The following is a 250071-nucleotide window of genomic DNA, read 5'->3' on the forward strand; positions in this document are numbered from 1 at the left end:
CCAGAGACAGGGCCAAGCCTGACTCCGCCCTTGGAGGAATTGGGCTGGTCGGTTTCATGGGAGAAAGTAGCTCTTGTCTGAAGCACCTGTGCAGCTGCCGTGGGTGGGCGAAGGCAGAGTTACTGGCTCCAGAGCACCTAGGACTCAGGTTCTTGGAAATGAGTGATGGGCCTGCAGGGTTTGGCTCGACACTTCAAACCCCCAGCCCAGAGATGAGCCCGGTGAAAGGGGAGGTTGATGTGCTGGCTGTACCGTTTCCTCGGGGAAGCTGATGGCTTGGCCTGTGTGCTCCTTGTTCCCTGAAGGTCTGTGTGGTTTCCTCGTCCCGGCCGCAGTCTCCTGACCAGCTCTTCTCCAGGCAAGCGAGCGACACCTCCGTCTCCCCCAGGACCTCGGACAGCAGCGTGGCACCTGTGGCTGATTTCGATTATCCCCCAGAATCCTCCTCCTGCCTGGACAACTCTGCGGCCAAGCACAAGCTCCTGGTCAAGCCCCGCAACCAGCGGTGCAGCAAAATGCGGCGCCTGTCCTCGGTAACCGGGCAGGGGCAGGGTGGGCGGGCCGCCCTGGTCCCGTGAAGCCAAAGCACTGCACGAGCGAGTTCTCAGCTCCCAGAGGGACAAGCTGATGACTGCCTGGGCAGCACGCCAAAGAGGGGTCTGTCCTTACAGGGGCAGCACCCGTGTGCTGCTAAGTAGGTCCTCGCCCCAGGCAGTGTCCACTCTAGCTGTTCAGTTTCTCCCTTGGTCATTCACGCGTTTGTTCATCCATTCATGCATTCAGCTAACGTCCACGACATGTCAGCTCTGTGACTAGCGTTGCTCCAGGGCTAGACGTACAGTCTTCTCACGGAAGACTGGCAATAAACAAGTGAGCACCTCCCTTTACAAAGGTCACGTCCGTGTATAGCCAGTGCCATGGAGGAAGTGCCCATGGTGACGGGCAGGTGGGCTGCTTTCCACAGGACGTTCATGGGGAGCCTCTTTGGGGAGGACCTCGGAACGCATCCCCCAGGGGCTGAGCAGGAGGTATCCTGAGCAGGGGACACAGCCGGTCCCAAGGCCTGGGGTGGGAGACAGCTTGGTGAGTGCCAGAAGCAGAAGGGAGGCCAAAGCGTGTTGAGTGAGGATGGAAGGAGGTGGGCAGGGCCCGGCTGTGCCAGGCCTGCAGTGTGGACATCACACTGAAGACAGTGGGAAGGCAGGGGACCCAAGGCACAGAGCAGGTTCTTGGTAAGTGTTGCAGAATGAAGACCGAATGAATGAATGAATGAGTGCTTAGGCGGGGAGGGGCATATCTGATTTAGGTTGAAACCATGAGCAACCCCAGCTCCTGCGGCATGGTCACGGTCCCACGGTCGTCGCGGGGGGCGGGGCGGGGACCAGGGGCTCGAGGTCCATGTAGGGTTGTCACCTTCTCTGCTGCCCAGTGGTGCCTGCAATGCCTCATCCCCAGAGGAGCTGAGAAGCGGGGTGTGGGGTCCGCCTGGCCACAGAGAATGACGGGGCTGAGAAAGAGATGTTCATAGACCAACATCCCCTCCCTCCTTCCCTCGAGACAAGATCGTGGGGTGTTGATAAGGTACCCTGGACCAGCTCGGCACTTCAGCTGGAGGCAGTGGGCTGGGGCCTCTGGGGGATGTCAGGGACTCCCTGGAGAGAGTGGCTTTTCTTCTGGGCATGTGGAAGGCGCTTTTTAACCTCATGCCAGCAAAGTCGACTTTTGAGGGGACTTATGCTGGGGAAAGAAGGAGGCTGTGTGACCTTCAGGCTAATGTGCTCTCATGGAAACTGGGGACCTGGGTACTTGGGCAAATGCTTATCTGTCCAGTGCCTTCACAGTTAAAGGCTCAGTACTGTGGGGACTTGCAAGGCCTAGTAACTCTGACCTGCCTGTCCTCGTGTTGAGTGTAGCCACAGGACAAGGGCAAAGGCGGCTCCCTGTGGCCCCCAAGTCTGGGCTTTCTTCCCATGGGGATGCCTTCTGCCCTGGAAGGGTGTGTGTAAGCAGCCATCACCTGGCCAGGATGGCCGCGGGAAGCCCGTCTCATACTCCCGGTGGAAATGCAGCATTCCTTCCTGCTGCCCCCTGGGCAGAGCTCTACCTCCTTCTTTACTTTTGAACTTGACTTAGCTCTTGAAGCCCATTTTATAGAATAAGAGGAAATCTGCTTTAGGCAGTCTGGGTAAACACAGTCATTCCTTGATTTAAACTCTGTCCTTTGCACATCTTCCCCCCTTTCTGGGTCGGGCGCAGGCATGGATACGTTATGTTTTTGGAGGTGTCCGTATTTTCCTGAATGCACAGAGGTGTCTGGCCGGTGGTCACCAGTGTCACTGTTGGGTCCTACGTTGGAGGCCTCTGTCCTTTAGTGTCTGCAGCCTCCTTTGCCCTTTGATCATGAGGTCCCTTCTCCTAACCATGAGGACCTTCCTCTGGGGACCACGTGCTTTCAGATGTTCCTATTCTGCTCCAAGGGTGGGGAAGAGCTGCCACGCTGCCCCCTCTGCTGCCCTCCTGACCCTGGGGACTTCTGGAGGTTCCCTGTCCCTTTGGGCTTCACTGGACAGCGAGGTCCAAGTTTCCCCTGCTTCTCTGATCTCCTGTAACATTTGGGGTTTCTTTCTCCATCACCCACTCTGTCACGCCCACCCCCTGCAGACTCAGGCATCTTCAGTTTCCACTTCAGTCTCTTCCTGCTGCTGCCCAAGCTCTTTCGTCCATTTGGGCAGAAGAGCTGTCCACGCCCGGCCAGGCATCCTCTGCCATCAGTGGCGTAAACTCTCTACTCCACATCATGTAGGCTCTCAATCTTTTGGAGCATTGGGGAAAAAAGGGGCTTTTCTTAACCTTAAAAATCCCATCTTGCACAGGAAAACGAACAAACAAAAAACCTTGGCTGTCAAGATTGTGATCCTTATTACAAGTTTGAAAAACATATTCAGGGCTGCATTTGGTTGGATCCATCTGCCCCCACCAAAGCAGGAGCTGGGGAAGAGGAACACACGAAAGACCAACATAGTTTTTGGTTGTCTCAGCATGTTTGTTACCCTGCTGCTCAGAACTGTGCATGGCTCCGGCGCAGTAGAAGTGGAATGCCCGTAAATGTTTATACTGACATCTCACCACGCCAGCTGGGCCTCATCCCAACCCAGGCAGTGCCAGGAGAGGGAATATTATTAACTCTGTTCTGTCGGGAGCAGCGTGATTAGATGACCAGCCCGAGGTCGCCTGGCTGGCAGAGCTGCCAACAAGTCCAGGGTGTCAGAAACAGATGCTTCCTCTCCACACCGGCACTGCCCGTCGTGCCCATGCTCTGCCCATAGATGATGTGCATGCCGCCCAAAGACACTTTCTTTCTGGCGAGAGGAGGTAGATGAGCAGGCAGCCATGATAGAATCTCCATCTGGGTGCGGGCTGAGCAATGGGTCCCTCCCCTGCTTCCGATTCCTCGGGAGGGTTCCGGGGGGTGAAGCTGCTCTGAGGGCCCAGAGTGGGAGGCAAGGTGTGGGTGGTGGAGGTGGAGTGGGTATCCGCATCCTTCCTGCTGTCCTGGCCAGAGAGCCCAGGCTCGGGTAGGAGCCGCTTTGTTCCCTGCAAAGCCTCTGCTCAGCATCGGGGGCCACCCTCTGGAGTGCACGCTCCGTGCCAGCCTTCCTTCTGCCTGGCCTCCCACCATAACCCCTCGGAGCTGCCAGTGGCTCAAGCTGGATGTGCTCAAGCCAGGCCTGCTCCTCAGCTTTATGTTGACTTAATGTGGGTTCCAATAGTTTAAAAACATGAGCCACCAGCCTAAAAGGGTTTCCACATCAAGGATTTCCTGTAGTAACAAAAGGCCAGTAACACCTTAGGAACCTGCAGCTTTTGAAAGTTCTTCTGGGGATTTCACATCTTCCCCTTTTGAAATCCAGAGGAACAGGGTTGTGCATCTTGGCAAAGCTAGCTTAGGTGTCGTCACAAACATCCCAATTATCTTGTGTTAGCAAGCAGATACCAGCTGGAAAATGTTAAAATAACAACAACAACAAAAACCTATTGCAAACACTCCCCTGGGTGTTTGCTAAAAAGAAGGAAGGAGGGCACTGCCCTTGTGCAGCAGCCTGGGTGACTCTGTAAAGTCTAAAGACAGGTCTAAAATCAGGAACTTTTAAAAAACACCAGCCTCAATGCCCTCAGCCTTTCGGTCATTTTCACATTTGCTTGTGAATGATTCATGACTACCTTGATCTCCTTTCCTTCCTAAGAGAGCAAGAACTGACTTTGTGGTTGGTAGGGAGGAAGTGGACTAAATCTAGATTCCAGAGACTTTTCGGAAGAAAAATAGCACGAGGCCGTGACTTACTGCCAAGCCAGGCAAGGCTTCCTATAGGAGTGGAATCAGAGATTGCTCTGGGGGTGCTAGTGGAGCCCTGGAGGTGTGGGGTGGAGGGCAGCCGGCCAGTCACTCAGGCCCAGAGTCTGGCACATAAAATAGCAGGGGCTTGGCTTGACCTGAGCAGGGAGTGGGAGAAACCATTTAAAATGGCAGAATAGATTGTCTATTTTATGTATAGTAGTGTGTGTATGTTAATCCCAGCCTCCTAATTTATCCCTCCCCCCACCTGAGACTCTGAAAAAGAATAGATATATGTATAACTAAATCACTTTGCTGTACACCTGAAACTCACACAACATTGTAAATCAACTATACTCCAGCATAAAATAAAAATTTTTAAAAGACAAAATAAAACGGCAGAATATAAGACTTCAAATTTAGCTGAAAAGTTTGGGCTTTATCCTGTCAGCTATGGTTTGCTATTGACCATGTTGGACATGATAGGAATCATCTTTTAGGCAAACCAGCCTGCCTTTGCTATGAGGGTGCATCCCTGGAGAGAGAAGGAATTGACAGGGGACACCGGCTCTGAGGCAGCACAGGGGGTCAGAGAGGGCAACAGCTTTGCCCCTGGGCCACCTATTAGCTCAGCCTTGGCCAAGGCAGGGACCTCTCTGAGTTCCCAGTTCTCGAAGTGCAAGGAGGAAATAATAATCCTCTCCTCACTGGAGCTAATCAGGGAGTTAGTGAGATAACCGTGTCGAGCACAGAGCGTGGCAGACCTCGCTGTTGCTGGTCCCCTTTCCTTTGCTTCACTCTGTAGAGCAGTGTCCACTGGTTTCTAGCTTGGCCTCGGGAGCCTCAGGCAACATTTATTTTAGGGGCATAACGGCCTCAGTTCTGCTGAAAGCTTAACTTGGGAGGCAAGATTCCAAACAGACCAGTAAGGGAGGATTAAGAAAAGACAGCTGTGTGTGAATGTCCACTTGAGTGCCAGCTTTAGAGACATTCTGCTTCCCTTAAACCTAATTAAACCTTGAACAAAATGGGGAGGCCATAGGCTTTCTTTTTTCTTTTTTTTTTTTTAGATTTATTTATTCATTTAATTTAATTTTTTTGTTTTTTTTTTGGCTCCATTGTGTCTTTGCTTGCACCCAGGTTTTCTCTAGTTGCTGAGAGCGGGGGCTACCCTATTCGTCCTAATGATGCTGTGTTTTGCCCACTTTATTTCTCTTAGAGAGCGCAGTCCGAATCCCTGAGCGATCTGACGTGTACCCCAGAGGAGGAGGAATACGACGAGAAGCCGCTACCCAAAGTCAGCACGGAGGAGAAGCCCAGTTCTGGGCAGCAGGAGGGGGGACAGGACAGAGGCGCCGAGCCTGGGGGGCAGGCGACCATGCTGCCACCTGCGGGGCTCCGTGCGCGGCGGGCGCGCCTGCAGCACTGCCCAGCGTTCACCGCCAGCACCGAGGAGGAGAACCCCCCGGGGGAGAACCCCTCCAGCCGTCTGGCTACCCCGGAGGTCATGGAGGTCACAGAGCCCGTGTGGAGCCCAGCCCCCCGCTCGGAGTCCCCGTCTTGGCCAGAAGGCTCTCCGCACCCTCACCCTAATCCCGACAGCGAAAGCCCGAGGGAGGAGCTGTCCCTGGAAACCCGGTGTCCCCCCGGCGGGGACACCGCGGACGAGGTGGTTTGTGCTTCGGGAGACGTCGAGGGTCGGTTATCTCCCTGCAATCCCGAGGGGGACACGACCCCTCCCGAGCCCGGCCCCATAGCCACCCCGGAGACGCCCTCTGGTCCCGACGGGCCAGACCACGCCGGCCCGAAGGAGGTGCGGCTGACCCTGGACGCGCCGTGTCCCGAGGGCGCAGGGCCAGAAGCCCCCGCCCCCAGCCCGCCGGCCCCCAAGAGCTGCTTGAAGCACAAGGCCTCGGCCGCGACAGCGAACGCGAGCCTCGGCGCGGCCCCCTCACCGCCTGCCTCCGAGTCGCCTGCAGAGGAGCCCGCACCCCGATCCCTGGACCAGGAGGCGGCGCCCGCGGAGCCCCCCAGGGCCGAGCGGGAGGGGTCCCCCACGGAGGCGGCGGCGCCGGAGCGCAAGATGGAGCGAGGAGGCCGCGAGGCGCGGGCCGCCAAAAAGTTCTCGGTGTCGTCGGGCCGCGAGTGGCCGCGCGCGGGGGGCCGCCTGCTGGAGCCCCGAGGCCCCGCCGTCCGGCTGCCGCTTCTCAGGAGCGGTCCGGCCTGGAAGAGCGAGGCCGCCCTCGAGGACCTCCCGGCGCCCGCCGAGCCCCAGGCCCCGAAGCCCGGCCCTCGGAAGCCGCCCGCCCCGGCCGAGCGCGGCTCTCCGGACGGGGCCACCGCGGACCCCGGCCCAGCCGCCCGGGAGAGGCCCGCGGGCGGGGACGGAAGCCCCTTCCCCGTCAAGCTCCGCTCCACGTCTCTGTCCTTCAAACACAGAGAAGCGCCCTGCCCGGAGGGGAGGGGAATCAAGAGGTACAGCGCGGAGGTCAGGCTGGAGAAAGGAGGGCTGACCTTGCTCTCTAGGAACGACAAGGGTCCGCCCGGGACGGGCCCGGCCGCCCGAGGCGCCAGGTCTCCCAACGAGCCGGGGAAGGCGAAGACCCGGTCCGCCGAGCAGCTCAGCTCCAAGCCGCCCCTGCCCAGGAAGCCGCTGCTGCAGGCCCTCACCCTCCCCCAGCTGCCCGCGCCCCCCGACGCCAGCCCCCGGGACCCCGAGAAGGTAGGGCCGCCCGCCGACCCCAGGAAGGAGAGCCAGGCGGCGGAGAGGAAGTCGCCCCACAGGGCAGCTGGTAAGAGGCCCGCGTGGAGCAGCCTGGGGAGGGTGTTTGCGAAGGGTCAGGGCCATGGGGAAGTCACGTCAGTTGGAATGTCTTGCTGGACGTCCGCGAGGTATTGATATATAAATGCATTGGGTAAAAACCTTGCCGGGGAACTGGAGGAAAAGTCAAAATTCCTGTTGGTACCACCAACATGTTTGATCAAGAGTTAGGAATAGAGACTGGGGAAGGGAAACAAATATCAGGGCTTTGTGTAAGTTCTGAGAAGTCAGGAAAATGTAGAAACTCATTTTGCAGCGTCTTCCGAGAGGAGCTGGGCCCCTCAGTGGATCACTCAGATGCTTCTTCCGCCAGAGGGGTACCCCTCCCGGGCAATGTGTGCTGTCACGGGTGGAGGCCCTCCTGGGCCTCTCCTGGTTCTTGGTTATAAGTGAAGCATCTGGCTCCACTGTCACTTAGCATCATTCCGACCTTTCCCCCAAAGGAAGACTTTCATCCTGTTTAATAATAATCAGGATCACAGGGCCCAGCCTCACACAGGAAGAGTCCTATCTATTGGAATCACGAGTCTTCGTAAAATCTGAGTTCTTCATCAGGTGGACCTGAACTGTCCCAAAAGGGAGATGGTGTTAAGATTGGGGCAGAATGTAAGAATCTTGTAAAGCAACTGTCTTTTAAAATGAGTAGAGACAAAATAGATGACCTTTCTCTGTCTTTGACATTTGTCACTTTATATAGTGTTTCAGATGGAATCTGTTGGAAACGGGTATTTTCAGTGGCGCTAAAGAATCTCTCGTTGCTGGTTTCTTTTACTGATGGAAATCAGTGTACCAAAAACGGAACTAGACATGCAAGTCGTGTGTGTGTGTGTGTGTGTGTGTGTGTGATGGGAGCACTAAGAAGAAATTTTCCATGGCAGATTTTATAAAACAACACAACTTTCAGGATATTTTAAGTGGCTGCTCTAAGTTCAGGACTCTGTTTAATCACTGAATAGTGGAACAGAGAGGAAATAGAACCCAGTTCTCTTAGGGACCCCCCACCTTAAAAGGAGGATGAAGGGCACACACAAAGACAGGTTTAAAGACATTCTAGTCTTTTGTGTCTTCTTCCTAGGAAGTTAGTAAAAGTGCAGTGTATAAAGGGCTCTAAATTCTTAAGGCGATACCCAAAGATGCAGGCGATTCCCGGGAGAAGTTTCGGGAAAACGCCCCCAGAAGAGCCGGCATGTGCAGCCTTCCTGATCCAGGCCCCTTGGCTCCGCTGTGATTTGCTGTTGCTGCTGCTGCTACATTAGGATAATCAGTGAGGGAACTTTGGGGGAGGTTCAAGCTGTAGCTGATTATCCACTCTGCAAATTTCCAGGTTATTGAAGCTATTATAGAGTGATTCAAAAAGCCATTGAAATAGCCAGGGCGGAGGAGGGTGCAGATAAAACCCTGACATCAGCACCATCCACCTTCGTGGGCTAGAGTTGAAGATGTCTCTCACAGGCTTGCTGAATGAAGAGAACTTAAAGACAGGATACTCAGATTCATGGTCAGATCTGGAAAAGAAGCTTCAGAGGGCGATGCTTGACAGATTGATAATTTATAACTTCCTCAGCTTAAGCTGTGAGAGTCAGGCTTTGTTCACTGTCAACTGGCTGGAATGGTCTGTAGTTAGAGAGCTTCTGTTTTTTCTTTTGATTTGTAAAATACAATATAATATTTATTAACGGCTTTGCTTAAATAGAAGAGAATTGTGTTGTCCGACTAGCTTTATTAGCACTCCCTAAGCCACAGAAGTAACTGACTCAGATGAATTCTGGAGTGGAAGAATCTAGGTTGCTTTAGGGGGCAAGGGTAGTGATTTTCATTTCGATGCAAAGAGAGGAGATAATTCTTACATTCTGTTGGGAACCGACCCTCCCAGGGTGGATGGTATTTGAGGGACGGGAGCCAGGCAGGCTGGGGCTGCTGTCTGGTGCCCCCTGGGACCGTGGGGTCTGGGGGCTGTCTCCTGCAGGCCAGAGTGGAATCTCAGAGCCCCAGGCTCCCAGAGCCCATCAGTGAAGCAGCCTCCACCCCTTCCCCAGACCCTGGGTCTGCTTGTGGTTCAATTCGTTATTATTTCTGCTCTCGTCCTCATGGCTCCCAAATTATAGCAGCTGAAGGCAATTAAATTCATATAAAACATACAGATAATAAAATGTTGTAATAACAGTATTACCCAGTTTTCCAGGAAGGCCTAATTATTGCTGTTTATTATCTCGTGGTGGCAGGTGCTTTTACCCAGAGCTCCCAGATGGGCTGCCATCTCCCCTGCCCCCCTTCCAGGGGTGAGCACCATAAAGCTGGGTTATGGAGGTGTCCCAGATGGGCACAGTTCCATCTCGGGGACTCCAGCTACTCTGTCCCAGCACTCCTGCTGCTTCCCCCACCTGCCCCTTACACCCTGTCTTCCTTCCTTGAGGATGGAGAGACCCCGGGGGTGTGGGATTCGGGGAGGATAAGGTGGTTGTTGGCAATAAACAGAGGAGCCCAGCTTGCCGACCGGGCTGAGCCTCACAGGGCACCTTGGGGTGGTCGCTGTGAACCCAGTACATTTGTGCTCGTTGCCGCAAAGGAGACCAACCAGTCTGCTCACTTGCCGTAGGAGGTGAATGGCCCTGGCTTATCAGCCCTGTTCATGTGTGCAGACACTCCCCATCCTCCTGTTGGACCAATCCGTCCCAGTCTAAATCACCAGTCTGGAAGCAGCTTCCTGCGCACAGAATTAGAAATGGAACAGGAAAAATGGTGAAATACACAAAACATAGAGAAAAAAAGTAGTCGTCCGTAGGTCCACTCTCTGGATGTTATCCCTGTTGGCCTTCCTTCTAGTCTCCTGTGTGTGTGTGTGTGTGTGTGTGTGTGTGTGTGTGTGTTTTATTTGCTATGTAGTGGTGGACACTTGTTGGATATTTTGGAGAGTAGCTGGACAAAGCACTGTTCTCACCAGGGGCCTCATTTGATAACCAGCCTCTGCCCCTAGTCCATGCTTGTTCCCTCCAGACCGGGCTGGTGACAGTGGCACACCAGGTCCTGGAGCCAGTCCTCACTCATTCATGCATATTCGTTCTTTCAACAAACATTGATGTACTCCTGCCGTGCACACTGCACTGTGCTGGCCCCAAAAAGTGGTCAGGAAGAGCACGCCAGCCTCGCTGTCCGGGAGCTTAGGGGCCTGGGGAGGCAGGTGGCGGCGACTGTAGGTAGATGCCCATCTTTCTTTGGATGGCAGGGAGATTTTCTGGAGGAAATGAGCTCAAAAAGACTGTCACCGTCTCTAATGACAAAGTTATTTCAGTGTATTCAAGTTCATTTGAGTAGAATACAAGGAGTTTGGTGGGATTTTGTGTTGGTTGTTTTTTTTTTTTTGTATAAAAAAATATATATATATATACAGGTCTTTTATTCTTAAAGAAAAGCAGCTTTGTTCACACCTGCCTTTCTTTTTAGCCTTATCCGTTCCCTCATGGTCCCTTCCTGGCAAGTGTGGTCCACACCCTGGGCCTCCATTTCCCCGCCTTCCCTGTGCTCCTCAGACCGTGTACATCCACTCATCCTTGCTTGCCTCCCAGTGGGATCACTCTCCTCGGCTAGGACACCCCCGTAGCAGAGCCCGTAGTGAAGCCACACCCCCTCAACAGTTGTGCTGGTGGTCCTGCAGGTTCCCTTCCCTCAGCACTCTGCCCCTCAGGTGGTCCTGGTCATAAGAGTGCAGAGCAATGCAGAGGCTGAATCCCAGCTTTCTAGCCAGAGAATCTTGGGGTGTGAAAAACCACAGAAGGGAGACACCTGAGAAGGGTCCTTCACATACAGGTATGAAATCCTGGGCTTGGCCCTGAGATGCACCTGCAGATCAGCACAGAAAAACCTTTGAGAATTTTAACAGGACCAAGTCTCAACATAATACTCAAAATGTCTAGGATACAAACCAAAATTATTCAACCTACAGAGTACCATGAAAACCAAAAAAATTCTCAAAGAAAGAGGCAATCAACAAGCATCAACCCTGAGATGATCCAAAGGTTGGGATTATTAGAGAAAGACGTTAAAGCACCTGTTAAACCATGTTTCCAAGATGTAAGGGTAAGCACTCTTGAAACAAATGGAAAGATTCTCTGTAAACAAATAGAAGCTTTTTTTTTTTTTTTAAAGTGGATTTTTTTTTAATTAATTAATTTTATTTTTGGCTGTGTTGGGTCTTCCTTTCTGTGCGAGGGCTTTCTCTAGTTGCGGCGAGCGGGGGCCACTCTTCATCGCGGTGCGCGGGCCTTTCACTGTCGCAGCCTCTCTTGTTGCAGGGCACAGGCTCCAGATGCGCAGGCTCAGTAGTTGTGGCTCACAGGCTTAGTTGCTCCATGGCATGTGGGATCTTCCCAGACCAGGGCTCGAACCCGTGTCCCCTGCATTGGCAGGCAGATTCTCAACCACTGCGCCACCAGGGAAGCCCGAAGCTATTTTAAAAAGCCAGAGAGAAATTTTAGAACAGGAAAATATGATAACAGAAATTAAAAATTCATTGGAAGAGTTCACTAGGAGAATGGAGGTGATAGAAGAAAGGGTCAGTGAACTTAAAGATAGATCGATAGAAAACATCCTGAACACAAAGAGAAAAAAAGATTTTTAAAAAAAGCCTGGGGGGCCAGAGCAACAATATTACAAAGTCTAACACTCATGTCATAGGAGTCCAAGAGAGGAGGAGAAACAGATTTGAATAGAAAAAAATATCTGAAGAAATAATGACTGAAAACTTCCTACATTTTGGAAAAACAAATTTACAGATCCACGGAGCTCAGGCAAATTACTTTTGCACCCTTGTAGAAAATGTGGCCATATCGTTTGGTTTTACTTCACCTTTTCAACAAATGGTTGTGGAGCATGTGAACATCCATATGCAAAAACGTGAACTTTGACCAAAGTCTCACATCATATACAAAAATTAACTCAAAGGATTCACTGACTTGCAAGTAAAATGAGGGGACCTCCCTGGTGGTCCCATGGCTAAGACTCTGTGCTCCCAATGCAGGGGGCCTGGGTTCAATTTCTGGTCAGGAAACTAGATCCCACATGCTGCAGCTAAGACCCAGTGCAGCCAAATAAATAAATAAATATATTTTTTAAAAAGGTAAAATGAAACCATAAAACTTGTAGGAACTTAGGAAAAAAATTTTGGAACATAAGACTAGGCAAAGAGTTCTTAGACTTGACATCAAAGCGTAATCCATGAAAGGAAAAATTGATGAATTGGACTTAAGAATTTAAAACTTTTGCTCTGCCAAAGACCCCATTAAGAGGATGAAAAGACAAGCTACGCGTTATGAGAAAATACCTGCAAGCCGTATATCCAGTGAAGGACTGATATCTAAAATATATAAAGTAGTCTCAAAACTCAACAGTACAAAACCAAAAATACATTAGAAAATGGGCGAAAGATATGAATAGATATTTCACCAGAGAGAATATTACAGATGGCAGATAAGCACATGAAAGATACTCATCATCATTAACCATTAGAGAAACACCAGTAAAAACCCATGAGATACCATCACACGCATGTTAGAATGGCTAAAATTAAAAATGCTGATAATACCATGTGCCCAGGGGGTTGCGGGACAACTGGAATTCTCACGCATTGCTAGTGGAAATGCACAACAGTACAGTCACTTTGTTTTTGTTTTTTGTTTTTATTATTATTTATTTATTTATTTGGCTGTGCCAGGTCTTATTGCGGCCAGCAGGCTCCTTAATTGGGGCACGCGAACTCTTAGTTGTGGCATGCGTGTGGCATCTAGTTCCCTGACCAGGGATCAAACCTGGGCCCCCTGCATTGGGAGCGTGGAGGCTTAGCCACTGGAGCACCAGGGAAGTCCCTGGTACAGTCACTTTGGAAAACAATTTGGCAGCTTCTTACAAAATTAAAAGTACACTTACCTTACAGCCCACCAATCCCACTTCTAGGTATTTATCCCAGATAAAGGAAAAGTTAGGTTACACAAAAGCCTGAACACAAATGTTTATAGCAGCATTATTCATAATCATCAAAAACTAGACACAACCCAAATATCCCTCAACTGGCCAGTGGATAAACAACCCACACAATGGAATATTAGTCAGCAGTAAAAAGGAATGAACTGTTGACACACACGATAATGGATGGATCTTAAATGCATATGCCAAGTGAAAGTAGCTAGTCTCAAAAGATTATCAACTGTAGGATTCCATTTATATGATGTCTGAAAGAGGCAACAATACAGAGACAGAGCAGATCAGCAGATGTCAGGGTTTGGGAGTAGAGGTGGGGTCTGACTACAAAGGGGTAGTACCAGGGAATTTTGTGGGGTGTTGATATTGTTCTGCAGCCCATTTGTGATGGTTGTTAGAAGAATCTAAGCATGTGTTCAAACTCAGAACTGTACGACAGAAAAGATGAATTTCACTATACGTAAATTTTAAAATAATCTTTTAAATGGCACAAAAAATAAGTAGTAGCCTCCTTTCCACCCACCTCTGAACCTCTAATCGCCCACACACACAAACACACACACACACACACACACACACACTCACACAGAAGGAACCACACTAACAGATTCATCCCAGCTCTTTTCCCATGGCCATTGCGGTCATAGCTACATCAATGTTGATATATAGGCACAGCAGTCCTTTTTTAAAAATCACAGAAATGCATGTTGGCTTGCAATTAGATGTTTTCAGTCTACAATAAAGACTGGACGGGCTTCCCTGGTGGTGCAGTGGTTGAGAATCTGCCTGCCAATGCAGGGGACACGGGTTCGAGCCCTGGTCTGGGAAGATCCCACGTGCCGCGGAGCAACTGGGCCCGTGAGCCACAATTACTGAGCCTGCGCGTCTGGAGCCTGTGCTCCGCAACGGGAGAGGCCGCGACAGTGAGAGGCCCATGCACCGCGATGAAGAGTGGCCCCCACTTGCCGCAACTGGGGAAAGCCCTCGCACAGAAAGGAAGACCCAACACAGCCAAAAATAAATAAATAAATTAATAAATAAATCAAAAAAAAAAAAAAAAAAAAGACTGGGCATCTTTTCTGATGAGAATGAGCCACTTGTCCTCATTCTTTTTAAGGGCTACAGAGTACATGTACCATATTTTATTTAGCCATTCCCCTACTGAAGGGAGTTCCAGTTGTTTTGAGGTCTTTTTCCCTTTTGCTAACAGTGGTGCAGTCACCCTCCGTGTTCGTTTTAGCTCTGTGTATTCACACAGTTGTTTCTCCAGGCTAGATTCTTTTTTGTCTTCTTTTTTTTTTCTTTTTTGACTGCGCTCTGCGGCTTATGGGATCTTAGTTCCCCAACCAGGGATTGTACCCCGGCTCTTGGCAGTGAAAGTGTGGAGTCCCAACCACTGGATGGCCAGGGAATTCCATATCTAGGCTAGATTCTTAAAAGTGGGTTTTCTGGCTCACAGAGCTTGTGAAGTTTTAATTTAATAGACAACTTCAAATGATCCTCCGTAAAGGTTGTACCAGTTTACACTTCTAAGAGCAGAGTAGAGGCTATTTCTCCGCCCCCTCATCAGCACTAGGTGTTATCAGTCTATTTTTAATTTCTTTTTTTTCAATCTGATGGTTGAAGAATGTCAGTTGTGTTTTACACCTTGGTCAGCAAGTCCTGGTCATCCTAATGTGACATGTCTTTATCCTTGCCCCCTGCACCCAGGTCCGCCCTCAGCAACCTTTAACCTGACACCTGCAGCACCTCCTCCCCCCAGCTCTCCTCTCACCCTCTCTTCCCAAGTCGTGGGTCTAACCGCGGAGCTTTCCTCTTTAAAACGTCCCGATGCCTTCCCATTATATTTAGAATAAAATTCAAAGTCCTGCGTGAGGCATTTAAGGCTTCTTAGATTCTGGCCAAAATCAACATTTCTGCCTTCCCAAGTTCATCTGCCACTCCTTCCCTCCCTCTGATATCTCCAGCCCCACCCCTGCCACCAGGTCCCTGAGAACATCAGGGGCTTTGATTCTCGGCAGTGTCTGTGCCTGGGGGAGGGGCGGGGCTCCTGGCCTGCAGTGGGTGGCCCTCAGCCGTGAGTGTGTGTGTGTGTGTGTGTGTGTGTGTGTGTGTGCGTGTGCGTGTGTGTGTGTGTGAGACCAGGTGCTGGGACAAGGCTGGGAAGCAAGCCAGGCAGAGCTTGCAACCCAGAAGAGCCTGGGTTTGGAGGTTTGACTCCGAGGTCCACCCCTCAGGGGCTGTGGGATTCGGAGCCATTGAGTTTCTCAACCTCTGTGTCTTAACTTCCTCTTTTGTAAAATGAGGTTAGTAGTAAGTCACGGGGCAGCAAGAGCATTTTCACTGCCAACCGTGATACAGTCTCACAGGGGTACAAGTCATACTTCCCTAAGGAGGTACCGAAACCTCCTCTGGGCGGCGGAGACCAGCGGGCGAGCGTGGGACTCTCCTGTCCCGGTTCTGCTGAAGGCACCGCTGCGTAGATGTGAGACCCCAGAGAGAACGTGTGCAGAATACTGTGGGAGTCACGGACCACCACCAGCTCCCTGAGTGTACACAGGGGTCCTAAGAGGGGAGAGGAAGAGAGCGTTTGCAGGGGTCACAGCTGCAGTTCTGTGAGTCCTCAGCTCAACAGGGTGGCACCAGGGGAGCCTCCCTAATCCCGAGGGGGCCTCCCACGGGACAGGGACGGGGCGCAGGGACTCTGGGGACAGGAGCCGGTGTGGGTGGAGGGGAGCTGAGCTAGCCGGGGAGGGTGGGTGGTGGGTGGGAATCTCTCAGAGTCAGTTTGGGACTCTGCCAGATGCACCCAGGACACAGCCCACCCGGACAGTGGCAGGCGCCGATCACAGGAGAGCTCTGCCTGTCCCCCACCCCCTCCTTCCCAGACCCCCAGCCCCTGGGAAAGGACCCCCGCACACACCCGCAGCTCAGACAACCTGCATTCAGGGGGGCAGGAGACAACGCTGACTCAGCCCAGAGGTGACGCCGTGTTCTGAAGTGACCGCAGTAAAACTTAGGCCAAAAGACTTGCCCAGAGGCACCTGGCATGTGACCCGGGGGGCTGGGGGGAAGCGGCGTTTGGGGCCGTGTAGACCACCTTTGCGTCCAGTATCTTCACTGTAATGCTCTGGGGGGCGGGTATCAACGGGGGGTGGCTGTGTGCTCCGGAGGACACGTGGCAGTATCTGGAGACATGGTCGAATGTCACAACTACAGTGCGAGGAAGGGAGATACCACCAGCATCTAGTGGGAGGAGGCTAAACGTCCTACAACGCACAGGACAGGCCCCCAGCGCCCCCCAGCCGAGAATTATCCAGCCCCAAGCCTCGGTATTGCCAGGGTGAGTAACGGTTGCTTGTCACTCCGTGATAAGCAATGATGGGAGGGCATGACGTGTGGGAAAGTTGTGGGGTCATTCCCATTAATATGATACGGTGTGCGATGTAGTGAATGAAGGTTAGGGATCCAGAGGCCTGTGTCCAATGCCCCCTTGGTGACACATTGGCTGTGTCACCTTGAGCAAGTCCTCTACACAGTGAGACTGTGTTTCCATCTCTGAAATGGGGATTGAAAGTATTCTATGTTACAAGGCGAGTTGTGAGGGTCATTATGAATATGATACTGCTCTGAAAACTGAGACCTAGTAACCCTTAGCTGTTAATGTTTTTGAGTGATGAATCAGGGAAAGGTCCCTACCTGTCTGGGGTTGGGGGGGGTGTGTAATAGAGGAGGGCAGATCCAAGCTCTGTGGACAAGAGCCATCCCTCCACTGATTGGCCACTCGGTGGCCACTCGAGACAGAATTCCACTCGAGACAGAATTCCAGCTGTTCCTGGAGAGCCACCAGGAATCCAAGGTGGGGTGACTGTTTACATTCTGAATTGTAGGAGGATGCCGTGTAATATAATAATTTCACTACTCTTCCTCCTTTGCTGAGCTCAAAGTTATTTTCGAATTACAGTGCCTTTCCATTCCCATATGCTTATAAGGTCCCAGTTATATCACCTGGCAGGTAATGGAGACCAGCTGTCTCTGTGCTCAGAGAAGAACTTTGGTCATTGCCTTCTTGGAGACGGTCTTAATTGCACACACAGTGGTGGGTGAGCAAATGGACTTTCAATCTAAGCTCCTCCATCACAACTCTGTGCCCTTGGAGCCTGTCGCTGGCTTCCTGGTCACCACCGTGAGGTGTGGGGTTCAGGCTGGACACTGGGACAAGGTCTGCCAGCCTTCACATGCTGAGGCCCAGGCTTAGCCCCTGAACTCAAGCAAAGAGCCTGGCCAAGTGTCTGACCCTTGGGCCCCACCCCCAGTACACGTGTCTGCCCGTGATCAGATGCCCGGCCCTGCACATCCAAATCAGGTCAATGAGTAGGTCAAGGGAAGGTAGGTTTCAGGGGAGCTGGGGTGACGAGATCCCAGCAGTGCCTCCTGACTTAGAAGGAGGGAAAGGGGTAAGGACCGTTTAGCCCTGGTGGCCGAGAAAGAGGCTGTCAGATGCAGTGGCTCTCCTCCCTGAGAGCTGCATTTTGCCACTGAGTTTAGAGAGACAGGTTCTCTGCCCTTGCTGATCTGTGGTCTTATTTAGGAGAGGAAATGGAAGCAGGAAGAGGGATTCAGGGTAAGCCATTGGAGAATGGAAGAGCAAGAGTAGGGGGGTGGAGGGCACCAGTCGAAAAAGCAGGTGGTCCCAGAACTCCAGGTGCATGGAGGCCCGAAGGGAAGTGAAGAGGATGGGAAGGGAGCTAGATCCTTCTCCAGGTCACTATCCAAGCACCGCCTGAGTTGTGATTATCTTAGAGTGGCTTTTGTGTTTTGGTTTTGGTTTTTTGCTTTTGATTGGAGAACGATATACATGCAGGGACGGGCACGTGCTGCTCAATGAATTTTCAGACACGGAACACACTCCAGACCAAGAAACAGAATGAGACCAGTGCCCGGAGGCCCCTCGGTGCCCCTTCCAGTGGGCTCTGGAGCTCATTCCTGGACCGTGGCCGCGTGTCAGCAGTGGAAGGATCCCTCTGTCCCTGGTGGCTCTGGTAGGAGAGCCTGCGTGCCTGCGCTGGAGGGGTGCACTGGGTTACAGACATCCTTCCTCTCTGTAGACTCAGCATCTCCCACAGGGCCTGTGCTCACCCAGTACAGTTGATTCTTGTTTTTCATGGTAGCTGCGTTCTATAAAGTCACCGCAAACACTGAATTAGCGAGTCATGAACCATCGCTCCAGGGGGAATAAAGGGTTAGGTTCCTGTGAGCAAGCAATCATTTTTCTCAAGTGATTGATACATAACCTTGTTTTATGCGTGTTTCTCCTCCAATCACAACATTTTTCTCAAGTGATTGATACATAACCTTGTTTTATGCGTGTTTCTGTTTAAAGGCAGCTTATTTAATATGTATTGTTGATTCACAACTCCCAGCCAACAGCAGTATAACTCACACCTGAATGAAACTCATCTGACACACGTATCTTCTCCATAACACACACCACTGCCTTCTCGTGCTTATGGGCACCAGACAGCACTTCAGTAGATATGCGGGATATTTTTGACAGTAAAATCACCAAGAAAAAACACAAAAGTGCAAAAAATGTGACCCTAAGTACACTGTGAAAGGACCCTTGTTTACAGCCTGAGAGCAGAAACATGAAAGAAGCATCCCCTTGTTGCACATCCGCTGGGAACGTGTTCATCCCAGGACTCAAAGTTTTCATTGCTCTGTGCACGTTTGCAAATGACCATGAAGGGTCAGGACTATTGATTTTTGGGGTTATAAATACGTTTTAGCGAGTAGGCGAATTGTCAAATACAGAATTCCTGGGCGAGGGCTGACTGTGTTTGTTGGATGAACAGAGGAAGGCATGGTAGGTTTCCTTCGGAGGTGGAGCTAGGACACAGACGCGTCGCAATTATTAAAAATGGGGGCTTTCTCTGCCAGAAACCCTTTCTCATTCTTAAAATGCTCGGCACGGCTTTACAAATGCTCACATGAGCATTAAAAGCCCAATTCTCTGGTAGCATCGCACGGCCTGGCTTACAGCCAGAACCGATACAGAGCGACGGCAGACTTTGCCAGCTTGTATAGATCAGGAGCTGTCCGTGTAAGGTGAGACTGACAGTAGATCAATAAATACTTTTTTAAAAACCTTCAACTTTCATACAGGGAGCCCACGGTGTGGGTGAGGCCCATGTGTCCCCAGGGTCCCCTTCCCCTGCCCCAGCGGTCCCCTTAGTGTCTCTCCGGGCACACGGTCACCTCCATGTAAACCAGGGTGATGGCAGAGGGGCTGGAGGGGAGACAGAAACGGGACGGCTCTGGCCTCAGCTCGTTGTCACGAATGCTGGTGAGCAGAAATCTTAGCAAACTCGGGCCCCTCCTTCCACAGAGAACATTGTGAGGAGCTGGGAATGAGCTGTGGATATGCGTTTTTAAGATGACAACGTAACAAAAGAGATTCGAAGCTGTGTGCCAGGGTGTTAACATAGCTCTGTTGGGCTGTGTTGATTTATGAAGAACATTTTTCTCCTCCTTTCTACTTCTGCTTTCTGAATTTGTACATTGTGCATGTGTATTTTTATGAACAAGAAAGATATTTTATGAAAGGAAAAAGATTCTTTAAAATTGCTGCTCCAGAAGCAGCAGCATCTACCAAATGTTTACGAGGTGTAAGAAGCCTGCCGTCCTACTGTGTGTTAGCTTAGGGAAGAGTATCTGCTTTATTTTCTTAGCCAGAGGGCAAGAAACGGTGGTGGTTTACACTGTACAGCTCATTGCCTCTCACTCAGAAGACGGTGTTCTTTTTTTTTTTTTAAGTTATTTTTTCAAGTATAGTTGATTTACAATGTTGTGTTAATTTCTACTGTACAACAGAGTGATTCAGTTATACATTTATATACATTCTTTTTCATATTCTTTTCCATTATGGTTTATCACAGGATTTTGAATGTAGTCCCCTTTGCTATACAGTAGGACCTTGTTGTTTATCCATTCTATATATAATAGTTTGCATCTGTTAACCCCAATCTCCCACTCCATCCCTCCACCACCCATTGGCAACCACAAATCTGTTCTCTATGTCTGAGTCTGTTTCTGTTTCGTTGATAAGTTCATTTGCATCATATTTTAGATTCCACGTATAAGTAATACCATATGTTATTTGTCTTTCTCTTTCTGACTTGCTTAGTATGAAAACCTCTGGGTCCATCCATGTCACTGCAAATGGCATTATTTCATTCTTTTTCATGGCTGAGTAGTATTCTGTTGTGTACATACACCACATCTTCTTTATCCGTTCCTCTGTCGGTGGACACCTAGGTTGTTTCCACGAGGAGACGGTGTTCTTGACGAGTCCCAGCTGTGTCCTGGCTGTCACCTGGGGTGTAGACCCCCGTTAGAGTCCCACCCTCGGGGTCCCCAGCCTCCTCTCCGCACTCTCTGTAGGAACGCTGCCTATGCCCTGTTCCGTACAACTTTCTCCAGTGAGTTGTAAAATACTCTTTTTGGTTCATATGGGTCATCTAACCGCATGGCATAGGAATTCATCAGAGCTGTGTCAGTGCCGTCATGGTCAGAGTGACACCAGTGCCGGGAGCCCGACACTGAGCCCCCCGGGGGCCGGGGAGCCAGCTGGAGCGCTGAGATGCCGGGGCCGCCTTGGCCTCGCACAGCCAGTCACCATTTGCCTCTGATTTAAAGCCCAGGATGGAAGTGTTGTCTCCATGTACACTTAGTCTTGACTGAAGCATTAGAATATCTTGTTGACTGAAGTAGTGAGTTTCAACCCCTAGTCAAAGCCCTCTCTCCAGGCTCCCTGTGGTGCAGCAAAGGCCAGCACGTGCTGCGTATTGCTGGGAGGACCGTGTGGCCAGACATCTGGGGCCAAAAGAGAGCAGAGGGCATGACTAGCCACTGAGCCTGAAGGAAAGATCTAAGAGGAAGTGAAAGGACCCCTTTAAGAAAAGTCCAGAAAGACAGATTATGAGGACTCTCTGGAACAAGGGATGGGAAATGCAGACTTTCCGTAAAATATGCAGCCACCCAGCCTGCCTTTTGTGCGCCGGGCAGTCACTGGGTTCTCTGGACAAGAAATAAAATGTAAAACTACATTGTAGATAAGCTAATATTAGAACAGCACTTGGTATGTAGTCTCTGCCGTGTGTTTGTTTAGTAAATAAGTTCTAATGACCAGAAGCATATGTCAGGGCTTACCTGGTGGTGCAGTGGTTAAGAATCTGCCTGCCCATGCAGGGGACATGGGTTCGAGCCCTGGTTCGGGAAGATCCCACGTGCTGCAGAGCAGCTAAGCCCGTGAGCCACAACTACTGAGCCTGCGCTCTAGAGCCTGTGAGCCACAACTCCTGAGCCCGTGAGCCACAACTACTGAAGCCTGCGTACCTAGAGCCTGTGCACCACAACGAAGAGTAGCCCCCGCTCGCCACAACTAGAGAAAGCCCACGCACAGCAATGAAGACCCAATGCAGCCAAAAATAAATAAATTAAATAAATAAATTTAAAAAATAATAATAACGAAAGCATATGTCAGTGGGGTGGATGGTCAGCTGGCAGATGTGTCGGGGCAAATGTCTCAAGAGAGTTCCAGAGGATTAGGAGGGAGAGCATGTCCAGCTAGGTGACCAGAACAGGCTTCACAGAGGAGATGGCATCCGGGTGCCGACTTGGTGGACGTGAGGGGGTGATCCTGGTGCCAGTGTCCAACTGCAACCGAAAGTGGGGCCCGGCTGCTCACCTCTCAAAAGCCATTAAAGAGGCCAGGTTGGTGGAAAGGAAAGTTTGCTTTATTTTGGATGCCGGCAACTGGGGTGGGGGGCACCTGTCCGAAGGCCGACTCCCCCCCACTGACAGTCAGGGGGCAAGAGCTTTTATAGACAGAGCGCAGGGGCTACACGCAGAGACAGCACAGTCAGCTCTGACGGTCATCGAGAAATTGGTCATCAGTGGTCTGACCAGCGTCATCCTGATTGTTTTAGGTACAGTTAATCTTTAGTTTCGGGGTCGGTTCGTTTCCGTGTCTTTGAGGCCAGTTCTTGGAATTGTGGCAGCTTGTGTCATGGAACTTCTTCCACCTGGTGAGGGTTTCAGTATCTATAAGACAACTCACAGGAGATGGCTCAGAATATTATCTATAGCCCTTGAGGAGGAACTAAAGGTCCTTGACTTTGCTTACTGACTCAACTATTATTATTTGGTCTCCTTTGACTGTTTTCCTTTGTTTCTGCATTTTCTCACTTCTCGGATTAAACTTATTCTTTGGCTAAAGGTTTTCCACAGACAAAAGGCAGGCGGAGGACATGGGGGGCAAGCACCACAGAGCCCTGATCTGTTTCACAGCCTCTCCTGGACTGTGGCCACAGCCTCCCTCCTCATCCCCTGCCTCCAGCCCGCTGTCCCCCTACTCAGACTTACTCCTCACGCAGCCTCCAGAGTATACCCAGGGTTTAAAGCCCTATGGCTCCCCGTTATAGACAAAAAAAGGCCAGGAAGGCCCCCTCAGTTGGCCTAGTCTGCGTTTCAGCCCCTCTGGGCCGGCCTGCTGGCAGTTCTGCCTTCTGCCCCCTCCACCTGGGAGGCCTTTCCTTACCCCTCTGCTCAGCCTAGAAGGTTCCTTCTCCAGGTCCCAACCCCAGACAGCATCCTCAGGTCCTACCCACCGGTGTTACCCTGTGTCTACACAACACGTTGTGAAGTGTAGCATTTTCCAGTTTCCGTTGAGTGACTTGTTTTTGCTTCGTCTCTTCCACTGGACTTGGAGCTCTTTGAAGGAACAGGTTTTTTTAATTTTTTCACCTTAGCATTTAACACAATCCTGCCCATAGCAAACAATGAGTGAATGAATGAATGGGAGGGAGGAAGAAAGGAAGGCGGACGGGGAGTAGAAATGCTGGGCTCTGGCTAAGAATAGACGTAGGGCTGGATTACACATTTGGAAGCAATCTGAGCAAATCTGAGTGTTGAAGGTCAGGAGTGGAACAGAGAACATTTGGGGAAGAAGAGAAAAAGGCTGAGGGTTGGGAACAAGGAGGAATTCCAGGTTTAGGAGCAAGAGTCCAGCAGGGACCTGCAGAGGGGATGCCCAAGGTGGACAGGCCTCCAGGATGGGTTATATGGCCACATCCGAGCTTCAGGGGTAAAGTAGCCGGAGGATGGGAGAGTCCCCTGATCTGTGGTCCAGTGGTTGGACGGATGGAGAGCGTGGCGCTCACGTTGTGTCAGGATCCAGGATTAGCTGAAGAGACCCGGGCAGAAGCCATTGGAGTTGAGGGCAGAGGAGGGTCGAGAATGGGGCTCCAAGGGGGTGGCGAGGCTCCTGGAGATGGTTTTTTTTTTTTTTTTTTTTTTTTGAGCTGTGGGAGACCCAAGTGTTTTGCAAAGCAACGGGGAAGTGGTCAGCAGCCAGGGAGAGCCTGAGAGGCCGGAGGGGACAAGGGGTAAGTTGAGGAGACGGAGCAGGGTTTGCAGGGGCCAAGGACAGGTCAGTGCACGTGAAGCCTAGGGTTTTTCTCCACCTGCCGGGAGGCCGAAGCTCGCAGGGCGGTGGCTCTGTCCCTCGCCCCTCCTTGGTGACCAGGGGACTGGCAGAAGAGGACTCCACGTTGAACTGGAGGCGGAAGCCAAACCAAATAGAGTAAAATTCTAAACATACCAGAGCAAGGGGTGGCATCTGTCAGGCCACAAAAAATGAGGACGCTGACTCGCCCTGGCCGTCCTCGCGAGTGGCTGTGACCCGGGTGTGGCCCGTACCTGCTGGCGGGGCTGCCCTGTGGACACGGGAAGCAGGAAGGAGCCGGGTGGGGTTGGAGGTAACCATCCACTTGCTTTGTGGGCTGGCTGGCAAATATTCAGAGAGGACAGCTCATGCGGAACCCTTGGATTCGGGGTGCTTTCCAGAGACCTCTGAGAAGCCACTTATTGAATCATTCCGTTTCCTTGAGGAAAACAAACTGGCTTCTTTTTTCTGTTGATGAAGATAATAAATTCTCATCATAGAAAATATGAAAATACAGAAGAGTCGAAAAGCAAGGGAAGGGGGGGAATGACCCACAGTTTTACCGCCCAAAATAAGCACTGTGAACATGGAAGGAAATTCAGCAAAATGTTTTGGTTTTAAAGGCATTATTTCTCTTCTCTCCCGAACATCAAGGAAAACAGCCACGGCTTACTTTTGGTGTCAGTCTCCACAAGGGAAGGTTGTGCTTATAATTTCTAAAAGAAAAGAGAAGAAGAACGTTCCAAGTAAATTGGGTGTTGGGTAGTATGTACTGGTCCAGAGTGACAGGCCTATATTAAAGAAACCTGACCTATTTATGTACTAACTCTTATCTCATTCTCTAAGGTATCCCATAGGAGGAAGGTGACTTTAAAATGTGTGTATAGGAGCAGTTGCATTTGATTCTTTGTGGCTCAGACTGGAGGAGCATAATCTCTTTGATTCGTCTTTAACTGAGAAAACAAAGTCCCTGAAAACAAAGTACTAGTGTCACCAGAGAGGCTCCCAGACCTCCTGCCCTGCCACTGTCTCCCAGAGCCCCTGTGCCGTGCTCTCTGGGTGGGAGAAGCCACAGGGGGGCTGAAGGTGACCAGGATTGTTTTGCATAACCCGTGTCTTTACCCACAGAGAAGGCAGCAGGGCCTGGGACCGACGGCCAGCCCGCGCCGCCCTGGATCACCGTCGGGCGGCAGAAGCGGCGAGGGGCCCCGGAGCAGCCATCCAGCCAGGAAGACAAGCCTGGGGCCCGGACCTTGAAGTCTGACACAGGAAGGCCAGCCAGGGCGCCCGAGAGAACCCAGGTGCTTAGAGCAAACATTCCCTGTCCCTGTGGATGGGGGAGCCCCCGGCGGGGCTGGGACCCGGGACCCCGTGACGGCCTCATGTCCTGCACGGTCATTACGGGGGCCGTCGCCTGTGGTGACTGCTGCTGTCTGCCCTGTGCGTGTGCTGGGCGGCTGGGGCGTCAGAGAAGCCGTGGGTCACTCAGGCAGTGGAGACAGCCCTCTGCTCCCGGCCTCCTCGGCAACGCAGCTCAGCATCTGGAGAGCTGGACCGGGGTTAAAATAACTTCTCAGTTGGACGCTAGGCGACCATGTCAACAGCTCCATCTCGACTCATTTTGCAATAATGACCGAGTTCTGCTTTTGCTGCTACGCTGGCCACCCGCTGGGGTCCTTATTCCTCACCTAGGACTGCAGGTCTGGAACCTGGGGCTCCCTTTTACACTCCGGACTGAAAACAGCGTTATCATCAAACCCAAACGGCTGCACTTAGAAACAGACTGAGACTCACAGCTTTTGTGTTCCCCCAGTTGCCATGGTAAATCCCAAAGCACATTTCAGCCGTGCGGGGAAGTGAGCCTGAGCCAGCAGTAGAACCTGCTTCTCTCCATTTTAACCAAAACCACAATCGTACCCAAGTTTGGAAACCCTCCTGCTGGCTTAGGGAATTCATAAAACAAATATTCACCAGTGACCCCGGCATCCATGATCATACCAAGTGTCATAAAAGTCTCAAAACTATTTCCAAACACAGTTCATTTTGCCTTTCCAATGGAACCCTGCTGCCTGACATCTGGGGTTGAGGCCAGGGCTGGGGACAGGGCAGAAGCCAGGACGCCTGTGTGTGCCCAGGAGGCCTGCATGAATGGACTCCAGCATCCTGGAGGCCAGATGGCAGCCGGTACCCAAAGCAGAGCTCCCCCGAGAAAGTGCCAGTAGCATGATTCACGTTGGCAGAAAAACCTCGTGGCTCATTGCCTTTGGTTAGGTTTGTCCCCATCTGAATCTCAGGTGACGGGACAGCGTGTGTCTTTCTTACGTCCTCACAGGAGTCCATGAAGCAAGCCGACTTCGTCCGCAGCAAGTCTTTCCTGATGGCCCCTGCCAAGCCCGCTGTGGACCAGAGGCAGGGGACAAAGCTCCACCTCCAGGAGGGGCTGCAAAGAGGGATCTCCTTGTCCCATCAGAACTTGGGTATGAAACCCGAAAATAGTACTGAACACTTTGAAATGCATTTCCGGGTTTGGTCCTGCCATGTTTTGTTCTGTTTTGTTTTTCTGAATTACTTGCCACGTTGATTTTTTAAAAACAGGTTTTATTGACATAATCATTTACATGGCAAAAAACTCACCCATTTTAAGCACACAGTTCAGTGAGTATATATTTACTGAGTTGTCCAATCATCACAGTCCAATTTTAGAACATTCCCCTCACCCTAAAAAGCTGCCTCATGCCCATTTACAGTCATTCACTATTCCCACCCCCCAGCTCTCTATTTTCTGTCTCTCTCTCTCTGTTTGCCTCTTTTGGGACATGTCTTCTAAATGGCATCATAAAATATGTGTTCTTTTGTATCTGGCTTCTTTCACTGAGCATAATGTTTCTAGGTTCATCTTTGTTGTGGCATGTATCGGTATTTTTAAATTTAGTTTTCGTTGTGGTAAAATACACATAACAGAATTCACCATCTTAACCCTTTTTTAAGTGTACAGTTCAGCAGTGTTAAGAATACTCACACACAGAGTTCCAGCAGCTTTACTGTGAAAGTTTCTCTCACCTCACTGCGTCACTGGAACTGTTTGAGCCTGCTCTGAAGTCTTTTCAGCACATAAATTATTCCACGCCGAAATCTTCTTTACACGCGTACGGGCTTTATGTTTGAGACCACGGTTAAGACCTTGGACCTGTAGTTTAAAGGCGTGCAAGAGGCTTAAGTGCAAATCCAAACTCATTTCTCACATTTCCGTTTGTTTTGTCTTCTCTCCAGCAGCCCAGTCGGCAGTGATGATGGAGAAAGAACTGCATCAGCTGAAGAGGGCCAGCTATGCCAGCACAGACCAGCCATCCTGGATGGAACTTGCCAGAAAGAAGTCACAAGCTTGGAGCGACATGCCCCAAATTATAAAATAGGTTAACAGTGTGCTGGTAAAGAATGTCCACTACCTTGACGGGTCACTTTCTTTAAAACTGCCACTAAATCAAGGCAAACAAACTGTGAAACTTGAGTGATTTTATCATCAGGTTACAGGACAGCGAGCTCGGGGAAGAGGAAGAAACCAGGCAGACAAGTTGGACGGATACATCGCCAAGGGCCTGGGCCAGAGGTGCCCGAAGACAAGAAAACCATTGAAAAGGGCCAGGAACAAGGTTTTGTGCCCACAGGTATGAATGTGAGTCTTTCAGAATCCCCAGGATAAAGAAGGCTCGGGCAGGGAAGGAAATGCAAACGAAGCGTGGATGCAGAACTCGGAGGGCCTTCCGGGAGAACGTGTGTCTGCGCCTCCATCTGAGATCAGCTGTGTCTCTGGCCATTGTCCTGCCTGTGGAGCCCATCTTCTCCTTTCATGTTTACCGTTAGGCATGACACTCATGGTAAAACAGGGATGCCGTTTCCAAGAGCAGCTATAACACGGTCCATTTTCCTGAAGGCAGCTACTCCAAGAAGGAGTGGAAGGAACACAGCAGGGTTCATCAATTCATAGACTCTTTCCAAAATTAATTTTTAAACTTTTCCACTTGGCATCTGTGTCCCTCACTATTGCACAATGCATTGCCTGTTCAATAAAAGGTTTCAAACCTGCTTCCGTGACACGTGTTATTTCCGTGCTGTTTCTACTCACGTTGAGAGAACGTCCTCCAGCAACTGAGTTAAATGCAATGTGTGGAATTTCATTTAATATAGATCTCATGTCAAATCTCAGTTGGGTTGATTTGGGAGTTTGGGTTGTATGAGATCTTTTTTTTCCCCAGTAAAATTTTGGTCTTTGTTTTTGAAAATCAGAAGCTACTGTAGGTTTTTTGCTCTTTACAACTATTTGGTACAACATATTAAAAATATAAAATTTCCTTTAAAGTTGCAATTCTTTAACATCTCATTAATCTAACCTGTATGTTTCTGTTGAAAACTAGGTTATCAGTGCATTAACCAAGATGACCCATGAGTGGAGAATGTGGAGAAGCCAGGAGAGTAAGAGCATATATTTGGGATCTCAGAATTATGTCTCAATTATATAATACCTCTATTTTTAAAAACCTTTCCAATTTGTTCCTTTGAACAAGCTAATCTCCATGGGAATGTGTATAGCTGGGGACATTTAGCCATCAGAATCAGTAAGACGTCATACATAATTTGATTTTATATACCCTAAGTTCTGCTCCTTTTATTGTATTTTCCAGCTGTTAGAACTATACAACATGGTCAGGTCTACCTGTATTGAAAAAGTCCTGGGATAGTTGTTTCTTCCCCAACCAAATTGATCTATTAACTGCATTCACTTAGAGAACATCAGTGCCAAATTCCATGGTGAATGTGCTCTAAACGAGAACTCCCTCCATCCAGCCTTGCTCCAAAAGCTTAGACGTGCATAGTTTTAACTAGGAGAAAAACATGTTGTCTGTTATTACTCAACACCATCATTTCTCCTATTAGCAGAACATTTCAGATGAACAGTTTTGAGGCAGTGGATTTCACTGTAAGATCAAAAGTATTTGGTTCCATTTTGTTGAAATAGAGGTTGATATTCTCTGTGTTGCAGGACTGGGTTTCATTCTCTCTGGCACCAGGTAAGTTAGGAGGGTATAGAATTTTAGGACACTGGGAGAATTCCCTGCAGGGGGTGGGGGTGGTCCTGCAGCTGCCACCTCTCCCTGTGCCCTGCATGGAGGTTGTGACCTTCTTCCATAACAAGAAGAGTTGAGACAGAGGCCAAAATTTGGAGATGATGTGGGAAGTCTAGACTGGAAATGGAGATGGTAAAAGCCTGCAAAGAACTGTCAGCTTGGTTTTTCCTAAGAAGAAAGACAGTAAGCAATTATTGAGTTCTTCCTCTGTCCCAGGCACTGCTCTGAGTGCTTCATACCTATTATTTGTAATCCTCTCCACAGTCCTTTGGAGATAAGTACCGATCTCTACTTTGCAGATGAGGAAACGGAGGCATTTCATTGAGATTAAGGTCACCTGCCCAAGATCTCATAGCAGAGCACCTGGTAAGTGGCCCCAGACCCCATGCTTTTAAACACTACCCTCAAGTGAATCCCCATTTTTAAAAAGCATTAGTGTGGAGGTGAATCTGTGTCCTCAGAGACATAACACAGACAAGGGAGCGCTAAACTTGACCTTGAGGGCTCCTGCATGGCTATAGACTGAATTTTTGTGTCTCTCCAAAATTCATATGTTAAATCCTAATGCCCAGTGCAACAGTATTAGGAAGTGGGGTGTTGGGGAGGTCATGAGGATGGAGCCTTCATGAATGGGATTAGTGCCCTCATAAAAGAGACCCCAGAGAGCTCCCTTGCCCCTTCTGCCATGTGAGGATACAGTGAGAAGATGGCCGTCTACAGACCAGGAAGAGGGCTTTCACCAGACACTGGGTCTGCCGGCACCTGGATCTTGGACTTCCTGTCCTCCAGAACTGTGAGAAACAAATTTCTGTTGTTTATAAGCCAAGCATTCTGTTACAGCAGCCCAACCAGACTAAGACATATATCCTGGAGACAAGCGTACCTCGTGATGTTTCCCTGGTGACCATCTTGATTCCCACCCTAAAGTTCCTTAAAAGGACTGGAGAAAGTGTGAGGGTTCTTTTGTACTTTATAATCATGAGCACCTACACGGACTGTGAGGTGGTCCCATTCATTCCTTCACTTCGTTCAGTCAACACCAGTGTGCGGGCGCTCTACCAGGGCCTGGGGGCACCCTGATGAGCAAATGGGCAACATGCATTCTATTTAAGGGAGGAGGGCACACTGAGTAAATAACCGTGAAACCTGAGAAAAACGTGGAACCATAGCAGTAAGTGCAATGGTGAGCCTAAAACAGAGGGACTTGGTTGTGGCCGAAAGTCTCCTGAAGATTGGGTGGTTAGGAAAGGGTTTGCTCGAGAGATGACCTAATTATAAAAATGAACCAGCCATGCGGTGATCTGGGGGAGTACACTTGGAGAAGAGGGAACCACTCAACCAAGTCCCAGGCCCTTGAACTTGGCCAGTTCAAGAACAGTGTAGCTGGCATGTGCAGGACAAGGGGAAGAAGCAGGTGTGGACATCAGGAAGCAGGTCATGTGGGGAGACAGATTTTGTTCTGAGTGCTTTGGGAAGTCAGTGTGGTCTTGGGTGGCCTCGGCCTGCAGTGGCTTGAAGCAGGATTTCAGTTTCTGGCCAGAGATTGAGGTCAGGTAGCGGCAGTGAGAGCGCTGAATTCCAGCCACCAGACCACCAGGGACCAGTGGCCAGTGACAAGGCCCTGGCCCGTCAGCTGTGCAGAAATGAATTTCCACAGAGAGATGGAAAGTAGTGAAACAAGTAAAGTGTTTATTAGGAGGAAAAGAGTATAGTACGTGTGGATAGACACCCTGGCAGGCTCAGAGAGAGAATCATGCCCTTTTGTAGTCGTTTGAATCACTTTTATGGGGCGTTTCTTCCGGGTTTCCTTTGACCAGTCATCTTGCTTTGCCTCGTTCTGAGTCCATATTTGGTTTATCTCAGGGTTCTCCCCTGTGTGCGTGTGCATCTCTTAGCCAAGACGGATTCTAGTGAAGAATCTATGGATAGGTTGGCATCACTTACTATGAGGTGGCACCCCCTCCCTTTTTGACCTCCAAGGAGCATTTCTGCACATGTGTAGTCGAGGAGGTCTCCTTGACTTTGAGAATGAGGAATATATGGTCTTTTATCTGGGCAGGGCCCAGCCTCCTCCATCATCCCGCTTTTATGGGGTTTCTCCCATTATGGAGTTTCTGTCCACAGGGGAGAAACTGTTCAGCCTGGGGCCCATCTGTCTCCTGCCTCAAGTGAAGGGGAGTGATGGGAGGGGATGGGATTTACATTTTAAGAAGATGGCTGTAGCTGATGGGTGGGAATGGATTGTGTGGGGACACAGTAGAAGCAGGAGGCTAGAAGGCTGTTGCCGTGGTCTGTGTGGGATCATCATGGTCTAGAGTCATGATGGAGGTGGAGAGAAGTGGATGGATTCAAAATACTTTTAAAAGGTAGGGTAAAATCCAATATGCTGGTGGATATGATTTGGAAAAGGAAAGCATGGCAGTAGAGATGACACCTAGATTTTTGTTTTGAGCTCCTGATGAGTTATGTATCATTTACAGAAATGGAGGCGGGGGAGATATGCCATAGAAGGAGTTCAGTTTTGGACGCCTTCAATTTGAGATTCCCATTAAACATCTAAGGGGGGAATATAAAATAGAGTTATAAACTGGGACATCATCAGCTTCAGATGGAGTAGGAATTCAAGGGTCTGAAAGAGGGAGACAAGTGTCCTCAGACTGATCTGAGGAGAAAGAGGAGCCAGCAGAGGAGACAGGGAGGGTCTGTGAAGGAGGAGGTGTTGGCAGAAAGAGGGAGGCATCAGCTGTGCAGGCGGGGAGTTACCAAGACATGGGGATGAGAGTGACCCCTAGCCCTGGGAACATGGAGGTCATAGGCAACCTTTTCGATTCCAGTGGAATGGTGGGGGGCAGAAGCACAGGTAGAGTGGGTCAAGCCCAGCCAACCTGTTGACACATCAGCTACACTCAGCTTTCAAGAACTGTTACTGTGAATGGGAGCCGAGGAAACGGCCGTAGCTAGAGGTGGGAGAGGTGTGTGGCCAACAGAGGGTTTGTGGTTTGTTTTTTTACAAGGGACACGCAAGAGCGTGTTCATGCGTGGATGGGAGTAAACTTGCAGGAGAGCAGGGAGAATTGCTGATCTTTGTGAAGCGCACCTCACCTTCCAGGGCTTCCAACAAGGATGAAATGCCTGTGCTTGTGGGCTGTTCTCGTTCCTGGAACCAGGAGCCCCCCGGTTTTGATCCAGCTGCCAGGGGAGGCCCCATTGTGATGGCAACATCCTGGTTACGTCCTCCCCTGCCTGCCCTGGGTCTTCCATTCCCACGGCCCCCTTCACGCCTGGACGTGTGCATTTTGGGGACTTGTTGCTGTCTTTCCCCAGAACTTGGCCCCTGAGCAGTCTGCGGAAGGAGTCCATGCGCACCTGGCGTTCTTTGTCTTGGTCAAGCCCATTAAATATTTCGGGGTGGGGGGGATCTCCTGGAGGGGACATTGCCTCTCCAGCTTCCTCATCCTATAGCCTGCCCCCGTCGGCGGGGCAGATGGCTTTTGGTTATCTCAGGCGCATCAGGCCTACCTTGACCCCTCCACACATACCACTCCAAGCAGCTTAACAGAATTGCTCCAAAACAAATGGCGTCGTCTTGCTGGGGAATTTTGATGAATAAAAGTTTCTCCACTTCAAGCCTATCCAGTTGTTTGAAGAAAGAAGAGAGAATTGACTTCTTCTCACTCCACAGGGAACAAACCAGGACCAGAAATGAATGTTCAAGAGAAGGACAAATGAAGAAAAGTTGTAACACTCACAGTTGTCTAGCATGGGACAGGATGCCCGGTCAGGGGTGAGCAAGCAGTGGGAGGATGGCCATCCTTCCAGGGTGATGTACCTATGTCCGCCCCTGGAAAGGACTTTGGACTGGGCGGCCTGCCCAGCCTGGAGTTACTGTGGATCTGCAACCTGTAGTGGTCCAGGTGGGCCCTTTTACGTTAGTTTTATAATACGGTTACATTACATTGCTCCTAATCTAATTATTACCAAGAAGTAATCATCCAGAAAATCATCCAAGTGGGCTTTTATGCAGAATGTAGTTGTCCAGAGTGCTTTGGAAGCTTTTTATCACCCGGAGAAGGAAGCCAGGTGGAACCAGCCAGTCGGAAGGTGGTTCTTCCCAGTCCTCTCTAGAGATGTACGTGATGGGGGGAGGGATCCAGATCTGCCCCGCCCCCCCCAAGTACTGAATCTTCTGGTCGGTTCTGTGTAACTCCCACGTGGACAGAGATACTTATTCCTTGGTTGATGAAAATAATCTCTAGCAAATAGGCTTTTCAGGGCCAAATAACAGAAGTAATGCAGGCTGAACGCATGTGTTTTGGGTAATAGCACAGGTGTTCAGGCAGTGGTTGACATTTGCTTTATCCACGTGCTCTAGCTTCCTTCCTGCCTCCTCCATAGGGAAGTTATCCTCATTAGCATGGAAATAAAGGAGAGATGTGTTTGTGATGCCCAAAGGATTCTCAAAAACAACAACAGTCAGGCTGGTTGCAGGGTGTCCTCCAGGAGTTTGCTTATTGACTTCTCCTCAAAGCACCCAGAAGCATCTGCAGAGAGGCCAGAGGCCTCCAGACCTGCACACCCCTGAGCGTGAGCAAACCTCCCTGCCGAGTGCCTAGCTTGACAGTTGCTATTACATTTTGAGACAACAGAAGTCACCGTTTAGCTCACTATCCAATAAAGAACAAGTTGCCCCTGGAAGATTCCCCACAGGGATAAGAATTCTGGTATTGGGCTTCCCTGGTGGTGCAGTGGTTAAGAATCCACCTGCCAATGCAGGGGACACGGGTTCGAGCCCTGGCCCGGGAAGACCCCGCATGCCGCGGAGCAACTAAGCCCATGCACCACAACTACCGAGCCTACACTCTAGAGCTCTCGAGCCACAACTACTGAGCCCACGTGCCACAACTACTGAAGCCCGTGCTCCACAACAAGAGAAGCCACCGCAATGAGAAGCCTGCGCACCACAACAAAGAGTAGCCCCCGCTCGCTGCCACTAGAGAAAGCCCGCGCGCAGCAATGAAGACCTAGCACAGCCAAAAATAAATAAATACATAAATAAATTTATTTAAAAAGAAAGAATTCTGGTATCAAACTTAGGAAAATGCAAAATTGCTACCAAGACAAAGGAAACTAGAGGCAAGTCATTAGGGAGTCCTTTAGACAAAATAAACCCAATCTTTCAGAAGCTGAAGCCTTTAAATTGAGATGCTCCATCTTTCTTCCCACAGGAGGGGGAGGAGGGAGATAAACAGATTGTTTCCACTGTCTCCCACTCCCCCCACTTCATCGACCAGCTCATCCGTAAGGCTCAGGCCCTCCCACCAGGTGGTCTTCCCAGGCTCCCGCGAGGGCGGAGCAGGGGGCAGAGCCTGCATGCTCACAACCGTGCCCAGTGCAGGGCAGCCCTCAGGAGCCCTCACCTCACATTGCCTTGCCTCTTGGGACTCTGTCCACTGGGGGTGCTGAAATGCTTCGAGCCCCTGGAAAATTTACAAAAGGTGTGGGCCTGGGCACTAAATTCAAAGGTGCCAAGTTGGAGCCGACTTTCCTGGCAGTGGTTGGAGCCAGTCATGTCCTGGGTCACCCAGGGACCCTGGAAGTCCCAGCAGCTCCTGCCCTGATAGGCTGCTGTTCTGTGCATCCACTGTCCACCTCTGCACAGGCTGCAGCGGGTTTCCAGAGCTCTCTTCTGTTTATGGTCTCTTCCCAGTGGATGCTGGGCTTCCAAGCTATTATAGGCTTAATTGTGTCCCCTAATTCAAATGTTGAAGTCCTAACCCCCCAGTATCTCAGAATGTGACTGTATTTGGCAATAGGCCTTTAAAGAAGGCCTGTCTTCATGAAGTTGAATGATTTCACTATGGTGGGCCCTTATACAATATGACTGGTATCCTAATAAGAAGAGATTAGAGCACAGACGCACACAGAGGGAAGACCATGTGACCACACAGAGGGAAGACACCGCCTACAAGCCAAGGTGAGAGACCTCCGAAGAAACCAATCCTACCGATACCTTGATCTTGGACTTGTGTCCTCCAGAGTCATGATAAAATAAATTTCTGTTGTTTAAGGCACCTAGTCTGTGGTGCTGTGTTATGACAGCTCAAGCAAACTAATGCACATAACTAGTGGGGTCTACATTTAGAGCTGGGGTTGCCTCTCTGGGTCTGGGCTGGGAGAAGTGACCTCTTGGGCCTCACCCACTCTAAGCCTTTGTGGTGAGCCACAAACAAGGTCAACTTATTATCTTGAGCAAAAGCTTTGATACTTCTGGCAGGTGATCGTTTATTTTAAAAAGAGAATAATCCTCAGTTTTTAATTCTCTCTAATTTCTGATACTTCAGTCTCTGTGCCCCTTACTGGTTCTCAGGACATTCCTTTGGTTCAGTCTGCAGAAGGTGCAGGTTCCATTTGCTAGGTTCCCATCAGCCCTGACAGTGCCATCTTCTACTGGTGACTTTGTGCCCTCAGCAGCATCCGGCAGAGCGGTGTACCTGGTGCAGAGTAGATGCTCAGTTAACGTCTACCGCATGGAGGAATAAACAAGGTATTTAGCAACACGGATGTTTCCATGCAGGGTCGGTCTATCAGAAAACATCATTCTAGTTACACACACCTCACCTTCATTCATTCCCTGCTTGTCAGAGTCTAGCCCAAAGGCTCTTAGCTGGAGTGGAAGGGCAGGGGGAGATACAGGAGGAGGTAGGGAAAAGAATCAGAAATTCCAAGGGGAGTTTTTCAGACTACCCAAGCCTGCTCTTCTCTGGTGCCTATCAGACCAAAACTACCTGGTATGTGGAATGCAGCCTTTATGTTGGCATTTGGTGGCCCCAAACACGGTGAATGTTCTTGATCAGTGTTCCATGCGCACACAGGAAATGCTGTTGTTGGGTGGAATTTTTGTACATGTCAGTTAAGTCAAGCTGGTTGATAGTGTTGTTTGGGTCATTTATATCCTTACAGTTTTCTGCCTCCTTGTCCTATCATATGCTGAAAGAGGAAGGTTGAACTCTCCAACTCTAATAGCGGATTTGCCTATGTCTTCTTTCAAATCTATTTGTTTTGGCCTTGTGTATTTTGAAGCTCTGTTGTTAGAGGCAGACACATATACGATTATTATGTCTTCTTGGATATTTGACTCCTTTATCACTATGTAATATCTCTTTAACCCTGATAATCTTCCATGTTGTGAAGTTTACTTTAAAATTAATATAGCAACTCCAACTTTCTTTTGGTTAGTGTTTGTATAGCTTTCTCCATCCTTTTACTTTTAACCAGTGCATGACTTTATATTTAAGGTGGGTTTATGGTAGATAGCATATAGTTGAGGCATGCTTTTTTTGTTCAATCTCAGTCTTTTAACTGATATGTTTGGACCATTCATATTTTAACTGATTATTGATATGGTTGCATTAAAATTTACCATTTTACTAGCTGTTTTCTATTTGTTCCACTTGTTTTTTGTTCTTTTTTCCTCTTTTACAGTCTTCTCTGGGTTTCAGTATTTTTTTACGGTTCAATTTTTTCTCCTCTAGTGACTTATTATTTCTTTTTAAAAAATGCATTTTTGAATTGATAAAGAGAATGTGGTATATATGAAATCTTGACATTTGTGACAATATAGATGGACCTTGAGGGCATTATGCTGAGTGAAATAAGTCAGACAGAGAAAGACAAATACCATATGATCTCACTTATATGTGGAATCTAAAACAAAAACAAAATAAAAGGGAGCTCATAGATACAGAGAACAGACTGGTGATTGCCAGAGGCAGGGTGTAGGGGGGAGTGGGGAAGGATGAAATGGATGAAGGGGGTCAAAGGGTACAAATTTCCAGTTATTTAAAAATAAGTCATGGGGCTGTAATGTACAGCATGGTGACTATAGTTAATAATACTGTATTGTATACTGAAAGTTGCCAAGAGAATAAATCTTAAAAGTTCTCATCACAAGAAGTTCTCATCACTTCTCTTTAGTTGTGGCACATGGGGCTGACGGGGGCATGGGCTCTGTAGTTGTGGCGTACAGGCTCTAGAGCACGTGGGGTCTGTAGTTTGCGGCACGCTGGCTCTCTTGTTGAGGCACACGAGCTCAGTAGTTGTGGTGTGCAGGCTTAGTTGCTCTGCGGCATGTGGGATCTTAGTTCCCCAACCAGAGATCGAACCTGTGTCCCCTGCATTGGAAGGCAGATTCTTTACCACTGGACCACCAGGGAAGTCCCTTTTTAGCATTTTAATTTGATTCTTTTTCATGGTTTCTATTTCTCTGCTGAATTTACCAATCTGATCTTGCATGCTATCTACTTTTTCCTTTAGGTCTTTTAAAATGTTAATCATAGTTAATGTCTGATAATTCAGTGCATGTGAGTCTGGTTCTCATGATTGTTTCATCTCTTCAGACTGTGTTTTCTTGTCTTTTTGTGTGCACATAATTTTTTTATTGGAAGTTGGAAATACTGGATAGGACAATAGATATTAAGCTAAGTGTTTTTTATGTTTCAAGATGGACCTGCCTTTCCTTCTCCTCAGACTTAGTGTGGTGAGTTGTGTTAATCTAGTCAGGAATTGGGCTGGTTTGAAGTTTCTAATTGGTTTAGCCACCTTCAGTGCACTAGAGGCTTCAAGTCCCTCTAGCAATCTATATTTATGCTGTGGGCTAATTTGCCAGTGAGTTTTTCTGACTATGTGCTCTCCATTTGGTTTTGGATCTTCCTGCTACTCCCCAGAGAGAATCTATCTCATGTAGTTCTCCCTGATGTATTCCACCATTAGTTTTTATTGGATGCTTGCTGGCATGTGTGAGGGAAGAGGGTAGGTGGGTCATTCTCTGATATTCTGATTAAACCTCTGTCTTAGGAAACTCTGTCAACCTGGGTCTCAGAGGTGCAACCTTCACAAGAATTCCTGTCCCTCCTCCAGCGGTAGAGCTTTTTATTTTCTGCTCTTCCCTACCTGCAGCAGGTTTCCACTGGTGACCTTAGGGTACAGTTTTTGTCACCCTTCCCTCCGCATATTAAGGCTTTTGTTCTCCAGGGAAGATATGGGATGTGGGTCAGCCAATTTCGTCAGCGGCTGATGTTCCCCTCTCAGTCAGTAACACAGGAAAGTTTTCTCAGAAATCTTTTCTAATCCTTTCTGTAGTCACCTGGTGGAATTCCTGGGGGGAAATCCTGTAAGAGAAGCCTCTCTTATATTAGCTTCCATTCGGCTGTTAGCAATTTGTTCAGAATTTCTAACTGAATCATCATAGTGACCTATACAGTGTTCAGTGGCTTCTGTCCTAGGTAAGCAAATGCTTGGGTCCTTTTTCTCCCAGCAAGCATCTGTCTCTCTCCAGATTTCAGGTAAATTGTGTTGCAACCTCAGTTCTCTAATGCGGCCAAGATAAGTCATTAATTTGTAATGTGCCTTACTGTTTTCTTATTGTAAGTGTGGTAACCACTCTCTTTCAAGCTCTCTACACCTCTGGGCTGAAACTGGAAGTCTGCATTGGCATTTTAATTAACACAATGCCCTGGGAAGAAAACAAACAAATCAGATTTCCAGTTTTTCCTGTCATCTTCATGCATCAAAAGCCAGAACTGGGCTTCCCTGGTGGTGCAGTGGTTAAGAATCCGCCTGCCAATGCAGGGAACATGGGTTCAAGCTCTGGTCCGGGAAGATCCCACATGCTGCGGAGCAACTAAGCCCATGTGCCACAACTACTGAGCCTGCACTCTAGAACCCGTGTGCCACAACTACTGAGCCCGCATGCTGCAACTACTGACACCTGCATGCCTGGAGCCTGTGCTCTGCAACAAGAGAAGCCACTGCAATGAGAAGCCCGTGCACCACAACCAAGAGTAGCCCCTGCTCAGTGCAACTAGAGAAAGCCCACGCACAACAATGAACACCCAATGCAGCCAAAACTAAAAACAAATAAATTAATTAATAAAAAAAAAACTGGAAAAAAATTTTCTGCCAGAGTAAAGGCACCTCCACATAGAGTTAATGCCTCCAAGACTGTAGTTTTTACCTTTATATCTTCATTATGACTTCAGATCATGGTGTAGTAAGTTGTTTTCTCACAGTAAACAAGTGTTAGTTAATAAGTTAATACTGTGGGCTCCTTTCAGCCACACTTGGAAACATACCTATCCTATGTCCTTAATCTACTGGGTTCTAGTATTTATTATTTGGTTTCTGGGGAGTAGAGTCCTACTTAACAATCCCTGTTTTCTTTGATTTCTCTCACTTGTACTTCCTTTGATTTAAAAAGACTTTTTACAAAATTTTCATGAGGAAGAAATCAAAACCTGATTTTCTAAAGACCTGGAAAACTGGACTTTTTGTCGGAGGAAAAAAAATAAGCAAACAACAACCAAATTCCTCTCTGTTTCCACATCTTCTCATGGCTTCCATGGTTAATAATCCATTTCCAAGATCAAATGCATTGTGATTAGAGACAATGTAATTTAGGAATAAAAAGAAGATTTTAAAGTAACAATCTTTAAATAAAAATAAAACGGAGATTTTTATAACCTAGAGTTCAAGTTTATAGCAGTTTGGAAATAGGTGTTGAAAACTAGGAAGTTTAGTCTTCTCCCCCACTTGTGTTTTCTTTTTTACAACTCAAGATAAGCATGCACACAGTTTTAAAAATCGTAATCTATAGCAGAGGTCAGCAAACTTTTTCTGTAAAAGGCCAGATAGCAAATATTTTAGGCTTGCAGGCCATACAACTTTTGTTACAATTACTCAGCTCTGCCATCATTAACACAAAATCAGCCATAGGTAATACAAATGAGTGTGACTGTGTCCCAATAAAACTTCATTTACAGAAACAGGCAGCAATCCTGTGGATCATAATTTGTTGACTCCTGAGCTATAGAATAATTTGAAATGAAAAATCAAAGGCTTGCACTCCCAGAAGGCATCCCACTCTCCATAGTAACCACGTTTAACCATTTTCTGTATTCTTTGGGTGGCTAAACCCATAATTCTAGATAATATGTGTATAACTCTATTTCTTGATTTTTAAATTTTGCATGGCATCTACTGAGTCCCCCATATGAAATATGGGAAAATTGCCTGACTCACATTACCTGTACCCTACATTACTCCCTAAGACTTATATTTTATAAGTATATATATTTATAATTTTTCTTTTATAATTTTGCTCTTTCTTTTTCCATTAACAGGACACCATTTCTCTTGATCATCCCCTCCCCTATACTCCTCCCCATCCTTTCCTGATTACTGTCAGTTACAATGTTACTTTTACAATACTCTTGTTATAATGTTTACATTCATTTTGTAAATTAATTATATCTTCAGTGCTTTGCCAGAAGTTGATTCTAAAAATTACAAACTAAGAAATAGCATTTACGACATTTTAACTATATAAATATTAATCACTATAGAACCAATTAGTGTGATTGGAGAAATAAACATAATCCTCTGGGACTAAATCCATCTCTACACAATGTTCCAAGCATCAAAGCCATGTGGATTGTTTTTTCTTATACTCCAGCAAATACACAAAATCATACTGCATTTTAGTTTGCAGTCTTATCCTGAAAATCCTATCATTAATCTTCAAGAATTCTTGTTCTCTTCTCCTTTTTCAGGTTAACGTATTCTTGTTTCATGGGGAAAATGTCCTCACACAGAGTTCTGAGACTTCCATTTCTTTCTTTTTCTTAATTAATTTTTTTATTGAAGTATAGTTTATGTACAATATTATATAAGTTACAGGTATACAGTATAGTGATTCACAATTTTTAAAGGTTATACTTGATGGAATAAAATTTATATTTTAAGGTAGGACAAGAAAAAAATTAAACATAAAATTCTCTCTCTGTGCTTGTTTGAGCGTTCTTCCTCCCTAATGTGCAGTGTGCATCTGCATTACACATTAACCAGAGCTCCCCAAAGATGGGAGTGCCTGCTCAACCGTAAAGACAATTTTTTTTTTCTTTCTTCTGATGCTAGCAATGTAACTTCTTAAAAGAATAGCATTCTTTCCCAGCTCTGTAGGGGGTCATGGTGACTTGCTACTCGCTTTGTACCTGCTTACCTGGGTTATGTACTGTTGGTGACCTTTATGTAAAATATCGGTATGTCATTTTGATGTACGATACTTTGTCTCAAAAATGAATATGACTAAGCCTTTGAGTTCTAACAGGCAGAACAGTTTTCAGAGCTGTCTAAGAATCTGCTTCCTGGGTTATAATCCTCAGTTTGGCTTGAATAAAATTTCCTTTTTTCTTCTTGATAGTAATTGAATTTTCATCAACATACTCTATTTATATTTATTATAAAATATTGGCTGTATTCCCTGTGTTGTGCAATATATCCTTGTAGCTTATTTTATTTATTTATTTTTAAATAAATTTATTTATTTATTTTATTTTTGGCTGTGTTGGGTCTTTGTTGCTGCATGTGGGCTTTCTTTAGCTGCGGCGAGTGGGGGCTACTCTCTATTGCGGTGCGCGGGCTTCTCATTATGGTGGCTTCTCTTGTTGCAGAGCACTGGCTCTAGGCACGCGGGCTTCAGTAGTTGTGGCACGTGGGCTCAGTAGTTGTGGCACTTGGGCTCTAGAGTGCAGGCTCAGTAGTTGTGGCACACAGGCTTAGTTGCTCTGTGGCATGTGGGATCTTCCTGGACCAGCGCTCAAACCCATGTCCCCTGCATTGGCAGGCAGATTCTTAACCACTGTGCCACCAGGGAAGTCCTATCCTTGTAGCTTATTTTATGCATAGTAGTTTGTACCTTTTAATCCCCTACCCCTATATTGCTCCTCCCCCCTCTCCTCTCCCCACTGGCAACCACTAGCTTGTTCTCTGTGTCTGTGAGTCTGCTTCTTTTTCATTATATTCACTAGTTTGTTGTATTTTTTAGATTCCACATACAAGTGATACCATACAGTATTTGTCTTTCCCTGTATGACTTACTTCACTTAGCATAATGCCCTCCAAGTCCATCCATGTTGCTACAAAGGACAAATTTTCATTCTTTTTTAATGGCTGAGTAGTATTCCGTTGTACGTGTGTGTATGTGTGTGTGTGTGTGTATCATATATGTCATATCTTTTGTATCCATTCATCTTTTGATGGACACTCAGGTTGCTTCCATATCTTGGTTATTGTAAATAATGGAGCCATGAACATTGGGATGCATATATCTTTTCAAATCAGTGTTTTCATTTTCTTCAGATATATACCCAGGAGTGGAATTGCTGGATCATATGGTAGTTCTATTTTTAGTTATTTTTGTTTTCCACAGTGGCTGCACCAATTTACGTTCCCACCAACAGTGTACGAGTGTTCCCTTTTCTCCACATCCTCACATTTGTTATTTGTATCCTTTTTGATGAAAGCCATTCTGACAGGTGTGAGGTGATAGCTCATTGTGATTTTGATTTGCATTTCCCTGATGATTAGTGATGTTGAGCATCTTTTCATGTGCCTGTTGGCCGTCTGCATTTACTCTTTGGAAAAACGTCTATTCAGTTCTTCTGCCTATTTTTTAATTGGGTTGTTTATGTTTTTGATGTTGAGTTTTATGAACTGTTTATATATGTTGGATATTAATCCCTTATTGGTTATATCATTTGCAAATATTTTCTCCCATTCAGTAGGTTGTCTTTTTCTTTTGTGGATGATTTCCTTTGCTGTGCGAAAGCTTTCAAGTTTAATTAGGTCTCATTTGTTTTTTTTTTAATTTTATTTCCTTTACTTTAGGAGACAGATGAAAAAAATATTGCTGTGATTTATATCAAAGAGTGTTCTGCCTATGTTTTCCTCGAGGAGTTTTGTGGTTTCTGGTCTTACATTTAGGTCTTTAATCCATTTTAAGTTTATTTTGGTATTGGGTTGACCAAAAGTTTCATTTGTTTTTTTCCGTGAGATGGCTCTAGTAGCACTTAGCTGTCTTTAACTTCATTCGAAACAATTTTGTTAGATGGTATGTAATAGCTGTCAGATCAGTGTGCATTTAAAAAAAAAACTTACCAAAATTGGTGAATTTTTGTGTGGCCATTTTAATATTGAAGATGGAAGAAAAAAAGCAACATTTTTGGCATATTATGCTTTATTATTTCAAGAAAGGTAAAAACGCAACTGAAACACAAAAAAAGATTTGTGCAGTGTATGGAGAAGGAGCTGTGACTGATCAAACATATGAAAAGTGGTTTGCGAAGTTTTGTGCTGGACATTTCTCGCTGGACAATGCTCCACAGTCGGGCAGACCAGCTGAAGTTGATAGGGATCAAATCAAGACATTAATTGAGAACAATCAACATTATACCACGTGGGAGATAGTGGACATACTCAAAATATCCAAATCAAGTGTTGAAAATCATTTGCACCTGCTTGGATATTTGAATTACTTTGATGTTTGGGTACCACATAAGTTAAACAAAAAAAACCTTCTTGACCTTATTTCCGCATGCAGTTTTCTGCTTAAACGTAATGAAAACGTTCTGTTTTTAAAACAAATTGTGACGGGCGATGAAAAGTGGATACTGTACAATTATGTGGAATGGAAGAGATGGTAGGGCAAGTGAAATGAACCACCACCAACCACACCAAGGGCTGGTCTTCATCCAAAGATGAAGTTGTGTATATGGTGGAATTGGAAGGGAGTCCTGTATTATGAACTCCTTCTGGAAAACCAAATGATTAATTCCAACAAGTACTGCTCCCAAATAGACCAACTGAAAGCAGCACTCCACGAAAAGTGTCCGGAATTAGTCAACAGAAAATGCATAATCTTCCATCAGGATAACGCAAGACCGCACGTTTCTTTGATGACCAGGCAAAAACTGTTACAGGTTGGCTGGGAAGTTCTGATTCATCCGCCATATTCACCAGACACTGCACCTTCAGATTTCCTTATTTCCATCTTTACAAAATTCTCTTAATTGAAAAAATTTCAATTCCCTGGAAGACTGTAAAAGGCACCTGGAACAGTTCTTTGCTCAAAAAGATTAAAAGTTTTGGGAAGGTGGAATTATGAAGTTGCCTGAAAAATGGCAGAAGGTAGTGGAACAAAAGGCTGAATACGTTGTTCAATAAAGTTCTTGGTGAAAATGAAAAATGTGTCTTTTATTTTTTCTTAAAATCCGAAGGCACTTTTTGGCCAACCCAATATATGGTGTTAGAGAATGTTCTAATTTCATTCTTTTACGTGTTGCTGTCCAGTTTTCCCAGCACCACTTATTGAAGAGACTGTCTTTTCTGCATTGTATAGTCTTGCCACCTTTGTCGTAGATTAATTGACCGTAAGTGCATGAGTTTATTTCTGGGCTCTCTATTCTGTTCCATTGATCTATGTTATGACTTCCATTTCCTGAATTCTCTCTCCTTCCCCTGGAAACCATCCTCGGTTCACTTATCTTGGTTCTTTTCTTTGAAGCTGTTGGTTTTCCTCAAGGCTATCTTGGTTGTCCATTTGTATTTATGGATGAAAGCCAGACTGGTTGATTTGGGAAGTGTGTTGTGGGTACCTCTGTACTTGTATAACCCTTTTCTCCACAAACTCCCCTTCCAGAACAGATAGACCAACTGGTAGGTCTGAACGTGGAAGTTCAACTGGTAGGTTCCTGGACAGGGAAGTTCAACTGGTAGGTTCAATTTTAGGGTGCACGGGCGGGAAACAGATGTTTAGTCCCTCTCACCTGCAGAAAGCTCAGATAAGGAGGACTTTCCTCTGAGGTGGGGCACCAACATCCACACTGGGGCGTAACCCTAACCCACCCACCCCACCATGCAATTCTTAGAGGACAGCTCTCCTGATTTAGCAGGAATAATATTCGGAGTTGGCACTGTGACGGAACTGCCCAGTGGGGCTGCAGTTCTTCAGAGACCTTTGTAGAATCAGCCTAATTTCAACCCCTCTTTCCACCAGTGTGGTTTGTGCCTGTGAAATCTGAACCTAGAAGTCTCTGGGAGCCAAGATAAGGGCTCTGCTTCCAGGCCGTTTTCTCTTCTGCGTCTTCTGAGCTGTGGCTCACTCTGCTGTAGGTAATTCAGCAATGTCATTGCATCCACTTTCCACCTTCCAGAAGTATATCAAAATCTGACCTGCTGCTGGCACTCCTGCTGTCAGCTCGCTTGTGGAATTATTCTATTTTTGACTCCATCTTACAGTATTCTCAGTGGAATTGTGGGAAGGAGGCAACCTAGAAAACCTGAAGCTGGAAGGTACATTTGTCCACTGGATGAAATACACAAGGTGGATTTACCTTTGGCAAAATTTTAAACCAAGTAATTCCTACAAATAGACAATATGGATAATTTCATAAAACAGAAATATTTTTTCCATTGCCTGAATAGAAGAAAGCGTACTTCTAAAAAAGAGATTTGCTAGTTTGGAAAGGTTTCCAAGACAGAATTTTAACCTGGGTTTCCCCTTCTCCAAAGAGCAAGTGATTCTTCATTTCCTAGGAGTGTTTGAAAGAATATTATTAGTCCATTAGGCAGAACTGGTTTCTCCTTCCTCCCTGTATATTGTTATCATTGATCATTTTATCAGCCTGGAAAGCTACACGTGAGGTCAACAGCCTAAGTGGCACTGAGTAAGTGTCCCTTCTAAGGTGCTGAAGGGGTTAATCCCTTGACCTTCTGAGTTGGAGAAAACTGGGTTCAAGGGGCTGGACAGGATGCACAGAAATATAAGATGTATGAGTCATTGGTTCCAGGAACTTAAATGTTCTCAGTGAAAAAACATCCAGAGCAGCCAGATCTAATGAAGCATCTTTAAATTAATTGGATCCCTTCATAAAGTCAAAGGATAAATTAAATAAATGAATTGGTTGAGGCCAATTGATTTGTAGTTCACATTTCTTCTGGAAAGACTCGACTACAGACTTCTTACTGCATTTCTGAAGCCACTTGATTTAGTGCTGATGCCTTTTGGGGCCTTTGATAACTGCCATGATGATTGAGGCCTTGGAAGGTATACAAATGTGTTTTTCACAATATTTATTGATACATCCCCTGCCCACGAAACATAAAACAGGCTGCTGAGAATGTTGCTTAAAATAAGAAAGAAACCAAAGGGCATTTTGTTTTCCTATAATGCACCACTTAAATAGCAGCTGCAAACTGTCACTGCTCAGCTTGCACTTTTATGACCCTTTGGGCTGGTGGCATGAAAAGCAGCTCCAGGTACTGCCATAGGGATATGCCAGGCTGGGAAATCGGCTTCGAAAATGCCAAAGCGTGTGCATGTTCACTAGTTTGGATTTCATAATAGTGTAAAATGGACACGGCCTAACCTTTATTTCAGCCACTTTGAGGGAGAAAAAAACACCATGACGTGTCAGTTTGATTGGATCATGGGAAGGCCTGGTTCCGTGTGGGCATGTCTGTGAAGATGTTTCCTAAAGAGATTCGAATCTGAGTTGGTGGATTAAGTAAAGCAGCTGCCCCCCCCCCCCACCCCGCCAGTGTGGACAGCATCCAGTCTGTGGAGGCCTGAACAGGGACAGAATGGCAGAGGGAGGGTTGATTTGGCCTCTCTGCCCGCCTCCTGAGCTGGGATCTGGCTGTGCTGGCCTCGGTACTCCTGCTCTCAGGCCTGCAGACTCCGATTGGAAGCGACCCCGTCGCTCTCCAGTCTTAGGCCTTCTAACTACACGCCAGCCTTTCTGAATCTCCAGCTGGTAGACAGCAGACTGTGGGCCTTCTCAGCCTCTGTAATCATGGGAGCCAGTTCCTTTTAAGCAATCAATCTGTCACTCAATCAGTCAATCCTATTGGTTTTGTTTCTCTGGAGAAACTCTAAATAGTTTTTTGTTTTTTTTTTTTTTTATATTTATTTTTGGCTGTGTTGGGTCTTCGTTTCTGTGCGAGGGCTTTCTCTAGTTGCGGCGAGCGGGGGCCACTCTTCATCGCGGTGCGCGGGCCTCTCACTATCGCGGCCTCTCTTGTTGCGGAGCACGGGTGGAGAAACTCTAATACACCCCCTAACAGCGATTTCTAATGGTATATTCCAAGGGCAATAACTGTCTTGTGCGTCCACACACGTTTTATTTTGGAATGATACCGCGAGGGGGTTGCCCAGATGGATAGTTCACCAGTGATCATGCCCCCCACTTCAGAACAGGTTGGTGAAGCCTGGTGGACAAGAAGGTGTGTTCCCTGAGGGGTGAGGTCAGCCACGCTTCAGACCTGTGGGTGGAGCCGTGCGGGCCCGGCGAGGATGTGACAGTGACCTCGGCTGTAAAACCAGAGGCCGGAGTAAGGCGGTGTGTTTAATTTAACCTGGGAATTGCCTCTGGTTCGCAGCCAGCTCTGAGAAGGGTAAGTGCTCGCCCAGGGCTGTTTGGGGTTTGCCTTTTGTTCAGAGGAGAGGGCTTGGGAGGGGGAGGGGATCAGGACTGGCCCCTTCCCTCCCAACATGGACAGCCGACCGTCATTCTCCCAGATTGTATCTCGAGGCCTCTGAAGTGAGCCAAGTCTGTAAAACACACATGGTCCTGGGCCTTCTCCTGTCCTACACCTTCATTACCACTAAACCACAGCCCTGCAGGGTTGCTCGGAGAGCCAGCCTTCTGGGGACTAGGCCAGGACTGCTTCCTCCTTTGCCAGAGGGCCGCCTGCAGGGGACTGCCCAGGGTGGGCCCAGGGTGGGGCGGGAGGGCAGGCAGGGTACCTGGACCTTCCCGGCTTCTCAAGGCCATTGTCGTCCCAGGGTCCTCTGCAGGCACTTTGACAGTGAGCGAGGAATCCAGCTTGATCGAGCGCAGGGACTGACATCTCCTACCTGATTTGAATAGCTGATACCTGGTTCTGGGGATGTGACAAGTTCTGTTCTGCTCGGCGCCTAGCACGGCCCTCGATTGTAAATCTGTAATGAAGGGACGTTCTTTCCTGTCGCCAGGGTTGTAACTCCCCCGAGGGAATCCTTGAGTTACGCCAGAAGGCCCCAGGCCAGCAGCTAAATCCCAAAGTCAGTTACTCGCCTCCCTGCCAGAGCAGTTCACAGTCCGAGAGCTACACTCCCGTGAAGAGGCGGGTCAGCACTTCGCTGTATGTCACCAAGCCGTAAACGGATGCACAGTATAAAAATAATACTAGGGCTTCCCTGGTGGCGCAGTGGTTGAGAATCTGCCTGCCAATGCAGGGGACATGGGTTCGAGCCCTGGTCTGGGAAGATCCCACATGCCATGGAGCAACTAGGCCCGTGAGCTACAACTACTGAGCCTGCGCGTCTGGAGCCTGTGCCCCGCAACAAGAGAGGTCGCGACAGTGAAAGGCCCGCACACCGCGATGAAGAGTGGCCCCCGCTTGCCGCAACTAGAGAAAGCCCTCGCACAGAAATGAAGACCCAACACAGCCAAAAATAAATAAATAAAATTTAAATAAATAAATAAATAAAAATAAAAATCCTTAAAAAAAATAATAATAATAATACTAAAGTAGAGCCCGTGCTCCAAAGACAATCCCGGGAGAGTGTCCGCAAGTGTGGGGCGGTGGCGGCTGTGTATTTGCCCAGGGTGGGGCTGGGGAAGTTCTCGCCGAGGGGTCGGGCTTTTGGGACACGTTTGAAATATGGCCAGAAACAGGGAGGCTGACTCCGAGGGAACAAGCAGGCACGTGTTCCTGGCGTCCCAGGGAGCCTGGCATCCCTGAACGTCCTCACGTCTCCCTGAGTTCACAGCATCCAGGAGAGACTGGGGTTCCGGGGACCAGACGCTTCCAACACCAGCAACACTGGGATTTTCTTTTTTTTTTTTTTTTTATTTTTAAATTTATTTATTTATTTTTAGCTGCGTTGGGTCTTCGTTGCTGTGCACGGGCTTTCTCTAGTTGCGGTGAGAGGGGGCTACTCTTCGTTGCGGTGCACGGGCTTCTCATTGCAGTGGCTTCTCTTGTTGCGGAGCACGGGCTCTAGGCGCGTGGGCTTCAGCAGTTGTGGCGCTAGGGCTCAGCAGTTGTGGCTCATGGGCTCTAGAGTGCAGGCTCAGTAGTTGTGGCGCACGGGCTTAGTTGCTCCGCGGCATGTGGGATCGTCCCGGGCCAGGGCTCGAACCCGTGTCCCCTGCACTGGCAGGCAGGTTCTTAACCACTGTGCCACCAGGGAAGCCCAACACTGGGATTTTCATTCCAAGCCTCAGAAAGCTCATTTCTAATGTCTTCTTTTGACAAATATTTACTGATCAACCACCAGGAGCTGGGTACCGGATATGCCCCGGGGGACACACACAGGAGAAAGTCAGGTACCGTGGCAGAGGCAGCGTGGCCACCTGTGCAGTGACTCAATATGGCAACTGCTCTGAGAGACAGAGGACCCCGCGGGGCAGGCAGGAGAGGCTCAGGGGAGGGCAGAGGGAGTGATGCCAGGCCTGTGGTGCCTGCATTGAGACCCAGGCCCTGAGTGGGAGTGAGCTGGGGGGGGGGGGAGGGGCACCGTGGGAGAGAAACTTCATGAATTTAGAGTCGATTCTCAAATCCATGAAAAATCACTGGAAACCTTTTGTTTTATTCTATGTGACGCGACCATCACCCACACGCTGACAACGTTATACCTGCATTCCAGACCTCTGCGCGGACCCCATCTGCCTCTCCAGGGTCTCCAGAAGCCCAGTAGACACCTGCAGCTCTAGACAGCATCCTGGCCACAAGTCTGCTCTTCTTCCCATAGTCCCTGAAATACTGTGATACAATAGGAAATACATATATTTGGTCTCTGTCGTGTTCCTGGCACAGGAGCTGCTAAAACCCTTGCAAGTTCCTGACGGGTGAGAGGAGCAGATTTTGTTATTCATAATAAGCCCTGGCCCAAAGGTACCTGAGTTCATGCTAATAAAGTGACTCTTGGAGGCTGGGGGCTGGTTACCAGAAGAATGAACCTTGAGATTCAAGACTGGCGCTTTCAGCCGCACCCCTACACTGCCAGGGAGGGGAGGGGGTGGAGACTGAGTTCAGTCACCAATAGCCCATGATTTAATCAACCACAGACCCTCCATAAAAACCCTAACAACGGGTTCTGGAGGCTTCTGGGTTGGTGAACACATCAAGGTGTCGGAAGGGTGGGGCTCCCAGAGAAGGCTTGGAAGATCTGTGCACCCCTCCCCATACTGCCTCCCACCCCGTGCATCTCTTCTGTCTCCTGTTAATGAGTTGTATCCTTCATGGGAAACTGGAAGATATGAGTAACCTGTTTTTCTGAGTTCTGTGAGCCATTCTAGCACAATATTGATCCTGAGGAGGAGGTCGTGGGAAACCCCAATTGATAGCTAGTCAGACGCACAGGAGGCCTGAGACTTGTAACTGGCGTCTGACGTGGAGACAGTCTTGTGGGATTAAGCCCTGAACTTGAGGGCTCTGACTCTAACTCCAGGTAGACAGTGATGGAATCGAATTGAATTTTAGGACGCCCAGATGGTGTCCAGAAAGTTAGAGAATAGGTTGATGTGAGGAAAAAACTCGCACATTTGGTGTCAGAGGTGCGGTGAGTAGAAACCATTCAGAGTCCCTATTTCAACTAATGGTACCTCTGCACCTGGCTGCCTCAGCCCATCACCTGTGAATTGTCCCTGCCCCCTCCCTTTCCCCACCTTCCACATCTGTCAAACACTCTAAAGATTCCAGTTCCACAATCGCCTGTGAATGCTTTCACTTCTGTGCACCTCCACTCTCCCCGGGCTGGTCCCAGCTTGGTCTCACTGGACCACTTCAGAAGCCTCCCTGAAGGGTTTCAATCAGTGTTTAAAACTTGCGCTTTAGAGAGCTGGGTTTCTGGATGGAAGTGGAGAATGGACTGGGGGCCAGTAAGAGTAGAGACAAGGGATTGTCTCAGTGCCATGAGTACATCGAGATCACCCGCTGTGGGCAGAGGTCCAGGAGAGCGGATTACAGATGGAGAATACACGTCATTCACACGTACAAGGTGATAGTGGAGCTGTGACAGTGCTGGATCACCCGGACAGGGCCCCAGGGAGAAGAGGCGGAGGCCAGAGCCACTGAGGGATGCACAGAGGAGGGGACCTGGGGAAAGGAGGGTGAGCAGGACCGGGTGGGCAGAGGGCAGGAGGAAGTCCAGGCTTGCAGCGCCATGAAGCTGGAGGAGTAGGGGCCCCGAGAATCTGACGCCCCTGGGGACCCAGGAAGGGAAGACGGACGTCGGCAATGAGGAGGGGAAATGCATCTCTTCCATCTGGCTGTCGCTGAGTTGTATCCTTCATGATAAACTGGTAAATATAAGTAACAGAGCCAGGCTGTGGTGGTTAGAGAACCAGAAAAGTGAGCAGTGAGAGTGATCGGCAGCAGGAGAGCTGAGTGTTAAAGTTTCAGGAATTTTGCAAGCCATAGCCAGCGTTAAAAATTGAATTATGGAAACTTACAGTTAAATAGATGATATTAATAACAAAGGTAGTACATGCTCAAAATTCACCCTTCCTAACTATTGATATTTTAGTACATTTGACTAACAGCTACTCTCTTGGGGTTGCTTACATTCGCTGTATCCATATGGTGAGAATAACATGGATGGTGCCCTTCTGTGATCTCTTCCGTCTCTGCGTTTAGCGATAGCGAGTTGGGAGCTTGAAATTGGCCATGATGGGAGTATTGACGCCACAGAAATCAGGGAACTCTACGCATCAGAGCTTCTGATACCCCCAGAGAGCCAGTTGTTAGACATTTTCCAGTCCACCACGAGTGAGAACAGCACACTTATCAAGAGAGAGGTTAATGTTGTCGTCTTAGCATACAAGAAGGAGGAAAAGACAGCAAGCGCAGGTGGGTTTGTGGGATTCTTTTTTTTTTTTTTTTTTTTTTTTGGCTGTGTTGGGTCTTCGTTTCTGTGCAAGGGCTTTCTCTAGTTGCAGCAAGCGGGGGCCACTCTTCATCGCGGTGCGCAGGCCTCTCACTGTCGCGGCCTCTCTAGTTGCGGAGCACAGGCTCCAGACGCGCAGGCTCAGTAGTTGTGGCTCACAGGCCTAGCTGCTCCGCAGCATGTGGGATCTTCCCAGACCAGGGCTCGAACCCGTGTCCCCTGCATTGGCAGGCAGATTCTCAACCAATGCGCCACCAGGGAAGCCTGTGGGATTCTTGGTAGGAAAATGAGGCCTTCTTTTCTTGACGACTTCCAATTTTCTCTGTTCACTGGTGGTGAAGTCAGCTGCTTGTGTGAAGAAGCTGAAGAGAACAGAAGCCCAGCACCATGGATGCAAACCAGCTCGGCTAGAAGATGCAGCGCGGAGAGGCAGAGAGCAGAGCAGGTGGACGCAAGGCCCTCAGGACAGGTGAAATAGGAGCAGCCGAGAAGGCGCGGAAGCACAAAGCCTGGGAGTGGCGGAAGGAGAGGGGAGACAGATTTGCATGGGAGTGTTCAGGGCGGCCCATTTTCAAAGCATTTGAGAGCTGAGTGCGTGCAGGCCCTGAGCGGCAGACAGTGGGCACACAGTGGTGATGGAAATGGACCCGGTCCTCATCCTCCTGCGTTCTGGTGAGGAAGACAAGCACCAAAGGAAGAAACATAACAATTACAGGATTGTGGTGAACACTCGAGGAAATAGAAGGAGGCTGTGACACCAGGTCATGGGGGTTTACTTTTCATGGGGTGATGGCATCAACAGAACTGAAAGCCATTCAAATGGCATTCTTTTTTTTTTTTTTAATTTATTTATTCTATTTATTTATTTTTGGCTGCGTTGGGTCTTCCTTGCTGTGCGTGGGCTTTCTCTAGTTGCGGCGAGCGAGGGCTACCCCCCGTTGCAGTGCACGGGCCCCTCATTGCTGTGGCCTCTCTTGTTGCAGAGCACGGGCTCCAGGCACGCGGACTTCAGCAGTTGTGGCACGTGGGCTCAGTAGTTGTGGCTCACGGGCTCTAGAGGGCAGGCTCAGCAGCTGTGGCACAGGAGCCTAGCTGCTCTGCGGTATGTGGGATCCTCCCGGACCAGGGCTCGAACCCGTGTCCCCTGCATTGGCAGGTGGACTCCCAACCACTGCGCCACCAAGGAAGCCCTCAAATGGCATTCTTGTTTGTTTTGTTACCATCCAGGGTTCTTGGACTCTTTAATCAATGGAAATTGATAAGCGGCCCCACGAGGAATTCAGGCAAGACTTTACTGGGGCTCGTGCTGCAGCACGAGGGAGCGAAAACAAGTAACAGGTGCCCTTGCTCTCTCCTTGAGGTGGGGCAAGCTGGTCCCTTAAGTGGGGTGAGGGTAGGAGTGGATCAGTGGGTCAGGCCAGAGGGGTGGGGCTTAGGTGGTCTGCCCACCCCCTTGGTGGTGCTGTGTGCAGGGTGCTGGGGCAGGACCCTGCTTTTGCTCCTGACACCTCAGAAGTGTCAGTTGGTTTGTGGCCTTTTTCTATCTTATTGTTCATAATTGCCCTGACTGCACATGCATGCTGTTGTTTTTAGTCTCTTATAGTTTCTTTGTATTCTGTTGCTGGAGGAGATGAGAGTTTGTCCAGGGGAAAGCACTTCAGTAAAGGATCCCAGCCTGTCTCAGACTGAAGGTGAATAGGAGTATATAATAAAAAGTAACTGTCCCTCCCATCCCCAATGCCAGATCCCTTCTCTCTCCAGAAGCAGCTATGATTTGTTGCATCCATTTCCAGAGATATTCTAGGAACCAGCCATTTGACGAGCCAGGATGAAGATCAGTGTGTGAAAAGGCCCTGAGGTGGAAAAAGTTTGTTGTGTTTGTGAGCAGTGCTTCTCAAACTTCAATTTGTAGACAAATCACCTGGGGGTCTTGTAGAACTCTTGATTCTGATTCAGTACATCTGGAGTGGGGCTTGAGATTTCTAACCAGCTCCGGGTAACGCTGAGGCTGCTGATCTGGAGATTTCACTGATAGTAGTAAAGTCCTAGGGAACCCGTAGAGGCCGGTCTGGCCAAAAAGTCCTGAGAGAGGGAAGAAAGTTTCATGCCCCTGATGGGGCACACTCCATCAGGGCCTTGGGGTACAAATAAGAAGCTTGGATGTTATTCAAAGGCAGCAGGAAAACCCAGTGAAGGATTTTGTGCAAACTAGGGGTGGAAGTGGCATTCCATGATCTAATTTTTGTTTCTAAATCACTGCAGCTGCTGGTTGGGTTGGCAAAGTGACAGTGGGGTGACCTATAGGGAGGCCATGGTACAGCTGTCATCCAGAGACGATGATGGCTGGACCCGGGTGGTGACTGAGCAGGTGGATGAAGTAGGCAGACTCCAGGGGGGATTCTGAAGGTAGAGCTGAAAGGACTCCCGACTAGACTGGATATGCGGGCGAGGGAAAGGGAGGAATCGGGATGCCTCTTGGGGTCTTGTGTTGAACAAGTGAGTGGCGGCATCACCATTTACTGAGACGGAAGGAGGAGCAGAGAAGGGAGGGGATGAGTCTGAGAAGCCTGACCTTTAGGAGGTGGAGACGTCGAGGAGATAGATGTGTGAGTCCAGAGCTCGGAGGAGGGTCTTGGCTTGAGATACACATTGGGAATTGTCAGCATGGAGATCGCTTAAGGCTATGAGAATGGAAGAAACCACCTAGGAGAGGGGTATAGACAGAGAAGGGCAGAAGCCCTAGGACAAACCCTGAGGGTATTTAGGGACTCAGTAGAGAGAATAGCAGCAGAGGTGAGAGACTGCGGGTATCTACCAGCACCAGAGCTTCCAAGTAGGAAAGGCTGGGCAGGCCTAAGCACTAAAAGCATTTGCATTTGGGACTTCCCTGGCAGTCCAGTGGTTAAGACTCTGCCCTCCCAATGCAGGGGAGAAGGGTTTGATCCCTGGGCAGGGAACTAAGATCCCGCATGAGGCGTAGCCAAAAAAAAAAAAAAAAAAAAAGCATTTGCGTTTTACCTTTTTTTCTTCACAGAATTGCTTTAAAAGACGGGAAGGGCAGGAAGGTGTGTGAGGGCCACATGTGGAACACAGCTCTGCGGTTTGGGTGAGACTAGCCCAGCCGTTGCAAATCACAGCTGTCCAATGGACATGTGGTCACATGTCACCGCAGGAGACAGAGCGGGCGCTGGACGCCAGCCCCTTCTCCTTCCTGTCCCGTTCACATTCTTCGTGTTGACCTATTACTCTAATAATGTATTCACTGTGTACCAGATGATCACTTTCTTATAATTTGTTTACTACTTTTTCTTGATTTACATGATCACATTAGATTTTCACACATGGGAGCCTACAGGGACATCTTTGTTTATTAGTTTATAACTTAAAATGAATATTTTATACATAGAAACATTTAAAACAGAGGCAGAAAAGCTCTTGACCCAGTTTTATCTTAATGCTACAATTTTATTCTCTCGAATTCTCGAGCCTCCGAGCACCGTGGAAAAGCAATCCTTGAAGAACAAGTGTTATCAATTATTAACAACTGTTAAACTAGCATAGCGTTCGGTTCTCCCCTAAGCGTGTTTCGTAACTGTGGAACAGGGGAGGGCCTCCTGGGTTTTCTGCTCAGACAAAGCTGAACCTAGTGCAGGCAGCTGGGTCTCCTGGGGTGGACCAGCCAATGAGCCCACGGTTGCTACCCTGCTCTGGAGGGCACCCCAGGCTGGGCCCCCCCTCCAGGCCTAGGACATGGTCTTGGGTGACATGATGAGCCCACCTCCGTGTGAATTCCTGGCAGGGACCTGTGACCCTGATGTTCTCCACAAGCTTGAGAAGGAGGCTGTTTGGTGTTTGTCCCCCTCACCCTCTGAATTGTGGGCTGAATTATGTCCCCCACCAAAATTCATGTGTTGAAGTCCTAACCCCCAGTACCTCAGAATGTGACTGTATTTGGAGGCGGGGTCTGTAAAGAAGTAATTAAGGTTAAATGAGGTCATTGAGGGTGGGCCCTAATCCAATATGATTGGTGTCCTTATAAGAAGAGGAGATTAGGGAACAACACAGACAGAGGCCCTCTGCTAGCCAAGGAGCAAGGCCTCAGAAGAAAGCAAACCTACAGACACCTTGATCTTGGACATCTAGCCTCCAGTTTTGTGAGAAAATTAATTTCGGTTGTTTAAGCCACCCTGTCTGTGGCCTTTGTAATGGCAGCCCGGGCAGGCTAACACACTATCTGTGCCCCGTTCCTTCTGCCGTGTTTGGTGTCCTCCTAAGCGTCTGCCACCCAACTCTGCTTCCCACCCAGGCTCACCCTTGATCTCTCTCCTTTCTCCCTTTTAAAGCATGATCTGGGCCGCTGTGCTCTGGGGGCTCTTAAAGTGTAAAAACTATGAACAGCTTAATATATTACCTGATTGTGGCAGTGACCCAGCCCAGGGGATGAGAAACAAGTCAAGAACCTCATCAGCTGTCTTTTTTTTTTTTTTTTTTTTGAATTTTCTTTTCTTTTCTTTTATTTATTTATGGCTGTGTTGGGTCTTCGTTTCTGTGAGAGGCCTTTCTCTAGTTGTGGCAAGCGGGGGCCACTCCTCATTGCTGTGCGCGGGCCTCTCACTATCGCGGCCTCTCTTGTTGCGGAGCACAGGCTCCAGTCGCGCAGGCTCAGTAGTTGTGGCTCACGGGCTTAGTTGCTCTGCGGCACGTGGGATCTTCCCAGACCAGGGCTCGAACCCGTGTCCCCAGCTGCCTTTGAGCAGAGACCAGATTGGGGGAAGCACAGCAGCACTTCCGTCCTGTTCCCACCCATCCACAGCCATGCCTGGCACCTTGCCCTGTTCCCCCAGGGCATCCTTACCACAGCGGTCCCCAAACCCAGGTGGACACTGGTCTTCCCTGCAATTGCTTTAAATTTGACCCTATGATTAAGGAGTCAAATGTCACGCCCTGCTGGGTGCCCCTCAGGCCACGCCAGCTGTTTCCTGACCCTGCACCACCGCACCCTAATTAAAGGGGTTGGGGTCTCTTCTTGCAGCAGGGGACCTGGAGATGCCTGCGGTGGATTGGGGGAAAGGGGCTTGAGAACTACTCCCCAACCTGGGCTGGAATTGACGGAGGTACTCTCTTCACAAGAGTAAGTATCGTGATTTTTTAAAAAATATTACACATTTGTGGCAGGAAGGTGCACAGGAAAAGCTCTAACAGTTATGTCCTGTGGGAGTTTCTTCCTGCAGCCAGGAAGGGACAGTTTGCAGGGACATTGAACCCCAACAAACTAAACCCCAGTCTGGAGAAAACACACCTCAGGAAAGGTTCTGAATATGATAGTTGGAGTCATCTAGTTGTATCAGCCATGAAAAAGCATTTTAAAATATGCTCCACTGGACTCCTCCACCCAAAAGTAAAATCAGTTCAACGCCTTTATCCTTAGGCTATGGCAGCCTTGTCAAATGGGCCAGTCCCAGAGGCAGGGAAGGGAGAGGGGGCTGAGCCAGATGGTTTATGGAGCAGGAGGAAGGTGCAGGGGGCCTGAGCCGCGGTTGGCTGAATCCAAGGATGCAGAACTCACGGATACAGAGGGTACCGGTACTAACCTACTGCCTGAGTTGTTGGCTGAGGACACTGGGAACAGTCGGCCCCTGTCCTTCTTAACAAATAAAATGCCCCTGGTCCAGATGCTAGAGGTCTCCAGCACTGAATTAACCAAACGGTAGAGGCAGCAGATCAAGGACTGTTGCTTTCCCCGTGCAGAGACGCCTCGGAGAACAGGAGGCAAAGACCTAACCAGAGTCCTCACCCTCATCCACGTAGTCTACACGCAGACCTTCAAGACCAGCCTGGGCTTTCAGGTGCAGAACGGGGAGGCAGGTGAGGCCCCTGATTCTCAGAATCTACCTGTTCTCTCTTGAATGCCCAGGGCTTTCCAGAACTTCCTCTCTTCTCTGCTATCAGAACCGTGTGAGAAAAAAAAAAAAAGCCAGGAAATATTAGAAATTCAGCCACCCAGCAGCCTTGCAATGGCTAACAGCTGTTAAGAACCATTTTGACAAACTCAAAACCACAAATAGCCTTCGGCTGAAAAGTGGTACTCTGTATTCTCAGGTAGGAAGGTTCACAAGAACCTGATGTAGCCTCTCAGTGCCCCTCCAGTTACCCCAAAAGAGCCAGTTCCCTGACTGAAGCCAGGCCCTGTCCTTTCCATTTGTCCAGCATCCCATACACCGCTCCTTCTGCAGCCTGTCTTCCTGTTAGGTATGGGGACCACTAGGACCCTCGGCTGTGTTCTTAGTGAACAGCATATACATGGAAGAGACAAGGGCTTTGGAATCAGTTGTTTCTGTTTGTATCCCAGATCTGCAATTTAATATATGTGACGCTGGGTGAGTTAGGTACTCTATCTGTGCCTCAGTTTCTCATATGTAAAATGGGATAATAATGATAACTACCTCTTTCAGTGTTCTGTGACCAATTTCAATGTGGGAGGGGGTGGAGAGGATGCTCTGACAGCAGCTGGGTGTCCTGTAATTCAACTCAGTTCTGACACTATCTACCTGGAGATGGCATGAGGTTCCACAGGTTAAGGGTTCAATCCTACTAGACTGCCCCTCCCCCAACTTCCGACACCAGTCGCAAGCCAGGTTGTTGCCTGTGTTTCTGACCCATTGGCTACAGATTGGAGGTTCCCACAACCCCCTCCTTGGGTTCGATCAATTTGCTAGAGCAGATCACAGAACTCAGAAACATTTTACTTACTAGTTTAGCAATTTGTTACAAAAGGATATAACAGGAACAGCCAGATGGAAGAGATGCTGTAGGACAAGGGATGGGGAAGGGGTACAGAGCTCCCTTGCCCTCTCCAGGCATGCCATTCTCCCCACATCTCCACATGTTCACCAACCCAGAAGCTCTCCAAACCCATCCTTTTGGATTTTTTTGAGACTCATGACATAGGCATGATTGATTAACTCATTGGCCATTGGCAACGGATTCAACCTCCAGCCCCTCTCCCCTCCCAGAAAGTCAGGGGCTGAGACTAAAAGTTCCAACCATCTAATCATTTGGTTGGTTCTCCTGCATCCAGCCCATCCTTAGGTGAGGTCGAAAGCCAGCTCATTAACATAACAAAAGACACCTTCTTCACTCTCAACACTTAATTCCAAGGGGTGTGGGAAGCTCTGTGCTCCCAGAGACAAGACCAAATATATACTTCTTATAAACACAGTATCACACTTCCTCCTAAGGTAGTGAGGATTAGATAAGTTAGTACATGACTTGAGCACATTGTAAGAGTGTTTAGTGGTCTTGTTATAATGATTATCTGTGTGGGTCTTGGTTTTCTCATCTGTGACATGGAGCTATTGTTATAAGAAGCAAATGAGATACTGAATGTCAAGCACTTGGCACACAGTAAATGCTCAACTAATGTTTATTGCTCTCCCCCTTCTACTGTTCTCTGTGATGACATTTTCCTTAGAACTTGCTGCTCTCCTCTTCCCAGACACAACATTGTCTTCCAGACACTGACTGTGAGTCAGACACTGACCAAGCCACATTCCTTCCGAGCTTCCTCTCATTAATCCTCAAAATAACACTATGAAGTAGATATTACTCCAGTCTTCCTGATGGGGAAACTGGGGCTTAGAGAGGGTACTGAATTTGTCCAAGATCGCAGTGATGGTGTCACAACCCATCATTAAACCCAGGTCTTTCTGACTCCTGAGCCTGGCTTTGAACAACTCTGCGGTTTCCAGAACCAGAGCCGATAGGAAGCAACTGATACCATGGCACCATCACAGGCAGGCACAGGGACAGGAGGGAGGAGACAGGAGATAATGCCGGGCAGGATCTCAGGGGCAAAGGATCCTTCAGAGATGAGCTTAGCATGGCCAGCTCCTCCCCCAACTCCCTGTCCATCCTCCCTCCCACCCCTCCTCATCCTAGTTCAGATGTTGTCTCTTTATGTCAGCAGAACATTGCCAACCTGGTTTTTATGTTTTTATTTTTGGCCGCGTTGGGTCTTCGTTGCTGCATGCCGGCTTTCTCTAGTTGTGGCGAGCGGGGGCTACTCTTTGTTGTGGTGCATGGGCTTCTCATTGTGGTGGCTTCTCTTGTTGCGGAGCACGGGCTCTAGGCACGTGGGCTTCAGTAGTTGCAGCACGCGGGCTCAGTAGTTGCAGCACACGGACCCTAGAGCGTGTGGGCTTCCGTAGTTGTGGCGCACAGGCTCAGTAGTTGTAACACACAGGCTTAGTTGCTCTGCAGCATGTGGGATCTTCCCTGACCAGGGATCGAACCCGTGTCCCCTGCACTGGCAGGCGGATTCTTAACCACTGTGCCACCAGGGAAGTCCCACCAACCTGTTTTTTAAAAATACAGCTTTATTGAGATGTGCTTCACATAACCACACAATTTACCCATTTAAAGTGTACACTTTAAAGCAATGGCTTTTAGTATATTCCCAGAGTGGTGAATCCATCACCACACTCATTAGAACGTTGTCATTGCCCCCCAAAGAAACCCACACCCCTTAACCATAATGTCCATCGGTCCTCCCGCCCCCGCCCCCTCCTTCCCAGCCTTAGACAGCCACCAATCTACTTTCTGTCTTTACAGATTTGCCAGTTGTGGGCATTTCTTATAAATGGAATCATACAATATGTGCTCCTTTGTGACTGATTTCTTTCACTCAGCATACTGTTTTCAAGATCTGGTTTTAAAGCAAATAAAAAAGGTTTAAATATCAATGTCCAGTACTTGGCACAAAGTAGAAATGCTCAATAAGTACTTATTGAAATTGGTCATGTATGATCACCCAGAATCATTAAGAAAAAACTACACTCATTGTATTTCTTGAAGAAAGTAGAGATGTGAATAAATGATACCTTTTTGAAAGTTTTCCATTGAAAAAAGAAAAAAACAAAATTAGTGCTTAAAGGGGTCTCAATGGCTGGAAACTTGGCTTTCTAGAATGGATTGTTCTTGGGGATATTTCACTCTACTGTGCGTTCACTCAGTATTTGCTTAATTTCTTCTTTATCATTAAAGGAAACCGATGATATCAAGCTTCATTCTGTATATATCTGTGACTACTGATTTCTAAGCTTCTTTCTCCTGTCTTGGATGTTCAGTTACAATGTTAGTGGGTTCTAACCCCAGGCTGGGACATCTCTTTAATTCATTTATTCATGTACCATCTTTTATCATTACTGACGAAAATTTAAGATATACTGGCCTAAGACCAACCTTTGAAAATACTCTTTGTTTCTAATACTGATATTTTGACCATATTTTTCTGATTTGTTACGTGGGACAAGTTTAAACCCTCGTTGAAATTTAAGTATATCATGTAACCAACAGAACATGATTTACCAAACTTAGAACTAGTAGTTAAGGTTTTACTAATCTGACAGGATTTGTGATTCCCCAAACCATACTGAATAGTATTTTATGTTTATTCCTCAGGAGGGTTAAGCAGTGAGGGATCTGTGATTTTTAGGTTTAGGTATTTTGTGGCAATTCTACGAATTGATTAAACTGATTTTTACCAGTTTCTTATCATTCATTACCTTACTAATTCTCCTGAAGTTCCTAAAAGCAATAGCAGCTGTTAAGGTACTCAATCTCCAGGGCCTGTGCTTTGTGCATATCTCTAGTTTAAATAAATATAAATGAATTCTTTACTTCCATATTATCTTCGCCGTATTCCGAATTCTAATCTTCATGTAACCTAGAGCAGCTGCTGGCGGTAGAGGCTGCTGGTCCAGGCCAAACATAGGTGGCCCTGCCCCCAAGGTGCTCCCCACATCCGTGACATCCTCCTGACAGTTCCAAGAACCCACAGGAACTGCTCTCATGTGTTCCACTTGAGAACGCTGGCCCTTCTGGAAAGCTTTTTTTTTTTTAACTTTTTATTTTATATTGGAGCATAGTTGATTAACAATGTTGTGTTAGTTTCAGGTGTACAGCAAAGTGATTCAGTTATACATGTATCTATTCTTTTTCAAATTCTTTTCCCATTTACGTTATTACAGAATATTGAGCAGTGTTCCCTGTGCTGTACAGTAGGTCCTTGTTGGTTATCTGTTTTAAATATATCAGTGTGTATATGTCAATCCCAAACTCCCAATCTATTCCCTCCCCCGACCCTTGCCCCCGGTAACCATAAGTTCGTTCTCTAAGTCTGTGAGTCTGTTTCTATTTTGTAAATAAGTTCATTTATATCATTTTTTTTAGATTTTGCATATAAGCTGTATCACATGATATTTGTCTTTCTCTGTCTGATTTACTTCATTTAGTATGATAATCTCCAGGTCCATCCATGTTGCTGCAGTGGCATTATTTCATTCTTTTTAATGGCTGAGTAATATTCTATTGTATATATGTAACATATCTTCTTTATTCATTCATCTATCACTGGACATATAGGTTGCTTCATGTCTTGGCTATTGTAAACAGTGCTCCAGTGAACATTGGGGTGCATGTATCTTTTTGAATTATAGTTTTGTCTGGGTATTTGCCCAGGAGTGGGATTGCCGGGTCATATGGTAGCTCTATTTTAGTTTTTTAAGGAACCTCCATACTCTTCTCCATAGTAGCTGTACCAACTTACATTCCCACCAACAGTGTGGGAGGGTTCCCTTTTCTCTACACCCTCTCCAGCATTTATTGCTTGTAGATTTTTTGATGATGGCCATTCTGACTGGTGTGAGGTGATATCTCATTGTAGTTTTGATTTACATTTCTCTAATAATTTTATGATGTTGAGCATCTTTTCATGTGCCTCTTGGCCATCTGTATGTCTTCTTTGGAGAAATGCCTGTTTAGGTCTTCTTCCCATTTTTTAATCAGGTTGTTTGTTTGTTTTATTTTTTGATATTGAGCTACATGAGCTGTTTGTAAATTTTGGAGACTAACCCCTTGTAGGTCGCATCATTTGTAAATATTTTCTTCCCTTCTGTGGGTTGTCTTTTCATTTTGTTTATGGTTTCCTTTGCTGTGTAAAAGCTTTTGAGTTTAGTTAGGTCCCATTTGTTTGTTTTTATTTCCATTACTCTAGGAGACAGCTCGGAAAAGATATTGCTGCAATTTACGTCAAAGAGTGTTCTGCCTATGTTTTCCTCTAAGAGTTTTATGGGATCTGGTCTTACATTTATTTTGAGTTTATTTTTGTGTATGGTATTAAAGAATGTTCTAATTTCATTTTTTTAACATGTAGCTGTCCAGTTTTCCCAGTACCATTTATTAAAGAGACAGTCTTTCCTCCATTGTATAGTCTTGCCTCCTTTGTCATAGATTAATTGACCATAGGTGCGTGGGTTTATTTCTGGGCTTTCTATCCTGTTCCATTGATCTATATTTCTGTTTTTGTGCCAGTACCATACCGTTTTTATGACTGTAGCTTTGTAGTATAGTCTGAATTCCAGGAGCCTAATTCCTCCAGCTCTGTTTTTCTTTCTCAAGACTGCTTTGATTATTGGGGGTCTTTTGTGTCTCCATACAAATTTTAAGAATTTTTTGTTTTGTGAAAAATGCCATTGGTAATTTCATAAGGATTGCACTGAATCTGTAGATTGCCTTGGATAATATAGTCATTTTCACAATATTGATTCTTCCATTCCAAGAACATGGTATATCTTTCCATCTGCTTGTGTTGTCTTTGATTTCTTTCATCAGCATCTTACAGTTTTTGAGGTACAGGTGTTTTGTCTACTTAGTTAGGTTTATTCCTAGGTATTTTATTCTTTTTGATGCAATGGTAAATGGGACTGTTTCTTTAATTTTTCTTTCTGATATTTTCTTGTTAGTGTATAGAAATTCAACTTTCTGTGCATTAATTTTGTATCCTGCAACTTTATCAGATTCATTGATGAGCTCTAGTAGTTTTCTGGTAGTGTCTTTAGGATGTTCTATCTATAGTATTACGTCATCTGTAGACAGTGACAGTTTTACTTCTTTTCCAATTTGGATTCCTTTTGTTTCTTTTTCTTCTTTGATTGCTGTGGCTAGGACTTCCAAAACTATGTTGATTAAAAGTGGAAAGCTTATCATTAGTCTCCAGCAGGCTGTGGGTGTGGCTGCATCTCAGACCCAGCCCCTCCTTCTCACAGCTTTTCCCACCTCTTGCTCCTCTGCTGGCTCCTCCAGCCCCCATGCCCTTGTCTTCCTTCCCCCACCCTGGTTTTCTGTTTCTCCAAGCTGCTCTGTTTCTAGGTGATTATAATTGGCAGGCAGCTAGAAGTCTCATCTGCCACGGGCAGAAGTCAAGTCTAGAGCAGGTTCCCCTTGCAGACTTTGAACTGACCCAGCATCTTGCCATGTGTATGGACCTTCCTCATTCTTAGTACTTTATTGTGTTTGATCCCAGGGCTGACAAGTGTTTCCCATCCTCAAAGAAGTTCTCTTCTCTGGAAACTATCTGGCCCACTCCCAATTTTCTGTAGCCCTGCATCCCAATTACAAAAAATTGGAAAATCATATAGAGAGCTTCATAGAAAAATAGATAGAACTCCCATGTGTACCTACAACCCATCCATTATCAATCTATTACTTTCAAATGTGGTTGATCATTTGGTTCTGAGGCCAGATGGTACAAAAATTATCATTCACAATGGCAGAGTCATCGTTAGTTGTTAAAGTCTTTCAGAAGGTTGATTTAGTAATGTGTCAGGGCCACTTAAAAACCCTTAGAATTACTCACTCCACTCCTAGGAATTTATCCTAGAGACATCAACAAATGTGCACCAAAATTTGTGTGCAAGAATATTGTGTAGAATTTCTATATTGAAAAACTTGGAAACAGTCTACTTGCCCCGAAATAGGACTAAATAAAATATGGTACATCAAATAGTAAAATATTACATAATCATTGTTATTTTTTAAACAATTTTTTAAAATATTTATTTATTTATTTTGGTTGTGCTGGGTCTTAGTTGCGGCATGCGGGAACTTTTAGTTGTGGCGTGTGGACTTCTTAGTTGCGGCATGCAGATTTCTTAATTGTGGCATGTGGGATCTAGTTCCCCGACCAGGGATCGAACCTGGGCCCCTTGCATTGGGAACATGGAGTCTTACCCACTGGACCACCAGGGAAGTCCCTGAACAATATTTTTAAAATAAGAGATATTCCAAAATTTTGGAAGGATCTTTTAAAAATAAAAGCATACAAGTGAAAATTGGGCTATAACACAATGTAATAATATGATCCCAATTGTGTAAAAAGAAAGAAAAATGTTTGCATGTAGCCATGCTTAGCACAAAACCAAAAATATTAACAGTATTTATCTCTGGGTGGTAGAATTACTGGTCATTTTAAAAATACATGTTTCTGTATTTTCTAAATATTCAACAATCAATGTATTACTTTCCTAATCAGAGAAACAATTATTGCTTTTTATTAAAAGAAATTAAGCTACAAAAAAGGCAAAAACACTCAAAATCACCAAAAGCCTTTGCCTGTTGTTTTTTTTCTTAACTGTTTTCACCCCATCCAGTCTCAGTGATATAGAAAAAAAGGGGATCTGACATTTATCATTTTAAGTATCTAATTCCATCCCTTATCTCTGGAAGGTACATATTTTTCCCATCTTAAAGGTAAGGAAACGAAGTCACAGTGAAAAGGGTGGAAAAATCAAGACGTGAGAGCAGGTTGCTTGGTCCAAGGGCAAGTTCTCCTCACTTCTGTGCTGTCTCTTCTTGTGATAATTTTAAGTTGCATCTTATTCTATACCTGAGCTTTCTGATTTTATCAGAATAAACTTCCCCTTTGGTTAACAAAGATATTCTGCTTTCCATAAAATTCTCATTCCAGCTGACTTTCTTTAGCTAAGATTTTGCCTAAAGAGTGTCAATTCTTTGAATACTTATATTAAAAGACAGCTTAATTGGTCTGAATAAAACAAAAACTGTTCAAACAAGCTGCATACAGCATTTTTGCACGTGCCTTGTTTTGGCACAGCAATCATTGTCAACAAATAGCAACACACAAATCTTAGAGGAGTTACCAGTGTATAGTGATAAGGTTAAAGAAGGTTGTCATCTCCCCAGTGTCTCATAGAAAATGCTTGTGGCTGGCGGCATTAGAATCCTCCTGTCTGGGTGAAGGCCTGACAGGTTGCTGGAAACCCCACGTGGGGCCTGAGCAGGCATCACCCAAAGTCCACATGGTTGTGAAAACTGCCTTTAACAAACCGTGTCACCTGAATTTCAGGTATGACTTGTAATTATTCCACGTAAGTCATTTTGCCATTTCTCTGCACCTGCAGTTACCCTGCCCCTGTGTCACAGGGACCCCTGTGTTCTGCTAATGTGTTATCATAAAACCCAGGAGGAACTGAGCAGACATGCCCGAGATGAGCAAAGTCCAACTACTATTCATCACATTTTATGATAAGGAAACAGAAGACCAGAGACATTAAGCAATTTGCCCGAGGTCATACAGCTTTTAGTGCATCCCCCTCTCAGGGCTGTACTGTTGAATAAAACAGTATTGTGCTGCTGTGCACGTGGCTTTTGAGCACTTGCTCTGTGGCTGGTCCACACTGAGAGGTGCCGTAAGTGTGAGCTCCATCTTGAACTTCAAAGAGTTAGTCTGAAAAAATAAAGTGAAATATTCCATTCGTAATTTTTCATATTGAGTACATATTTAAATGATTATTTTGGATTTTTGAGTGAAATAAAATATGTCATCAAAACTCATTTCACTCTTATTTTTGCCTTTTTTAAACATGGCTACTGGAAAAAAATTTTAATTTAATTTTTATTTTATATTGGAGTATAGTTGATTTACAATGTTGTATCAGTTTCAGATGTACAGCAAAGTGATTCATTTATACATATACATATATCTATTCTTTTTCAGATTCTTTTCCCATATAGGTTATTACAGGATATTGAGTAGAGTTCCCTGTGCTCTACAGTAGGTCCTTGTTGTGAAAAATCTTAAGTTACAAATGTGGTGCACATTCTATTTCTAGGGGATCAGGTTTGAAGAACCTGTTTCTTCATCTATGATATGAGCAGCAAGAACACATGTAAAGTGCCCAAGCCAGGGAATGTTCTCGAAATGTTTGCATTCCCCCCCCCCACACCCCCCGCCACTTTTGCTCACCAGAACACCCAAGTCTCCTAATTTCCACATGCACAAATGTCCAGAGACTCTAAAAGGACCACAGTTTCTCTATGTCCATCCAGATTCCTCTTTAGTAGAGGCATTTTTAAAGTCATGTGTTATTAGAAATCTTATGATGTACAGTTTGTAAATAGCAAGTCATACACTGGAAACTCAGGCTGGGATCCTGAGACTGCCTTTCCGAAAGCGAGGGCATTAGAGAGAATGCACCCATTCATAAGCTCACCACAGACGCAGGGGAAAAGAGACTGACTTGCAGACAGGAAATGCACACAAGGTAATTCATTGCCACTGAAGCTCACTGAACATTGGTCTGGTTGTGATGTGAATTATTCATGGATTCCCCCACGGCATCCTTATGTTGAAGGTTGATGTCAGGACAGGACCCCTACTCCCTTCTCTGCCCCCGGAGCTGAGCAGCTGTGTACAGGGTCGACACCCCATCCTAAAATCCGCTCTCCTCCAAGCGGGCCCAGGGTGCAAGGTCCACCACTACGATTAGACTTCCTTGTCCAAATGCCAGAGAGGGATGAATTCATTCAGTAGCCAGCCCAGTACCCCTGAGTGAAGAGCTTGAGATAATTTATGGAATTGATTGATGCTGCTCCTCTTTCCATGAGAATGCATGGAATCCACTTACAACATAAGTGGCCTTTTGTTGCCTGGATAGAATCGTCTTCTAATCGTTCATCTAATGTTTCAGATGTCCCAGTCGGAAATAAAAAATTCACATGCTATAGGGCCCAGTAGTCACAGTGGTGAAGAGTAAGACAATAGGGAGTGGTGGGGACTGTTCCCAAGTGAAGACCACCTGCCCCAGCCGTAGGGGTGGCTCCTGGCAGACCCAGCAGGTTGTTGCCTCGTGAGAATGCACATCTGGGGTTATTGCATCCTCTGAGTTTTCACAAGAAGCCAGATTCCCAGACTTTAATGTGGAAATCTCCCGATTTTTAAATTTGGGTGCTGAATGAACACTTCTAGTGGTCTAGTTCAACTAGGCTGTTTATAATCTCTGATCTTGTTTGTTTCCCTATATAAATGGTAGGCTTTCGTGGGAAGGGACATTACATTTCTCCCACATTCTTTTTTGTTCCCTTTACCCCTCACCACTCTTTGCATAGTGCGTAGCATTTATATCAATTATGACTTTCAACATTAGATGCCAATTCACCACTTTTATATTCGTTCCAGATTCTTCTTTTTCTTCTTTGTTATTGCTTTTTGCATCTTCTCCTGGTTTCTCAAAGGCCTTCAGACACCTAGAAAGGAAAGGAAGCGTGAACAGGAGTAGTAATGGCTCTTTTCTGACCACATGCCCTCATCTGTAAGACAACGTTTTATCTCTTGCATGGCCAGGGCATTGCCAAGATGGCAGGAGCTTAGGAGAGAAAAAGGAAGGAATGCCAGGGTAGGGCCCAGAAGGTCTCTCCTTTCATGTAAGGCAGTGCTAAGCAGTTAAAGGCATGCCCGATCTATCTCCATGCATCCTTCACCCCGTCCTGCGCTCCGTGTGCCACCATCTTTGGGAACATTTTCCCTTTACTGGGGCTCGTTCTGTGATGAGGGCCCACTGCCTCCTCCTGTTCTCCCCCATTTAACCGAATACTTTGTGTTTGATGACATGCCCTGAGGGCCTGAAGAAACTGAGGCTGTTTCCACACAAGTAACCAAAAGCTTTACATAGAATTCAGAGATGTCACTGGGTCTTTTGAGTCTAACAGGCAATTTATTTGATTATTTTTTGTTTGTTTGTTTCTGTAGTATTGAAAAGTCACAAATTGACTTACTGTCCATAGGAAGCAGATCCAGACCATTTCTTTATTGATGAAGTCAAAATTTTGAGAACTACAAGACAACTGTAAAAGGTACTAAAGCACTTTTTAAGGAACTGAAAGAAGACAGCTGTCTTTTCAGGAAATGAATTGAGGAACACTGGGTGAAGCAACATTAGCTTCTACCCATGTGAAAACCCAGACATTGGGCAGGAAGTCCACTGTGTCTGTGCTCTCAGGGGCCACACCGGGAGCACGTATAACCCTGATGATGGCAGGGATGAGACTGGGTTCTGCCACAATGCAGCTACTGGTGAACATACAGGAAGAACAACTACCTGTGAAATACTCCAACTTGGTAGATGAAACGTGATACCAAGAGCAAAGTTTTGCCGCTGTTCACAGAGATCCAGTACATGCACAGAAGCTGTTCTTTAATAGTTTTGTCCACCCAGTCTTGGAGCCCGTGGGACTTAGATTTCTGTAGCTAATAACACCAACACAGACATTTCAAAGTTCTCTGTAGGGAACAGGGGAGCAGCCTGGTCTCCACGATTGAGGGTACCGTGTTCAGAGACTGTGCTTTATATTTGCAGGCATACGCTTTCGCCTCCGTGTTTTGTTTTGGCCAACACAATGACTTACATTTGGTGTTTGGGGTCTCCCAAATTGACTGTCTTCAGAGAACGGACTCTATGCTTTGAGCGTGCTCTGCTCTCATGCTCTAGCAGATTGGGGTATACTTTTGTTGCCCCACCCTTTGTAACTGGGCTTCATCTAGCACTTCCTCAGTTCTCCTTCAGGGCACGCTGCATGGTCTACGTGTTCTGACGCCTTAATGCTTGACATTTTGTATTCTGGGCACACACAGCTTCCCAATCCCATGATTTATTTTTTTTTAGATTTATTTATTTTTTATTTTTTGGATGTGGACCATTTTTAAAGTCTTTATTGAATTTGTTACAATATTGCTTCTGTTTTATGTTTTGTTTTTTTGGCCACGAGGCATGTGGGATCTTAGCTCCCCGATCAGGGATTGAGCCCACACCCCCTGCATTGGAAGGGGAAGTCTTAACCACTCGACCGCCAGGGAAGTCCCCCAATCCCATGATCTAAGGTTCAGTTTATAGCTTATGGAGTGTGGCAGTCTACTGTTTTAGGCATCCCAGGCTCTTTGTGGGTACATCTCCAAGGTACAGTGGTTTGGGGCTGTGGCTGATTTTCTTCCAATGCCAGTCCCCTGAGAGGCTACACTGGAGAAAGGGTCCTACAGAACACACAATCCTATAACCTGTGTTTAATAATAAAGTCTAAATTTCCCTGAAGTGAGTGCACCATGCCCCAGTCATCAGGGGCTCCATGTTCTTTCCATTGCTTCCCCTTACACCCACCCCATCCTCATGATAACTCAGGAGCAGGTCTTAGGAAAACCTGCCTCCCAGCCATAGACAACTGGACAGCACTGGGCATCTGGCCAGAGCAGGACATTCACAGTGCCTTTGTCAGGCCCCACCCCCAGGCCACAACTGAGTGAGCCAGCGGGGGAGTCTTGACCCATGTTGAGCCAATCCCCCTCCCTTTCTGGAATTTTAAAACTGGAAATGAGAAAGAATGAGTGTTTTCCCAGTGGATGAAATTGTAACCTAGGACTCTGTAGACAGAGGCAGGTGTGCCATTAGCAGGAAGAGGGAGCCACACATGGGGAGATAGATGCAGAGCCAAGGGGAGAGGGCACCCCGGGGATGTTCAGGTCCAGCTGTTCCTGAGGTTCATCTTCTTTCCTACTCTCCCACAGCTCGTAACCTAGCAATCTTCCCCCAAATCCCCCTTTTTGCTAAATTTTCTTCTAATTGGGTTGTACCACTTGCAATGAAATTGTCCCAATTATTACCATGAAGTTAGATCATGTGCTGCCCATAGAAGCAAGTACAACAGCAATTGCATTTTATGTCGGGGATGTGGTCCTAAAGACCTTTTATAATTTATACTGGGTGATATTTCCATTTCCCAGCCAAGATAGCTCTGCGATGTATCATTACTATAAACAGGATGTGCAATTTATTTGGCCCTCCAAATTTGACTTGTGTCAAAGGTTGCAGAATTTGTCCTCCTCCCTCCCTCCCTCCCTCTTTTCTTCCTTCATCCCTTCCTTCTTTCCTTCCTTCCTTCCTTTCCTTCTTTCTCTCTTTCTCCCTCCCTCCCTCCCTCCCTCCCTTCCTTCCTTCCTTCTTAGTATTTAGAATTTGGGGATGAAGAGGGGGGATTTCTGGTGGTTATAGAAGATGTTCAAAAATTCTTTCACATTCCTCCCTTCAAAAGATTTAAGACTTAGCTTTTTTGGATAATGTCAAACAGTTTTCCAAAGTAATGGCATTAATTACCCTCCCCCCAGCAGTGTGGAGGTTTCCAGTTACTCCATATTTTCAGCAACATATGATACTGTCAGTCTTCCTTATTTTAGTCATTTTATACAATTATACAGTGGAGAGAGAGTGGTATCATGTTATAGTTTTACTTTGCATTTTCCTAATGACTAAGGAGATGGAGCACCTTTTCATATGTTTATGGCCATTTGGATATTGTATTTCATGAAGTGCCTGTTCAAGTCTTTTGCCCTTTTTTTTTTTTTTGCCCATTTTGCTATTGGGTTGACTGTCTCTTAATTATTGATGGATTGAGGTTCATTGTATATTCTGGTTATCAGTCCTTTGTTGGATACTGGTAGCGCAAATATCTTCTGCCACACGTGGCTTTCCTTTTCAATCTCCTAATATCTTTTGGTGAACAGAAGTTTTTAATTCTAATGAAAGTAAAATGAAAAGAGAAACCTTTTGATTATTTCTTTTATGGTTAGTGCTTTTTATATTTTGTTTAAGAAATCTTTGCCCCAAGGTCATATAGTTATTCAGTGTTTGCTTCTAAAAGTTTTATTGGCCCTGCTTAGCTCCTACGCCTACCCTTTGTTCCAATTCTAGGTAGTGTCTTGTGCGCCCCACATCAACAGCTCCGGATTATCATTCTAACTAGAAACACACTGGGAGGCTAAGGGCAGGCAATTCCGCAGTGAAAGAAGCTTGTATCTGTGGGCTATTGAATTTGTAAAGAAAACAAAACAAAAAACCTGCAAAAGCAATGGCTTAAACAAAATAGGGCAGTGGTTCTCAACATTTGCTGCACACTAGAATCATCTGGAAGCTTTTATTTAAAATTTTGTTTAATTGCATGCCGGGGCTACACCCCATATCAATAACATCAGAATTTTTTGAGGTGAGATCCAGGAAGCAATAATTTTTAAATCTCCTCTGATGAGTCCAATGGGCAGTCCAAGCTGGGAACCACTGATTAGGGGGTTATTTTTCTTTTAAATGATAAGAAATCTGAAGTTAGGCAATTCAAGGCAGGTGTGGGACAAAGTCCTGGAGACCCAGGCCCCACCTTGCCCTCAGCTCTACTATCCATCTGGGTGAGGCCTTTGTTCTCAGAGTCATAAAATAGCTACTAAAGCTCCAGCCATCAGGCTCATGTTCCACACAAGAGGAAGGAGGAGAGTCAAGGGTAAAAGTCTCAACTGACACTTTCTGCTTAACTATCGATGGCAGGAAACTCATCATATTGTCACCCGCATCTGTCAGGGAGACTGGGAAATGTATTTCGTCGGGCATGTTGCCATTCCCAACAAAATCAGCATTCTGTTAGTAAAGAAGAATGGAGGATATAGGATAGGCAACTGTCTGTTTCTTCCCCAAGGGTGCTTGTTAAACAAAAACCAACAGATGCCCATTAGAGAGAGTTTCTTCATATCCCTGGGATCCCTTCAGTATATAGTGGGAGAAACCTCTATGCCATACAATCTGATTATCAACATAAACAAATTTCTAAAAATATCGAGACATATTAAGTCTCATTTTTACATATGTCTTATTGAAAAAGAGGTCTTCAACTTGAAGAGATATATTTTTGTTATCAAACCTAACTTGGGTCCGTTTGCCTGCCCGCAATAAAGCCAGTCTACTGACAGTGGGCTGTGATGAAGGAAAGTGCAGCGTTTATTGCAGGGTGCCAAGTCCAGGCAGCTGGTGCTTAAGAGACACAAACTCCCCGATGGCTTTTAGGGAAAAGTTTTTAGAGACAGGATGAGGGAGGCTTGTTGCATGATCAGTTCATGGACATTCTTCTGATTGGTTGGTGGTGAGGTAACTGATAGTCAACAACATCAACCCTCTGGTTCCAACCAGTCAGGGGTCTACCTGCCTTGTGGGCAGCATACAGTTAACTTCTTCCACCTGGTGGAGGTTTCAGTATTTGCAAAACAGCTCAAGGGACATGGCTCAGAATATTAAATATAGCCCTTGAGGAGGAACTAAAGGTCCTTGATTTTGTTTAATGGCTAAACTATTATTATTTTGTCTTGCTTGACTGTTTTCCTTTCTTTCTGCATTTTCTCACTTCTCTGATTAAGTTTATTCTTTGGAACTCGGGGAAGGCCTAGGAAGCTAAAGTTTTTCTACAGACAAGAGGCAGACAGAGGACACTGGGTGGGGGTGGGGGGGGGAGGGCCCTGATCCAAGAAGACCCCATAGGGTCCTGCTTGTTTACATTTCTCTTCTCAGACATTTTTATTGCATGACTCCTGTTAAATAATAAAAATTCAACTGAGTAAATTTAAAGATCAAATTGGCTTTATTAAATAATTCATGAATTGGGCACCTAGCAATAGAAAGGAGTTCTGCCGAGCTGTAGAAAAGGAAAGGTTTTTAAAGGCAGAAAGTGGGCAGAAAAAGCAAATTATTCACAAAGAATGCATTTTTTCAGGCAAGGTCTCCCTCCTAAGGGAAACGGAAGGGTGGATTACCTCACCATTGCTGACCAGGTAATTCCAGGTGGACATAGTTAAATTTATTCCTGGGGTGGGGAGTTGAGACTGCAATTAGGTAGGTATCAAGTGTTAGCTTGCTGACTTGGGATTTAGCACAGTGACTTTATTTTGGGCCTGCTGTTTCCTTTTAACAGTTCCCCTCTTTTGTTCATACGCTCAGCTTAGCTGAGAGATGGGATCAAAATTTAAGGCATCAACGCCGTTCTCAGCTGCTGCTCTGTATTTCTCACAGGTTTTGTTGATCCTCTGTGTGTATTCACAGATCAGGACTTTTTTTTTTTTTTCTGAATCTCTGTGATATTCACAGGCCATGACTCCAGGTTTACAGTTTTTAAGTTGGTCATTGTATTCATTCATTTTCTGATGTTCCAGTCTTAGGGAGGTCATTGCTTAGTGCTTAGCCGCTGGGAACATGCATTTAAAGCTCTTGAGAGACTACGATGTACCCAGAGATTGCTATGATTATTATAAGCAGGATAATTTCCAACGTCTGGAGTGCACTTTGGAGCCATGGTCCCCAAGACCCAAACTGATCAAACTCAAGTAAGTCAAAGAAAGCTCCCACTAAAAGAGTCACCTTTAAAATTTTTTTTTTAATTTTTAAATTTAAAAAATTTTATTTATTATTATTTTTTGGCTGTGTTGGGTCTTTGTTGCGGTGCGTGGGCTTCTCATTGCGGTGGCTTCTCCTGTTGCGGAGCATGGGCTCTAGGCATGTGGGCTTCAGTAGTTGCAGCACGCGGGCTCAGTAGTTGTGACTGGTGGGCTCTAGAGCGCAGGCTCAGTAGTTGTGGTGCACGGGCTTAGTTGCTCCGTGGCATGTGGGATCTTCCCGGACCAGGGCTCGAACCTGTGTCCCCTGCATTGGCAGGCGGATTCTTAACCACTGGGCCACCAGGGAAGTCCTAAGGGTCATCTTTTATTGCCAAGGGTCTTGCTCAGTGATCTTATGTAACTGAGTTTCAACCTCCCCAGAAATGTTAATCCTGGTACAGCAGGTGGTGTTGGCCACACACAGACACCTAAATGATAGTCAAGCGCTATCCTATTATCAAAAGCAGAGAGTCTAAGGATTTTTCTTGGGCAGTTATTGCTTTAGCAGTGGCTTCTGTAATATTTTCAAGAGTTAAGGAGAGGATTCTGATCATATTCTCCTTTACATTTACTCCTAACCAGGGAAGTTAGAACCAGGCTCTGCCAAAGGCAGTTACTCCTGAGTTGTAAATGCCTCCTGGTGATTTCATTCTAACTCAACGATGTAAATCCAGGAGATTCAACCAAGGAGGTGTTTTAATTCATCTGTGGAAAGATGGGGGCACAGTTAGAGAAACTAAGGGACATTGCCCTGCTGTGCACCAGCCGTCTGGGCATTCATAGGTCCAAGGAGAGTGATAACCACCACAGACAAAGATAAATCCTGTTGGGGCACAAACCACTTCCACTAAGGTGGCGCTATGATGGATTCATCTGCAGGGATTGTTGCATTTGCCCATTCAAGCTGGAGGTCAGTTAGGTTTTCTCTGAGTCTGAAATCAAAAGTTGTTCTAAATTCCGGAGGTTACCCCCCCGTCACTGGCAATACGGGTTATGGTGTTATCTTTCTAGGCCAATGCCAGAGTAAAGGGGAAAAAGACAAGAAGAAAGGGTTTCATGTTTAGTTAAAGTGTGAAGCCTTGATCCGGCATCTTGGGAAAAAGCAGTCTACATCACTGCCAGCTGCTTCTCTTCCTCATCAATTTGATTTGGAGGTCTCCAGGGTCGGCACAAGACAGATGTCAGGTGGACCCTTTTTTGGCTGTAAGATGTGTATCTAAGGTTCAAATCCCTAAAGTTTGGCTGCCATCTGGGGATGAGGAGGACCTGGTATAGTCTCTTTCAAGGAAAGTCAAGGGCCATCTTTGTTCTTACTGATTCCAAATCAGAAGAGTGGGAGAAGATTAGAAAAGTTAGTTTGGAGAGTCCTAGCTAGATATTTGAAGAAAGTATAATTTAGGATCCAGTCCAATTTACAGGTATATAACAAAAACTCAAAGACAATTAACAGGCCTAGAATCTAATGTAGACAAAAGTGCAAACATAATTTTTCCCTCTACAATTATTCCCATTTCTTTATCAAAGATAATCATGGTAAAACGAATTTGTTTGTTTGCATTAAACTTGGCCTGATTATTTACATAAGTGTGGCAGGAATAGTTTATTGGCCATGTAAGTTCTCTTTAAGACTGCTTTGCTGGAACCTTGTAAGCAAGGTACAGGTCGATTTTTCCGAGGCATCCTGTTGGCTCCATAAAGTCCATCTTAGCTCCTTAAAGCTATCTGGTCATATCTATGTGTATTTTTCTCAAATATGACAATGCAGTAGAAGCCTTGGTAATACAGCCAACATTTCCAATTGTGTCCTGTTACAAGGAGAATACTTTTTATTGATTTATGCAAATAACTAACTGTGTTGCCATGAAAAGGATACTTAAGAGCTTCCAAATTCTGAAGGGATCAGGGAGGGAGAAAGGAAACTGTTTCATCTTTGCTTACAAAGGTATATTTGATCAAATTGTTGGAAGTCATAGACAGCTTGAGAGAAAAAGTTTCCTTGAACATGGAAAAGCAAAACATTAAGGAACCAGCAATGTTTTAAAACAAAAGGTCATAAAAATTATAATCCTCCTCCTCAATGCATTCAGTTCCATGTTGTCAATTTTTGTTCTGCTTGAATCCAGTTTGTCTATTAGTTCCAGAAATTCTTACCCAGTTCAGTTTTATGATCTTAAATTTATGAGAAACCTGTAGTTGTCAAAAGTCCTTTCCATGAATCTTCTTGAACATGAAGCACTTTTGCAGGAACACTTTTGCATCAGAGGAAAACAATAGCTCTTTGAAAATGACAAAAGACTTTTTAAAAATGACCATTGTTAAAGATTTGATGAAAGTTCATTATAATGGAATTGATAAGGAAATTTTGTTATTTCTGCGGCACACAACATTTTAAGATAATATCTAGAATTATGACTGATAGCATTATACCAGGGCATATCAGAACTTTAGGAGTTTCATATAATTTCCAGAATGCTTATATTAATAACATATATTCACACAGATATAATCTAAGAATGTTCAGCATCACTTATTTGACAGTGCTTCCCATGTAATTTAACAAATAAAATAAACCTAATTGGTTTAATATCTTTCTTTTTATAAAAGGAGAGAACAAATCTTTGGAGATGTTCCAGGGTCCATCTGGAAAATCCCAAGGTTACCTCCAGGTCAAAAAAGACTTCATTTAGAATTTGAATTTGGGGAATTTTGTCAAAATTATAAAAAAAGATTTGGACATTTGACTAAATAGGATCACAGATCATTATGAAATAACATTTAATTAGCTACTTAACCAAAAAGACAATAAAAGGTTTCAAAGGCAAATGCAGAAAATTATATAGTTAGGAGCAAAACTTAGCTCTTTTAATATCGAGAAGACTCAGTTTTCTTAATTAATCAAAGACCTGATGAAGACAGTTGGTAAGACACAAAGTCTTTGTTTTCCAAGTAGACTACCTAAAAGGTGAAGGAAAACCTTTCATAATCTCTTATCAAGAGTCAATCAATGGTCCAAGAAACATTTATCCTTTTAGCAAATGAAAGAAAATTAAGTTTTAGCTTTATATAAGTACACTACTGACATTAAAGCTTATTTTTAAAACCCTTGTAATAACAATTCAATTTTAGACAACTTGACCACGCAAGATTTCCTCTCCGCCCCCCACCCTCTCTCTCTTCTCAACTTTCTATGTCCATAGTTTTTCCTTCATTTTCTTCCTTCCCATTCTGAAATAACCAGCTTTATTTTAGGACAAAATTATTTTCATTTTCCTTAACAAAAATACATCTCCATATTTTACACCTTCTCTTGGCCAAAAACATATTCTACTTTCTTTGCATACAGAGTTGTTTCCCTTATTATTTCTAGTAACTTTAATCACATACCTTAGATTTTTTAAACCCTCAGAAACCTTAATTTCTAGTGAAAATAAGAAAGTAAACAATTGTGAACTTTTACCTTAGTGTTCTGTGGCTTGGCAAATTTATAAATACTTTTTATAATTTCTACAAATATGTGTCTCTTCATAGCACAATTTTTATGGAACATGCTTACTAATAAACCCATACATCTTTAATTCTTCTATAAAAGGAAGCCAAAAATGGATAAACCTGTGTTCAGTAATTAATATTTCATTACTTTATCTTACTTGGAAATAATCTAGGTATTCAATGAATTTCCATCATTTAATTTAACTTAGGAAAACTCTAAGGGTGTAAGTTACCCAAGAGATTTGGGAAACTGTTTAAGTAGACATATAAAATAATTACTGCTAAAGAGTTCTAAAAACTCATCTAAAAACTTTTATCTTACCTATACCTATTTATTTGTTCCTAGCAAGCATACTTACTCATGAAAATTTCATGAGACATTAAAGCAGTTAGCCATCATTTCAAGTTATGCATATTTTTTCCTGACAAATTTTATAACAGAGATAACATGAGCTTATTTGACTTTTAGTAAACCTAGGTAGAATAAAATTATTATACTTAATGCTGATAATTCCAAAGACATGTCTGTATTAAACTAACAAATTTAAACTAGTTTTTATTTACTGAAAATCATCCTAGATTGTGTGAACTTGAAAAATATTTGGATTTGTTTCTATTATGTTTTTGAAAATTTTTATGAATAGTAGATTTATATAGGTGCTTATTTGTTTAAGCCAATTAAATAGAGCTCTTTTACAAAGTAATTTTAGTAACACCATTCAGAAGTAGAGAAATACCATATCTAAAACATACATCATAAACATATAAACACAAACAGAGATCTTATAACTCTCATTCAAAAATTTTAGCCATGAATCAAGTATAACAATAAAAAACTCACTGGCTTATAAATAATAGTTGGAATAAGTTAACTTTATCCACTCAGATGGCTAATGCTTTTTACTATTTGTGTAGGAGACTTTTAAGATTTGTATTTGCCCTGGATAAGTAATCTTATGGAGGATGTGGTAAGGGAGCCTTTATAGCAGTTTGTATTTTTAAAATGCCTCTTTCCCTTTTTATTTTTCCTTCAGTCTCCGGAGAGAGTGGACTGTGTTTACATTTCAAAGACATGATAAGATTTACAACTTCAAGGAACAGCGAAAGAATGCAAGTTTTTTCCTCAGGGTTTTGGGATATATATGTCTATTGTCCGAAATCTAGGATAATTATAGTTAACATTTTTCGTCTTTTTCTTAAGTACAGGACAATTTTGTTTCTAATATCCTAATCTTTTATAATATCTACAGGCATTTTGAGGAGAATAGACGAGGTTTTGGGGATTGGGAAAGATAAGTGGGCTGTGAATTGCTTCTGGAGTTGCATTTCTGGTTTTGTAGAGATTTGCAAGACGGTTGCTTCTAATTCCTCAAGGAATTGGATTATAACTTAAATGACACCATAAATGATCTACCAATCCAATTACATTATCCCCAATTTGCTTCTTTCCCTCTGGGTACACTGTTTTATTTTAGCTTAGGGAAAAAGGCCTAAAAACAAAAATTCATATCAGGCTCTGAGTTCAATCAAACCAGTGGTCTGCCTCCCATCTTATTTTATTTTTCTTCTTATCTATCCATTCATCTCAGGAGGTAATCCATTTACAAAAACTTTTATGGGTCCTGCCTGGCTTTAAGAAATTTTTTAACTATGGCCCTTGATTTGGCCTTTGACCAAGGAGTAAAAGATGAAGAGGATGGTATGTAGCTTCAGGTGGTATTATTTTAAAGGTAACTGTTTAAACAGTCTCTTTCCAGTGGAAAGGCAGTTTAGACCAGGATTACTAGAATGAGTGCTAAACTAAAGGATAGCAGGGAACAATAGGAGTTACTTCAGTCTTAGAGTCTTTCATTTTGGGTATCTCTTATACCTTGAATTTTTCATTAGCCTTTTGCAACAAATCTTTCGATGAAGCTATTTTGGAATCTTGAAATCTTTTGGAAGCTTTTGCACACCAGTTAAAATAGGTATCTCATTCTGTTCATTTCATTTGGAAATCCTTACTTTCAAATGCACTTCTTAAATGATCTCACCTAATTGGAACGCCCCTCATGATGGCCGTAGTACTTCCCCGGAGAGCTGATAGCAGCTTGGTAGGACCCTTAGCCACAAATGGGGTGCAACCCACATTTCTGTCCGGCCATATTTTTGGGCCCACAACCTGACAGTTACCAAGCCCAGTTCTCAGGACACAAAATTTTAGGTTGTCTTTAGTAAGTTTGGAGCCATTTTTGCAAACTATTTACAGCTTCTGGGCCCATAGTTTTTAGACATAAAATCAGCAGGAGTGCCAGAGGTGGGACGCTTGAGGATCCCATTTACCAAGTCTTTGGGTTATTCGGAGCCAAACTAATACCTAAAAGGGATGTGCCACTGGATGGGGGATGGTGTGGTGTTTTACAGCGTGCCTGGCTTTGCACACACACTTTCTTGAGGTTGGCAAGTGACCCGGTGTCAATCTAAGCTGTTCCTTGACCAATTTATCCTAACACAGGTGTCTTTGGGTTTGGTGTCGAGCTCGCCAACAGCTTTTAAGTGTTTGATCTGTGCCCACCAATTTTTGCAGCTTTTTGGCCTCTGGAATCACTGTTAATAATACCTTTTATCTACACAAAACAAGACAAACATGTGCACCTTAACACACCAGCAGTAACCATGAGATGTTACTACAGCCTGGCCAAGAGAAGGCTATGCACATCACCAGCAATTCCCAGCGTGGACTAACCCAGTAGACTCCAGTATGTGGGCTAGAACTGGGGAAAGGGATTCCAAACACCTGGGGAATTGCAGACTGAACCAAGGCTAGGGACTCGGGTCCCGGATGAGACCCTCTGCCGGCTCCTTCTGACCTGCTAAGCTCCGCACTGGAAAGCCAGTTAGATGGGGAGCTCAATGCAAAGAGAGCAGAGCTCAGAAGTGAGAGGGAGCTTACCCACGGCCTCAGAAACAGTGGGAGGAGACAGCAAACCCAGAAGGGATGTGTTTCTCGCCTGTGTTTCTCGCTGTCCCCAAAACCGTGGGAAATCTTCTTTGGTCCCGCTACTGCCACCATATCTGTTAAAGAACAATAGTTCAACTGAGTAAACTTAAAGATCAAATTGGATTTATTAAATAATTCATAAATCAGGCAGCATCCCATTCAACAATAGGAAGGAGCTCTGTCAAACTCTGGAAAGGGAGAGGTTTTCAAAGGTAGAAAGGGGGCGGGCGGAAAAAGGAAATCATTATCGAAGAATGCATTGTTTCAGGCAAGGTCTCCCTCCTAAGGGAACCAAAGGGCCTATAGGGGGGATTACCTCACTAGTGCTGACCAGGTAATTCCAGGTGGACTGGTTAAAGGTTATATTCCATGGGTGGGGGTGGTGGTGAGACTGCAGCTAGGTTAGGTAGTAAGTCTCAGTTTGCTGACATGGGGTTTAGCACAAGGGACTCCATTTTGGGCCTGCTGTCTCTTTTTAAACACACCTTATGATTTAAAATCATATTTTTCTGAATAGTATGAGGAAGGAGAGGCAGGAATGCTCGTGGTGTTTTTGAGGGAAAGTATCATGAGTTCATGTTGGTAAACAGGAAGCTGCAGATCCGGGGCAGGTTTGAGTGCCAGGCTGAGGAGTTTGAAGCTTATCCTCTATAGCAGATGGTGTGCCCCATGCACCCAGCGCTCCCCAGTCCTTCTCTCTGCTAAAGACTAACTTCTTATTGCTGGATGCTCCCCGGTTTTCGGTTCTAGTTCTTGGTTTCAATCCCTCACAAAGCCCAGATGTTATCCCCTTTTTATGTTTACACTCGATTGCAGGGGTTTCTGTAACACTTTGTCAGAGGCTGAGGTCACCAGGGCTGGTCCTCATGAGGAGGCAGGAGAGATGAGACAAAAACGCCTGTACAGTTTATGAAAGGCGGACAGATCGGGAGTGGGCAGCTGAGTCCAAGTGCAGGGGAGACAGGGAGAGGAGCAAAGGCTGAGTCTGAGAGTCCAGCCTCAGCTCCTGGGAGCAAGAGCCCAGATAGAGGTGTGGAGGGGAAGATGTATTTTGGAGAAAGATGATGAGCTTGGTTTGAGAAGGGAAAAGGACAGGAAGCAGTTTGTAACATGTTCCGAGAGCCCACTCTGGGCTCGTTCTGTGCTGGCTGGTCTGCAGTGGGGGGACAGTCTGGTAAAGATGCAGCCAGCGAGCCCGAGTCAGGGGGCCGGCTCACCAAGAGGTCTGCTGGGGGCAGAAGCGGAGATGGAGGGGTGCGCTGGTAGAAAGGGGGAGGACGTACAGGAGGAGGGGGATGGAGGGGCCGAGGGCTGAGGACTGGACCTTGGGTCCCTTGGCATGACAGGGCAGGAGGAAGGCATAAAGTCCAAGAGGAAACAAGGAAGGGGTGGCAGGCTCAAAACAGGGAGCAGCCCAGAATAGTGACATGCTGTGCAGAGCAGAGCAGAGCAGAGGGAATTTCAGAAAGGGCCTGGCAGAGCTGAATGCTGCGGAGAGGGTCTAGAAGTCAGACTGGGAAGACCTGTCAGATTTGGGAGTTTGTGGGTCCTGGGAAAAATTGTCCACTTGGCAAGGACAAAGATAAAAGTAGAACTCTCCCATCCACATTTTGGTGTATTCCACACAGGATGGTTTCCTGACTTGCGTACATATACATGCTCTTTCTTTTTACAAAGTTAGAATTGTATTTTCCACATTGACTGTAACCTGCCCTTATTACACTGAATGTAGTGTGATTACCGCAGCGTCTGGATGGGTCTGGACTAGGGCCAGCTTCAGGGGTACTGGAGGGCTGCACCTGCTGAGGCTGCAAAGCAGGGGGAGAAACCACCATCCCCCGCTGGCTGGGCCACTGCCCGCCTGAGGTGTGGCTTCCCTAGCCCCTTCCTGCCACAGCACTTTCTCCTCACCCTTTGTCCAGTCTTAGAAGTTGAACGCTCCTGGAGAGGATGCTGTATTACACCAGCATTCACAAAGGCTCCGCCAGTCATGAAAAGAGGAGAGCAGAGGATGAGAAAATGTGTCCAGTTGTCAGCGTTCCCTCCTGTGGCCGCTCCAGACTTTCCCCATGTCCACCCGTACTCTGATCCCATTCTCCTCCACTTTCCTCTGGCTGGAAGGACAAGTATTTTGACAAAATATCAAACCTAGGAAGCCCCAGTGTCAGGTACCTTCCCCCAGAGTATTCAGTACAATGGAAAAGAATGTGTGCAATAAATCCACACGCATCCCTGCAGGGTGGCCCATGTCCTGTTCAATTTACAGATGTGAAAACTGGGCTTGTAAGAGTTAAGTATAACTGGTAACTAGGCGTGGCCTAATTACTAGATTAATATAATATGTAACATATATTCTAATATGCAACATGTACATTATTAAAATATATACCACAAATTCATATATAAGACATGTACTGGGGCCCTCCCTGGTGGCGCAGTGGTTAAGAATCTGCCTGCCAATGCAGGGGACACGGGTTCAAGCCCTGGTCCAGTAAGATCTCACATGCCGTGGAGCAACTAAGCGTGTGCACCACAACTACTGAGCCTGCGTGCTGCAACTACTGAAGCCTGCATGCCTAGAGCCCGTGCTCCACAGCAAAGAGAAGCCACCGCAGTGAGAAGTCTGTGCACCTCAACGAGGGGTAGCCCCCAAGCACAGCAACGAAGACCCAACGCAGCCAATAAATAAATAAATAAATAAATAAATAAATAAATAAATAAATAAATTTTAAAAATAAATAAAAATAATCCTTAAAAAAAAAAAAAAAAGGCACATACTGAATGGAAACCCTGGGAGTCAAACTAAGTCTAAGAGCCACACCCATTGGTTCACATTAGGACAATGATGGCTCCTAAGAGGGTTTCACAGAGGTTGGAAGCCAAGGTCCACAAGCCAGATATGGCTAGAAAATGTGTTGTGTTTGGTTCTCCTGCTATTTTAAAATAGGATAATTAACATGAGAATCAGAATTTCAGTTTCTTGGGAAAAGGTGGGTCTGGGCTTCCATCACCAGGAGCCAACAATTGGCAGGGAGTTGTGCAGTGGCTTCCCCTTCAGACAGCTGTGTGCTCTCCAGTTCGCCCCGGTCCCACCGCTCCCTCTGGCCTCCCTGCATCAGGGACCGAGCTCAGCTGTCATTCAAAATTGTGACTGAGCTGGAATGTTCTCACCCTGGCTCTTGTCACTTGTTTTAATGCCTGTCTGGGTCCACAGGCCTGTGTCAGTCTTGGTATAATGCAGTGTCCTTGCCAGGATCATTCACTTGAAAAAAAAAATTTATTGAGGAATAATTGACAAATATAATTGTACATATTTAAAATGTATAACATGATGATTTGATATATATATACGTTATAGAATGACTACCAAGATCAATATAATCAACAAAGGGAAAATCCTTAAACTGAGTGGTAAGTCATGACAAAGTACTAATGTTTGGGCAGCAGAGAATCACCAAGAAAAGTATTTTTATCTGGGGTCACCCCAGTGTCCATAAAATCAAACCCATATAAATAAGGGCCTATTCTGCATAGTCTCAAATTTAAGCTGGAAATTAGTCACATTTGATGTGAAAAGTAAGTAGTTTTGTGTTTTCCTTAAGTCATTTAATTTAATCATACAAGTAGAGTGGCCTCAAAATGTAACGCATCCCTAAGCTGAACGCAAAAGATGATCTTTGGATAGTAATAACTTCTCCCTCTCCTGCTTATGAGATTTAACACCATCCAAAAAGCTGTAACAGTTTTGGGAGAGGCCGTTATTTTGCAAAATGTGCTTTTTTTTCTCGGCCTATGTGTAGGCCCATTTAGGGAACAGCCGTGTTTGCACAGTAAGGTTTTTGGTGGAAAGTTGTTTTTGCAAGAGACACTCATTTAGTGTTTTCACATTACTGCATCCCTGTTGGCAGCAGGATGAAATGCCGTTAGAAGGTGAAAGTTACCATCTGCAGCTCAGACGCTGGGAGCCTCAATGTTGAAAAGAAGTGGACAAATCCTAAAAAGGACCAGGACCAACACTACATAGTTCAAGTCACGTGTTTTGGTACAGCCATGGGTTTTTTTCTGTAGGATCCAAGAGGGTTCTGCTGAGGTTATTTTCTTACTTCCCTAGTGGATCAAGGGGAGATCCACGGACTATCAGTACTTTTCCTGTGCATGATTCTCCTCTAATTGTTCACTTATATGGATCAATTAACTAATTTTTTATTGAGGTATAGTTGATTTACAATGTTGTGTTCGTTTTTGGTGTACAGTATATATACTGTTTTTCGTATTCCCTCCCATTATGGTTTATTATAAGATATTGAATATAGTTCCCTGTGCTATTCAGTGGGTCCTTGTTATTTATCTATTTTACTTATAGTAGTGTGTATATGTCAATCCCAAACTCCTAATTTATCAATATCCCCCTTTACCCTTTGGTTACCATCAGTTTGTCTTCTATGTGAGTCTGTTTCTGTTTTGTAAATAAGTTCATTTGTATCATATTTTAGATTCCACATATACGTGATAATCATATGGTATTTGTCTTTGTCTGGCTTACTTCACTTCGTATGATAATCTCTAGGTCCATCCATGTTGCTGCAAATGGCATTATTTCATTCTTTTTTATGGCTGAGTAGTGTTCCGCTATATAAATGTATCCCATCTTCTTTATGCATTCATCAGTCGATGGACACTTAGGTTGCTTCCATGTCTTGGCTACTGGCTACTGTGAATTGTTCTGCTATGAACACAGGGGTGCATGTATGTACCGTCAATTAACTAATTTAAAGACATTCTTTAAACACTCGTGGGCCAGGGGCCTAATCTACACTTTCGTCTGGGCGTAGAGTGTGGGACCCAGTGGTAGGGGGTCGGGGTGGGACTGGGATTGGGGGTTAGGGAGAGAGAAAGAAAATGAGTCAGGCCAAATGGCTGAAAGGATCATGCAAACTCAGGAAGAGGCCGGAGGTGGGCTGCAGCCTGTGGACAGCTCAGTGCCACTCACCCTAACCTTGAGCTGGGTTCTGGGGTGCAGACTCGCCCTGCTGCTTCCTCCTTTCTCGCCGTACCCCTCTCCCCTGTCTCCCTCACTCCAGCTCCTTTGGATGCAGTGGAAATGCTCAGAATATTGAGTTCCAGTCTTAGTCGGCCCTTAGCTGGTGATATGACCTTGGCCAAGATGTTTTGCTGCTCTGGCTGGTGGTTTCTTTTTATGTACAAGTAAGCACTTGACCAGAGGGGATAGGGTCCCTCCTAGCTCCAAGAGTCCCCAATTCTGGGCTTATGATATTGGCAGATTTTTCAGCTCACCTACATAACTGTTTGCCCTGAAACAAGTGATGTTGAACTTAGGCTGTGTCACTCTCTAAAACGAGCCAGTCCACAAATAAAATGAATGTTTGAAAGCTTTCTACGATGGTGTTTAGTTTCTGCAAAATTCCTAGGACTCCTTTAATACCTTTGCAATGGTTGGGGGAGGGCAGCAACATGATCAAGGGCACAGACACCTGCAGGTTGCCCGGGCTGACTCCTAGCTCAGCTACTTCCTCGTTTTGTGAATTTAGGCAACTTGTTTAATGTTTCTTGCCTCAGTTTCCTCCTGTGTAAAGAGGTAAAATGAGAGTCCCAACCTTTTAGGGTCATTGTGAGGATTAAATTAATTAATATGTGTAAATCTCTTCGTGGGATGCCTGGCAGAGTGTGAATGTTCTGGGAATGCTAGCTATATTTACTATAATTTCTTTCTTATTCGCAATTAGAGAAAAATAGCAGAGGCCTAGGGGATGGTTCAGAACACTAAGCTGGTATTAGTATTAGTAGGTATCCCCAAAAGGGGATGCTGAGTAGGAGGTGGCCAGTGATGGGGGCGATCCTGATTTATCATTTAGATCTCCTTTTTCTGGCTTTTCAAATATTTCTGATGTTAGACACAAAACCAGGATGACTTCACGCCACCCTGCAAAGCACAGCCCAAGCTGTCTTCACTGCCTGGCCACCCACTCATCCTTGGCAAATGGCCATGGAGCCTTTCCTGATGCTGCTCCTCTGAAATGTCCCTTGTGAAGGCGGCCAGTGACCTAGCTGGTAAACCCAATGGTTTCTACTCACCCCTCATCCCTCTCCATCTTGCTGGAGTCACCTGATCTTTCTCTTAAATTCTAACGTCCATGTCTCGTTCCTGCCAAAGAGCACCACCTCTGTGTCTCTTAACAACTCCAATTCATCAGTAGGGTCAAAGTTGAAGTCATTTTCCTCCTAAACATCTCCTTCCCTGTGATCTCTGCTTTGGTTTGGAAACCTGCCATCAGCCCCATCACTGGCCTCAAAATCTCCATGCCTCGGGACTTCCCTGGCGTTCCAGTGGTTAGGACTCTGTGCTTCCACGGCAGGGGGCACGGGTTCGATCCCCGGTCAGGGAACTAAGATCCTGCATGCCACACGGCGTGGCCAAACAAAACAAAAAAAAAACAAAACTCAATGCCTCTTTTGCCCTCCTTCTCTCACCTGTCCCTGCAGCAACCCTAAATTGGGACTGATTAGCTCTCACTTGGAGGACCCACCCTCCCTCCCCTACCACCCACTGTACTGGCTGCCACCAGGAGGATCTCCTGACCCTTAGCTCTGAACGCCCATTCTCAAAAACATCCGATGACCTCACATTATCTATTGAATAAAGTCCAAACTCCTTATGCTAGCGCCAAATCCACCGGCACCCGCTGCCCCTACAGAAAAAAAAAAAAACTGACCCCAAACCCCAATCTTTCTGTGCAACCTCATTTCTTGCTATACTCCCTCACCCCACACAGACTGAAGAGCCGAGTTCAATTGTCTGTGCCACATGGTGTTTGGTGCCAGAACACGGTAAGCCCTCAGCAAATATTTGTCAAACAGGAAAGAAATACGATACGTTGTCAAATAGGAACTATGGCAAATGCTAAAATTCATGAGAAAGAAGCTTCCTAAATATTTGTTCTTCTCTGCAGAGGCCAAGATGATGACTTTTCCCCTAGTGCTTGGAAGATGAAGAAATTGGGACGTACTTTCACTGCAAGGTTGAAGCTTTCACTTGAAAGGAGAAATTATTTCAGGTGGCTGGGCAGAAGGTACTTTCACAATTACAATAACATTTGACAGACACTAAAATGTAATGTCCCTTTATAGGAAGGCAATGAAACGATGAATTATAAGGACCATTAGACGATTGGAAGGATTTTTTTTCCCCCTCTTTATCAGATTTTTCTAATAAAGACTCAATTCTCATTTGAGGCAAGTTCTTTTGGGCACTTTCCCAATACAATTCCAATTTATTTTTCCATTAGCGGGGAGCAGTTCTTAGATTTTTTTCATTATAAGCCCACAGTGCCACATCCTGCTAGAAGTGTCAGGGTCCCACTCCCCAATACTTCTGAATATCACCCTCCTTGCCTCTCTGTTGTTGCTGAATGGCAACATAAATGTGGCCAGTGAGATAGGATTCAGGTTGGAAAATTAGAAAACTGATAAAAAAAAAATATCCCACAGGGAGTTCTAATAAATGCTGAAATGCAAGAGGATTTATCTGTGTGATCTCATGTTCTGGGTTTGGGGAAAATGAATGGAATGGAGAAATTATGATCATCATTATTAGAAATAGGTCATTTTTGTCCTAAGATGGTTTTAGGATGTGTATACCCGTAAGTCACACATTGATGGAAAGTTTACCTTTCTGGGTCTCCAGCCACCTTGATGAGGTTTGGCTTCTTGGTCTCTCTACCCCTTCAATCCATGCTCAATTGTATTAAATTCAAGTTTTAAACTGAAAATAAGTATAACTACCGACTTTTTTTCAACTAATGAGTGACAGGAGTGTGGAATTATGGAGTGCATAATAAATGCCGTGGATGGTCTAAAAAGCCTAAAACATTTCAGAATGTTTTAGGTTTCGCATTTGAACGTGCATATGTCATCTTGTAAGAGCTCAGGGTCCTTCACGAAAACAATCAAGTCCTGGGGACTTCCCTGGTGGTCCAGCGGTTAAGACTCTGCACTTCCACTGCAGGGGGCACGGGTTCCATCCCTGGTTGGGGAACTAAGATCCCACGTGTCGCAGGGCGTGGCCCAAAAAATTAAAAAACAACAGCAATAACAATCAAGTCCTATTTATGAAGATCTGGCTGCCTCCCCCAAATTCCTGACCCCCTCCTCTACCCTTTGTGCAGAGTCATGTGACGGGAAGTTTTGAGAAGAAAAGGAACACAAACCCACAGCCTCCTGACAAGTTCAAGTACTTCTGTCCCTGTCCTGCCGGTAGCAGGCACTCCCGTCCTCCCACAGCAGCTGGGCCCCAAAGGCAGCTCCAGCCACTGCCTCACTCAACTGCTCCGTCTCTGCTCCTCCCCGACCTGCTGCTCTTACCCTTTTGTGGACTCACTTCTCTTTACTTTCTATCTTTTGGCTTCTTCTACCTTTTTGCTCAGGGCTTCTGCCTACTCCATCCCCTGTCTTTCTGCTTCTGTCCTGACACTGAAGGAGACTGTATCTCTTTGTTTCAAAGATGAGATCTGATGAGTTCCCTTGGTCTCAGTCCTGTTTAAATCACCCCCACAGGGCAGGTCCAAGTGTCAGGGCCCTATATCCTGGAATAGTCTGTAAAACAGCTAGGACATCTCACTGTTGTGAATAAGAACTTTTGATTTTCTATCTATCTGTCTACCTATGTATCACTTGATTAATAATAGGAAAATGATTACTCAGTACATTTAGCTGGTTTGGTGTGTGGAAGCTTTTTAGATTACCTGGAGTCTTTAGGAGAAAAACCAACAAGAACAGGAAGTTCTCAGTGATGAAAGGAGGGGTCAGCTATTCAGCTGGTGAAAGAAGTCTACATCTAGGGAAAGGAAGATGGCTCAAGGCTGTGAACCAGGCCTAGGGGTCCCCCCAAAAGGAACAGGAAGCCAGCTGGCACAAGACCTGAGTTCCTCTAGAAGGAGGCCTCTGTGTTTGTACTCAACCGTGTTCAGCTCTTTTAAAATTGTTCTCTTGCCTCCTAGCCTGGGAAGGGCTTGCTGACTTCTCCCTTACCTCTGGGATAAGACATGCCTTCCCATGCCGAACCAGAGGCAGGTCACTCTTACAATGTGTCCCCTCAATAAGCACTTTTAAGTTCACAAAGCATATTGCTGTCCAAAAACGTTTTAGAGAATTTTGACAAAATTAATTTTACAAAGCATTCTGTGGAGATTGTCTTGGAAGGTTTTATTGACAATTCCGTGCACCAAGATTTTCTGTTCAGAGGACGGACTTGATTTCTTGTACCATTTCTACCTTCCCAAACGCTTTCCATAGAAGCTGACTTGAGCAAGGCTATTGAATGGACCGTTCAGAATTCTGGAAGACTCTTTTCCCTGAAGAGACACCTTAGCTCTCACTCCTGTTCGTTTCTGAAGCGATAGGGCATTTTCAGTTGTATCTGAGACACTAATATTAGAACGTCCATTGACCGAAGAGAACTGCCTGCCCTCTACCCTCCTTCATCTTATCTTAAGCTTTGTGCTTTTGATCCTAGGCCAATGTGAAATGTAAAGTAGGAAGCAAAACCAAAGCAATGAGCAAATATTTACTAAAAGCCTCTAGTGGAGGTATGTAGACGGGGCATACAGTAGCAGCCCTGCAAATATTTGTTGGATGATCATAAGACACATTGTTTTTTCACTCAGGTAAAAATATCACAGCAACTTTCTAGCTGCGGTCAATGACATGAGGGCACCTCTAGCCTTGAGGATTTTTGTTACAATGTTGCTTTTTTTAAAAAAAATTTTTATTTTATTTATTTATTTTTGGCTGTGTTGGGTCTTCGTTTCTGTGCGAGGGCTTTCTCTAGTTGCAGTGAGTGGGGGCCACTTTTCATCGCGGTGCGCGGGCCTCTCACTATCGTGGGCTCTCTTGTTGCGGAGCACAAGCTCCAGACGCGCAGGCTCAGTAGTTGTGGCACCCGGGCCTAGTTGCTCCGCGGCATGTGGGATCTTCCCAGACCAGGGCTCGAACCCGTGTCCCCTGCATTGGCAGGCAGACTCTCAACCACTGCGCCACCAGGGAAGCCCCAATGTTGCTTTTTTATCCAGCAATCTTCAGTGTCTTCCTCTTACCAAAGCCTGAGACCGTGCACAATTTTCATAACCTGCCTTGTTTCCCATGATGCCTCTGTTTACTCCCCCTGCCCAGGTGCCATGAACGCTGGTGCCCTGCGCTCTTTGTGTGTGCTCCTCCCTCTCTTGTAATGCTTATTTCCTTCCCCCCTACATCTGCCCAAATCCTACACCCGTTCTTCAAGGCTCAGAGAAAGTGTGTCCTCTTCCACAAAGTCCTCCTTCATTCTGTCAAAGAATGCTGGCAGTGGCTCCCATGTGCCTGCCATACAGTGATGAATAAGATGGTCCCTGACCTCCAACAGTGTAACAGCTGAATGAATGAGGCAGATAAGTCAGCAGACGATTATATCGGTGCTGCCCAGCTTTTCTTTTCACTAAATAAAACACAGAGAAAACAACATTCATCATGGGCCCCCAGCCTGCTTGTAGCTGGAAGATTCCAGCTGCCCCAGATCTGACCCAACCACTCCAAAGACTGAGAGGCACTGAAGCTTGCCCTTCCTCTAACTAACACCAGCTTGGAAACTCAGGGCGATGCTACAGTGTGATAAATCCACTGGTAGGAGTAGGAACAGAGTACAGTACGTCCCTCTCCCAGTCTTGGGGGAAAGGGAAGGCTTCCTGGGAGGTGGCATCAAGCTGAATCTTGAAGAATGTTAGCTAGCCAAAGAGGACGGTGGGGTGGGGCTGGGGAGTGAGTTGCCAGAGGCAACAGGATGTGCCACTTGGTGGCTGGCAGGGAACGGTTCAGGATGGCATGGCTTGGCTTGAGGGGCAGAGGCTAGAATGTGGCTCTAGCGGCAAGCAGGCATGAGATGAGGAGGGTCTTGGGTGTTCCTCCAACCAGACTGTGAACTCCTTGAGGGTTAAGACCACATTTTCAATTCTGTGTCTTCTAAACTGCTGATCACCTAAGGGCTCCATACAGCATCAGTGTTTGATAGAAAATTCTCTCTTTACTAGTGACAGCATCGTGATGGCTGCCACGAGACATGTGAACAAGTCTCTCTTAAGAGTGATGTGAATGAGAAAGGTGTTTTCTATAGTTTGTGTTAGTCCCACTGGAGCAGAGAGATCTGACAGGCTCCATTCCCTCTTGTTTCCAGGACAAGCTCTCGTTTCTCTTTAAAGAATGCCTAAAGTGGTTTTTTATTCTGACACTGATTTGGTTACTTATGCATTGTCTTGAGCCTCCCATGCTGTTGCCTTTCTGTCCTCTGCTGTGTGATGCCGGAGCTGAGAGTAAGCTGGCTGCAGTTGCTGGGCTTCCTGGAACTGGCTTTCTGTTAATATCTGCCCATAGGAGGCAATGGTTGGAGATTAGAAGGCAGAGGAAGGAGAGAAGCTTCCTGCTTCTGGAAGTTGTTGGCAACAGTTGCAAAAACAGGGGGGGTGGGGTGATTCCTGTCTCCAGCTGCCCAGGCTAAGGCAGCATCTTTTCAGGGTTCCAGACCAATAGCAACAGTTCTCCAATAGTGCATCAGCAGATGTAAGTAAGCTCCAGGTGTCCACCCAGGGGCACTAGCAGTCTCTGATGCTTGGGTATCCATCCTGCATCCTGTTTGTTCTTCATGCCCCTTCTTTCTTCATTCAGCCCTTCCAACACCTTTGCAAGCAATCTCCTGTATAATATGCCCTCCATCCAAAATACCTAGGATAGTTTCCTTCCTTCCCTTCCCTTCCCTCCCTCCCCTTTTTCTTTCCTCTCTCCCCCCTTTTTTCTCCCTTTCTTCCTTTCTTCCTCCCTTCCTTCCTTCCTTCCTCTCTCTCTTTCTTTCTTTCTTTCTTTTCCTTCCTTCCTTCCTTCCTCCTGGTCCATGGCTGATACAGACACATACTTGTAGAGTTGTGTTCAGTTGCTATAAAAGAGGGTACAGAAACACTAGGTCTATGAAAAAGATGACAGAGATTATGTTGTCCTGATACCCAGAAGTCCAATGGCCTGATATTTGGCAATCATGGTCCCGGGTATATTATTTGAGTAAAGGTTTTTATCCTGTTTGAAATGTATTGATGGAGTAGCATAGTTGAGCTGCTCAAATTGGTTTCATGCATGGATGGATTTCAGATGCAGGGCTGTTGATCCAGCATCTTTTCCAAGTACCAAATTCACAGAGGAAGAAAAAGAAAAGAACAAAGTGGCCAAGGCTCTGCAATTCTCCAGCACAAAATTCTCTTCCATCATGCCTTCGGAGTGTACGTCAAATAGAATAAAACCAGTGAGTCAGCTTTAATGGTGTGGCTAAGTCACTTAGTAGTGAAGAGTGATCCCTCCAAGCCTCCTAAACTTCCTGCCACGTGGCATTGCCGAGGGCGCCTGTTCCCAGTAAGATGGTTGGATTCTCTTTTGTTTTGGGGTTTTCTTGAAAAATTTTTGCAGTGTCTTATATACATATATAAACACCACTGGCCACAACACTTCAGTATGGTAAGGGCTTATAATTCCATTATCATGTAGCCACACAGCCTGGCTTTTGTCTGAATAACCTGATAGGTACACCTACCCCGACAGTGTGAATGTGAACGAATAAGAAAGGCATCTTTCAGGGGTTCTTTCACAAAGAGATGAGTGAAGGTGTGGGGAGAAAGTGTAAAAATGAAAAATTAAAATAATTTAGCTCTCTGCTATCCTTCATCTGGATAAACCTTAATGTCCACCTAGAGCTGAATATTAAATGTGGTGGTTGGTTCTATTTGAATTCTCCCATTAATTTCTTGGACCTCATGTGCCCTGTCTGATTACACAACAGAAATACTGTGTACCTGTGTCTGAAACACTCTGTGGTTAACAAAGTGTTAATAGGCTCTTACTGCCCACCCTGGCCCTAGTTCCCCTCTAACTTCTAGACTAAAGGGATAGAACACACCATTTATCAAGTAAAATGGGAGGGCTCCTACCACCTCTACATGAGCCATTAAAAAAAAACAAACAGGAATGTGATGTGATATGATTCCTCGTGAAGCCTTTACAATTGAAAAAAAGATCCCATTTGAGCCAGTAGCCAAGAAACCAGAGTCACGACATTTAACAACACTCATAAATGATGCAAGTTTGATTGTTCGTGCATGGAGGGGACGGGAGCAGAAAAGAACTAAAGATCATGTGTTTGATTTCTTAGAAGTTGATGGCTGCAGGCACGGTCCCCACCAACAAGTACTCCCCATCAAAGTGATAAAAGGAGAAGATTAGCTTCCTGTGTGTACTCTGTTTTTAGGTCAGATGTCACCTCCAGGAAGCCTTCTCCGCCTTGAGAATCTGATTGACGGTCCCATCCTATCTTCTGTCCTGGTAGCTTGAGTTTATGGTGCTGTCTGTGGTCTACTTCCTTACCCACCTCTCCCACTAGTCGGTGAGCACCTCTGGGTAGGCACCAGCTGCCTCTGCACATCTTAGGCACTCCAGAAACATCTGTGGAAAGAACAGCCACCACATCACAGTTTTGTTGGAGACGGAACATAGAATGGTGAAGTTACAGGCAGAACTTCTAGCCTAAGTCCCTCCCCAGTTTCCACTGACTGTGTGAACTTAAAGGCCAGGATAAGGCGAAAAGAGAAGGTGCAGAATAACGGAGCTAGAGAATCATCGCGGAAAAGATAAAAAAGAGAAAAAGAACTAGACTGGACTCAGTGGGGTTAGGAACCCCTTTAATTGTTTATTAAACAAGTTCCACAGACATGGTCGGCAAATCCAGGATCGTGTGCTCTGCAAAGTGAGGGTGAATGATCAATCCATTCTAACCCATACCTTGGCATATATCGCATGCCGTTCTGACTTCTTAGGACAACGAACTGAAATCCAGGCTTTCCAGAGCTAAAACGTGATTGGTTTGTGACAAGTTTAACTGTATCACCAGATTTCTTCCGAAACCTGGCCTTCTGCTGCCAGATGGAGTAGCAACAAACAATCAAGAAGGCCCCCTAAGGAAGGCAGTTCTGTTTTTCCTGCTTTTTGTCTCCTGCTGTGGGTTCACCACTAACGCTCTTCCAGGGGGAATTCTGTCATCTATCCTGAATAAGCCCATTGAGTCTGTACTTGAAGTTTGTCCTTTGCAGCTTTCCTTTCTCTCTGACATATGCCTCTGCTTATAGAATGTTTGTGAATGCTTTCATTTCCTTCCCTCACTGAGAGAGAAAAAATGAAGAAAGTGGAAAGAAACGTGTCTTTTTAATATTCATCCACCCAACAACATGTTGTCAATTGCTGAAGGTGTAAGCAGAGAGGTACAGGAATGGTGGAGGGGCTCTGGAGTCAAACTGACCTGGGTTTGAATTGTGGTTCCATCATTTACTAGTGCCTACATTACCATTTGTATCAGTTTGTGTGGTATTACTGTTTGTACTATTAACCTCTCAGGGCCTCCAGTTTCTTCCTCTGTAGAATGCAAATAGGAGCTACCTGGGCTATTTGGTTTTTTGTCCAGTCTTGTGGACCGGGCTTTGTCAAATGGTAGCGCTTTCTTCATCTGCAAGGAAATTGCTTGCCTGTCATTGAGCATTGTAGAACAAGGCCTAGGGCTTTCCATTCCCAAGAGATATTTCAGGCAAGGTGTATCAAACAATGTATCAAAGGTTTTATCCGAGAGTGGTTTCAGCCTTTATTACTTACATCTGGTCATGAAATTGTTGCCAGTTTGCTACTAGGAAATGTCTTTGTCATAGATTACAGGAAATGTGGCCCTCAGGCAGGTTACTAACCCAAGTCACAGTACGTACAAGATACTAAGAAAAACTGGGGCAGACCACTCGGGCTTTCTATAGATGATTATCTATTTGGTTCCGACGTTAACCTCCAACTTTATGAAATGGTGATAGATTAGGACATGTGGCTTAGGAGAAAGGGGCAGGACAGCGTGGTGTAGTGGAAAAAATCAGAGGCTTTAGCACCCAAACGATCTGTATTTAACTCCTAGTTTATATTATCTTCTTCCCAGTCGCTTAAGCTAGTCCTTCTCCCTAAGTCCTGGTCTCCTCGTGGGTAAACTGGGGATAACGATGCCTATCGCTGGGGATGTCGCGAGAGCCAGATATCGGTGAGGTGCCTGGACGCGCGGGGCCTTGGAAGCTCTTGCTGGATTAGGTCGGGAGCCGCCCCGGGACCTGTCACCGGGAATGCCTCCCTGGCAGGATGGCGGGGACGGGACCCCAGCTGGGGGTAGGGGCTGGGGCCGGGGCACCCCGGGTGGTCGGGTCGCGCCCCAGGCGGAGGCTGGGGGCTCCCCGGGGCCTTTTGTTGGCAGCCTGAGCTGCCTCCGCGCACACGCCCGGGAGGATTAAAGCCAGATGTGGCGGCCGGGCGACGCCGAGCGCTCAGAGGCCGGGACCGGAGACCCAGACGCCGCTCCAGACCCGGCGGTGACGGTAAATGAAGCGGGGGAGATCTCACGAGAATGATACAGGCTGCGAGACGGCGCCCCTAAATGACAGCCGGGCGGGCCTCTGGCGGGCGGCTCGGCCGCGCGGGGGCGCCCGGTGGACGGCGCGCAGCACCGGCGGCCAATGGCTGGCGGGATCGCGGGCGGGGCCGGGCTCGGGGGCCGCAGCGCTCCAGCGGCGGGGTGGAGCCGCGCGGGGAGGCGGGGCGCCCGGCAGCAGCGGCGGCGGCCACAGCAGCCTCCGCGGCGGCCGCGGCAGGACTGGCAGCGCCGGCGGCGGGTGAGGGGCTCGCGTCGGCGGCGGCGGCGACGGCGGCGCGCGGGCAGTTTCGAGGTGGTGTGCAGGGCGGCTGCGCGGAGGGCGCGGGTTTGAGGGGCGGCCCCGGGTCGCGGGAGATCCACCTGCTGGTAACGGAGCAGCCTGCGCCGCGGCCCGGCCGGGAGCTCGTGCGTCTCCGGTTGCTGCGGGGCCGGCTCGGGGCGCGGGCGGGCCGGGCCTCGGGGCGGGGCGCGGGCCGGGCCGCCCTGGGTTCGCCGTCAGCCCCGCTCCGCCGCCGCCGCAGCCCCGGGGTGCTGCGCGCTCTCGGGGTGGCCGGCCGGGCGCCTGGTGCGTTCTCGGCTCTCCTAGGCGCGGCGGGGCTTGTCGACTTTGGGGCAAAGTGAAGGAAAGTGGGGGTTTGGGGATGCAGAGGGGGAGAGAGAGTTGCCCGCAGGACCTGCTGCCCCAGGGCGCACGCCTGTCCCGGAGTCGGCGGCGTCCTGGGGCCTCGGGGCAGGTGCGGCGGGGGCGAGACGGCCCGGGCGCAGGGGCTGGGGCTGCTGCCGGGTCGGCGAGGCGTGCACAGTCCTGGCGAATTTTCCTACAAAGTCAAGACCCGCCGGTCCTCTGTGCAAGCGTACCCCCATCCCCAGGCCTCAGTTCCCTCTTAACGAGGAAGCTGCAAGTGGGACCCTCGGGTTGGGGCCAGGTGATTCCACTGAGTGTACCCTGTGACAGCGCGAAGGCGTGTTTTATCAGCTGGCAGTCAGACCACTCGCGCGCCCGCTTTTTATTTCTCGCAGCGTGTGTTTCTCTGGAGCCCGTTCATTGCTTACAATCCGAATTGCGAAATATAGGCAGGCGCAGTGCATGTTTTCAGTGCTTTCCATATATTTTGCTGTTGTGCTTTTGCTGTCGGACGACTTCTGATAAAATAGAATGACAACGTCGTTCGTTCGAATTTAGAACCTAAATTTAGACGTGAATAATATGCGTTTAGTGGTTTATGTTTCTTTTTCTGAATGTTTAAAAAAAAAGTTCCATTAACAGGTTATCCTAACAAAGGTTTCTTTAGCCCACACGTGTAAATCTGAAAACGCACAGGATGATGAAATTATGTAAGCTGTATTGACGAAAAATAGAAATCCTTTTATAAACGTACAACCAATGAATTTTAACATAATTGCGGTGTATAAAGTTGTAGGGCTTACATCACGGATTTCATGATGGTGCCTTTCCTTTAGGTATCTCTGTCCTGTCTGTGGGATGGTAATTAAGCCATATGTTAAGTGTTTTCAGCCATAGAACATACTGACTATTTCAGAGAACACTTTAAAATCCAACAAAGGTTATGTATCTAATAATAACATAAAGGACTGCATCCCTTAAAGGACTGTTAATAAAACAGATTTTTCAGTGTGAGATCTAGAGTTGAAAGTTCCATACAGCTTTGTCAGGATGGAGAAGATGACCAGTAACTTTAGCCACTGCCTTTTTTGTTGTTAAGAATTCAGATGTGTTAAGTGATAGTCCCAGAGAGCGTCAAGGTGTTAGATTGAAATTTTTACAAATGTGGACACTGATGAAAAATATGGGTTACTTCTTCTCTTGCTTTAGGTAGTCAGTCAATCCAAAGGGCTCTTGGCTGTCCAGCCTCACCCTCCTGTTTTAAGAGCATGGGGATCATTGGTTTTACTCTTGTTCTGTGCAGTTAAACTTCATTAGTGTGGAAACCCTAATTAAAAATGTATGATGACATTCTTCCCGAGTGAAATGCTCTTGTATTTCTCTTGCAGAATTTCAGGTCTTATTTGTTGGCAGAGTTCATTATAAGTATTTTCTTCAAACCAGAGATTAATTACTTCCTGGATCCAATATTTAATATTCCTTATGTTTTTCCCGTTACCAATACTATATCTATAGTCTACTTTGATTATAGCGTTCATTCACTTTTACTTGTCTCTCTACCCATTTATACTGAATTTTATGGGATTTATTTGTATTTAATAAAACTGTGTTTCAAAATATCCTTTATTTTCTGATTCTCTGCTTCTCTACTTCCCCATGATTATTGACTGAATGTCTACTCTAATCACCTGTATACTTTTAGTTCTTTTACCAGGACAGAATCCTTCTTGAAGTAAGGTAGGGCTAAGGATATAGCAACAGAAAGTTAGATGAATTTTTATATGATGCCACAACAGGATTAAAATTCCAAGTTACATAATTCACTGAGTTATCCCTTCTCTTTTTATAATCAGAATTCATTATCGAGTACTTATTGGTATAAGACAATATATTAGGCACTTTATGGAAATGAGTTGAAATTCTGGGATTTCACCGTGAAGACTGTTGACATGGATATGTTAGAAGGTGAATAACTTTGGTTTTAGAAAATTATCATAACTTGAACGTGAGAATATCTTTGGAGTTCTTTGTTTGTGGAGAGTAAGGGGAGGGGAGTTCAGTACTTCTAGAATATTATACCACAGAACTGCTGCCCAAGGAGGATTAACAGGCCGCCTGGGTGTGAGTGGGGCAGGGGGAGGGCCTAGCCCAGGGTACAGGAAGTGAGAAATTCGTTTCAAGTTTTAAGTTGAAACTTTGAAATTTCCTGTGAATTTTGCAGTTTATTCCATAATAGATCCATACTGGTTGTAGAGTATAATTTTGTTTTTTAATTCACACGTAATCTGTTGGGTAAAGGTAACACCCGCGGATGATTCTCTAGTGTAACCTGAGACTTGGAATATCCCTGGTGCTTCTGGGGGCCCCAGTGCAGGTGGCCTAGTTTGAGAGGCAAAGGGTGGGAGATGAGGACTTGGACTTTGGAGTCATGCAAATTAGGGTTCTGTCCCTGGGTTCATTTTTTTGTGCGTAAAATAGGGTCAGCAATGCCTGCCTCACGGGAGTTTGTGAAGATTTAGAACGTGTGAGGGACACATGGGAAACCCTCAATGAGTTGTAGTGTCTATCATTCTTACTGTTAATCCTGTGCCCTAGTGATATCTTTTTTCACTAGTGGAGGTTTCTAGCAACATCACTTTTACAAACCAGCTGAGATGGTAGTTTCTGAATTGCCTACAAATGGCCGCTTTAATCAGCCGCCCTCTTTGCCATAGGGAATTGTCCCTTGGGCTTCCCAGGCCTTTTTGGAGGTGCATTAACTCACCCCACTGGAGTGTCACTTAGTGGATTGCCAAGTGCATCTCGTGGTCCCCCTGTGGCCACCAGGAATCAATGCACATCTTGTCGTGCCTGATACGCCCTGAGGGAATGAGACCGGCTGTACACAGAGCCGCCTGAACCAGTGACTGGCTGCAGGTTTTTGATTTGGTTTTATTTTTTAATACAGTTAACATTTATTGAGAACCTGTTAGGTGCTAGGTGCCTATGCTTAAGTACTTCTCAGGACATGATTTCATTCTGTTTTCTGAATAGCTTTGCTAGATGGGAGGCGATCTCCAGATTTCCTGAGTTAAAGCAATGCTAAGTGATTAGTCCTGGGTCCTATGGTATCCTGGTTGGATTGCCGCATTTTCTAAATGCTGAAATAATCCCGGTTTACACCCAGGGAGTAGGTTAATTGTTGGAAAAACGACATTTATTTTACGATGATGATCAATAGCAGTCATAACTGTAACCTTTTTATTATTTATGAGAACAGGAGGAGCCAGGGCAGGTAGTTTTCTCATTTTATGGATGAACCACAAAGCCAAGTTAAGTGATATGCCTGAAGTCACGCAAGCAGTGATGGAGCTGGATCTAGGACCTAGGGCTTTTGACCCTCGTAGGTTGTAGTCTGTCAGTTTTCTTTAAAAAATTTAAAACGTTAACTATTATTGTGCAACAGGAGGATTGCAGAGAGTGAAGATTATGTTACTCAGGAACCATTGTGTGATCATTAGAGTTCTCGGCTTGGAATCTGTGGCTTATTATTTAATGAGCCCCACCACTTCCCCCTTTAAATAAGTAACCACGACTCTATTTCCACAGGCAAAACAAAACCAATGAGGAGGGAGTATAGTTGGAAGCTTTTTTCCCTGGAGAAGAACCATATCATTGTAGTGTATTAAATGTCCTTTGGATACGGGGGTAATCTTTACGGATACAGTTTAGCCCAGCCAAAAATCTGTTTATAACAGTGACTGATAAATGAAGAAACTAATATTTTGCATCACTGAGCAAGTTTTTCTTTCTCTTTTCCGCCTGAATAGGAAGAAAGAAGCCTGCAGCATCCACCTATGAAGTCGGTGCCGACAGTCCTGAATAGTAATTGTGGATGGTGTAGCTGCCAGGCTGCTTCTGCCGAGCATCTGAAATGAACCTCTCCTATTGATTGTTTTGATTGGCCCAGAGCCAGGAGTACTGGATTCACCTGACTTCAGGATAAAAAGAAAACAGTCTTGGTTGTCATCATAAACATATGAACCAGTGTGATGGTGAAATGAGATGAGGCTCCGAAATGGAACTGTAGCCACTGTTTTAGCATTTATCACTTCGTTCCTTACTTTATCTTGGTATACTACATGGCAGAATGGGAAAGGTAAGGAAAACATCTCCAAAAATGTGCATGGAATGTAGTAGGTTTTTTGCTTTGTCAATGGTGCGTAGATGCTTGAGTTAAATGCCCCTACAATCTGCATGTTGCACGCTATCTGCTGGCGGCCTGCCAGTTTCTTTCTGACACAAAAATGAAGCAGTATTCTTGGACGGAGGAGACAGAATTTCTCATTTGAATGGGGTTTGTTTTGTTTTCGATTTCTTGTAATTGCACTTGGAGACACATGCTCGTCAGTGGTTTATATTATAAATGGCAGCCAAGTCGAGTAATAAAGACTTTTGTTTTGGCATTTTATCTTTTATTATTAAACATCATAAATGTTTAATAAGCTTCCTTGTACTGGATGTTGTATAAAACACTTAAAAGGACAGTCGGCGCCTTCATGAAATTTACATGCTGATTATACGAATGATTTGGTGCTGTGTAGTTAATGATTTAACCAGCATGTGTTGACAGATTGCTCTTTAGGCAAAAGTATTTTTGAAGTAGGTGAGGAGAAATTCTGATGTGAAAATTTTAAAAGTTTAAAAATTAATTTTGTTTAGACTATCAAACTGTGTTTCTAAGGGAGGTTGTCTGTTTAGTGATTGGAAGTATATTCAGGGCTAATGCATTTCTTTGCTTTTTTTGAAGAGAAAATATTTACAGTAAATTCCTACCCCTACTTTTTTGCTGTCTCCTTTCCTTATATTAATCTGGGGAATGTTGATGGCAAGAAGAATGGAAGTGAATATTGTATTTGGTTTGTTAGAGTCAAGGTAGAGTAGTAGTTGTCACCTGGTTATTGGAAGGTGGTGTTGCTGGCATTATTTTATTGACTTGTATGAAAGTAACTGAAAAGGTGTGTTCACGACTTAATTTTTCTCTGGTGTGTGTATTGATATGTATATATCTGTGTGAGTATATGTGTATATATGAAATAAGTTGATATAAGTGGGAAAACGTGTTCTGTGCTTTGAGCAAGTATAGTATTGTTTTTCTCTTTTTCTCTGAGTTGGACTCTAATTTCGGAAGGAACTGTTTGGGGAAAATGAATGAAATACTTACTGAAGACCTTTCTTCTTTGCGGACAAATATATACATTTTAGATTTCATTTTTTTTTTAGAAATTCACGTTCTTTTATTTATTTATTTATGACTGTGTTGAGTCTTCGTTTATGTGCGAGGGCTTTCTCTAGTTGTGGCAAGTGGGGACCACTCTTCATCGCGGTGCGCGGGCCTCTCACCATCGTGGCCTCTCTTGTTGCGGAGCACAGGCTCCAGACGCGCAGGCTCAGCAATTGTGGCTCACGGGCCTAATTGCTCCGCGGCATGTGGGATCTTCCCAGACCAGGGCTCGAACCCGTGTCCCCTGCATTGGCAGGCAGATTCTCAACCACTGCGCCACCAGGGAAGCCCTAGATTTCATTTTTTAATCGTACCAAAAGGAGAAGACTTACTTAAGAAGAACTTTGAGTAGTTAATCAAACTATTGCTTGTCCCTGACATGAACAGAACAGATGACTAGCCTTAAAATCTACTTAGGAAATAAGAGAATTGGCCCTAAGAAGAGTATATGGATTTTTTTCTTATCAGGAAACTTACCTATTCAGAGAGTTATAGTAACAGAAACTTGACCCTTTTTACTGTGTCTTATTTAAAGGATTAAAACTTTTGGAATCTCCATTCCTTTTATCTTGTTTCATATGTAAAGCTATTATAAGCATTATTTTTTTTGTGTGTTAAGTTGTCTTTAGAATCAAAATTAATTTCCAAAAATATAAAGATCCTTTCACCATGTAGTATTAGAGATACACACAAAAAGCCTCTTCTCTTTGATTATCACTCTTTGAACAGTCTGTAATCCTTCTGTGCATACTTTTCTGCTCTGTTTTTTCTGCTTAGTGTTTTGTCCGGACTCTTTCAGGTATCAACAGAGGTCTCCTGTCGTGCTTATGTAAAATCCCCTGTGCTTTAATGCCATCGTTTATGTAACCACTCTAACTGCTGAGCATTTGGATTCTTTCTAGATCATTCTGGCAGTCAGCCTGGATTTTCCAGAGCCAGCCTCATTTCAGATGTTTCATTATTATATACTCATAAACCACGTGCTCTGCTTTTTATATTGAAAGCATGGTTTCTGTAATCACTGATGTTTCTGGACTCAATAATTTTTATCTTTCATTCATTCATTGGTCCCTTTCATGTACCTGTCCTGTGCCTAGCACTGTGTTATATGCTGTGAATATGAAAAGGAAGAAGACACTTAACGCCTTTGGGAAGCTCAAGGACCAGTAGGGGAAGATGCAAGTAAAAAAATGTGATACCATCAGATAGACTAAGATAGAATCAGTAACAGAGTGCTGTGGTTGTGCTGTTATAAGCATATTATATGTTATATATTGTCTCATTTAATCCTCATAATGACCTCGGGAGGTATTATTTTACCCCCTTTCTATAGATGAGGAAACCAAGGCAGAGTGGTAGAGAAACTTGTCAAGATCGTACATTAAGGGGAAGAGTGAAGTTTAAACTCAGTCAGGCTGGTTCTGAGATTATGCTCTTAGCTATTGGTCTACTGCCCAGAAGAGCAGAGACCGGGCAGAATAGGGGACAGTAGGCATGTCAGGTGGAGGAGGCTGCCCTGCGTCCGTGAACTTCTGCAAGGGTGTAGAGCATTCGTGCTTTGGAATTATGAGACGCTCATTGTGATTGGCACGTAGGATTCCAGGACTGTCCCAGGGTTTAGCTGGTAATCCCAGTGCAGTTCCTATCATATTTGTTATAGGTCTTCATTTACTACTTGGAAGAATACATGAGCTTGTCCATGGGACTGGCGTAAGTTGAGGAGGATGTCAGGAACCCAACCAGGAAAGCTGGAGTTCAGGCCAGGGTACAAGTTTCTGCAGGGTATACAGGATTCTCACATAAAAATTAGGCAGAATTCCAACTGTGTGGAAAGCACAGGTTGGGAAAGTTGTAAGCAGGTGTGAGAGTGGGACAAGGGTAATTACATGTCTTACTTGTATGTGTGTGGGGAGTGGGGGGAGGGTTCTCCTAATGAACTTCCTATTTTGGTCAGGCACAGTCCAGAAACTGGGCAACACCAAGCAAGCAATCTTAGATGCCTGTCCTTAGGGACATCTAGCATTCATGTACATGTTTCTATGTGGCCATGTGTTTTCTTTCCTCTTGGTTATTTACCTAGGAGTGGAATTGCCAGGTCATGTGGTAACTCTATATTTAATCATTTGAGGAGCTGCCAGACTGTTTTCCAAAGTAGCTGGACCATTATGCATTTCTTCCAACAGGGTGTGTGAAGGTTACCATTTCTTTGCATCCTTTTTTTTTTTTTTTTTTTTTTAAATTTATTTATTTATTTTTGGCTGTGTTGGGTCTTCGTTTCTGTGTGAGGGCTTTCTCTCGTTGCGGCAAGTGGGGGCCACTCTTCATTGCGGTGCGCGGGCCTCTCACTGTCGCGGCCTCTCCCGTTGCGGAGCACAGGCTCCAGACGCGCAGGCTCAGTAGTTGTGGCTCACGGGCTTAGCTGCTCCGCGGCGTGTGGGATCTTCCCAGGCCAGGGCTCGAACCTGTGTCCCCTGCATTGGCAGGCAGATTCTTAACCACTGCGCCACCAGGGAACCCCTTCTTTGCATTCTTGATGACACATGTTATCTGGCTTTTTGGTTGCACTCATCCTAGTAGTAGTGAAGTAGTATATCATTGTGCTTTTTATTTGTATTTCTAATAATGTTAAGCATCTTTTTATGTACTTATTAGCCATTTGTATATCTTCTTCGGAAAAAAATGTCTATTCAGGTTCTTTGCCTATTTAAAAAGAATTTTTTAACTATTAAGTTGTAAGAGTTCTTTATATATTCTAAGGCAAAAATACAGTAAGGGTAGTGGATCAACCACCTATATACCTAGTATGAAGGTTAAAAGACAAAACTAGTAAAACCATATAACTATAAATAAAAATAAATACACATATACACACACAATAATTAAGGGATACACAAAATAAAAATATGTTAAAGATGACATCAAAAACATAAAATGAGGGGGTGGCATAAAAATGTAGTGCTTTTAGAATGTGCTCAAACTTAAATGACCATCAATTTAAAATAAATAGCTATATACATAGGTTGTTATAGAAGAACCTCATGGTAACTACAAACCAAAACCTGATAATAGACACTAAAAATAAAGAGGAAGGAATACAAACATAATATTGAAGAAAGTAGTCAAATCAGAAGGGAAGAGAGCAAGAGAAGAAGAGAGGAATAGAGAAGACCAATAAAAATAACCAGGAAAAAAAATTAACAAAATGGCAGTAAGTACATACCTGTCAGTAATTTCTTTAAATGTAAATGGACTAAACATTCCAATCAAAAGACATAGGGTGGCTGGATAGATACAAAGGCAAGACTCATATATACACTGCCTATTAAGAGACTCACTTTAGATCTAAAGACACACATAGACTGAAATTGAGGGGATGGAAAAAGGTATTCCATGTAAATGGAAATAGAAAGAAAGCTGGGACAGCTTTTTATTTAAGCATACTTAAATATCAGACAAAATAAACTTTAAAACAAAGACTGTAACCACAGCAAAGAAGGACATTACATAATGATAAAGGGATCAATCCAACAAGAAGATATAACACTTGTAAACATGTATGTACCCAACATAGGAGCACCTAAATACATAAAGCAAATATTAACAGACATAAAGGGAGAAATTGACAGTAATACAATAATAGTAGGGAACTTTAACACTCCACTTACATCAATGGATAGATCATCCAGACAGAATCAATAAGGAAACACTGGCATTAAATGACACATTAGACCAGATGGACTAAATAAATAAATATATATAGGACTTTCAACCCCAAAAGAGCAGAATACACATTCTGTTCAAGTGTGCTTGTAATATGCTGCAGGATAGATCACATGCTAGGCCACAAAAAAAAGTCTCAGTAAATTTAGGAAGATTGAAATCATATTAAGCATCTTTTCTGACCACTGCATATGAGACTAGAAATCAACTACAAGAAATAAAAACTGGGAAAAAACAAATATGTGGAGTCTAAACAACATGTTATAAATATTTAATGGGTCATTGAAGAAATAAAAGAGGGAATAAAAGTATACTTTGAGACAAATGAAGATAGAAACACAGCATTCCAAGATTTATGGGACACAGCCAAGGCACTTCTAAGAGGGAAGTATATAGCAATACAGGCTTACCTTGGGAAATGATAAAAAATCTCAAAGAATCTAACCTTACACGTAAAGGATCTAGAAAAAGGGGAACAAAGCCCAAAGTTAGTAGTAAGGAAATAATAAGAGTGGAAATAAATGAAGTAGAGATGAAAAAAGCAATGGAAAAGATCAATGAAACTAAGAGCTGGTCCTTTGAAAAGATAAACAAAATTGATAAACCTTTAGCCAGACTCATCAAGAATAAGAGAGGGCCCAAATAAATGAAATGAAAAATGAAAGAGAAGTTACAACTGATACCACAGAAATACAAAATATAAGAGATTACTATGAAAATTTGTACATCAACAAATTGGATGACCTAGAAATAATGGATAAATTCCTAGAAACATACAATCTTCCAAGACTGAATCAGGAAGAAATAGAAAGTCTGAGCAGACTGATTACCAGTAATGAAATTAAATCAGTAATTAAAAAAAACTCCCAAAGAACAAATGTCCAGGACCAGATAGCTTCACAGGTAACAGGAGCCTTTAGCTCCTTGAAGAATGGAGCCTTAATGGACTAATTCCTGTGTGGTATCAGCACTTCTTGTCCCTCTCAGTGGACAGTGCAAGGAAGTGTGTGTGTTTATACACACATCTGTTATCTATTTCTATATCCATCTGTATATATTAAAAAAAAACCACCATGAGTTCATACTGGTCCCTCTGATTTTAATCCAGTGCTATAGTGTTCATTCTAGTCTAGTCTAGACATTTCCCTGTCTCCATAAAAAACATGGCTGTTAGTATCCCAATATAGTAATTATTTGCTCAATCTCAGTGTATACATATATGCAGTCTCCTGGTAGAGATATTAACTTAAGCATGCTTTATTATCATCGTCTCATTAGAAGACCACCTAGAGTTTTCTTCCTCTGAGATGAGGGATCTAGTCTAGGACTGTGATCATTTTAGGACAGATCATTCTTTTCTTTTTGTTTTTTAACATCTTTATTGGAGTATAATTGCTTTACAATGGTGTGTTAGTTTCTGCTCTATAACAATGTGAATCAGTTATACATATACATATGTTCCCATATCTCGTCCCTCTTGCATCTCCCTCCCTATCCCACCCCTCTAGGTGGTCACAAAGCACCGAGCTGATCTCCCTGTGCTATGCGGTTGCTTCCCACTAGCGATCTATTTTACGTTTGGTAGTGTATATATGTCCATGCCACTCTCTCACTTTGTCACATCTTACTCAGTTTCTTTGTACGACCGTTGTTCTGATCATCGCCCCCTCCCCCCATTCTTGTAATACTTCTTACTTTGTTCAAAAACTCTTGGGCTCGCACAGAACTACCCCCCCGTTTCTTGGTATACACAGATATCTATACTTTATAAGGAGACATGCTTATTAGAGGAAACAAACTCTCAATTATATTGACAGTCTTCTACTTATTTAAATTAACAAAAAAGTACCCATATACTTTACCTCTTTTTTTTGCATTCCAACCTTTTTCCGAATATTTTTCTCTTTTTAGTAGTATTTACAAAATACATTTATATCCACTTAATATAATTTTTTTTTCTTCCAGTGTCCACATTGTCACAACTTGTCTACAGGAGGTCCTTTTAAAAGGGCTGTTGTCTTTATCTCTTTAGAACTCTCCCTGACATCTTTGGAAGCATCCTTGTTTTCTTAATTCTGTTTCCATGCTTGCAGACACGTCCTGATTTTTTTCCCCCTATCAGAAGATGTGGAATTAGTTATGCCTTAAAAGTCCTAGTTCTTTTCAGTAGGAATTATATTAGAGACCAAAATTTTGGTGCCTGTGAGACTCCATGATGGACAAGCGTTGCTGTTGTTCTTAGGAAATGGTCATTGGTTGGTTTTTCCAATTTAACCCATCATGGTGCTGTACCCTACTTTCCTTTCTTTATGAGGTTTTATTGATCACTAAGACTTTGTCCTGTGTTGATGAGCTCCAGCTCTCTAAAGAGGCATTCCAATATGATTACAGTTTTGTAGGGCAACTGGGCAGCCTGGGACTTGTTACTTAAAGGAGAATGTGAAGTGGGATAGGAAAAGTTTGCCTACAGGTTTCTCTCTTTCTTCACATGGTGGCAAATGGCCAGATGTTACTTGAATTTACCTCTTTGTTAGTACTGGCAGGCTTCAGCATAGAGAAACTTCTGTTGGCACCTTGATTGCTATTTCAAAGTACTAAAAAAAATTTTTTTTAAAATTTCTTCACAATTCCTGTGTATGAGTTATGGAAAAAGGAGATAAATGTTCCAGGAAATGTAATATCCCTAAACTGGATGTCTGGTGCCTTGCAGCCATGGTAGAGTTTTCCCTGGTACCATGTTGATCTTTCATTAAGTCAGTGGAGGTTAAGTTTAAAAACCTGACCTTCAAGATTTGTGTTGTAAAGTTTTTTTTTTTGTTGCCTCTCCTAATTTTAATTTAGCTCAAGTTGTCTCTTTTTGTAACTCTGCAGCATTCCTCTGAATCTTTTATCTGTTCCTGTTTTTCCCCATTTCACTTTCAGTCAGTGGTAAGGTTCTATTAGTTTGCAAACTATTTTGCAGAGAGATAATAAGACTGATTAGACCTCTGTTATTACTGTATACTGCTGCTGTTTCAGGAGAAATCCGCCTGTAGTTTCAAAGAAGATAAGCATAGGGTTGGTATTTGGGGATGGTAAAGATTTGATGGTCTCATTCAGTCCTCACAACAGCTCTAGGGAAACAGATCAATATTAAAATCCCTGTTTGAAGACACTAAGGCAATTAGTAAATTACTTCATCCCACTCTGTTACCTGACTGGAGAAAGATGGAGTGCAAGGTCTAAGCCCAGGTGTGTCTGATGCCCTGGCTTGGACTATCTGAAGCAGACTGCCCACTGCAGTAGAAAACAGGGTTCCCGTAGAGGGGCTTCTGGAAGTCCCATTTTGTTGGTCACCGAATGTGGCTTCTTCATATGCTTTTTCTAAAACAGTATTTTCTTTGATAGTATTTAATCATGTTCTAGCCCTATTCATTTATTTTGCAATTTTTTTTAAGTATGAGGTTTCCATTTTTAAGAAATTTAGAGAAAAAAATCCAGTTCAGTTTGATTGTTTTCAGATTAAAAAGTCAGTTCACCCTGCCATTAGTTAAAGGATACTTAGGTCATGCAAATAATCTGTTGCAAAATTCCCTTTAAATTGAAGTGTCTGTGTTATTGGTTGCTGATATTTCTGGAAGAAATGTGTGTTGGCTTGAGTGATGATGGTGGGATTTTGTTTTGTCACAGAGTAACAACCATTAAAGTGTCTTTCTAGGAACATGTTGCCATAGTTTAAGGTGGATATAACCTTTTCTTTTTCCCAGATATAATTAACACAGAATCTTAAACTTTCAGAGTTTAGGTTTATTGCTCTGATGCAGAGGAGGACACATAAATCTAGAGGCTTTTGATTAAAATAAAGCACATAATCAGTGACTATATCAAATTTAGTATGTTTCCTTTTATTATGGACCTAAAAAGCAGGCTGTTTATTGTCAGTGTGCTAACTGAAAGAACCTTGACATTGAGTAAATCACAGAGGAGGATGTCATAGTCTTGGCTTCCATATTTTGGTCTGTAACAGAGTTGATTAAGGTAAACCTAAGGCAGCTGGCAAAAAAATTTATAGGTAGTTAGAAAATGTTAGGTTTGCAGTGTGGAACTTAAGTTACTTTGGAACCATTTTCAGTGAGTGAGTTATAATGAAGGTCAGGTGTATCATGGAATGTGTGAAATTTTTGACTTCTGACAGATGTTTAAATATTTGGATTAAGTCGTAGAGAAGGTCCAGAAAGAACTCCAGAGATTACACATGACCAGCCTTGCTCTGGCAGAGTTGGACTTGATTCCTTTTTAGAAGTGAAAGGCAAGGTGAATGTAGAGGTTATTAAACTCTTAAGATGCTGTTGATAGTTTTCTTTTCCTGAGGAATAATGGCAGTATTATCATTGGGGAAAAATAAGATCCTAGAGATCTTGGTTCTTTTAGAGCTTGTGCTTGGATTTTGGAAAAGTCACTTTAGCTTTCTGGCTTTGTTTGTTTTGGGTTTGGGTTTGGGTTTTTGTTTTTTGTTTTTCTTTTTGCCTCTCATTTCACTGTTAATGATCATGGAGGAATTTTAAAGATTGGGTGAAGTGCTTGAAGGCAAAGTGTAGGCAAACAGTTTCTTTGTTTTGTGGTTTTTTTTTTTTCCCCTAAGGACGAAAAGGTGGATCTGCAAATTACAGAGCTTGATGTTTGGGGACAGACATTAGTTGCGCAGTTTGAGAGCCTGAATATTTATAAAAAGAAGCAGTGATTGCTGGCAGCCAGCAAAAATGAACTAGGATTGAGTGTAGACAATGAGCCTCTTAAAGGACAGAGACCGTGTCCCCACCCTGCCCGACTCCATTTTTAAAAATTTCAAAGTATACAGAAAAATATAATGAATAATATAGAAGTATTCCCCCTAGATTTTCATATTTACTTCCAGTCTTTTCATTTTTAATAAATGAAGCATGGCAGATTTCCCTAAAATCTTTCACCCATTTTTCATCTCTGCCCCCTACCTTGACTGAGACAAACCATATCATGTCTGTGTGCTCTTCTGGTCCACTTTTTATACATTGATTTATGTATGTAAGTATCCACAGATTGTACGTATGTATGTATGTACATGTATATATCATTTTTTGTGTTTTAAAACATTTAAATAAATCATACTGTGCTCTGTTACAACAGTACTATGCAAGCATTATCCTACATGTATAACAACATCTTGTCTTTTTTTTTCTTATAAATTTATTTATTTATTTTTGGCTGCTTTGGATCTTTGTTACTGCATGTGGGCTTTCTCTAGCTGCAGAGAGCGGGGGCCACTTTTTGATGTGGTGCGTGGGCTTCTCATTGCGGTGGCTTCTCTTTGTTGCTGAGCACGAGCTCTAGGCGCGTGGGCTTCAGTAGTTGTGGCTCATGGGCTCTAGAGCGCAGGCTCAGTAGTTGTGGCGTGTGGGCTCAGTAGTTGTGGCACATGGGCTTAGTTGCTCCACGGCATGTGGGATCTTCCCGGACCAGGGCTCAAACCCGTGTCCCCTGCGTTGGCAGGCGGATTCTTAACCACTGTGCCACCAGGGAAGTCCCTTGTCTTTTTTTTTTTTTTAATCACATCATTTCAGTGTTTCTGAGATCCCTCCACATCCTGGAGGTCCCTACTCCATCATTTTCGCAGTTGTCACTCTATGGCCACTTTTTTACACCATTCTGTTCTTAGCAAGATTGGTCAAGTTCTTCTAAACTGGCTATATAACATTTTCATTGTTGTTCATTCAGCAGCTTGCCTTTTAGGGTTTAGGTCACAGCATGATCAACGTTACTCTTTTGTCCCTGCATACATGGTAGATAACGTTTAGGACACAGTATCAAAACCTCTGTATTATTAATTTTATCAGTCCCTTCAATGTGCACATTGTAGTCTTCATTTATAGTGTTTGAGTACACTTAGTTCTGGGTTTTGAGTCATAGAAATTTTATTGCTAGTTGATTTTCATTAAGGTCAGACTGTTCCAGGATCACATATCAGTTGTTTGACTATAGATAATATTTTGAATGGACATCATTTATTTCCTCAATGGTTAGGGTGATCATATAATTTATTGTCCAGACTGGGGCACTAGAGAACAATTATTGTTACTAGTAACAGGCTGGGATAACAGTTGTAAACTGGAACTGTCCCTAAGCAAAGGTAAGTTTGTAGTCAGCCTATTAAAGAAGGGAAGGACAATGGTAGAAAATGACTGGCCATGTAGGGACAGAACAGGGAAACTGATTTACTCGTGATGGGAAGTGAAGCTCTCAGCGATCAGAATCATTATGAGCCTGTGTACCTGAGAGTGTGTGATCCAGGGCACTAATCAAACACCACGTGGAACCAGCCCAGCGTTGCAATTAATTCCTTAAGAAGGAAGTGTGAACAGGGAGGAGGGGGAAATCATTCCCCAGGTCGTGGCAAGTTTCTGCTAAAGCAGTAATGAAAGGAAGTTACCTTTTAGTGTGTTGATTGTGATCTAGAAGGTTAATCAACCCTCTTTTCAAGGGAAATAGGCGTTGCCCTTTCTGACCTGATTGGATGGAAAGAGTAAAGATAACTTGGGTTTCCTTATCAGAAAACTAAGATATAAGGTAGAAATAGGACACTGCGGACATCCGCCTGTTGCCTTCCTTAAGGGAATTTCCTTCCTGCGTGTGGACTATGCCTCTTGTGTTCTTTTGATAAACTGGCCAGAAGTTAATATGCAAACTATAGGGAAGTAATTGAACAAGGCCGCCCTCCCCCCCGCCCCCCCCCCCCCCCCCCCCCCCCCGTGAGTCTTACTGCTTACCTTGCTCGGTGATGAATTCTATCTTGAAGGAAATGTACTAACCCCAGTGATAGGATATTGGTGCTTTATTGCCATGGTGCTCTTTGGTTTGTAAGTAGCTTTCTTCAGATTGCTCCTTTTTCTTTCTTCAGCTCAGTTAATTTATTCATTCACTTTATGCTTATTGAGCACGTACAAGGAACTGTTCCACGAGGCACTGGCAGTATAGTGGTCAACAAGGTAGGCGACATCCTTGCTGTCATAGAGCCTATTTATCCAGATCTTCAGTGGGGAGGGGGGTTACACAGTAATAGCTGAGCAACTGAACAGCCTAGATGATTTAATGAATATTGACAGTAAAACACGCTAATGCGATGGCCAGTGACAGAAGGAGGAATGAGGGCTGTTTAGATACAGGTAGTCAGAGAAGGCGTCTCGGAGGAGGTGACAGTTGAATGGAGGCCTAAGTGATAAGAAACCAGAGAAGTAGGGCAAAGAAGCCAGAGAAGTAGGGCCAGAAGTAGAAACAGGAAGTACAAAAGTCAAGGGTGAGCTCTTTCAAAAGGCATGTTGAAAGAGCATAAGGAAGAATCATTGTGGGTGAAGCATAGTGAGAGGAAGGGGGTGTCGGGAGTACGGTAGAGATGGTGTCGTGAGTTCTGTGATAAATGCGAGGTGCTCAGGCCAGAGGTAGAAATGTGCATGTTGTTGGCATATTGAGGAGACTGAGAGTCATGGGAATGGAAGAGGAAACTTAGAGGGTTGAGCCCTGTCACACTCTGTCATTGAGGTCAAGTGGAGAAGGAGAAGCCGTGAAACAGGAGGAATATAGGGAATTGTGATGCCGAAGAATCACTTGAGGGAAGTGTTTGCAGACGGAGGAAGGTTGTCAGTCGTGTGGAATGACGCTGAGAGGTTGTGTAAGGTGAGGACAGACCGATTTTATGTACAGTTTTTAAGTTTCTCATCCTGACATCTCAGGGGTCTCCAGGATCTAGCTCATCTTCATCTTGTAAGCTATCACCATCCGAATACTTAATATTAACCGAAAATTGTTGGCCTTCTTTCCTCTTGCGGATGTTCCTCTCCTAATCCTCTTTGCCACAGCCTTATCTGTTCCATAGGTTCTGGCTTAAATGACTCAGCAGTCCGACAATCTCTAGCTGTCCCTTTGACCCTCATGGCACCTCCCTGCCAGTGTGTCAACTCATGACCTGATCTCAGAACTCAGTACAGAAGTGCCCTCAGCCTCCTAGCAGTGTCTCCCAGGGCGTGGCATCTTGGTACCTCTTGACTCTCCTCTTCCCAATGCGCTCAGTTCCCCCTAAGTTCCACCATCATGACTTTTTCATGTTTGTTTCTTCTGGTCCCCCTATGAAGAAGAGTGGATCTTCGAGTTCTGTTTCCTAGGCCCTTCAGTTAAAGCAGTATTATTGCTGTATGCTTATGTGTTGTGTGCTTTTAAATTAAGTAAAAATTTTTATTAAAGTAAAATATGCTCATAGTTAGAAAAAGTTTTTTGATAGCACTGAAAGGTGATATTGAAAGAATAGCATCCAGCTTCATCTCTTTGTACTCTCCTAGTCTCCTGTCCCAAAAGGAGCTATATTCAGTTCTTTTGGCTGTTCTTTTTGGCATTTCCATACTTATAAATTATATGTGTGTATGTATACTACTCTTCCTTGATTTTGTTTTCACTTCTAGACATCATCTATGGGCTTCCTCTCGTAGATGAAAATTTAGCTCTTATTCCCTCTTTCCTTCTCATTCTTCCAATATAATAGTTACATCACAATTTTTAGCTAAATCATGACTCCATATTTACATTATTGTGATTGAGTGACTACATCTTACTTTTGAGCCAAGTATTGTACTTGTACCTTTCCTTTATTGTACAACCTTTTGTTTCCCTGGTATTAACAGTTCTCATTCTGGTGTGATTTTCTGCGTGCCTGTTTTATTCCAGTTCGTTCTCTGTGCCATATGTCTATTAGTAGTTCTCTCCAAATGCTTTCATATGCCAGATAACTTATCAGTTTTATTTTCTTCCCAGCTGTTTCTTTCCTGAAGCTCTGTGTCCTTCTCCAATCTGGACTGGTCACACTCTAGGCCTCTGCAGAGCTGTCTTCTGGATCTGCCGTTGCCATTATCCTGGGAGTTCCCTTTGTCTCCCTCTTGGGAGTGTTTTCTAGATCCCAAGTTTTTCTCTTTCTTGGCTTTTTTCCTTTGCATGTTCTCCAGCAGCTTCCTGAATAGGTACATGTTTAAATATTTTAAAATCCTAGTTTTGGGACTTCCCTGGCAGTCCAGTGGTTAAGACTTTGCCTTCCAATGCAGGAGCTGCAGGTATGATTCCCTGGTCAGAGAGCTAAGATCCTACATGCCTTGCGGCCAAAAAACCAAAACATAAAACAGAAGCAATATTATAACAAATTCAATAAAGACTTTAAAAATGGTCCACATCAAAAAAATCTTCAAAAAAAAAAAATCCTAGTTTCACACTTCACTGATGGCTGGGTAAAGAATTTTAAGTTGAAAATTATGTTTCCTCTGAATTTTTAAGAAGTGCCTTCACTGTCTTCTAGCAGCCAGTGTGGCTATTCAGTTCTGTATTCTTGGTATAATACCTGTTCCCTCTACCCCTTTAAAAACCTTTAAAATGTATTTTATCTTCCTCTCTCTCTTTCTCCCTTTCCTCCTCTCCCTCCCTTCCTCCCCCTCCCCATCCCCCTCCGCTCCTTTTTCTTTATTGTACTGGCTAGAAACTCCAGTGTAACATCAAATAAAAATGACATGAGTGGACATCCTTGCTTTGTTCCCATTAAGTATATGATGTGAATTATAGAGCTTTTAAAATCATAAACGAGTTGGATTTTGTCAAATGCTTTGTAATGCATCTATTGAAAATCATATTTTTTAATCCTTTATTCTATTAATATGGTATATTAATTGATTTATGATGTTGAATCAACCATGCATTCATTACCATCTGAGCCTGGGTTTTTTTCTTTGGGAGGATTTTTGAAAAGAACAAACTTTTGGCTTTATTGATTTTTTTTTTTCCCTATGGTTTAAGTTGGGGAGAACTGACATCATGAAATACCTGTTTAGATCTTCTTTGATTTCTTTCAGCAGAGTTTTGTAGTTTTCTGTATATAGATCTTGGACATATTTTGTTAGGTTTATACCTAAGTATTTTATTTTGGGGAGTGCTAATGTACATGGTATTGTGTTCTCAACTTTAAATTCCAGTTGTTGCTGGTATATAAGAAAGCCATTGGTTTCTGTATATTAACCTTGTATCTTGAAACCTCTCTGTAACCACTTATTAGTTCCAGGAGTTTTTTTATTGACCTCTGGGATTTTCTACATAGACAGTTGTCATCTGCAAACAAAGACAGTTTCCTTTCTTTCTTCTCGATCTGTATATGTAATTTTAATTTCCTTTTCCTGTTTTATTTCAGTATGATGTTGGATAGGAGTGGTGAGAGCAGACATCTTTGCCTTTTTCCTGATCTTAGTGGGAAAGCATCTAGTGTCTCACCGTTAAGTGCAGTGTTAGCTGTAGATTTTTTGTAGACGTTCTTGCTCAAGTTGAGGAAGTTCCCCTCTATTCCTAGTCTGTGGAAAGCCATTGATTTTTTCCACATATTTTCTCTCTCCTCTCCCTCTGGGTGTAGTTGGTGATAGCTTATACTATAAGGCTCTGTTCAGTTTTCTTCAATCTTTTTTTCTTTCTGTTCTTCAGATTGGATAATTTCTACTTCTCTAACTTCTAGTTCACTGATTCTTTCTTTTGCCACCAGAAATCTGCTGTTGAGCGCCTACCGTGAATTTTTTTTTTTTTTTCCGTGAATTTTTCATTTTAGTTACTGTTCAGCTCCAGACTTTCCATTTTGTTTTATAATTTATAAACTTATAATTTATAAATTTATAATTTATATCATTGCATCAGTTTCATCACAGTGTCCTTTAATTTGTCAAATGTGGTTTTATTTAGTTCTTTGATAGCAGCTGTTTTGAAATCTTCATCTCCTAAATCCAACAATTGGGAACGCTCAGAGACATTGCCATGGACTGCTTGTAAATTTTTTTCCCCTGGAGTACGGGTCACACTTTCTTTTTTCTTCTCATGTCTTGTAAATTTTTGTTGACTACTATATATTTTAGATAGTACAGTGATGCAACTCTAGATTCTTACTTTTTACCCTTGAAGGTGGTGGTGGTGGTTTTGTTGGCTCATTTGTTTAGGAACCTGAAAATCTCTGGAGTCTGTCTCTCCCACAGTGTGTGACTACTGATGCCCTACACTTTTGTTTTGGTTTGTTTTTATTTTTAAGCCTGGTTTCCTCGAGGGGTTGCACCTGTGTCTGCACAGCATTGAGCTCAGCCACAGGTTGGTCAGAGGTTGTAGTTAAGCCCTTGGAGCAGTAAGGCTCCCTTCCCTGCTGGTGATGCATGTGGACAGTGGAGCAGTCGTACTTGAGGCTTTCCTCTCCTCTGGCCTCGTTTGGTTCCTCTTTGTGGGGGCTTGGGTTCTGTCGGCCGGGCATCTGTGGGTGCCCTGGGCCCTCTCTGGTCTCTGCTGTGCATGCTCATAGCTCCGAGTCAACCTGGGAGATGTGAAGAGCCTTTTAAGCCCCTGTAGCTGTCTGAGTCTCCGGAACTCCCTGTTAAGTCTCTGGCTAGTCTGCAATGCCCAAGTCCATTGCTCACCCCAAACAGAACTGCATCCTCAGGCTCGCATAGCTGCCGGCCCTCCCTGCGCGTTTGCCTCTGGGTTGCACTTTGCCCAGCAACGCTCCAAATCAAATGAGTCCCCTCCGAGAACCTGCTGGTGTCAAGGCCTGTCTCTGCCTTGTTGAATGTCTGAAATGGTGGAGCTGGGGAGGCAAGAGGGCAGCTACTGGCAAGAAAGTCACAGACCACCCTGTTCTTACCCGAAGTGCAGCTGTTTTCATGAATAAACACTTCTCAGTTTGCTGTATGTCTTTGGTTGATTTCCAGAGCCCTGAAATGGTGGGGGGATTTTTTTTCCCTCTTTTGTCCAGCTTTATAGTTGCTTTTTGGGGAAAGGATTTGTGGGCCTCCTCAAACGTTTAGGCCAGTAGTTAGAAGTTCCCTGAGCAGTTTTAAAATGTTCCCTCAGGTGATTCTGATACTCAGCCAGCACTGAGAACCACTACACCTAAGATTCTTCAAGCTCTAAATACATACACATAAAATCATAGCATAGCAAAGTTTTTACCATATTGAATTTCTAAAAGAAAAAAGTCTTTAATATCTGAGGTTTTATAAATAAAGGCCAAATTTTAATATAGTACCTAAAGAGGGGCTACAGTATAAACCTATTTTCTGCCAAGTTGGCCAGCAGCCTCTCTTGTTTTATATATTAAAGTTGGTAGATTTGGCCCTTGGACTTGCTATGGTATTATTTTATGTTCAGCTTAGTTGGCCAGCATCCATTTCCTAAAACAGTTTCCTAATCTAATTTTTCCAGGTTGGAAAGCTTCTTAAGCAGTACATGTGCTCTGCTCAGAGAGTGTCTGGAATCTATGCTTGATGTATTCTTAACTCTGAAAGGATATTATTCATGGCTGACATATTAGCGGAGACGAAATTGAGAACATTAGCTAACTGAATTTTTTGTGCTGCTTTAGAAATGCTGCCGGTCAGATTTTAGGGATGTGAGTAATTGTCCAGCCCTAGACTCCATTGTTTAATGAAGTACACGGATAAAGGTGCACTGGACCCTTTAACCAGTAGTGGAAATGAATAGCATAAAAAAAAAGATTAGTAGATTAGTCTTAATAAAATGTAAATGCATGGAAATCTTAAAGTGCTAATCAATGGCATCTAGCAGTTAGAGCAATGTTAACATTTTTGGGTATTTTCTTTCATTTTTCTGGACTAGTGGTTCTCAAAGTTTGGTCCAAGGATCCGTGAGGATTCCTGAGACCCTTTCGGGAGGTTCATAAAGTTAAGACTGTTTTTATAATAATACTGATATGTTACTCGGTTATTTCCCTTTTTCACTCTTGTAAGAAATAACAGAACCAGATTTGAGAATTCAGCAGTATTATTAAGCCAGACATTTTATTAAGCCAGCAAATTTCACTCTATTAAATTTTTTGTTTTAGAAAATAAAGTTATTTTTGATAAAATGTGTTTTTTATGTTAACATTTTATGGGTTGTAATTCCCATAAACAAAAGGTCTTTAGGGTGCTTTAATTGTGAAGGGGTTCTGAGACCAAGAAGTTTGGGAACTACTGTATTAAATATAAATAAAACATAATTGACATATTGTGCATGTTATATAATGTACATTTTTGCTTAATATACCACAAATGTTTCCCATGTCCTGATTTTTAGTGGGTCCATAATATTCCATTGTATAATTAGCATCTGTAGCTTAATCTTAAATAATGCTATGACAAATTTTGTACACATCATTGATCAGTTTCTTATGAGTTTTTTTTCTTTTTAATTTAAGAGGATTTGCCTTAGTTCACTGTCATCACTACTAATTACCTGGCATTCTACAAGGCATTGGCAGTTAGAGGAAAATACCTAAATAAGATTCCTGCTGTAAAGAAAAGAGTTAACAACAGATGTGAGACTGCTTATCATTAGAAAGGTCTGCTTGCAAGGTTGGCCCTTGGCTGGTTTCTGGGAACTTGGTTGGTAAACACTGACATAAAACTTTCCCCACATGACGGAAGTGGCTCACTGTGCCTAAACTATTTGTACAAGCCATTTGGTCTGGAATTTTGGTATGTGCTAGTCAGAGGCTGCCTGCATGACCAGCTCCCAGTGACATCCGTGGGCACTGAGTCTCTAAGGAGCTTCTCTGGTGACAGCACTTTGCGTGTGTTGTCATAACTCATCGCTGGAGGAATTAGGTGTGTCCTGGACCACTCCACTGGGAGAAGAGTTGGAAGTTTGTACCTGGTTTCCTCCAGACTTACACCCATGTGTCGTTTCCCTTTGCTGATAACTGTATACTGAGTCCCCTGTATCCTTCTAGTGAATCACTGAACCTGGGTGTGGTCTCGGGAATTTCTGGCACACCTGCTATCATGGAACTCACACTTTAGAAGGGAAAAGGAGACACGTATGTCATTATAGTGCAGTGCAGTAGATGCAAAATGGGAGTGTAATTAAGATAAAGTATAAGATAAAGAGGAGCTAAAAGTAGGACAGACGTCAGAGAGAGCTTCAAAGGGGAGACAACCAAAGAGTATTTTGAAGGATGAATGGAATTTTATCAAATGAAGAAAGAGAAGGGTGGCTCTGATAAGCCGACTGCCTGAGCTATGAGGGATAAAACTTCTTAGTGTGTTTGGAGAACTCCAAGCAGTATGGGAATGTTGAAGCAAGACATGATCCTGGGCAATATTAAGAGATAACATTGGAGAGTTAAGCAGGGAGCCATTTAAGGGTTTCCAGTTTAGAAAGTAAGCTATGTGGTAGTCCAGGGAATAGAGGGGATGCAAGATAGCATGGAGAACAGTTATGTTCTGATCCAGGTGAGGGATTAAAATGAGGGCTTACAGTGGCATCTGTGTGAACAAGAGAGGATAGATGAGCACCAAGGTAAGCAATTACCTTGTGATGAAATTTTCAGGGTGTATGAACAGCTTCAACATTCAGAAGGGTGCATGGGTAGGGCCCAAGGATGTGTGTATCTTTCGTAGTAACTGCAGCCTCTGCTGTCTCTATGAGGAGGGCCATCCTCTCCGTCCCCCTTACCTCACCAGATAAAGGAGATGTCGCATTGGCTTAACCGTGTAGATGACCTTGTAGGAACTATTAGAGTGGACTGAATCATGAGATGTCTGGTGAACTCACTGGTCCTTTCTATCTTACGCAGCATGATTCTGAAGACTGGAACCCCTACCCATTGAGGTTTTCTCTAGATAGTGTGGGAAGAGGTGAATTGTGGATGGAAGGAAGTGGTCGTTACCCTAAACTCAGTCTAAAAGCCCTCATTATACCAGGAAAAATAGACATCAGTGTTTACTGTCTGGGTCCAGTGGACGCCTTTTATTTATTTTTATTACAAGTGATTTTATAAATAATACAGAAATAAGAATAAAGGGACAGTGAAAAACAGCTCTGTTGTAAATTTTAACAAGAAATTAAACATAGCAAAGCCAAATTTTTATCCTCGTATTTCTGGTTTGGTAGGTATATAAACTGAAATGGGCAACATCCTTTGAATACAACTAACTGTTCACTAACTGTCATGCGTGAACCTGGGACACATCCTTCTTGTAAATTCTAATTCCAGATTTCAAATACATGTCTAATGGGGTCTAGTTCGTCATTACTTCCAGTTCCTCTGCACCTCTGTCGTCAAAACACAAAACTTTTGAAAACGTTTGTAGTTCATAATTTTGTTGAAGAGAGGATGGCCATCTTCTTTGCTCCTTGATTGCAAAACATTTTCATTATTAAATTTAGAATGATCAATCCAATGAAGTTTTTTCATTTCTGAATCCTCTCCTTCTAATCACTTTTGTATGCACACAAGCCTTTATCATTTGTCTACTTATGAACCTATCCAGTATATCCTGTTGCACCAATACATCATAGACAAAAGAATATTGTTACCCATCCTTTTAGCAAAACAGGATGTTCTGGGTTCTTATGGTTCATTGTGATGAGGTCCTTCCAGTTAAATGACTAACTTGATGAAAATGCTGTTTCCTTTTTGTCTTTAGAAATGATTATTCATTCATTGATTCTTGTTTTGCTTGTTTAAAAAATCATCAATTGTTTTTTGTTTTGCTTTTTTTTTTTTTTTTTAATAAATTTATTTATTTATTTTTGGCTGTGTTGGGTCTTCGTTTCTGTGCGAGGGCTTTCTCCAGTTGCGGCGACCGGGGGCCACTCTTCATCGCCGTGCGCAGGCCTCTCACTATCATGGCCTCTCTTGTTGCAGAGCACAGGCTCCAGACGCGCAGGCTCAGTAGTTGTGGCGCACGGGCTTAGTTGCTCCGTGGCATGTGGGATCCTTCCAGGCCAGGGCTCGAACCCGTGTCCCCTGCATTGGCAGGCAGATTCCCAACCACTGCACCACCAGGGAAGCCCTGTTTTGCTTTTTAAAAACTATTTATTTAAAAGAATTAGGAATTATGGGAAGCTGCAGAGATAATACAGAGACATACAGTGTAACTTTCACCCATTTTCCCCCAATGGTTACTTCTTTTTGTTTGTTTGTTTTGTTTTTTAACATCTTTATTGGAGTATAACTGCTTTACAATGGTGTGTTAGCTTCTGCTTTATAACAGAGTGAATCAGTTATACATTATACATATATCCCTATATCTCTTCCCTCTTGCGTCTCCCTTCCTACCACCCTCCCTGTCCTACCCCTCTAGGTGGTCACAAAGCACGGAGCTGATCTCCATGTGCTATGCGGCTGCTTCCCACTAGCTATCTATTTTACATTTGGTAGTGTATATATGTCCATGCCACTCTCTCACTTCGTCCCAGCTTACCCTTCCTCCTCCCCCTATCCTCAAGTCCATTCTCTAATAGGTCTGCGACTTTATTCCTGTCTTGCCCCTAGGTTCTTCATGACCTTTTTTTTTTTTTTTTTTAGATTCCATATATATGTGTTAGCATACGGTATTTGTTTTTCTCTTTCTGACTTACTTCACTCTATATGACAGACTCTAGGTCCATCCACCTCACTACAAATAACTCAATTTCGTTTCTTTTTATGGCTGAGTAACATTCCATTGTATATATGTGCCACATCTCCTTTATCCATTCATCTGTTGATGGACGCTTAGGTTGCTTCCATGTCCTGGCTATTGTAAATAGACCTGCAGTGAACATTGTGGTACATGACTCTTTTTGAATTATGGTTTTCTCAGGGTATATGCCCAGTAGTGGGATTGTTGGGTCGTATGGTAGTTCTGTTTTAGTTTTTTAAGGAACCTCCATACTGTTCTCCATAGTGGCTGTATCAATTTACATTCCCACAACAGTGCAAGAGGGTTCCCTTTTCTCACACCCTCTCCAGCATTTATTGTTTGTAGATTTTTTGATGATGGCCATTCTGACCGGTGTGAGATGATATCTCATTGTAGTTTTGATTTGCATTTCTCTAATGATTAATGATGTTGAGCATTCTTTCATGTGTTTGTTGGCAATCTGTATATCTTCTTTGGAGAAATGTCTATGTAGGTCTTTCTGGATTGGGTTGTTTGTTTTCTTGATATTGAGCTGCATGAGCTGCTTGTAAATTTTGGAGATTAATCCTTTGTCAGTTACTTCATTTGCAAATATTTTCTCGCATTCTGAAGGTTGTCATTTCGTCTTTTTTATGGTTTCCTTTGCTGGGCAAAAGCTTTGAAGTTTCATTAGGTCCCATTTGTTTATTTTTGTTTTTATTTCCATTTCTCTAGGAGGTGGGTCAAAAAGGATCTTGCTGTGATTTAGTCATAGAGTGTTCTGCCTATGTTTTCCTCTAAGAGTTTTATAGTGTCTGGCCTTACATTTAGGTCTTTAATCTATTTTGAGTTTATTTTTGTGTATGGTGTTAGGGAGTGTTCTAATTTCATTCTTTTACATGTAGCTGTGCAGTTTTCCCAGCACCGTTTATTGAAGAGGCTGTCTTTTCTCCACTGTATATTCTTGCCTCCTTTATCAAAGATAAGGTGACCGTACGTGCATGGGTTTATCTCTGGGCTTTCTATCCTGTTCCCCCAATGGTTACTTCTTGTGGTAAGTTATGTATATATAATGTTCGATGTCAAAATCAGGAAGTTGAAATTGATACCATGGGTGTGTATAATTCTATGCTGTATTATCACACATGCAGATTGTTGTAACCACCACCCCTAACAAGATGAACAACAATTTTATCACCACAAAGCTCTCCCTTTGTGCCACCCCTTTATTGTCACACCTGCTCCTCCATCCCCCACCATCCCTGTCTCTTGGCAACCACTAATCTGTTACCTATCACTGTAACTTTGTCATTTTGGAAATGTTATATAAATGGAATCATACAGTATGTGACCAGTTGAAATTGACATTTTTCACTCAGGGTAATTGAGGTCCATGCAAGTTGTTGGCTGTTTCAATAGTTTGTTCCTTTTTATTGCTGAGTAAGATTCCATGCTATGGATGTCAGTCTTGTGGACAGCATATAATGGGATCATGTATTTTAATCCACTTTACCAATCTCTTTTAATTGGTACATTTAGACTATTTACATTTAATGTGATTAGTGATGTTAGGTTTAATAAAGTCTGTCATTTTATTTTTGTTCACTATTTGTTCCCTCTATTTTTTGTTTTTGTCGTCTTTTTCCTGACTTCTTATGGGTTACTTGAACATTTTTTAAAACTCCATTATTATTTATTTATAGTGTTTTTGAGTGTATCCTTTTGTATAGATACTTTAGTGGTTGCTCTAGGTATTATAATACACACACATAACTTATCATAGTCTACTGCCATTGGCATTTTATCAGTTTGAGTGAAATATGGAAACCTTATCCCCTTTAAAAGCTCTTTTTCCCTCACCAGTTTATAATTGTTTTAACTGTTTCTTCCACATTGAGAACCAAATCAGATGTATTATATGTTTTGCTTCAGTCATCAAACATGATTAAGAAAACTCAAAAAAGAGAAGGAATGTCTATTGTGTTTACCCATATTTTTGCTCTTTTAGTTCCTTCTTCCTTCTTGATGTTCCAAGATTCCTTCTTTTATCATTTCCTTTCTGTTTCAAGAACTTCCTCTAGCCATCATGTTAGGGTAGGTTTGCTGATGACAAATTCCACTAGTGTCTGAGACTATCTTGATTTCCGCTTCATTCCTTAAGGATAATTTTGCCAGATATGGAATTTGGGGTTGATATATTTTTTTTTCAGTATAGATGGTCCCCAACTTATGATGGTTCTACCTAATGACGTTACGATGGTGCAAAAGCTATACACATTCAGTAGAAGCCGTGCTTTGAATTTTGAACTTTTCCCGGGCTAGGACTATGTGGTATAATACTTTCTTGTGATGCTGGGCAGTGGCAGAGCAGTGAGCTGCAGCTCCCAGTCAGCCGCGCCATCACGAGCGTAAACAATTGATACACCTACTACCATGCTGTACCCATACAAACATTCTGTTTTTCACTTTCAGTACAGTATTCAACAAATTATATGAAATATTCAACACTTTATTATAAAATAGGCTTTGTGTTAGATGACTTTGCCCAACTGTAGGCTAATGTAAGTGTTCTGAGCATCCTTAAGGTAGGCTACACTAAGCTATGATGTTCAGTAGGTGAGGTGTATTGAATACATTTTCTACTTATGATATTTTCAACTTACAATGGATTTATTGGAACGTAATTCCATTAAAAGTCGAGGAAGATCTGTGCTTTAAAAATGTAGTGCCACTTCCTTCTGACTGTCATGGTTTTTGATGAGAAATCTGCAGTTCTTCAAATTATTTTTTTTTCCTAATGGGTAACATGTCATTTCTCTCTGGCTGCTTTCAAGACTTTTTCTTTGTCTCTAGTTTTTTGACTTTTATTTGTGGTGTTTTTTTGGCATGGGTTTTTTCGGGTTTATCCTGTTTGGGATTTTCTCAGCTTCTTGAATCTTTATGGAGGTTTATGTCTTTTGCCAAATTTGGGAATTGAAATTTGCCATCATTTCTTCTAATTTCTACCCTGCCCTCTCTCTTTTCTTCTGGGGCTCTGATGACAGGAATGTAAGATTTTAGATCTTTTGATTTAGTTCCAAAGGTTTATGAGGCTCTGTTAATTTTTTTTTTTCCAGTCTGTTTTCTCTTTGTTGTTCAGATTGGGTTATTTTGATTATTTTTCTCAAGATTCACTGATATTTTCTTAGGTCCTCTCCATTCTGCTATTGAGCTCATCCATTAAGTTTTTTGCTTCAACTATTGTATTTTCTGTTCTAAAATTTTCATTTGTTTTTATAATTTATATCTTCTATTTAACTGCTTAGGGTTTCTATTTTTTCCATTTGTTTAGTTTGCCCGTTGAAGCACTTTTATGATGGCTACTCTAAGATCCTTATCAGATAATTCCAACATCTGTGTCATCTTGATGTTGGCATATATTGACTGCCTTTTCTCATTCTACTTGAGATTTTCCTGGTTCTTAGTATAATAAGTGACTTCAGTTGTATCCAGGACATTTTGGGTATTATGAGAATCTGGGTCTTATTTAATTTGTCTGTCTTAGCTGACCCTTTCTGATACCATACTGGGAGGGGAAAGGGGATGTTACCTCGTTACCACCAGGGGAGGATAGAAGTCCAGGCTCCTCACTTGGCCTCTTCTGATACCACTCTGGCTGGCGGTGGGGGAGGTGCCCTGTTACTGGTTTCCATGTAGCCTCCACTGTCACCTCAAAAGGGTGCTCATTACTGCTGCAGTAGTAAAAGTCCTGACCCTCACTCTTTCTGATACCACCCCAGTGTGTGTGTGTGTGCGTGTGTGTGTGTGTGTGTGTGTGTGTGTGTCCTTGTTACAGTTAGGCAGGAGTGGAAGTCTAGACTCCTTGCTTGGCTTTTGCCAATGGGGTGGAAGTGGAACCATGGTTTTTTTCATGGTCTTTGGCTAGAATAGAGCAATTATTGTATAAAATTTTTCTGTGTTGCTAGGTCACCCATCCTTAGTGCTTTGGATAGACAGAGAGGGCTTTTCTTGGGGCATTTTTGTATGTTCCTGTTGGTGTTTTTAGGATGCTGGCTTCTCTAGTACCCAGTCTGGAATATATGAAGCAAAAAGAAAACTCAGGGAACTCACTGTTGTGTCATTTCTTGGATCAGGTATCTCTCTGTGTGCCTTCTTCTCTCTACTGTTCAGAGTTTTCTGTATGTTTGTTTAATATGTGATGTCCAGGGTTTTCATTGTACTTAGCACAAAGAATAGGGAGAAATGTGTCTACTCTGTTTTGGTCTGTAATTGGAAGTCCTGATCTTGAACCTGAGAAAACTCATTTAGGATATTGTCATCTGAAGACTCATAGTCTGAGATTTCACTTTTATGATCAATTTTACCAACATTATTAGAGTTCAGAGTGATACTGTCTCTCCACATTCATTTCCTGATTCATCTTAATTACGAAATATTTTCCTCTCGCAGTTTCCTTCTCTTTGCCATTATGGGTACAAGAAGCAAAAATCCTAAATTTTCAATTGTTTTAATTGAAGGTTACAAAAAACTACAAAGTTAGGGTCTCCAGGCAGGTAGACTGTTTACACCAGTTGGAGAATAAAGTCCTCGGTAGGGGCTTCCTTGGTGGTGCAGTTGTTAAGAATCTGCCTGCCAATGCAGGGGACACAGGTTCAAGCCCTGGTCCGGGAAGATGCCACATGCTGTGGAGCAAGTAAGCCTGTGCGCCACAACTACTGAGCCTGCGCTCTAGAGCCCACGTGCCACAACTATTGAAGCCCGTGTGCCTAGAGCCCATGCTCTACAACAAGAGAAGCCACTGCAGTGAGAGGCCCGTGCACCGCCATGAAGAGTAGCCCCTGCTCGATGCAAATAAAGAAAGCCTGCGTGCAGCAACAAAGACCCAACACAGCCATAAATAAAAAAAAAAAGAAAAAAAAAAGTCCTCGGTAATTTGAAACATAGACAATAGAGAAGATGGGGATATTGTGAGGTGGATGGGGGAGACTGAATATGAAAGAAGGAAAGAAGTGAGAGATGTGAAGCTTGCGGTTGAAAATGAAAAGTCCAGAAAGAAACATAGAAGAAGAATTTGAAAAGGGTTTTGCAGAAGTATATGAAGGGAGAAAGGTGGAAAATAAGGAAAAGAGGAAAGTGAGGAGAGGGAAGAAGAAATCACGAAATTGGTCATAAAAGGAGTAACCATGTCCAGCTAGGGAGATACAGTAACAGGACACCACCTTCATTGGTAGAGCTAGTCCACAGTGTAGAATTGATTAATTACCAGTATCCTTCTTTTTAAGTGAAGATGATTCTAATGAAGAATAAAATGCTCTGTCTTGAAGGATTCTTCATAGAAACATAAATACCATCATATCTTTTAGAATACAAATAGTTTTTCTTTTCTTTTGGGAACAAAGCAACACCTTTATAGAAAATGTCTGCCAATAAGTTTAAGTACTTAAGGAAAATTAGTTTATAACCATTTGGTGATTTTTACTCCAAGCTCCTTATGGCTTGTTGAATTTCAAAAACCCAGATTGCATAAAATCATTATTTATATTTTTTAGAAGTAAAAAACTGTTGTTATGGCTAAGTTTACTTTAATGAACATTATCCTAGGTTATGCAAATTATTGTTTTTTTGTGTTTTAAAAAATATTTATTTATTTATTTTTGGCTGTGTTGGGTCTTCATTTCTGTGCGAGGGCTTTCTCTAGTTGAGGCGAGCGGGAGCCACTCTTCATCACGGTGCACGGGCCTCTCACTATCACGGCCTCTCTTGTTGCGGAGCACAGGCTCCAGACGCACAGGCTCAGTAGTTGTGGCTCACGGGCCCAGTTGCTCCGCGGCATGTGGGATCTTCCCAGACCAGGGCTCGAATCCGTGTCCCCTGCATTGGCAGGCAGATTCTCAACCACTGTGCCACCAGGGAAGCCCCCAAATTATTGTTTTTTCTTCTCATTTCACAATGGTCATAGAATTTGGGACTTAATGATAAAATTACTAAAAATAGATTACCCTGTCTTCAAGGGAAATCAAGGAAAATGATTGCAGCTATTTAGATTGAGAAAATATTTCTAAGAAAGTGTGCGTTATAGGTATATGCAGCATCATTTTATATCTTAAGGTTTTGTGCTTTATAAGGTCAGTGGATGGATTTTAACTTATTAAACCTCTACCTGGAAGTTTGTTTGGAATGACAACATTAATGATTATATTACTTATGGGAAAACTTAGAAATAGTGATCGTGTTCCAGAAAACTTTTCAACCGTAGCATATCTGATATTCACTACTTAGGGTCCTGTTCTGTAAGCATAGTGAAAACATTATGTAAGGAAACAAATAGAATTATATTCTTTGTTTTAATGTAAATAAAATATATGATTCTATATATCTATGAGCCCCATTTTCCCTTTTGAGTTTAGAAGGGTACAGGTCTTTTCATAATCCGTGGGTCCTGACTGAAATACTCCAAAAATAGGGATTGATCTTGTTAATTCCTATAACTCTTAAAAGACACCTTGGAAATAGGTGTCCACTGGATATTTTGAAACCCTCTCTGCCCCAAGTGTTATCTTGAGGATTATGGACCTGACATTTTTGATGAATCCCTCCTGTCCCTGGAGCTCTTAACATCTAGTCCAAAGGAGAGAACGAGGTAGGAGAGCAGAACAGCATAGGTTTCCAGGCTGCTAGAGACTAGACCTACATCGAGGACAGTATAGTCTCCCTTAGAGCTACTCACTCAGTGGCCCAGCACCACCTTGGAGCTTGTTAGAAATTCTCAGGCCCCATGTCAGACCTGTGGAATCAGCGTCTTTGGAGGTGGGGTCCAGAATTATGTGTTTTAACAAGCTCTTCCTGGTGGTTCTTATGCACAGTAAAGTTAAAGAAACAACGAGAGACCCAGTCTTGTTTGTAATTTTTAGCTAACCATTCTCATTAGAATTGTCTGTTCAAATTCTGGTCTTTTAACCTATTTCATTTGGACTCCTGTCTCTTGGTTTTTCTAGGCTTTAGCTCTCCTAAACTGCCTTCTGAATCCAGTTCTTTAATTTTTTCTGTAAGAGATTTGTAAGTATGAAATTGTCCATAATTTCATGTTAAGCCTTCTCCTTTCTATTTAAAAATGGTTGTATAAGAATGGTGAATGTGAAATAAAACGTTTTCAAAGGCAGTGACTTCCTGAAGTGTACAACTTGGTAAGTTTTGGAATCTGTTACGCAGGGAGTTTTTCATATTTTTGAAAAAATTTTATCTGTATGAAATAGTTCAGGGTAGTACTAAAGAACAGAGGGATGGACCAGATGACTTGACAACATTCTTTCCAGTGCCAGAATTTTATTATTTAATAAATATTAAAATTAAATTATTTAAAAGTGGGTTTAATTTTTGGTAATTTTAATTTCAACATAAAAAGCCAGTTTTTAAATGTTAGCTCATAGAATTAAGTAGTATCCTCCGAGTCTTGATAATAACAAGGTACTATTTGAAAAATGAACTTTTCTGTTCTGTTTTTATGTATCAGGTTAGTTATTTGTGCATCTGTGTGTTAATTTTTCATCTATACTATTTATAGATTTTTAAATTAAATTGTTGAACCTAAGACTGTTATTTAATTTGCTGAACTATATGAAATTGCTATTTTTTGTCAGAAGTGGTCAGATATCAGCAATTTCATATGGTTCAACCAGTAATTCTTTGAAAGCCTAAAGGTACCCTTTTCACTGGAAAACTGACTTGATTGCTTGATTTGAAGGAATTAAATTGGTTTCTTTAGAAATTTTCTATGTTTCAGATTCTTAGGTTCACAGAATGTGATTTGTACTTAGATTTGTCTAATCTGGGTATGTGCTTTTCTACAATTAAAAAAAGTTAGATTCCATCTTCAGTAAAAACACAATGGTAAACAAAACCAGGGGCTTCCAGTACGATGATAGTGTGAAAGTTTCCTCATGGGCTCCTGCCAGGTTCCTGCATAGAAACTGATCGAAATGATTCAGAGAAACGCAAAAATAAGAATTTTGATACTAATGTTGAAAACAGGAAATTGTCAAAACACATATCACTAATTTGAAGGAGTTTTTGGTCTATTACGTTAAAGTTTGAACTTTTTCTGAGAGCTGATAAGCCACTCTCCCCAAGAGAGCAAGGTAGTACTATGGGAAATATGAATGGAGAAAATTCTAGAGGTCACTAGTAACGCTATGTTTGCGTGGACTGTGGAGGATACGCTGTGAGGGAGGGTTGTAGAAAGACCATGTGTAACTGCTGTCTGCTTAGAAGAGCCAACAGTGTCCCGTGGAATTCATTTTTTTTCTTTTGCCCTACCCAGGTACGTGGGGAGTTTCTTGCCTTTTGGGAGGTCTGAGGTCTTCTGCCAGCGTTCAGTAGGTGTTCTATAGGAGCAGTTCCACATGTAGATGTATTTCTGATGTATCTGTGGGGAGGAAGGTGATCTCCGCGTCTTACTCTTCCGCCATCTTGAAGCTCCCTGTCCCGTGGGATTCCTAGCAGGACTAGCTGAGAGCTTCACTGCATAGTCTTGGCTTTCTAGGTAGAGTGTGGACTTGCTCTGATGTCACGGAGAGAACACTTTTATTTTTTTATTATGTTTTAAAGTTTATTTTATTGAAGTATAGTTGGTTTACAATGTTGTGTTAGTTTCAGGTGTCCAGCAAAGTGATTCAGTTTTACACATATATATTACACATATAAATATTCTTTTTTCACATTCTTTTCCATTATAGTTTCTTACAGGATACTGAATAGAGTTCGTGTGCTATACAGTAGGACCTTGTTGTTTATCCATTCTATATATAATAGTTTGCATCTACTAACCCCAAACTCCCAAGAGAGAACACTTTTAATACGGAAGGGTGGCATTAGAAGCAAAGGACGGATGCGACCGAGATGGGAAGTGACCCCATGCTGAGCCCTTTCACAGCTGTGGGCTCTGGAGTAAGAGCAGTAGTCACATCTGGGCCTGAAAGAAAATACGTGTGACGTTATCCAGCGGTCCATGGGCCCCAGGGATCTTTTCAAAAGCATGGCCACTTCACCTCAAAGCAGGGGGGCAGTTTGGAATTTGGAGTGGGAGTATTTGTCCGCTGCTACTGGCTACCCTCCTTACTTGGTGAGGCTGGCCTTTGGGAAGGTGGTTCCCAAAAGTACCAAGAAAATGCATGTAGGGCAGAGACTGCACCCAGATCTGTATCCCTCCCACCACTCAAGAGCTGCTAAAAGACTGAACCTGTATGCCATCCCACCCTCCTGCTTACTTCTTAAAAACTTTTAATTTTTAAAAAAGTTTCAAATGAAGAAATGAAGAGTTATAAGGATGGTACAAACAGCTTCTCTATGCATTTCACGTATTGTGAACATTTTGCCTCTATCATCTTTCTATGTATCTATAGATATTTGTTTCTTTTCAGGACCATTTGAGAGTAAATTACAGAAATTGTGCCTTTTTACTCCTAAATAATTTTATTTCCTAACAACAGGGAATTCTCTTACAACAGTTCAGGTGTCAAATTTAGGAAATGTATCATTGGCACAGTGTTACATACTCTTTGGCACAATGTTACATACTCTGTCATCTATCTTCTGTTACTTTGTTCTAATAACGTTCTTTATAGCATTTATTTTTTTTCTGGTCCAGGATCCCATCCAGGATTGTAGTTTGTATGTAGTTGTCTTGTCCTCTTCAGTCTCTTGTCTGGGGCAGTTCCTAAGCCTCTGTCTTCGATGACCTTGACATTTTTTTATAGCAGAAGCTTTTTGTTTTGTGCATTGTTACTCACTTTGGATGTGTCTGATGTTTCCTTGAGATTAGGTTCAGATGATGCATTTCTGGCAAGAATACCACATAAATGAGGTGTGTCCTCTGTGCATCACGGCAGAGGACACGTGGTGTCTGGTCCGTTACTGCTGATGTGAACTTTGATCATGTGATTAAGATGATATCTGCCAGGCTTCTCCAAGATAAAGGTAGCGTTTTTCCTTTTGTAAATTAATGGCTACTTTGTGGGAAGATACTTTGAGATGATATACATATCCTGTTCCTCATTAAACTTTCACCTACTGGTTTTGGCATCCTTTTTTTTTTGATTAAAAATTTAAAAAAAATTGAAACAATTTTTAAAAGTTACTTCTCATTTACAGTTATTATAAAATATTGGCTATATTCTCCATGTTGTACAATACATCCTGGAACCTATCTTATACCCAGTAGTTTGTACCTCCCACTCCCTGTCCCCTGTCTGGCCCCTCCCATCTTCCCTTTCCCCACTGGTAACCACTAGTCTGTTCACTGTATGTGTAAGTCTGCTTCTTTTTTGTTATATTCACTAATTTGCTGTATTTTTTAGATTCCACATATAGGTGATATCATACAGTATTTGTCTTTCTCTAGCATCCATTTTTGATTTTTGCCCGACTCAGTTATTGCTTGGACGGTTGCAAAGGGGTGATTTTCTAACATTCATCCTTCTTTCATCATTTATAAGCTGGCATTCCACTGTAAGAAACACTTTTCTCTCATCTGTTAATTGTTATTTATTAATATGGACTCACAGATTCTTACTTTATTTAATAAGTTACAATTCATTACCATCAGTATTTGTTTTAGTACTTAAATTGCAGTGAATTTAGCCAGGGGGAGCCCCTCGAGTGGCTTCCTGTGCCATTATGACATGTCCTATCTTTTTCTTTTTTTTTTTTTTGACTTCTGTCTTCAAGGAATTTATTTTTTAAATTTACTTATTTTTAACATCTTTATTGGAGTATAATTGCTTTACAATGGTTTGTTACTTTCTGCTTTACAACAGAGTGAATCACCTATACATATACCTATATCCCCATATCTCCTCCCTCTTGCGTCTCCCTCCCACCCTCCCTATCCCACCCCTCTAGGTGGTCACAAAGCACTGAGCTGACCTCTCTGTGCTATGCGGCTGCTTCCCACTAGCTATTTTACATTTGGTAGTATATATAAGTCCATGCCATGCTCTCACTTCGTCCCAGCTAACACTTCCCCCTCCCCATGTCCTCAAGTCCATTCTCTGCGCCTGCGTCTTTATTCCTGTCCTGCCCCTCGGTTCTTCAGAACTTTTTTAGATTCCATATATATGTGTTAGCATACGGTATTTGTTTTTCTCTTTCTGACTTACTTCACTCTATGACAACTCTAGGTCCATCCACCTCACTACAAATAACTCAATTTTGTTTCTTTATATGGCTAAGTAATATCCCATTGTATATATGTGCCACATCTTCTTTATCCAGTCATCTGTTGATGGACACTTAGGTTGATTCCATGTCCTGGCTATTGTAAATAGAGTTGCAAAGAACATTGTGGTACATGACTCTTTTTGAATTATGGTTTTCTCAGGGTATATGCCCAGTAGTGGGATTGCTGGGTCATATGGTAGTTCTATTTTTAGTTCTTTAAGGAACCTTCATACTGTTCTCCATAGTGGCTGTATCAATTTACATTCCCACCAACAGTGCAAGAGGGTTCCCTTTTCTCCACACCCTCTCCAGCATTTATTGTTTGTAGATTTTTTGATGATGGCCATTCTGAAGGGTGTGTGGTGATACCTCATTGTGGTTTTGATTTGCTTTTCTCTAATAATTAGTGATGTTGAGCATCTTTTCATGTGTTTGTTGGCAATCTGTATATCTTCTTTGGAGAAATGTCTATTTCGGTCTTCTGCCCATTTTTGGATTGGGTTGTTTGTTTTTTTGATACTGAGCTGCATGAGCTGCTTGTGTATTTTGGAGATTAATCCTTTGTCTGTTGCTTCATTGGCAAATATTTTCTCCCATTCTCAGGGTTGTCTTTTCGTCTTGTTTATGGTTTCCTTTGCTGTGCAAAAGCTTTGACGTTTCGTTAGGTCCCATTGTTTATTTTTGTTTTTATTTCCATTTGTCTAGGAGGTGGGTCAAAAAGAATCTTACTGTGATTTATGTCATAGAGTGTTCTGCCTAGGTTTTCCTCTAAGAGTTTGATAGTGTCTGGCCTTACATTTAGGTCTTTAATCCATTTTGAGTTTATTTTTGTGTATGGTGTTAGGGAGTGTTCTGATTTCATTCTTTTACATGTAGCTGTCCAATTTTCCCAGCAACACTTACTGAAGAGGCTGTCTTTTCTCTATTGTATATTCTTGCCTCCTTTATCAAAAACAAGGTGACCATATGTACATGGGTTTATCTCTGGGCTTTCTATCCTGTTCCATTGATCTGTATTTCTGTTTTTGTGCCAGTGCCATACTGTCTTGATTACTGTAGCTCTGTAGTATAGTCTGAGGTCAGGGAGCCTGATTCCTCCAGCTCCGTTTTTCTTTCTCAAGATTGCTTTGGCTATTCGGAGTCTACTGTGTTTCCTTATAAATCGTGAAATTTTTTGTTCTAGTTCTGTGAAAAATGCCATTGGTAGTTTGATAAGGATTGCATTGAATCTGTAGATTGCTTTGGGTAGTATAGTCATTTTCACAATATTGATTCTTCCAATCCAAGAATATGGTATATCTCTCCATCTGTTTGTATCTTTAATTTCTTTCATCAGTGTCTTATAGTTTTCTGCATACAGGTCTTTTGTCTCTTTAGGTAGGTTTATTCCTAGGTATGTTATTCTTTTTGTTGCAGTGGTAAATGGGAGTGTTTCCTTAATTTCTCTTTCAGATTTTTCATCATTAATGTATAGCAATGCAAGAGATTTCTGTGCCTTAATTTTGTATCCTGCTTCTCTACCACATTCACTGATTAGCTCTCGTAGTTTTCTGGTAGCGTCTTTAGGATTCTCTACCTATAATATCATGTCATCTGCAAACAGTGACAGCTTTACTTCTTCTTTTCTGATTTGGAGTCCTTTTATTTCTTTTTCTTTTCTGATTGCTGTGGCTAAAACTTCCGAAACTATGTTGAATAATAGTGGTGAGAGTGGGCAACCTTGTCTTGTTCCTGATCTTAGTGGAAATGGTTTCAGTTTTTCACCATTGAGAACAATGTTGGCTGTGGGTTTGTCATATATGGCCTTTATTATGTTGAGGAAAGATCCCTCTATGCCTACTTTCTGGAGTGTTTTTATCATAAATGGGTGTTGAATTTTGTCAAAAGCTTTTTCTGCATCTATTGAGATGATATGGTTTTTATCCTTCAGTTTGTTAATATGGTGTATCACATTGATTGATTTGCATATATTGAAGAATCCTTTCATTCCTGGGATAAACCCCACTTGATCATGGTGTATGATCGTTTTTTATGTGCTGTTGGATTCTGTTTGCTAGTATTTTGTTGAGCTTTTTTGCATCTGTATGCATCAGTGATATCGGCCTGTAGTTTTCTTTCTTTGTGACATGTTTGTCAGGTTTTGGTATCAGGGTGGTGATGGCCCCATAAAATGAGTTTGGGAGTGTTCCTCCCTCTGCTATATTTTGGAAGAGTTTGAGAAGGACAGGTGTTAGCTATTCTCTAAATGTTTGGTAGAATTTGCCTGTGAAGCCATCTGGTCCTGGGCTTTTGTTTGTTGGAAGATTTTTAATCACAGTCTCAATTTCAGTGTTTGTGATTGGTCTGTTTATATTTTCTACTTCTTCCTGGTTCAGTCTTGGAAGGTTGTGCTTTTCTAAGAATTTGTCCATTCCTTCCAGGTTGTCCATTTTATTGGCATAGAGTTGCTTGTAGTAATCTCTCACGATCCTTTGTATTTCTGCAGTGTCAGTTGTTACTTCTTTATCATTTCTAATTCTGTTGATTTGAGTCTTCTCCTTTTTTTCTTGATGAGTCTGGCCAATGGTTTATCAAGTTTGTTTATCTTCTCAAAGAACCAGCTTTTAGTTTTATTGATCTTTGCTACTGTTTCCTTCATTTCTTTTTCATTTATTTCTGATCTGATCTTTATGATTTCTTACCTTCTGCTAACTTTGGGGTTTTTTTGTTCTTCTTTCTCTAATTGCTTTAGATATAAGGTTAGGTTGTTTATTTGAGGTTTTTTTTGTTTCTTGAGGTAGGATTGTATTGCTATCAACTTCCCTCTTAGAACTGCTTTTGCTGCATCCCATAGGTTTTGGGTCGTCGTGTTTTCATTGTCATTTGTTTCTAGGTATTTTTTGATTTCTTCTTTGATTTCTTCAGTGATTTCTTGGTTATTTAGTAGTGTATTGTTTAGCCTCCATGTGTTTTTATTTTTTACAGATTTTTTCCTGTAATTGATGATATGTATTCTCATAGTGTTGTGGTTGGAGAAGACACTTGATGCGATTCCAATTTTCTTAAATTTACCAAGGCTTGATTTGTGACCCAAGATATGATCTATCCTGGAGAATGTTCCATGAGCACTTGCGAAGAAAGTGTATTCTGTCGTTATTGGATGGAATGTCCTATAAATATCAATTAAGTCCATCTTGTTTAATGTATCATTTAAAGCTTGTGTTTCCTTATTTATTTTCATTTTGGATGGTCTTTCCATTGGTGAAAGTGGAGTGTTAAAGTCCCCTACTATGATTGTATACTGTCTATTTCCCCTTTTATGGCTGTTAGCATTTGCCTTATGTATTGAGGTGCTCCTTTGTTGGGTGCATAAATATTTAAAATGATTATATATTTTTCTTGGATTGATCCCTTGATTATTATTTAGTGTCCTTCTTTGTCTCTTATAATAGTCTTTATTTTAAAATCTATTTTGTCTTATATGAGAATTGCTACTCCCGCTTTCTTTTCATTTCTATTTTCATGGAATATCTTTTTCCATCCCCTCACTTTCAGTCTGTATGTGTCCCTAGGTCTGAAGTGGGTCTCTTGTATACAGCACATGTATGGATCTTGTTTTGGTATCCATTCAGCCAGTCTATGTCTTTTGGTTGGAGCATTTAATCCATTTACATTTAAGGTAATTATCGATGTGTATGTTCCTACTATCATTTTCTTCGTTGTTTTGGGTTTGTTTTTGTAGGTCCTTTTCTTCTCTTGTGTTTCCCGCTTAGAGAAGTTCCTTTAGTGTTTGTTGTAGAGCTGGATTGGTGGTGCTGAATTCTCTTAGCTTTTGCTTGTCTGTAAAGGTTTTAATTTCTCTGTCAAAGCTGAATGAGATCCTTGCTGGGTAGAGTAATCTTGGTTGTAGGTTTTTCCCTTTCATCACTTTAAATATGTCCTGCCACTCCCTTCTGGATTGCACAGTTTCTGCTGAAAGATCAGCTGTTAACCTTGTGGGGATTCCCTTGTATGTTATTTGTTGTTTTTCTCTTGCTGCTTTTAATATTTTCTCTTTATTTAATTTTTGATAGTTTGATTAATATGTGTCTTGGCGTGTTTCTCCTTGGATTTTCCTGTATGGGACTCTCTGTGCTTCCTGGACTTGATTAACTATTTCCTTTCCCATATTAGGGAAGTTTTCAACTATAATCTCTTCAAATATTTTCTCATCCCTTTCTTCTACTCTTCTTCTTCTGGGACCCCTATAATTCGAATGTTGGTACATTTAATATTGTCCCAGAGGTCTCTGAGACTGTCCTCAATTCTTTTCAGTCTTTATTCTGCTCTGCAGTAGTTATTTCCACTATTTTATCTTCCAGGTCACTTATCCATTTTTCTGCTTCAGTTATTCTGCTATTGATTCCTTCTGGAGAATATTTAATTTCATATATTGTGTTGTTCATCATTGTTTGCTCTTTAGTTCTTCTATGTCCTGGTTAAACGTTTCTTGTATTTTCTCCATTCTATTTCCAAGATTTTGGATCATCTTTACTATCATTACTCTGAATTCTTTTTCAGGTTGACTACCTATTTCTTTTTCATTTGTTTGGTCTGATGGGTTTTTACCTTGCTCCTTCATCTGCTGTGTGTTTCTCTGTTTTCTCATTTTGCTTAACTTACTGTGTTTGGGGTCTTTTTTTCACAGGCTGCAGGTTTGTAGTTCCTGTTGTTTTTGGTGTCTGACCCCAGTGTCTAAGGCTGGTTCAGTGGGTTGTATAGGCTTCCTGGTGTAGGGGACTAGTGTCTGTGTTCTGGTCGATGAGGCTGGATCTTGTCTTTCTGGTGGTCATGTCCGTGTCCAGTGGTTTGCCTGGGGCGTCCGTGACCGTATTATGATTTTAGTCAGCCTCTCTGCTAATGCGTGCGGTTGTGTTCCTGTCTTGCTAGTTGTTTGTCATAGGGTGTCCAGCACTGTAGCTTGCTGGTCGTTGAGTGGAGCTGGGTCTTAGTGTTGAGATGGACATCTCTGGGAGAGCTTTCGCTGTTTGATATTATGTGTAGCTGGGAGCTCTCTGGTGGACCAAGGTCCTGAACTTGGCTCTCCCATCTCAGAGGCACAGGCCTGACACCTGGCTGGAGCACCAAGACCCTGTCAGCCACACGGCTCAGAAGAAAAGGGAGAAAAAAAAGAAAGAAAGAAAAAAAAAAAGTGAAGTTATTAAAATAAAAAATAATTATTAAAAATAAAAGAAATTGAAAAGTAATAAAAAGGGAAAAAGAAAGAAAGAAGAGAGCAACCAAACCAAAAAACAAATCCACCAATGATAACAAGCACTAAAAAGTATACTAAAAAAAACCCAAAAAAACCCCAAAACACCCCAAAAAACCGGCCAGACAGAATCCTAGGACAAATGGTAAAAGCAAAGCTATACAGACAAAATCACACAAAGAAGCATACAAATACACATTCACAAAAAGAGGAAAAGGAGTAAAAAAATATATATCATATCTCCCAAAGTCCACCTCCTCAATTTGGGATGATTGGTTGTCTGCTCAGGTATTCCACAGATGCAGGGTACATCGTTGATTGTGGAGATTTAATCCGCTGCTCCTGAGGCTGCTGGGAGAGATTTCCCTTTCTCTTCTTTGTTCGCACAGCTCCTGGGGTTCAGCTGTGGATTTGGCCCCGCCTCTGCGTGTAGGTCGCCTGAGGGCGTCTGTTCCCATCCAAACAGGATGGGGTTAAAGTAGCAGCTGATTAGGGGGCTCTGGCTCACTCAGGCTGGGGAGAGGGAGGGGTACGGAATGTGGGGCCAGCCTGCAGCAGCAGAGGCCAGCATAATGTTGCAACAGCCTGAGGCGCACTGCGTGTTCTCCTGGGAAGTTGTCCCTGGATCACGGGACCCTGGCATTGGCGGGCTGCACAGGCTCCCAGGAGGGGAGGCGTGGACAGGAACCTGTGCTTGCACGCATGCTTCTTGGTGGCTGCAGCAGCAGCCTTAGCACTTCGTGCCCGTTTCTGGTGTCTGCACTGATAGGTGCGGCTCACACCCGTCTCTGGAGCTCCTTTAGGCAGTGCTCTGAATCCCCTCTACTCGCACACCCCGAAACAATGGTCTCTTGCCTCTTAGGCAGTTCCAGACTTTTTCCCAGACTCCCTCCCTGATATCTGTGGTGCACTAGCCCGCTTAAGGCTGTGTTCACGCAGCCAACCCCAGTCCTCTCCCTGGGATCGGACCGAAGCCCGAGCCTCAGCTCCCAGCCCCCACCTGCCCAGGTGGGTGAGCAAACAAGCCTCTCAGACTGGTGAGTGCTGGTTGGCACCGATCCTCTGTGTGGGAATCTCAGCTTTGCCATCTACATCCCTGTTGCTGTGCTCTCCTCAGTGGCTCCAAAGCTTCCCCCGCCACCCACTGTCTCCACCAGTGAAGGGGCTTCCTAGGGTGGGGAAACTTTTTCTCCTTCAAGCTCCCTCCCAGTGGTGCAGATCCTTTCCCTATTCTTTTGTCTGTGTTTTTTCTTTTTTCTTTTGCCCTACCCAGGTACGTGGGGAGTTCCTTGCCTTTAGGGAGGTCTGAGGTCTTCTGCCAGCATTCAGCAGGTGTTCTGTAGGAGTTGTTCCACATGTAGATCAGCAATTTCTGATGTATTTGTGGGGAGGAAGGTGATCTCCACGTCTTACTCTTCTGCCAACTTGACCCTCTCCCTTTAATTTTTTTTTTAATTTAATTTTTTTAAATTGCAGTCTATGTCCTTTTTTAAAAATAACATTTTCTTAGACTTTAAAATAAAGACTGTTACAAGAGACAAAGCGGGACACTACATAATGATCAAGGGATCAATCTAAAAAGAAGATATAACAATTATAAATATTTATGCACGCAACATAGGAGCACCTCAATACATAAGGGAAATGCTAACAGCCATAAAAGGAGAAATTGAAAGTAACACAATCATAGTACGGGAGTTTAACACCCCACTTTCACCAATGGACAGATCATCCAAAATGAAAACAAATAAGGAAACACAAGCTTCAAATGATTCATTAAACAAGACGGACTTAATTGATATTTATAGGACATTCCATCCAAAAACAACAGAATACACTTTCTTCTCAAGTGCTCATGTAACATTCTACAGGATAGACCATATCTTGGGTCACAAATCAAGCCTTGGTAAATTTAAGCAAATTGAAATAGTATCAAGTATCTTTTCCAACCACAATGCTATGAGACTAGATATCAATTACAGGAAAAAAAAATTCTAAAAAATACAAACACATGGAGGCTAAACAATGCACTACTAAGTAACCAAGAGATCACTGAAGAAATCAAAGAGGAAATAAAAAAATACCTAGAAACAAATGACAATGAAAACACGATGACCCAAAACCTATGGGATGCAGCAAAAACAGTTCTAAGAGGGAAGTTTATAGCAATACAGTCCAACCTCAAGAAATAAGAAAAATCTAAAATAAACAGCCTAACTTTGCACCTAAAGCAATTAGAGAAAGAACAACAACAACAACAAAAAAACCCCAAAGCTAGCAGAAGGAAAGAAATCATAAAGATCAGATCAGAAATAAATGAAAAAGAAATGAAGAAAACAGTAACAAAGATTAATGAAGCTAAAAGCTGGTTCTTTGAGAAGGTAAACAAAATTGATAAACCATTAACCAGACTCATCAAGAAAAAAAAGGGAGAAGACTCAGATCAACAGAATTACAAATGAAAAAGGAGAAGTAACAACTGACACTGCAGAAATACAAAGGATCATGAGAGATTACTACAAGCAACTCTATGCCAATAAAATGGACAACCTGGAAGAAATGAACAAATTCGTAGAAAAGCACAACTTTCTGAGACTGAACCAGGAAGAAATAGAAAATATAAAGAGAGCAGTCACAAGCACTGAAATCTTCCAACAAACAAAAGGCCAGGACCAGATGGCTTCACAGGCGAATTCTATCAAACATTTAGAGAAGAGCTAACACCTATCCTTCTCAAACTCTTCCAAAATACAGCAGAGGGAGGAACACTCCCAAACTCATTCTATGAGGCCATCATCACCCTGATACCAAAACCATACAGTGATGTCACAAAAAAAGAAAACTACAGGCTAACATCACTGATGCACATAGATGCAAAAATCCTCAACAAAATACTAGCAAATAGAATCCAACAGCACATTAAAAGGATCATACACCTTGATCAAGTGGGGTTTATCCCAGGAATGCAAGGATTCTTCAATATATGCAAATCAGTCAACTTGATACACCATATTAACAAATTGAAGGATAAAAACTATATGATAAACTCAATAGATGCAGAAAAAGCTTTCAACAGAATTCAACACCCATTTATGATAAAAACTCTCCAGAAAGTGGGCATAGAGGGAACCTACCACAACATAATAAAAGCCATGTATGACAAACCCACAGCCAACATCGTTCTCGATGGTGAAAAACTGAAAGCATTTCCTCTAAGATCAGGAACAAGACAAGGTTGCCCACTCTCACCACTGTTATTCAACATAGTTTTGGAAGTTTTAGCTACAGCAATCAGGGAAGAAATAGAAATTAAAGGCATCCAAATCAGAAGAGAAGAAGTAAAACTGTCACTGTTTGCAGATAACATGATAGTATACATAGAGAAGCCTAAAGGTGCTACCAGAAAACTACTAGAGCTAATCAGTGAATTTGGTAGAGTAGCAGGATACAAAATTAATGCACAGAAATCACTTGCATTCCTATACACGAATGGTGAAAAATCTGAAAAAGAAATTAAGGAAACACTCCCATTTACCATTGCAAAAAAAAGGATAAAACACCTAGGAATAAAGCTACCTAAGGAGACAAAAGTCCTGTATGCAGAAAACTATAAGACACTGATGAAAGAAATGAAAGATGATACAAACAGATGTAGAGATATACCATGTTCTTGGATTGGAAGAATCAACATTGTGAAAATGATTATACTACCCAAAGCAATCTACAGATTCAATGCAATCCCCATCAAACTACCAATGGCATTTTTCACAGAACTAGAACAAAAAAAGTCACAATTTGTATGGAAACAAAAAAGACCCCAATAGCCAAAGCAATCTAAAAAAGAAAAACGGAGCTGGAAGAATCAGGCTCCCAGACTTCAGACTATACTACAAAGCTACAGTAATCAATACACTATGGTACTGGAACAAAAACAGAAATATAGATCAGTGGAATAGGATAGAAAGCCCAGAGAGAAACCCATGCACATATGGTCACCTTATGTTTGATAAAGGAGGCAAGAGTATACAGTGGAGAAAAGGCAGCCTCTTCAATAAGTGGTGCTGGGAAAGCTGGACAGCTGCATGTAAAAGAATGAAATTAGAACACTTCCTAACACCATACACAAAAATAAACTCAAAATGGATTAAAGGCCAAATGTAAGGCCAGACACTATAAAACTCTTAGAGCAAAACATAGGCAGAACACTTGGTGACATAAATCACAGCAAGATCCTTTTTGACCCACCTCCTAGAGAAATGGAAGTAAAAACAAAAATAAACAAATGGGAACTAATGAAACTTAAAAGCTTTTGCACAGCAAAGGAAACCATAAACAGAATGAAAAGACCACCCTCAGAATGCGAGAAAATATTTTCGAATGAAGCAACTGACAAACGATTAATCTCCAATATATACAAACAGCTCATGCAGCTCAATCTCAAAAAAGCAAACAACCCAATCCAAAAATGGGCAGAAGACTGAAATAGACATTTCTCCAAAGAAGATATATAGATTGCCATCAAACACATGAAAAGATTCTCAACATCACTAATCATTAGAGAAATACAAATCAAAACTACAATGAGGGGGCTTCCCTGGTGGCACAGTGGTTAAGACTCCGCCTGCCAATGCAGGGGACACGGGTTTGAGCCCTGGTCTGGGAAGATCCCACATGCCGCAGAGCGGCTAGGCCCGTGAGCCACGACTACTGAGCCTGCGCGTCTGGAGCCTGTGCTCCGCCACAAGAGAGGCCACGACAGTGAGAGGCCCGCGCACCGCGATGAAGAGTGGCCCCCGCTTGCTGCAACTAGAGAAAGCCCTCACACAGAAACGAAGACCCAATACAGCCAAAAATAAATAAATAAATAAATAAAAACTACAATGAGGTATCACCTCACAGCGGTCAGAATGGCCATTATCAAAAAATCTACAAACAGTAAATTATGGAGAGGATGTAGAGAAAAGGGAACCCTCTTGCACTGTTGGTGGGAATGTAAATTGATACAGCCACTATGGAGAACAGTATGGAAGTTCCTTAAATAACTAAAAATAGAACTACCATATGACCCAGTAATCCCACTACTGGGCATATATCCTGAGAAAACCATAATTCAAAGAGTCATGTACCACAATGTTCATTGCAGCTCTATTTACAATAGCCAGAACATGGAAGCAACCTAAGTGTTCATGGACAGATGAGTGGATAAAGAAGATCATATATACAATGGAATATTAGCCATAAAAAGAAATGAAATTGAGTTATTTGTAGTGAGGTGGATGGACCTAGAGTCTGCCATACAGAGTGAAGTAAGTCAGAAAGAGAAAAACAAACATTGTATGCTACACATATATATGGAATCCAAGAAAAAAAAAAAAGGGTTCTGATTAACCTACGGGCAGGACAGAAATAAAGACAGAGATGTAGAGAATGGACTTGAGGACACAGGCAGGGGGAAGGGTAAGCTGGGATGAAGTGAGAGAGTAGCATTGAGATATATACACTACCAAATGTAAGATAGCTAGTGGGAAGCAGCTGCATAGCACAGGGAGATCAGCTCGGTGCTTTGTGACCACCTAGAGGGGTGGGCAACGGAAGGTGGGAGGGATACGCAAGAGGGAGGGGATATGGGGATATATGTATGCATATAGCTGATTCAGTCCGTTATCCAGCAGAAACCAACACACCATTGTAAAGCAATTATACTCCAATAAAGATGTTAAAATAAAATAAAATAAAATAACATTTTCTTAGTTGACACAAGAATGCTCCAGGTTCATCTTAAAGTTATTTCTCCAAAGGGTTATAATTCTTTTTTAGTGGCAGAGGTCTAGAATCCACTATCTTGGCACCATGTAAGTGGTAAGAGGTAAAGGGGGAAGAAATCACAGGACAGTTCACTCATGCTCATTTTGGACACAATCTGCTTGGCGTGATCGGCCCTTGTCCCTGCTATTTAGACTTGGCATTTAACACGGTCTTCATTTCTATAGCCTTAGAGTATGTTCTGATCTCAGAGCAAGTTACCTATTATTATTTCTAGATTTTTTTGACCTTTTAAAAACATTTTGTCTTTTACATGAATTTTAGAATCACATGTCAGAATTCAAGTTCCAAAAAAATTTTGTTGATGTTTTAAGAAGTGTTGCATTTATTATTTAGTTTAGGGTGGGATTTATCTATGTTTTTTGCAAGATTGAGGTTAATAAATGACTTCATTTTTTTCTTCCATTACAGGCTCTAGGAAAAGGCTTATAGTTTTTATCACATAAATCTTGTGTGCCTCTTGTTATAATTGTTATAGTGTAATTGTTTATAGTTTTGTGTTTGTGAATAGTATCTTTTTAACATTTCTTCTATTGTGAATTAACACATATGGAAAAGTGTCTAAACCATGGATGTACAGTAATGAATTTTATTTAACCAGTAACCAGGTCAATAAGTAGAACCTTGTTGGCACCCTGAGACTCCCCTGTATGCCCTTTCCTAATCACAGACCCCCTCTCTTCCTTTCCTCCTAAAGCCAGTTTACAGAAACTAGAGCTGCTTATTAATACATTGTTCAATACAGGGAAACATGACAGTTAAGCAGGGGAGACTTTCTTCCCTGCCACAGAATTCTTCAGAGGTATTTACTCTGTGGTCCTTTATGTAAGGGCCAAAGAATAATATAATTGACTATTTTTAAGGCTAGCTTTATGAGACAGGCAGATTTATATTTCTTAATTCTGTTTTGTACAGAACGATTCCATCCTTGATTGAGTAAAGCAGAGATTACAATATAAATTAAAAAGAGTCTTTCCAAGGTTTGTTTTGTTTAGATGTCAAAATAGTAGCCTTAGATTATCTAGCTTGATAGAGAAGCTGAAACGGTTGTTCTGATTTTTCTTAGTTTAATGAGGTTGTGGAAATTGCTCAGACCATTTACCAGCCTCAGCTCCCTTCCGGTGCTGCCAATCAAGATAAATGCATGGTTTCTTTTCTGCCTCTCTTAGATTTTGTTATCCAGTTCTGTCTTGGGGCCTCTTCTCACTATGTACTTTGTATCTGAGCTGTCTCATACTATTGCTTCAATGCCTACGTTTATCCTCATAAAATCCACTTTTATTTCCCAGACCAGGCTTTCCTGACCTGTGATTCTCTTAAATTCAAATAATTGACTTTTAGGGTCATCTTAACATCTACCTGATTGAGTTGTTAGGGATCAGGAATTTGACCAAAATCTGGCCTAGGGAAATTTTTGCAGAATAGGAAGTACAGAGGAAACAGCCTATGAAAATGAGGCTGTTACGCTATAAAATGTTATATTCATTGTATTATTAGATATATTATCATTAGTTTCAATGCTTCATCTCTATCTTCATACAAATAGGGTCTTTATAGTTGTTTGTACCTTTTGAGAAATGATCTTGGTATTACGCTTGAAGTGTTAATTCCAAAAACTTTGTCTTTTTCTCCCTATCTTTAACTTTCTGAAGTGCTAATTAGAAAGCGCCCTTTTTCTTACAGATATTAATAGCACTAAGTTAGTGGTGGCTTTGCCACCACTTTGTTAGTTGGGGCTCTTTTTTATTTTCAATTCTGTCTCAATGAATTCATAAATGAATATCTGTTTCTGAAAAATGCAACTTTAAAATTCCTAATGTTACAATTCTGTTTCGATTATAGTGGGTTTTTTTTTTTTTAAAGAAAGATACTAATAACTTTTGGTTTTGCTTCTAGAAAAACTGATTGCTTATCAACGAGAATTTCTTGCTTTAAAAGAACGTCTCCGAATAGCTGAACACAGAATCTCTCAGCGGTCTTCCGAACTCAATGCCATTGTACAGCAGTTCAAGCGTGTAGGAGCAGAAACAAACAGAAGTAAGGATACGGTGAATAAATTTTCAGGTACAGACGATATTTTTGGTTTTATGAAAAGATTACATTTTCAAAGGGTTATGTGAAATACTCTCTTTGAAAGTTGTCTAGAGTCGCTTATCAGCCAACATTTGTTACCCTCTACAGAGAGAAAAATCACCATACAAAACTTTTTCTATTGTGGTTACTTATAAAACAAGTTTATTAATTGCTAAATTTGATTTAAAGAGAGTAATATTAAGTTAAGTTTCAGTTGTATAAATTTCATTGCCAATAGTGAAGAACCAGCATCTTTAAAAAAAAACATTTAGAATAAGACTAAAATTTAACTTGGTGTTTATGCATGTTTCTCTTGTGACTTGTGTGGACTTCAAATGGACTCTGGGGAACCTTTGAGCTATTTGAAGCAATTAGTGCTCTCAGATATGACTTATAAGAAATAAAAAGACATAGTTTTATAATGGGTACTTTTGGGGGTACCTGACCTGTTGCCTCTCTGAGAAATTCTGGGATGAGTGAAATGAATATCAACCATCTTCTGTTTCTTTCCTATTCTTATTCTAATGACTAAATTGATATATGTATATAATCAGTTGACTCCAAATCTGCATAATCTTCCAAGAATAATATACTTTTTCATTTAGCATTATCTGTTATAATCTTTCACCATTAATTCCTTTCATCTTGAGATTCACTACCTTACCTTATTTTTAGAGATTCATGCCCCTTTCTTCCCCTCCTGATTATAAAATTTGTATTATGGCACAGTAACATTTAAAATTATAGAATGGTTAACATTCTCTGTTTTCTTCTAGTCTTTTTTCCATGCATATTTTTCTTCAAAATTGTAATTGTGTGTTTTATGGCCTTATTTTTGCTCTTTAAATTATGCTATTAGCATTTTACTATGGCATTGAATATTCTTTTAAAATACCATTTTTGATGACATATATGTCAGCTTATCATATACTATAATATATTAAATATTTTTCTACAATTAGGCAAATAGGATTTTTCTGGGTTGTCTTTGTCCCCCAATTTATAACTCTGTGAAGAACATCTCTCTATATAAATCAATTACTTTTATGGTAGGCCTTAAGTTATTTTCATTAGATTATGACTTTCTTAAAAACAGAATCTGTGTTTTGATGACTGTTGATTTCCAAACACATGCCACGGTGGCTGGAACAAAACTGATAATTCACTAAATATTTATTGATTGCATAGAAGTTAAATTCCTAAAAGGGAAATTACTGAATAATAAGGCAGGAATGTTTTAAGGGTTTTGATGCTGTTCTTAATAGCTGAAACATTTATCACATTATCACCACAATTTAATACTACTGTTTAATCTGCTAACTTAATTTGATGGGTAGATATTGTTGTCTTGTAATTTGTAGTTGTTGCTTTTACATGAGGTTAAACTTTAATTTCATGTGTGATAGTCAGTTTCATTTCTTTTGTGAACTTTCGGTTCTGAATATTCAGAATATTTTAAGGGAATTTTCATATTGCTCTGTATAAAATTGTTATTGAGACTGCATGTCCTTACTGCTAACTTCCTTATTTAAAAGGTTAAGTTCTAGTTCAGTGGAATTTTAAAACAATATTGATTATCCTATCAAGGTTTTATTTTCTTTTATATTAAATGATTCATTGGTTCCTCTCATAAAAACTGAAAAATGATTTGAAAGTTATGAACTGTACCAAACATTCTCAACTTGTGCTGTTTAAATTAGTGTACTTGAACTAAAAAAAAAAATCTTCCATATGAAATTTTGGTCAAATGTAATAGCATAAAAAAGTGAAAGTTACTGATGGTCGTTGTACTTATTACATTTTCATGAATGGATAGCGTGTTTAGAGTCTGTCCCCCAGGGCTTGAGTTCTGACACATTATAAAGGTGAATGGTTCACATTCTACCTTCTTGTGGTACTCTGGCTGACCTTTTTAGCTTCATTCAGACTGTTCTCATCATCATGACTCTGTGAGACTCTGGTTGCCTAAGTGTCCATAGAAATCTCATTGACCAGAGTATGAAATTAGGATAGAAAATTCTTTTAGTTCTCATAAATTTTTACCACTATCTTTGTAACATCAGCAACTTCTATAAGTAAGGTATTACCGTGGATTGATTATACTTCTGTGTTTCAGATGGTACCCTAAAGCTCTTGAGGGAGTTAACAAGCAAAAAGTCTCTTCAAGTGCCAAGTATTTATTATCATTTGCCTCATTTATTACAAAATGAAGGAAGCCTTCAACCTGTTGTGCAGATTGGTAATGGAAGAACAGGAGGTATGTTTGTTTTGTTTCCTATTGTATTTGCACAGCTGGTCTTAATTATGTCTTGGAGTATTATGTTGACGATGAGAAGTCAGGCAGGTCGGGAGTCAAGATGGCGGACTAGGAGGACGCGGAATCCGCGTCTCTGCACAACTAGGGCACCTACCAGGCACCTGTGGGGGACCACGGACACCTAAGGGGCGGGAGGAACCCCCAGTGATGGGGTAGGATGTGGGGCGTGGGGGGAGTGAAGGGGGAGGAGAAGTGGAGGCGGGATGGCGCTGGCGTCCCTGAGGGGTGGCTGGGGGAGGGGAGGGGATCCCACGCCAAAGCAGGAAATTGGGGAACCACTGGGAGGGCAGAGGATCAAAAGGGAGCGTGGCCAGGTTTCCCCTGCCCACTTGGGCCCCTGGGAGCCTGCTGAGATCCCAGGCCTGATCCTCTGCCCACTGAGGCCCCCTCCAGCCACGTGGGTCCTGAGGGAGTGGGAGGGAGGGAAGGGGAGCAAAAATAAAGGCTGGACCTCTGGGTCCGGCACCCCTGAGGGGTGGCTGAGAGAGGGGAGGAGTTCCTACACCCAGTGGGACCCACCCACGGTTAGGGGTCCAGCGGTGACGGGGGAGACCCTGGGGGAGACGGTGGGGGAGGGGCGTGGAGGAACAGAAGGGAATGCGGCCAGCGCTTTCCCTGTCCACTTAGGCACCGGGGAACCTGTTGGGCTTCTGGGCCTAATCCTCTACCCTTGGAGCCTCCCTCTTGCCATGCAGAGCCCAAGCCCCGCCCCTGCACCACCACCTCTACACTCGGAGACCCCCTGCAACGTGCTGGGCCTAAACCCCACCCACACACCCTCACTCAGGGCCTTACCTCCAAACTCTGGAACTCCGCACTCCAGAGGCCCTCCTTTGGACGTGCTGCATCTCCCCTTCTGTGCAGTTCCTAAGCAGAGGCCCCGCCCCACGCTTGAATGTCACCCTGCCTAGGCCCCGCCCCCAAGGCCTTGTCTGGCTGTGTGGGTCTTGAGCCTAGGACCCGCCCCATGCTCAAACGTCACCCCCCCCAGTTCCGCCGCACCCTAAACCCCACTCCTGCCTAAGTTCAACCCCTGACTAAACTCTGCCCCCATAGCGAAGGCTTTTTTTTTTTTTCCCTTTTTTCCTCTTTTAGATTGGGGTTCTGTTTTACCTTGTTGATTCATTTATATTCTTATTTTTCCTAATAAATCTTTTATTTTTGTAATTTTATTTTGTTTTTCTTTGATATTGTACTGCTCCTTTTTTCTTTCTTTTCGTTTTTTTTTTTGCCGTGCCATGCAGCTTGCAGGATCTTGGTTCCCAGGCCAGAGGTTGGTCCAGAGCTCCTGTGGTGGGAGCTCCAATTCCTAACTGCTGGACTAACAGAGAACCTCAGACCCCAGGGAATATTAATCAGAGTGAGGCCTCCTGGAGGTTCTCATCTCAGCACCAAGACCCGGCTCTATCCAACTGCCTGCAGACTCCAGTGCTGGGCACCTCAGGCCAAACAACCAGTAAGATAGGAATATAGCCTCACCATCAAAAAAAAAAAAAAAAAAAAAAAAAGAAATGACAAAATATATGTTACAGACGAAGGAGCAAGGTAAAAACCTACAAGACCAAATAAATGAAGATGAAATAGGCAACCTACCTGAAAAAGAATTCAGAGTAATGACAGTAAAGGTGATCCAAAGTCCTGGAAACAGAATGGAGAAAATACAAGAAACATTTAACAAGGATCTAGAAGAACTAAAGAGCAAAGAAACAGTGATGAACACAATAACTGAAATTAAAAATATTCTAGAAGGAATCAATAGCAGAATAACTGAGGAAGAAGAATGGATAAGTGACCTGGAAGATAAAATGGTGGAAATAACTGCCAGGGAGCAGAATAAAGAAAAAAGAATGAAAAGAATTGACGACAATTTCAGAGACCTCTGAGATAACATTAAATGCACCAACATTCGAATTACAGGGGCCCCAGAAGAAGAAGAGAAAAAGAAAAGGTCTGAGTAAATATTTGAGGAGATGATAGTTGAAAACGTCCCTAACATGGGAATGGAAATAGTCAGTCAAGTCCAGGAAGCGCAGAGTCCCATACAGGATAAGCCCAAAGAGAAACATGGCGAGACACACATTATTCAAAACTATCAAAAATTAAATATAAAGAAAAAATATTAAAAGTAGCAAGGCAAAAACAACAAATAACATACAAGGGAATCCCCATAAGGTTAACAGCTGATCTTTCAGCAGAAACTCTGCAAGCCAGAAGGGAGTGGCAGGATATACTTAAAGTGATGAAGGAGAAAAACCGACAACCAAGATTACCCAGCAAGGATCTCATTCAGATTTGACAGAGAAATTAAAACCTTTACAGACAAGCAAAAGCTAAGAGAATTCAGCACTGCAGAACCAGCTCTACAACAAATGCTAAGGAACTTCTCTAAGCGAGAAACACAAGAGAAGAAAAGGACCTACAAAAACCCAAAACAATGAAGAAAATGGTAGTAGGAACATACGTATCAATAATTACCTTAAATGTAAATGGACTAAATGTTCCAACCAAAAGACATAGATAGACTGGCTGAATGGATACAAAAACAAGACCCATATATGTGCTGTCTACAACAGACCCACTTCAGACCTACAGACACATACAGACTGAAAGTGAGGGGATGGAAAAAGATATTCCATGCAAATCAAAAGAAAGCTGGATAGCAAGTCTCATATCAGACAAAATAAACGTAAAATAAAGACTGTTACAAGAGACAAAGAAGGACACTAAATAATAATCAAGGGATCAATCCAAGAAAAATATATAACCATTTTAAATATTTATGCACCCAACATAGGAGCACCTCAATACAAAAGGCAAATGCTAACAGCCATAAAAGGGGAAATTGACAGTAACAGAAGCATAGTAGGGGACTTTAACACCCCATTTTCACCAACGGACAGATCATCCAAAATGAAAATAAGGAAACACAAGCTTTAAATGACACATTAAACAAGATGGACTTAATTGGTATTTATAGGACATTACATCCAAAAACAAGAGAATACACTTTCTTCTCAAGTGCTCATGGAACATTCTCCAGGATAGACCATATCTTGGGTCACAAGTCAAACCTTGGTAAATTTAACCAAATTGAAATCGTTATCAAGTATCTTTTCTGACCACAGTGCTATGAGACTAGATATCAATTACGGGAATAAAACTGTAAAATATACAAACACATGGAGGCTAAACAATACACTACTAAATAACCAAGAAATCACTGAAGAAATCAAAGAAGAAATCAAAAAATACCTAGAAACAAATGACAGTGAAAACACGACGACTGAAAACTTGTGGGATGTGACAAAAGCAGTTCTAAGAGGGAAGTTTATAGCAATACAATCCTACCTCAAGAAACAAGAAAAATCTCAAACAACCTAACCTTATACCTAAAGCAATTAGAAAAGAAGAACAAAAAACCCCCATAGTTAGCAGAAGGAAAGAAATCATAAAGATCAGATCAGAAATAAATGAAAAAGAAATGAAGGAAACAATAGTAAAGAACAATGAAACTAAAAGCTGGTTCTTTGAGAAGATAAACAAATTTGATAAACCATTAGCCAGACTCATCAAGAAAAAAAAGAAGACTCAAATCAACTGAATAAGAAATGAAAAAGGAGAAGTAACAACTGACACTGCAGGAATACAAAGGATCATGTGAGAGTACTACAAGCATCTCTATGCCAATAAAATAGACAACCTGGAAGAAATGGAAAAATTCTTAGAAAAGCACAGCCTTCCGAGACTGAACCAGGAAGAAATAGAAAGTATAAAGAGACCAGTCACAAGCACTGAAACTGAAACTGTGATTAAAAATCTTCCAACAAACAAAAGCCCAGGACCAGATGGCTTCACAGGCGAATTCTATCAAACATTTAGAGAAGAGCTAACACCTATCCTTCTCAAACTCTTCCAAAATACAGCAGAGGGAGGAACACTCCCAAACTCATTCTATGAGGCCATCATTACTCTGATACCAAAACCATACAGAGATGTCACCAAAAAAGAAAACTACAGGCCAATGCACATAGATGCAAAAATCCTCAACAGAATACTGGCAAACAGAATCCAACAGCACATAAAAAGGATCATACACCATGATCAAGTGGGGTTTATCCCAGGAATGCAAGGATTCTTCAATATGTGCAAATCAATCAATGTGATACACCATATTAACAAACTGAAGGATAAAAACCATATCATCATCTCAATAGATGCAGAAAAAGCTTTTGACAAAATTCAACACCCATTTATGATAAAAGCCCTGCAGAAAGTAGGCATAGAGGGAACTTTCCTCAACATAATAAAGGCTATATATGACAAACCCACAGCCAACATTGTCCTCAACGGTGAAAAACTGAAACCATTTCCACTAAGATCAGGAACAAGACAAGGTTGCCCACTCTCACCACTGTTATTCAACATAGTTTTGGAAGTGTTAGCCACAGCAATCAGAGAAGAAAAAGAAATAAAAGGAATCCAAATTGGAAAAGAAGAAGTAAAGCTGTCACTGTTTGCAGATGACATGATACTATACATAGAGAATCCTAAAGATGCTACCAGAAAACTACTAGAGCTAATCAATGAATTTGGTAGAGCAGCAGGATACAAAATTAATGCACAGAAATCTCTTGCATTCCTATACATTAATGATGAAAAATCTGAAAAAAAAATTAAGGAAACATTCCCATTTACCATTGCAACAAAAAGAATAAAATACCTAGAAATAAAGTTACCTAAGGAGACAAAAGACCTGTATGCAGAAAACTATAAGACACTGATGAAAGAAATTAAAGATGGTACAAACAGATGGAGAGATATACCATGTTCTCGGATTGGAAGCATCAGCATTGTGAAAATGAGTATATTACCCAAAGCAATCTACAGATTCAATGCAATGCCTATCAAACTACCACTGGCATTTTTCACAGAACTAGAACAAAAAATTTCACAATTTGTATGGAAACACAAAAGACCCCGAATAGCCAAAGCAATCTTGAGAAAGAAAAACAGAGCTGGAGGAATCAGGCTCCCAGACCTCAGACTATACTACAAAGCTACAGTAATCAAGACAGTCTGGTACTGGCACAAAAACAGAAATGTAGATCAATGGAACAGGATAGAAAGCCCAGAGATAAACCCACGCTCATATGGTCACCTTATCTTTGATAAAGGAGGCAAGAGAATACAATGGCAAAAAGACAACCTCTTCAGTAAGTGGTGCTGGGAAAACTGGACAGTTGCATGTAAAAGAACGAAATTAGAACACTTCCTAACACCATACACAAAAATAAACTCAAAATGGATTAAAGACCTAAATGTAAGGCCAGACACTCTAAAACTCTTAGACGAAAACATAGGCAGAACACTTTGTGACATAAATCACAGCAAGATCCGTTTTGACCCACCTCCTAGAGAAATGGAAATTAAAACAAAAATAAACAAATGGGACCTAATGAAACTTAAAAGCTTTTGTACAGCAAAGGAAACCATAAACAAGACAGAAAGACAACCCTCAGAATGGGAGAAAATATCTGCAAACGAACCAACTGACAAAGGATTAATCTCCAAAATATACCAGCAGCTCATGCAGCTCAATCTCAAAAAAACAAACAATCCAATCCAAAAATGGGCAGAAAAGCGAAATAGACATTTCTCCAAAGAAGATATACAGATTGCCAACAAACACATGAAAAGATGCTCAACATCACTAATCATTAGAGAAAACCATATCAAAACCACAATGAGGTATCACCTCACACCAGTCAGGATGGCCATCATCAATAATTCTACAAACAATAAATGCTGGAGACGGTGTGGAGAAAAGGGAACCCTCTTGCACTGTTGGTGGGAATGTAAATTGATACAGCCACTATGGAGAACAGTATGGAGGTTCCTTAAAAAACTAAAAATGGAACTACCATACGACCCAGCAATCCCACTATTGGGCATATACCCTGAGAAAACCATAATTCAAAAAGAGTCATGTACCACAATGTTCATTGCAGCTCTATTTACAATAGCCTGTACATGGAAGCAACCTAGGTGTCCATCGACAGATGAATAGATAAAGAAGATGTGGCACATATATACAATGGAATATTACTGAGACATAAAAAGAAATGAAATTGAGTTATTTGTAGTGAGGTGGATGGACCTAGAGTCTGCCATACAGAGTGAAGTAAGTCACAAAGAGAAAAACAAATACTGTATGCTAACACATATATATGGAATCTAAAAACAAAAAAACCAAAAAAACAGTTCTGGTGAACCTAGGGGCAGGACAGAAATAAATACGCAGATGTAGAGAATGGACTTGAAGACTCGGGGAGGGGAAAGGGTAAGCTGGGATGAAGTGAGAGAGTAGCATTGACATATATACACGACCAAATGTAAAATAGCTAGCTAGTGGGAAGCAGCTGCATAGCACAGGGAGATCAGCTCGGTGCTTTGTGACCACCTAGAGGAGTGCGATAGGGAGGCTGGGAGGGAGATGCAAGAGGGAGGGGATATGGGGATATATGTACGCATATAGCTGATTCACTTTGTTATACAGCAGAAAGTAACACAACATTGCAAAGCAATTATAGTCCAATAAAGATGTTAAAAAAAAAAAACAGAAGGTCAAAGAATAAAAGTTCTTGATCTGTGCATAGTAACCTAGGAGTCATTCTAAACTCCATGTTGAAGGGAGTTGGATATTTTTCTCCAAAGACCAGAGTAAGAGAGCTGAAAAGGATTATGAGACATCTAGTTCAAGCCCTATCTCCAGGCAAAACAGTGTTTAAACTTTTGAAACTTTTCTATTTTAAAAACTTGAGAGGTAAAGAAATAACTTTTTTTTTCTTGTATTTTATTTCAACATTAATAGCTCTTACAGTCATGTCAAGAAAGTTTTTCATATGTCTGCCCCTAATTTTCTTACAGAAATATAAGTATATAGTCACTTATATTTAATCTTTCATGCAATAATAGAAATAATTTGGTTTGCATCATTTCCCCAAAATACCTAAAAGATAATCTATGGCATTTTTTTCCTCCTCTTGTTAAAGTCACCAGAGCTTCTTGAGTTTTCCTTGTGGGACTTATATATGATTCTCTTATACTTTTTATTTCTCCACTTCGACTTTGTTAATCTTTTCTTTGTAGATTTTAGGATGTAGAGACAAAAATATTATTTTGCTCCTAAGTCTTTAACAAATGACAAAATCATTACTTCTTAGGTATTGAAATGCATCTTTATGATAATGTTTTTGAAAAGCTGATTCAATCTGCATTTGATTCAATAGGATTCTTAGGTATTTTACTGGTTTTTGATAACATTTTCTAAGCTTAAGTTTTCACATTCATCATTTTTTAGTTCTGCCATCTTTCTATTTTATGAATCATTTAAAAGTATACCCTTTTCCTATGGAGGTGATAACTCTTAAATTATGTTCAGACTGACTCATTCTTCCATGTCTTTATTGATTCAAGAAATATTTATTTTTACAGTACATACTGGATTACAAAGACTAATAAGATATGTAGTATGTTCTAAATTATGTTCTTTAAAACATTGATCATTAATTATTTCTGAAGTTGATAGTGTGTCTCTTCCTTTAATCATCACTATTTGGGTAAGTTGTGTTAGCCATTTCATGCATTTTTTGGTTTAGACTATTTCCTCGTGAGTAAGAAGCAAATGAAAAGAAAGTAAAAGTATTTTTAAAGTCATTTAAAACTTCCGTGGTCTCTAGTAAGTTCTTTTATAGTCAGCTCTTCTTATTTTATGAATGTGACATTCTCTTTCTTTTTTGAAGATGCTTATTCTAGCTCATTTGTTTATGACTTTATCCATCATAAATATAATACAATCTTAGTCAACCAGCTTTTCAGTGGTTAACATTCTTATTAAGCTGAAACTGTTGTTTAAAGGTAGAAAAAGCAGACAACTTGGAGGAAAAAACCAGACAACCCACAGAGTTACATTAAAAATCTTTCAGCAATGGTTCTTAACATTTTTAGAGTAATAGAACCCTTTGGGTATCTTAGGAAATTTATCAACCTTCTACTTAGAAAAATACACATAGAAAAAGTAATTTTGTATGTAATTTCTGGGGTTTTGTGGAGCCCTAAAACCTATCTAGGCACTTTATATTAAGAACTTCAGTGTTTTAGATCAGAGAAAAGGTTTTTTGCTAAGAATTGTGTTCTTCAGCAGTCAGGCTGATTAAGGATCAGCGCTCAGACCAGCTAAGCCTTCCTAAGGGTAAGGAGGGAGAATTGTGCTGGAGGCGGCTACTGACCCACTCAGGAGAGGGGTTGGAATTCTCACGTCCAGAACAAAAAACTCCCATCCACACCACATCCAGATGCTCCCACAGATTTACAGAGGCAGGCTGCAGTAAACAGACACAACAACTACAGATGGGTAAAGGGCCATCTTATACAACTAGGGTTCCCGAACACTTAAGAAGACCAACATCATGAATGACTCAATGACTTGTAGAGCACACAGAATGTAATATAAAAATAAAACATAAAATATTTTCAGAGGGATGAGAAAGGACAACTCATAAGTGACTATTATAAAAGGATCAGTTAGAAATCTTTGTGTTTTTATGTATTTAATTTTCCATATAAATAGGTCTGATAAGCAGCTGAAGATCGAATTAGTGATCAGAAAGATTGAGCTGTGTAGTTCTTCCAGAATGCAACATAAAGGGCACAAAGAATTGGGATAGACAAACATTCTAACATCTACCTAATAGGAATTTCAGAAGGAGAGAACAGAGTGAAGGGGAGAAATAATCAAACCAATAATAGAAGAAAATTTCTTTGAGTTGAAGAAACACACATGCCTTCAGATGAAGGGTCCATTCTGAGCAGGATGGCTGAGAAAAGACCCTCCACGGGTTACCTACAAAAATGGCATTACTGATTAGTAGAGGACAGCAGGTAGTTCTTAAAGTATTTGCTGAAGTTAAAAAAAATCCATGGACACTTTTGTGTGCTTTGTTACACAAAACTGGACATGATTCCTAGTCTTGCGAGCTTCATTCTACTAAAGGAGAATGCATTAGTCAGTTAGTCAGTTATATAAATAATTGTACAGTTACAACATTAGTGATATAAAGGATGATTTGAGAGTGAATACAAGGGCTATTAAGGAGTTTAGGGAAGTCTTGAAAAATACATTTGACCTGAGATCAGAGGAATAAGTAGTTTACTGGTAAATATGGGTGTATTAGTTTCCTGTTGCTGCTGTGTAGCACCTTACCACAAACCCAGTGACTCGAGACAATGCAAACTTATTATCTTACAGTTTTGGAGGTCAGAAGTCCTAAAATCAGTGTGTCAACAGGGGTGTGTTCCTTCTGGAAGCTCTAGGGGAGAGTCCATTGCCTTGCCTTTTCCAGCTGCTAGGGGCCACCTACATTCTTTAGTTTGTGGCCCCTTCTTTCATCTTCAGAGCATAGCATCTTCAAGTCTCCCTCTGACTCTGACCCTCTTGCTTCATTGTCACACCTTCTCTCACTCTGACTCTCCTGCCTTCCTCTGCTAAGGACCCTTGTGAGTACATTGGGCTTGCTTGGGTAAGCCAGGATAGTCTTCCACCTCAAGAGCCTTAATCACATCTGCAGAGTCATTCTGGCATATAAGGTAATATAGTCACAAGTTCCAGGAATTAGGGTTTTGGCATCTTTGAGATGTCAAAACCCTAATTATGCTGTCTCCCACATGGGAGAAAAAGAGTATTTCAGAAAAGGAGAAGAGCAGCACAAAAGCCTTGTGATGGAAGGGATCATGGAATATTCTAGAAAATGAAAGAAGGCCACTGTCATTGATGTGTAGATTGAGGGGAAGCATGAAACAAGATGAGGCTAGAGATGTGTCAGGGCAAGACAAGGCAGGGCTTTGCAGGCCATTTATAGGATTTGGGCTTTTCTCCTAAGAGCAGAAAGAAGCCAGTGAAGGGTTTTAAGCAGGACTTAGTAAGGACGACTGTATATGATTTAAATTGTGCAAGGATCACATTTGCTGCAATGGGAAGAATGAGGATGTGCGAAGAAGAACAGATGGAAAGGACCCGATGAGAGGCTGTTGCAGTGATCCACTTGAGAGAGGATAAGCTTGGACTAGGGTGTACTGATGGTAGAGATGAAAAGAAGAATTGGATTTAGAGTCGTTTGCAATGCATGGGGACATGCGTGGGAGGACATAGTGAGGGACTGGCTTTGTGGACTGAGGTAGAGGGAGTGGTCAAGGATAAGTCCTACGCTTCTGAATCGTGTAACTGGACGACGGATGGTGAGTGCTTTTCATTGAGATGGGGACAACAGAAAATGATTTGCAGAATTGGTTTGCAAGAGAGGATCATCAATTAAATTTGGATATGTTAAGTTAGGAGGTGGTCTTGAGTTATTGTAGTGGAAGATGGGCAGTGGGATATAGATCTGGAACTCAAAAGAGACATCTGAATCAGATTTAATTTTATGAGTCATCGTTTGCAAGTGTCTGGTTGTTGATACAGAGATGGATGAAGTCACCTAGGGCCCAGGACTTAGCCTTCAAGGTTCTCTAGCCGTTCATTTCAGGAAAGAGAAAGGTGAAGACGGAGACAGAGAAGGTGCAACTACGCAGCAGGAGAAAAAAAAAAATTGCCATAGGACATAAGGGAAGAAATGAGGAATAATTGATTAAAACCATAAGGAAGCATGATAGGCTAAAATATTTGACTAGCAATAAATATTTAAAAAGGAAAGTAATTTAGTTTTAACTGAAGGTAGACTGAGGAATTGAAGATCAAGAATGCCAGATGAAGATTGTTCCTAAATTTTTCTTGATTTTAAAGGAAATAAGTACTAGAATTTGAAAACTTCCTGGGAAAGTTGAAAAAAACTGATACAACAGATGATAGCTCTGTCAAATTATAAACTCCATGAGGCAGTGGCCTTACCTTTCTGATGACTGTGTTTTAGGTTGTCTAGTACATAACAGATGTATTACAGATGCACAGTTAATACCTGAATAGGAAGTATTGGACAGTGAATCAGTGAAACAAAGTACTCTGTCCAGCCCTTGGGCTCTGTTTCTGTTTGAATCCTCAATCCACCTTGCTCCTTCTTAAAGGATGACGTGGCCCCACTGTTTATGTTGCTGACATTTTTTCTTCTGAACTCTGACCCCTTAGAATACATTCATTTTCTACATGATAAACCATAGAAGAACAATCGTATCAAACAGGACAGGCTGGGTTATGAGGTGGTAACTAACAACCGCCAAATCTCAGGAATTTAAGTAATTTAAGGTTTATTTATTTATTTATTTCTGCTAAAGTACACATTCATCAGGGTTAGCAGGGAGCCTTGTACATCACTGACCACTCAAGAGATCCAGGCTGATGGAGCATTTGCCGTATTGAATGTTCCCGGTGGCTCTACTGAGCAGGAAGGATTTCACACTGCAGTTACATGTGTTCAGCAGTGAGTTATACATGGGGGTGACTCATTGTCTGTTACTAGTCACATCCCCTCCCCCCAGCTCCCCAACCTAAGGGGACCTTACAACATGCCCAGAAGGCAGGAAAAGCTGTCTTTTTTTGTGGTATTTTGTGAATTACCCCTAGCATGGATACTCTAATTCTGTAGATTTAGCCGAAATTAGTACTTTCCTTTTTAGTGCTTTTGGAGTCCTTGAGTGCCTTGGTTTGAACTAAAGAATTTAAATTTCAGCTCCCAAACAGTCTATTTGGGAGAAGTGGCTTCTTCTCTAAACATGCCATCTAAACTTAAAACAGAAACAGAACAACCTAAGGCTGGTAGGGAATAGAGAATTTGCATTATTACTTTATGCCATTTTTCTTTGCATATGCTAGAGTCAGCATGGATTTTGCTTTTTCTGTGAACAAAGTTTTTGAACGTTACATGCGTTAACATTTCATAGAAATGCTTCATAGCATAGTTTATACTCTTTTAATGTATATTCTAAATATTTTAAAATTCTGAGGTAGATTAAAGTATATGGAAATCTGCTTCCGGGGTTACTCATCCTGTCTCTAGGCATCTCAGGGTAACATGGTCAAAACAGAAATCTTGATTGGGAGCCCTTTCCCCCTCAGGTGTGTTATTCTCAGTAAAAGATCCCATGTCCACTTACTCAGGTCATCCTTGACCCTCCCCTTCCCATATCTCTGCCAGCCATAAGCCCCATTGGTGAGGGTCTCCACAGTGGATTCCAGATCTGCTCACCCATCTCCAACTTCAAACATCCTAATTCAAACCACCATCTTTTCCTTAAATTACTGCAGTAACTTCCTAACTGATCTCTCCAAAATACTTTTATACTCGTTAACACTTTTTTGTCTGTTCTCCATAAAATTTGGTCATCTTTTAAAATTACAAATTGGATGTTGTCACTCCCCTGCTTAACAACCTTACAATGGCTTTCTCTTGCCCTCAGAATTAAAACTAAATTTAAGGGTATATGTCATCAGATCCCTAACTAATTCCTCTGAATCTAGGCTGATTCTGCTTTAGAGACATTCTATTCTTGCTATTGCTTGACTGTTCAGATCATCCTCTCTTCAGCGCCTAGCTGTTTCCTCATCTTCTTTCTCTTCTCTTTCTCATCATTAAGTACCAGCTCAGTTGATAGCAGAGAGTCTTTCCATGACTGCACTATCTGTAGAGGTACTTCCTCTTCCCCCTCCCCACCCACTCTTTCTAATATTGCCATGTTTTAATTCATACACTACATGTCACCCTCTAAAATTATTTATCTTTTTCCCTCTTGTAGAATGTAAGAAAGGTCCCATGATGGCAGGGACCTTACCTATGCTGTTACATTCCTAACACCTCAAATAATGCCTTGCATTTAATAAGTGTTCAATGCATATGTTCAGAACAAATATAGCAAATCTTTTTTTTTGAGCCCTTGAAAACTCTTCATCCCAATATGGAAGAGAGGAATGTGGTATGGAAACTTGGGAGACTCCCTTAAGCTATTTGGACCTTAGAACTGCAGAATCATGGTGGTAGAATCATGGATCCATGATCTTTACACTTCCTTCTAGCTTTAGAATTCTGTGACCTCTAAGTGTTTTGTAGTATCTCCAATAAATTGGTACATAATTAAGACTTAATTTTAACTTTTGCAAAATACTTCTCTACTGATCTGTAACACTTAGGATACTAAGACTTTTTTATTTTATGTTTTCATTTTAAAAATTTTTTGGCCACTCTGCGCAGCATGTGGGATCTTAGTTCCCTCACCAGGGGTTGAACCCGTGCCTCGTGCAGTGGAAGCACGGAGTCTCAACCACTGTACCATCAGGGAAGTCCCTAAGACTTTTAAAGATATTACATTTAAAAACTAACTGTGAAGTACTCTAATACAACATGTGTGTTCCTAAATATTACTGTGCTATGCAAAATTGTGCAATAAAAGAAAAATGGGGTTAGGATCACAACACTCAAAAGCTTTGTCAGTTACACATAAAGAAAAGATAAGCTAATAAAAGCAGTGGCACAATTTTGCACGTATTAAATGATGGAGAATGCATAAATACTACAATAAATATGGTGTTCTACCTTGAAAAAGACTTGAGGTTTGCTTGTTAAAGTGAGCTTCAGAAGGACTGCAGCTTGGAAGCTTTTTGTGAAGTGGTACAAAGCGGATTGACTGAAATCTGGCAGAAAGTTGTAACACCAGGTGTAGATAGCTGTGGTTCACAGCATGCAGTGAACTGAGGCAGCTGTGCATTTTGGGTATTTCTACATGGCTTGGTTCAGTATTCTGAATTCAGTTCAAATGGGTACCGTTTTCTATGTTCACCTAGTGAGTGTTTGTCCCAGGGGAGAAATTGCATAAAAGCAAATGTGAAATTGACTTCATGCTCAAATTGTTCTCTAATGTATTAATCATGTAGGAACGATTTGCATTTCAAAACAAGCATTATAGTAGAACTGACTGTAATTTTAGATGTAAAAAAAGTTGCATGAATAGTACACAGTTTCCATATACCTCACCCAATTTCCGTAAATGTTCACACCTTATATAGCTATTGTACAATGATCAAAACCAGGAAATTAACATTGATGCTATGCTGTTAACCTTAGATCTTAGAGTTTGTCATTTTATTATTATTATTTAATTATTCTGTTGCAGGATCTAACTCAGGATCCCATATTTCATGTAATTGTCATGTTCCCTTAGTCTTCTCCAGTCGGGGACAGTTCCTCATCCGTTCTCTGTCTTTCCTGATCTTTGGGGAGTGTCCCCCTAATTTGGATTTGTCTGACATTTCTTCATGGTTAGATTGAGGTTATGAATTTGGGAAGATAAACCACAGAAGTGATGTTGTGTCCTCCTTAGGACATCTTATACATGACATGTGAGACTTTAATTTTTAAGATGTGTTTAATGTTTCTAAGTTTTAGTTGTATAATAAAATCTGTTGTTTATACTTTACCATTGTTCATTTTTAATGTGTGGTTTAATGTCTTTCATCTTTATCAGTTCTTTGACATTATTTCTTTTCTTATGGAGAAGCCATGTGGAAAAGAATTACTGTATAATAGGTGTGCCCCATATTCTTTGATTATTTTTCTTTCAGCGTAGTATATTTTGATCCCCCAATTATTTCTATCAATTTGAGAGGGTATAATACTTGTAAAACAGTGGTGTTTTTCTGCATTGTCTTTGCAAAATCTCTTAATATAATTACTATCATTATTTTGTTTCAGTTTCAATAGTAATGGGAGTTCCCACAGTGAAGAGAGAAGTTAAATCTTACCTCATAGAAACTCTTCATTCCCTTATTGATAATCTGTATCCTGAAGAGAAGTTGGACTGTGTTATAGTAGTCTTCATAGGAGAGGTAATTATTTAATTGTTGCTCTTTTTTTTTACCACATATAATCTTTAAGAGTTGAAACCATATTTTGAATAATGCTTTTATAAACCTTTTTTATAAAATGTGATGAGTAAAGTTTAGGTAGTATATTCCATCTGATAGTTAAATGTAAGTTTAACTTGTGTTTGCCTTAACTTCTCTTGTGCAGTTACAATCCAGGAATGGTAATATCTTGTTAATAGGATAATATTATATTCATAGATCTTTATGAACAGTGAGTCCCCATTTCTGGCTCTAGGACCTGAATTTGGAGATTTGCATTGATGTTCTTTGGGAGTTTTGAAACCTGAGAAAGGTTTAGTGTAGGCTGGGGTTTTATCATCTCTTTATTCTCTCTACCCCTTCTCTGTACTCTCAAGATGCAGCCACATTATTATTTAAAAAGTCAAATATCATGTTAATGATAATTATTATATTGCTTATATTTTAGTCTCCTCAAAAGATATGGGGAAAGAATAAATCTTGAGGAGTTTTTTTTAAATGATGAAAAAGCACCCTAGAGTAAGTATTTCCTTAATTATTATATAGAATTTCAGAATGTGAGAAGATTTATAACCTCATCTGGTTCTGGCCCACTGATTCCCAACTTTTCAGTGTTTCCTGTCTTTTTTTTTTTTTTTAATGAAAATTTTCTTGTGTCTTCTTTAATATAAAAAGTAAACACATGTATATTGTTCAAAACAATTACAGAAATGTATATTGAAAAATTACCTGTAATTCCTCCATGTAGATATAACTACTATTGCTATTCTGAAATACATATATCTTAAGAAATTTTTCCTATGGCTGTATACATATATATAAATGGAATTGTTCTGTATATTTCTTAATATCATGGACATTTTCCCATGGTAAAGTGAATAGCTATCACACCATCATTGTTATGGCTATATTACATTCCACCGTATGGTTTTATCATACTTTATTTAATTTCTGATTGACAGACCGATTGAGGCTGTTTCCACACTTTTGCTATTCTTTTCAGCATTGTATTGAGCATCACTGTAAATAAATGGTTGTGCACTTGTCTGGTTACTGATGTGGGATCAGTTCCTAAAAGTGGAATTGCTGGGTAGAGTCCACATACATTAAATGTTCACACCTGGGCAAGACGCTCTGCAGAAGTTGAGCCATTAATATCCTTTTTCCAGCAGTCTGCAAGAGAGCTTGGTTCCCTGTCCCCATGCTCTGCGAGATATATTAGTCTTTCAATTTATTTTGGCCAATTTGATGGGTAAAAATAATACATTGCTTTTGTTTAATTTGGATTTGTTTACTGAATGGGATTAAATGTTGGTTTATATATATTTTGACCATTTGTATTTATTGTTATTTTTATAGCCTTCGCTCATTTTTTTAATTTGTAATTTTTTTTTTTTAAACTTTTTTTTTTTTTTTAAAGATTGATTGATTGATTGATTGATTGCTTTGTTGGGTCTTCGTTTCTGTGCTAGGGCTTTCTCTAGTTGCGGCAAGCGGGGGCCACTCTTCATTGCGGTGCGCGGGCCTCTCACTATCGTGGCCTCTCTTGTTGCGGAGCACAGGCTCCAGATGCGCAGGCTCAGTAGTTGTGGCTCACGGGCCCAGTTGCTCCGCGGCATGTGGGATCCTCCCAGACCAGGGCGCGAACCCGTGTCCCCTGCATTAGCAGGCAGACTCTCAACCACTGCGCCACCAGGGAAGCCCTGTAATTTTTTATTTGTAAGAAATTTTCATATATGAGAGGAATTAACTCTTTGACATTAACTCTTTAATTAACTCTTGTTCAGTTTGTTTTTTGCATGAACTTCGTTTATGATGTTTTTTGTTTGTTGTAGAAATTTTACATTTTAAGTAATCAGATTTGTCAGTCACATATTGTATGTCAGTAGAAATTGGTACCGCCTCTTTGGAAAGCAGTTTGGCAATAGCTGTTAAAATGTCAAGTTTCCTCTGTGACCCAACATTCTGCTTCTAAAAATCGATCCAGTGGAAACATTTGCAAGTATGCAAATATATTCCAGCACGTGACACATTTATACAGCTCCTAATGTGCATTGATAAAATAAATAGAGAAAATGGTCTTGTGGAATAGACTCGAAACTATTTGTAGCAGATACCTTGAGAGTTGAGATTTTGGGGAGATACCATACAGTTTTGTAAAATTACAACTTTTTTGCAATGAGCGTGTATTGATTTTTATAAGAAAAAAAGCCTTAAAATTTAAAAACTACAAAATGAAAAATCCTCCTTATGCACTTGAAAAATAGTATTCAGCCTATAGACAGAGATTAGCTGCATGAAGATTCAAGACCCTCTTGCTGTAGCCGTTTCTCTGATCACTCAGATGGAATAATAACACTGGGTTTGGAGTCACATGACCTGTGTTCAGGGTCTGGATTCTGCCACTTGAGCAGGTCGTTTTCTCTTTCAGCCTCAGTTTGTTCATGTCTAAAAGGAGAATAGTGCCATTGAGCCTTGTGAGCTCAGCCCTGCTGCAGGGAGATGCAGTGAGATCGTGCATGGAGAGACGCTGTAAACTGAAAATGCGGCCCAGGGGTCAGCAGTGTTCTGATCTCGGAGGACTTCTCTCCTGAACTGCAGTGTTTGTATATGTGTCTATATAGAATTTCAGTATTTGAAAGAAAATCTATTCTGAACAGAAGAATTAGTTTACAGAATTCATTGCATTGCCTTTAGGCAATCTAAAATTATTAATCACCACATTTGGTTCTACGTTTGATTAGGAATTTTCACTGAAGTGTCTGGTAGCCTGGGGCTCATTTAACACTAGTGCCAAGTGCCTGTTCTGCGGCTTTGACCGTGATCTACATGTGGGATGGTTCCTAATCTAGATCTCTAGCCTCTTCCCGAGTCTCTGTTTCCAACTGCCTACTTGATAACATTATTTGAAGTATTTCACGGGCAACTCTTAATCTGTCCATAACTAAATTAGTCTGGTTTCCCCAAACTGCTTCTCTTCCAGGTTTCCCGTCTGTTTATTAAAGGCTCTTTACATCATAGTGTTAGTAGGTCTGGGCTGTAGTCATTCTGCTCTCAGCTCATTGAATAGACCTTGGATGTTCTCGGTTCTGTTTGTGTTATTCCTCAGCCCGAAACATTGCCTCTTCCTTTCTCTTTCTTATTCCTCCTTCGGGCCCCCGCTCATCCCTTTTATGAAACTCTCCCCACTCTCCCACTTGAAATTAATCTAGAGTAAATAGGCCAAAGTAATTTATCTTTTGCAAATATTTTCAGCTTTTGTAAAAGTATGAATTACCTCAGGTCCACTTTAACATGTGAGGAGAAAATTAAGAATGAAAAAACTGGACAAGAATACACATAGACAGTAAAGGAGATCATAGTCTCTTCACTCTTGTTTGAGTTTCTGTTCTTTGTATTTTCTTTTTTTTTCTTTGAAGGGAGAACCATAAGATGCCCCTCAGGGAGGAGAGGAGAGAGACAGAAAAGTAATTATTTGCTGTGTTTCTAGTTCTTTGCTCCTCTCTGATAATTTTTCCTTTAGGGGTCCATTGGTCTTATATGATGAGACATTTACAGAACATTCAAGGTTTTGAACACTTGGCTGTTGATACGTTATTTAAAGTTCACTGACTGTATTCTGGAATTACAGGAGGAATGGAGAGGAATGAATTCCACCTGCTCTGAAGGATCCATGAGATAATCCAAGTGTGGTGTTCACATTTTAAGATTGTATCATTCTTGTGTTTACTTTTACTTAGAATATAATGATTATTTTTGTATCCTAATGATCCTTGGGTGTCTGTATGCCTCCTTATTTTTTTATGTTATATATTTGATTATTAATTTATAATATTTCTTATTATTTTATATAATTATTTCTATTATTTCTGTCATGATCATTTCTGATAGAATGTTTTCCTACAGTGTACTCTGAATTTTACCAAAAATTGTTTTTTCTGTCCCATTCTTATATCTGGAGAATTCCCCATTTTATGAAGCTTGGTGGGAAGAGGTGTCTTCCTCTCACTATGGAAACTAAAAATGCCGGATATTTGCTTAACCAGTTTTCAGGCACGTGACCTGGGCTCAGCCATGTGGGGTATTCCTTTCCTGGACTTTGAATGGAGCTTCACTGTTTTCAGATGACACAGAAAACCCCCTCTAAAACAGACAGATTGTTAGAAATAATAGGGAAGTTTATCAAGGTGGCTGGATACAGGATCAGTTTATATTTCTGTACGCCAGCAGAAATACATTTTCTAAGGAAGCAGGGATCGCGGACAGTCCATTCTGGTGATAGTGGTGGTGGTGTCGTCTCCAGGGGCCACAGGGGCAGTGTCCAGAGCATCGAGGACTGACGGTGAGGGCTTTTTTGCAGGCTGTGGCATTAGGAGCATTCTCTGATTTTTGGCTGTGGTCCAGGGTTATTTCTGCCACCTTCCTAGCCTGCTTCCTCAGCCTAACTGGAGGTTCTATAAGTTCTAACCAATCACTTTTCAGTAAATTGCTTTTCTGACTATTCTGCGTGAGTCAGTTTCTGTTGGTTGCAACTGAGATCCTGACCAATACAGGTTGTATCTTCAAAAATACCTGAATTGCTATATAACCGCCACAGGCAATCAACATGGAGGCACAGGGGTAGATGACTAAATACTATTCGAAGTGAAAGGAAGACACGAAATGAGTTTTTGAAGTGGGTTTCAGCCAGAATTTTGCCTAAACCGTAACACCCAGGTTATGTTAATGATAACCACAAAGACTGCTGGGAATTTGGAAGAAGAACTTGAGATAGCCTATCTTTCATATCATTCTATGTATTCACATTATTTCTGCAGTTTGCCTAGAAACAATCCAAAGGCCATATTTAATTTTTAAGTTCCTAAATGATAGAATTCAAGTGGAGATTCTATAATGAAATAACAAATTTATCACATTGGAAAAACACCTAGAAGTAGTCTCTGAAAAACTGAGTTTAGAGAATTTCTGGCTTCTTGAAGTGTTTAGTATTTGGCATGAGAACAGCTTTCCTTTTTATTCACTTTTAGGTTTTACTGTCGTACATATTCTAGTTTGTGTTTTACAGTCAGAGTGCCAGAGGCCTTTACTGTGCCGTCTTTAAATTCTTTGGTTTAAATTGGGTTAACGGTACTAGTTGGTTAGCAGGCCTATGGGCAGGATTTGCAGAGCAGGTACATTTGTAAGTGAATACAGAAATTGAATAACCAGAGAGAATTGATCAAATTGCTGTGGAGTTTTTATTTTTTATTTTTATTTATTGTTTTGTATTTTATTTACAAGGGAAAATTATTTCCCACTTATTTAATTTTTTGGATAGGTAATGGGATCACATGGTTTAAAAATTATAAATGTGTGTGTTGTATACCTTGAAAAGTCTCTCCTCCAAGGCTGTCCCCTCGCCTGTTATGGTGGTTGTACCCATTCAGCGATATTTAATGGGTATATATGCGGATATATTTTTTTTCTCCCCATTTCTACATAGATGGTATAATACTAATTTTTCATATTGGAACATTAAGAGCTACTTAGATTTCTTGTCAATTTTGATAAAATGTCTTCCTAGAAAGTGGTTCATTTTATCAAAGTTTTAAAATTTGCTTTATATAGAGTGGAGCAAAGTAAACTTTTGTTCTTTTTGTGGTTATTTCTGATTTCTTTGTTTATGTGTTTGTATTTGTGCACCCTCCCCCTTTTTGATAGGTTAGCTAGTGGATCTGTTTTTATTTATTATCCCCCAAACCATCTTTTGGGTTTTTTATTATTTCCCTTTTTTTGTTTTCTAATTTATTAATGTCTGCTTTTAACATTATTAATTTTTTTCTGGTTTTGTTGGTTCCATTTTATACTTTTCAAACATCTTGACCCAAATGCTAAATTGATTTATTTATTATTTGCTATTTATTTATTTCCTTTTGCTAATATAAGAACTAATATAAATTTTCTTCTGAGTACTGTGTTAGCTATATCCCATAGGTTCTGACGTGAAATGTTTAAATTCTTATTAGTCCATGATTTTTTAAAAATTGAAGTATAGTTTATTTACAGTATTATAGTTTCAGGTGTACAACATAGTGATTCAATATTTTTATAGATTATACTCCATTTAAAGTTATTATAAAATATTGGTTACATTCCTTGTGCTGTTCATTATATCCTTGTAGCTTATTTATTTTATACATAGTATTGATAGTTTGTACCTCTTAATCCCCTATCCCTACCTTGCCCTGTCCATGATTTTGGTTTGTGTTTCCTCTTTGACCAAGGAGATGATCAAGAGAGTTTTTAAACTTTCTTATTGGTAGGGGCTTTTTGTTTTCTGGATTGGTTATTTATTTTTTGAGAAAGTTTCACATTCATTTTTTAAAACTATTTTGAAATCATTTTTGACTTACAAGAAAATTGCAAAAGTTGTACAGAGTTCCCAAATACCCTTCAGCCAATCTCCCCAAATGCTAGCATCTTACATGACCATAATGTAATTATCAACAGCAGGAAATTAACATTGAAACTATATTATTAACTAATCAACACACCTTATTTAGATTTCTCCAAATATCCCACTAATGTCCTTTTATGACCTTGACACTTTCGAAGAACACTGGTTATTTTGTGGCATGTCATTCAGTTTGGGATTGTTTGATACTTCTTTACGATTAAATTCAGGTTGTGCATGTTTAGTAAGAACACCATAGAAGTGATGTATTCTTTTTCAGAGCCTCGTGTTTAGATGATGTTGATATATCTCATTACCAGCAATGTTAACTTTCATCACTTGATTGAGATGGCGTCTGCCAGATTTCTCTACTGTAAATATTCTCCTTTTCTGTATGTACCTTGTAGCTGTCTTGTGGGGTGATACTTGGAGATCATGCAAATATCCTGTTTCTCATCATAAGTTTTTGCCAGCTGATTTAGCATCCTTGATGATTCTTGCCTGCAGTAATTACTATTGCACATTTATTGTACTATCATTACTATAACTACAATTGTATGATTTATTAATTGGAATTCAGCTATAAGGAAGATCTATCCTTTTCCCCGATTTCATTTATTTTCTCAGTTATTTATGTCAGTGTGGAGTTGTGGATATTACTGTAAATTTTTTACTTTGTTGCTCAAATTATCCCAAATTTGGCCATTGGGAGCTCTTTGAGTTGGCTACTCTCTCCTTTCAAAATGCCCCATCATTTTTTCTTATTTTCTAGCAATATAAGATGTTCTAGGTTTATCTTGTATTTTCCCTGCCCCTGTCCTAGAATCAACTATATCCCCAAGGAACCTGGTTCCTTTTATTGGAGAATGGTAATAGAAACCAAGGCCTGGGTTCAAGATGTGCTCCTTGTTCCCGAGGGATCACTGCTTCTGACCTTTTCAGTGGGCAGAGCTAGGAAATGCATGTATTCATACATACACATGCATGCACACATATATACATCTATGTAAGTCCGGTGTGCATCGATTTGTAGGTCCAACCCAATACCACAGGGTTCATTCTAGCCTCCCCCATTCCTTAATTTTAACTCTTTTCTCCAACGGTGAGAAACTAGGTCCTCATTATTCACAATATATTTACTTACTTGCTTAATCCTAAATAAACATAAAGTACATTCTCAATTGATAACCTACTTAAACCTATTGATTAAAGTTCATTTTCTAATTTTCCTCAATAAAGGTCCATGTGAGCAATTTTCCCTGAGGTCCTATGTGATCAAAAATGTTATCTTCTGCCTTTATATTTGCTTGGGTATAGAAATCTTCAGTTATTTTTCCTTTTCTTGTTTTCTTTTCCCTTTTTTTTTTTTTTTTTTTCCAGAGGATGGGGGCATGGTATAGTGCTATTGCTGAAGCTAGCCAGGTGACCTTCCATCTTTCTTATTTTTTGCTGTAAGAAATCCATATTTTGCCTGGTTGCCCAAAAGATTCTTTTTTTATCTTTAAAGCCTAGTGATTTTGGTATACTATGTCTTGATTTTAACCATTGTAGATCATTTTTCCCTGGCACAGGATATGTTCTTTAGGTATAGAGTCGAGTCTTCTTTAATTTCAAGAAAGGACTTTTGAATGGTATTTTTTATTATGAAAATTTTAAGACATACAACAAAATTGAAAGAATTTTACAGTAAAACCTGTTTACATCCTACCTAGATTCTACCAATGTTTTAGTATTTTCATTTATCGCATCTCTATCCATCATTAATCCATTTTATTTTCTATTGTAAAATGTCTTCAAAACTCTGCCCGTTTAAAAAAATTGTGTGGTGGTGGTATTGAGTTTTTCAGAGTTCTTTGTGTATACTGGATACCATTCTTTTGTCAAATATATATTTTGGTGAATATTTTCTCCCAATCTGTGGAAGTCTATTCATGTTTTTGCCTTGTCTTGGCGAGCAGAAGTTCTTAATTTTGATGAAGTCTAATTTGTCAGTATTGCCTTTTATGACACTTGCTCTCCATGACCTGAGAAACCCTTGCTTACCCCCAAATCATAAAGATTTTCTTCTCTGAAAGCGTCATGTTTTAACTTGTGCATTAGGTCTGTGATCTGTCTCAAGTTAATTTTTGGTCATGTTAAAGTTCACTGTTTTTTATATAGATGTCATTTTCTCCCATAATCAGTTATTGAAACACTTTCCTTTCCCCATTGGATTGCTTTGGTGCTTTTGTTGAAAATCCAGTGACCCTATAAGTGTGGGTCTTTTTTCTGTTCTGTTCCATTAATCTGTGTGTTGATCCTTATGCAAATTCCTCACTATCTTGATTACTATAGCTTTGAAGTACTGAAGACAGGTAGGATTAAGTCCTCCAACTTTGTTCTTTTCAAGATTGCTTTAGATATTTTAGATCTTTTGCATTTCCATGTATATTTTAAAATTATTACAATCATTTCTGCTATCTGGAATTGCTTCACAACAGCAACTGCTTCAACGGGGTGTTTTTTCTTTTCAATTACTGAGGAAATATTTGGTCACAATTTCTCACCTGTTTTGTTGGTATCAAGTGTAGCTTTTGTTGTTTTTGTTCATAGGTTTTGTTGAAGCTCTCCTTTTTTTCTTATGTTTTTCTGTAGTTGCTGTGTTGGTTCCTTTTTTATGAATCATCATTGAAGGAGGGACAGAGTAGTGTACCAGACTAACTGTGTGTGTGTGTGTGTGTGTATGTGTTTTTTGTTGTTTTTTTTTCCTTGATCAGACCATGTCTTTGTAGCTGCCACAGAGTCGGGCTGCTTCCTGCAACTATAACTACTCTGCACGATTCTGCACATTACCTCGGGTTATTGGAACCAAACTGGGTTCCTTTTGAGTTTGAGAATTTTGGTTATTAATTTTGGTCTTACTGAAAATGGAGTTTGTGGTTTCGTAACTGTTTCTCATTGGTGACTGTGTGTAATGTCAGTGCTGTGTTCCTGGGTGAACTCTGTATGAGTGGTTTAGTCTTTTCTGGTTAGACCCTTTAGTGGTGCTTTCAGCCAGGGCTTAGTTACCTGAATGCTTTGGAACTTTTTCCTACCCCAAAGCACCTGAGAAGTACAGTAGCCTCAGAAACAGTCGCCCTGTCTGTACTTATGTTTTCTCAAACTCTCATACTTACCTTTTTGTCATCTTTTTTAATAGAGGCAAAAGAACAGATTTCATTCTAAGTATTCTTTTACTCGTTGAACTAAAGTGAGGAAGGTACTGAAGGATATTAAAAATCTTTAAAAAAATCCATTAGACAGTGGATCGTGCCCTTAACTTGTAGTCTGGCATTACACAGGAATATTTTTTTCTGTACCCTTGTCTTTGTTTTTCCTTTTGAAAAAAATTTATTAGCTATATATGCACATGACTACGAGTCCAATAGTTCCTCAAGGTTAATTTGCTAAACAGCAGTCTCCTGTCTTCATTCTTCCTACCCCTACCCCCATTTTCCTTTCTTTCTCTTCCCCACTTGCTCCCCCAGTGAGATCTTTAAGGTCTTTCAGCTCCAGCTGGCTGGCCATCAGGTAAAGTAGAAAAACTTCTGGTGATACTATTCAGTTGATTATCATTTTTTTTGGATCTTGTCAAAGAACAAACTTTTAGTTTTATTAACTTAAATTAAATTAAATTAAATTAAATTAAATTAAATTAAACTTTTAGTTTAGTTAACTTTTATTAACTTCATCATTTCTCTATTTTTCATTATTTATTTAAATTTTTTATTGAACTGTAGTTGAATTACAATGTGTTAATTACTGCTGTACAGCAAAGTGACTCAGTTATACATATATATACATTTTTTCATATTTTTTTCCATTATGGTTTATCAGAGGATATTGAATATAGTTTCCTGTGCTATATGGTAGGACCTTGTTGTTTATCATTTCTCTATTTTTCATTAATTTCCACTCTTTACTGTTTGCTTCCTTCTGCTTACTCTTAGTTTGGTTTACTTTTCTTTTTCTAGGTTTTTAAGGTGAACGCTTAGATTATTGGTTGGAGAGTTTCTTTTCCTAATATAGGCAGTTTAAAGCTGTAAATCTCCCTTCTGAGTACCAGTTTAGCTGCTTCCCATAAATTTTGGTATGTCAAGTTTTAATTTTCATTCAGATCAAAATACTTTCTAAATCCCCTTGTAATTCTTTTACTCATGGTTTATTTAGAAATGTGTTGTTTAATTTTTATCTGTTTGTGTATTTCCCAAACTTCCTTCTCTTGTTTGATTTCTAATTCAGCTCCATTGTAGTCAGAGAACAAACTTTGCATGATTTCAGACCTTTTAAATTTATAAATACTTGTTTATGGGCTTGTGTATGGTCTACCCTGATAAGGTTCCGTGTGGTTTAAAAAGAATGGATTCTGCTGTTGTCGAGAGGAGTGTTTTATAGATGCCTGTTAGGTCAAGTTGGTTGATAGTGTTGTTCAAGCCTTCTGCAGACTTGCTGATTATCTGTCTAGTTATTAGTTGTTTCTATTCTTGATTTTAAATCACAGATTACTGTCTTGGTGCTTCAGTAGTATTTTTGGCCTGTAGTTGTTTTAGAAGGTATATTTTAAGATGTTTACTTATGCATTGGTTATAAATCACAGAAATGCCAGTCAAGAAGAAAAAAATATATATATATAAAAACATATACCCACATATATATGTATATGTATATATATAATATCCTGTAAAACTTGCTTGTAATTCAACAGATATTTACTGAAGCAGCAGTAAGTGTTAGGCATATCATCGAATAAAACAAAGCCTCTGCCCCCATGAAACTTACATTGTAGAGAAGGACAGATAAAAAACAAATATATGATGTGTTCGATGGTAGAGAATGCTGTGGAGAATAAATCAGAGTAAACAAGAAAGGGAGTTCAGGGTTGCCAAGGGACGGTTTATTAGAGTGGTCAGGGCATTCGGGCAGAGACCTGAAGGGTGCAAGAGTTGCACAGTCCAAGCAGACTAACAGCATGTGCCAAGGCCCTCAGGTGAGAGCATTGCTGGGCACATTTTGTGAAACAGCAAGGAGAGGCGTGTGTGGCTGGAGCAGAAAAGGTGAGGGGCTTAGCAGTAGGAGGTCGGCAGAGGAGGAGTAGGTTGGGCCAGATCACTGAGGACATTACAGGTCATCGTGAGAACTTTGCTTTTACCCTCAGTCAGGGAACTGTGGCAAAGTTTTTTTGTAAAGGGCCACGTGACAAATATTTTAGGCTTTGCAGGCCATACAGTCTCTGTTGCAGCTGTTCAACTCTGCTGTTGTAGCCCCGAAAACACCAGAAACAATATGTAAATGAAAGGATGGGGTTGTGTTCCAATAAAATTTTACTTTATGAAAACAGGGAGTGGGTCTGTCTTGTGAACTGCTAATCTGGAAAGCCATTTGAGGGTTTCAAGTAGAGAAGACACTTTACTTACGTTTTTTTTTTCTTTGAAGGCACTTTAAAAAACTTTATTTTGAAATAACTTAGATTTACAGAAAAGTTGCAGAAGTAATGCAGAGTATTCCCTTCACTGCTCTGATGTTAACAACTTATGTAGCCAAATAATCAAGACCAGGGAATGAACATTGATATAATACTATTAGCCAAACTGTAGACATTATTCACATTCCACATTTTTCCACCTAAGGTCATTTGTCTGTTCCAGTGTACAATCCAAAATATCACACCGCATTTAGTTGTTCTGATTCCTTAATTTCCTCCTATCTTTTTTTTTAAATTTATTTATTTATTTTTGGCTGTGTTGGGTCTTCGTTGCTGCACACGGGCTTTCTCTAGTTGTGGTGAGCGGGGGCTACTCTTTGTTGCGTTGCGCGGGCTTCTCATTGTGGTGGCTTCTTGTTGCGGAGCACAGGCTCTAGGCGTGCGGGCTTCAGTAGTTGTGGCACGTGGGCTCAGTAGTTGTGGCTCGCGGGCTCTAGAGCTTAGGCTCAGTAGTTGTGGTGCACGGGCTTAGTTGCTCCGCGGCATGTGGGATCTTCCCAGACCAGGGCTGAAACCCGTGTCCCCTGCATTGGCAGGCAGATTCCTAACCATTGTGCCACCCGGGAAGTCCAATTTCCTCCTATCTTTGACAGTTCCTCAGTCTTTTCTTGTGTTTCATGAACTCGGAGACTTTTCATGAGTACTAGTCAGTTATTTTGTGGAATGTCTCAATTTGGGTCTGTCTCATGTTTTCTCATGATTAGATTGCAGTTATGCATTTTTGGTATAGCTCACCTTTTAAAAGGATCACAGTGGCTGCTTTGGAAAGGGCAGAAGCGAGGAGGCTACTTAGAAAACTTGTAATAATCCAGGCTAGGCTTGGCGGTGGTGAGAAGTCATCAAACTAGGAACATATTTTGAACTGAATGGGTTCTGATCACAAAAGTTTGAGAACTGTTGCTGTAGCATCAGCTGACTGTTAGGAGAAGGAAAGGAAGAAAGACTATGAGAGATATATTGAAAATGAAGAAGTAGGTTTCTTTTTTTCTCTTGTGTGTCCTTTTAACTTCCGCTTTCTCACTCTTATCTTTGAACAGCTTGACTATTTTAGAAACTACAAGCTAACTGTGGTATTTGTTAGCCTTTGTTGGTACATCTGCACTGAGTTTAAAGAACCTTAAAAACCAAGCACTAGGTGTACAGGAATACCTTTTCCTTGGACCCCTAGGGAAACAAAATTTATTATGAGCTGCCAGCCCCATTCTGGCACAGGCCTGTCATTTTAGTCCTTTTGATTTGTCACTTGTACCCATTATCTTTCTGGAATTCTCATTGGTTCTTTATTATATAAAACTGACGTCTGCTTCCAGCCATGATGGAGTTAATAAGGACTGGACTTACCTTCGTGCTATAAGCAACTAAAAAGCTAGACAAAATATACAATCCAGTTGTTCTCAGACAGTGGACAGCAGGATGTGATTCCCTGAGAGAGAGAAATGAGCACCACTATTGTCCCAACTTTCTGCCTGGAGATATTTCCAGATCACGTTGCAGGAAGGGGAATCCCGAAGAGAGCAGCTGGAAATTGCAGAACAGAGACGCTGCACAGAAGATGATGGTGCCTTTGAGTCTTTGTTGGATGGGGACCCACATACACAGGGTGAAGCTCCACAGGTTTGGAAAAAGGATGATCAGGGAGCTGTAACCTGACCATATCCCGTTGCTCACGTAGGATGAGGTTGACCAGCCGGAACGGTGAGCCCCTGGTGATAACCCAGGACGTTCAGTGGAGACGCCCAAGGAAGTGGTCATCCTTGAAGTGGTTATTCTCAGCCCACCCCAGCAAAGCTTAGAGGCCTTTAAGGATCAACCGATCCACAGATAACTCCTGCTGGAATAAAGCTCAGCGCTTTCTGAAAGAAGACAACAAAATCAAGACACTCAGCAGTGTCCATTTGTAATGTCCAGTATCAAATAAAAAATTGTTGTTGTTAACCAGTATGCCAAGGAGCCCCCCAAAAAGCAACCCATAACTAGAAGAAAATTTAGCCACTAGGAACAAGGATGGGGAAGACTTGGAACAGAGCTATCAACCGAGTGATATAAAGCCATCAGAGATTATTTAGAAGATAACCAGCAAAGGTGGTGGATATCATCCTTATTTTTATGGCCTATTTCCAGTGACCGCTTGGTGGCCTGTTTGGCTAATTCAGCCTTCCTGTCTCACCAGGACTTGTCTTTTCCAGTACAGCAGTGCAAGCCCAGCTTTCCTGCTCAGTATCGCATTGGGCAGCAGCCCCCAGTCTGTACATGTGTATAATAATAGCATATTATACCCTCTAAAATATATACAAAATAGAAAATTTTACGCTATGATCTATTCCAGTGGATTATCTTGCACATACCCTGTCTAAGGGCAGAGGCAAAGCCCTAATTAACATATCAATTAATTTACATTATTCCTTTTAGTATTTTCTGTTTATTTTTGTCAATTTGAATAGAAATATGTATCAGATTTGGGCTCAGATGTCAAATCTTCAGACTTTCTTTGACTATCCTGTGTAAATAGGTTGCTTGCTTTTCTCTATTATTGCATACTAGTTATATAGCACTTAATAAATATTCAGTTATAAATATATATATATATATAATTTTGGTTTTCTTTATGGACTACATCTTCCACAAATTTTAAATTTCACAAGGCAGAGATCTTGTCTATTTTATTTGCTAATCTAAACTCAGAGCTTGATGATACGGATACAATACAGATATAAATATCCCCGCTTATGGTGTAGACACCAAGTAAATATTTGTGGAATGAAATGATTGGAAAGAAGATAGTAAATTTACATATAAAGGACATTTTTAAAAATCAGTTTTTACCTTCAAGTTATTTAAAATTCAGTCCTTTTAATTTTATGTTCTTTTCTGATCTAGTGCTTAAAATTTCTTCCTTCTTTTTCATCTGGGTAACTGTTTTACAACTGGTAACTGTTTAAAGTTTCTGACATTTGTAACGTTTGTTTATCTTTCATAGGAGGTTGCCTCTAACTTTCTGTTTTATTCTTTGGACCATTAGAAATAAATTTCTATAATTTATTTCTAAAAGTATCTTTTCACTCAGATTTCTATTTCACATATTTGTTCTTTGCAGTATTACTGAACACGACAGCTATAGCATATTCAAAAGTGATGTGTTATTTTATATATTGATTTTAATTGACAGTTTCCCTGAAATCGTATGACTTTGTTACAGTTTCCTGACTGCCGTGACATTTGGCAAAGAATTATTTCTTTTCCATTTGGACTTTATAAATTATTGATTTAAAGTAAAGATTGGAATTTATTACTGTCATTTCATCTAATTTATACACCACTGGAAAAATTGATTCTTAAGCCAAGTGTATATGTTGATGAATTGTTACGTGTGTATGACTCTATGCTGATGAATTGGTGTCAGTATTAGTGACTTACTTGAACCTGCTTTTATGCTTCTTAAACTTTTCCTTATACATCCCTAAGAGAAGCTGCTTGACCCATAGTTCTGTATGCACAATCTGAAATACTTTTTTTTTACATTTAACTTTTTTCTATCTCTTAGTTTTTGTGTTTTTGATTATTTATTTATTTATTTTTGGAATTCATATAACATACAACTCGCCTATTTAAAGTCAGAGTTCTGTAGCCACCATCTCAATAAATTTCTGGAAGATTTTCATCACCTCAAAGAGAAATTTCTGCACCCCTTAGCCATTACCCATTAATACTGCTCTCTCCCCAGCCCTAGACAACCACTAATCTACTTCCTGTCTCTATAGATTTTTAAAAAATACTGGACATTTTATATAAGTGCAATTATAAAATGTGTGGTCCTTTGTGACTGGCTTCTTTCACTTAGCATAGTGTTTTCAAGGTTCATTCATGTTGCAGTATGTATTAATAAATCTTTTAGTTTTAATTAAAAAAATTTAATTTTACTTAACCGTGAAGAAGACTTGATTTCTTCGGGGGTGGGGGGAATGCTCTTTCTTCTTTCACTATGTATGTCTACTCTTTTTCCCACCTGTCCCAATCATTATCACTCACATACCCTAAGAATATACATATCTCATTTATAGATTCACGGATATATTCTCAGAATTGGAGGACAATATTACCTTTTTTTTAAAAAAATATCTTTATTGGAGTATAACTGCTTTACAATGGTGTGTTAGTTTCTGCTTTATAACGAAGTGAATCAGTTATACATATACATACATCCCCATATCTCTTCCCTCTTGCGTCTCCCTCCCTATCCCACCCCTCTAGGTGGTCACAAAGCACTGAGCTGATCTCTCTGTGCTATGCGGCTGCTTCCCACTAGCTATTTTACATTTGGTAGTATATATAAGTCCATGCCACTCTCTCACTTCGTCCCAGCTTACACTTCCCCCTCCCTATGTCCTCAAGTCCGTTCTCTACGTCTGCGTCTTTATTCCTGTCCTGCCACTAGGTTCTTCAGAACTTTTTTTTTTTTTTAGATTCCATATATATGTGTTAGCATACGGTATTTGTTTTTCTCTTTCTGACTTACTTCACTCTGTATGACTCTAGGTCCATCCACCTCACTACAAATAACTCAATTTCGTTTCTTTTTATGGCTGAGTAATATTCCATTGTATGTATGTGCTGCGTCTTCTTTGTCCATTCATCTGTTGATGTACACTTAGGTTGCTTCCATGTCCTGGCTATTGTAAATAGAGCTGCAATGAACATTTTGGTACATGACTCTTTTTGAATTATGGTTTTCTCAGGGTATATGCCGAGTAGTGGGATTGCTGGGTCGTATGGTAGTTCTATTTTTAGTTTTTTAAGGAACCTCCATACTGTTCTCCATAGTGGCTGTATCAATTTACATTCCCACCAACGCAAGAGCGTTCCCTTTTCTCCACACCCTCTCCAGCATTGATTGTTTGTAGATTTTTTGATGATGGCCATTCTGACCAGTGTGGGATGATATCTCATTGTAGTTTTGATTTGCATTTCTCTAATGATTAATGATGTTGAGCATCCTTTCATGTGTTCGTTGGCAATCTGTATATCTTCTTTGGAGAAATGTCTATTTCGGTCTTCTGCCCATTTTGGGATTGGGTTGTTTGTTTTTTTTGATATTGAGCTGCATGAGCTGCTTGTATATTTTAGAGATTAATCCTTTGTCAGTTGCTTCATTTGCAAATATTTTCTCCCATCCTGAGGGTTGTCTTTTCGTCTTGTTTATGCTTTCCTTCACTGTACAAAAGCTTTTAAGTTTCATTAGGTCCCATTTGTTTATTTTTGTGGTGCTGGGAAAACTGGACAGCTACACATAAAAGAATAAAATTAGAACACTTCCTAACACCATACACAAAGATAAATTGAATGGATTAAAGACCTAAATGTAAGGCCAGACACTATCAAACTCTTAGAGGAAAACATAGGCAGAACACTCTAGGACATAAATCACAGCAAGATCCTTTTTGACCCACCTCCTAGAGAAATGGAAATAAAAACAAAAATAGTACCTTTTAAAAAGTCTCCACAGACCTTTAAAAAAGATTGCAGGATCGTGACCGCCTGGGGGGGTGGGATGGGGAGGGTGGGATGGGGAGGGAGATGCGGGAGGGAGGAGATATGGGGATATATGTATATGTATAGCTGATTCACTTTGTTCTAAAGCAGAAACTAACACACCATTGTGAAGCAATTATACTTCAATAAAGAAAAAAAAAAAAAAGATTGCAGGAAAAAGCGTTGTTTTAATTTAAAGCAATGAAGCCCCCAATATCTCAGAGACTGCCTGTCTTATGGCCAACATTTAAGAGTTGGGGAGAGGCAAGTAGAGGCCCAAATGGGGACAAAGAGTGGCTCGGCTGTGTGTTTCTAGGCCGGTTACATGTTTACTTTCTTCAGAGGAGCCCCACGATCACTCCCTGGGCTGATACCAGGTAGGATCGCTTCTGGGATATAACGGTGACACCAGTTACCGTCGCTTAAGTGAGTCTTTCGCTAGTTGCGTTAGTTAACATGCAACGTAAGGATTATGTGTATTTTTAGATATGGATCACTTGCATTTCATAAATTTTATTATACATTGCATAATAGATCTATGTTCACATAAGCTTATTCTTCTTGGCCGCCCTCTTGGACAGCTTACTGGACAGGGAGCTGGTCTTGTTCATCTGTATTCCTGTTTCCTTGGATAGTAGGCAAAGCAGATCACTGGCTCTCAATAAATGCTTATCAAATTGAATTTCAGATCTTACTAAACTCATTAAAGGTTATATAAACCAGACTTGATTATGTTCTCTAAAATCATAGCCTGATGAATGGTAGGATGTGTTTGGGTTTATGTAGGGGAAGGACGGAGGGTTTTGAGCTGTGTGCAAGTTGTGTTTCCATAGTTCTTTAAGAGTCTGAAGGATATGGTCTTAATAAGTTGTCTCACTCCTACATCTTTAACGATAAAAATAGGAATTACTTTCAATTAACAGAAATTAAAGTTAAACTACTTTTCCAAAAAGCCTCCTCTAAAACAACTTTTTATAATTCAGTAGTTTTGTAATTTCCAGTGTTAAACCAAAAAAGATAAAGCTTATCTTCCTCAAGTATTAAGTGTTTTGGCAGTCTTTTATAACATAGATTGTACGAGATATATCGTTGATTCCTTCTAACAGTTGAGCATTTTAAGTTGTCACTGTAGTTAAAATTGGTCGGGAGTATTGGCTCTCCACTTGTATATATAATTTAGAAGTTCACAGGTTTGATAAACGTTTTTTTCTGACTGATTAAAGTACTCTTGACTTGGGTTCTCATTATCAGCTTAATAATAAAATAATAACAATAATACAGAATAACACTGCTTTTTATTACATAGCTTTATCATGTAATATCATAGTGTCTGAGGTATTATTTCCTCCCAACGCCCCCCCCCCCGTTTTTCTTAAAATAGAATAGGAAACAGGCTCAGAGAGTGACTTTCTTTAGATTATACAGGCCAGTAGCTAGAGAGGCAAATCTGGAACCTGGGTTTTATGATTCCAAGTGGAAAAATCTTTCCCTATAGCGTTCTGCATCTGTTATTTATTCACTACTTACAGTTTGGATGTTGCAGAAGAAGTAGAAATAGTTTCTGTGCTCAGTTTTTTCTACTGAATTGAACATAGACAATTGAAAACAATAAAAACTTAAGAATCTGCTTATTGTATTGATTAGTACTCAGCGATATATAGCAGTGCAATACAGTAGAATATAGAAGTGCAAATCCCATAAGTTGTCTGAAAATTTCATGTTTTCAATGAATGTTTTAATCATTTATTTAATTTTCAGTTCAGAATTAAAAGTTAAATAAAATACAAAGATAAAAATATAAAAACATGAATGTTGGTATAATTGTTTTTTTCTCTCCCAGACAGATATTGATTATGTAAATGGTGTTGTAGCCAACCTGGAGAAAGAGTAAGTTCTTCTTAATTATGGAAATGAAAATATTCTAGTTACTATTATCTCTTGGCTTTTTGCTAAAAGAAAACACCTTCTTTTACAGTTCATTTTTTCTGTGGAGTTCAGTGTTCACTGGACCACCTATCATTGGTCTTTTATATTATCATAAAGTATGTGTGTATATATCAAGTTGTTTGATGGGATACATTGGTGTATTTCATTTTGGAAAAGACTTGAATGTCATATATATGTAACACTATCAAACAAGAATCTTTAATCTTGAAGACAGTGAATAGAGAGTCATATGAGATCACTTAAATCTTTCACCCTCTGTTTAGCAAGAAAAAAAATTTCTGCTGTCAGGGCAGCTAGTCAGGTAGCAGTTTCAAACCTCAGTGCTAAACTATGTCTAAAAATCTGCAAAGCTTTATTAACAGTTTATTGTGAGTAGGGCACATAGCAGGTAACAGATGGACAGCTTAGTAAGTTGCAGATACCATTAGTTTTTATAATATTGCCTTTGTAGTTTTAAGAGCAGTATCATGAAATTAGTCCTGATATGGGTTTCTTCATTGAAATGTATCTCTTGTTGCCCCCAAAAGACATATCTTTTACTTTAAAAAGAAAGACAAAAGAGAAGCAAAGGTCCTTGTTTAAGATAATGTGGCTCTACCTTTGTCTATCAGTATGCTAAAACCAGAGATTTTTTTTTAATGTATTTTTATGTTATACATATAAGTTGATTGTTAAGATATAAAATCCCACAGAACTTAAATAACTCAGCCAACCTTTCTCATGATAGATTTTCTAAAGAAATCAGTTCTGGCTTGGTGGAAATAATATCACCTCCTGAAAGCTATTATCCTGACTTGACAAACTTAAAGGAGACATTTGGAGATTCTAAAGAAAGAATAAGGTAAGCCTGTGCACCCTTGAGTATAATAGGCAATAAATGTCATCCTTGTTTATCGAAGCTTAACTCATTTTAGGGTTGAGCTAATTAGTTGAGAACTAATGACTTTTTGATTATTTTATTGGAAATTCTGTGAAGTTTCTGATGAGAGGTTGAATTTGGTAAACCTAATGAATTTTATAACCATGCTGCTCTGTGTTGTTATAACTTTTCTTAAGAGTATATTCAGTATAACTCAAAAGTTAGTCCAGATAGAAATCTCATGTCTGTATGTAACATAAATGAGAACAGATCCAATAAAAGTGATAAAAACAATAATACTCTTGTGCAGAATTGAATTGCAATAAAATCATTAGTCAATTGAATTTATTTATCTCTGAATCTCTAAAATTGAAAGAGTTAGAAACTTTCCTTGTGTTGTTATTAAAGACAAAGTAAGCTAAGAGATATTGGCATTATTTTGGGATTGCCTGTAACCAGAAAAAAGGACAAAAACACTATGTTGGGAAGAGATTTATTGTATTTCTTGAGTTGTTAATTTGTCACAAAAACAGATATGTCCCTATAATTGGTTAATTATCTCTCAATAAATATAATGTTATTTTTAAAATTTAGGACTGAATTTGTTTGAAAAAAACCTCTGGATAGACTCATTAAATTCATATCAGCTTGCAAGGTATTTTCTGGAGAAGTTTACTTAGTGGTTCAAAGCTTTTATTTTATTGTGTGCTTTTTTTTTTTAAACTGACTTTTAGAAAAACCACTTCTCTTACTCACATTGGTCAGTGTGTTTCTGTAGACTGCCAAGAATTCACCAAAAGGACCTAATATTGTAAATTTTAATATGATATTTTGGGTTTTTAAAGCATTTTTACCTGTATGTGAAGCACTAGTTCCTAGAGACATTAAGATATTACTGGAAAAGGGGGCTGTGGTCAAGAAAATTTGGAAAATATTGGATTAAAAATTTTTTTCAACAAATGTATTTACTGCTGAATGTTTCAATGCCTCTAATACACTAATACGTCTCTAGAAGAGGAATATGTGTCCTTCCCAAACTTACTTGACATTAGACTCCTTTTTTCCTCAGGACGCCTTGAGGATTAGTGTTTTTGAGCATATATTTCGATAAAGCCTTCATTAGAGAAGAGTGAATTCTCATTCACTCTCTCCTAAGTGGATAAATCCTGTATGTGTGATATCCATCCATCGATTTATCTATCTGCCTGTCTATCTAATACATAACTATACATTGTATATATATATAATATCATATATACAATATGTGATGTATATATTGCATATATGTATATATTATACAATATTTTATATATTATAAAATATTATACATCTAACCTTATTTTGCTAACTTTGAGTCTGATTCCTAACTTATTTTTATTTATTTTTTTGGCTGCATTGGGTCTTCGTCGCTGCGCACAGACTTTCTCTAGTTGTGGCGAGCGGGGGCTACTCTTCGTTGCGGTGGGCGATCTTCTCATTGCACTGGCTTCTCTTGTTGCGGAGCACGGGCTCCAGGCGTGTGGGCCTCAGTAGTTATGGCACGCAGGCTCAGTAGTTGTGGCTCTCGGGCTCTAGAGTGCAGGCTTAGTAGTTGTGGCACATGGGCTTAGTTGCTCAGCGGCATATGGGATCTTCCCGGGCCAGGGATAAAACCCGTGTCCCCTGCATTGGCAGGTGGATTCTTAACCACTGTGCCACCAGGGAAGTCCCTAACTTTTTTTGAAAATTTTTATTTCAGATGGAGAACAAAGCAAAACCTCGATTATTGTTTTCTAATGATGTATGCTCAGGAAAAGGGCACATATTACATCCAGGTAAGTGTGTGTGTGTTTTTTTCCCCACACTTTTAAAGAAAAAGTAATATGAAGGGTATATTTTCATTAAAATGAAGTTTTGAAAGCATAAACCCTCTAAAATATATAAGATCATAACAGTATGCCAGAGCAGAAGGGTTGATCACATCACTGAGAACATGGGCTCTGCAGCTCCACTCACTGGTTTAGCTCATAATTATTTTGGTGGTCTTATGGTAAATAGTTGTTTTGTGCGCTTCAGTACATTTTCATTTGTACTGAAGATAATAAAGCTGACATTTAGTTCTAATGGTGCAACTTTTAGCAGCATGGCTAAAACAGTAAGTCCATCATGATATGGGTTTTAAGTTAGCCAGGTAGGCAACAACTTAAATAATTCTAGGAAGCTCTTGTTTCTTTCAAACCTCATTCTCCATTTAATACTTAAGCTTAAATTTCACCACTGGAATTTCACTTCTTTAACCAAACATCTTTATCCTTTGTTCAAAATGCAAATACCCCTGAGAGGTATATGGCACACGAAGCCTGTCAATTATTTTTTTTTCCAGTATAAAAAGTTTATTAGATCCTCTCCTGGGTGGATGTTTGGATGAGAGTGGCAAGAAAGCAGCCCTGGTCCCTGAACAGCCAGGACATGATTAAGCAGCTGTTGGCAGGGGCTGGGGAGGGAAAGAAAGAAGAAAAGAGGCTGGCATCACATGGGAAGGTGGACTTCTTGAGGGCAGACTTTGTCTCCTTTGACATTGTACCTCGGGCCAGCTGCATTCAAGTGTGCGTGAACCCTTCCTTGGTTCACAGGATGGAAAATGGAAATGATGATAGAGTGCGACATTGTCTATAACAGGATCCAACAGGTGTGCATATAAAAAACCACAGTATCCTAGATACAGGTAGTACATTTCCTCTAAATACATTAGAGAAGTCTGATTTTAGTTTTAAGATAATAATTTCACAGAATTTTATTTTAATGTATACCAAATATTATGGTAGTTGAACCTTGCTCTTTGTTCTAGGGCCAATATATAAATATTTACATTATGATCAAGAACTTTATAGAGAGAATTTAAAAGTGTAGCTATATCACTTTTAAAATTTGTTTCCAATTTTCTTCCAAGGGAAGAATTAATGGAACCTTAAAGCTTTTGGGGGGAGTGTAGGAAAAGTTAATATTTAAAAATTGAGGAAAGGATGGGGGTTAAGAAAGAGGATGGTAAGGAAAACTTCCCCTAAGCAGGGTCAATATATGATATATTATAACAATAACAGCTGCTATGAACTAACATTTATTGCATACTTACCACGTGTCAGGCATTGTTCTTTAAAATTTATGTTTTTCACATATTAACTCATTTAATAGAACCCTTTTTATAACAGGAGTGTACTGTACATACTGTCTTAAAGCCTGTTTTGCTGTCATTTAACATACTGTAGACACCTTTATATGCCAGTAATTATAGATTGGTATAATTTTTAATTGCTTCTTGAAGTACCATTATTCAGCTATCACGATGATCTTATTGCTGGTCATTAAGATTGCTACCAGCTTTTCAACTCTTTCACATATGAATCCACCAGACATTCTTAAAATTACCCTATTTGCCCAAAAATTATGCCTCAGAAAAGAGGGAGTTGCTTTACCTTCAGGTCTTTACATAATGTATAGAATTCCCTCAGTGAGTTCATAATGATGTACAAAGTATTGTAATCCAGACTTCATAATTATCCCAGGGATATGACTTCAAGATTGCAGGTGTTGGGGGTGTATCCAACCCAAGACTTTTTTTTTTTAATTTATTTTATTTATTTATTTATTTATTGTGGCTGTGTTGGGTCTTTGTTGCTGCGCGTGGGCTTTCTCTAGTTGCGGCGAGCAGGGGCTACTCTTCGTTGCAGTGCACGGGCTTCTCACTGCAGTGGCTTCTCTTGTTGCGGAGCACGGGCTCTAGGTGTGCGGGCTTCAGTAGTTGTGGCTCGCGGGCTCTAGAGCACAGGCTCAGTAGTTATGGCGTGTGGGCTTAGTTGCTCCATGGCATGTGGAATCTTCCCGGACCAGAGCTCGAACCCATGTCCCCTGCATTGGCAGGCGGATTCTTAACCACTGCGCCACCAGGGAAATCCCCTACCCAAGACTTTTAAAGAGTACTTTTAAAAAGGCAATAGAGGGAATTCCCTAGCAGTCCAGTGATTAGGACTTCATGCTTTCACTGCCGAGGGCGCAGGTTCAATCCCTGGTTGGGGAACTAAGATCCCTCAAGCCAAGCAGCGCGGCCAAAAAAAAAAAAAAAAAAAGCCAGTAGAAACAGCGGTTACTTTGTGGTCATCACAGATGTACATCTAAAGGGAAAAGAATATGTCAGCTGCCCTAGTGTTTTGCTTGTGGCTTGTAATGAAGTTTCCCATTACAGCAGCACACCCGGCTCCATAAAGTGCTATATCACAAATGACTTGGACTTGAAGACAGTCTTCTAGAAAACTGTTTGATGATGCAAACACTTCATAGGTGGTACTGCATAGTTCTTCCTTTATAACATAGTGATGTACTTTGTTGTCAGGTTGTCCCACTTTTAGTGACGCTGAGATTTAATCAGTGGGTGTAGGGTTGTCAATCTCATCTCTCCTTTTTTAAACAGCTCCCCAGCAGCCATTCCTCCTATGGTTTCAGTTTCCATTGATTATTTTCCCCCAGGTCGCTTATTTCGTTAGAGGTTGCCAACTGGTAATTTTCTAGTTCTAAGAATTGTAATGTTCTTATAAGTAGAGTTCTTCTATAAAGGACTCTCCCTTCTTAACCATTTGGTTATCTTGAAAAATAGTTCACAAAGGAAGGGAAGAATAAATGCTTGATTCTTTCTCTTTGCTATGGTATCAACTATAAAAATTAACAATCTCCAGTGGTGACCATTTTTAGAGTATTGTTATGAACTCATGGATTTTTAAAAAGAGATATGGTTTGCCTCAATCTTTGCAAGCATTATTCATATTGATGCTTGTATTGGCCCATCATAAGCCAGTGGGAATCTCTTCAGATTGGCTCTTGTATTCTTTTCATGTAAGTCCAGTAATCTTTGATCACTTCCTTGCTGACTGGCATATCCTGAACATTTCCTATCCCAGATCTAGAACCAGCCATTTCTCTAAGGAGCCCTGTTCTTTTTAGAGGTATATGGTATTCAGGACCACAGTCTCTGTGCTTGAGATGCTCATTGCTATTGTGTCTTTGCTTCTAGGTGTTTTAATAAGGAAAAGAACATTTTATTTCTCAGAAGAAAAAAAATTGTGTTTATATTGATAGTCCCAATTCAAGTGTAAGATTATAGTATTTTTATTTAACTTTTTTGAATTTTACATATATTTCTTTTCTCTTACATTGAAAGTCTTGGTTTTAGTAAAAATTATCTAAATAACATAATTCTTTTATTCTATAGTATACCTAGAATGGTTTCAAAATAACAATACCAATATCACTACTAACAGTTATACTACTAAATGCAATTAAAATTTTTTCGTCCTTTTTTCCTCCCTAAGAGTATATCCTGATACGGATATATAGTCAAAATTCTGTGTTTGAAAGTCGCTCAACAAAATTCTTCATACTGTGTGACCACACTGACAACCTGATATGAAACTAGGTTCATTTGTTTCCATTTGTATTCAGTTTTTAGGATTTTTTTTCCTTTTTAGTTGTAAAAAACATAACATTCCCAAATCAAAAGTTATATAAAACAAGATATATTTACAGAAGTCTCCTTTTTATCCCTGTCCCCTTCCCGTGTTTTCTCCCTCCCCCATGGGTAACCACCATTAGTTTTTGGTTTCTCCTTGTACACTTAAAAAATTGGAGCAAAAATGTAAATATAATATTCCACCTCTTTCAGATACTACAGTTGCATACTGCAAAAGCAATATTTTACATCGTGTATTTTAACTTCTCTCTATAAACTAGCGACTACTAATGGGATATATGTTAGATTTTTCAAAAAGTGGCTCTTGCCATGATAAAACATTGATGTCAGAGAAGAACATATATTCACTAAAAGACCTGTACTTGCAAGTTCATAGCAGCTTCATTCATAATAGCATACCCTGGAAACAACCCATATATTCTTCAGCAGGTGACTGGTTAAACAAACTGTGGTGCATTCGTACCGTGGAGTACCAAATAATGAAAAGACATGAGCTATGATACACGACATCTTGGATCTCAGGGGAATTATGCTCAGTTTAAAAAGCCAGTCTTTATATAGCATTCTTTTTTTTTTTTTTTAATTTAATTAATTAATTTAATTTTTGGCTGCGTTGGGTCTTCATTGCTGTGCGCGGGCTTTCTCTAGTTGCGGTGAGCGGGGGCTACTCTTTGTTGCGGTGTGCAGGCTTCTCATTGCGGTGGCTTCTCTCGTTGCGGAGCATGGGCTCTAGGCGCGCGGGCTTCAGTAGTTGTGGCTCGTGGGCTCTGGAGCGTGTGGGCTCAGTAGTTGTGGCGCACGAGCTTAGTTGCTCCGCGGCATGTGGGATGTTCCCGGACCAGGGCTCGAACCTGTGTGCCCTGCATTGGCAGGCAGATTCCTAACCACTGTGCCACCAGGGAGGTCCCTATATAGCATTCTTGAAATGACAAAATTATGGAGATGGAGAACACTCTTGGTTACCAGCGGCTAGGAAGGGGGGAGAGGAGGAAGGTGGCTGAGGATGTCAAGGGTAGCATGAGAGTCCCTGTGACGGAACTGATCTGTGTCCTAGCTCTACTGGTGCTCCTGCACATGTACACGTGTTAAGATTGCATGGAGCTAAACACACAGACACACAACTACACACAGCTGAGTGCATGTAAAACTGGTGAAATTTGAATAACGTGGTTGAATTGTATCAGAGTCAATTTCCTGGTAGTGATATTGTGCTGTAATTATATTGGAGGATATATATTGCGGGTATGTTGGGTCTCTGTATTATTTTTTATAGCTGCATATGAATCTATAGTTATCTTTAAAAGTTTTATAAAAAGTGAAGTTGTTTGATGAGGTGTGAGAGTGGAACAAAGCAATTTTTCTAATTGAATATAAAAAATGTAAATTTTCTGTGTTAACCAAATTTAGTGTACTAAATTTTAAGTAGGCATTTAATTATTTCACCTACACTTCTGTATATTTAAATCAGTCCCAAGCTTGTTTTTGTTTTTTTTTTTAAATTGGGGTATAGTTCCTTTACAATGTTGTGTTAGCTTCTGCTATACAACGAAGTGAATCAACTATATGTGTACATATATTCCCTCCCTCTTGGACTTCCCTCCCACACTCCCCCATCCCACCCATCTAGGTCACCACAGAGCACCAAACTGAGCTCCCTGTGCTATATAGCAGGTTCCCACTAGCTATCTGTTTTACACATGGTATATATGTCAATCCCAATCTCCCAATTCATCCCGCCCCCGCTCCCCCCCACCCCGTGTCCACACGTGTGTTCCCTACGTCTGCGTCTCTATTCCAAGCTTGTTTTTTAATCTACTTATTGGAAAAACTTGGAAGTACCTTGTATCGGAGGTCATCTTTCCTTTGGGCGTCCACAGCCAATGTTTGCATGTGAGTGTTGGGCATCTTTTCTTTGGGAAAGCATGGTTAGGTGCCAGCGGGGCTTTGTGCTTTGTCTGGTTTTCCCTCTGGCTTCCCTACAAGCTCTGAGGGTGTAAAACTTGTCTTTTCTGTTCACTGGTGGGTTCCCAGGGTTTAGTACTGTGTCTGGAACATAATCAAAACTCAGTAAATATTGGGTGAGTCAAAATCGTACCTTTCCAAATATTGCCACTGTTTCTTCACAGATAGGAAGAAAGCTTATAGGACTTTAAATACATGAAAAAATCTAAATACTAAAATAAGTGAAAATTACTTGCAGATAACTAGAAATGATAATGTGTCATTAAGAAAAGGAAGCATTTTCTTTTAAAATCATCAATGGAAAAGAATGTTAAAAAATAATGTATATATGTAAAAAAAAATCATATTATGACTTTAAAATTTTATGAAAGGAGATTTGGGGAGGAAGTCTTTGCAGATACTCATGATCCCTGGTCTCTGTCAACTCCCTGATGAACTGGTAAACATTCCAGTAACACATGTGGTGATGGCAGAGCGCATGGGGTTAACTGGCACTCTTGAGTTGCTACAGCTTCTTAAGTATTTTGAAGATATCTTTTAAAATATAAAAAGAGAGCTTTTAGGAACCCATCCCACAGAAATGAATAGCACTGATATGAAGTGTAAGCATTGTTTGCATTGACAAAGAATGAGAAACAACCAGGGTGTCTGCCTGTGAGCAGGTGAATGATTTGTCCATCGATCCCAGGGAATAGTATGAATCTGCTAGAGAGAATGCTTTAAATATATACTTTTTAACCTGGAAAGATATTCATGATATATTAAGAGAAAAAAGCCAGTTTCATAATGTGATCCCTTTTTAATAAAAATGTAAAGGTGGTGGGGACCTTGAGGTAGGTATGGGTCTACCTGTGCTGTATGCCCATATTGAAGGTGTCCAGTGGGTGCACACCCAACCTTGAACATTGGTCACTTCTACTAGCAGGGTGGAGGGCAGAGAAGGAGAGCTGCTAGCTGTTTTCTTTTTTTGACTTGTTACATGTATTATGTAAAAAGCAAAAAAAAAAAAAAAAAAAATTAAAAGGCCTATAAAATTCTTTTCCTTTGAAAAGAAAACAGGATAGTGTGAAATCATGTTGGGAGCCATAAAAGGACCAAAAGGAGTAATTCATGGAGTGGTTTTGTTATTTCCCATGGTAAGGGAGTGGTTTTGTTGACTTGCTATGTGCGTCTGCCATTTTATTTTCCTTGCTTTCTTTTAATAAAATGTATTTTTATTTTAGTTATTTTTTATAATTTTTCCTTTTTATTTTATCATTATTATTATTATTATATATTTTTTGGCAGCACCATGTGGCATGTGGGATCTTAGTTCCCCGACCACGGATGGAACCTGTGCCCCCTGCATTGGGAGCATGGAGTCTTAACCACTGGACTTCCAGGAAAGTCCTGAAATTTATTTTTATATTTTCATCATTTTTGACCATTGTTTCCTTGATTGTCATTATAAAAGTGTGCTTGAGTTTTTCCATAGTAAAGAATGTCCTCTTTAAATCTTCCTTCTCTTTCTGATTTATTAATATGATTGTTCAACTTTCTTTAGCTTGAAGATGATATTATTGTCAAACAGAATTACTTTAACACCATAAAAAATTTTGCACTTCAACTTTCTTCTGAGGAATGGATGATACTTGAGTTCTCCCAGCTGGGCTTCATTGGTAAGAAAAGTTTTAGATTTATTTACTTTTCAGAAATAACTGTGACTTAGAATCTTAGACTTTTTTTTTTTTTTACCTTAAAGTTGTCTTTTTTCCTCTGGAAATGGATTGCTTTTGAGAAAATTTAATTTCGGTAAACTTCTGTGTATAAAATGTTGAAAGTCAACCCAAAACGGTATTTGGAGCGTTCTAAGATTGTAATATTTACTCTGGAGTTGTGCAAGGCAGCCCTGCTGGCTTTTCATGTCCACAAAGAGCCAACCACTGTCCTGGGGAGCATGTCTCGTTCCTTCTTCTTGGACACTTCGAGTTCCTGTTTTAAAGCCCAGAGCTTTTGCAAGATTGGGATTCTTTTAAGAAGAGTCCTGCACTAGCGGTTTTCTAATAGGAATTCCTGGTATTTGACATAGTACATGAAGTTCTTGTTCAGTCATTAATTTGTATTCATGTGTTGCTTTCATGGACTAGTAAGGGTACTTATTTTTAAAGTTTTTTTCATTAAAATTCCTAAAGTATCCAACTAAAGAGAATATGTTTAAAGTTGAAGGTTGAAGGAAATTTATAGGTCTTAAAAAACACCCCAGAGTGTAACATTTCACTTCCTCTAATGCTTTAAATCTGTAAGTATTAGAGGCTGGGGCTTTGATCTTGTTGATCATTTATCTCAAAACTTAATTTAAGACTCAAAAAACATCTTTATTTGTGAAGGTTTCAGTGAAGACAAAATTAGGAGTCCTTGTTTTTTGCTTTTATTGATTTAGTTAATTTTTTTTTTACTTAAACCTCTTAAGTTCCTTTTTTATGGGAAGAATGAATTTTAATAAGACATGAAGGAAGAATGAATTTTAATAAGACATGAAGGAAAAATCTCCAGCTTGCTTCTTGAATCCTTTGAACTAGTAGTTGTATGATAGATTTTGTAATGGAGAAAGTTAGGAGTTCAGTACCTACTTCTGTTTATACTCAGGTGACAACTAAACTTAGCTAAAGCAAGTTTGTTTTTGATAAGAGGTGGGGAAATTATTGATAATGATTTATAGTTGAAAGCACAAGCTTTAGTGTATTTGTTGTACGGATTTCGCTCATTTAAGCCATTTTGATGCTTGGCTTCTTTATTACAGTTACTGATTGGGAATATCTTTTCAGGTAAAATGTTTCAAGCGCCAGACCTCACTCTAATTGTGGAATTCATATTTATGTTCTATAAGGAGAAACCCATTGATTGGCTCTTGGACCATATTCTGTGGGTGAAAGTCTGCAACCCTGAAAAAGATGCAGTAAGTTAATTTCTTATGCGAGTGGAAGAGGCTTCTTTTATGTTTTTAGTGAAAGTGATGACTCTTAGGGAACCAGATGTTGTAAACGAACAGTTAAATAGGTAGCTGAAAGAAAACAGTGTTTCCACTTACCAGTGTAAGTGCTTGCCTTCTTTCTAGAACTACAAGAAGTTCCTGTTCTGTAGGGACTTTTAAGTCAGTGAAGCGCACCTTTCTTTAAATTGCTGATGAATGTTTACTGTGTCTTGAGGCTGTGGTGTTTCCTTGCTGTTGGCCATATCTGTCCTGTGGCGGTGGGGGAGGGTGGGGGGGGTTGTTTTGGTTTTCTTCACATCCTCTGTCAGCTTTCTTTTTTCAAATACTTCGGGGACAATATCGGACCCCAGCACATCTGGATATAAGGAATAGAATGGAAGTCATATTTTATACCAAAACAATGACAAGTCAAAAGTGTGCCTTTTTTGTATTGTGTTACTTGTAAGAAGCCAATGTTCATGCTGATATGCTGACCTTTGGGATGTTGGTGACAGGTAAGTAAGTAAACAGTGATTTTTGCTTGGACTATTCAAATATTAAGTTATCTCCATTGAAATCTTATTGTAAAAAGTGAATTAATATGTTTTTCTTGTCTAATTTGAATTGTATCTCTGGAAAATTTTTTAAAATTATGGGCTGTAAGCATAAATAAAATATGAATGTACACAGTCTTAAAAATGAATGAGTCACTTTGACATGTAATAACAAGGAAATCTTTATTATAAGCGTATGTCATTATAGTGTTGACCTATTTGCACAAATAAACATTTAATTTGATTTCATGACCTTATATTCCCTAGAACAGTTTGATCATCCTATCTGCCAGTTAGTTTTTAGGGCACCCTCTTCAGGTGTCCGTAAGCTATTGCTTTCTCTCTCTCTCTTTTAAAAATAACCACTTTCTTAGAGCAAATCACGGTGTGTAGCGAAATAGCAGAGTACCAGCTTTCCAACAATGACAGAACATATAAATCGATTCGATCAACTCATTTTTATGATGTAAGCCCTTACCTGTATTTTCTTTGTGATTTACAGGAATTTTTATTGTAGGACACAGAACAATTCACGTCATCTTTACATTTGTACAACACACTTGCCTTTGATTGGTCCTGTGCAGTTTTATCTAATATGGTGGTTAGGTTCTTAAGTGAGCTTGTGAGGTGAAAATCTCTGAAAGTAAAAATTAAAACCATGAAGACACATTCTTTCACCCTTCTTTCTATGGCCCGTAATTTTTCAGCTGCTTCCACTAGGATGTCACGGGAGCTGTCACCACGTACTTGCTGGCTCCAGAATCACATCCCTTTGACAGTGGTCTAAGAGACCCTTCCATTCACACTTATTTCACTGAGCATAATACCCTCAAGGTTCATCCATGTTGTTGCAAATGGAAAGATTTCATCTTCTATATGTTTGAGTAGTATTCCTCTGTGTGTGTGTGTGTGTGTGTGTGTGTGTGTGTGTGTGTACACAGCACATCTTTATCCATTCATCTGTTGATGGGCACTTAGGTTGTTTCCATATCGTGGCTATTGTAAATAATGTTGTGATGAACATAGGGGTGCATGTATCTTTTCTGATTAATGTTTTCATGTTCTTTGGATAAATACCCAGAAGTGGGATTGCTGGGTCATATATGGTACTTCCTAGTTTTTTGAGGAATCTCCATACTGTTTTCCACAGTGGCTGTACCAGTTTACATTCCCACCAATAGTACCAAGCAGAAACAAACACGTAGTTACAAGAACAGAGTAGTGGTTACCAGAGGGGACGGGGCAGGGGCTGAGTGCAGGGGTGAAATGGGTAAAGGGGGTCAACTGTATGGTGATGGATGGAAACTGACTTGGTGGTGAGAACACGGTAGTGTATACAGAAGTAGAAGTATAATGTTGTGTATTTGGAACTTATATAATGTTATAAACCAATGTTACTTTAAAAAAAAAAAAAAGCATTCACACATTCTTCCAAAGGTGTATGGACCTGCTTTGACTCTTCGGGCCCGAATGTGTCATTCCTTGCCTGTGTGTTGAGTGGCGGGCTCGGTCTCAGGCACTGCAGCTTCTCCTCCTCTCTCCCCTCCACCATCCCACCTCCCCTCTCCTCCCTCCTCCCCTGTCCTCTCCCTCCCTTACCTTCCCTCTCCTTCCACTTGAGTGTTTTATTTGTGTAAATAAAGTATACAATTTCACCTCTACTCTCCTGTTAGCAATAACGCTAATGAAGTTAAACCTCTTGAGAAAAATTAGGCATTTTCACACCCAGGAAATAACTGGAGGTCTTTCAAAGTGGAAATGTCTTATACACTTGTCTTCTTCAGTATGTTCTTGGCCCAAAGCTTATAAAAGTCACTGAAAATGGAAAGGGTTTATAAAAGCATGACAAGGTAGCCATGGCTGTCCTGAAGCACTGAGCTAATGAATGCGCGAGAGCCCTGCCGGGGCTGTAGGTCCCACACGCCATGATCACACGAGAGCTGGTTATAATCGAAAATCTGGCCCATGGGGCACTTAGAGCTGAAACATAGGTGCCCCCCAACTGTGCTGAGTTGGATTTGTCTGTTTTGATGTTGTTTCCTTGCTTGTGGTCCACTTACTGCCTCACATTTTCAGATTGCTTTCATGCAACAAAATGTGCTTTTTCTTGTCTGCAAATTCTTCATTATATTATCCAATTAAAGGTATTTTGTGTATTTGAACCAAACCTCTAGAGTTTGTGCATTTTAACATTAAAAGTCAAATCTATATTGACCTATTTTGAAAGGTGGTTGAAATTAACTCCTTAACTCTTCCCTTGGAAGTGCTTATTTTTAATTTCCGTGTCATGTCTGTTTATCAAGTAGGTAGCAAATCTATTAATGCCTCAAAGAGGACCCTAAAAAAACACGATTTGGAATTATGAGATGAAGTTGGATTTTCTTTTCAATATTTACCCTTCTAAAGGGCTTCTTATCTTTCAGAGGAGGACAAGATTTCACTTTATAATGTAACACTAACGTTCCCGTTTAATATTTAGAAACATTGTGATCGACAGAAAGCAAATCTGCGGATCCGCTTCAGACCTTCCCTTTTCCAACATGTGGGTCTGCATTCTTCACTAACAGGAAAAATTCAGAAACTCACGGTTGGTGATTTAATTTTTTCTCATGCACAGACAATTTGTTACCTACTGTATAATCCTTGTTCTTCTTAAGTATAAATGAGCCGTATGTTGTTAATATGTCTTTCCTCCTAGGATAAAGATTACATGAAACCATTACTTCTTAAAATCCATGTAAACCCCCCTGCAGAGGTATCTACTTCTCTGAAGGTCTACCAAGGACATACACTGGAGAAAACTTATATGGGGGAGGATTTCTTCTGGGCTATAACTCCAGTAGCTGGAGACTACATCCTGTTTAAATTTGACAAGCCAGTCAATGTGGAAAGGTAGGTCATTATTGAAATATAATTTGGTCTTACAATTCAGCCCTCTTATTCATAATGTGGTTTATGATGGAATTTTTGGTATATATAACACATGTGAGCAGTCAATGAGTCCTAAATGTTGGATTATAAAATACATTTTGTGTAACTCAGTAACAGTATGGGTATGTTGCTTACAGGTATAATATCAGCATGTAGTATGTTTGATAAATTCTATTGGTATTTCTGAATGTATATTTAGTATAGATTTTTAATACTTTTATGTAGAACTCTCCCTCAGAATCCCAAATTAGTTTTCACATCCTTATCCTAGAATATCCCTTAAGATTTGACTGTGAGCTAGTGGATGGCCCAGCAATTTGGTTGAAATGATAAATTTGACAGACTATGACTATTCCTATTCAGTGCTTTTGCAAGTGCTGGAAGTGCAAGTGCTTTTAGTACACCATGGAGGAATTTAAAACCCTTTTATGTGTTTCAGCATTTCTGTTCACTTTACAAAATTTGGGACTTTTTCTCCCCATTTTTTACTTAACAGTCACAATTCCTTCAATCTTTCCTCAGTTTTGGGTATGTTCCCCACACTGTCTGTGGCATACTTCCATGTAATCCCCAGAATGTGATGTTATGTGTTCTCCTTTGAAGGCCATTTGGTTTTTAGAATCTGCCAAAAATAATTTGGAATAATTCTGTTTAAGGTGGTCAAAAACAAAGCATAGCTACATGAAATGCTATTAATTTTCTTTTGTTACTCTAAACTGATTCTAAAGAGGAATTTAAGTGTAAAAATGTTATAAGCAATGGGAAGATCACTGGCAAGACATATTAGAATACTTTTGAGTAATATTTTGCACCTATATGAGTATATAATATTGGTTTTGTTGTTATTTAATGCTCATTTTTATACTGTGTAGTGGAGCTGTGCCCTGTGAGGTATTGTTCACCACACTTGAGTACTCATAGAATTAGAAATAGCACTCTTCTTTCACTTCAGCAAGAATAGCCTCAAACCACATTTATGGGTTTATTTTTAGAAAATAAAAATAATTCCATCAAAGAATCTGCTAAAGAGCTCATATATTAGAGATCAAACTTAGTAACAACAAATACACTTACAATAAACCTCTGTAAAATGATACTTGTAATGCCCCTACTGAGGGCACTTTTCTAGCAAAACACAATTCTTCTAAAATGACAGTATATATGAATTTTCTTGGAGTCCATGCATAGACCCACCCTTCCTAGGACAGAGAAAAGGGATCATTTGATTTTCACCATAACTTATTTGCTGAGAGGGGAAAAAGCAGAAGTTGTATTTATTAATACAGAAGTGAAGTGTTAGGAAAAATATTCTCTGTGTAACATATGTATGTGCTCATTATACAAAAATTTTAAGGTGTGAAGAATGAGGAAAAAAATCATAACCCCGAGGATACCATTATGACCATATTGACACTTTTTTTTTCTTGGTAACTGTGTGCACTTTCTACTTTGAGATCGTGGTCTACATGTAGTTTTATATCATATATTATCCAATATACTCTGTCATAAGTGATTCACAAGCACTTTAATGGCTGCATCAACAGCAACAAAACACTGCCATCTTTTTTTTTTTTGTCAAGTACATTATTGTTATGCAGCAAACATGCCCCTCTGATAGAGGAGTTATTGCATCCCCCTTAGGTTTTAATTTCCCTGCAACTATTCAGAACATATGATGTGCAGCCACTACAAACTTCAGTGTCGTCGACCTTATTCTGAGGTAAGGCCCCCTTCTGAACCTTTGTCAAGGATAGTCTGACTATATTTTTATTTTTATGCTTGTCTTTTCAGTTATTTGTTCCATAGTGGCAACCAGGAACATCCAGGGGATATTCTGCTCAACACAACTGTAGAAGTTTTGCCTTTGAAGGTATGACTATTTTTTCCCCTAAATTTTCCTTGGGAACTAATATTAATAGACCTGATTTGAGACTATTCCTGTTTATGAAAGAAATTCTCATGATGGCAGGACCTTAGTGGTGAGTAATACCAACTTCTTTTGGCAATATGGAACACCTGGTATATTGTCCCGTTTGCCTTCATAGAAAGAGCCTTTATTTTGTTTCCTGTTGGAAAGTAACTTGGACATTTGTACTGGGAAAATAAATGAATCATTATTTTACTTTAATGTTTACTTGCTGTTTGTATTTTGAGTCCCGAAATACCATGCAGTTTTAATGCCTGTTGAATAATGTAGAAAATTAATTTATTGGTCTCTAAGGAATGCTTAATTTCTTTCAAGTTAACACACAGTTCTTTACTTCTGTATATTTTTAATAGAAAACAGCATTCTATTAAATTGATTTAAACTGGAAATTAATTAAAATTAAAAATTTCTAGCCAACGGTATATTACATACAGATTCAGATGGAGCACTTATACTGATTGATAAGCCTTTTAAGGTTCAAGACTGACATGGCATTTTCTCTTTTCAGAGATAGCTGTGCCACAGATGCCACTTTTATGTTTATTAAGATATAGTAATAACCTAGATTTGTTTTAAATAGAAGTAATTATTTATAAGATGTTTTTGTTCTATTTTAGAGTGAAGGTTTGGAAATCAGCAAAGAAACCAAAGACAGACGATTAGAAGATGGTTATTTCAGAATAGGTAATACCTACTCTAAACTAGTAAAATGTCCTTTACTTTTTTGGACTTAGTCCTGAAGTAATTTTAAGTTCTTTTCAGATATTAAGCAGCTTCAGGATTATAAATACCAGTGTACTCCTTTACTTGTTCTCTGTGTGCTAGTACATACTTTTATTATTATCTTGACCCAACTAGGGTTTCAGATCAAAGGTTCATCTCCTGGTTCCTCTCTCTCTCTTCATCTGCTGCTTCACTGTTGTCACTGGTAGATAATCCGCCTTCAGCTGCCTTCTGCAGTCTCGTACTGGATGATCTTAGCTGGCTACTCTCATGATCCCAGCAATATCCATATGCCAGAGTCTGAGCCTTTAGCCCTGCCTCCCTCCTGAGCTTTAGATCTGTACTGAGATGCCAGCTGACAAACTACGTGGAGGCCACGTAGCCATCTACCCGGAGCGTCTGTAATATGGACATTTCGTCATTGGTCACCGTGGTTTGTGCTGTCAACGATTCATCTAGCTGCCTGAGTCTAACCTTGGGAGACACTCTGAAACCCCGCACCCACCTTCACTGTCCATTAGCATAAAATGTCTGTTTGTGTCTGAATGTGCATTCACCCTACTGCAGCGATACTCTGCCACTGTTTCCGAGCCAGTCCACCGAGCCGCTGGTAGCTCCCTTGCCAAAACCTAGATGCTGTATTAACCTGGCTGAAAACCTTAATGACCTTCCGTGATCAGATTCCTTAGCTCCCACCCACTTTCGTATCTTGTTACTTTCCTCTTATGCTTCATCTCTCCAGTTCTAAGATGTGTTCCTCTAATGCCCCGTGCTCCCAGCCGTGTCTCTGTCCGCTTTCCCCGCCTGAAATGATGGATTGATATTTCTCCTCCTGATGAACGCTTTCTCATCCTTTATTAACAAGTTTAGCTGCCTTCTCCTTGGCTCTTCTTACCACAGTGCATGCACCTGTTCTGTGTAATCACGTTTCGTAGCTCAGTCCTGTGCGCTCACCGTGGAAGGGGGAGGGGGCTTTGTTGCTCAAGCATCTCCTGTGATTAACGTAGGACCTGTCCTTTGATGGACATCAACTCAGTGGATGATTATATATTTTCTTTTACTTAAATTAATGCTTTGCCTATTGGTAGGCAGAAGAGATGATTGGGCAATTAATATTGTAGGTATACAGGACAGAGGCATTCTTATAACTCTCTCAAGCAGTTTTACATTTGGTGAATGTCATTCAGTGTTTGCTACAAGGCTTGTACAGTCACCCTGACTAATTTCTGTATAGCTTAGTGGATAGATGAGTTTAATTATTTTCATATTTGGGTTATATTTTAGCCTACCCTAGAAATGTTCATAAGATTAGCTGCGTATACGAGACATTTATTAACCCTATTACTTATGAGTTATTAAATTTCTGAGAATGTTGTGTTCTAGGTTATGAAAGTAGCATAGGAAATAGAGACATTTATATGATTGTCTCTGCAGTAATTTGAAGATAATGACCATCTAAAACATCAACTCATACATAGTTAGAATTGGAAGAGAACTGATGGGTGATCAGACCTAGGACCTTGTGTAACAAAAGTGTGCATCAGAAACAAAAGCAGCTGATTTTTTTTCAAGTTCATATAAAAAATTCTGCTCCCTTAAGAAGTATGCTTTAGCTGAATGGCGTGTGAGGGGCTCTGCAGACCTTTCTCTAGTGAGACAGCCATAACTGGTGAAAGGTATTTTATTAGAAAAGTACAGCAAATAGAGAAACATTAACTCATAAAGTCTGAATCTCAGTAACAGCATTAAGAGTCTGTGGCATTGGAGCCCTGACCCGCTCATTACCCACGCTGGCCAAGCTCAGTGACTCGGAAGCTCTACTCTGCATGTCCAGCCAAAAACACGGACTCCCTCTCCCACCAGCCCCCACTCCAGAGCTGTGGTATCTCACCAAGAAGGGCAGACCACCAGCATTTGTCACCTCCCCAGCTCCCTGTTGCAGAAGCTCTGTTCCAGACATGAGCAGCTTAGAAATCTGAGGCTCCTTTCCTCCACCTAACTTCCATTCATCGGGCGAACCTTTGCTGCAGGCACGGCAGGGTGAGAATCCTTGGCCCTGATCACCTCCCCCAGTCCACTGGTCCCCGCACACTGGGAGAGGTCAGCCAGGACACGAAGGGCTACTGCTACAACCCCGTGCTCTGCTTGTAAAGCAGGGGTGTCACTTTAGCAGGGAGGTGGGCTGCTGTCCCTGCCAGGGGTCCTGAGCAGTGGTGCAGAGATTTTCTCCAGGGGAGAGGCAGGCCATCAGAGAGCTCTGTAGTGCACCCTAAGGGGACTGCCTTACTTGAAACAGAACTTGGGGAAGTTCAAGCCCAAGGGCGCTGTGGAATATGATGGAAATTTTGGTGGTAAACAGTTAGGAGGAGACTGGTAGCTACATTCAAGCTAAACTGTAGCCCATCCAGAAATTTGACAGAGAGAACCAGAGAAAGAGGTAGCTAAGAAGAGCACTCTTGGGTGGGACAAGCCACAAAGACTGGAGCTACAAAGGGGCCTGGATTCAATAGGATCAGACTATGCAGCAACTTATGCCCAAAGGCATTGTCGGAAACAGTAGACAAGGAGCTGGCAATTAGTAGAGACCTGATGGGTGAAGGTGGGGTTGGCTGGATGGGTGTGGCATGGTAACTAAGGACAGTCCTGTGAAAGAAATACCAGATTTATTAGTAGGTTAAAATTATGAGACAGCAGAAGAAGAGCCTTTCACAGAGAAACACTGGAAGAAGGAATGGACCACCGTCTGGGTAGCAGAAGAGCGTCCACGGAGGGCATGACCTTGGAAGTCCCTCCTAATGCCAGGGTTTGGGGATTCCAGTCACTCTTTAGTCATTTCCTCCTTCATTTTCCCCTTCTTTTTTATCTTTTAATGCTTACCTACCAGACCATTGGGTTAAGGACAAAAGTTAAATTTGTTGTTTGGAAAGTTAATACATGTACATGGTACCAAATACAAATTTAAGAGGGTAAACTTGTCTCCTTCCCTCTCCTTTCCCCTCCTACCTGGTGCTTCCCAGAGGCAATTGCTATAATGATTTGTATTCTTCTAGAAGTATCTATTCATAAATAAAAATATTTGAGTATATTCTTCAAAAACACACAATCTCACATAAATGGTAACATTCTCTACAACCTTGTTCTACATCTTGTTTTTTCACTGAACAAAATACATATGTGCATATGGAAGATGAACATTTTTTAAAAATTGTAAATATTTCAGATGCACAAAAAGATACAACTAATAATGTAATGAATATCAGTGTATGCAGCTTAAGATTTGCCCGTTCAGTTGCTCTTTCCTAATTATCTTCTTTCCCCACCCACCCAAGGGTAACTACTATCCTAAATTTTGTGGTTACCATTTCCATATATGCTTTTACTACATATGTGTGATATATCCCTGAATAAAGCAGTCTTATTTTGCTTGTTTTGAAATTTGATATGAATGATGACATTCTGTAGTCTACAGTTTGCTTTTTTCTCTGACCATTGTGATATTCAACCATGTGGATGTGTGTATCTATGGCTCATTCATTTTCATTGCTGTATAGCTCTCCATGGATGAATATATTGCTGTCTGTTCTGTTTGGTCATAAAGTTTGTTTCCATCTTTTTGCTGGCCTGAACACTTAGGCACATGTATGAGAGTTTCTCTACAATGTATTCTTAGGAATGGAAGTAAGTCACAACTGCATTATCTACAACTTTACTTTGTTCTTCCTATTCTTTCTTCAATCTTTTAATGGGCTGCCTAATAGTCCCTTGTATTAGCATATTGTAATTAAATTAGCCAGTCTCCTAATCATGGGCACTTAGATTGTTCACAATTTTTGCTGCAGTCTATATATGCTTTTTGCACATGTGAGAGTATATCTGCAGCATATAATTGCTGGGTGAGAGTGTTTTAATGAGGCCAGTTATATAATTTACTAATTATTTTTCTAATTAAATGAGCTCATCAGGTGACAGATTCAGATACATTATAAGTTAAAATGTTTCAAGCTCCACAGCATTTTTCAGCCCTGAATTCCCTTCCTAACTCAATATTAAATAATACTTTTGTAGCATACATTCCCTACCCCAGTCCAGCGCCAAATAAGGACATACTTTTATGAAATAAGTATTAATTTTTTTTTTAATAAAAACATTACTTTGGCAGTTCATAAGTTGAATATTTCCTGTACAAATGAAAATGAACTTTCTCCAGTATGGTTTTTCAATTTGAATGTATCTTATCTTACTATGAGCCTAGTCAATATATTTTAAGACTCTAGAATTGGCACATAATTTAACGGTTAGCTAACGACAGCCCATGGGCCAAATGTGGCCCACTGCTTGTTTTCTAATAGCCTGTGAGTGAAGAATGTAGAAATTTTTTTCATTGTTTATTTTCATTGTTAAATGGTTGAAAAAATAAGAATAGTAATATATTGTGACATGTAAAAACTAGAAAATATTCAAATTTCAGTGTCCATGAATAGAGTTTCTTTTAACACAGCTGTGCTCATTTGTTTATTTGTTGTCTGTGTGCTTTTATGCTACAACAGCAGAGATAAGTGAGCAGTTGCAAAAGAGATGGCGGTGGTGCTCTCAGTGCTTTGAATTGCTGCTCAGTGCACTACAAATAGCTTTGATGCATTATAATTTGACAGTGTTTAAAGTGCCACACACATAACTCTACTGTGACATTTTTAAAAAAATTACCAGTGATTACCCTTCATGTCAAAACAGGAAAAGTGGACTTTGAATGTTGTGCTTTTTAACACAGTGGAATATGGGTTGTTTTACAAAATTAGATGGCAGGTTATGTGGTTATTATGCAGTGACACAAGAGCTGTGCTAGAGAGTACGTCACCACTACTAAGCACTCACAACAATATCCCCAACTCACAGGAAAGCAATGGTCAGAAAAATTAGAGGATTTAAAATATGATATCTCATCACTGAGAATTTCTTCACAAAAATAAAAGATTCAAATGACACTGTAACCAAAGTGAGTTTCAAACTGGCTCATGTGTTAGCCAAGCAAGAAAACCATTTACCAATGATGAGTTAATTAAATCATGTTTAACTACAGCAGATATGTGTGCCCAGAAAATAAACTCATTTCGGACCATTAGGCTTTCAGCAACAACTATTGCTTGAGGAGTTGGGGACTTTGGGAACAATATCAGTAGTCAAAAAGCAATGCAAATTATTTGAGCAGTTTTCCTTGGCTCTTGGTGAGTTGACAGATATTACTGATACTGCCTAGTTGTTATTTGGAGTCAATGCCAGGTTTGAAGTGACTGAAGGATTGGTCTCTGTGAATAGTCTGTAGAGAACAAGTACAGGCAAGAATGTTTTCAAACCAGTTGAGAAAACACAAAGTTCGTACAAACTGAAGTGGAATCTGCTAGGATGTTTTACAATGAATGGTGGTGAAAATATGTGTGGAGAAGAAGGCTTAGATGGACAGATTTACAAAGCTTGCAACAATGTAAGGTGTTTAAAGCCTATGGTTATGTTATTATTCATCGGCAGGTGCTTTACAGAGAGTATTTGAGTCTGTTGTGTATCATTAATTTATTGAACCAGTAGTGTCACCAGTGAACTTTACTTACTCTCATTGACTTCATCAACATCAGTTCTGTGAATTTTTGTCAGAAATAAGAACTGAATATCCTGACTTGCCCTGCCACACAGCAGTTCTGGGGCTTAGCAGCGATAAAATTTTATTGTGGTTTTTTTTTTTTTGGTTTTGTTTTGTTTTAGCTCTGAAATAAGATTGAAAATTTTCCAAGTGAGAACTGCCCTCAACCACTATTATCTCTTTGAGAATTAGTTTTTGCTTCAGACTTGATAATGTTTCTTAATGAATTCAACCTAAAAGTACAAGACAAAACAGTGCTTATGTGCAAAACTTGTATTGCATTCAGGTCACTTTGATGACTATTAACGTTATTTGAACTGCAAGTAATAATATCAAGCTAATTGAGGAGCTTCCCCCAACCTTTGATTGAAAGTGATTCATCTGCACTGTAATGATGAGGCAGATATCAAAGAGAAGAATCTAATAGAATTTTACGCAGATACCTTCCAAGTCATGGACATGCGCCATTAAAATCATGTGCTTGTGGATTAATAACAATATTTGCAGTATCTAGGCTGTGTGAAAGGAAGCATTCAAGATAAAATATATCAAATCTCATTATAGATCCACATTAACAGATGAACATTTGCAATCGATTTCGATGATAAGGAACACTAACTTTGAATACCAGTTAATTTAAGTATTATCCCCCCATAAGGAATTACATGCTCTTTAGTATTAGCAGGAAAAAAACAACTTAGTTATTACATTTTGAATTTCATCAATAAAAATTTTGTGAAAATTAGTTTTCTCTTTTTCTATACAAGTACCTGGATGATATTCTCAGATGCCCTCTTGACCCACAAATCCCCAAATATTTACTCTCTCTCCTTTTTAGGAAGTTTGCCTATCCCTGGCTTAGAGCATTGTGGCTCAGAACAAACCATTTTCCTGTCACCTTTTCAGTAGCATTTTTGTTTTTCTTGCTGTTTCCTCACAGCAAGAAAAATTGAGTACTGAGCATGTTATCTTCTATAGAACTTCTTGGTCCTTATCCTTACAGGAGAGCTTTTTGAGCTTATCATTTATAATGGAGTTTTATGTTGGAACTGCCTTGAGGAGGTATCACATTTTAATTCCGTCTAGATGTGACCTTGGAAACTGCTCAAGGCCAACCGTGTGTTAAAGCACTGAAATTTGTTACTATTGACTTAATCCTCAAAGTGGTCAGACTGAAAGATGGTACAGAGTATATTTTGTAAGGTTTGTAAGTCACATTTTGCTAAAAACTTGTGTGTTAGTTGATGTAAGAACAAATATATTTGGTTTTTTTAAATTTGCAATAAGAAAATGTATAGCTCTGCCTCTTTAAATAGGTTGCTTCTAATGTTTTTAAGCATATACTACTTCATGAAACGTTTAAAAGTTGAATAAAGGTAGAAAGAAGGAAAAAAATTCACCCATGCTCTTTGTGTAAAAACATCCACTAGAAATATTTTGGTGTTTTCCTTCCCTGCTTTAAGTCAGTGATAATTTATGTGTGCTTGTTTCAGTCTACCCAATGAGTGTTGATTTTTACTTTGAAGGGAAATTTGAGAATGGTGTTGCAGAAGGAATGGTGGATCCCAACCTAAACCCCATCTCAGCATTCCGACTTTCAGTTATTCAGAATTCTGCTGTTTGGGCCATTCTTAATGAGGTAAGACAATATATTAAATCAGTGAAACTGCTTAGATTCTACATTTTTTACAGCATTTGGATTTCATAATTAAGACCTTTTTGGAATTGAAAATTGCCATTTCATGCTGTTCACTATCTTGTATTTCAGATTCATATTAAAAAAGTCACAAACTGACTATCTCCTAAGAAACCAACACATTTTTTCCCTGTGAATTTGTTGATTAAAGATGGCTGAGCATGTACCTTTTTTTGGTAACTTGAATTCTACCTCTTGTGAAATCTACTGTAGATAAGATGATTGTCATTTCCACTTGGAAAATGAATCTTCCATGGATAATTGTATTCATTCGAACCTAAGCTGTCCTCCAGTTTTAACTTGACTCAGACATTTTACAGTTATGACAGCCTGTTAATATGACTTGTACTATTTTGGTATTATACTAATACATAAGAGTTGTACATATTGTTACATTCCTTAAAATTTGAGAAAAATTAATGTTAAATACATTTTATGAAGGGGGGTACTTTTGAAGTTCATTTATTTTACTATTATAGACCCTCTTTTATAGATTATCAGGGATTATATATATATATATATATATATATATATATATATATATATACACACACACACACACACACACACAAATATACATAAAATGCTACGGAGTTAATTTATTAGAAACACTTAAGAAGTACATATTTTTGTGCAGTAAATTTTTGAATCAATACTTTTTTTGAAAACCAGTTACCTTGTTTTAAGTTCTTTCTATATTTTTCTTTGGAAATGCAAACATTACAAGTTAATGCCATTTTTCAAATGCACTGCCATTTAAGAATGATTCTAGATTGATTTCCTAACTGAAGTACTTTTATAATCACAGTGATTCTGAACAAAATATTTTCAAAGGCATTTCTCATTCCTTAAAGCCAAGATTTTAAAGACCAATGTCCTTCTTGAGGGTTATTTTACTATACTATGTATGGTGTATAGCCACAAAAAAATCAGTCTGATAAATTTTAATGTGCAGGGGTGATGCATTTCAACCCAAATTATCATAGACTGAAGTCATTACATTTCCTTTGATATGTAAAATGACACACTCTTCTCTTTTAATCTTTGTCTTTAATCCATGAATTAGAGGCATTTTCTCTTTCCATGATGCTTTTATATCTGCACTCACTCCGTGAGTTCTGACAAAATGTTTTCTAGGTAATGCTATTGTATGAGTCACAATTGGTTGAATTTTAAAGAAAAACAAAATTGTAATGTTGGTTTTTTGGTGAAAGGTATTGTAACAGTTGTATGTTTTTCCAAAATAATTTATTCTACTGCATTATGAACTTGTAAGTAAATTCACATCTGAAGAGTCTTTATTGCTCTTAAACATGCAATTCCAAATGATATCACTACTACAAACAAAACTATTATCAGCCTTAGCAATCGGTGATCTTCACAAAAGTCTTTTACTTTTACAGAATTATGAATTATCAACATCAGTTCCCAACCAGCCTGGTGTCCTCAGGTGGGTTGCAGGCGGTTACAGGTGTGCAGAGCTTGAATCTCCTGAGCTTTCAGAGTAGCCAGTGGCTGAGGCCTCTGGCAGCTGGAGGTTCTAGCTGGTTGCCTTTAGCCTGGAGGAGCGTCACCTGGTTACCCAGCAGGCTGAACAAGCAGCTTCCAGACAGCCTCGTTTGCTGTGCAGGGTTATGCAGTGAAAAAGGTTGGGAAACACTGATAGGGTACAATTATTTCCATTACTCCATATTTGAATAATTCTTAGTTACTTTTCTTGATTAAAAAGTTACACGTTGCCAACAATGATTTCTTTATGTCCGAGTCCAGTTAAAAATTTTTCTTGAGGTTTTTAGATTTTACTTTTTATTTTCTTTAATTTACGTTTTATTTCCTTCTCAAATCTCCTTGGCCCAGCGCCTAACGGGGAAATGTCACTGCAAAAGCATAAACCTTTCATTACAAAATTGTGGCACCAGCTTCACATACTAAATTACTGCTGTAACAAATAAGTATCAGGAGGTAAAAATCTGGAGGAATCCCCTTGTTTCCCTGCTTCCCAAGTAGCTAACTCTGATTTGAGGAAGAAAGGCCAAGCTCTGAGAGTCTAGGGAGGTGACAGTAATTGCAGCTCCTGGCCATTTGTTGGGGTGTCTCAGTCTTGAGACTGAGCCTTACCCAGCCAGCTTTGTCTCCTGTTTTTGTGCTCAGTCTCCCCTCCCAGGCTTAGCTCATCCCTCCTGTTCCTGAGACTTTCAGCCAAATCTTATCCATCTTTCAAGGACTCTCCTGTGCACTCCTTCCTCCCCATGGATTTGTTACCAGTGCCTCGCTGAGTCCAGAACAGTGCCTGACACGTGGCAGGTGCCCAGGCAGCGTCTGGGGAAGGGGACCAACTGTTCCAGCCCACACTCCTGTTTCTTTTTCTTAACTCTCTTTACCTACTGTCCTTGCCACACACTCACACACACACTCAGCTGTCTAGTTTGTTTGTGGCGAGTGTGTGTGCACATACACGTAATCACTCTGGCCAAATGTCAAGCTCCTGCAGGCAAGCCTGTAAGTCATGCTTCCTAGCTTCCTCTGCTGCACAGGTGCTCACGGACCCTCGTGTCACCTGTGCTCTCCTTTTCCCCAGTTTCCACTAGACAATTAGAAGCAGCCAGGCTTGCCTCAAGCAAGTGATTATAGTGGTTGTCCTTACGAGTCATGTTAGGGACTAAAGTATTGGGACAGAAGATGAGGGGACCTGGAACAAGAGAAAAGTACATACTTGACCTTGAGTGGACACTGAACCACTTTTACCCAGAGTGAGTGGGGAAAAGTACAAATGGCGCGACTAATTTTATTTTTAATGTATGTATATATACGGCATGATGCCTCTGGAGCTGCACTGTCCTCTACAGTAGCTACTGGACACAGGGTGGCTATTTAAGTTTAAATTAATATAACATTCAGCTCCTCAGTCACACTAGCTCCCTATGGCTAGTGGCCACTGGGTTAAACAGCACAGATATAGAACATCTCCATCATCACAGAAAATTCTGCAGCACAGCACTGTGTCAAGAGTGCTAATACGAACATTGTAGAATCCAGAATAATGAATTCCCATCATGAGGCTAAAAGCAGACATGCAGAATATATCGTAGTGCAAATGATGATTATTTCGGGTGAGAAGGTTGAGGACCTACTTCCAGGATTCTAAGATCCAGTTCCTAAGTTCTTTAAGTCTCATGCATCCTTTACAGCATTCACTGTCCCTACTATGTAGTCCCAAGAGAGTGACAACTTGAGGATGAGGTTCCAAAGCATGTGTGATTGACAAGCTTTGGAAAATGTGAATGCACATGGATTTAGCACACAGCCTCTAGACATGTATGTGAAGGTTAATTCAGCTGTTGGAGATGTCTTTGAACAAGCTTTTTAAGTCAGTTGCATTAGTAAATAATTAGAAGGTGTTATTTTAAAAACTTCAGCAACGCTATGGAGGCTTCTTTTAAATATGTCATAATAATGAAAAAAGTTGTCTTCCAGCAGTGCTGCCCTCAAAGACAAGTGTGGTTATATGGAAACAGCATGTTTGGAGAGATTGCTCTAATTAATAGCAGTGAATGTTTGTAGCAGCCAGAATTCCATGGATGACCTCCCCCTGCCCCCCAATGACTTTGTATATCCTCACCCTTTGAGTATGTGTGGAACCTGTGAGTATGATCTGTAATTATGTTGTACAGCAAAAAGGAGATTATCTGGGGACAGCTAATCAGGTGAGCCCTTTAAAAGCAGAGTTTTCTCAGGCTGTCAGCAGAAGTCAGATTCAAAGCAGGACTTGCGGCACCATGGCTGGTTTAAGATGGAGGTGGCCACATGAGAAGGAATGCAGATGGTCTTAAGGAGCTGAGAGGCCCCAGCTGACAGCCAAGAGAATGGAAACTGCAGTCCTGCAGCCACAGGAACTGAACTCAGCCACCAACCGGAAGGAGTGTGCAGGTGGACTCTCCTCCAGCAGCTAAGAGCTCAGCCCCACCAACACCGGATTCCAGCCATGTGAATCTCTAAGCAGAGAGCTCAGTCCCGCCTGCCTGGACTTCTGGCCTACAGAGCTGTGAGATAATAAATGGGTGTTGTTTTACGCTTTTAAATTTGCCGTGATTTTATGCAGCAATAGAAAATGAATACGGTATTTAAAAGAGGTGAAGCGGAGAAGGCTTCCTGCTTGATTCCCTCTGGTATGTTGGGTATTTCTTGATAAACTTATGAATAAAGTCTTGCACTAGCAGATCATATACACAGGCCTCATCTGGGATCCTCTCCCAGAGACCTCAGTTAATCCTCTTTGGAAGGTTGTTGGCAAAAACTTGCAGCACCTTTGTAGCGTTTCATGGAGGAACCGCTAGCATGAGATTGCAGGAGCGGGATCCAGTAAGGAATCTTTTTCCTGGAATAGGTGTCACTTTATGTTGATTTAGGCTGCTCTGAGCCTGTCAGTTATTTAAGAATGAGGCACAGTGGTATTTTAAGTAAGATATTAAGAGAAAAAAAAAATTGATGCCTTTATGTAGAGACCAAATAATCTACTCTGTATTGAAGGACTTTTTTTTTAACCAAAATTTATAGTCTAAGCACAGATCAAATCCTATACGTGCTGACCAAATTTTAGTACTTAGGGAATACTTTTCAAAATAATTCTCTGCTTCCAAGCCATTAATTGCTAATGAAGTTTAATTTTGGTTTGTCCATTACTTTTTGTGCTTCTTTTACTATACTGCTATAGCCTTGATATAAGAAAAGTTGAGCTAAAAGAAAGAAAATGAGAGGCTAACATTATCGAAAGGTCAGAAATTTGAGTCATAATCATATCTGAGGTCCTAAGGGAACTTTGACATCTGATCTCTTTAAAGAAAAGGAAACTTTTCAAAGCTATGTAGCAGTGTTTATAGTGTATGAAATTTAGTTTGATAGTTGTAAATTATTAATTATTAATCTTAACAGATATATGCCATGATAACTAACATGCTTACTTTATTTCTTCAATGCATGTGAACCTACAGTGCTGAAGAGCCCACTACTACAGTATTACTAAAAAAAAAAAAAAACAAAGGATTTGTTTATATATATACATATATATACCCATATCATCAATGCTTATATAGAAACTCTTCTTACCTGAAACACGTGCTTCACCTGTTTGGGCACTAGCTAGAGCATTTCCAGAGGAACAAACAAGAAAGAGCTGGCACTCCAGTTATGTGTGAGTTGAGAATTTAGATGTCGTGAACTGAACGTTGAATGGGAAACACTTTGTGCGGAAAAACGTTAGGAACAGTGGTGCTAAAATTGTTCTAAACTAAGGATTGTCTGTTGTGGGGAACATTCAATACTCTTGGACACTAGGGAAGCTGTTTAATATATCACTTGCTCCTAGTGGCTTCATGGTATTAGTAATTAGCAAATTGCCCTGGAATCAAAGGTTTGGTACTTTAGTTTGATTAGCATTCCATTACTTATTTGAAATGCTCAGTGTTGGCTGAAATTGGGTGAAAATACCTTTTGAAGACATAGTCTCTGAGCCTTAAAAATGGTGGATATCGACAGTACTGTCAGATGCACTGCCAGCAGAGCTGATACTTCTCATTTCAGTGCAGACAGTCACGCTTTCTAAGACGGATTTAGAAATCAGCTGATTAAACTGTAACAGTTGTTTCATTTATGGAATGAAAAACTGAAGCGTTTCTCCTTGAGAACAAACTTTGTTTGGAAAGGTTGTCTTTGTAATTGGGGTGTTTCTGGAAGCACCCCTGGGAGAAGCTGCCTGAGGAACTGCTTTTCCAGGTTGTACCAGATGTTTTTTTCTCCGTAAATGTATTGTACATATTTTCCTTACAATGTCTCCATTGGTTGAATGGGTAATCTCTGTAGTAATATTTTAGGTACTTGTTGGATTTTTAAAGGCAGATTATTTATTTTCAAATTTGCTGCTATAACTGAAAGCCTGATAACTAGTCCTGTTGACTGTGCCTTTCATCACTGTTTCTCTGTGCCACAACCGTTCATGTGTATTTGAGATAAAGAAGTTTAAAAAGCCATGTTGAATTCAAGACTCCTTCTAATAAAAGTAAAACAGGTAAAACTTTATGAGTACTAAGCTTTTTTTATTATTAGTTTTGCTTAACACTGATATAATAATAGTTTACTGGTACTGTTTTCAGTTAGAAAACGTGGATTTGATATGTGGGTTTTGGAAAGTCTTCTAAGAAAGAAAAGCAGCCTGGTGTCAAGACCGTGATTATCAGTGTCATGCAGGTGTTCACTCAGACCTTGCATATGCTACTGTACAGTCCCCGGAGTAAGAGTAGCCTCCAGGGACCTCTTTGATCTACTGTATTTTGTTTGTTTGTTGGGTAGTTTTTTTTTTTTTTTTTGCATGAACAATGGCTGTTAATGATATTTAGAGCCTGTAGTACAGTGATTCCTATTTGAATTACAAGTAGAGGCTTTTGAAGGTTACACTAGGATCCTGTGGCTTATATAAAAGTTTAAAATGCAGCCCATTAGAAATGGGGCTGGACTTTGTACCTTGTCAGTAACAGTGGGGGAGGGGAGAAGGGGAAACATTATTACCATGTTCTCCAAATGGATACTTTCAAAAATAATTCATATTAAAAAGTTTTACCTTTCTCTCTTCCGCATGCCCTTAGTACTTTGCATATATTCTCTGTGCAGAATAAAATACATGCCTTAGTTTAAAAAATATTTATTATAGAAATGTACATTTAATTAGTTTTAAGGAAGGTACTAGATAACAGTGTTAGCATATATATTTCTTCAAATTTGCAAACTTTACACCTTTGAGATATCTACAATGATAGTTTATTTACAAGTTTCACAAGAAATCACCACCTCACCAATACTGCTGACGCACCTAAGATGTAAGAGGCTCCCGGTTTCACTTCACTCTGTACTTGTAGAAGGAGCACAGCGTGCGGGTGAAGTTCCAGCCCAGCGCTAGCGACAGTCCATAGAGCAGGATGAGAGGTGCAAACGGGTAAAGAAGAATCACTGTGTTTTTCAGAAACGGCAGCGCTGGAAAAGGAGCAAACCCACATGCATTGGTGGGTAAAGTAAAGGACTAGTAAACGAGCGTTCTGGAAGACGGCTTCCCCCACAGCACGAGGGGCCGAGCAGGCACACATACTGTGAATCTTACTGAAGCATCTTACTGACAATGCTATACTGCAGCCAGAGCAATATTACTACTCCTCTGTGTTATTTCCTTCTCATTCATGGCTGTGAAGAAACCGAGCAGAGGTTTCTCAGCACAGAGGATGAATGAGAAGCAAATCCAGGACTGAGGTTAAGAGTGAGGGTCAAACATCACCAATATTAATGGACGCAGTGGTGAATTTAAACCTGTAATGCTTCAGAAGCCTCCCATTCTAACGTACCAACAGAGATGGATGATGGATGGATGATGTTATAGGAAAAAAACCAACTTTCAGCTATTTGCGATTTCCCAACGGGGGAAAGCATTACACGTCCACTTTGAGAAGGTGAGATCTCAACTAGTATCCCAGACTTTAGGAAAGAACTGAAACTCTCACATATAAAATCCATCCTCAGATATCCATGCTTGTTTCTTGCTCATGGCTTGGTTAGTGGGTCCCTACGCCATGCATTCTAACCTAAATATTTCTCATACAAGTAGTCCTCAAACTGAAACTGAGCTGTGCTCGAAGAATCTTCTAAATCGTAGGGAGTTACCAGGAGAGTGATCCAGAATCCACTTCAAGCAACCATAACGTGGCAGTGTGCTAATGACATTTTAAAACTTTCTCAAAATGTGAAAATTCATTAGAAGCCTAAATATAACATGTCACAAACATCTCCCCTGAGCTAGAGAAAAGACTCTCAATGCCCCAAACAAGGTATTACAATTTGGGTGGCAGGGGGGTTGCAGTGGTTCCTGGCAAAGCCAAGGGGGCAAGCATGGGAGGCTCTCACCATAGGAGCCAGTCACATGTGAGTACAAGTGGCTTGTATTTACGGTAAGAGCCTAATCATCTAGAGTGACAAGAAAGGAAGGGCTAAGAATATAATGCTAACAAATCATAAGTAAGGTCTCTAGATTTAATCTAACTCTATTGAATAGCGATCGTTTCTTAACATACATGAAGAAGAATGTAAATATGGTTCTCATTCATACTATGAGAAATGAATCGATAGCAGGACTTAGCAGTGAATTCACAAACACCCTGAGCTCAGCAGGAGCTGGGCCCGATCTTCTGTGATCATCTGCAGAACCTCTCATCCCTAAGCTTCTCCAGTCCAGCAGGTGGCCTGGCACCTGGCCTTAGGCCCAGACTGTTGAGCAGGCACTCCTGCTGTTGACGCGTAACCACCTCTGCACCCCTGGGCCCTCCGCTGCTCCTGAGCCCCCCAGTCTCCCTGTGACGGGTGAACTTCGTGTGCTGTGTCTCGGGTCCAGGATATGAATTGTGAGCAGGGTTCATCTATTTTAAACACAGATGTTTACAAAATAAAGAGTATTTCAAACCCCCCAGCCCACAATCATAAAACAGAAAATGAGGCAAAGGTTTTAAACATGCCCACACATCGGACCCAGCCCTTTCCTCACTCTGACTGCCGGTAACCTAGAACCCAAAAGCCTGGGAGAAAAGGAAGAGGAAACCGATCGTGGGTTTCCTGCCAGTAATTTGGACAGCATCAATATGGTTTAACATGGTTCCTTGAAATTATAAAATTTGTTATATACCAGCTGTGCCACCTGCTAGCTGCGTGACCGTGGGTAAGTTACTTAATCTCTCTGCGCCTGTTTCCTCATTTGAAAAATGGGGATAAGTAAAGCTGTACCATGTATCTGTAAAGATTAAACGGGAGAATTCCTATAAAACACCTGGGACAGTGCCTGTAAGAGCTCCATGAAAGTAAGCTAATTGTATTATTGTTACAACTTCTCCCCTCCCTGCTGTGTTGTCAATCAACCAAAAAAAGCAATTACTTACCACTGTATCCTAGGAAAGTTACGTAGATGTAGTAGCCAACTGCAACCAACCATAAGGTATTTCCAACTAAATATCCAATAAATGTGTCTGTTAGGATGACATCTGCGGAAGAGACGCATACAATGAATCTCTTTTCAGTGGGTACAATGAAGACTTTTTGATAATATATTGAGAAGTAACTGCTACTTACGGTTGATGAAAAAAAGCTGGATAAAATGCAGAATGACGAGGAGAGGGTAAAAAGCGTTCAGATGCACATCAAACGCATAGCCCCACTCCACATCATGGTCTCTGCTCTGCCGTTTCACTAAATACTTGTTAGAGATAAACCTGAAGAGAAAAGTTAACATTTATTTCATAGTACAATAAAATTAATTATGAGTATTTACCGACTACTTTCTATGTCCCAAGCTTTATTCCAGACATTTGGAGATACAGCGGTAAACAAAACAAATTTCTGCCTTCAATCTCGTGGGAGTAGTCTGACAACAATACAAATAGCTGTCAGATGGTCCTATAGAGAAAAACAGAGCAGTACAGAAAGACAGAATACAAAGTTGAAATGTTACATATGATGATGGTCATAAGAGAGCGACATCTGGGTAAAGTCCCAAGGGCAGTGATGGGAAGAATCCCCCAGGGCAGAGCATTCCAGGCAGAGGGGAGTCCAAGCACAGAGATGGGGGTGGGTACAGGGAGGTGGCAGAGGGGCCCGCAGGCTTGAGGAATGGGGGAGGGGCGCAGAGTGCCTGGGACAAGTGAGAAGATACGCAGGAAATGGAATCCGAAAACAAACGGGAGCTGGATCTTATAGAGCCTGTGGCCACTGTCAGACCTTTGGGCTTTTACTCTTGGTGGAATAAGAAGTCACTGTGGAGTTCCCAGAACGTCTGACTTACTGTACTGACCGGGTTACTCTGGCTGCCGGCCTGAGAACAGACTCTGGGGACAAGAGTGGAAGCAGAGAGGCAGATGGGAGGCTGCTGCGAGCAGGAGATGAACAGGGTGGCAGCAGCGGAGGTGCTGACATGGGGATATATTACCGCTGGAAGGCAGAGCCAACAGGACTAGAGGTACTAGACTAGTGCTAGACTTGAGTGCTAGGGTACAAAAAAAAAAGATCAGTCAAGAACGACCGAGAGATTCTGGCCTTAAACAAATGGAAGACTGAGGTGTGAGGTGCGGATGCCTGTCAGTCTGGAGTAAGAAGTATAGAAGGTCTAGAGTTTATTAGAGGAGAGGTCCAAACTGCAGATATAAACTCATCAGTGTGTAGATGATATTAAAAGCCACGAACCCAAATGCGATCACCCAAAGAGTAAACGCAGAAAACAGGTCCAAGGCCTAGGACCTGGGTCTCCCCCGTGGAAAGGTCAGGGAGTCAGGAGGAACCAGTAAAGAGAGAGGGGCCAATGGTGTCTCCAGCCACAGGAACAATCACTCAGCTGCTGTCTCTGTTCCACAGCGTGGCCTAATCGTTCCGTTAAATGACGAACGAATGAGAAGACAGACATCAGGTAACAGAAAGATTGTCAAAGGAAAAGAACAAAAAAGATCATTATAAACATAGCTGTGGAAATTCAATGGACTCTTCCACATGTGATTTCATTTTGAGGATACCGTTAAGAAAACGCTATGCCTAGTGGAAATAAAAATAGAAAAAAGAAAGAAACAAGAGGGAGAAGGTGTTACAGTACTAATAAACGAACGAGCAGACAGACATCCAGGTAACAGAAAGATTGTCAAAGGAAAAGAACAAAAAAGATCATTGTATTATAAACACAGCTGTGGAAATTCAATGGACTCTTCCACATGTGATTTCATTTTGAGGATACCGTTAAGAAAATGCTATGCCTAGGGGAAATAAAAATAGAAAAAAGAAAGAAACGAGAGAGAAGGTGTTACAGTACTAATAAAGCAGTCCCGTACTCAGTTATCTGAAAGTGGCAAGACAATCGTGCTCTGATCGGGCAAACGAGCTCACCAGAACACCTTCCACTTGAGCCGAGAACCTGTGCCATTAAAACGAATGGAATCAGCATCTAGCCCACTACCCAAGTTCCCACTCTGGGGTCCTGCTGCTGCCCCTACCCCTCTGCTTAGCCCCTGAATGGCTGCTTTCCAGGCTTCTGGCCTCCTTCCGAGTCTCACCTCTAGAACATGGACACGCCTTCTGAGAGCGCTCAAAGACAGCTGCAGTGCTCCCCTCCCACCTCCGTATTAATAATGCCAGTCATGTCTTCATCTTGGCCAGACTGTTGCAGCTTCCTAGTTACCTACCCCAGTGGCCAATGAACCTTCACTTCATTATCAACAAGCCTCCTGAACTCAACATGTCCAACATGGAATGCTTCACTTGCACCGGCCACTGACTCCTAAGCCCAAAACTCCCAGGCCATCCCAGAGGCCCCGGGTCCTCCTCTTCCCTACCCTCATCTATTTCTGTGACACCGCACTAGTCCGGGCCTCCTCTGCTCCAGTGCAGACCCCACGACTGTATCCAGCCTAGCCACTCTCTCCAGCTCCTTCGTCTCCACTACCATAGACAGGATTTTTCCTGAAGTGTGAATTTGATCGTATTTCTTACTTCAAAGCCTCCAAGCTCCCCACCGCTCCCCCTCCCTCCTACTCCCACATGCAGCCTATGAGCTGAAGTCCAGTTCTTTTCTCTAAATTGCATTTAGGGCCAATTTCTCTATTCCCATCTCCTCCCCAGCCACCCAGTGCCCCCTGTGCTCCCATACCTGGCACACTGTTCCACACCTCTCTGCCTTCACACTTGGTGCCAGGAATCAGCTACCCCATCTGCCCAAATACCTCCTCATGCTGGCTTCTGTGGCGCCCCTGGCGTGACTGGAATCACGCATTTCTATTTCTAGTTCCTCACACAATTCACAGCGCAATGTAGGTTCTCAAAAATATACTGAGTCCTTCTCCAATGAACTCAAACTATGATACAGACTCACACTAAAGGTACTAAACTCCCGGCTTCTGCGACCCTCCAGATCGCAGAATCGCAATGCATTCAAGGCAGAATGCCGGCTACAAACTATTTGTTTGAAAGCCTTATTTATTGAAATTTTTTCGCCTAGCATGTTTCCCTTGGATATCTTGATAATGAACACGTGACTTACATTGGTTAGCGGTATTCTTTTTAGGCCAGATTTTAGAATCTTAGGTTAATGATGCATTCCATTTTCCGACTACCTAGCACATACAAGACCTGTACTGGACTAGTCAGAAATTACAAAGCAAAATAACAGGTTGGTATCATCAGAGGTTAGCGTCTCAGAATCTTGCTTAAAATGTTAACAGCTACCATTTATTGAGCACAGACTATATGCCAAGTGCTTTTCATACCACAATCTTTTCAAATACCTCATAAATAATCAACTCCATCTTCCAAAAGAGAAGACTGGAGCTAAGAAGTACACAGTAAATGACTGAGCTGGCATTTGAACCCAGGTCTCTCTGTGACTCAGGTTCCAGTGTTTTCTCTGACATACAATGACCACCACCTCCGGCCCCCTGCTGAGCTCACCCACACATCCACCCCTTCTGCCAACCCCACAGGAGCACTGATCAGGGAGAAGGCTGAAAAACCAAACACCAGATTTATACTCAGTACACTACTGTTGGTACAGCAAACCCAGACAAAGTCAGACTGAGAACCCAGTCAATAAAACCCACGTGTGTGGCTCAGAAGACAGACACCAAAATTTTAACCAAAACAATCTTTTTTCAGGTGTACTTCATTTCATGTCAAAGATGCAAAGTAAGATTCCATAATATAATCGTCTACATCTTATACCTCTAGAAGTGACCCACTGGCAAAGGCAGCAGAATATTGTGCCATCATCCAGACAGCTTAAGCAGAATTGGCTAACTGCATAATATTTTTGCAAAATCAAAATTTTTGTTAATACGACACAATCATTACTTCAATTCACTTATTTGCTGCGCTTTGACAAAGCAGACCATCCCCTTAGAGTATTTTCTGATGTAGGTACTGACACAGGAGGACAAGGTATAATAATCCTGGCAGCCAAAATTGATGCTTTCAGTTCGTCTATCTTGTTTCAATTTCCATCAGCTACTCTCTGAAGCAAGCAAATGGAGGCTCTACAGCAGCATCTGAAGAACCAAAGTTAACAGTACTTACCACATTAAGGTTGATATGAGAAGACCGACGCCTACACAGTCTATGAGTACAACCCAAAGGAGTAGCTTTATCGTCTCAAAAAATCCCATGTCCAGCACAAAGCCAAATCCTATAGTGGACACTGAAAGAAAGATTTACAAGATGTATTCAGGCACTCTGCTAGATTCTAGGGGTACAGGGCATGGTCTCTGCCTTTCAGATGCCCACTCTAGTGTGGGAGACAGGTATGTAAACCCCAAAGGTATGTCAGATGTAACTGATTAAGAAATGCAGATCACCTTGGAACACAGAACTACCACTGAGATATCTGAAGTTTACTGAGGAGGCCCCCATCTGTCTGTGGTTCACCAGGGTAGCCCCAGCATTCAGAACACAAGCAGCACTCACATATCTTTAAGTCTAGTTAAAGGTGAAAAATAATCCAACACCCTAAAGACGGCTCAGACCCTTTCACTGCACTACTGGAGAACTAAAAGCAGTTTCTCAAGTTCACATTGGTACTTTCAGAACTCTCATTCTGGATTGGCCTGATGGTGAAATGCAATTTCCAACCTCGGTAGTCCTTTTTCACAGTAAGTTTGCATTTGGGTATCAATTTATTTATCATGGTAGTTAAAAGACATGGAGTGACTCTGTCCTCTGCTTTTGAAAGTTCTGAGGAAACAGTTGACTCTGGCACCTGCTTGGGACTTTTAAAATCAGGAAGAATACCACCTTCTTTCCTGTGAGGAGATTTCTGAGGCTTCAGAGAGGAAGAAAACAGCTTCAGAGATCCCCAAATTGTGACCCACAACATGCTGATAACAAAAGATTCTCCAAATGACAAGCCCAACCTGAAATGCTCACTTATTCTTCAACTCTCCTGCAGACAGACACTTACCACAGAGCCAGAGACTTAACAGGACCAAGAAAGCAGGGTCATCTCTGGCCCACTGATCCTTTGTCTGCTTCCGGTAATGAAAGTTTCTATAAACTCTCTGTGGGGAAGTGAACAGGTAGAGCATCTGCCAGGCAGCAAACTCAAAGTCCATCTGCCGGAAACGAAAAAGCCTCCTCAGGTATTTGTAGCGTTTTGCTCCAGCTGTGTGTCTGGCCGCATCCCTGGAACTCAATACCCCGTTCCCCTGCACTGGGGAATTCACTGAAGTACTCGGTAACATCTTTCTAGATGGAAAAAAAAAAAAATTCTATTACAAGTCATCTGAAGAAACTGTCAGCTACTAGCACCCCTCTTGTGAGTTACGAGAGAAGTCACCTTACATTTCGGCTCCAATCCCTGCGTAGAGGCAGGGCTCAAAAGCGAGTGGAGTTGGTTCTGAGGCTGCAGAAATGATCACTGCACTTCAGGCAAGGGCTACCCCACGCCCTTCTGAACCTTCATAATAACACTTTCATAGGGTCCACATTTTCCCCACACTTCACTTCCCTCAATCCTCAGCTTCCCCCTTCCCCCCTACTCCCCGGCAGGGGCAGTGATACTGATGGAGCCAAAATTTGCACTCAGGCAGTCTGGCTCAAAATTCCACTTGTCATGTGGGCTCTCGACCATCAAGACTTTAAGAGAAAGCCTTTGCTGAAGCCAAACAGAAACGACGTTCCCGACGAGGTAAAATAAATGGCCTATCTCACAGGTCCATCAGCGCATGACCAGCAAGCAACTCGTTCATGACTATGTGATGTAAAAGCAAAGCAGAACTCAAATGCATAGTGTTTTACTTCCTAACTAGTTCAGCAGGGGAACAACAGCGTGGGAGTTCCGGTCCAACCAGTCTGAAGCCAGGGGAGCGCCGGTCACCGTCCGGCCCCCACGCCCCGCCCCGGCAGCCCAGTGTCTGGCTCCACTCCCCAGGCCTCCTCCGGGACGCTGGCGGCGCTTCCCGGGCGCTATGGCTCCCCGCCGGCCCGGGGCCTCGGGTAGGGCGGCCAGATTTAGCATAAAAACACAGGACGTCCAGTTACAACTGAATCTCAGATACAAGAGTAATTTTTAATATCAGCAGGTTCGAAACACTGCGTGGGAAATACGCATACGAAAACATTCTTCGCTGGTATCTGAAATTCAACTGTAACCAGCCCCCCTGAATGTGTCTGGCAGCCCCGCCGCAGGCCGAGCAGCCGAACCCGGGCGCGGTCACTCCAGGGCCGGGTGACGTGGGGCCGCGAGTTGCCGGAGGAAACGGCCCCCGGGCGAGCCCGAGTCACGCGCAGATAGGGCGGTCGGCAGGCCTCACCTGGAGCCCCGCGGCGGCCTCCACCGGCTCCAAACTGACCCGCCACCGCCGCACAGCAGCCGAACCCAGCTGCCGCGGGGCCAACTTCTCTCCCAGCAACGTCGCTGGCGCTGGGGGCGCGGCGCGGCGCGGTGCGTCACGTGACCCACTTCCGCCGCGCGCGCGGCCTCCCGGGCCCCCTTGGTCGGCCGCGCGCCCGCCGGAAGTGGTGGCTGCCGCCTTCCGGTTCCGCCCGTCGCGGCGTCGCTGGCGTCCTGTCAAGTCGGGGCCGTCGCGGACTGGAGCGGGTCTGGATAGCAGCGGGGGGAAGGCGCAGTCATGCCCCGCTATTACGAGGACAAGCCGGAGGGCGGCGCGTGCGCGGGCTTGAAGGAGGACCTCGGCGCGTGCCTGCTGCAGTCGGACTGCGTGCTCCAGGTTAGCGCGGCCGGGCGCTCGGCTGACCGACACCCGAGGCGGGGAGGCGGGGCCGGCGGAGGGCTCTCGGCCGGCCGCGGTGATGGTCAAGAGAAGTGCCTCGGATTTCGCCGTCCTGGGTGTCGAACGCAGCTCCAACTTAGTGAATTTGGGCGAATCCACTGTCAGAGCCTCACTTCCCAGTGGTGTGAAATTGGAGAGAACGGTGCCGCCCCGTTGGGTTTTTGTAAAGGTTATAAATCATTTCGGGTCGAGAAACACGGAATGCTGCCACTCTGCTAGGTTCTGGAGGCATAAAGGACAATAAGAAAGGTTTCTTGAGCCCTAGAAAATGAGAATCAGTAAATTAGCAGGTAATTACATGAACCTGGCACACTGTAGTGCCTAGTAAATTCTCCTTTCTGTGTTCAGTGGTGGCTGAATAGATTCTCTGCCTATCCTGTGTTGGTTTGAACGTGTTGCTGAGTTGAGTTCTGTGCATTCCTGCGTAAGTTGTAAATGAGGCAGCTCTTTATTTTCACCACTTTGTATCTTGCTCCCCCTACCGTGGATCTTGTGGTTTTACGTGCTGTGATGGGAGCTATTGCTCTCCTGTTTTTCCCTCACTACAGCCCCAGGTCTTCTCAGGAGCCATTGTGAATGCAGAGAGGTTCAAAGTCGACTGGGGAACCTGGGTTCTGGCCTTAAACCCAACCAAAGCACGAGTACCTTTTCCGATCACCAAGGCCTGATGAGAGGGCAATCCGTTGGGTGCAATTATTTTTGCATTTGGAGATGTAATTTCAGAAAGTTGCCCTTATTTCAAAGAAAAGACAGCTGCCCGAAAATGGATATCAATCATGAGGCTGTATTGGTGTTTCTGCTGATTCATGTTTTACATTTGGTTCACTGTTTTTGGCAAGGGCTGTGTAAGCATTCAGTAAATACTTGTTTTATGAGTAGAGGAGCAAAATGCCTCGGGCACCCAGTGGAGAGCAACTTATTTTGCTTGAGAATTTGGAAACTTCTCACAGGAGGAGGTAACATTTGCTCTGAGTCTTAAAGGTTGAGTAGTAGTTCATCAAGTAAAGGAGTGGAGGCTGTGGTGTTTGTGGGGGGAATCTGAAAGAACAGCACGTGCAGAATCAGGGAGATGTGGCAGGCCCACGAGAAGCAGGTACCCTGCTGGGCTGGAGGAAGGGGAATGTGCCAGGAGGCTTGAGAGGACGGTTGCCATGGGTGACAGCCCTTGTGTGTCACAGTGAGCAGCTCCGGCACAGAGTAGGACTGAGGAAAGAAACTCTGGAAGTGGAAGAGGATACTGGTGGCAGGGAGAACACCAAGTTGGTTTTTTGCAGTGATTGATTGATTTAGCAAACATTTGAGTGCCAAGTCTGATTGAGGGGACATACAGATGAATGGGACACATTGTAGAAATTGGATCTCTGGGAAGCTCGGAAGGTGTAGGCAGAGGTAATGACCCGGACACATTGCACAGATGTTGCTTTTCCCCACTGAGTATTTGGCCTTTTTGTTGCTGAATTTGGTCAACTAGGAAAATGTGGTGTTTTCATATAAAGAGTCTCTTAAATGGAAGTGCATTGACAGTTTGTGTTAAATTCATCCTGAATGGTCACTTCAACTGGACTATAAAATGGCAATACTGAGGCAAAACATTGAGTTATGCAAATCCAGGCGGATATCCTACCTTCTCGGATGGTGTCACTGGCAGCTCCAGCCCAGCCCTCCCCACTAGGAACTCAAGACCAAGGGGAGTTTGCTGAGGTATATGCCTGCTGTGTATGGCCACCTCGTTTATGATAAGGTTTTTGATTCCTCAGCTCCTTGAATAAAGAAATTAATCTGATCTTTTGGCAGATGATGCTATAGTCTCTCCTTGCCAATCTTTAACCCACCTGCAAAGCTGCTAGACCTTACTTTAGGGAGGAATTAAACATAAAATACTTAGTTCTGGGGCTGCACTGAGAGATAGCCAAGGAACTGTAGGGGCTCAGAGAAACTCAGGGTAATGGTGATAAGGATGTAAACTCCAGTGGGGCTGGAGAAGAGAAGGAAAAAACAGATTCAAAAGGCATCTCTTGGATAAACTTCTTAGGATTCTGACTCCTGGGAGTTGAAACTGTGCCCAAGGAACTCAATTACAAGTTATCTCCCTTGTGTCTCTGTTAACAGCTTCCAGACCTGCTGACTTTTCATCAGAATCACCTGGAGATGGAGGGGGAGAGCTTAAAAGTACAGATTCCACTGCTCTCCCCATCTCCCTTATAAATTAAAAGTGTCTCAGGTTGATTCTTGGACAAAGCCATGTTTGGGAATCACCAGTCTTGACCTCAGAAGGCAAATAAGCTTGGGAGTGTATTAGTTGGGTTATAGGTTCAGACAAATATTACAGAGACCCGGAATAACAGTGGCTTAAACAAGATAGAGAATTCTCTCTTTTGCCTATAAGTAGGGTCTAGTTTGATCCTCTCTGTCTTCCATGGACCTAAACACTGTTGATCGGTGGTGTCAGGTGCTGTGATGGGAGTTAGGATATTGCTCTCTCACTCATGGTCCAAGACTGCCTTGCTTCCACATCATCAGGCCTAGTAACATGGGGGAGGAAAGTGGGGCAAGCCACTTTCCATTACAGACCAACCCAGAAGTTTTACATTTCAGTTCCCTGCATATTCCATTGGCTAGAACTTAGTCACATGACCATACCCAGCTGCAAGGTGGCTGGGAAATCTAGCTCAGCCATATGCCCCACTCAGAAGGAAGAGTGAATATTAAGGGGACAGTTAGCAATCTGCCATTAGGGGTGGAGGTGGAGGAAGATGAAGTAATATTTCTCTCTTAAGTGTAGTATCTAGGTGGATCTTCCCGGTAGGCAGTTGACAGTATGGGTTGAAAGCTTGTGAAAAAGGTGGCATCTCAGATGCGGTTTGGGGAAGCATCAGTTTATAAATTACAGTCTTTTGTATAGTTATAGTCTTTTATCTCCACGTTGTTCATGTGGGCAACCTCATTACAGAGTTTGAGGGAGGAACATAATAGTGCAGAGAAGCTTGCTACTCTGTTCTGGTTCACTTTTGAGATTCACTGATGTAGATGACAATTCAAATCTAGGGCCCAAGCAGACATAAAGACTGGAATGTGGCCAAGGTTCCTGGGGATCAGGAATGCCATAGATGTGGTACCCTGTAGCTTTTTTCACAGTAAAAACTAGGAGTGTGACTGGCACTTGCAAAATAAAGGTTTTGGAGAGTGATCGCAGTGGTGGAGTCGGGGTGGCAAAATCTGCTTGAGGGGAAATCCTTGAAGATGAAGAGCAGGTGAAATTTAAGTTACACCAGAGCTTTCTACTTAAGTAGTACTCTAGCCGACCTCATTAACATCTTTCTGAAATGTTGAGAACCAGCACTAAAGCTGTTGAGATTTTAGGGCACCTAACTGGGGCTGTTTGAGCTTTTAAAGTTAACGTGGAACAGGGTCATTTTTACTCTCAGACAAAATTGCTTGATTGATTTTGCATTGGAATTCACTTCGAGTAGGAAGATTTCACGATCTTCCTTTATATCGTGAAGCACTGCATAAAGCTAAAGTTTATGAGCAGTATATGTTTTATTCATTTATTATTTCTTTAACAGTAATAAAATGTAAGGTTTTGATTTTTTTCCCTCATGAATTGCAAGTTAGTTTAATGTCATTAAACCTCAGGTGATTCAGAAAATTCAAGTTCAGTCTCCTTTTTCCAGATGTTGTTTTATGCATTTACAGCGCTGGGAAACGGGAACCCCCTCAGCGCCTTTCCCTGCCTCCTCGCCCCCTCCCAGTTACCTCCCCCGCTTTGTGACTTGCTCACACTGCCAGTGAACATTAGCACGTGTATACCTTCTCCTACCTGCTGTTTGAAGCCCTGTGTACACAGGAATAGCTTGTATTTACTTTTTAACCTCCTGCTAAACTGAGCTAGGACAGTTCTGAATTTTTTTTTAAATAAATTAGTCCTTGTGTGTGATTAATTACTAGACAAATTAGTAGGGTAGGGGGTTCAAAAAGAAATTTTGCAGTAGTTAAATTTTAATCTTGCTTCTTTGAGTTGTGAAATGCACTTTCTGTAGATGCTTCTTTGTGTCCAATATATTTAAGTGCCTTTGTGTTAAGTTCAATTTATGGCAGTAAATTTGTTCAAAATATTTTAAGATAATGAAGATATGATAATGAAGTCATTTCTATCCCATGTTTACCTACTAAAATACTACTAAATTTTAGCTCTTAATCTAGTTTTGCAGTTAGTTTGTCAAGTGTGATTTTTAAAGTCTTATTTGTTAAGAGTCAGAAATGAGCACTTCCCCCGTGAATGTGTTCTTGTAGCACTGTCCTGTCCTGATGGCAGAAAGGGAATGGTTTAATCCATTTTTCTTAAGCTCTTATGAGCTTTCACTGCTTAAAGACCAGTTAATTTCACACTGGGCCCAGGCAGATCTTCCCTCCCAAGTATATATAAATTCTGTTAAAATCTCACTCTCCTCTTCCAGTTCTTACTCAGTGAGCTTCTCAGAATAGAGAGCTTGACTGTGGCAGTAGGGGGTGGGAAAACGCAGAGATGTGTTGGAGGTAAACTTGCTTGCATTAAAACGATATTGTAATTGGAGACTTTAAAGCCACTTGATAATACCTTCCGGAACAAACCCTCCCAATCACCACTACAGCATTCCTGATCTCTCACGTGAACACCCTCTCTCCCTCCCTCTCCCTCCCTCTCTCTCCCTCTCCCTCTCCCCCCTTCCTCCCTCTCCCCCCTTCCTCCCTCTCCCCCCTTCCTCCCTCTCCCCCCTTCCTCCCTCTCCCCCCTTCCTCCCTCTCCCTCCCTCTCTCTCCCTCCCTCTCTCTCCCTCTCCCCACCTTCCTCCCTCTCCCTCCCTTTCCTCCCCCTCTCTCCCCTTCCCCCCCTCCTTCTCCCTCCCTCCCTCTCTCCCTCACTTCCTCCCCATCTTTCTCTCCCCCCTTCCTCCCTCCCTCTCTCTCCCTGCCTATCCCCGCTTCCTCCCTCTCTCCTTCCTTCCCTCTCTATCTCTCCCTCCCTCCGTCCCTCCCTCTCTCTCTCTCCCCCCCTTCCTCCCTCTGTCTCTCTCTCCCTCTCTCCCCCCTTCCTCTCCCTCCCTCCGTCCCTCCCTCTCTCCCCCCTTCCTCCCTCTCTCCCCCCTCCCTCTCCCCCTTCCTCTCTCTCCCTTTCTCTCTCCCTCCCTCCCTCTCCCCACTTTCTCTCTCTCCCTCTCTCTCTCCCCCTTTCCTCCCCCTCTCTCCCCCTTCCTCTTTCCATCTCTCCGTCTCCCCCCTTCCTCCCTCCCTCTCTCTCTCTCCCCCTCCTTCTCCCCTTCCTCTCTCTCTCTCCCTCCCTCTCCCCCCTTCCTCTCTCTCCCTCTCTCCCCCCTTTCCTCCCCCTCTCTCTCCCCCTTCCTCTTTCCATCTCTCCCTCCCTCTCCCCCCTTCCTCCCTCCCTCTCTCTCCCCCTCCTTCTCCCCTCCCTCTCTCTCTCCCTCCCTCTCTCCCTCCTTCCTCTCTCTCTCCCCACCTTCTTCTCTCTCTCTCTCCCCCCTTCCTCCCTCTCTCTCCCCCCTTCCTCCCTTTCTCTCTCTCCCCCCTCCCTCCCTCCCCCCCCCCCGCTTCCTCCCTCCCTCTCTCTCTCTCTGTCACACACACTACTTTCTTCTCTGTCTTTAGGACTTCTTGAGTGTAAAAGTTTTAAAAACCCTGAAGAAACCCCGTTACTACTTTCACCTTTACTCTTTCCCTTTCTTACATATAAGGAGCTGAAGATAGCAGTTTCTAGATTTTTATATAAACATTTTAAGGAAAAGTATCCCATGGAAACCAGTGTTTTCAAAAATTCAAGGGCACCCTTAAAGTGCCCCAAAATTATTTTACACATTTTTTCATTATCTCCTTTTCTTCTTAAGTACCAACAGTCAAAATGAATTATGAATTATTTCTTATATAAATTACTGTTTTCTGCTTTTCCTTAACTTTTTAAAAAAGAACTATTTCCAGAAGGACAGTTATTTTGTACTTTGTGAGAAAATTTCTCAGGTATTTATATTGTTTTATGTGTCGTAGGAAGGAAAATCCCCTCGGCAGTGTCTGAAGGAAGGAAACTGCAAAGCTTTGAAATACTCATTTTTTGAGTGTAAAAGATCAGTGGTAAGTAGCTAAAGATTTATAAAAGCTTATGCTAAAAATTAGCTCTGTGGAGTTAAGTATGTGAGTGACTTAGTAATTATAAATAGGTTGCAGTGATATCACTTGGAAAAAAGGATGTATTTTTTCTTACCCAGTGAATTAATGTGAGGTAGCATTCATGCAAACCCACAGCTGATTGTACTGTTATTGCTGTTATGCTAACCACAGCAGCTAAACTTCATGAATTTTTGAAAGAGTGAGAGTGCAGTCTTGGCAAGTGTAGATGGGGCACAGTTGATGTTGGTCACTGTGTATTTGGGTCATTTGGCAGCTACACACAGACCCATAATGTGGGGTCTACGGTGCGTGCACTGTGCCTTACATGTTGGTGTGATTAGGAGATGTTGGTGTCTGTGTTTGAATTTGTAGAGTGAGGGATTGTAGAAAGACAGCCTAAGAGGACATTACAGATCTCATGGTTTCTACTCTAGTGTTCTTTGATTCCAAAGATCTACAAAGATCTTTGGAATAGAAACCAGGAGCCTTCTCTTTGTGAAAAGAAAATACGAAATCAGAAAAATGGACATCCCTCTAAAGACAGCAGTAACTTGGACTTGAACCTGCTTTTGTTTGTTGAGGGACAGCACTCAAATCCCTTCCCTTTTGTTGACAGGAGAAGCAGCGAGTACAGTATATTATGATCTGGGAGGCCAGACAAGAACTTGAGCATGTTTGCTAACTAACCGGATCCAGGGAGGTGTGAAGTTAGATTACATTTAGCCATGCTCTCTTTCTTTTCTCAAGTGACACAGTTCTTTGCCATATTTTCCTGTCATTTAATGTAAGAAAAGAGGATTTTCTTGCCTTCTCTCACATAGTTTTGTTACCCGTGTAAGATGCAAGCCTTTAGATCTTTCAGGAATGTCAGATCATGTTTAAATAATTGAGAAGTTATAAAGAACAGTTACTGTAGGAGGTGATGAGTTATCCTTTTTAATCGTAATGATTGAATTTGTAATAAACTCCCTGTAATTCCTAGCCTGAACGTCAGTCTTTGATCTCCAAAGAACTTTAAGAAATCAGAACATGTAAAAATTTTCCACAATTTATCTACCTTCTGCAGAAATTTGTAACCATCTTGAATAAAAAGTAAACGTGCTTCTGACCATTTCAAATATCAGTACAAGGCAGAGCTTCACTCATACTTTTGGACTCCAGAAGGAGCAGTATAGGGAACTTTTTAGCAGACTTAGAGATTCTTGCAGCCTTTCTTTAAGACTGTGACTCACTGTTAGTCCTCCAGCATAGTGGAGTTGCCTCACACTTAATTAATGCAACTTAAGCACTCTTGGAAAAACCTGAAACAAAACAATTTAAATTGTGCTGGTAATTTTGCTTAATATTTCAAACAGTGAGTGTATGACCCAGAGTGAAGGTGAGATGGTGAGTTTGAATCAGCTCTTCCCTCTTAATATAAGCCTCTCATCATCCTGATCATGATTCCCATGCTTGAAGATTATTTATTTATTTTTTGAAAATGTGGCTCTTAGCTACTTTATCTAGTGCTCAGATGAAGAAATAGCAGTGTGTCCCACACTGGCTGTGTTGTCCTCATTAATAGGGTTTAGCTCTAAAATAATTCCTTCCTATGGAATTTCTAGGGAGTGGTATTGACTGTCTATGCAGTTTTGCCTTCTCTACTGACTAGGACCCTCCACACTACCACACCACCCTTAAGAAGTGGCTGCGCTGTGAGGCTTAAGTCAGAGAACATAGAGTTGACCTATGAGTAGTAATTTAAGGATTTTTAATCCCAAAGTGGCTGTGTTACATAACATTGTTCAAGGCTCTTTCCTCTTTTTTCAGTTACTATTTTAAAGATTTAAAAAACACTTGAATATTAACCCAAACAAAACCTAATTAGAAAGTCAGGTTTGTTTGAAGAACAACATACATTGAGTATACTTCAGAGAAAAAGATAAATGAAATTTGGACTCGAGAAGAAAATCCTTATTGTGACCTTAAATGGACCTTTTGTTTTGTTTTTTTTTAAAGTTATTTTAATTAATTATTTATTTATTTATTTATTTTTGGCTGTGTTGGGTCTTCGTTTCTGTGCGAGGGCTTTCTCTAGTTGCAGCAAGTGGGGGCCACTCTTCATGGCAGTGCGTGGGCCTCTCACTGTCGTGGCCTCTCTTGTTGCGGAGCACAGGCTCCAGATGCGCAGGCTCAGTAATTGTGGCTCACGGGCCTAGTTGCTCCTTGGCATGTGGGATCTTCCCAGACCAGGGCTCGAACCCGTGTCCCCTGCATTGGCAGGCAGATTCTCAACCACTGCGCCACCAGGGAAGCCCAGGAACTTTCGTTTTTAACGCCATCTTTTTCCCCACCCCCACCCCGCCTTGGGAGCTGTGACCATTGCCTTTTTGAGTGTGCTGGAAACTGGTTTACTTCTCTCATATAGTGACACCCATTACCAAATCTGTGTTTAATTATGGTGTCCAGAGTATTATTTAATTGTATATTTATTTTCAGTTGGATGCCAGATCAAGATTCAGGGGAAGAAAAGGATATTGACACTACTATGTTGAAACCAAGATGAAAACAACAAAGGATTTTCTCTGTCATTAAAACAGAGAAGCCAAAATAAGAAACATACTTTTTGTTACATCTGTTCGGTTGGAGCAGTTTCTTCCCCCATGGAACACTGAAGAAAATGGATGAGTATGTATAAAGTAAATGCTTCTCTTGCTCTAAGTTATTTTTAGAAGAAAAATTTAATTGAATAGTTATGAGCTAAGAACATAGTAGATGTGTTTTAAGAATTGTTCTGAAGCACAGAGAATGGAAAGCTTGTTATTTTCAAACTTGACTCCTCAACCAAATGACACAGTTTGTACATCCTTCTTGAATATTGTGAAGGCCACTAATGGGACTGTTAAAATCAACATGGTGCCTGGTGAGAAAATGTCTATCTGGAAAGTTTAGGATAAAACTTTCTTTTATTCAGTCTGTACCATTTAGTTCTAAAATAAATTGTGTTTGATTCCTTGGAGAAGAAATGCTTCCCTTGCACTGAATCACTGAAGTAACAACCTCAAAACATTAATATCACTCATCAGGCATAGCTGGATCCAAAGCCTGGGGTTATGCTGCCAGGGCTCCTTGCCTCCATCTCTTGACTGTTTTTCTCTGTTTCCTGACCTCGTTTTTAGGCTGGCCCTCTCTACATAATGGGAAAGAGGCCAGTGTCCATCAAAAACACACAGCCTTAAGGTCTGTGACCCAAAAAGAAGAGAGATAACCTCCTTTTCTAGGGTCCACTAATCAGACCCTACAAAAGGACTCTTGTCTTCTGTGGAACACCTGCCCCTGAATTAGACCTGTAGTCCCTGTGGAAAAAGGGATGGGACCCCATGATCTTGGCCAGGCCTGGGTCTTATGCACTGTATTTGGTAACTCATGTCAGAATCACACTGAATGAATGATGGGCTTTATCCTAAAAGGAAAGAAGGATTCAGAGCCAGTAGGTATTGACTATAGAAGGCAAGGCTGAAAACCATAAAATGCTTGTAAAAGTTTAGAATCATGTAATTTTATTCCGATCATATAATACAGTAGAGCCAGATATGAATCCAAGTTTCCAGCTTTTTTTTTCAGTATTGAAGAATAATGGAAGGAGCCATAACTTCTTCATAGAGCTGCAGTTCACTGGAGTTAAAGCAATCAAGGTATTCTGTAGCTCATTTGCTTTCTTAAAGGTTCACCTAAAGTTGTGAGAATTCCACATCAGCACTGATCCTTGCTGCAGAAATTCACTGAGGTCTGTTGTATATATTCACTGGGAAAGGGAAAATGATGGATTTTTTCAATACCTCTTGTATACCTGTTTAAGTGCTACAACTTTTATTAAAAGTTAAGTTTGATAAGAAACTCAAATTATTTTATAGAACCCTATCTTTTTCTTAGTCACAGCTTTATTGAGAGCTTCATTGGGAGAAATTCAAATACCATAAAATTCACCCTTAAAGTATACAATTCAGTGTTTTTGTTTTTTTTTTAATAGTCACAGTCATGAAGCCCAGTCATGAAGCCATCACCACTGTCTAATTCCAGGGCATTTACATCACCCCAAAGAGAAGCCCCATCTCCATTAGCAGTTATTCCCTTCTCCCCCCGCTCCCCCGGCCCCCAGCTCTTGGCGACAACTCATACATTTTCTGTGTCTATAGATTTGCTTATTCTGGACATTTCATAAACATAGAAATATGTAATATGTGGCCTTTTGTGACTGGCTTCACCATGTTTTCAAGTTTCATCTATATGTAGCATCTATCTGTACTTCATTGCTTTTTTTTTTTTTTTAAATTTTATTTATTTTTGGCTGCGTTGGGTCTTTGTTGCTGCACGCGGGCTTTCTCTAGTTGTGGCGAGCGGGAGCTACTCCTCATTGTGCGCGGGCTTCTCACTGCGGCGGCTTCTCTTGTTGCGGAGCACGGGCTCTAGGCGCGCAGGCTTCAGTAGTTGTGGCACGTGGGCTCAGTAGTTGTGGCTCGTGGGCTCTAGAGCGCAGGCTCAGTAGTTGTGGCGCACGGGCTTAGTTGCTCCGCGGCATGTGGGGTCTTCCCGGACCAGGGATCGAACCAGCGTCCCCTGCAATGGCAGGCGGATTCTTAACCACTGCGCCACCAGGGAAGTCCAATACTTCATTGCTTTTTATTGCTGGATAATATACCATAGTATAGATATACCACATTTTTTTATCCATTCATCAGTTGAGGAAATTTTGGGTTATTTGCACTTTGGGGCTATTATGACTAATGATATGAACATTTATTAATGAGTTTTATCTGGACATGTTTCATTTCTTCGGGTTATATACCTAAGAGTGGTATTACTGTGTCGTATGATAACTCCAACTTTAACTGATAAACTGCCAAACTTTTCCACAGTGGCTACATCATTTTACATTCCCACCAGTAATGTATGAGGATTTTAATTTCTCCATATCACCAATAGTTGTTATTTTTCACCTTTTGGGTTTTTTTTATTATAACTTCTTAAAATTTTTATTATTTTATTTTATTTTTAAAAATTTTTATTGGAGTATAGTTGATTTACAATGTTGTGTTAGTTTCAGGTGTACAGCAAAGTGAATCAGTTATACATATACATATACTCACTCTTTTTTAGATTCTTTTCCCATATATGCCATTACAGAGTATTGAGTAGAGTTTCCTGTGCTATACAGTAGGTCCTTCTTAGTTATCTATTTTATATATAGTAGTGTGTATATGTCTATTCCTATCTCCCAATTTATCCCCGCTCCCCCCTTTATCCCCTGGTAACCATAAGCTTGTTTTCTACATCTGTAACTTTATTTCTGTTTTGTAGGTAACTTCATTTGTACCCTTTTCTTAGATTCCACGTATAAGCCATATCATACGATATTTGTCTTTCTCTGTCTGACCTACTTCACTCGGTATGACAGTCTCTAGGATCATCCATCTTGCTGCAGATGGCATTATTTCGTTCTTTTTTATGGCTGAGTAATATTCCATTGTATATATGTACCACACCTTCTTTATCCATTCCTCTGTTGATGGACATTTAGGTTGCTTCCATGTCCTGGCTATTGTAAATAGTGCTGTAACGAATATTGGGGTGCTTGTATCTTTTTGTTTATTTATTTATGGCTGTGTTGCGTCTTCGTTGCCGTGCATGGGCTTTCTCTAGTTGTGGTGAGCAGGGGCTACTCTTCGTTGTGGTGCGCAGGCTTCTCACTGCAGTGGCTTCTCTTGTTGCGGAGCAGGGCTCTAGGCATGTGGGCTTCAGTAGTTGTGGCTCTAGAGCGCAGACTCAGTAGTTGTGGTGCACGGGCTTAGTTGTTCTGCATCATGTGGGATCTTCCCAGACCATGGCTCAAACCCGTGTCCCATGCATTGGCAGGTGGATTCTTAACCATTGGGAAGTCCCCATGTATCTTTCTGAATTATGGTTTTCTCCAGATATATGCCCAGGAGTGGGATTGCTGGATCATATAGTAGTTCTATTTTTAATTTTTTAAGGAACCTCCATACTGTTTTCCATAGTGGCTGTACCAATTTACCTTCCCACCAACAATGTAGGGGGGTTCCCTTTTCTCCATAGCCTCTCCGGCATTTATCGTTTGTAGATTTTTTGGTGATGGCCATTCTGACTGGTGTCAGGTGATACCTCATTGTAGTTTTGATTTGCATTTCTCTAATAATTAGTGATGTTGAGCATCTTTTCATGTGCTTTTTAGCCATCTGTATGTCTTCTTTGGAGAAATGTCTATTTAGATCTTCTGCCAATGTTTTGATTGAGTTGTTTTTTTCTTATTGAGCTACATAAGCTGTTTGTATATTTTGGAGATTAATCCCTTGTCGGTTGCTTCGTTTGCAAATATTTTCTCCCATTTTTGAAGACTGTCTTTTTGTTTTGTTTATGGTTTCCTTCGCTGTGCAAAAGCTTTTAAGTTTCATTAGGTCCCCTTTGTTTGTTTTTTATTTTCATTACTCGAGGAGGTGGATCAAGAAAGATCTTGCTGTGATTTATGTCAAAGACTGTTTTGCCTATGTTTTCCTCTAAGAGTTTTACAAGGTCTTTAATCCATTTTGAGTTTATTTTTGTGTATGGTGTTAGGGAGTGTTTTAATTTCATTCATTTACATGTAGCTGTCCAGTTTTCCCAGCACCACTTATTGAAGAGACTCTTTTTTCTCCATTGTGTATTCTTGCCTCCTTTGTCATAGATTAGGTGACCACAGGTGTGTGGGTTTATCTCTGGGCTTTCTGTCCTGTTCCATTGATCAGTATTTCTGTTTTTGTGCCAGTACCATACTGTTTTGATGACTGTAGCTTTGTAGTATAGTCTGAAGTCAGGGAGCCTGATTGCTCCCCCTCAGTTTTTCTTTCTCAAGATTGCTTTGGCTACTTGGGGTCTTTTGTGTTTCCATACAAATTGTAAAATTTCTTGTTCTAATTCGGTGAAAAATGCCTTTGGTAATTTGATAGGGATTGCATTCAATCTGTGGATTGCTTTGGGTAGTATAGTCATTTTCACAATATTGAGGCTTCCAATCCAAGAACATGGTATATCTCTCCGTTAGTGTCATCTTTGATTTCTTTCATCAGTATCTTATAGTTTTCTGAGTACAGGTCTTTTGCCTCCTTAGGTAGATTTAGCCCTAGGTTATTTTATTCTTTTTGATGAGATGGTAAATGGGATTGTTTCCTTTATTTCTCTTTCTGATATTTTGTTGTTAATATATAGGAATGCAAGAGATTTCTGTGTATTAATTTTGTATCCTGCAACTTTACCAAATTCATTGATGAGCTTTAGTAGTTTTCTGGTAGCATCTTTAGGATTTTCTACATATAGTACATATCATCTGCAAATAGTGACAGTTTTACTTCTTCTTTTCCAATTTGGATTCCTTTTTCTTCTCTGATAGCTGTGGCTAGGACTTCCAAAACTGTGTTGGATAAAAGTGGCAAGAGTGTACATCCTTGTCTTGTTCCTGATCTTAGAGGAAGTGCTTTCAGTTTTTCACCATTGAGAATGACGTTCGCTCTGGGTTTGTCATATATGGCCTTTATTATGTTGAGGTAGGTTCCCTCTATGCCCACTTTCTGGAGTTTTTATCATAAGTGGGTGTTGAATTTTGTCAAAAGCTTTCTCTGCATCTATTGAGGTGATCATATGGTTTTTATTCTTCAATTTGTTGATGTGGTTTATCACACTGATTTGCAGATATTGAAAAATCCTTGCATCCCTGGATGAATCCCACTTGATCATGATGTATCATCCTTCTAATGTGTTGTTGGATTTGGTTTGCTAGTATTTTGTTGAGGATTTTTGCATCTGTTCATCAGTGATATTGGCCTGTAAATTTCTTTTTTTGTGATAGCTTTGTCTGGTTTTGGTATCAGGCTGATGTTGGCCTCATAGAATGAGCTTGGGAGTGTTTCTTCTTCTGCAATTTTTTGGAAGAGTTTCAGAAGGGCAGGTGTTAACTCTTCTCTAAATGTTTACGAGAATTCACCTGTGAAGCCATCTAGTCCTGGACTTTTGTTTGTTGGAAGATTTTTAATCGCAGTTTCAATTTCAGTACTTGTGATTAGTCTGTTCATATTTTCTATTTCTTCCAGGTTCAGTCTTGGAAGGTTGTACCTTTCTAAGAATTTGTCTATTTCTTCTAGGTTGTCCATTTTATTGGTGTATAGTTGCTTGTAGTAGTCTCTTACCATCCTTGGTATTTCTGTGGTGTCCACTGTAACGTCTTTTTTCACTTCTAATTTTTATTGATTGGAGTCCTCTCCCTTTTTTTCTTGATGAGTCTGCCTAAAGTTTTATCAATTTTGTGTATCTTCTCAAAGAACCTGCTTTTAGTTTCATTGATCTTTGCTATTGTTTTCTTTGTCTCTATTTCATTTATTTCTGCTCTGATCTTTTTGATTTCTTTCCTTCTACTAACTCTGGGTTTTGTTTATTCTTCTTTCTGTAGTTGCTTTAGGTATAAGGTTAGGTTATTTGAGATTTTTCTTGTTTTTTGAAGTAAGATTGTATTGCTGTAAACTTCCTTCTTAGAACTGCTTTAGCTGCATCCCATAGGTTTTGGATTGTCATGTTTACATTGTTGTTTGTAGGTATTTTTTTATTTCCTCTTTGATTTCTTCAGTGTTGCATTGGTTATATAGTAACATATTGTTTAGCCTCCATGTGTTTGTGTTTTTTTACAGTTTTTTTCCTGTAGCTGATTTCTAATCTCATAGCAATGTGGTTGGAAAAGATGCTTGATATGATTTCAATTTTTTAAAATTTACCAAGGCTTGATTTGTGACTCAAGATGTGATCTGTCCAGGAGAATGTTCCCTGTGCACTTGAGAAGAAAGTGTATTCTGCTGCTTTTGGATGGAATGTCCTATAAATATCAATTAAGTCTATCTGGTCTAATGTGTCATTTAAGGCTTGTGTTTCCTTATTAATTTTCTGTCTGGATGATCTGTCCATTGGTGTAAGTGGGGTGTTAAAGTCCCCCACTGTTACTGTGTTACTGTCAATTTCCCCTTTTATGTCTGTTAGCATTTGCCTTATATATTCATGTGCTCCTATGTTGGGTACAAAACAAGACTCACAGGTATGCTGTCTACAAGAGAACTGCTTCAGACCTAGGGACACATACAGACTGAAAGTGAGGATATGGAGTAGCAATACTCACATCAAACAAAGTAGACTTTAAAATAAAGACTGTTACAAGAAACAAGGAAGGACACTACATAATGATCAAGGGATCAGTCCAAGAAAAAGATATAACAATTGTAAATAAATATGCACCCAACATAGGAACACCTCAATATATTTTTCATCTTTTTGACTGCAGTCATTCTATTTGGTATGAAGTGTTATCAAATTGGGATTTTGATTGGCATTTCCCTAATGGCTAATGATATTGAGCATGTTTTCAGTGCTTATTGGCCATTTGTATATGTTTGTAAAAATGTCTATTCAGATCCTTTGTCCATTTTTCATTTGAGTTGTCTTTTTATTGTCATTTTTTGTGGGTTTTTTTTGTATATTAGGTATACAAGTTCCTTTTAAAGACAAATGATTGGCCTTTGACATGTTTTCTCCCAGTTTGTAGTTTATCTTCACTTTCTTGATGCTGTCTTTTGGAGCACAGTTGTTAATTTTGATGAATTCCAATTTTTCCTTTTGTTGTATCTAAAGGAAACCACTGCCTCTTCCAAGCTTATGGAAATTTATTCCTGTTTTCATCTGAGAGTTTTATAGTTTTAGCTGACATGTAAGTCTATAATCCATTTACAACGTAATTTCTGATACCTTTATTAGTGCCTATATTTTTAATTTTTAGTTGTGATAAAATGTACATAATGAAAAATTTAACATCTTAACCATTTTTAAGTATATAGTTCAATAGTGTTATGTAATTCAGCTTGTTATGCAACCAGTCACCAGAACTCTTCTCATCTTGCAAAACTGAAACTCTGTACCAATTAGACAACTCCCCATTACCCTGTCCTCCCTCCCACCCCTAGGTAACCACCAATTCTACTGATGTTGAGCACCATTTTATCATTTCAGGTCTTTGTTAACTATTTGTAGATCTTCTTTGGAGAAATATCTATTCAAGTTCTTTGCCCATTTTTAAAAAGTGTTGTTTGCTCTTTTGTTGTTAAGTTCTAGATGTTCTTTGTATATTATGATATTAACTCCTTACCACATATATGATTTGGATATGTTTTCTCCCATTTCTTTTCACTCTGTTGGTTGTGTTCTTTTGATGCATAGTTTGCAATTTTGATATAGTCCAGTTTATCTGTTTTTACTTTTGTTGCCTATGCTTTTGGTGTTGTAGCCAAGAAATCATTGCCCTGTCCAAGAAAGCTCTTCCCCTAAGTTTTCTCCTAGGAGCTGTATCGTTTTACTTCTTATGTTTACGTCTGTTCCAATTTGAGTTGATATGTAGAAGGTAAGGGTCCACTTTCAGTCTTTTGCATGTGGATATCCAGTTTTCCCAACACTACTGAGAAGATCATCCTTTCCTCGTTGAACGGTCTCTTCTACGTTGTTGAAAATTATTTGCCCATCTATACCAGGGTTTATTTCTGGCCTTTTTATTCCACTGCACTATGTGTCTGTCTTTAAGCCAGTGCCACACTGTTTTGATTACTGTCGTTTTCTATTAAGTTTTGAAATCAGGATGTATTAGACCTCCAACTTTGTTCTTTTTCAAGATTGTTTTGGCTGTTCAGAGTCCCTTGAGATTCCATGTGAATTTTAGAATGGATTTTTCTATTTCTGCAAAAAACACCAATGGGATTTTGACAGGGAGTATGTTGAATCTGTACACTTTGGATAGTACTGGCATCTTAACAATATAAATTCTTCCAATCCATTCATATGGGATTTCTTTCCATTTATTGGTGTCTTCTTTAATTTTTTTCAGCAACTTTTTGTAGTTTTCAGTATGTAAGACTTTTGTGTCTGTGGTTAGGTTTATTCCTAATTATCTTACTCCTTTTGACTCTGTTGTAAGTGGAATTGTTTTTTAAATTTTCTTTTCAGATTTTTCATTGAATGATGGATTAACATGTAATTTTTATTGTTAAATATAACAGAAAAGTACATAGGGTGTTGTTTTTTTCATTGAGGCATAGTTGATTTACAATGTTTTATTAGTTTCAAGTGTACAACACAGTGATTCAAAATTTTTATAAATTATAATCCATTTAAAGTTATTATAAAATATTGGCTATATTTTCTGTGCTGTACAATATATTCTTGTAGTTTATACATAGTAGTTTGTACTTCTTAATCCTGTACCCCTGTCTTGCCCCTCTCCCCTTCCCTCTAGTAACCACTAGTAACCACTAATTTGTTCTCTATTATATCTGTGAGTCTGGTTGTTTTGTTATATTCATTTATTTTTTAGATTACAGATATAAGTGATAAATAGTTTTTGTCTTTGTCTTATTTCACTAAGCATAATGCCCTCCAGGTCTGTCTACATTGTTGCAAATGGCAAAGTTTCATTCTTTTTTATGGCTGAGTATTAGTCTAATGTGTGTGTGTGTGTGTGTGTGTGTGTGTGTGTGTGTGTATACATATATATATATACACACCACATCTTCTTTATCCACATATCTGTTGACGGACACTTTGGTTGCTTCCATACATTGGCTATTGTAAATAATGCTGCTGTGAACATTGGGGCACATTAATCTTTTCAAATTAGTGTTTTCATTTTCTTTGGCTATATACCCAGGAGCAGAATTACTGGCTCATACAGTAGTTCTAGTTTTAGTTTTTTGAGGAATCTCCATACTGTTTCCATAGTGACTGCACCAATTTACATTCCCACCAATAGAGTACATGGGCTCCCTTTTTTCCACCTCCTCACCGACATTTGTTATTGTTGTTCTTTTTGATGATAGCCATTTTGGCAGGTGTGAGGTGATATTGTGGTTTTGATTTGCATTTCTCTGATGATTAGTGATATTAGTAATGTCATATTATTAATATGACATTAGTAATGTCATATTATTAATATGACATATGCCTGTTGGCCATCTGTATGTTGTCTTTGGAAAAATATCTTTTCAGGTTTTCTGCCCATTTTTAAATCAGGTTTTTTTTTTTTTTGATATTGAGTTGTATGAGCTCTTTATATATTTTAGATATCAACCCCTTATTGGTCTTATCATTTTCAAATATTTTCTCTCATTCAGTAGGTTGTCTTTTCATTCTATCAGTGGTTTCCTTTGCTCTACAAAAGCTTTTAATTAGATCCCATTTGTTTATTTTTGCTTTTGTTTCCTTTGCCTTATGAGACATCTAAAAAATTGCTACAATTTATCAGTGTTCTGTGTTTTCTTCTAGGATTTTTTTTATGGTTTCCAGTCTTACACTTAGGTCTCTAATCCATTTTGAGTTTATTTTTGTATATGGTGAGAGAAAATGTTCTAATTTCATTCTTTTACATGTTGCTGTCCAGTTTTCCTAGGACTGCTTATTGAAGAGACTGTCTTTTCCCCATTTGTATATTCTTGCCTCCTCTGTCATAGGTTAATTGACCATAAGTGTGTGGGTTTATTTCTGGGCTGTCTATTCTATTCTACCGTGCTATGTGTCTGTTTTTGTGCCAGTACCATACTGGTTTGATGATATAGTCTGAAGTCACGGAGTATGATAGCTCCAGCTCTGTTCTTCTTTCTGAAGATTGTTTTGGCTATTTGGGGTCTTTGTGTTGCCATACAAAGTTTAGAATTATTTGTTGTGTATCTTTGAAAAATGCCATTGGTATTTTGATAAGGATTCCACTGCATCTGTAGATTGCCTTGGGTAGTGTGGTCATTTTAACAACACTGATTCTCCCAGTCCATGAACATGGTACAATGTATCGTTCCATCTGTCATCTTCAGTTTTTTCATCACTGTCTCACAGTTTTCCAAGTAAAGGTCTTTGATCTCCTTAGTTAGATTCATTGTTAGGTATTTTATTCTTTTTGATGCAGTGGTAAATGGGGTTGTTTTCCCAATTTCTCATTCTGAAAGTTCATTGTTAGTGTATAGAAATGCAACATATTCCTGTACATTAATTTTGTACCCTGCAACTTTACTGAATTCATTGATGAACTCTAGTAGTTTTTTGGTGGTGTCTTTAGGATTTTCTATGTATAGTATCATGTCATCTGCAAACAGGGACAGTTTTATTTCTTCCTTTCCAATTTAATCATTTTTATTTCTGTTTCTTGTCTGATTTCTGTGGCTAAGACTTCCAACACTATTTTGAATAAAAGTGGCGAGTGGGCATTCTTGTCTTGTTTCTGATCTTAGAGGAAATGTTTTTAGCTTTTCACTGTTGAGTATGATGTTAGCTGTGGGCTTATCATATATGGCCTTTATTATGTTGAGGTATGTTCCCTCTATAGCCAGTTTCTGGAGAGTTATAAATGGTTGTTGAATTTTGTTAAAAGCTTTTTCTGCATGTATTGAGATGATCATATGATTTTTTGTGTGTTTTTGTTGTTTTGTTTTTTGATTATATGATTTTTATTCTTCAGTTTGTTAATGTGGTATATCACATTGGTTGATTTGCAGATAATGAACCATCCTTGCCTCCTGGAGATTAACCCCAGTTGATCATGTTGTATGATCTTTTTAATGTATTGTTGAATTCAATTTGCTAATATTTTGTTGAGGATTTTTATATCTCTGTTCATCAGTGATATTGGCCTGTAATTTTCTTTTTTGTCATATCTTTGTCTGCTTATGGCATCAGGGTGATGCTGGCCTCCTAAAATGAGTTTGGAAGCATTCCTTCCTCTACACTATTTTGGAATAGTTTGAGAAGGATAAGTGTTAGCTCTTCTCTAAATGTTTGGTAGAATTTACCTGTGAAGCCATCTGCTCCTGGGCTTTTGTTTGTTGGAATTTTTTTTAAATTTTTAAGCTATTGCTGTAAACTTCTCTCTTAGAACTCCTTTTGCTGGGTCCCCTAGATTTTGGATCATTGTGTTTTTCTTTTCATTTGTCTTCAGGTATGTTTTGATTTCCTCTTTGATTTCTTCAGTGATCCATTGGTTGTTTAGTAGCATATTGTTTAGCCTCCACATGTTTGTGTTTCTTCCAGTTTTTTTCTTGTAGTTGATTTCTAGTCTGATAGCATTGTGGTCGAAAAAGATGTTTGATGATTTCAGTTTTCTTAAACATGCTGAGGCTTTATTGCCTAGTGTGTGATCTATCCTGAAAAATGTTCAATGTGCACTTGAAAAGAATGCATTCTCCTTTCTCTTGGATGGAACGTTCTATATATATTAAGTCCATCTGGTCTAATTTGTCATTTAAGGCCACAGTGTTTTCTTATTGATTTTCTTTCTGGATGACCTGTCCATTGATGTAGGTGGGGTGTTAAAAGTCCCCTACTATTACTGTGTTACTGACGGTTTGTACCTTTTTATCTGTTAGTATATGCTTTATGTATTTAGGTACTCCTATGTGGGGTGCATATATATTTACAATTGTTATATCTTCTTGATTGCTTGGTCATTATATAATGTCCTTCTTTGTCTCTTGTTATATAGTCGTTGTTTTAAAGGTGGGTTTTTTTTGTTTTTGGTCTAATATAATATTGCTACCCCAACTTTGTTGTGATTTCCATTTGCAGGGAGTACGTTTTTCCATCCCCTTTCTGTCTGTGTGTCTTTAGATCAGAAGTGAGTCTGGTAGGCATCATATATATGGGTCTTGTTTTTCTATCCATTCAGCTACCCTGTGTCTTTTCATTGGAGCATTTAGCTCATTTACATTTAAAGTAATTATTGATAGATGTGTACTTATTGCTGTTTTGTTAATTGGGGGTTGTTATTTGTACTTTTTTGTTCCTTTCTTCTTTTGTTCTCTTCCCTTGTGATTTGATGACTATCTTCAGAGTTAAGTTTGGATTCTGTTCTCTTTTTTGCATGCGCATCCATTATTGACTTTTGGCTTGTAGTTACCATGAGGTTTATGTATAGCTCTCTCTATATATACATACACATATGTATATATAATGATTATTTTAAGTTGCTAATCTCTTAACATCAAATGCATTTTAACAACCCTTCATTTTTGCTCCCCTGCCTCAACACTTACTGGTTTTCATGTCATATTTTACAGCTTTGTGTATCTATTAACTACTTAAAGAGGATGTCGATCATTTTACTACTTTTTCTTTTAACCTTCTACTAGCTTTGTACATGGTTAATTTACTACCTTTACTGTATATTTATCTTTCTTTAGCAATGAGCTTTTTCCTTTCCTGATTCTCATGTTTCTAGTAATGGCCTTTTCTTTTCTGCTTAGAGAAGCTCCTTTAATATTTCTTGTAAAGCTGGTTTTTTTGGAGCTAACTTCTTCTAGCTCTTGCTTGTCTGTAAAACTTTTGATCTCTCCATCAATCAGAATGAAAGCTTTGCTGGGTAGATGATTATTGGTTGTAGGTTTTTCCCTTTTATCACTGTAAATATATTGTGCCATTGCCTTTTGGCCTGCAGAATTTTTGTGCCTGCCCACTGGTGTGTGAGGTTGGTCCCAATACAGTGTTTTTATAATGTTGCCAGTTAACTATAAAGTAGATCACCATGTAACTATCATCCAGATCAACAGAAATATTGTCTGAACCCTCTGTAATGCCTAACATTCCTCAGAGACCTGCCTGCTCACCCCCAAGAGAAAACCACGGTCCTGGTGTTTGCCACACTACACTATTAAGTTTGCCTTCTCCCTTGAGCCTGTTGAACTTGGCTCCTTATAATGTGTTTAGAATAACTGATTATATATAGAGAAAAGCAATAGTCTAGCGCTGAAATAAGATTTCAACTGAACATCAAAAAAAAATCTTTTCATTTGGTGAACTTTTTTGAATAGCTCCTGTGTGACAGGCATTGCACTTGCTGTTGTAACTCAAAGTAACATGCTGGACAAAGTAAAAGGTAAGTAACATGATGAATGAGATATGCATAATATAATATGCATATATTCAAGGCTGATTGAGGGAATTTTTTTTTTTTTAAGGGCCAGCTCATTTTGTGGAGCGAAATCGCCATAGAAAAGGGCATGCCTGAGATGGGCCTTGAAGGAGGAATAAGAAAGCTATGGGGAGGTGGTCCAGATGAGAGGGAATGTGGATGTGGACCAGGGCTGTGAGTGTGTGGATGGAAATTATGGAATGGGTTGAAGAGATATGATCTTAGTGGCTGATGGGATGTGGACGGGAGGGAAGGTGACCCCAGGGTGGAAGGTGAGATCATTTATCAGAGGAGAGCTCAGCCAGCTTAGAGGGGGGGAAATGCGTGAGTTCAGTGTTGACATGCTATGTTTGAGACACCGAGACACTCAAGTAGAATGACTGGGATATGGTTGGGTGTTTAGATGGATCTGGAAATTTGGGAGTCATTAGCAATTGAGTGGTAAATTTATTCTATATGAATGACTAATAAGATATTTCAGGAAAAGCATCTGAAGTACGATAGAAAGAAGTTATGGACAGAAACCTAGGGACCACCACAGTGCTAGTGGTGGGTGGAGGACAACAAGCCAATCAGAGTGAAGAGGTAGAGTGAGAGACCAGGAAGGGAAAACCACACAAGCCAAGGGCAGGGCGAGCAGCAGGGAGGAAGTGATGAACTGTCATATTCCTCTACATCCATCTCTCAAATGCAGCTATGTTCTTCCTCGCTCTGGAAACAAGCACGCTTCCCTGTCCTCTCCAACCTGGCTTTTTTTTGTCTGTTAAATGGTACAACAGAGAGTGACAGCACCATAAAGATTTATAATTGAATGCAGACCTGCCTGGATTGCCTGAAAAGGCCCACTGGAAGCCTGCTGCAGGAAGGAGTCATTGCAAAGTAGTGCTGAGGCACAAAAGGGGTCTGAGGAGGGATTTGGAGTGCAGATATTCCGTTCCCACCCTCTCAGGAATCTGTGTCGGAGCTTGGGTAGTGACAACTGTAATAAAAAGAAGACAAAGTTATTACCTGTTTGCCAAATCTCATCATAGACTGGGGAGGGGCATTCTCCCCTGGGCAGCATAGGATAGAGTTGTAACTTGAGGCTGGGGCGGTCTCCCTGGTGGCCACGGCTGGGGGCGGGGGGGCACCTGTGTAGGCCCACTCACAGGGCCCCGCTGCAGTTCAGAGCACGGCACAGACCCCACCTGCACTCTCCACCTAAAAGTCAGCATTTGGCTTCCAGACACGTTGTAGGCTGACATCTGCTGTGCTGGTGTCACTGCCCACGATCAGTGTAAGCAGGGCGCCGGACCGTCAGTTCTGGCCAGTGCTGTTCTGCTTCCAGAACCCTGTGGGAGCATGGAGTGTGCTAAATAGAAGTTTCCATCTCTCCAGTCACTTCTCCCCCTGCCGGTGCCTGTGCTGCTTCGTGCTCGTGGGAAAGAAAGAGCTTTTGGGTTGACATACACCCCTCAGAGATTTCACTTTCATTTCTATTTTCCTTCCTGTTCTCAAATACTGGATTTTATCCACTGTAAATTTAATTACTTTCTACTTTTGGAAAGGGCCTCTGAGAGGAAGGTACATTTGAAAGTGTAAAGGTAATCATCATACCTGTGAGGCAGCTCTGCCCTCCCTCTGGGCAACTCTCATGAGCATGCGGGGCAGGTCAGGTGCCCTGAGCTGTCACCTTCCAGGGAACCTTTTGCTTCTGGACTAGGGTCTCATACACTGCAGAGCAGCACCTGCACTACAACTTCCTGAAAAATCAACTCTTCATAGAGGCTTGTAAGGGAAGACACTGGGGCAGGGGGGAGGCGGGGGAAGAGTTTGTCCATCTGCAAGTGGAGAGTTCCACAAGGGCTTGCTCGAAGGTGCTGGTCCTGGAAGGGCCCACGCCCAGAGCACAACAGGATGTCCAGACCTGAGGCCAGGCCCTTCTACTGGCCCAGGCTCCTGGCACTCCCCAGGCCAGAAAAGACGGCAACGCCGGAAGCTCTGCCATGTGACTAAAGGGTCACCCTGTGCTCAAAGGTCCACCTTGTGATGGCAGCACAGGAACACATCAGGCTGAGGAGGATCTTGCAAGAAAACTTCAAAAATGGTTCCAGCTTGCTGTTTGCTGTTTCAGGAAGGGGCTCAGGGGAATGGAACCTGGCACTGTGGACACGGTGTGGGGGTCCCTCAACTAAAAATGGAGTTACCACATCATCCAGTAGTCCCACTCCTGGGCGTGTATCTGGAGAAAATGCTAATTCAAAAGGACACACGCACCCCAGGGTTCACAGCAGCACTAGTCACAATAGCCAGGATATGGAGGCAAGCCGAGTGTCCATAGACAGAGGAAGGGATACAGAAGACGTGGCACATGTACACACAAAGGAACACTACTCAGCCATGAAAAGAACGGACTAATGCCATCTGCAGCAACATGGGGGGACCTGGAGGTTGTCATACTGAGTGAAGTACGTCAGAGAAAGACAAATACCATATGATATCACTTATGTGTGCAATCTACAATACGATACAAATGAACGTATTTACAAAACGGAAACAGACTCACACATAGAAAACTCATGGTTATCATAGGGGAAGGGGGGAGAGGGATAAATTAGGAGTTTGGGATTAACATATACACATTACTATATATAAAATAAACAACAAGGTCCTACTGTATACCACAGTGAACTATATTCAGTAACTTGTAAAAATCTATAATGGAAAAGAATATGTATACACATATATGACTGAATCACTTTGCTGTATACTAGAAACTAACACAACATTGTGAATCAACCATACATCAATAAAAAATTTTTAAAAAACAGGGGAGACCCGTTAGAACAGCCTGTAAGGAAGTTACAAAGGTAACGGCCCTTTGAACAGCTGATCATTTTTGTCCTCAGCAAAATTACAAATGGGGAAACTCCAACCGCCAGCCCCCCTTACCTTCTTCCAATCAGAACCTCCACGGTCACCGCCCCTAGAACCAAGCAGCCATGTTGAACCAAGTCACCCACTAACAGGCTGGAACAGAAACCCAGGATGGCGTCGAGGAGGGGCAGGAGGAAGTGCACGGTGACGGTGGCCGGTGTCCTGAAACGTCTCCCCTTGCTTATCTTTAAAGAAGCAACATTCAGGCTGGCTTAGCGGAGGGAGCCGTGCTGACTGTAGCAAACTCTACATGTGCCTTACGCCAAAAATAATTCACGATGAATTGTTCTAAATGTAAAACAAACCATGTAAGTACTAGAAATAAGAACAGGTGAATATTTTTTAAGTAACCTCAGTACCAGAGCAAAGGCAGGAACCATAAATGGAATTAAACCAAGCATGTGCAAGGTGCCAAGTGCAGTGCTGTCCTTCAGTGAGGGCACAGCATGACACCCTCTCACAGACGGGGATGGGGGGCCAGCTGTGTCACCTCCAGTGGGGAAGCCAGGACTCAATTTCACAACAAACAGCAAAAAGAAAAAGACAGGTGTATATCACCACATAAGATTTTTTCCCTTCTGTAGACCCCCTACCTACCATCAACAAAACCAAAAGACGACAAGTAGGTTTAAAAAGACCACAAAATGTGACAGAGGAGTGAATATACTGTGTATTAAAAACACTTAGTCATATGAAGAAGATGTACACTCAAAGTCACAAAAGTAGAAGCATGAATATAAGTATAAAAGGTGTTCAGTTTCAGAGTAATCAAAGGAATGGAAGTGAAACAAGGTGCCGTCTCCAGCTCCGATGAGAAAGGGAAAGGCAGGTGGGGCTCCAGGTGGTAGGTTAACTTTCTGGGAGTACTCTGGTAATATTAAAAGTTCAAAAATTTCAGAACATTTAAATTATCCTTTAGTTGTCCATTTCTACTGCTAGGAATTTATCCAAGGGAGATCCCTGGGCACATGTGCTGAGCACAAGATGCAACGTAATGAAGAATCAGACCATTCATGGAGTGACATTTCAGCAAGTCACACAACGGATCGCCAGGCAACCCACAGAGTTGACACCACCCACACTTACGGACGTGGGAGGGTACGAGCAGCAGCTAACACTCAGGAACGTTTGATGCCAATCATCTCTCTGCCCACTGTGTCCACATTTAGCACGCAGATCTCAGGAGTGGTTCCTTTTCTCTCCTGCTGGAGGCATAAGGGGATTTTTCTCTGATACTCACTGTGGGGACATGGTCGATCTCCTGGAGAGCACAATGACCCTGGATTAAAATTTCCTCGGTTCCTGGGACAAGATGGCGGAGTAGAAGGACCTTGAGTTCACCTCCTCTCGTGAGCACACCAAAATCACAACTAACTGCTGAACAGCCATCGATAAAAAAAAAGATAAGAACCTACCAAAAAAGATATTCTGTAACCAAAGACATAAAGAAGGAACCACAATGAGACAGTAAGAGGGGCACACTCACAGTACAGTCAAATCCCATACCCCTGGGAGGGGGTGGGTGACCCCCAAACTGGAGAGTAATTATATTGCAGAG

General features: G+C 41.7%; 4 protein-coding genes across 13 annotated transcripts in view; 3 read left to right on the plus strand and 1 right to left on the minus strand.

Annotated features, from left to right (window-relative positions):
- CRACDL (CRACD like) overlaps positions 1 to 27714 on the plus strand; it is a 123309-nt gene extending 95595 nt beyond the window's left edge. For 5 of the 8 annotated variants that reach the window (XM_082427245.1, XM_082427247.1, XM_082427248.1 and 2 more), the window contains 5 exons: positions 306 to 533; positions 5553 to 7125; positions 24760 to 24932; positions 25964 to 26108; positions 26902 to 27714. In XM_082427245.1, coding sequence (XP_082283371.1) covers positions 306 to 533; positions 5553 to 7125; positions 24760 to 24932; positions 25964 to 26108; positions 26902 to 27044 — 2262 coding nt within the window. In that variant the 3' untranslated portion in view covers positions 27045 to 27714. The remainder of the gene's footprint in view (positions 1 to 305; positions 534 to 5552; positions 7126 to 24759; positions 24933 to 25963; positions 26109 to 26901) is intronic. The other 3 variants (XR_014254183.1, XM_082427246.1, XM_082427250.1) reach the window with 3 other exon arrangements.
- A 68328-nt stretch (positions 27715 to 96042) lies between these two features.
- Positions 96043 to 213683, plus strand: MGAT4A (alpha-1,3-mannosyl-glycoprotein 4-beta-N-acetylglucosaminyltransferase A). Of its 3 annotated transcripts, none has more exons than XM_082427342.1 (16): positions 96043 to 96121; positions 100318 to 100646; positions 146100 to 146267; positions 148393 to 148533; positions 163323 to 163456; positions 182774 to 182820; positions 183608 to 183721; positions 185478 to 185553; positions 192742 to 192856; positions 194003 to 194133; positions 197182 to 197289; positions 197401 to 197594; positions 199425 to 199503; positions 200178 to 200244; positions 207442 to 207554; positions 207684 to 213683. In XM_082427342.1, exons 2-16 carry the CDS (start codon positions 100553 to 100555, stop codon positions 207708 to 207710), a joined length of 1608 nt encoding a protein of 535 aa, XP_082283468.1. In that variant the 5' UTR covers positions 96043 to 96121; positions 100318 to 100552; the 3' UTR covers positions 207711 to 213683. The 3 variants fall into 3 exon arrangements, with proteins under 3 accessions (XP_082283468.1, XP_082283467.1, XP_082283469.1); XM_082427341.1 differs by having other exon boundaries at positions 96051 to 96175; XM_082427343.1 differs by lacking the exon at positions 96043 to 96121 and adding an exon at positions 96721 to 98473.
- A 603-nt stretch (positions 213684 to 214286) lies between these two features.
- On the minus strand, positions 214287 to 223112 carry UNC50 (unc-50 inner nuclear membrane RNA binding protein). The gene is made up of 6 exons (XM_082427383.1): positions 222965 to 223112; positions 221614 to 221897; positions 220734 to 220854; positions 216762 to 216901; positions 216572 to 216673; positions 214287 to 214631 (listed from the first exon to the last, which is right to left on the minus strand). Exons 2-6 carry the CDS (start codon positions 221891 to 221893, stop codon positions 214495 to 214497), a joined length of 780 nt encoding a protein of 259 aa, XP_082283509.1. The 5' UTR covers positions 221894 to 221897; positions 222965 to 223112; the 3' UTR covers positions 214287 to 214494.
- A 57-nt stretch (positions 223113 to 223169) lies between these two features.
- COA5 (cytochrome c oxidase assembly factor 5) lies at positions 223170 to 232605 on the plus strand. The gene is made up of 3 exons (XM_082427389.1): positions 223170 to 223381; positions 229481 to 229564; positions 232079 to 232605. Exons 1-3 carry the CDS (start codon positions 223283 to 223285, stop codon positions 232118 to 232120), a joined length of 225 nt encoding a protein of 74 aa, XP_082283515.1. The 5' UTR covers positions 223170 to 223282; the 3' UTR covers positions 232121 to 232605.
- The last annotated feature ends 17466 nt before the right edge of the window (positions 232606 to 250071 follow it).

This window comes from Balaenoptera physalus, assembly GCF_965194825.1.
Source record: "Balaenoptera physalus genome assembly, chromosome: 15".
NCBI lineage: Eukaryota > Metazoa > Chordata > Mammalia > Artiodactyla > Balaenopteridae > Balaenoptera > Balaenoptera physalus.

What these genes read in the sequence shown, in the direction of transcription:
- MGAT4A (XM_082427342.1), top strand. Translation starts at nt 100,553, where the DNA reads ATGAGGCTCCGAAATGGAACTGTAGCCACTGTTTTAGCATTTATCACT. An exon ending in AGGGCACATATTACATCCAG is followed by an intron (nt 185,554 to 192,741) that starts GTAAGTGTGTGT and finishes AACTTTCTTTAG; the next exon opens with CTTGAAGATGATATTATTGT. An exon ending in GAAAAATTCAGAAACTCACG is followed by an intron (nt 197,290 to 197,400) that starts GTTGGTGATTTA and finishes CTTTCCTCCTAG; the next exon opens with GATAAAGATTACATGAAACC.
- UNC50 (XM_082427383.1), bottom strand. Translation starts at nt 221,893, where the DNA reads ATGTTACCGAGTACTTCAGTGAATTCCCCAGTGCAGGGGAACGGGGTA. An exon ending in CCAGCTTTTTTTCATCAACC is followed by an intron (nt 216,674 to 216,761) that starts GTAAGTAGCAGT and finishes TCTCTTCCGCAG; the next exon opens with ATGTCATCCTAACAGACACA. An exon ending in AACTTTCCTAGGATACAGTG is followed by an intron (nt 214,632 to 216,571) that starts GTAAGTAATTGC and finishes CTCCTTTTCCAG; the next exon opens with CGCTGCCGTTTCTGAAAAAC.
- COA5 (XM_082427389.1), top strand. Translation starts at nt 223,283, where the DNA reads ATGCCCCGCTATTACGAGGACAAGCCGGAGGGCGGCGCGTGCGCGGGC. An exon ending in AGTCGGACTGCGTGCTCCAG is followed by an intron (nt 223,382 to 229,480) that starts GTTAGCGCGGCC and finishes TATGTGTCGTAG; the next exon opens with GAAGGAAAATCCCCTCGGCA. An exon ending in TTGAGTGTAAAAGATCAGTG is followed by an intron (nt 229,565 to 232,078) that starts GTAAGTAGCTAA and finishes ATTTATTTTCAG; the next exon opens with TTGGATGCCAGATCAAGATT.